Source organism: Leucoraja erinacea, chromosome 22, assembly GCF_028641065.1.
Source record: "Leucoraja erinacea ecotype New England chromosome 22, Leri_hhj_1, whole genome shotgun sequence".
Taxonomy (NCBI): Eukaryota; Metazoa; Chordata; class Chondrichthyes; order Rajiformes; family Rajidae; genus Leucoraja; species Leucoraja erinaceus.
The window spans coordinates 25247008-25535365 of NC_073398.1; the positions used below are offsets into that span (position 1 = coordinate 25247008).

Sequence of the window (288358 nt, forward strand, 5' to 3'; positions counted from 1 at the left end):
AAATCAAACATGTTTTAAGTTGCAAATATAATGCCCCTGTCCCACTTAGGAAACCTGAACGGAAACCTCTGGAGACTTTGCGCCTCACCCATGGTTTCCGTACAGTTCCTGGAGGTTGCAGGTGGTTGCCGGAGGGTGCAGGTAGTGGAAGCAGGTAGGGAGACTGACAAAAACCTCTGGGAACCGCACGGAAACCTTGGGTGGGGCGCAAAGTCTCCAGAGGTTTCCTAAGTGGGACAGGGGCATTAGGGATCGGACAGAGAGAACACAGGGAATGCCAGTGGTAGGATGGAGACCAATAGGAAATGGCTGACACAGACTGGTGTCAGAGAGGGTGAGGAAAGCTTGCTAACGGCAACTGATCTGAGTTGAGGTGGAGTAAATAGTGAGAAAGCAATTAAATACATGCTGGAACTGTGGGAAACTGAGCATGGCAATGAAACTGTAGTAACTGGGGAAATTATGTGAAGTTCATACAGGAAACAGACTGGGAAGAGTCTAGGAAAAAATGGCTTTGGGAATCTTAGGCTTGTAATGGATAATGATTGGTGACCTATACTCTGAGTTGAAAATAGAGAAGTCAATAAAGAACTGATTGTAATTGCGATGTGTGCAACCACAACATCACTTGACCGGCATTGGAGGCCAATTCTCTGGATGCTTTCAAGAGAGAGTTGGATAGAGCTCTTAAAGATAGCAGAGTCAAGTGATATGGGGAGAAGGCAGGAACATGGTACTGATTGTGGATGATCTGCCATGATCACAGTGAATGGCGGTGCTGGCTCAGGGCCGAATGGCCTACTCGTGCACCTATTGTCTATTATCTATTGTCTATTGACCCATATTCTTCTTTTCAGATGGTCTTGAAGAATACAGTCAGCGTTGAAGATTTGGTCACTTCATCATGTTCAATGGGATAGCGAATAAAACTCAGGAGGATGGCAGCTCACCATACAATTATTTGGCCCTCCTGTTTGGTACCCTGCTCATTGTGGCCACCATGCTGGGTAATATTCTGGTGTGCCTCAGTGTGCTTCTCAAAAGGTCTCTGAAGACAGCAACAAACTACTTCATTGTCAGCCTGGCTGCAGCAGATCTACTTCTGGCAATTCTTGTTCTGCCTCTCTACGTGTACACTGAGGTAGAGCATTCACTCACTCACCAGTCAAATAACCCACAGGCCAGCAGCTCCAGGGTTTATCCTGAGCTGCTTCATCAATGACCCTTTTATCCAGCACAGTGTCCTTGTTTCTAATCGCAACCTCTCAAATAATGAACTCGTTGGAGAACATGCAGGAATGGGCAGATAAGTGACGACTAGCATTCACGCACTCACTCATTTCTTCAACTCACTATCACCCTATTCCCCCTATTACTACATGTACACTTTCTCTCAATTTCTACACTATTCCCATTCACCATTTCATTCAGTGCTTTCTCTCTCTGGAAATAATTCTGATTATTTTGGACCTATTGATCTATATTGGTACTTTTTTCAGACATGGGTTAAGGTAGTTGAATAGCCTTTGCTAAGTTCCCACAAAGAAAGTTCAACAGGGAAACTTCCCCTATGCTCTTGTTTGCTCTCTATATTGGAATAGCTCTGCCATTGTTGATCCAGTCGATGCTCCACTGGCTGTGTTGGTTCTGTCTCAACTCAATCTTTCTGCTTTTCTCTAGTTTCATGGGGGGATTTGGACGTTGAACATGTTCCTGTGTGATGCGTTAATGACGATGGATGTGATGCTTTGCACAGCTTCCATTCTCAACCTATGTGCCATTAGTGTGGACAGGTCAGTATCAATGCTCATCTACTCTCCCAGGCAGCCATAGACCCACCTCCAAAAAACCTCCAGACTGATGTGAATGCAAGACCCCTTCCACTGTAGAGAATTTGACCCTTATCTGGTGTGTCCCCATCTAATGCAGGATTAAATTAAACTTAGTTAAAAGCAGATGAGGGAAAAGGGTGCCTGCCCTTTTGCTATGCTGTATGTTCTTATGTAACCTATTTTCTTAGGTTATGTACATAAGGTTTAAGGTGAAGATGAATGACACCCTTGTTTAGTGTTAAGCGCATTATGAACAAGTTTAACATTAGGGGAGGGGGGAATGGTAGACCGTGGTTTTCCCCAAGGATGTATGTACACATTAATAGTATATACCTGGAGATTAATAAGTAAAGGAAAAATAGAGAAAGCTAGTGCGAAACAAAAGATAAAAGGAAAAGATTGGCAAAAAATAATGCAAGTCCTCTATACACTAAAATGGGAGGTAACCACTGGAATAACAGCCCCCAATGTCTCAATCCAGTTCTGCGTTATAAATTGTGATTTTGTGGTTCAGTATTAGATACCTCAGAACCCAGGAAAACCAATTGCATTGACAAAATGATATATGTGTATAGGTTGTTGATAAAGACCCTTATATACCTGAAGCATTAGCTTTGTAATTCCGTCTTGATCACCTCACTGGGACCTAAACATTGTAGGTGGGGACTCAAGAGGGTTTTGTCATATGTCCCAAAGCAGAACGATGGAATTCTAACTTTCAGCAATTCTGAAGTAGGCTAAATGTCTCACACGCTCATCCCGATTTCCATAATTATTTGCAGCGCAAAGATTGACATTTTCGGCGGGTTTTAACGGGCCCGCTACGCTGGAAACAACGGTAAGTGCCTACCTGCAGTACATCGCGTGTACTCCATTTGGAGTAGCGTAGCAACTGTACGGGTCATGGGTCGTGACCCGACTGCCGTGAAACCTCCCTATAAGTGAGCATAGTACCTTATAAAACCCTCAATAAAGAACAAAAAAAGTTCAATAGATATAATATATATATAAAAATATATATAAAAAAGTTCATTATATCTATATATATCTATATATATATATATAGATATATATATATATATAGATAGATATAATGAACTTTTTTTGTATATATACACATACATATATATACAGATGGATATAATGAACTTTTTTTGTTCTTTATTGAGGGTTTTATAAGTTTCTATGCTCACATATCATTATATGTTGTGCTGCTGAAAGTTAGAATGCGTATATACACATGGACACAAAATGCTGGAGTACTCAGCAAGACTGGCAGCATTTGTGTCTTATCTTCGGTTTAAAACAAGCATCTGCGGTACATACACAAACATAAAACAAACAAACCTTAATATATGGAATTCACGAGCTAGTATCAGCAATGGTGACCCTGAGCTCGTTGCCCACTGGATTGTCTCAATGGGTTTGTTTCAATGTAGGGATATGAACAAACTACCCAGTCAACGCAGTTGCTTCTTGACTGCCGTGTGAGTCCAACGTGAGCGTTGTCCACTGACGCCTCGGCTTCTCCTCTTGTGCAGGTACATTGCAGTGATGGTGCCCCTCAAGTACAACAGGAATCAATTCAGCGCTCGGCAACTGATCCTCATCGCGGCCACTTGGCTCCTGTCCTTCGGCGTCGCTTCGCCCGTCATCTTCGGGCTCAACAATGTGGCTGAGCGAGATACGACGACCTGCAAGCTGGAGGACGGCACGTTTGTAGTTTACTCCTCCATCTGCTCCTTCTTCATCCCGTGTCCGGCCATGCTCTTCCTCTACTACGGCATGTTCCGTGGGCTCCGACGCTGGGGGATGAAGCCCGAGGTCCGGCAGCGGGACAGGGACCGGGACCCGGACGCTCTCCTTTCGCCTCACGGTCACCGGAGCCAAGGCAGGAGCTGGCACGCAGCTGGTGGCGGATGCCGATCCCAGCCCCGGCCCCGGTCTGCAGGGAGCGCTGGTCACGCCGCAGCTGGACAGCACGTCGGACATGGAGTCCCCCGAGGCGGCCAACCCGAGGGAGAACGGGTGTGCGGCCAGTACGGGGGCCGGGCCGAAGAGCCGCAGGGTCAGCAGACGGGAGAGGAAGGCGATGAAAGTGCTGCCCATCGTAGTAGGTGGGTTGGAGGTGTGGGGTGGGATGAGGTTGGGTTGTGGAGGGCTGGGGTTGGGGGAGGTTGGGCTTGAGGTGAGGGGTGGGGTAAGATGAGGTTGGATTGGGTGGGCTGGGGTTGGGTGGGTGGACAATGCAAGGACCGTGAGGCGGGGAGAGTGGGTGTGAGGTAGCAAAGTAAGTTTGGGTCGGTACATCTGCCCACCTAGACTCACTCTGTGTTCTCACATTGACTCTCCTCAGATCCCCAACCAGCCTCTCCTCACTACGTGGGCTGGGGAGGCTGATGAAGGAGGAATTGGGATGAATGGGGTTAAGAGGACAGGGTGGGTGGCTGGGGTCTTCGGAGGAGAGTGAAGGCTAAAGAGCCATACTTTCCTCCACAGATGCTGTCCACCTGCCGTGGTTCTCCTGTGGTTTATTCAGGGAGTTGAGGAAGAATTTGAGGAGTAGCTTAAACAATCACCTTTCACCTGCGTTAAATTCCAGTCTGGAAAGAATGATGAAGTGGCTTGACTTCTTCCTCTGCTGTTGTGTTTCCAGGGGTGTTCTTGGCTTGCTGGACTCCCTTCTTCGTGGTCCACGTGCTGAAGGTTTTGTGTGAGGTCTGTGCCATTGGGCCCACTCTGATCAGCATCGTCACCTGGCTGGGTTATGTCAACAGTGCTGTCAACCCCATCATCTACACCGTCTTCAACGTTGAGTTCAGGAAGGTTTTCCAGAAGCTGCTGCGCTGCCAAACGTGAAGAAGCCTCGTGGATGGTGGAACTGTGGCTGTTGCTTCGGGGGGAGGGGAGGGGGGGGGGCATGGTCTGCTGCCCCACCCACTAGCTGAAGGTTTGTTGCTCTTCCTACACCTGCCTCAGGAAGAGCAAGACTGGAGCCAGCTGCCATCTCCACTCATTCCACATTCCCATCTCTGAACACCTTTAAACAGATACCTTTAAAATTTGATCTTTGTTTTGAGGTGGTCTTTGTTGCCTGAAGTGAAGATTGTGGGAGGTGGGGGCATAGACCTGGGTGAGAGCAGGCCCAGACCATGCGAGGTCTCAGACTGTGCAGAGGTTCAGTTGCTCCACTGCTTGGAAAGGGGCTGCAACTAATAAACTGGACATCTGACAGGCACTTTGAGCCACCTACTCATGAAGAGATCGTGCTGCAGTGGGGAAGAGGGGAACTTGCACCCGCATTTGAGGTCCGCAGGTAGAAGAATCTGCTAATAAAGGCCAGAAAGAGAATGGAGTGCAGAATGTATTAAGAGAAAAGAAGATTTGAAAATTTCTAAACTAAGAGATTTTCAACTGCAATTGAGGATTTTATTGTGCAATTATTCAATTACAAAGTCTGAGGGTCATCACTGGGATTGTACCAGTAATAAAGCTCAGAACAGCCCATGTCCCCGGAAGAGATGACCACATGTGGTAGAGGTTGAGGACTGGTTAAGAGAGTTCTGTTCAGACGTGGGGAAGACGGGGAAGAGTAAAATTTACAGACATTGGTCTGAGAGAACCGCCTCACAACGGCGATTGGAACGAGGAAACTCTGACATGGGAGAGGAAGCCATTGTGGGAGTGTGAAGGTCTCAGTCAGGTGAGTGATAGCTGAATGCTCAGTGATAGCTGAAATTTAATTCTGTGTTACTGATTTCTATGGAGAGATTCATGCTCACTGACTTTTCAAATATTTCACACCAAATTGAAGTTCAAAGGATTTTGTTTAGTTTAGAGATACAGCGTGGAAACAGGCCCTTCCGCCCACCGTGTCCGCATCGACCAACGATCCTTGCACATTAACACTATCCTACGCACGCTAGGGACAATTTACACTTGCACCAAGCCAATTAACCTACAATCCTGTACATCTTTGGAATGTGGGAGGAAACCGAAGATCAGGAGAAAATCCACGCGGTCACGGTGGGGGGGACGGGGACCAAAGAAACTTCATACAGACAGCACCCATAGTCGGGATCGAACCTGGATCTCTGGCGCTGCAAGCAGCAACTCTACCGCTGTGTCACCGTGCCGCTTACCATTTTTGCTGGACTTTGGATTCACTCTCTGGAACAATTCCCATCAACCTTTCTGCTGAGTTAGTTAGGACATTTGAAGGTGAACGATGGAAGAACAGAATAGGCATTTACAAAAGGTCATCGACCGATCATTCTGTGCTGGTGGCAAGGTTGTGCACAGTGTTCGCTCTGAAAACAGACAGGAAATGACCAGCAGATCTGGAAACATTCCACATCACAGTGGTTGGAACGTCATGATTAGACACTTTTGTTTTCCTGCCATAACCTGCCTCCCCTTTGTAAGTGGCTGAAGGAGACACGATGACAAAGAAGTAGATGCAAGGAACTACAGCTGCTGGTATATTAAAAAAATACACAAAGTATTGGAGTAATTCAGAGGGTCAGGAGCCACCTCTGGAGAACATGGATAGGTGATGTTTTGGGTTGTCTGAAGAAGAGTGCCGACCCAAAACATCACCTATCCATGTTCTGCAGAGATGCTGCCTGACCCACTGGGTTACTCCAGCACTTAGTGTCATTTTTGTTTACAAAGAAGACATTGAATAAGCTCTGGGGACAATAAGGAAAATACTCTGGACAATACACCTCTGTTCCACTTGGCTAATATTGACTGTCTACCTCTTAAGGATTGAGCGTTATCCATATAAACAGTACTTTCCATATGGCACAAATCTTACTTCATTCAGAAAGCAATCCACAAAACTGAAAAGGAAGCAAGTTATCCTCGATCCCAAGCAATCATCTGAGAGAGGACGAGAAACATTTACATACTCCAGTTCCCATGATCGCCATTCACTTGAATGTGTGGTTGTGGATTTGGAGAATGTAGTCCAGTATGAATTAACTGAAGGAGGAAGAATTGAGGGAATGTTTATACTGTTTTAAGAGTTTTTTTCTGTAATTCTGCACAAAATGGTGTCTTCTAATGTGGGTCCATGTATAATGACAGGCACATAAGAAGGGTTTCGGCCCGAAACGTTGCCTATCTCCTTCGCTCCATAGATGCTGCTGCACCCGCTGAGTTTCTCCAGCATTTTTGTGTACCCACATAAATTAACAGATAATTTCAACAGAACAAATAACAAAAAAGTGGTTTTATTGCAGTGTATACTAGACATTAACAATCCTTAGTGATAATGTGAGCAAAGATTAAATAAATTCCGCTTCTTAAAATCTTAACTCCAGATCCCTGGAGAAGCTCATTTCAAGATATTGGAACAGGGATGTAACACTCCCATGAAAGAGAGCTCGTGAGATTAGTCTGGGACAGATATGGTGGATTTGTTGCTCAATCGAGTGATATCAAGGATTATCATGCACCGTTAATGGTGTCAATGGATTCAAGTCCCATCCACAACACCCAGGAGCAAAAAACTAGGCTGACATACCAGGGATATTGCTACATGATGAGTTACTCATTAGATGAGAGGTTAAACCTGGGCCTCATCTGCCCATTGGATGAACAACAGTGGAGGTGGCACAATCCCAACATTTTTCAGTAAGGAAATTCCACAAACATTCTGGAGCCTGTAGGGGATTACAGAGTATATTGCCAACACTATGAATATTGGAAATGATCTCCTCTTTCCCGCTCTCACTCTTTTTTTGGAAGAGAAAAGGAATGGAATTGTGAAACCAACAGTTCGATGCAGAATGAAATGGAAAAATTGGGGATTAGGTGAATTGTTAATTGATTCAGAGACACAGTCAGGTTGTGAAGCAATGTGATTAGTTTAGAATGTACGTGGGAAGATGTGCTCCGAATGCTCTCTGTGTATTCTCCATGGGAGTATCTAGATTGAATATAAATATGACCACGTTCAATAACAAGGCCCAAGAATCTAGAATCCTTTTCACAGCCTCGAATTGGATATCGCACCCACATAACTATAAAAATCAAAATATAATTTACATAATAGTGAACGGACAAGCTCAGAAACAGTGACATGAAGACAGAACTTGAACAAAAGCACTTCAGATGGCAAATACACATACTCTAGCTGAACAGAGAGAGGGATGAGACTTTCTAATCCATCTGTTTTAAAAGTTGTGCACACTCTCTAAGCTCGTACCTGGTCCTGCTGCCTGAGTGCACGGGCCAACATTGAAGGTTAATAGTTTGGCCTGTCACTTTAATATCAGCTGGGTTTTCTCCTCTTCTCCCCACAGCAGTAAAACGCGGCCATGGGTGCATTGATAGTGCTTGATGTTTCAGTGTATGTGCGTCAGCGTGTGCTTGTCCCTCTGTGACAGTGTGAATCACAAGTTTCCGTAGATGATTTTGGGACAGGAGTCTGGTGATATACAATGGGACTCGTGTTCCACCAGACCAGCCGGACACTGGCAGCCTGGGACACAGGGCTTGAAGCAGTGGGCGTCAATCACTCCCAGCGGAACATCTTTGTTAAAACACGTCTTTGGGCACGGGGGGCCACACTCATCGAACACGTAGCCGCGATCTGATGGACAGCCAACCGCTGCAGGGAGAGACCACAGTCCAGTTAGCAAGCTGATTCACTTTATAAGCTTAATACAGCACAATGTGTCCCTCCCAATGAGGCTAAATCGTACCCAATTATTCTGTTACATTCAGCTGCCTGAGTACTTCACAGAGTATTTCCACCTCCATAACATTACCCGAACTGGGGCTGCCTTTGGTAATCTGCGGCTAAAGCTCTCAGCCATGCCGTTATCATTTCCATTCACCATTCCACTGCACTCCTGGCTAACTTTCCTCATCCTCTTTATCAATGAGTCTTTTGAAATGCTGCTGCCTGTGTCCCAAGTTGTATTACCGTTTTCCACTATCATGTTGATCCATGCTGACATGCTCTGGCTAAATGTTACACAACACCTCAATTGAAAATTTCTTATCCTTTTCAAATGGCTCCTTGGTCTTCCTCCTCCATTTCTCCAGCCCGACAACCAATGTATCTGTGCTCCTCCATCACTCTCCTTGAATTTAATGGCTGTAGAATGACTAAGCTGTAGAATTCCCTCCCTCCTCCCTTTAATATGTTTACCTCAATAACCATCTTAACTTGTTCTTTGAAATCCTCACTGTCACCAAATCTTTGGCCACCTGCCATATTATGGATGGTATGGTGTTGATGTTAGTTTATTAAGGTTCGAGTTAAGTGCCTTGGGATCGTTCTACGGCTTTAGTGGTGTTTTATTAATGACTGTTGTTGCCTTTTCACGTGGTCCAGTCACACTCGCTGCAGCTCCCATCTAGCATAGAAATATTGTTCATTGACTCTGCTCCACCAAAAGGGGGACAGCAATTCCAAAGTTCCCCAACCTGTCAACACAGCTCTACCACCCTCCCAAACCTATCACGCTTTGCCTTTTGTGTCCCCTCTCCGACCACTTCAACCCGGTCGGCTCCTGGGAATCCCTGGAATCGGGCAACATACCGCAGAGTGTTGGTGATCGCCAGTGTAGGACAACCGCAGCCTCTCGACATTGCGACGCGTAGGCCTCCAGAGCATCGCACAAGCAATCGTCAATATTCGAACCACAGGCGCACAGGTCGTACACGCAGGAGCCAAAGAACATCTCAGGTGGCATCACCCCGTGACAACGCTCAAAGGTCTTGGACTTCAAGATCTTGCACTTGGCGTTGGCCTCTTTGCGAGCCCGGTAGCCTGCCCGCTTACAGGGGTCAATGTCCTCAGCGTCTGCACAATGTGGGCTGCTCTCATTTTCACTGTGGACCTGGGAGAGGGGGCATGTGACCACACAAACATAGACACAGGGTGATCAACAGGTAGCACTAACCCAGGCACTCAAGTCTTCCCTGGATCAGAAGCATGCATCCTGAACTAAGATTTGCAAATCAGAATAGAATGGGAAATAGGAAAAGATTGAGGTGGGAGGACATAATCAATGAAATTTGGTTTTGATGCAAGCAGTGAATAAAGTCTTATGGCCTGGATCTATATATCTATACTACTAGAGCAATGATACTGAGAAAGTCTGCAAAAGTAGTTGGTTTTATGGCAATTACTGGGAAATCTCAATGTAATACACCCAGTGTAACACCTGCAGGGGAAGCGTGCACATTCAACCTCAGAACTTTGTTCCTTACATAGTGCAAATTTAAAGGAGTGCATATATGTTGACTGAATTTTTCCATTCCGGATTTGATCAATTTTGAAAGTTCTGGAAAATATTACAATGCTGCCTCAGAACACTGGATGACAAGGTGCGTCATCTTTGAGTCATAGAGGGGAATGGTAGAAATGTTTTTCTGATGGGATGCTGGGACCTCATGATTTAGATGAAAATGTAGGTGGTCTGAGTAGTAGGTTAGTAAATGACATCAAACTTGGTGGAATTGTGAGAAAGGTTGTCAAGCCATACAGCAGGATCGGTGGGCGGCGCGACTCTCGTCAGCAGCGGCCTCTGCAGTCTGTCCGCGTTTTATTATTTTCTGTCTGTGTTTTTATGTAGTTTTTGTTATTTTTTGTTGGGGTGTGTGTGGGCGGGTGGGAGAAACTTTTTAAATCTCTCCCTGCATGGGAGACCCGACCTTTTCTCGTCGGGTTTCCGTTATCGTTGGGGCTGCAACGAGGAGCGGCCTCCAACAGGAAGAGACCGGGGACTCTGGTGCCGATGACTCACCGTCACCGTCGCGGGGCTGGCCGAGTCCGGAGCGGGTGGAGCGGTGGAGGAGCGCTGCTGCTGCTGCGGCCCGACCGGAGAGTCGGAGGCTTCAACGGCAGGTCTGTGGACGGCGGCACCGGGAGCCCGCGGGTCCCTGGAGGGAGACCGCTTTTCGGGGCTCTCGCAACGGCGACTTCCCCCACCCGAGTTGCGGGGTTGAAGAGCTCCTGGAGCGGGGCCTACATCACTGCCCCGCGCGGCTTGGAATGGCCGCGGGACTCTGCGAGCGCACGCCGGGGGCTCTAACATCAAGAACCCGGTGTGCGACCTCGCACCACCCGGCGTGGCTTTAATGGCCACGGGACAATCGCCATCACCAGCCGGGGGGCTTTGACTTCGACTCTGACATCGGGGGGGGGGGGGGGGGGGGAAGAGTGCAGTGGAGAGATAAGCTTATTTGGCCTTCCATCACAGCAATGTGATGGATGTTTATGTAAATTATGTTGTGTCTTGGGTCTATGTGTTTGTAATGTATGGCTGCAGAAACGGCGGCATTTCGTTTGGACCTCAAGGGGTCCAAATGACAATTAAATGTATCTTGTATCTTGTAGGATCATTCTCTCCCCAGATACTGCCTGACCTGCTGAGTTACTCCAGTCATTTGTTTTTACTCAAGATTGCAGCATTTGCAGTTCCTTGTGTCTCCAAACAACAAGCACCACCGGTTGCTGACTAAAAGGCGTGTCCCACTTGGGGGTCATTTGCGCATCGTTTCGGGAGCCATTTGCAATGTCGTTCGTACTTAGTCCGAACTCCACGGCAAGGATTTCCCCAGTGAAAACATTTCAAAACTACGTGCGCTTTATACCCAGGTGGTCATGTGGTGCGGCGCTCAAATGATGCACAAATGGCACGCCGACGGCGTACGGGCGGCTCATGGTTACGGATGTTGACACATGGTGTTGCATAATTAATTAGCATAGGCAATGTTCGTGCGTCACCATGCGTAAGCATGCGTCTTCACGCGCTACACGTATGTCGTCAGTATGTCAGCGTACGCCGTCAGCACGTCAGCGTGCGCAAGGGATACGTCACACAGGTGGTGCACGAGGATTTTGAGCATTCCAAAACACTGGGGCGCCGCGCGTTACCACGTGTCACTGCATACGCCACCACGCGCCAACCAATTTTTTGGATGTCACGTAAATGACGCCCAAGTGGAACAGGCCGTTTACTCTCAGTAAGTGTGACAGTTTGGTCATTGCGATCAGCACACAGACATGGCTTTGTTCTGACTGGCCCTCAGGACCCACCTTCCAGCTGTTCCCAAACGTTGCTTCTGAGCTAACGATTTGTCCGCTGCGGATCCGCATGTCGTCCTGGGGGTAGTTGTTGAAGTTCCCACACAGACCACATGCCTGACCCTTGTAGGTTCCGGGCAAGCTCACTTCCAGGTGAGATTTCCCATTCCACAGGACCTGCAGGAAACAAGAAATCATTGTGAACGTCATGTATCAAAATCAAGTGAGTCCAGAGGCCAAAGGACAATGAACGGGTTGGGCGTTTGCATCGGGAATGGGAAACGGAGAGGAATATGTCACATGGCCTTCCTCATGGACAACACTTCACATTAGCCCAAAGCTTCACACATAAGAACACGGGCTGTTACTTCCACTATGAACCGAGGGATTGCTGAACAATTGGTTTCTGCAGTGTGACCAAGGTGCCCTCTTGTGAATGAGGTTTCACCGAGGCCCTATCTGTTCACTTAAACCAGTTTATGTGATCATGGGTGTTTGTGAAAGTTTGCTGTGTGCTGCAAAGTGGCTGCTGTGTTTCCCCACAATTAAACAGAGGTTGCACTTAAAAAGCAACTCACTGGCTGTAAAGTGTTTAGGGCATTCTGAGGGATGCTGAATCCAACCTGGGACCAGAGCGAGTGAAGGCAGCCAGCACTCCCTCAATGGGCCTCAGTCCAATCTCCAGCAAGGTACTTCCTCATATACCCCACCCTTGTCACCATCCTCCTTCTGAGGATGGAGTTGGATGAGATACATAAGAAATAGCTGAGGCGTTTGCCCTCTCTACCTTTAAGCATTTATCAGGGTCCAGACTGATTTTCTACCTAGGAGCCATTTTCCTGAACTATCTCCTCATACCTACATTTCCTAAACACACAGTAATCCACCAACGTCTAATCTGATTTGAATCAATGGCTGAGTCCCCAAGGCTTACAGGGCTAGTGAATTGCAGAGATAGCAGCACTGCACTGCAGGAGCCCACTCAGAATGGAACTGCACCAGATTCACTTCATGTGGAGCACCTGGAGCTCAACCATAGAAGGCTTTCAGCCCAGATCCCAGCCACTCCAAGGTCTGGCTTTCCTTTGGAACCTTTAGTCTTATCCTCAGCAGTCCAGCCTCTTGTGCTGGGTGAGGGGGCAGTGGTAGGAGTGCACAGTTATCATGGCTCAGAGAATTATCAGTCTTCCTGATCCCCTCCCCACGTAACACAGCGAGGAAAACTGGAGCCACCAGTCTGCTCCCCTTCACCCCGCAGCAACTGGAAAGGGTGAATCAATGGTCTCACCTTCACACCGATGTTGGTGTTGAGTAAGATATTGTTGGTTCTTCTCTCGATGTAGATGTATGGCTCCTTGAGAAAAGGTAGCGATACACTGTGGCTGTCCACCTACAAACACAAAGACATTTCACACCATGTCTAGCAGGCAAAGAACATAGAAACATAGAAAATAGGTGCAGGAGTAGGCCATTCGGCCCTTCAAGCCTGCACCACCATTCAATATGATATGATCATCCAACTCAGTGTCCTGTATCTGCCTTCTCGCCATACCCCCTGATCCCTTTAGCCACAAGGGCCACATCTAACTCCCTCTTAAATATAGCCAATGAACTGGCCTCAACTACCTTCTGTGGCAGAGAATTCCAGAGATTCACCACTCTCTGTGTGAAAAATCGGTCCGAAAAGATTTCCCCCTTATCCTTAAACTGTGACCCCTTGTTCTGGACTTCCCCAACATCGGGAACAATCTTCCCGCATCTAGCCTGTCCAACCCCTTAAGACAAGGAATAAGAAGAGCTGAGTGTAATACAGTCTGGCTCAGCAGTGTGACGTCATGCTGACAGCTTGGTAAACCTTCCACATCCTACGGATTGGGCTGCATTATGTGTTGTGTTATTGTCCACCCTCCCACGTCAGCTTCTCTTACACCTTACGTTATGTTTCTGTCAGCTTCAGATCCAACCTCACTGTGAGATTCTCAATAGTGATGCACTCTCCCATCCAACACCCACAGCGTATTCAAACCTTCAGCTAATGGGCTGCAATAATCAGTTCAGTTACCATCACAACCCAGTCCTGGAGAAGTTGGATAATCAGGTCTCCAATCAGCATCGTTACTTCTTTAGTCCAGGATACCCCTTTCCGACCTCGATCATCATTAGTCACGCGGACACTGAGGAGAAAAGATAAAATACTCCGAGCAACACAGGCAGATGCATAGAGAGGTAAACTGCAAGCAAACCAGTTTCTGCGATAGAACGATGAGATAGGATCCAAGGAAGTGCAGCGGGCAGTGCTGCTGCCTCAACTGCTCCAGGGAGGCAGCAGCACTACCTGCATTTGGACCCGATCTTGGGATCAGTCTGCGTGAAGTTTGCACATTTGTCTCCTAAAGGGGCTGTCCCACTGCGACGACCTAATCTGTGAGTTTAGAAGAGTTGGCCCTTGACTCAAACTCGCAGCTTGGTCAACACGTGGTCCTAGGAGGTGCTATGAGGTCACTGGAACTCTCTTTCATGCTCGAGGGAAGTTCCCACATACTCGCTGCCTCAGTTTGGTCGAGGAAAACTTTTCAGCATGTTGAAAAATTTTCCACAAGTAAAAATTGGTCGGCATGGTTCTTTTGAACTCGTAGTGCAGTGGAGTGGGGTCGCTACTTAGTTATGGGCAGTTGAGGGCAGCCGTAGGCAATCTCCTTCACTCACTGGGCATTTTAATTGGCTCATTGCCGTTTTCAGGACCAAGGACAACTGACTGGTAATGTAAAATGCCCGCTGAACTTTATTAAAAGTTGTCTGGCTTCTTAAAAGCTTCTCCACTCCTATTCCCCCCATTCTTCTCTCCCCTCCTCCCCCGCTCTCTAAAGGACTTACCGTACACTGTGCAGCCGTCTTTTACCTTCCTCTTCACCGCGGGTGTGAATTTCAGACAGCGCTCCCCCGCTTTCCCTGGCCCCTGCCTTGGCGGTGTGTGTGTGTGTGTGTGTGTGTGTGTGTGTGTGTGTGTGTGTGTGTGTGTGTGTGTGTGTGTGTGTGTGTGTGTGTGTGTGTGTGTGTGTGTGTGTGTGTGTGTGTGTGTGTGTGTGTGTGTGTGTGTGTGTGTGTGTGTGTGTGTGTGTGTGTGTGTGTGTGTGTGTGTGTGTGTATATATGTGTGGTCAGTCGATCCAGCTTGCGGTTTCATTGCTGGCGTTCGATCCAATTCAAAGTTTTCCAGGCGAGTGTCCTCGAGCTTGTAGGTCGAAGACCGTCGCTGTAAATTTGCGTCAGTGGGACAGGCCCGTAACAGTTTCTGCTGGGGGGGGGTCTCCTTTTTCCTCCCACGTCCCAGAGGGTGGTTAGCTGGCTGCTGTAAATGATCCCTTGCTGTAGGTAAGTGATGAAATAATCAAAAGGGACTTGATGGGCACGTAAAAGAGAATAAATTGCAAGGAGATTGGAAATAAAGAGGGGTAACGGGACTGACTGGATGCTCGGTTGAGAGCTGCCATGGGCATTGGGCAGAATCACCTGACAAGTAACAAAGATCCAGAACAAGGGGCAGGTGGAAAGGCAGGGCATGATAGAAAGTGGGAGAGATATGGGCAGAGGCAGATAGGACAGGGCCAGGTTGTGGTTACTGAGCCTATTGATTCCCAATTACACAAAAGTACTTATCCCTCCCCATAGACCTGCTGGTTCACATTGCTTCACTGAGGTACTGACCTGAAGTCTCCTCCCTCGCAGTCCTCAACCAGAATGTAGCTGCACGCTCCTTGGAAATGGATCATCTTCCCATCAAAGGTGAGGTAGTGAGGATCTCCAAAGACCATACAGGTGGCGGGCCGTGGAATGCAGTGAGGGCAACACATTCCTGGGATCAGTACAGGGCTTTCATCCTTACAGACAAAGGAAGAGTCATTGCTTGAAGCTCACATCGCCTGCAGTCTGTTTAGTCATTGCCGGTACCAAATGTAAACTGCAGGCAGCCACTCATCCCCATATACAAACAGCTGACTTCACACTAAATTGCTCAATCATATTTCAGCCTGCAACTCACTCTCAGGTATTTGTTATTGGGTATTTGCACAAATACCCATGAAACTCCTTAATTTGACTTTAACTCCTTAAACATAATGAAACCCAATGAAAATCCTTACCTGCAACTCTCTTGCTTCATCTTTTACCCAAATACCACAACCAGCTTCCAGCTTCTAACTAATCTCTTGGTTTCTATGATTTTGTATCAAAAATAATCCAGTGGTGAGACTATCTTTGCGCTATCCCCTTGACTTACCGATGAACAGGTGAGCTGTGGACAGTGCTCGGTCTGACAGTGGACCTCCCCAGAGACACAGGTACAGGTTGTACATTCATTCACTTCCCAGTGTTGGTTTGATTGATACGAGTTTCCCTGGTAGCTGCAGGAAATCCTGGGATCTGCAGAGAGACATCAGCGAACAGAGAAATCTCCCACCTTCATAAGAAACAGTTGCTCCCACCATCCCATAAAAAATACCGCCCTGTCCAGCATGGTGCTAAAGCACCTGCACCTCCTGAACATCACAGCTCAGATTCCTGTTCTTCAGCTTTAACAATCTTGTCCACAGTAACAATGAATGAGAAGTATTTATTTAATATCTCCCCCCTCTCTTGTCATTCCATACAATGTTTATTATATGTTGTAAGTTATAAAGGGCATGTTCCCACACTGTATGACTCTATATTATCTATATGTATTGTGTTTATGTTCCTGTCATGCTGCTGCTACTAACAATGTCTTTGCTCTGATGTCAGTACATGTGAAAATTAAACATTCTTTGACTCTCCAGAGATAGCCATGCTGATTTTTAAGGAGTCCTATTCTTTCCTGAGCCACTTTTTAAAAAAAACATTTTTTTTTTACACAATATAGCTGTAGAATCCCTTGGGATTTTCATTTATCTTGCCCGACAGCTGTTTCATGTCCTCTTTTCACCCTCCTGATTATTTTCTTAAGTGTACTCCTACACTTATAATCGCAGATGTATTCACGATCCCGACTGCCTAAATCTGACGTATGCCTCCTTTTCCCTGAGCTGCTGCAAAATCTCACAACCAGAGCTCCCTAAACCTACCAGGCTTGCACTTCACCCCAATAGGAACGTGCTGCCCCCATACCCTTCCTATCTCACTTATGCTACCTTACCCGTTTGTAGATAAGGGGGATGGCTGGCCTTCCTCATGCCAGACTTCCTTTACCTGCAAACAGACGCGTACAATCAACCTTAACTTAAGACTTTAACTTGTGCGCCGGTCCTATCCTTTTCCATAAATACTTTAAAACTAATAGAATTGTGGTCACTGGTCTAAGAGTCCTCCCTCATTGATACTTCAGGCACTTACCACAGCTCATTCTCCAGGAGGAGGTCCAGCCTCTCTAGTAGAGCCCTCTATATACTGTTTAAGGAAGCTTCCTTGGACACATGTAACACATTCCACCCTGTCCAAGCCCTTTATCCCATGGTTGAACAAATCAATATAAGGGAGGATGAAATCTACCAATACTACCCTATTATTCTTGTAGCTTTTTGCAATCTCAAACATCTGCCCCTCCAATTCATGCTGATTATTAAGAGACCTATATCACAGTCCCATCAATGTAATCAATCCCTTCCTATTTCTAGGTTCTACCCATGCAGCCTTCAGTACATATTCATCTCCCAAGAAAATCTTCTCTGAACAATGTAGTTACGTCCTCCCAGATCAAAAATGCACCCCTCTCGCTCCTCTCTTACCTGCAACTCTACCTCCCCTGTAGTATCTGTACCATGGAGCTCCTTCTGTCCTTCTCTCAGCCACATTTCTATCATGGCTATAATATCTCAGTTGACCATGCAGTGTCTCAGAGCCAGATCCAATGCCGTAGTCCTGGCTGCTGCAGATCCTTTTCCCCTGCACACTCATCCCCCACATAGGAGCAAAGGAGCAAGTGGAGTTGGCTGTTTAGCCTTAACCTGTACATTAAGAAGGGCTGTAACTGAGGGACGGGTGAAGGTGGGGTCTAGATCTATTGCCGGCTTAATGGAACTCAGAGTCAGAGGATGAACAACTGCCAGCGTCCGAGCTCCTCTCCACTGCCCAATGAGCCATTTAAAATTTGCACCAATGCAAGGATAGGAAAAGTTTAGAGGGACATGGGCCAAATACAGGCAAATGAGACCAACCCAGAATGCCAGCTTGGTCAGCATGGACAAGGTGGGCTGAAGGGCCTGTATCCATGCTGAATTGCTCCATGCCTCTAAACCTGACTTTGTGTTCACAATGTTGTACAGAGTAACTGAGCTAGGAACCCAGACATTGATGTTGCCGAGTGAAATTCCATAGCACACACTGCCTCTCAGGTAGTGTTAGACTGCTAGATGATAAAACCCCAATCCCGGATGTATGTTGATAAAATGATAATGGAGTTGTCGACTGATCTCAGCAATCGAACTCTATCAGCAGGCCCAGAACAGACCCAGACATAGGGCAAGGAAAGTTCCAGTAATGACAAGTGCAGAAGACTATCAAGGTGCAATGCTCACCGAAGACCATGCATCCAAACCTGGTGCCTGGTCACCTGTCTGCCTTACCTTGGCACTCATAGCAGCATCTTCCTGGTGATCGGACTTTGATAAGGCCGTCATGGCAGATGACGGAGAGACATTCCTCAATGTGGCACTCAACATGCCCGAGCTACGGAAAACCAAACAGAGGAATCAGCAACCGAGAGAGGAATGGCGATGAGTGGGAGCGAACAAAACACGCACAAGGGATGGAGATCGCACAAGATAATTGCAAAGGTCATTTACATTGCAGGAGCATGTGATGCATTCATCAATGGAGTCAGTCCAGGTTTGACCATCAGAAACTCGCTGATTTTCACCCTCGATCACACATTCTGCAGAATAAATAGGAAAGGCTAGTTAGATACAACATAGATGAGACAGCAAGGAAAGCTCCCATGCAACCCTCCCTGAGTAGCCAGAGCACAGAGTAGGAAATATTGGAAGGCTGCCTCTATGGTGCTCTATTAAACACACCTAAAGTTGCAACAGTTTATATTTGTAGCAAAGGTCCAGAAAGAATAGAGTAATAATGAACAAAACCGATTCGCTGGAAGGATAATAAACAGTATTAACAGGAATTAATCCTACCGTCACAGATTGGGCAGCAGGCCCCTGCTGGGGTAAACTGCTCAGAGATCGGGCAGCTGAGCGGGAGGCAACTCTGATGGATGCAGATCCAAGTTAAATCCTGCAACAAACACACCGCAATATGCAACAGGCTGGGTTTACAGGCTGACCCATTCAGAAGCAAGACACGACTGCCCTACTGCCTCTGCTCTCCGGCATAGGAAAGCAAGCAGACTTTGTGCTCATCCCTGCCGCTCACTCATCCCTCAGGATGTTACAATGACTCTACTTGCACCGGAGAAATCATTCAACGCCTGTAGTGTAAGGTACCTTGATAATTCCACATCCTTGTTGGAAGACTGAAATAATGTTTACGTCAGTCCTTCAACAAACCACCGCAGAAGCTGACAGGCTGTGTGCTTATATGGATCACATAGTCTCACATCTGCCACTGCAGGGAGCAGCTTCACATCAGTCCCTGACCTGTCACCTTGTGGCCAGGGTTGCAGGGAGTTGCTTTGCATCCGCCCCTGACCTGTCCCTCTGGCGGTCAGGGCTGACCAGTCTCACACAGACGAGGGGAAGGCGTTTGTACTCGGCTGCATTTGTTTTTAGTGCTCAGGTGGTTACTGTCCACAGTCATAAGGCACAGGTCTGTGTACCAAAGCACATTCCCTGCCACACATGTGGCCAGGGAAAGAGGAGGTAGGGCCGCAATGAAATATTCCTTGCATGCAGGGTATGTGGACAGAGTAGAGCTCGATCCATGCTATTACTAAACCGCCCCAGAGCTGGAGCAGTAACACTGACTGTGCACGTTCTGATGATGTGTGGGATGGCAAGCTAATTTCTCAGGAGCAAGTCGAGTCTTGAAATAAACTCTGAAATCCAGAGGGATCAGTGAACAGCAGGGATGAGCACAGTGCCTGCTCCCTTTCCTTTGCATGTAGACCTGAGGCTGTACCGGTGCTAAGGTTATGCTCAAATAACCCAGATCCACATTTCCATTCATTCTTCTCCCCAGAGTCACTCTGGACTGTTGTCATGGCATTCTCTTCTCCAAAGATCTGGTCCTCTGTCCTACCCCAGGAGAAGTGGTTGAATGTCAGCCTCACACTGTGTGTCAGGGTCCTGTGTCTGTGTTGCCGGTACTGTGAGCAGTGGTCCTGTGCCTTTCTCGCACCATGACTGGTGGTTCTGTGTCAGTGTTAGTACAGTGATGTGGTCGGCTGGTGTCTGACCCGTGCCATGTCTGATCTGTATGTGAGCAGTGATCCTGTGTCTGATCTGTACTATGAGCAGCTCCTGTGTCTGCTCTGCACTGTAATGCCCCTGTCCCACTTAGGAAACCTGAACAGAAACCTCTGGAGACTTTGCGCCCCGCCCAAGGTTTCCGTGCGTTTCCCGGAGGGTTTTGTCAGTCTCCCTACCTGCTTCCACTACCTGCAACCTCCGGCAAGGCAAGGCAAGTTTATTTGTATCGCACCTTTCAACAACAAGGTAATTCAAAGTGCTTTACATAAAACATTATAAGCATTGGAAAGAAACACATATGAAATGACATTTAGATGTAAAGCGATTATTAGATTATTCAGATAAAATAATTACAAAATTAAAAGCAATCAAATAAAATATTTAAAATAGAATAAAACCAGGAATAGAAGTTACAGTGCAATATAGGTAATTAATAAATTGTACTGTTTACTGAAAGGCAGTGGCAAACAGAAAAGTCTTCAGTCTAGATTTAAAAGAGCTGAGAGTTGCAGCAGTCCTGCAGTTTTCTGGGAGTTTGTTCCAGATATGTGGTGCATAAAAACTAAATGCTGCCTCTCCATGTTTAGTTCTGGCTCTGGGGACACAGAGCAGACTCCGGCAACCAACTGCAACCTCCGGGAACCGCACGGAAACCTTGGGTGGGGCGCAAAGTCTCCAGAGGTTTCCGTTCAGGTTTCCTGGCATTACTGGTACATAATCTGTAGTGTTCTCACCTTTTCCAGCTCTTACCTTGCACTGGCAGGTGTAACAGGGATCATCAGTGGCAAGGAGTTCGCTCCCTCCCAGGGCTGTCGTGCAGTTACTCAGTGGCTCTGTGGTAAGAGTGAAAACATTATCATTATAATTGGTCTGCTTTTGATGGCATGTTCTTATTGTTGCTTTAGAAGTTTTACTAAGAAGGGAGCCATCCTAAACCCAGGTATTATGCTCCTTTAAGGAAATATACCACAAGTGTCACACTGTTGGAGAGGCTACACTAAGTGAGCATTGCACTGCAGGAGTGTTAAGCTGACTGCACCGAGGACATGTTGCACTACTGAATGTTCCAGCATTTAAATGTGAGCACCTCTCCTCTCCGACGACCATAAAAGATCCTGCAGAATTATTTCAGAGTTAGGGAGTTAATCCAAGCAACCGAGTCAATATTTCACCAACAGTCAATTAACAATTAGCAAAATGACCAATGATTAACACAATTCTATTTGTAGGGAAATGCTGTATACGACCTACTTGCAATGCTTTCTATATAAAAATAACAAATTACTGACAATTCTTTTGGGTCATTCGGAGATCTTGAAAATACTTTTTTTTCTTTTAACATTAAAGACCGCTCAAATAAAGATACAAAGTGTTGGAGTGGCTCAGTGGATCAGGCAGTATCCTTGGAGAATATGGATAGGTGACGTTTTGGGTCTGGACCTTTCATCTGAAGAAGGGCCCTGACCTGAAACATCACCTATCCATGTTCTTCAGGGATGCTGCCTGACCTACTGAGTTACACCAGCATTTTGTGTTATTCTTAGGAAGGAAGTTCCTTGTTTCTCGACCTTTCAAATAATTGGATTGATGTAATAAATAATAAAAGGCAGTCCTTGGAGATTCCATCCAAGGGAAGTGGACGATGGACAATTTGATAAATATAATTTCAGATTCAGAAGTAACCAACACGAACTTGAGGTTTGGCCAATCTAATGGAATGATTTTATTTGTGGTGATAGCTGGGAGAACAAAAGTGCTTCAAAGATAATGAAATGGTGTAGTGTCTTTGCTTTTCAGGAAGGCCTTTGATTGCATTCCTCTGGAAAATCTGTTACTGAAAACACACTGGGGAATAAAAGGCAACTTTACTCACGGGCACAGCTAGGGCAGCAGTGAGACGGATCTGGGGCAAGGATCAAATCCCTTGGACAGTCCACCAGGCTGGGACACTGACGTTGGTAGCAGCGGAGATGCTGCTCTCCATCCACCATCACCTGTGAAGAGAGGAGGCATTGTTAGTGGGGCAAGGAAGGGCAGGAGCAAAGATGGCAGGGGTCATAGTGCATCTGGGGAAGCTTGTAACATGACTGACCTACTTAGAGTGAGTCTGAGATAAATAGTCTCTCAGCCACACGAAAGGGGTGGAAGATCACAACCTTCACGTGGTCCGCCCTGTTTCGACGAATGAAATCATCCTGGCGTGCACAATCAAATAGAACAAGTTGTCCTACAAATATGGCACGACAAATGCAAGAAGAAGAAGAAGCCACAAGAAAGACCTGGTAAAATTGGTCTTTATTGGTATGACTGTATGGCAATCTGAATTCCATGGTACTTTAATTGGTACATGTGACAATAAACAAACCTTGAACCTTGAATATTCATAAACTGGATCCATACCCCAAACCTGACAAACCTTCAAACGTACCCTCTCAACCATCCTCGATCACTGTAGTCATATTCACAGATAACTGTCCTCATTGCCTCTATGCTCTCAATCATGCACCATTGTCCCCGCAGGGCCCGAGTTCACTGATGTCTACTCCAAGTCATGATGAACCCTCTCAGAAGAATCCGTACTTCCAAACAAGGATCATCGTGCCAAGAATGGAGCTCCTCCCAAACATGACCCTTCTCCCCAGGGTTTCTGTTGGCCCTAATGGACCATCCTGCCAGTGCATGTGCAGCCCCAGTCACACTGTTTTATTGCAATGAACCTGGATGCTTGCCCATCATGCATGTGCCGGGCAATTCTTGTCATCTAAGACCTCACCCAGTTAATCCCATCTCGTGCTACATTGATCTGTAACAGAGCTCTATTTTTTTAAGAATGAGAATGAGAGGACTGCAAATTGAAAGAGCAACCTCGGTCTGGCTCTACTGATAAGACAGCTCTTACCTCACAAGTGCAGATCTCACAGGGATTGTTGTTGGGATGGAAACTCTCGCCTGCGCCGTACACTTGGTGTTCGTAAATACAATCTGCAAAGTATGAAAGATGTAAACGTCACCTTTGTGAGAGCATTTCTAATGCTGGATGGTGATTTTAATTTTTGATGGGACACGAACGCCATTGGCAAGGCCAACATTTAATTACTATTCTTAGCTGCCCAAAAGGTGATTGAAGTGAACCACCTACAATCTGTGAAAATGGTGCTTCACAATTCTGTTAGACAGGCAATTCCAGGATGTTTAACTTAGAAACAAAGGATCAGGAATATACTTCCAAGTCCACATGATGTGACTGGAGATGATTCTTGTCGTTCTGGTTGGTGGAGGCGTTAGCTGTTGAACAAGTCTTGATAAACCGCAGCATTGTACTTTGCAGATGATGCACACTCCAATCGATGCGCTTCAATAAAGGTTGTTGATATTTACAGTAGGTCAAAGATAATCACAAGAAATTACAGATGCTGGAATCTTGAGCAAAACACAAAGAGCTGGAGGAACTCAATGGGTCAGGCAAACACTAAATTAAACTGAACACCAGGTAATTATCCACCAAACCACAATTTCTGATATGATGGGATTAATTAACTAAAGGAGTTTGGGCCTAGAAGCTCTGCATCCTCAGGAAGGTCTGCAAGGAGGACGTGGGACTGAGATGATTGGTGTCCAATCATGGAGTGCTCTTCCCTCGACTACCACTGACTTTAATTTCACTCGGTCTCCTTGATGGCACTCTCAGAAAACGCAGAGTTCAACATCGAGGCAGACCCTCTCACCTTGTCCGTGGGATTCACCCTCTACCCACGTGAGGACCAGGTGGTCTCAGAGGAGCCCAAACTGAGCACCGATGGACATCTTACTGGTGAGCGGTGGTTGAATTGGATAGCTTTTTGTGGAGCTGACACACTCACAGGTATATAAGTGCTACAGCACCACCTGGTCCACTCACTTAACTGAGGTTTTGTATATTTCTCACAGTTCACTTTTCCAGTTAGGTTTATATCATAATAATGAATACATTACACACATTTTAAAATTCAAGTCGTTAATATAAATCTTGACTAGCAGACAGCTCAGTATGGATTTGCGTGACACCCACCAGTAACAGGCTGCCAACCTGAACACACTTCATTCATTGATTCATTTTTCAGTTCTATAACCAACCCCCAATCCCCATATAATTTATGTTTAAAAAAATCTTCACAAATAGTACATTTCTGGAAATCTAAAAAATCTAAAAATTTAACAAAAATCCATGTTTTAATATTAACAACCATGTTTCCAAGACAGTCTAACTGTCTCAGGCCATTGCCGCAAGAATCCCTCAGAACAAAGGACCACGGCTCCAAGACCATCTGCTAATTCATGTCTAATGATCAGAAGGTCAGAAGTGAGGAGCTTGCTGATGAATACACTGTACGAGGTTACATTGTGCCATGACATTGTATTCATGCTATACAGGTGTCAAGATACAACCGTCTCTAACAAATGAAACTCTGATCGTTAATCCTTGCCATTCACAGGCATTACCATCAACAAACTCTCCACCATGAACATCAAAGGGAATAAGACTAACCAGTAGCTTAATTGAACCAGCCACATCAACGGGGCGCTCCAAGAACAGGGTCTGCCATGTGAATGGTTCACTTCCTGAGTCCATCCAGCAGATGCAAGTTAGGAGAGTGATTGAATACTTTCCATTTGTCTCAGGATTCAAAAAGACCAACCACTGGCCGAGTTGTTCCCCTAATGGCACCCCATCCCCCCACAACGTTCACTGCCTCCATTACCAGCACATCGTGGTTGCAGGATGTTCCATTTACTAAATGTAATGCAGCTGCTCAACAAGGCATCATTGACAGCACCTCCCAAACACGTGGCCTCCACCACAAGCCGGACAAAGAGGTTTCAAAGTCTTGCACCATCCTGACTCAGAAGCATGTCACCAATCCTTCATTGACGATAGGTCTAATCCTGGAACACCCTACTCCAGCACCATTGTGGAATACTTGCATTGGAAGGGTTATAGTGGCTCAAGAAAGCGGTTCACATTCACATTCAAAATGACAATTAGGGATGGGCAGTAATTGCACTTTTCTCACTCCACATACCTGCGCAGAGAGGACAACATTCCCCGGTTACATGGATAACGTTATTGCACGGAGTGACGCAATGAATTTCCGAGCAGGTTGTGACTCCGCCCGCACACATACACGTTACACAAGGAACCAAAGGATCGAACCACGTCGCTCCTTCCTGGTATTCCTTCCCGTGGTACACACAGCCTTGCATTGAAGACAAAGAAGGTTAATAAACATCAATGGGAGTGTCCAGACCAAGACATGATTGTCAGATACCATCTTAGAGTGTAGCTTCTCCCACAGCCCAGTCGGCACGAGGCAGCACCCGAGTCCTACTGTCACGGACAGGAAGGCCCTCAGAACTTTCAGCACTCGTTGCCAGGCTCCAGAGTCAAGAGTCAAGAGTCAATTTAATTGTCATTTGGACCCCTAGAGGTCCAAACGAAATGTCGTTTCCACCCTGGAGAGGGAGAAAGGTCAGTTTGTGACCTAAATCCCACCACCCCCAATTCTCATTCAAGTGCAGCCCTCTTTCCAAGTCCCTTTAATATTTCTCCTGTTAGCTATTTCCCCATTTTTTGGCAAATACTCCAACAGCCCTTGAAGAATGGACCCAAAACTCCGTGAGAGCCATTCTCTCTCGCCTGTCTATTTATGCTTTCAACCCAAAGCCAAGGATTTTCCTGAACATTGGTGATACCATTTGTACCCTATCATTTTTTAAACAATTTTAGTAAATCCCTGAACATTTTAACTAAAGAGTCCATCTTCTCCCCACTGGTCTCTCCACCATCCAATAACGTGGGGTGTATTCCACCTGCAGACCCTGCCCTATGCTTACCTGGGTCAGCTGCAGAGGACATCCTGTGGACCCTCTGCATCGGGCAGTGTGAGGCCAGGCTACGTGGGCAGGGTGACCTCAGGGGATGGGAACCCACCCCTGTAATACTGAGCCATTGACACGAGGGAAGGATGTGGGCAGAGCCTCACATCTACAGAGACTCTCACGGCTTTGTAATATTTCCAGATGTGTCCGATATTAACATTAGTTTAAATTGAAGCAAAAGAATGGATGGAGCGTAATAAAAATATCTGCAGCAGGGTTGAGGTGTAGGGTTGCAGGGAAGGGAAGAGAGTTGGAGCATGCAAGAGAGAGTGAGTGAGTGAGCGAGTGGTGTGAGAGGGAGAGAAAGAGGGCGAGAGGGAGGAGAGCAGCTTCTTACCTCGACACTCTGAGCAGCAAGATCCTTCCCGAGTTACCTGCTGCCCACAGCTCAGCATTGGGCACTCAATGGTCAAACAATGAACATTTCCACCCTGCAGCAGGAAGGATTAAACATCACAATGTGAGCTGAATACCTGGCCATCTAACCAAGTAACCCGACATTGAATTCCTGTTCATTTAACAGCCCCTCTGTGTGGCACGAGGGATCTATGAGAGTGCAGCAAGGTTTCCAGTGCAGGGTCTTCAGCCGGTCAGTACTGGGGCAGATTGGGGAGAATATATTATTGCAGGTGGTCTATTCCACATAGCGAGAGAAAATCCATAGCCTCTTCCCACCATCTCAGGCCAGGCCTGGGGAATAGGGAAGACTGGCAGAGAAATAGCCCACCATCCATGCAGCTAGTATGTACTAGAGGTGAAGGGCAGTCCAGCTCCATACACGTCGAGATCAGATTCGTTCAATATGACCGCCCTCTACCCACATTGACTTCACTTTTCCAACTGTGATGCTGCTAGATTTACAGATGAGGGAACAGATTTGGCCTCAGAATTCTTGTGGAATTCCTTCTCATTGGAGCAGGCTTATTATGTGAGTGAGGAAGGGAGATTCAAAGGTTTGTGTAGAAGGCTGGCACGGCATTGGGAAAAGCTGACCTGCTTCACGTGCTTGGTGGAGAACCATGCGGCAGCAGTGAAGTGATCCACACATGAAGTCTCACCACATCCACTGATTGTCCATCTCCTGCTGACTACCAAGAGCAACACTTGCTCTTAATCCACACAGCTTCTTTGTTGCCTTCCCAACACAGGTCTTTACTTGTGACTGGGTTTTCTGGGTCACACCAGAGAACTCTCATCCGTGAGGCCAGTGTGTGAGTGTGCGTTTCAATGGATAGAACATTCCCTAGGAAGCAAACAACAGGAGCTTTGAATTAATTTAGTCCTTACGCTGCATGAACAGTCTCTGCAAGAGTCCGGTTTGAAAGATTCCCGGTGTCGGTAGATATTCTCTTCAAAGTAACAGTCGTGACAAACCGGACAGCACTGGGCAGGGATCTGCGTGGGATATTGGCAAGTGATCTCGCATTGTGGCTCCAAACATGTCACTTTGCCTCGCTGTAGGGGGAGAAAGAGGACACACAGAATGAGAGGGAGGGCCAGGGCAAGAGAGAGAGCAGCACATACAGTACAAGAGAAAGAAATAAAGTACGGTGGGAGCACCTGGGCCAAAGCCAGTCAGCACTACAGGTGTACCTGGGCCAAATCTGAGTGTCAGGTGAGATCAGGGCTGACCGGTGGCGCAGCAGTCGAGTTGCTGCTTTACAGCACTTGCAACGCCTTAGACCCGGGTTCGATACCAACTACCATTTTAATCATCTTGCGAGTGAGATTTTGTGGAACGCGAATGATTGGAACGTTGTGGTTTGCTGTGAATTTAAACCCCATATCAGCAGGAAAAACACTGCCGGTTCGTATATTTACATAATCACATTTTTGCCGATGAAATTTTGATTAAAGTAATCCTAATAAGCAAGCTTATATGTAAAATAGACGACTTCGCTTATGTTTTGTCCCGTCCGGGAGATCCGTCCCGTTGTCGGTGTTGACGGCATTAGAAAGTGGATTTTTAATTTTACTCCAGCGCTTCAATTGTCCCGCAGTATTTAAAAAAAAATTCACAGAACGGCAGTCGGAACGATTGTTCAGCATTAAGTAGCAGCCCGAGAAAATATATCTCGGACAGGCAGGAGAAAACGGCATTTTAATCCCGCCCCCCTCCTCAAAGGTGCCAAAGTCGCGCACAAGGCCAGTGACAGAACTGCAGCGCCGCTGAAGGTAAGTTTTGTAACATACCTAATTAAATGGCGGTGCTGGCTTGAGGGGCCGAATGGCCTACTCCTGCACCCATTGTCTATTACATAGATTAACCTCCTCCTGTGTTCCTGGGCACCCTATGGGCCACTCTGCCTCTTAATGAGCAGTAGGTCCCAGGGACTTTCTACTGTGATTGACATTAATTGGTTACTCACTGTACACACACACTTGTGGCAGGGATTAGTGGCTGAAATCCAATGTGATCCTTCTGCATAATGTCTTCCTTGGTGGGTGCAGACTGTGGAAAGAAAACAAAATACAACTTTACATATCTCATTCATCACTGACACATCCGTCCACTGGTGATAGCCCCCCTAATTTACCCATTTAAGGGCCTAATTGTGACATAGCGGACCCATGGTCAACTGCCCTTTCTCTAACAGATTAGTTCAGTTTAGTTTATTGTCACATGTACCGAGGTGCATTTAAAAGTTTTTGTTACGAGCTATCCAGTTAGCAGAAAGACAATGATTACAATCGAGCCATTTACAGTGTATACGTAGATACATGATAAAGAAATAACGTTTAGTGCAAGATAAAGCCAGCAAAGTCCGATCAAGGACTCAACGTTTGTTCCTATTCTCCTCAGACGTGGGACGTACCTGGGCACTCTGGACAACACTGGCCTGGTTTAGTGATCGCTTCTGGACAGGTCACCTGAGGGCACACAACCTCCACACACAACACGTTCCCATTGCGGCAGCTGCAGCGTTTACAGGGGTCAGATGGAAGAAAGAAGGTGTCGCGGTTCATGTATTCCAAGCCCTCAAAGGAACAACGGTTGCAGACGGGACAACAGCTGGTGCTGGCCACTGGATGGGTGCACTGCTCGGAACAAGGCTTCTGCCAGCAGCTCACCACCTCCGCCTGTGGATGGAAAAGTGGACAACAGACTAAGTACCAAATCGGAGCAGGACACCCAGCCTGCTATAATTGGCTGCTCGCACTTAGCCCAACAATCCTGCTCTTCACATGATACCCTCATAGACCTGCCTCCTGATATGGCTCTATACCCCAGCCCCAATAACCTGGCTCCTTCCTCACCTCTTCTACATGCAGTCAGTTGAACCTCCCCTTGCACATTTATCCCTTTCAGCTTGTCTCTTCACAACTGGGACTGACTACTCGCAGTCCTTTTACACTCAGGCTTTCACAAGGGCGACACGGTGATGCAGCAGTAGAGCTGCTGCCTTACAGCGCCAGAGACCCTGGTTCAATCCTGACTACAGGTGCTATCTGACTACAGGTTTATACATTCTCCCCGTGACCCCGTAGGTTTTCTCTGGGATCTCCGGTTTCCTCCCACACTCCAAAGACGTACAGGTTTGTAGGTTAATTGGCTTTGGTAAAATTGTAAATTGTCCATAGTGTGTGTAGTTTGGTGCTGGTGTACGGGGATCGCTGGTCGGCCTTGACTCAGTGGGCCGAAGGGCCTGTTCGCTCACTGTATCTCTAAACTAAATTTTCAATCCCACTCCTCCCACAGCCCTGGTGCACTCAAGCCATTAATCACTATCCTGCCACAGCCTGCACGAAATATAGATTGGGGCCTCTGACCTTCACAATCTTTTTCAATGACCATTGAGGGAACTGAGAAAAAGATGTGGCCAGATTTGGTGACAACATAAAGCAATTTTTAATGCAGGCTGTGAAGAAGGCACAAAATAAATAACAAAGGCATAAATATAGGTGTAGTGATTGGGCAAGAAGATACAGATGGAGTATTATATGGAGAATTATGAAAATATTGAATATGATGGTTGACCCAAAAGAATCCAGTTTGACAAGTGGAATGTTCTATTGGACAAGAGGTGAGCACAATGAAACATGTAAAATAGCCAGGAAGGTTTGACAGGATGATGGCAAGAGACTACTCCTCTGAAAGGTCTTAAACTGGAGGCTGCATTTCAGGGTAAGGGATCAGTAATTTAGGATGAAGGAGAATTTTCTTTAAACAAAGGGCTATGAGATTTTGGACTTCTCTACCTTAGAAGACCGGGAGTGTTTTCTTGATGAGTATGTTCATGGTGCGATCAATTGATTTTATGGCTGCAGGTGGGCAGCACAGTGGCACAGCGGTAGAGTTGCTGCCTTACAACACCCGGTTTAATTCTGACGACGGATGCTGTCGGTATGGAGTTTGCACGTTCTCTCTGTGACCACGTGGGTTTTCTCTGGGTGCTCCGGCTTCCTCCTACATTCCAAAGGCGTGCGGGTTGGCAGGTTACTTGGCTTCTGTAAATTGTCCCTAGAGTGTAGGATAGAACTAGTGTATGGTGTGCTTGTTGGTTGGCGCAGGCTCAGTGGGCCGAAGGGCCTGTTTCCATGATGTATCTCTAAACTAAAGAAACACTACACTTGGAAGAGCTGAGACTCCTCCTAGCAGGCAAAGCAGATCACTTCCAAAAGACGTGGTCTGCATTTATGGAACTATTACAAGCATAAGGAACAATAATAAGTTAAAACATAAAGGCTACCAGGACCTGGTAATGGGGGGTATAAAATAAATTTTTAATAAAAACACGGTTGGTATATCCTTTTTTTGCGGAGTTTTGTGTTACAATAGAGCGATTGATTTTCCTTTCTTCTTTTTTTTCTTTTCTTTCTAGGGTCTTATTTCTTTTCTTTACTTCCTTCTCTAATTCCTTCCCTAAGGGGTTCTCTTCTCCCAACACTTTCCTGCACCTTCACGATTCTTGCTTACTTTCCTTACTTCTTTTATTTCTATCTTTTTTAAAGCTCAAAAAATGAAGTGGTACAACATAATGTAATAAGATATATGCGATGTATTAATGTGATTTACTGTACTGCTAATAAAAATAAAATTTAAAAAATAAATAAATAAATAAACTAAAGTGAATGAGAGCCAAGATGGGGAGTTAATGTAGAAGTTCAGGAAGAGACTCTTTGGCCCATTTCCTTTCTTTCACTTTACACTTACTGCTTCAGTCACCGTCTCCACTTCCTTTCTCACGTTCTATAATTTCATGAATTTAATCTCCTTGCACAACCCATGTATAATGTGGATAGAGTTCATTTGGTTTCTGGAGCTGTTGTTCTTTTCTTGCATCCCAGATCATCCTGACCTAGTCATCCCGACCTGGCTACTTACCAGACAAGTGCACTTTGAGCATTTCTCCGAGGGCGAGTTGAAGGTGGCTCCATTCTCATACACTCTGCCTTGGTAGCGGCAAATCCCTGTACACTGCGGGCAGCATTCGCCGTGAGGAGTCACTGGGTTCTCGCATGGCACGGACGGGCAGGACGTAGACTCACAGCTGACCGCTCCATTCTGGAATAGGGAATCATAATGGCGTAAACATTGTGAGCAGATGTAACTGAGAAGCACGCGAGGCAAAGCAAGAAGCTGGCTGTCAGGCCTTTAGTTTAGAAACCCCAGCAAAGACAGCTGTGCTGTGGGATCCAAATAAAAGTCTGGAATAAAAACTGAAATGTTGGAGCAACTCAGCCAGCTGTGTTATGAGGCAGCAATGACAAATTAACAACTGTGAGTCAACAAGACATCCCTTGGGGCAGGGATTGGATAGGTAGGGGGGGGGGGGGGGGGGGGGGGGGGGGGGTGAGGGGGTGAGGGTTCTGAGAAACTCACTCAGAGGCAACCTCCAAATACATAATTGAAAAATCCCCAATCAAGTGTATGACCTCTACCACCCCCCCCGGAGGAACTCCCTGCATTGCACATGGAAATCTCAGGATTAAAGTCATCATTCACCAGCACTGAAGGAGGACCTTCAGCGAATAGACTTGTCACCTCCTTCTGAAAGAGCGAAGGGCAATCAGAGATGCTCCTTACCTTCACCCTCACTGTGATACACGCTTGACAGCAAGGCCCACACCTTGCATAGAAATTAAAATATCAAATCTGCATCCCACTTCTGACTGGCTTTCATATTACATTCAAGGCCTCCAATGACTATGTCAGAGTAACTGTGCCCCTTATGCTGATCATTGAAAAGGCGATACATTCCTTAATGTACAGACTATGAGGCTGAATAATGGAGGCTCAGCCTCCAGTATATTATAGGGCACCTGACCACAGCCCTGCCTAACAGTGGGATATTGGTGAACTCTCTATCGACCTGTATTTGTTCTCTACCGCGGTCTGGAAAATGATGCTCAGAGGCAGTCCCACCTCTTGCTTCCCTACAGCAAGGCTCAGCAACACACCTCAGCAGTAGAATTGCGGACCTCTTCCTCTGGGGAGTTGCTGATATTCTTGCCACCTGCCGCTGCACTGACAGGTATTGGAAATTTGTGCGTGGGAATGGCGAGGTAGGACCCAAATCCAATCACCTCAAGTGCAGTATTTCTAAAGTATCTCACTAAACCTGGGGCAGCACAGTGATGCAGCGGTAGAGCTGCTGCCTTACAGCCCCAGAGATCCAGGTTCAATCCTGACTATGGGTGTTGTCTGTATGGAGTTTGTACATTATCCCTGTGAATGCATGGGTCTTCCCCAGGTGCTCTGATTTCCTCACACATTCCAAAGGTTTGTACATTAATTGGCTTCAGTAAAATTGAAAATAGTGTGTAGGATAGTGTTGGAGTATGGGGATAGGTGGTCAGAATGGACTTGGTGGGCCAAAGGACCTGTTTCCACACCGTATCTCTAAAGTCTAAACTCAGGATCTTGTGACAACTTCTGCAGCCTCAAAGATCAAAGATCAATAAGCCAGTCGTTTCAAAATAAATCAGCACCCGTAATAAACTTGCACTGGACTCTGGGTGAGACAAGTAGACAAGATAATGGAATCCTGTCACATATTGCAGTCTCCGATTTCATATTTTAGGGTAGCATAGTGGCGCAGCTGGTAGGGCAGCTGTCACATAGTGTAAGAGACCTCTATTCGATCCTGACCTTGGGTGCTGTCTGAGGGGTGTTCGCACATTCTTCAGATGACTGCTTGGGTTTCTTCCCACATCCCAAAGACGTGTGGGTTTGGAAATGAACTGGCTTCTGTAAAATGGCCCCTAGTGTATCGAGAGTAGATACAAAAGTGGGATAGCATGAAGGACTGAAGGACCAGTTTCCATACAGTATATTTAAACCAAGCAATTCAAAAGACCTAAGCCTAGGATATCAAGTCCCAGCAGGACAAGCTGTGAAAACGGAATCAACTGATCAAGTCATCTGTAAGCTGCTACAGTAAGATAACCAATTATGGTTTAAAAATCCACTTTGATTCACTACTAGAAGAAAGCTGTCACCCTTGTTCAGTTGCCTTATATGTGACTTCAGTCTGAAGATATGTTGCCAGTTTTGTTACAAATTGTTATTGTAATCAAACACTTCAGATGCAAAAAATGTCAGATGCTTGAAACGGAAATAATTTTTCAATTAATCTTTCAGATAAAAAGTTCTGATGAAACATCTTTGATCTGAAATGTTAACTGATTCTCCTTCCACAGATGCTGCACGACCTGCCGAGTGTTTCTGGCATTTTTAGTTTTTATGTCAGATGTAAATGTGAAGTTGGGGGACAAGGGATTGCAGAGGGTGGAACCTCAGCCATCAAATATCTGTGGAGACACAGGAACAGTCAATAGTTCACTGTCAGGACACTGCAGGACCAGTCAATAGTTCAAGTCAAACATCAGGACACTGCAGGGTCAATGTGAAGCTAGTCAGAATAACAACATGGATGTTACAAACAAAACTGCATCAGGATAGATTGGTGTCAATATTCCTTACCACACAGAGGCAGTGGTTGCACTTGTTGCTTGGGTCTGGGAATCTTTCACCATTTTTACAGTCTCTCTCTTTGTACTGACAGCCCGCACACACTGGACAGCCGCAGTGATTGATTGCAGGATGACGGCACGTCACCTTCTTGCACTGCTTGGTGTCACAGATCACTTGCCCCTTCTAAAGTGAGGGAAAAAATGAAACATTATTGTATTTGTACTCAGTCTCAGCTCAACCTATCGCATAATACATCAGCCATCCCTGGACTCATCGCCCTTCCAACCACTATTCTCGGTACAAGCCCAAACCATCATAGTGTCCACTCAAACACTATATTGATTTACTGCTAAAACATGGTACTGACTGCCACTCAAACATGATATTAATTACCCAGTTAAGCACGGTTCGCACTGCCTACTCAAGCACAAGAACAAAACAATTACAATGCCAACCGTCCACTCAACCATGGTGCCAATTTGCTCATTCATACACAGTACCAATTCCTCACTCAACCACAGTATGCATTACTCATGCAAACATGGTACCAATTGCCCCGTCAATGATGGTACAGTAAAACACCTATAATCTGCTATCCCATTGTCAGAAAATCAACTGCTGAAGAAGCATCTCCACCCGAAACTTCACATTCCTTTTTCCCAGAGATGCTGCCTGACCCGCTGAGTTACTCCAGCTTTTTGTGTCTGTTTCAGCATCTGCCTCACTTTAAAGTTTCCACTCTTCATTTTTTCACATGCCTTCCCTGTAAGCAACCATGCTCCCTTTAACTACACCTGGGCTCTCTTTCCATGCTCTTTATATTGAGTTGAAGCCTCTGTTTAACATCTTGTCAAAAAGATAGGATGTTGGATACTATGCCATTCTATCACCACTTGGATATCTCGTCAAGTCAAGGCAAGAGAGTTTATTGTCATGTGTCCCAGATAGGACAATGAAATTCTTGCCTGCACTGATAGGGTTGGGAAGACACACATACTTACCATTCATTCATGGCTGGCACTGTATACACATCTCTAGGTCAACAATTAAAGGCACTAAAAGCCCTGAATGTCCTTACACCGACACAGACCGTGGGGCAGGAGGACCTTACCCAGCACTGACACTCCTCACATCTCCCTTTGGGGGCAGGGAATGTCACTCCATCTGCATAATCTTCACCTTGGAAATGACAACCTTAAAAATAAAAGACAGAGAAAATATCGATGTTCAAAGAAACATGTGGATTCTTTTACAGAAACCGCTGAAAGGTAACATTCAGGGGAGACTTTTCTTGAAAGAGGACTTGAGTATCGGAGTAAGGATGACAATTCAATTACATGGGGCTTTGCTTTAAGACCACACCTGGAGTATTGTGATATATTTGCTTCAGAGGAAGTGCAGCGAAGATGAACGAACATTGGTAGATATAGGGGTGGAAGAAGAGATTGAGCAGGGTAGGCTTCTGTTCAGGAGTCTGGAAGAATGAGAAATAGCCTCATCGAAACTAAGAAATTCCTGCGGTTCAATATTTTACAAGAAAAAGGATGTCTCCTCTGGGTAAGAAATCGAGCATTAGGGGGTCACAGTCACAAACTAAGGAGCAGGATGTTTAGGACTGAGATGGGGAGCAATTATTTCCCAAAGAGGAGGTGAATCCTTTTAATTCTATAGCCTTTGAGGGTTGTGTAAATTCAGACATTGATTGCATTCAGAACAAAGATGAACAGATTTCTGGTTATGAAAGGAATCAAGGAAATGGTAAATAGTGCAAGAAAACAGTGTCAAGGAAGAAGCAATGAACTTGTTGAGTGGTGGAGCTGGTCCGACCGGTCAAATGGCCAATTCCTACTTCATCTGATAAAGGGCCTTCGACCTGAATTGACATCTCTATTCCTCCTTCCACCAATGCTGTCTGACTTGCTGAAATTTCCAACATTTTCGGTGTTCATTTCCAATCTCCAGCATCTCCAGTCATTTTGATTTTGATGAAGACCAGGCAATCAGATTATGATGGGGATTTCCACTCACCGTCACACTGGGGACAATCACAGGGTCCAGTAATTGGGTGGGGGCAAGGTGCTGGAGCACACAGCTTCTTCACACACTGCACAGAGCCCATCTGAAATACAATGCAGAGCACAGCTATAAATGGACTGAGGGGGTTCCAACTTGCGTCTGATAGGTGAAAGGAGGAGAGGAGAAGATGTGGTGGGATGAGAGAATAGAGATAGGGTTGTGAGGATAGGCAGTGATGGAGGGAATATGCGAGTAGATGGCTCAACCCCTCCCAGCCCTCACCTCGTCTCCCATATGCTGCTATTACTCACCCGGCAGGTACACTGAGAACACAAGTCACTTGGGTCTGCGAATGTCTCTCCATTGCTGATACCAACACCAACATAGTAACAGCCTGTGAATACCAGATTGCTTGTAAGAGGCACAATTACATAGAACACAACACTAATAACAATTTTACCAAAGAATTTCCATCACACAAAAAAACTACTTGGCCCAAACAGTGACATTGGTGTTAATACTCAATCCGCCAACACTAGGTTTTTGTCACCCTATTGGTGAACCTTTCCCTTCCTTGTTTAGCTAGCTTTTCAGTGGATAAGTTGCCTTTTCATCCAGCTACACCTTGGGATCGTGCATTCCATTTTCTTCCATAGACAGGGTACGTTTCTCCAACCATTGCACATTGTTATGCCTCCCTTTCGCCTTCTCTTAGCGATTATCGGTACTGGTGTCACTCATAAATTCATAAGTGATAGTAGAATTAGGACATTCGGCCCATCAATTCTACTCCACTGATCTATCACTACTAACCCCATTCTCCTGCCTTCTCCCCATAACCCCTGCCCGGTCCCTCTTGGGGCGAAGAGTACTTTTGCTGTTGACACTGTTGCCCCCCTACTTGGACATGTCTGTAGGCTGATCAATATCTCTAAACCTCTCTTCCTCAGGGAGCTAACCATACACAGCCCACTGTCCCTTTCCCTCTGTAAGTGAGATGTCTACACACTGAACCCTGCTCTTCCTGCACCGATGTCTCTCAATCTCTCTCTTGCAGCTGACATAGTTGCGTCTTAGTCTCTCTCCCTCCTAGTACACCGAGGGCTTATCCTTATAAAGTAAGGTATTTACCTTCACACACAGGGCAGCACCGAGTGGGGAGGTTGATGGGATGGCTGCAACCTGGGTTGTAACATGGTCTCCTAGAACAGCTGACAAATCCGTTCATACACTCACAGCGGGCGCAGGGATCCAAGGGCCCAGGAAACTCCTGGCCATTGAGATAGTCCACCCCCATGTAATTACAACCTGGAAAGGGCAAGGGGACAAGGTCAGGAGATACAAAAGCACAGGGTGAACTGGAAAGCAGGAACATTACTCCAGAGGAAGCTGGTCAACAATCCACCCCCTCTGGAAAGTCAGCAGGAAAGCCCCCAAAATAGCTAAAAACCCTTATCACTAAATGATCACAAAGAATTTTCTGTGCAGAAGCCAGCTACACAATGTAACCGGTCAGTGCTGAATCATTTGCTCCATATTCGCCTCCTTCTACTGCTCCCTAAATCCCCATTAATATCCCCTTCATTTCAGCAAGAAATGTCCTAATCCAAAAGCAGCAGGAAACTGACAGCAACCACTTCCACACAAATTGTTAGAAAAATTCCCACTAATAAATAGCAGGAAAATACTTTAGTGTACCCAAAATATTTAGTGGAGAATTACAAATTAAATGCACCCCTACACTAGCCACCACTAGAAAATTTAAAACAAAAACAAATCAGGATATACCATCCCACCAGTCCTAAAGAAATTTCCTTGGGGGACCAGACGCGGAACAGACTGGGCTGAATGGCCTGATTCTACTCCGGAGTCTTAATCTTATGAAATCCCTCCAACCTCAGCAGGAAATGATTTTGCCACATTTCAGAAGGTGAAAGGCCATAGTCTGATCGCTCAATTATAAAATGAACCAACGGATCAGTCAGAATTGATGAAGACAAATGATTACAGTGATGTTGAGTTAAAGTCTGTCGTACCATCGCAGGCCCTGCAGCAGCGGTCCTGTGTGGGAAAGGGACAATCCAGCACGGGACAGGGTCTCTTCTCACACAGCACACTGCCCTCTCTGCACTCACAAACGTTGCAGCCATCTGACACATCGGCAAATTGTTCTCCATTTGCAAATTCTTTTCCACCCAGCAGACAGCCTGAAATGGAAAATCATTAGTCTGAGGTACCCGCCACACCCAGGATATGCTGTGTCTATTATGTTCCTCAGTCCGTCCTGACCCCAAGCACAGCTGAACCCACCACCCACCCCAATCCTGTGACTACCTCACCCCAAGCAGAATTAAATTATCCTTCATCATATTCTCAAATCCTTTCGCTCATGCACAAAATATAAACAAATGCCTCCCCCAAAAACATGCGCGCCACTCAAACCGTCTCCCCCCCCCCCCAATATCCACACTGCAGCTCCACCCTGTATGTGGCCCCTCTCACTGACTCCTGTTTCCCTTGGCAAAAGGAACTCGCAGCCACTCGCAGCCCCCTCCCTCCGTGTAATCGTTACCGTCACATGTGCGGCAGCAATCCTGCAGGATGGGGTGTGAGCACTGCAGGGGGGCGCATGGCTTCCTCTGACACGTGACCGTGCCATTGTTGCACATACAGGAGCGACACTTGTCCAATGGGTCGTAGAAATGCTGCGTGTGTATGTAAAGAATGCCAGTGTACTGGCATTCAGCTGGTGGAGCTGGTACACAGAAAACAGGACATCAATAGGGTGCAAAAGTTAAGTCCCATATGTCACAATGCAACACTGATAATCCCACGTCACCTCAAAATGCAACACTATATATCCCACACCCTTACTGCAACACTATACATCCCACACGCTACTGCAACACTATATATACAGCACCCTTACTGCCACACTATATATCCTAGACTCTCACTGTAATACATATGTATCCCACACCCTCACTGTAACACTAATGCATCACATATCCTCACAGTAACACTGATGTATCCAACATGCTTACTGGAATGATGATAGATCCCACTAACAGTTTGATGATGATATTCCACACACAACCCAGTTATTCCACACCCTCTCTGAATCAATGATACATTACACACCCTCACTGTAACAATGAAATGCCCCTCATCCCTCAATGATAACATTGATACATTCCAAACATTTAGTACACCTCACCATAACATTGATATATCTCACATCCCTTATCGATTACGCTGATATATCCCGCACTCTCATAATAATCTTCCATAATATTTTATGATATATTGCATGAATCTCAATGTAATCATGTGATAGGAGCAGAATTAGGCCATTCTGCCCATCAAGTTTATATCATTCAATCATGGCTGATCAGTCTCTCTTTCAGAACCCCATTCTCCCCATAATTCTCTGATAAGGCTCTAGATCTTTCACTGTAACCGTTTTAAGTATCCTCTTCTTTAGTTTGCCTCCTGATATACCCACTGCAGATAGTAAATGTTGCCAGTATGCCCATGGGGCCCAGAGTTTGAGTACCGCCTTGATACACTGCAAGCCTTGCTGGGGATATTCAGCTCATACCTATACCCACCTGGACATTGAAGGCAGCAGCTTCCCGGCAGGAGGAATGGGTCATTGCACAACAAAGGAGGACACCTCCTCGACAGGCACTGCACGTTCCCATTCTACAAAGAGATAACAAGTTATGCAGAGAAATATTGATGTTGAAACACAACGTTACAGGAAGAGTGGTTCTAAATGTAGTTTAGAAACATGAATTAACCATAGTGGCCTCTGGCTGTAGTGTTGAAAGACTGGAAAGTTTGTAGAATAAGTGTTTTAGGTTCATTAATTTAGTTTTATGGTTAAATTCTTACCCACTCAGTTTTACATTGAATTGATATGAACAACTAATCAACCAGGTAATTGGGCAACCATCTGGAACTGAATAATTGAAGGCAGGTGATTAATGCTGTTATCTGGAAATATAAATCTACACGACAGGCCAAAACCAGTTTCCCCACAAAGTCTAGTGTGGACTTTGATGAATGAGGGATTTAATGAGGGATTAAATAAAATGATTAAAATTACATAACTATGTTAAGATAGGGCTAACAGGGTCATAAGCTCACGTGATAGGAGTAGAATGAGGCCATTCGGCCCATCGTCTACTCTATTCTCTGGCTGACCTATCTCTCCCTCCTAAGCCCATTCTCCTGCCTTCTCCCCATAACCCCTAACACCTGTACTAATCAATAATCTATCTATCTCTGCCTTATAAATATCCATTTACTTGGCCTCCACAGCCTCTGTGACAAAGAATTCCACAGATTCACCACCCTGTTACTAAAGAAATTCCTCCACATCTCCTTCTTAAAGGAACATCCTTTAATTCTGAGGCTATGACTGCTGGTCCTAGACTCTCCCACTAGTAGAAACATCCTCTACACATGCACTCTATCCAGGCCTTTCACTATTCAGTAAGTTTCAATGAGGTCCCTCCTCATGCTTCTAAACCAGTGAGTACAGGCCCAGTGCCGTCAAAGGGCAATTGATAGGTTGCACTGGGTTCACAGTGGCCGTATCTGCAGCACGTGCCTGGTGCTAGAGTCTAAGACTTGTCCACTGCAATGGGCCAGGGGAGAGGAAAGTTACCTGTCCATCATGTTGCAAGGGACAGTCATTCCTTTCAAATTAAGTGCTTTGGAATCAGTCAAGAGGGACAGAAAGGTGTAGCTATGAATGACACAGGTATTTGGATCGAGAATATAGTGGTGCTGCAGCCTCAGCTGTGCATTTGTTGAAGGGCCTTGCTGCTTGTACAGAATCAGGAAACTGACCACCACAACATGGTGCAGGGTACCAATCAGCGTGAGGAGGGAAAAAAGGAACGTGAAAGTGATGGGGATTGGTTTTTAGAAGCTAAAGACGGAATTCGTTCAATGAAAAACTCTTATAACATTGCTAAAAATATAGTTAGCCTGAGAATTCAAAGGAAGGCCTGCCCTTTGAAAAGGAAAGGCCAAATACATGAGCAGGCTAGCAAGAAACTAAGGAGGATTGCAAGAGCGTCTGTAGATATATATGAAAGAAGAGTTTAAGAAGGAACTGCAGATGCTGGAAAATCGAAGGTACACAAAAAAGCTGGAGAAACTTAGTGGGTGCAGCAGCATCTATGGAGCGAAGGAAATAGGCAACGTTGCCCATTTCCTTCGCTCCATAGATGCTGCTGCACCCACTAAGTTTCTCCAGCTTTTTGTGTACCTTATATGAAAGAAGAGTTTGGCGAAGGTCCCTTATCGATTGTGACAGAAGGAATCATAATGGTGGATAAAGAAGATGGGAGAAATTATATGTTGCATCTGGCTTTATTGAATAGAGGAGGTTTACAAATTTTGAGTGATGCGGAGCTCAACGATTTATATGTTCTTTAAAAAAAAAGGATATTGTAAAAAAATTTGGGGGCAAGTGGCAACAAAATCCCAGGTTTAATGACCTGCAGGTTGGGGTGTTGGAAGGGGATTTGTATGTGGGGACCCAGTGTTATATAATGTATTCAGGTTGTTTACAGCTAGGTGGGAATATAGACAAGTAGTGGGATGTAGAGCAGCCTCAGGGAGACATTGACAGGTTAATGGCAAGGACACAGCTGATGAAATATAATAAGATTAAATGTGAGATCAGATGGAAAAACTGAATAATTGAAAAATAATGATAGAGGTGTTTATATTCCACGAGACATGGTGTCCTGGTAACGGGGTTCCCCAGGTTACGGAGGGCCTGACTTAGAAAAATCTAATGTTAAGTCAAATTCCCCCAAACTCTGTTCTCAAGTATAGACCAAGGAACAACGCACACATCGCCCATAGGGATAGCCAGTGCCTCCTCCTCCTCCCCTTCTGTTGTGGGGTAGACTGACCCAATCTTTGCACATCCTGGACTTTCCACTAGTCACTTTAATCTTGTTGTGTTTTATGACTGTTGGCAGACCAATTTCCCCCCTGGGACAAATAAAGTTCTGTCTATCGTATCGTAAATTCTCCTACAGCTAAAGCTGAGCCACCCCTCACTCGTGCACACTTTATTTTATTAAACTAACAATAGTTTTCTGGCTGATCAGCAGATCCCCATGTACTCCACCCAGCCTGCATTCAGCCAAATGTCTGTTCACTCCATGGTAACCTATCATCCATGCTGACCTTCCCAACTCTTTATAAATCAGTCCTCAAGGGCTGTTGAGGCTATAGATCTCAAATTACGATTCTGGGGGAAATTTTTCTTTCTCGGCTTAAGGAAAATGCAGCTTTTCGACAGTTCTTGGGAAAGGAACCCTGCGTAACCCGGAAACGCCCAGTACACAAGTTGTTGGAAGATAATATGCAGTCTCAGCAAGCACTCAGGGAGGCAAATAACATGTGAGTGCTTATTGCGAGCTGATTTGTGTTCATAAGCGGAGACTTCTTGTTAAATTTATACAGGGCCCTTGTGAGTGAATGCATCTGGGATAAGATGTATGGCGCTGCTTTCTACTGGAGGAGCGTTCTACATGGAGGGAGTGCAAAAAAGCTTGCAGGATTAATTTCTGAAATGGCAAATGTGTTACGAGGAAATCTACAATTGGGCCTTACTCTCTGGAGTTTAGAACAACGCGAGGTTATTTCGTGAAAACGTATGACATTTTTTAAGGAGGTTTAAAAACAGTCGATAAGGAGTTGATATTTCCATGGTTTCACTGTCTAGAACCAGGAGTCCGGTGTGAATTGTTTTTCAACTGGAAAATATTTGGAAGTCACTGACTTGTAGTTATTTTGGGAACCAAGTGATTATGGGGTTAGTGGTAGAAGATAATCATTTCCTTATTGCAAGGTACAAGGGGTCAAAAGGCCTGCTCCTGTTTCCATCTCTTATCTTCCCACGTGTGAAATGGAAAAACAGACATGCTGAAAAGAAGTATAGTGATGGATTGGAAATAGTGGGGGAGAAGCAGAGAGGAGAGTGTTGAACTTAGAGACAAGGGCAACAACCTGTAGGTAGATGGAGACATGGTGCTTGATTACAGGTGATGGGAGAGACAAAGTGGAAATGGAGATGTCGGGAGAAAGGGCCGGGGATTGGACAAGGAGGAGCACTGAGAGATTGAAAGAGTGAGTGATATTTCACGTCTACTGTACTTAAGCTAACACAGATCTGTATCCTTGTCTTTTTCCCAATACTCACTATGCAATGGCACTCCTTGCACTTGTTAGTTGGGTGCAGAAAATCAGCTCCATTGGGATACTCCTTACCAGCATATTGACAACCTGCAGAGAGAAAGACAGACAAAGAGAGGACACAGAGAGACAGAGGACAGCTCAAAACACTCTCTGCACTTTCTCCGGAGATGATCATACCAGTTGTATGATGGCAGTTACAATGGTAGGGTAATTTCTCATTTGCAATCTGGACTTCTTCAGTCTCCCTTCCATCTTACAGTACATGCAGTTAATCCACAGAACACCTGCCCTTGCCCTTCACTCTATTTGTTTTACTTCATGTGTTCATTCCCTCATCCCAAGGTGCCTGCTGCCCCACACCTGATCTGGAACAACCCCACCTCCACCACATTCCACCACGCAGACTGTTCCGTTACCGTTGCAGTTGTTCTGACAGCAGCTGCCAGACAGTGGATAGGAGCAGAGGGCGCTGATACAATCTCTCTCCTTACAGATCACCTGGCCATTCAAGCAGGCACATTCCTGGCAAGGATCTTCAGGATTTGGGAACCGTTGACCATCCACTAACACTCGATCCTCAAATACACAGTCTGCAAACAAGAACAAAGCATCTCACCAGTCAGTGTTCCTTCTTCCAGTGCTCCCTCACCTGGTGTATATGTCCCTGCACCTTCATTACACAGCTATTGCAGTGTTACTGACAACACACTACAATGTGGGGATCCCCCAGTCAGAATCAATGCCTGTTCATCATATCACAGTGAGAGGCAGTTTCCAATAGGTTAGTGTCTGTGAAACTGTGCCCCAGTGCGTCAGTATCCACTGCATTGTGGCCTTGAGATAGTCCATGTGAAATGTGTCTAGATTCTAGGATGATATATCCCAGAGACTGTCAGTGCCTGAAAACAGTCCAGACTGAGAGTCTGACGACATATGGACAAAAATAACCCCCAGTTCCGTTGGTAGAGTCTAAGCTCTAACAACTTGCAATTCTCTGCAAGATGTCTTGTTGATGACTACCACCTCCTGCAGGCACAGCTCTTTGATTCCCGCAGCAACACACTGAGCTCTGACTACAAGCAATGCCGCCCTTTCATTTAATGATTGACCCAAATGGTGAAGTGATTATCGTCTGTAACCTTGTCCTCATTTGTCATATTCAACAGCGACAGCTGTAGATACATCACGAGGCAGTGCTTATTATTTATTTCCTCCACTGGCACTGGTGTTCAGATTCCAGAGTAAGCTCTTACCGGGACACTTTGCACAGCATTGGCCTGGCTTCCTTTCTGGCCTGTTGCAAGTAACAGTGGGGCAATCGGTTGGGACACAGAGCACTGTACCAGCCTGCCAAAAGGGAAATCATTTTGATCAAAAGTTTGTTCAGAAATGTAGCGTTCAATCAGTAGCTCCAACTTATTCCAGATGACAGCAGCCCGACTCAATAGCCCACCGCCCACCTACACTGGGTTCACCATCAGACACCAACTAATAGCCCTGTCCCACGGTACGAGTTCATTCCAAGAGCTCTCCCGAGTTTAAAAAAAAAAGTCAAACTTGTGGTAAGCATAGAGAATGAACGTAGCGGGTACGTCGGGGCTCGGGGACGTCTCTTGGCTGCTCGTAACGCTAACGGCAGGTACTCGGGAAGACTCGCTAATGGCAGGTAAGCACGGGAAGACGTGAACATTTTTCAACACGTTTCAACAATGTTTCAACATGTTGAAAAATGTCCACGAGAGCCCCGAATACCGACGAGTGGCCATTTCCGTAAATCTCCGAGTTCAAGTTTGAATCCGGGCCGCCAACTCGGGAGAGCTGTTGGAATGAACTCGTACCGTGGGACAGGGCTTTAAAACCAATTCTGCCCCATGTACATAGGCACCTTCCCTGCAGCTGCAGAAAACCAGGCAGACCTTACCTGACAGTGACAATCCTGACACGGGTTGTCTGGGTCAATGAACTTCTGCCCATTCCTATACCGTCGTTTGTTGTATGTGCACTGGTCACACGACAGGCAGCAATCACCTAGGGAACAAATATTCTCGCAAATTAGATTAAAAATCTTCATTACACCACTACCCTTTCACCTGACTCAATAACTCCAGATCTAATTCCCTGACCTAGACTTCCTGATCTGACTCTTCACTCCGTGTGATGACAACAGCCCTCCACTTCCCTCTAACCCGTTACATTTTGTGACCCAAGTGCCTTGTATTTACTCAGTTGATCTTCCTTTTGGACGTACCGTTGTTTGAAGAAGGATGCAGGCAGTTAACAGCAGGGCACTGCTTGGGTCTGCAGATGGTGTCACCATTGACACAGGTACAGGTAGTGCACTGACCATCCTCCAGCTTCCATGTTGCTCCATCTTCATACTCCAGTCCCTGCACAACACACACTGGCAGAGGAGAGACAGACAGACAACTAAAGATACCAACACCGACAGGAGCGATATGAAGGTATAAACTAGGAGCTAGAGCAGGTCACTTGGCTCCGAGCCTGTTCTTCCTTTCAAGAAGATCATGGCTGATCCGATGGTAACCTGAGCTCTGCATTTATCCCAGTCTCTGGTAATCTTTCACCCACTTGTTTATTCAGAATCCATCTATCAATGCCTTAAAAATACTAAAAGACTCTGTTTCTCCCTGCCTCTTGATAAAAAGAATTACAAAGATTCATAATCTTCGTCATGGAGTAAACTTCCTCTTAATTGTTTCTAATGTATTTAGCTCCTTAAATAAAGGAAGTAACTTCATAATACAGCAGTACTAAATACATCTGTAGTCCTGTGCAGTACACAATAAAAAATCTATCCCTGGCCATGATGTCTGTTAAATAATGAGTAGCTGACATTGGCAGTTACAACACATTAATCTGCACATCTGAGTCTTCCTCGTATCTCAACCATGACACGTGGGGTAACCTGCCTGGTAAAACCAGGCCTGGATCTGAGCGCTTGCATGCACCCTGGATTCACGTGCAGCCCCCAGCCCGAGTTCCAGTTGATGATCAGTACCCTCTCTGTCCAGAACGGTGAGGGATGCCATTGTGCAGACCTTGCCTATGTCCCTTGCATTTCCCCTACAAATTGGGCAATGGGATCAAGTTCAAGGTTTGACGATGGATGTCCGAGACATGACGCTGGACTACAGGCTCATTCTGGGTATGTGGGGGTGGAGGTATGGATCAGTTCTGAAAGTGGAGCCAGTGAGATGGGGAACTGGACCGCGAGGCTGGGGGAATCCATAGCTCATGGTTTGGGGCAGCCCTGCACATCATGATTCAGAGGGTCACCTACCTTTACACGTGGGGCAGCACTGGTCTGGATCTTTGAATGGGTTGGCACATGTCAGGGACTGACAGACCTCCTCCTGACATCGTACATTTCCATCCTAAGCAATAAACGATTCAAACACAGCATCAGAATATCTGTCCAATAGCCTCGAACTCCCAAGACTGGTTTCATCTCATCATTGAAAGGCGTATGCCTTGCCGTCTGGTCATCTGGCCTGAGATTCATTCTCTTAAGAGCTTTCTCCCCATGCCAGTTAGAAAATCCTCCTCTAGACCTGCGCTGTGACAGTGAGCCATCCCTTCAGCTCTGCATTGGTGAATGACAGAATATCAGACTGGTTACAGCAATGGAGCCTCTTGGCTTATTGCGCTTGTACCAGCTCCATATAAGGGAAACCCTGCTGCTCTCCAAACGCCACTCCTCTCCCCATAATCCTGCAGATTCTTTCCTTTTGGATAATTATTGTGCTACAATTGAACACATTCCAGACCCCAATCATCTGTCCAGAAAAAAAAGTTTTGATTATGTTAATTTTGTTTCTTTTGCCAATCATTTCATTCCACATAGAGAACTTATAGACCGCATTGCCAATTGAATCCATTTCTATCTAATTTGCTTCTATCCCACATGATTTTGTATATCTGTATCCTTCTGTGAGCCTCCTCTGTGCCAAAGAAAATAATCCCAGCTTTTTCAGCCTATCCATCTGACTAGTTTCTCAGCTCTGGAATCCTGTTGATACACCCTCTGAAAAGCCTGTACATCTGGAACTTATTCCATTTGTGGCTGTTCACAATCCACAACAATGATTTGAATGAGGGTCTGAAATACAATATTCTTGCTGATGATACAAAATCGTGTGCAGTGTGGGGCACTGGAAGGTTTAAGGGAGATATAAATAGGTCGATTGCATGGACAAGCACATGGCAGATGCAAAATAATGTGGGGAAATTGTAAAGTCACCCATGATAGAAAACAGCACTACAGAATGCTTCTAAAATAGTGAGAGTTTCAAAATTGTTGTTTAGTTTAATTTAGTTTAGAGATACAACGTGGAAATAGGGAATTATAGGCCAGTGAGCCTCGTGCTAGTGGTAGGAGAGGATTCTTTGGGATAGGATTTACTTGCATTTGGAAGAACAAGGACACAGAGAAACAACCCAATCATTCTAATAGAGTAAGGATATGATAATGGCATTTAAGAGGCTTTTAGACATGGATAAGTAGGGAATGGAGGGATATGTATCACATGTAGGCAGAGGAGATTAGTTTAACTTGGCTCCATGTTCAACCTGGACATTGTGGGGTGATAGGCCTGTTTGCTGTGCAGTACTGTTCTAGATTTGTTCTATGTATCATAGCAAGCAATTAAGGCAGCTGATGGGGAGACCTTGCTAATGGCTTCCCGACCACTGACGAGAGGCTCACCGGCCTATAATTCCCTGGATTCTCGCTACTTCCCTTCTTAAATAAAGGAACGCCATTAGCCTTCTTAATTGGTAGGTCACTGTAAGAAGAATCGGATAAAAGTGTGGAATCCTGGATATGGGATACAAGTCTGATCTTCTGGACGAAATAGAAAATACTTGCAATGGAAAAGGACAATGAGAGTTTACTTGAATGATTCCCTGAGGGATGTTTCATGAACAGACATTAAGCAGATGGGAATTATTTTCTTATGTTCAGTAAAATGTGTGTTAGTTTCACTGAAATGTGCAAACATCCAAGATTTCACAAGGTGGATGGAGAGATGGTGCTCCTTTGGCTAGAGTATCTGAAACATGAGATCACAATTTCAAAATATATGGACAATATTTCAGGTCAGAGGAGAGATGAAAATTCTTCTCCAAAAGGGGAGTGAAAATTTAGTCCTCTCCCCAAGAGGGCTGTGGAGGCCGAGTATAAATAATGGATCAATGAAATGGTTCAATGGAAATTTTGATGTTTAAACCAATGATGGATATGGGGTAACTGCAGGGAGATTATACTGAGGCTAAAAATCAGACAGGATCCTACCTAAAGGGGGAACAGGCCGAAGGGAACACAAAGTGCTGGAGTAACTGAGCGGGTCAGGCAGCATTTTTGGAGAACACGGATAGATGATGTTTCGGGTCGGGACCCTTCTTCAGATTGGCATCTATCCATGTTCTCCAGAGATGCTGCCTGACTCATTGAGTTACTCCAACACTTTGTTTCCTTTAGTGTAAACCAGCATCTGAAGTTCCTTGATTCTACAACAGGCACAAGAGTCTTGGTTCCCTACTCCGGCCTAAATTCCTAAAATTCTCACGTGTTGTGAAGATTCATCACAACTTCCTTACTCTTGTATGGCTGTGCTTCACTTTATATACAATTTGTAGCCACTTTCTCACCCTGTCCTGTGATTGTGCGCTGCTCCCACAGCACTGGCCCTGTGACTCTACAATAGGGCATCACCTCCGCACCACTAACCCAGCACTTGTTGTCAAACACGCGCAGGTGGTCATATACTCACCGTACAGGTACACTGAATGCAGGGCCCAGCAAAAGGTGGCTGGAACGTCTGGCCATTGCCGAGGAGTGCACTCTCGTACTCACACACTGAACAAGGAGGATAAAATAGAGGATTGTGGAATGTTATCGTGGATCAGCAATAACACTTCCCGTAGTTTTGTACAAAATATTCCGTCCGGTCTGTTAGAAGACGCGTCCCAACCCGATATGCCACCTATCTATGTTCTCCAGCGATGCTGCCTGACCCACTGAATTACCCCAGCACTTGGTTCCTTTTTTTGTAAACCAGCATCCGCAGTTCCTTGCTTCTATACTCCTGTCTTGTCTTTAACATATTCTGCACTCACCTCAGTCTAGAGTGAGGATTCAATTGTATAAGAAAAATGTAAAAAATACAGCTGATAGAAATTGGAAATGAAAGCAGAAAACACTAGAATCAATCAACAGTCCACTAGCATCTGTGGAAAGGGAAACAAGAGTTGATATTTCAAATTGAAGATTGTACATTACAAGTTGGAAAGAGAGAAAACAGTTAGTATTACATTGTAAAGGTGAAAATGGATACACAGGACAAAGGGAACATCTGCAATAGAGTGAAGCCAAGGTTTAATTTGTATGGGTCTGTTGTCAAATGGATTAGTGACTTAGTTATAACACAGACAAAGAGCTCTAATGAGTTGCTAAGTAAAAGGGCTGTCGGACATGCCGAGCAGGTCAAGGTGTGCGGATGACGCGAGTGGGTGGAGAATTAAAGCACCACTCTGACATATCTATTTGCATCTCCTGCACTGTTATAACCAGGTCCAGAGCAAACTAGAGGAAGTGGACCTCTTCTTCTGCCTGGCCACCTTGCCGCTTTCAGGCTCAAAGTCAACCTCAACTTCAGGTAACCCACATTCGCTCTCTGCATCAAGACTGGCCATTTCTGCTGTAACCGTCCACCTGTGAAACCAGCTCAGTGTTCCTCCCTCCATTAACCCCGTTATCCCACGGCCTGAGGACCCATTCAACCTATCCCAGTGGCAACCCTAACCTCACACTGTCAGAGATATTCCTCTGTCCTATCCACCCCTCCCCATTTTCTCTGGAACTTAGCTGTGACTTGTTTTCTCCATTTTAGTCCTGGTGAAGAACTCTGTGACTCCTTTCACACACACTGTCACAATTGTTGAGTATTTCCAGCATTTTCCATGCATCGCGGGGATTCAACTCGATGACACTGATATTATTGACAGGGAGCCCAAGGACTGCATAGTGTTGTAAACGACTGATGGGAATAGACCACAAGTTGTCACAGCATCCTTACACCTTCATCGGGTCGATGAGTACTCCACTAGTGCTTGGGTCAAGGGCTGTTATTTGCATTTGACAGCACTGGGCCTGTACTTGCTGGAGTTTAGAAGAATAAGGGAGGACCTCATTGAAATGTACAGAATAATGAAAGGCTTGGATATAGTGGATATGGAGAGGATGTTTCCACTAGTGGGAGAGTCTAGGACTAGTGGTCATTGCCTCAGAATTACATGACTTTCCTTTCGGAAGGAGATGAGAAGGAATTTCATTCGTCAGAGGGTGGTGGAATTCTTTGCCGCAGAAGGCTGTGGGGGCCAAGTCAATGGATATTTTTAAGGCAGAGATAGATGGATTCTTGATTAGTATGGGTGTCAGGGGTTACGGGGAGAAGGCAGGAGAATGGGGTTAGGAGGGAGAGATAGATCAACCATGATTAAATGACAGAGTAGACTTGATGGGCCAAATGGCCTAATTCTGCTCCGATCACATGGGTCTTATGATGATTAGATATCGACAGCGCTCCATGTGGTCACAATCATGACAGCCACTGCTAACCTCAAAACATCACGCTTCTCCTGCCTAGCCCTCAGTGTCAAATGTGGTTTTGTTACAACTTGAATCTTTCTAATCGAGTTCACAATAAAGTAAATGTTCATCTTTTTTGTCGCATTCCTCGTACTCTGCTCTACAATTGGGTGGATGTATGAGCACTTGTGCGGATGTGGCGTTGAAGGACGTGAAGCCGAAGCAAAGAAGTGGAAGCCAAATAACCGAAACAAAGCCGAAACGCCAAATAACCGAACCAGAGATGCTGCCTGTCCCACTGAGTCACTCCAGCATTTTGTCTATCTTTGGTGTGACAGTTGTCTCATTTCATCGGCTTCATGTATTGCGCACATGGAATAGACGCTTTACATGCCATTCGCATCTATTCATCCAAGTGTGCTCTTAATGAAATCTCACATCTTTGCGAGGGAGGGACGGAATAGATGTGACCTCCAGCTAAAGCAAAGGCATAGTTAGGACAGGGAAATAATCCCACCACTTAATTAACCAGGTTCCCAAATGTAAGAACTATTTATACATGTAACATTTTTGTTTTTAAATCAATGTAACTCTTTTTGATTTTTAATGCCGAGTTAAAACCCCGTCCTGTGGGAAGGGCTTGCGGCAGCTGGTTTCATAGTGCCTTCATTGTTGGTAGGTGCTGTCCTTTCACATGGACCGCTTACAACTTGGTGCTCGGGTTGAGGGTGCCCAGTCACCTATGGCCTTTGTGGGAAATTGACCCCCGCCCTCAGGTCTCCACCGGCCAGTGATGTGATGGATGCGGGGGTCTGGACCAATCGCTGACAAGTCCCGTCCCCCTCCCCCCCCCGGCAATGCCATGTGTGTTATTTGACTTTTCGGCTGAGCGGCCATTCGGTTAGTTGGCTTGTAGGTGTCGCAGCCTTTTGGTTAGTTGGCGTTTCGGCAGAGCGGCCTTTCGGTGAGTTTGCTTTTAGGTGACGCAGCTTTTGGTTAGTTGGCTTTTAGGCGGTTTTAGTTGGCTTTTAGGCGTCCCGCCCTTTCGGTTATTTAGCGTTTCGGCTTTGTTTCCGTTCAGTTATTTGGCTTCCACTTCTTTGCTTTGGCTTCTCGTCCTTCGACGCCACGTCCGGGTACCATATTAGCATCCCCTTGATAGGTCTGTGTGGGTATATTTCTGCCGTGGATCTGTTTGAATGTCTTGGTTTGTTTCTGTGGATCAATTCTAGTGATTGACTATCAATTCATTCAGGTGCTGCAAACTACTGCTCCAGTAGGAAGCTCGCAAGGTGACATGTTTACTTACTGTCACATGAAGGGCAGCACTGCCCAACTAGATTGGCCGGGTGACTACATCGGACGGGTGGACAATTCTGGGCCATTCGGTCACATGATATTTTACCAGCCTGTTAAGGAGATTAATGCCATCATGAATTCTCAACATATCTCACCAGCTGAAGTTGTGAGGTGGAGCAAGCTGTCCCTGTCCACTTCCTCATTATAACCAAAGTGTTCAATCAAATATCGGAAAGTTAATCAGATGAATGACTAATGCCCTCCCCAAACACCAATTATTCCCAATTCAAAGGACCAGCAGAATCACAATGGGAAGCCTTCTGAAAGTCCAGATATACTGTAACACATCCACTGGTTCTCCCTTATCCACTCTACTAGTTACATCCAAGAAAAATTCTATAAGATTCGTCAGACATGATTTACCTTTCATAAATCCATGCTGACTTTGTCCAATGATTTCACCACTTTCCAAATGTGCTGCTATCCCAGACTAACTGGTCTGTAATTCCACGTTTTCTCTCTCCCTCCCTTTTTAAAAAGTGGGGTTACCTCCAATCCTCAGGAACTACTCCGGAATCTAAAGAGTTTTGAAAAATTATCACTAATGCATCCACTATTTCTGGGGCTACTTCCTTAAGTACACTGGGATGCAGCCTATCTGGCCCTGGGGATTTATCGGCCTTTAATCCATTCAATTTACCTAACACCACTTCCCGGCTAACCTGGATTTCACTCAGTTCCTCCATCTCATTTGACCCCCGGACCCCAGCTATTTACGGCTGATTATTTATGTCTTCCTTAGTGAACCAAAGTAGGTATTCAATTGGTCTGCCATGTTCTTGTTCCCCATGATCAATTCACCTGTTTCTGACTGCAAGGGACCTACATCTGTTTTAACTAATCTTTTTCTCTTCACATATCTATAAAAACATTTGCAGTCAGTTTTTATGTCCCTGCCAGTTTTCTTTCATAATCTATTTTCCATTTCCTAATTAAGCCTTTTATCCTCCTCTGCTGGACTCTGAATTTCTCCCAGTCCTCTGGTAGGCTGCTTTTTCTGGCTAATTTGTATGCATCATCTTTTGTTTTGATACTATCCGTGATTTCCCTTGTTATCCACGGATGCACTACCTTCCCTGATTTATTCTTTGGCCAAACTGGGATGAACAATTGTTGTAGTTCATCCATGCAGTCTTTAAATGCCTTCCATTGCCTATCCACCGTCAACTCTTTAAGAATCAATTGCCAGTCAATCTTGGCCAATTCCTGTCTCAAACCCTCAAAGTTACCTTTCTTTAAGTTCAGAACCCTTGTGAAGAGCAGAAACTGGACAGATGTACATTCAGGTCACATTAGCTGAGGAACATCATCTGCCTCATTTGCCTGGATTTGGGGAAGGGAGGGTGCTAGATATGAGATAAACAGGTAGTGCCTTCTCTGATAGTTGCCTTTCAGTCGTGGGTTCTATGTAGGATCTGGGCGGGGTTACAATATCGTTTAGCAATGGTACTCTGCACTCACCTCACAACGGCAGCTCATGCAGGGTTTTGACCGTGGTATGAAGGTCTGTCCATCAGAGAAAGTCTGAGACTCGTACTCACATTCCACACACCTACCATTTGAGATAGACAAGTGAGAGGTCACTGAACCGCCCTACCAGCAGGCACACCCACCCATCATTGAATCATGCACCCCTTGTTGTGGCCAACACACACAACTAACTCTACACTGGAATTTGAGGGCTGCAAAGTATTTCAGCGAGATCGGGAAGTCTAGAAATCCCATGGGTTTTGATGCACCGCAGCCTACTTGTCATCAAAAGCGAGATGCCTTGATACATCAGACCAAGAGCTCACAGCATCCAAACTCAGCCCCAGGCGGCAAATCCAGTCCCACGGGTGGAACTGAACCAGCTCCTTTGATCTTAAACCTCCAGACCTTCCCCAGCAGTGCAGAGAGAGTATTAAGCTGAGTACCTTGGACAGCATTCCTTTGGTTCCTGGATGGGGTCCAGGCAAGTTACAGCCTGACAGATCACTGGCACACAGTGAACATCTCCAGCCTGTGGACAAACAGGAAACATCTTTACGTTAGAGAGACCAATGTCTCTGAATCACCAAAGATGCTCATCGTCTACACAACACTTCATTTTATCATGAGTTTGATGGGAAAATGTAGAGGGATGTGCATTCTAAACTGGATGGAGGCGCAGGCAAGTCCCGAGAAAGTAAATGTGGCTGTGGTAACGGGTCTGGGTTAAGATGTGGTCGTAGAGTTGGAGGAAAGGAGGAATCACAGAAAGGAGGCAGTGAGAGAGGAGGTTGCTAATTCTCCTCTCTTCAGAGAGAGGAGAATTTCTTCAAAGTAGACATACCTTGGGAAGATTTTGCAGTGGAGTAGACTAAATGTTAAAGAAAGAACTGTAGATGCTGGAAAAATCAAAGGTAGACAAAATTGCTGGAGAAACTCAGCAGGTGAGGCAGCATCTATGGAGCAAAGGAATAGGCAACGTTTCGGGTCGAGACCCTTCTTCAGACTTAGTCTATATTCCTTCGCTCCATTGGGAGTGTTTGAAGGGAGAGTGTAAAGGGAACTGTGCTCCAAATCTAATCCAAGCTAAACCATTTCTGAGAGCATTTGATGGAATAGTGTAGAAGGAGCTGCATTCGGCATCCAACACATATTGTACATGCATTAGATTTCATACCGATAGTGTTCTTCATATGATGTAGATCACAAATCCAATCAGAGAAACTTTGAGAAATGACAGGATTTCCGAGTACTGTTGCTTTTTGCTGAACGAGAGCCACCAACTTACCCGACAGCTACAATCTGTACATGGATCCCCATTGGGCACTCTCTCCCCATTCAGGTAGATCTGTCCATTGATGGAACAATCTGCAGAGTGAGAGACAGACAAACATGCTGGTGGTAATTGGAGGATTAATAAATACCCAAACACTTCCACAATTTATTACCGAGTGCAACAGTAACTTAGGGAATAGTAATGTCAAGATATCTGTTATTCATTAGCAAGTAGATAAGGAACTAGCGTTATCAGTTTTTCTGGCATGCTTTGAAGGATGTAACTAGTGGGGCAGGGAGCTGGGATGATGGACTCAAATACTGGGTCCCTGGGCCACGATCCTGGAAGGATGGATAGTGAGGAAGAGATATGAATGATGACAGCACTGGAACATGTGAAGGGTCAGGAGGACTGAGGGTGTCAGTGACAGTGAGTGATTAGGTTTAGGTTTTTTTTATTGTCACATGTACTGAGGTGCAGTGAATAGCTTTGATTTGCAAGGTATTTTAAAAGATCAGATATACCATTGGTAGATACAAATAGCTCAAACTCAAGTACAATAGATAGAGCAGAGTGGAAGATACAGAGTGCAGAATGTAGTTCTCAGCATTGTAGTGGATTAATCCACAATGGGGTAGATGTGAATTGAACAGAATCGAGCAATGGATGATGAAGAGATAGGGAACGTCATTTTATAGTTAATGAATTAGGAAGACATTAGGGACATTTATTTATTCACTGGATACATCAGAGGAGCATTCTTTACATTCAGCATCTACCAGATGCAGGATATCTTTGCCGAAACTGGCTCAGGACTGAATTGGCTATGTTTAAGTAGAACTCAAGGGTAGGTTTCAAATCTGATCTCTTCACCCTTATCCCGTACTGTCGCTGGGACAGTTAGAACGTGAAAGGACAGATTCTGACCATAAGTAAGACACAGAGTTTGTGATTGCAAGTGTGGGAGTGTGAGGAGTACAAGAATGACACACTTGTGTTTGTGTGAGTGTACATAGATCAGAATATGTTTTAGTTTTTAGTTTTAGAGATACAGCGTTGAAACAGGCCCTTCGGCCTACCGAGCCAGCCATCCCTGCACATTAGCACTACCTTGCACATGCTAGGGACATTTATACCAAGGCAATTAATGTACAAACATGTACGCCTTTGGAGTGTGGGAGGAAACTGAAGATCAGGGGGAAAGCCCATGCAGGTCATGGGGAGAACATACAAACTCCATACAGACAGGAACCCGGGTCTCTGACGCTGTAAGGCAGCAACTCTACCACTGCACCACCGTGCCATCCTATGTGATAGTGAGGGGATATGATTGTCCGAGAAGTATACATTAGAAAGAGCATGAATATGTATAGGATTGAGTGAATTAGTGATTGCGAGGAGTTATGTTCAAGGCAGGTTACCAAACCCTTCGAACTGAAGATGAGTATGAAGGGCTCTCACCAACACAGACGGGGCAGCAGTTCCCGTATGGGGGTGGGACTGGGTTCCTGCAGGTGATCTCACAGTGTTTCTCTTCACACACAACCTGGCCTTCCTGGAAAACACAAACAACAACAATTTAGACACAAGGAAATGCAGATGCTGGTTTATTAAAAAAAAGACACAAAGTGCTGGAGTAACTCAGCTGGTCAGGTAGCATCTCTGGAGGACATGGAAAGGTGGCATTTTGGGTCAGAACCCTTTTTTGGGTTGAAGAAGGTTGTTGAATGAGAACAATCTATTCTGTTTTTTAAGTTCTCTTCATGCATTACCAGAAGTAACTGATTCCTCACTGAAGAAAGAAGAATGATAGAACCTGCAATAACAGTATCACCCTGCACCTGCCACCCAGTGTTAGCATGTGGCAGTGTTACATGCTGACCTGTGGAAGCATGTAGCTGCAGACTGACAGACAGTATATGTACTCCACTGAACACTGTGGCTGTAGTTTACTCCTCCAATGTGACTCCTATCATGCAGGGGAAGATTAACATATGAAACTTAACGTATGAAGCTTGAAGCTCCTCTATTAGTGAATGGGACCATAGTTTTAGTTTTCGAGATACAGCGCAGAAATAGGCCTTTCGACTCACCGAGTCCGCACTGGCCAGCAATCCTCGCACATTAGCACTATCCTACACATATTAGGGACAATTTACAATTAAACCAAGCCATTAACCCACAAACCTGTAGGTCTTTGGAGTGTGGGAGGAAACTGAACATCTCGGAGAAAAACCACACCATCACGGAATGTATAAACTCCTTACGGACAGCACCCGTAGTCGGGATCGAACTCGGGTCTCTGGTGCTGCAAACGCTGTAAGGCAGCAATTCTACCGCCGCGACACTGTGTCGCCCCTTAAGGGCCCAGAGGGCTACACCTTGTGCTATTCAAAGGCTTCTTTGAAGAAAGCAGCTCTGGCTGGGAAGCAGCATAAGAAGGAATCAGCGCAAGAACCCTCTCAGTGGTTGTGGAATTCAATGTCAGATTTATCTCAGGTTCATGTGATGACTCTCATGTCGAGAATTAATAATCCAAAGGGGAAACTGTAAAATGATTTATTGGATTTGTGCCATGGAAGAATCCCTCAGGTGCAAGCTTTGCTGACTGCATACTTGCAATGGCGAAGAACTCGTGTGGATATTTCTAATTGCCATGGACAATCCTTTATCAGGGCTATACAATGCTCTACAGTCACATCTAAAATGACTAGCGCACATTCCCCATACTTCCTATACGTTACATTTATAGGGCGTTCACAATATTAACAACAGTTGTTCAACCGCTATTAATATTTTCTGTTTCTAAAGCCTCTATGTGCCTTCTGATGGCACCCTATATAAATGGACATATGTTTTCAGTGATGTTATAGCCATGAATTCCTGACCCTGATCCAGGTTGGAGCAGTGGCACAGATTCTATGAAAGCCCTCTGTCAAAATTGCAATGCAATTCAACAAACTCGAGAAGATATGTTAGAGGATAAGGCAGAAAGTCAGTCACATTACTGGGAGGTGGTCCTCTTCAGATAAGACAATTGGAAGTTGCTTTCATGGCACAATTTTGAGATATTCTTTAATGGTTTAAAATGATAAAGTTGCAGCAATTGCAAAGTAATCTGCAGGAAGGAACTGCAGATGTTGGTTTAAACCGAAGAGAGACACAAAAATCTGGAGTAACTCAACGGGCCAGACAACATCCCTGGAGAAAAGGAATAGGTGCAGTTGTACAGGGTCTTGGTGAGACCACACCTGGAGTATAGCGTACAGTTTTGGTCTCCTAATCTGAGGAAAGACATTCTTGCCGTAGAGGGAGTACAGAGAAGGTTCACCAGACTGATTCCTGGGATGTCAGGACTTTCATATGAAGAAAAGACTGGATAGACTCGGCTTGTACTCGTTAGAATTTAGAAGATTGAGGGGGGATCTTATAGAAACTTACAAAATTCTTAAGGGGTTGAACAGGCTAGATGCAGGAAGATTGTTCCCAATGTTAGGGAAGTCCAGAACAAGGGGTCACAGTTTAAGGATAAGGGGGAAATCTCTTAGGGCCGAGATGAGAAAAACATTTAAGGGAATTCTCTGCCACAGAAGGTAGCTGAGGCCAGTATGTTTCTATGTGACATTTTGGGTCGAGGCTCTTCTCCAGACTGAGAGTCAGGGGCGGCCCGAAACATCACCTATTCCTTTTCTCCAGAGATGCCATCTGACCTGCTGAGTTACTCCATCTACTGAAAAATAATCAATACATCTGTTCAGTACCAACAATCACTTGAATTATTCCTGATGTCTCTCTGAAATCTGTTCCAGAATTCAAAAAAGGAAGTATAGACATGTATGAGGCTGTCCCAAAAATAATATTAAAGTGATTTGACCAGTTTTTTGTACAAAATCAAAAATAGTTTGCAGGTAAATAAGGAGAACTTGCCTTTGGGAAACCTAAGGTTTTGCACTGAAACATTTTTAAGTGAGGTTGCCAGTTAGTTACTGGATGCTGAACAAACACTTTGGCCAAAACTCGTTATGACAGCACTGACAAACCTGCTGCAGTTCACCCCTATTACATGCAACAGAACCTTCCTGATGAACTCATACAACTGAAATTCTTTGTACAGAGTAAGCCAGACAAAACTGCAAAATTGCTACAGATTTTAATGCAAAGTCAGGCAACCTTCCTTGATATTTACATTGTTCTTCAACTTTTCCTGATGCTGCCAGTTCCAAACTTTGAAAACGGACCAACATTCCCAAAGCCAAGGCCGTGAGACCAATCCGATTCTCTTATCTTTGGTGGCTGTCAAAGCAGAACTGGTTGAACATACTGACTTAATTTTAAAGTGCAGTGTACACTATCTGCAAGTATAGCATTGAAAAGTAACTAATCATTAAGACCCAAGATTCATTAATGTGCTTAATTTAGTGAGTTCATATCCTAGCTGTTTACTAAACTGTCTCATTTCCAAAATGGAAATTTTTCGTAAAGAAAAAGAGGGTTCCTGCATAAATTTACTCATGTTGACCAATAAACAGAATGAATCATACGTTGCCATCTACTCAGTAGAGAGAAGAAAATACTACTTGGCGTCTTGAAACTTGCATCAGATTTTTTGTTAATGCTCCTTATAAATAAAACAAAAACTAACAGTAGCGGCTCAACTGCAGTCCATCTGTCTTTTTTTATTTTGTGCTGTTGGATGTATGTTTTTGGTTTTCATTTTTATTATTTTTTAGCTGTGTATATGTGGGGGGTGGTGGGGGGGGACCGTTTAATCTCTTCCCTGTACTGGGACCCGACTTTTTCCCTGTCGGGTCTCCGGTGTTATTGGGCCTAACATAGTGGAACCGGTGGCGGCCTCCAAACGGAACCTACCTGAGGCCTCCAGACGCAGAGCCTGCGCACTTGCCATCGCGGAGCTGGCAGACTTCGGAGCGGGGAGAGCTGTGGCAGCGCTGCTGGACCTCGGGAGAAGAACAAAGGGAAGAGACAAGACTTTGCCTTCCATCACAGTGAGGAGGTGTTGGAGATTCACTGTGATGGATGTTTGTGTAAATTGTGTTAAGTGTGCGTCTTGGTTTTTTTTGTAATGTCATGACTGGAGGAATGGAATTTCGTTCGAACCTTGTCTGTTTGAATGACAATAAAAGGCATTCTATTCTATATAAGGGTTTTATTACCTAAAAGCTTCTAGGAAACTGATCATTTAAAAGGCAAGAGCTGTATGTTCATGAGATGTTGCATGTCTGAGCAAAAAACAAACTGCTGGAGGAACTCAGTGGGTCAGGCAGAATCTGAGGCACAAACGGATAGACGTGTTCATAAGTTCATAAGGTTAGGAGCAGCATTAGGCCATTTGATCCATCAAGTCAACTCTGCCATTCAATCATGGCTGATCTATCTTCCACTCTCAACCACATTCTCCTGCCTTCTCTCCCTGACACCCGTACCAATCAAAAATCCATCTATCTCTGCCTTAAAAATATAATGAATTCCACCTTCTGGTCAGGATGCTTCTTTGGACTGAGCTGATCTGCTGAGTTCCTTCAGCAGTTTGTTTTCCGCTCAAGATACCAGTGCCTGCAGTCTCGTGACTATTTTTATATGTTAGCATTTTTCACATTTTGATCACACAATTATATGCTTTTTAAAGCAGGTGTGATGAGTACATGAAAGCAAATTTTATAATACAAATTTAGTAGATGTTTGGTGTTTCAGGAATGATTGAAAAAAAGGAGCTGAATTATGTAGACCTGCTGCCTTATCTTAACAGGGAGAATCGCCAGTGGTATTCAGATATGTGCTTGAGGCTACTTGGATAGTATTTATTGTAGTGTGGGTCCAACGTAAAACATATTTTCCTAAGGCAACTGTTTTATTCATTTGAGCAATATAAAAAAGCTGTTCAATTCAACATTGCATGTTGTGCTTTATTTATTAATGCATCGTGTTAAACCTTTAATGCCTCAATGCCACTTGGCAGACTTCTACAATGTACTGTGTGGCTGCGTGAACATGGGGTGGATATATTCACTTTTCCCAGGGCCCTACTAAATCTTAAACTGCTTTTGCAGTCATTTCCCGAGAAAAATAAAAGCAGTGACTCAGCACAGAGCTTTTATTACAACGGCTGAGAAGTTCCTGGTGCACTGGATGTAACTGTAGGGGGCGCAATTGCTCAGTCAATGGGCAGTGGTAGATTGGCTGGAAAGCCACACAGGCTGATATTGCAAGATGTTTAAGAAAGAACTGCAGATGCTTGAAAATGCTGGAGAAACTCAGCGGGTGCACAAAAATGCTGGAGAAACTCAGCGGGTGCAGCAGCATCTATGGAGCGAAGGAAATAGGCAACGTTTCCTTCGCTCCATAGATGCTGCTGCACCCGCTGATATTGCAAGGCATTCCTTTCAAAACAAAAGAGGAAACAAACCTTGTGTTGAAATAACTACCAACAGCAAATCACTATCTCACTTAACGCTACACTCAACAAACATACACAACAAAGGTGTAACTGCGGGCTCCTTTAGAACATGCATCAGAACAGCCTGGAAACACAGCAGTGGACAAAGTCGTCATCATATGGAAACATATGTCAAAAGTGTTAAATTGTGCACTTTTCCAATTAGACACACTTAAGCCACCAGCGTTAGGATGTTAGACATACTAACATTATTGACTCATCATGTATCTATACACTGTAAATGACTCACTCGTAATCATGTATTGTCTTTTCACTGACTGGTTAGCAAGCAACAAGAGCTTTTCACTGTACCTCTGTACACATGACAATAACTTAAACTGGTATAAATATGCACTGGGACTTCTATTTCTCAGAACTAGAAGTTTTTGCAGTAAAACTCAAATAATGAAAGTGAGAATAGAAATTTGAGCGGAGCCTTTATTAAATTCTCTACCTCACTGAATACGGACTCTCATTGTAATTCTATCCTCTCGCCTTTACAATGGCCCCAGGGAATTCTTATCAAATGTAGACACAATGAACTGCAGATGCTGGTTTACAAAAAGAAGACAAAAAAGGCCTGGAATAGATCGGCAGGTCAGGCATCACACACCTTACTTTTACCGCAGACCCAACCACCCAGCCAGCCACCCACTCTGAACAAAAACCTCTGACCGTCGCTTGTTTACACTCAACACCAGCAGTTTGAGTTCAGGTCTTGTCCCAGATTCCTGCATGTTCCTTGCTCACCCTTATCCCAGTCTCAGCCCCTTGACCTCATGACCTTGGCCCAGTCTCTCAGCTCATCGCCTTTTGTTCTAAACATCCATCAGTTTGGAAGTGGGCAGGACCAGCAATGGCTCTTTATGCAGAGCAGGTGAAGCAGAAATCTGCCTGCTTCGATATTCTCTCCCTCATTAACTGCCTTCACTAAATCGGCTCATTAAAAGCATCAGTGGATCAAAGCTGTCGCAGCCAGTTCCTGCATTTGGCGAGCTTCTTGCCAGATACCCCCCCCTCAACCCAACACCTCCCACCCCTTCCCTTCCAAATCTGTCCCACCATTCAACTAACATCTCCCCCAACCTGCCACTAACCCACCCGCCCCCCACTTCCTGTGACCCCACAATCCTTCCCACAAAGCAACTCTTGCAGACTGCCCTCTTAATCTGTCTCCCAACATCTCCCCTTGTCCATCACCACATCAAACCTTTCGCATCTCCTCAGCAGCAGCTCAACAGGAATAACATCTCCCCGTGCCAGAGACATAATAAAAGCAAGCCGAGGGTCAATATCACATCATCACAGGTCAACAACTGATCACCACGGCCTCCACCTACACATGGGCTGAAAGATGAGGTGGTAATGTTGGGACAATGGGGGTGGGGAGGGGGGGGGGGGGGGGGGAGGAGGTGGGGACAGAGCTCTCTTAGCACCCAAAAGGACTTTGTACATTGATCAACCCGTGACTGCGTTCATTCCTGTCCCCACAAACGAGTCACCACAACAATTTGTTGATTAGAACAGGGTGCCATAAGGTCCTGACCCAAATAAAACACCTATCCACGTTCTCCAGGGATGCTGCCTGACCCGCTGAGTTACTCCAGCACTTTGTGTCTTTTTTGTTAACCAGCATCTGCAGTTCCTTGTATCTACCTCTCGTTTCCTCCACCACTTTTTTTTTTGCTCACAATTCCAGCATCTGTCGTCTCCTGTGTCTCTCTGTTGAACTGGGAGGAGAGTCAAACATTATATCAGTTACACTTCTTTGCAGTTTATTTCTGTGTAAGATTAAAAGTCCAAAGAAGTCGGCAAAGTTCTGGATGGAGAGGCACAGAAGAAGAATCAACCTTAAAGGCAAGCAACATTGGAACATTGCATGAGAATAGTATCTTACTCTAGGGATTTGCTCTCTCTCAACTACCTTGATCTTCGTGACCGGAATGGGATTCATGCTGGAACTGCCGAGGATTAGGCACACGGTCCCTGGGGATTCAAACACTGGCACTTTCCTGAACATTACAGATGTGGAGCATGGAGAGGGGAAAGGAGAAGCAAGATGTGAAATATAAATGGGCAGATCACAATGAACACACAAATACAGAGCCCTGAGCTAGGACACAAGCACTGTCCTACCCTGGATAATCTCACTTGTCCACATTAATGTGGGTGCACTCTGGCACTTACAGAGCTGACATGCTTGCAGCTGTATGCGTGCAAAGACACAAAACCACAGAGACATATGGACATGTGCACGTAGAAATAAAGCCGCACATTCAAGAAGACACATGGGTACAGACACAAACACATGCATGAAAACAGAAATATGCAAATATAGAGAATGGCACAGAAACATGCTTCTAATTACAGGAAAATTAGCAACCAGACCTCAACTAACATATGCACCGGCCAACCTGTCCCTATGGTGCTTGCTCCATTTCAGCCGTGTTTCACACTCACGTGCCTACAGGTAGCTGGCACAAATAAACAATCTGAAAACTATTAATCCCAACAGAGACTTGCAACCGAAAGCCAATCCGTGCCTCAACAGTTAACTGAGCGTTAGTTGGAAACCTTTCAAGAGAGGGGCTCCTCGACATGTGGGGCCCACGAGGATCAAGTTACCGAGCTTGCCCCACCCTCATGTCTTGCTGCTCCTTCGCCAAGTCCTGGTGGAGCACCGCAGGCAGCAGTCCCTCATGGAGGCTCTCTGCTCCATTAAATAACTGCTCAACGTTTCCAACAGCTCAGTGATCTTCTGCTCCAGTTCACTTCATTGCCCGCTCTGTTAATCCCTGTCTCTGTGGCAGCGGGAGGTTGTCGCTGGGGTTGGGGTTAGCTGGGAGTCTTACGGCAGCTCCATAGTCTCTGCACCATATATTGCTTCCATGGAGATGGGAAGTCCCACTGACAGAGCCAGTGGACTTGGGGACCATGCTCCGGGTGAGGAAGTAGAATTAATCTGCAGTCTGAAGAAGGGTCCTGACCCAAAACATCACCTATCCTTTTTCTCCACAGATGCTGCCAGACCCGCTGAGTTACTCCAGCACTCTGTGTCCATTTTTGGTTTAAATCAGCATTTTCAGTTCTTTGTTGGGGTGGGAGATTGCAACCTTCACGTGGTCCACTCTGTTTCGATTAATGTAATCAACCCGACGTGCACAAACAAAAAGATCAAATAGAACAAGTTGACCTGTATCTTTAGGCTGTGCACACCATATGCAAGAAGAAGAAGCTCTTTGTTTCTATATAATGAATCTGTCCGGATCCCTGCTCCTTCTCACTGAATGGGACGACTGTTGGTTCACACGCACTTGCACACGTGATTCACAAGATGTGGCCAAATTGATATGTTTGACTAATCAAAAATTGTCCTTGAGACCACTGCTGTTTGTGTGCATGTACAGTATTAGTGCCGTGCAAGTGTCTGTTTATCTGAATGTGTGTAGCTCCAAATACACAGATACATCTTACTGCAAGTAAGAATTTCATTGTTCTATCTGAGACATATGACAATAAAATACTCGTCTTGACTCTTGACAACTCTAAATCTCAGTGATGTCCCGAAAAATGATTCTATAGGTGCGAGTGCCATCTCTGCCAAGATTGGAATGCTGGTCCATCACGGTTTGTTCACTGCCCATTTACAATGAGAAAGGTGAATTGAACTGTGAGTAACAGATCACAGAATCATAGCGTCTACTAGAGGGAAACAGGCTCTTCGGCCCAACTATTCTGTTCCAACCAAGATGCCCATCTAGGTTAGACCCATTTTCTGTTCCAACCAAGATGCCCATCTAGGCTAGACCCATTTGATCCATACCCAACTATTACCGTTCCAATTCAAGTACCTGTCCAAGCATCTTGTAAATGTTGTTTTGCACTTGAGTCACTTCTTCTGGCAGCTTGTTCCATATACCCTTCACCCTTTGTGTAAAACAAAAATGCCCCTCATATATGCCTCTGTCTGTGAAATCTTTCCCCTCTCACCATACTTATACCCTCTAGTTCTTGATTTCCCAATCCTGGAAAAAAGACTCTGCATTCTTCCTTTCTATGTCCACTAAAATGAACCACTATAAAGTCACTCCTTTTACTCCTACGCTGCATGGAATAGAATCCTAGCCTGCCAAAGGTCTTCCTATAACCCAGTCTCTTGAATCCAGGCAAATTCTTTGTAAATCTTTTCTGCGCTCTTTCCAACTTAATGGCATCGTTCCAATAACTGTCTGACTAAAACTGAACACGATACTTCAAGTGTGGCCTCACCATCATTTTGTACAACTGTAACATAATGTCTTAACTCCTGTCAGTTTCGCCACCTCCAACGTGACCCCACCACTCGCCACATCTTCCCATCTCCCCCCATAGCGTTATCTCTTAACTCCTGTGATTGGGAGGATGTGTGTGTGTGCAGCAATTGATTGCACACACTGTACCTGTGTCAAAAGAAAAGTGCTTCTGCTCCACGTAATCATGTACAATATAAGCTTATCTACTGGATTCAGTTTCCCAGGACAGGGGTTTGAGACGATGAGCTGCCATGAGAAACGAGGTGAGCCAAATGGCATATTTCAAAACTGGTGTGAGTTTAAATACACAGCAAGCTGATTGCTTGCCGTTACTCACCGTGCAAGAGCACGTCCGGCAGCCGTCTGGTGACGTGAATGTCTGGCCAGAATCCAAGAGGGCTCCCTCCAGCTCACAGCCTGGGGGAAGCAATAAAGAAAACCAATCAAACCTTCTAGGCAAAGACACATGGCAGGATCAATACCTGTCAGCACATTCAGTTTTAATGGAAAACATAAAAAGAGGCCCCAGGCAGCAGAATCATATCATTTTTCAAAAAATGCCTGTGGGGGATAAAGACAGTCTAGTGGTGAATCAATGACAACAACTTTAAGCTTTTAAAAGGCTGTAGAGTGAATATCAGCTGGACAAAGGATTCTGGAGTATCTCCTTATGAGGGTCAGAAAGGGAATGAACGGTACAAGAGTCTTGATTTCAACACATTGAGGAAGAACGAAGGAAACGCGTGGCAGTGATTCAAGATTGGGGAAGGGGAGGAGGGGATGAATGGGAGTGCAGGATAGAATTCCAGTCTGGGGTAGCAGAATTGTGATGGGAAAATGTAGTATGGTATTGAGATTTGAGACCGAGTGAGAAAGTGGGATGAAGATCTTGGATGGGGAAAAAAGTGTGTGATGAAGGCTGGACACTAAAGGAGAATGTACATGGAGTTTAATGGCTAAGGCAAGTGCAAGATGGAGAACAATGATATAGCGGGGAGTCCAGGATAAAGGCTGGAGACTGGGGAAAATAATTGGGAACAGTGGCAGAGAGTGGGATTGTACAGTTTGGGAATTATCAACTGGTGGACTGGCATGAAGAGGATACAACGGATACAAAGGACATGTATTATCCTTTGAAGAGGATTAAAGATTGGCATAGAATGCGGGATGTGGATTGAAGTTTGAAGGAAAGATGGTTTACGGACTAGAGATTGGTGCACCCAGCAGAGGGTGGTTTGCAATTGAAGGCAGCGTATACAGGAATTTGAAATATTGTTGAAATGGTCTCAGTATTTGTGTAGAAAGGAACTGCAGATGCTGGTTTATATAAAAGATAGACACAAGCTGCTGGTGTAACTCAGCGGGTCAGGCAGTATCTCTGAAGAAAAAGGGTGGGTGATGTTTCCTGGTCAGGACCTTCTTCAGACGCCTCTCCAGTCTGAAGAAGGATCCCGACCCAAAACATCACCCACCCATGTTCTCCAGAGATGCTGCCTGACCCACTGAGCTACTCCAGCTCTTTGTGTTTATCTTTGGTCTCAGTATTTACTTGAAACAGTGAGCATTTGTATCACTCGTATGTTCTCATTACGCATACGCATGTTTCCCTGTCATTATTTTATTATTATATCAGATTGATGTTAGGGTTGACGCTGTTGTTTGTCTGTGTGTCGAAGTCAGCTGGGTATTTCCCCCAGTCTGCATCGACTGAGTTAGTTGCCTGGTAGACTCTCACCTGGGCAGCTGGGGCAACACTGATCAGACTCCTGGACTGGGTGGGAACACGCCAAGGGCGGACACTGCATGGAAGCACATCTCACGAAGGTGCTCTATGACAAACAAACAACAGATATTAAAAACAGCTCCAAATTAAAACAGAAATAAACTTGGAATTTACAGAGAAGACATAAATGAACCTCAAACAATACAGCTCCAGTTAACCCATGTAAAAACTTGTTAACTGGAGCTGGTTCGTTCAGTAAGTCATTGATGAGCATATGCCGCTACTCTTCAGCATTTCACAATTGTAGACTTACCACACATGTACAGTTCATGCAGGGGTTGGCAATTGGTGAGAAGACATCTCCATTCATATACTGCTTCCCTTCATATTTACAACCTGAACAGAAGGAAACAGAGTCAGTCGCAAATATTCCAGACAAATTATCTCACCCCTGCTGCTGCTACAGAGCACTGCCAAATGTGATAATGCAGACGGCACCTAACTCCTGCTGCCAGCAGCCAGGAAATGTTTGAGACAACGTTAAAGAAAAAGACCCTCTGCATTTCTGGTTTTAAGTGTAGTTTTCCACGACCATACATTCAAACCAACCAGACTGCTATTGCATCCATGATAAATGACAGGGTGTCAAACTGATGCGGAATATAAAACAATTCAATTATTTATTTGGTTTGAGATAATCGCAAAGTTGTCAAGTTAGATTTAGCTCATGGCTAAAAGAATCAAGGGATACGGAGACAAAGCAAGAATGGGGTGCTGATTTTAGATGATCAGCCATGATCATATTGAATGGCGGTGCTGGCCTACTCCTGCACCTATTTTCTATGTTTCTATATTTCTAAGTCACAACTGAAGGTTATGAGAAAGGAACATGGCGTGCCATGCCTGGGCGCTGGGCTGACACAGGTTGTACTTTATATTTAGCTCACCATTGAAGTATTTCAACTGTACCTGTCATCAGGGTAGACAACACATCAGAATATAAACTCTCAGGAACAAAGGCATAATAAAGCTTTCATGTTATGTAACAGCTGAGAACAATCACTTTATTTCATTAAAGACACAGCTTCAGGTCCAGGCTGCTCTTTTAGCATCTTCTCAGTTGACACCAGTAAGGAGGGCAGTATTGAGAAGCATCTAAAGTCCCATGTGCCCGTGCATTGAGTTATAAACTCTACTAAACATAAGATTTCTACCCAGATTAATTTATGCCCAATTGTTTGAGATAACACAAAGCCAAATATAATCGTTTCATAATTCTGTATAAACGGTTTGATGAAACTGTGTGTGAGTCTCACACTGGGACTGTGAGTCTCACACTGGGGCTGTGAGTCTCACACTGGGACTGTGAGTCTCACACTGGGGCTGTGAGTCTCACACTGGGATTGTGAGTCACACTGGGATTGTGAGCCTCACACTGGGATTGTGAGCCTCACACTGGGGCTGTGAACCTCACTGCAGTGGTGAACCTGGCAAAAGTGGATTGAAACACATTTACTGTGTTGCTCCCAGATAATTAGCTGCTCACCCATGTTGCTAACATTTTTCAGGAGTATTTCCCCTTCTTGCTACTTTCCTTCCTTAATACACAACTCTTCATCCCTGTCTCACACCTTCTGCTTTTATCTCTGGCCTTTGTTCCAACCATTTGCCTATCCAACCATTTGCCTATCCCCCCCCCCCCCCCCCCCTCGCCCGAATCCACTTATTACCTGTCACACTCTGTTTACCTCTGCCCCCTTCTAGCTTTCTTCTCCCTCCTTACAGGCTGAAGGATCTTGACCTGAAACGTCACCTTTCCATGTTCTCCAAGGTTGCTGCCTGACCTGCTGTGTTACTCCAACATTTTGTGTTCTTTTGTGTATTAACCAGCATCTGCAGTTCCGTTTCTACTGTGCCTGGGTAAGGCTTATCCAAGTCTTCCAGAGATGTTGCCTGACCCACTGAGTTACTCCAGCACTTTGCATTTTTTAGTAAGCCAGCATCTGTAGTTCCTGGTGTCTAAACATCATTATAAATGTTTTTTCCATATATAGAGGAATTATTGACACTTATTGCAGCACCAACATACAACATTGACCACTTCGCAGGCACGGTGGGAACAATATCTAAATGTTGCTTAAAATTGTCTGTGCCATATTTCTTTATTTAAATCCAACCCATGTTAGTTATGCCAAGCTTGTTTGTAAAAGGGATCATGATAAAGATCGCAGGGACATAGCAAGTATACAGCATTCTTTCGTTGATGAATACCAAATGTTTAGAAGAAACAAGGAATTACAGAACAATGGTTTATCAAGAAAGTACACAAAGTGCAGGAGTAACTCAACGGTTCAGACAGCATCTCTGGAGACATGGATAGGTGACGTTTCGGGATGGGACCTTTCTTCAGACTGGTGCAGTAGGGGGCGAAAGCTGGAAGAGAGGTTGGAGCGGGACAGAGTTGGCAAGTGATAGGTGGATACAGGTGAGGGAGGAGGGTTGATTGGCAGATGGTTGGACAAAGGCTGGAGATGAAAAGACACAAAGTGTGAGATAAGGAGACAAAGATAGAGGAGGTGCAAAAATGTAAGGGGAGAAGAAGCAATATAGGTGGAAGATGGGGAGGGGGTGGAAAGGAATGGAGGAAAAAAGGGTGCACATGGGGCATATGGAAGAGCGGGGAAAAAGACCTGTGGAGGATATTTGTAGATTAGTTACTCCGTCTCCCTTACCTGCATCCATCTTTCATTTGCCAGACTTTGTCTTCCAGCTTCCTGCTCACCCTCCCCCCCCCCCCCCTCCACCCCCAACACTGCTCCCCACCATCACACGCTGCCTCCACAATTAGTCGTAATGTCCCTGTCCTAACCTGAAAAACCTGTGCGCCCCACCCAAGGTTTCCCAGAGGGTTGCAGGTGGTTGCCGGAGGTTGCAGATAGTGGAAGCAGGTAGGGAGACTGACAAAAACCTCCGGGAACCGCACGGAAAACTTGGGTGGGGTGCAAAGTCTCCAGAGGCTTCCGTTCAGGTTTCCCTAAGTGGGACAGGGGCATAACTCTTCTTCTTCCACAGGTACTGCCTGACCGGCTGAGTGTTTCCAACACTATCTGTTTTTATTTTGCGTTTCCAACAGCACTATTGCTGGAGTGTTTCCAACAGTGCTGGGAGCAGTAACACTGGAGAGTTTCAATGATATTAGGAAGATCATTAGTGGAGAGTTTCCAGCTTGTTGAGAGCCTCGTTACTGGAGAGCTTCCAACAGTGTTGGGACCAGCGTTACAGATGAGTTTCCAATGGTGTGGGGAGCAGTGTTGGCAACACCATTGAGAATCGCAGGGAAACATCCAGTCTGTAAGCAGTGTCTGAACTTTAAAAGCTTCCATGAGATCCTCTTTCATTGTCTCACTTTCTGCAATACGGCTCCAGAATAGCAGCCAGAATTATTTCTAAGGAGCCACTGTTCATGACCACAACTAGGCCTCTTTCCTGGAGATTCTGAGCAAGGTTGGAATCACAGAGTTCTCCACCACCTCTATGTCCTCTATCCTGATTGATTGAAAGACAGAGCATGGAAACACGCCTTTCGGCCCACCTAGTCCATGCTGGCCATCGATCACCTATTCACGCTAGTTCTACGTTATCCCACTTTTGCATCTACTCCCGACACATTAGGGACAATTTACAGAGGCACAAGTAACTTACAAGGGCACACATGGGACATGGGAAGGAACCATATGGAGGAAACCAATGCAGACACAGGGAGAACGGGCAAACTCCACAAAAACAGTACCTGTCAGGATCAAACCCAGGTCTCTGATACTGTGAAGCAGTAGCTCTACCAGATGCACCACTGTGCCACCTTGCCTATCTATACTAATTGCACTTGCTACAGACTATCTTAACTCCATGCTTTGCTCACTGGTATAGATGCCTCTTAAATGCTGTTACTTTCTGCCTTTAGCACCTGCTCTGTAGCTCATTTAAGATACCAACAACTCTGTGGGAAAGATCTACGCTTTAGTCTCTTAAAAGCTCCTCCTTCTCACCTTAAACCTATGCTCTTTATTTTTAGACGCCCCTACAATGGGAAACAGACCCTGTTTATCAATGCGTCTCAATTTTATATCAAGTCATCTTCACTCCAGGGAAGGTTCCTGGCCATCTAATCTCTCCTTGTAACTCAGCCACATCCAAACCAGGAGATCATGCTTGCAAATTCTTGCTGCTTCCTGTCGAGCGTAATCACATCTTTCCTGCAAGGTGGAGATCAAAACTGCACCAAACCAATATTTTTGTTCAACTGTAACACAACATCCCAATTCTTGACACAGTGCCTTGGCCAATGCAGGCCAACTTGCCATATGCTTTCTTCACCACCTTTCTGACCTCGGGGATCTAGATTTGTATCCCAGGATAACAACAGGGGTATACGTTTATAGATCAACAAAACACCACTCAACGGTGAAAGCAACAGGTGTCCTAAATTTCATCATTGGTCTGCATTGATGCAACTTTCATCATTGTTCAACTTCTGTCAAGGAAAAGCTATACTTCACCCTCGTTAGACCTCAGTTGCAGCATGGGACCCATACACAAATAAAAACATTTCTTCCATCGAACGTGTCCAAAGACAGGCAGCACGATTTGTTACTAATACCTATGAGAGAGAAGCGAGTGTTACCAAACTTCTGAATTCACTGGGGTGGAACCCTCTCCAAGACAGAAGTGAAGCTCACCATTTCACCTGTTTTTACAAAATGTTAAATGGCCAGCTCGACATAGATTACAAAACCTACATCAAACCCAAACCAATTAGGAGCAGACTTGGGCATTCAATCCAATTTGAGATACCAGCTACGAAGACAGATGTGTACAGCAATTCATTCTTCTCCTGCACAATTAAAGCATGGAATAGTCTTCACCCTACCATAGTTACCCAACCAGATGCAACTACATTTAAGGTAGCTCTTTCTTCCCAAAAACCCTTTCTGGCTTAAGTCCTCCCTCCACCACCTCCAGTTTAAATTCCATTTGGAATATTTTGGAGGACCAAGAACCCAAGAACCAAGAACAATACTCCCCAGAGAGTATTCAATACCATTTCTAGGGGCCCTGCCAATAAATGTATGTCCTGTCCTGGTTTAACCTCTCACTTTATAGTCATTTGCTTCACTCAATCTAAGATGAAGCAAATCATTCCCTTTATCCATCTCTTCCTAAATAGTTTAATAATAACAGCCCAAGAAGCTCACCTGCCCTTTCCTAAACCAACCACCTTGTAGATAATGTCAGTGAAGGTTTGGGTCGTGGTCCTCACAAACTGGTAGCCATGGAGAGAGGGCTGGATGCTGGCCCTGTCTTGCTACACTGAATATTGCTGTTGCACTTCGCAGCATGTATTGAACCTCAAGAACTTTGTTTAGTTCTGTAGCCATAGTTTCTGCAACACCTCTTCTAGATCAAGGTGTCTTTGCCACCATGATTGAGACCATCTTTGGCTCATGATATAATAGATGACAGAATGGCTTAGATGAGAGTGGGATAGATGAGAGGTGTTTAGGAAAGAACTGCAGATGCTGGTTTAACTCGAAGGTAGACACAAAATGCTGGAGTAACTCAGCGGGACAGGCAGCATCTCTGGAGAGAAGGAATGGGTGACGTTTCGGGTCAAGACCGTTCTTCAGACTCTTCAGGGATAGATGAGAGTATGGTTTAGCCATACAGTAGTGCCAATGATATCACAATGTTCAAATGAGTCGGTATACTTGGTTCTTTGAAGGGACGGGAGATGTATTTTCCACGCTGTATCTCTTAAATGAAACTTCAACTACCCTTAAGTTCAAAGAAACAAGCAGCCCCATGGATGAGGAAATGATGGCTTCCAATGCAGACTTCGGCGCTACTTTCCTCTTGGATGCTTTGTATGGCAGGAGCAGCATCATTGGGAAAGGCTGCCTGTTCTCCTTTATTAACCCTGTTTGATCAGAGACAATGTGGAAACTCCTTAACGTTCCTCTGAGTCACAGCTGAAGCACTCCCTCGCAGCTGTGAGCTGCTCACATTCACCACGTGCCTTACGCTGCAGCTGTGTGAGGGTTTGTTTCCTTTGAGATTCCCCTGTGGAAGTCTTGATCTTACAGGAGCAGTGATCTTACCAGCAATTCGCCCGTCACTAAATCGTTCTACATGCGTCGAGGTCACAGAGTGCTGTGAAGAGGGGTTGCAAGAGTAACACATCTTCCCCCCACTTCCTCATAAACCTAACTGGAATCTTTGAAGACTGGCTCCCGTGTTGCCAGCAGGAACAATTCTAGACCGTAGCAATCAAGTGACGAGGTGGCACAGGCTCAGTGCAATTTGACTGAAGTATCCTTACCTGCTTCCAAATAGGGGCTATGAGAGTCCTGGGGGTAGTGGGGGCGGGGTTGAGGGCAAAAGGAATCCTGGGATAGAGTGGGATGAGGATGGGAGGGTCCCTGAGACATGAGGTCCTCGGGAATGCGCAATGGTGGAAGGGTTCAAAGACAGATACAAAATGCTGGAGTAACTCAGCGAGAGAGGCAGCATCTCTGGATAGAAGGAATGGGTGACATTTAAGGTAGTGACCCTTCGTCAGGCCTTTCTTCAGTTCTTGGAGAGAGGAGAAGAGCAGTTGGGTCCTGGGGAGTGGAGGAAGAAGGACTGGGGACGGAGGGGTCTCTACTTTGAGACAAGGGGCCTTAGCAATTCCAACTCAATTTCCATAAAAGGTCATTGGCTTGAATGAGCTGGAGCCAGTTCTCTACACTTTGGGATTTCCCCAGTAGTTAGTGAGAGGGGCTTTGCGGGGAAGACTGGGGCAGTCTCACCTTTATTGGTTTTGAACCCAGAATGTTCCAGGGTTGTGCATTTTAATGTTAATTGCATTTTGTTCTGAGTGAATGTGATAAATCATTTGCCCAATTCAGAAGACAGTTAAGAGCAGCAAAGTGGGTATAGGTCCACAAACAGCAGAGCCCTGGGAAAAAATAAATGTCCTTCTTTACATAATAGATCTAGATAGGCTTTATGGCATTCTGAGATTTGCATGGCATAAACTATGATTCTAGCATTCTAACTTGAATTATGTTAATTAAATTCCCTTGTTAACCAGGCGTTAATGATAGAGTGTCTAAAGTTAACTGTTCATCTCATGCTATCTGATGTTACCTGACTGACAGATGGAGCAGCATTCTCCAGCAGGCTTGTATTGGTCTAAGCAAGTGAGCTCTAGACATGTGACCTCCTTACACCGGACATTTCCATCCTGCAGAGAAATAAATAATTATTTGTGTTTTAATCCTGATCAAGTGCCTGTAGCAGATGGAGGTGGGACCCACCCGGGTCTAGTGGAGGCGGGACCATTCATGGCAGACTGTGATCTGCTGACTGGCGCTAGCAGTTGAGGATGGGCCTCTCTATGGTGGGGCCATCTGTGGCTGGTGGTGGGGAGGCTACCGTTGGAGAACAGCTTTTTCCTTGGCAGGTGGGAGTGGCAAGATCAGTCAGAGCAGGCGGCGCTGTGCTGGGCCAAGTTATCCAGGGCAGGTGGTCCAAATATCGGAACAGCGGCTACAACCTCACTTTGCATTTCGATGCATGAATCAGGGCGTCAGTTGGCGTTGGTTACGTTTTTATTAATATTATACTATCCTCTGATCTTCTCAATGTGGAGTGAAGACAGTTGTGGGAGGCTGAGAGGTGCAGGAAGTCAGCCCAGGCTTTGTCTACCTTGTATTGGAGCACAGATCCCATTAGGTGGGGCCACTGGAAACTTTAGAGGGATTGAGTAGTGAGCAACCAGTTTCAGATGTTGAAAGTTTAGTCCCCTATTGTACTCAGAGTCTTGTTTCAATTAAGAAAGATTCGGGAAGGGACTCAAGGGCGGGAGATGTCTCCCTGGCAATCCATAAGGGGACGTGGGAGATCAGTGGTTTGACCAGTTGGCCACTAGATATAGTTATACATTGCAGGGTCCTCCTACCTCGCACGAGCATTGTGCACAGGCCTCCGTCTTCCAGCTCTCCCCATGAGCTCTTCCATTGGCACAGCCTACCATGCAATCAAAGCAAGCACGTTACTAAACCGCGGAGCTTAGGGATAGGTAACACACACACGAGGAGCAGAGGGGCACAGACATGGGGGAGCAGAGACACACACACGGAGGAGCAGAGACACACACATGGTGGAGCAGAGGGGCACACACATGGAGCAGCAAAGAGGCACAGAAATACAAACACACCGAAGATTTACGTTTGACAAAGGGATTCATTTTTACGGGAGTTAAGACTGAGCATGCAGTTGTACTGCATATCAGCTATGAACTAAATGGGTGGAGTAACAGGTGTAACAAAGGGCTGAATGAATTTGACCAGTAACTGTGCTTCAAGCACTAACCTCACAGTCACAGCATGAAGGTTAAGCTCTTAATGTAAAAAAGGATTTTTCACACAGAGGATAGCACGTATCTGGAACTAGCTACCAGAGGAATTAGTGACACTAGATACAATAACAACATTTAAAAGTTATTTGGGCAAGCACCTAGATAGGAAAGGTTTAGAGGTGATAGATGAGGTTGGAGGAGATACAAGTGAACCTCTGTCACACCTGGAACGACAGCTTGGATCCTTGAATGGAGTCGCAGATGACAGACTTCTCATACCATCACAGGTGATAGACTTCTGACCGACATCCACTACAAACCTACTGACTCCCATGGCTATCTGGACTACACTTCTTCCCACCCTGCTTCCTGTAAGGACTCCATCCCCTACTCCCAATTCCTCTGTCTACACCGCATCTGCTCCCAGGATGAAGCGTTCCACACCAGGGCATCTGAAATGTCCTCATTCATCAGGGAACGGGGGTTCCCTTCCTCCACCATAGGTGAGGCTCGCACCAGGGTCTCTTCCATACCCCACAACACTAATCTCTCTCCCCATCCCCGCACTCACAACAATGGCAGAGTCCCCCTAGTCCTCACCTTTCACTCCACTAGCCGTCACATACAACAAGTAATCCTCCGTCAGTTTCGCCACCTCCAACGTGACCCCACCACTCGCCACATCTTCCCATCTCCCCCCATGCCTGCCTTCCGCAAAGACTGCTCCCTCCGTAATTCCCTTGTCAATTCTTCCCTTCCCTCCCGTACCACCCCCTCCCCGGGCACTTTCCGTTGCAATCGCAAGAGATGCAACACCTGTCCCTTTACCTCCTCCCTCGACTCCATTCAAGGACCCAAGCAGTCATTCCAGGTGCGACAGAGGTTCACTTGTATCTCCTCCAACCTCATCTATTGCATCCGCTGCTCTAGATGTCAGCTGATCTACATTGGTGAAACTAAGCGGAGGCTGGGCGATCGTTTCGCCGAACACCTCCGCTCGGTCCGCAAGAACCTACCTGACCTCCCGGTGGCTCAGCACTTCAACTCCCCCTCCCATTCCCTGTCCGACCTCTCTGTCCGGGGTCTCCTCCATGGCCAGAATGAGCAACACCGGAAATTAGAGGAACAGCACCTCATATTCCGCTTGGGGAGCCTGCATCCTGCGGGCATGAACATTGAATTCTCCCAATTTTTTTAGCCCTTGCTGTCTCCTCCCCTTCCTCAGCCCTCAGGCTGTCTTCCCTCCGCCTCCTCCTCCTCCTTTTTCCTTTCTTCTCCCCGCCACCCCCCATCAGTCTGAAGAAGGGTTCTGGTCCGAAACATTGCCTATTTTTTTCGCTCCATAGATGCTGCTGCACCCACTGAGTTTTTCCAGCATTTTTATGTACCTTCGATTTTCCAGCATCTGCAGTTCCTTCTTAAAGGTTTAGAGCGATACGGGCCAAATAGGACTAGCTTATATGGAGCATCTTGGTCGGCATGGACAAGTTGGGCCGAAGAGCATGTTTTCCACATTGTAGTATGACTCTGTATTTCACCAAGAATTACTAATTAATCAGCGCAACTGTTCTATGCAGACAATCTTGCTTGTCTTTTCTGCACTTAACAACATTTAAATATCAATGGTGTAATTAGTCTAGGCTGATGCTGTTAAATGAGGAAATATGAAAACATCTTATCCCACTGAATACCCCTTTCTCCTTGCTGCCTGCTCTCTTGTTCTCAGCATCACCCACATTCCCAGAGACAACTATAATCTTTGAAGGGTCCCACCCAATTGATAGCCACGATTTGGGATTAACAAGTGTAAATCGAAGGCACACACACTAAACAGATTAACACCAAGTCCTGTCTCCCGCCACTTACCTTGAACGCATTGTGGGCAGCAGGATCCTGGTCTCTGCACAACATCCTTACAGCTGAGGGTCGGGCACTGCACTGAGGCACAGGATATATCTCCATTCTTCAAAGGAAGGTGATGCATCTCATCAGCCACGGGCTTCACCACAGATTCAAACTCAAGAGTACAACTACCTCCCAATAACCCATTACACATTTTCATCATCCCAGCCTTATGTGAAAGATGCCAACTCTCTTTTGAAGCTGTTGGTTTCCCCCCCCCCCCCCCCCCCCCCCCCCCCTAGAAAGTTCGGACTTTCTCCACTGTCCTCTGAAGATGCTGACTTTCCTTTCTCCTCCTCTGAAGTTCATGACTCTCTTTCTCTCCCTCTCCTCAAGGTGCTAAATCCCTCCACCCTCCCCTGAAGGACCGATTCTCTCCTGAAACTCTGACTCTCCCTCACACACCCCTGAAGGTCTGTCTCGTCCTTGCTTCCTGAATTTGTGTCTTGCCCTTCCCCTCCTCCAAAGCACTGACCCTCCTTTTCCTCCTGAAGGCGTGACTCTCTCTCTCCCCTTCCCCTGGAAACCTGACTCTCTCTCCCTCTGCCAAAGCTGCTAACTCTCTCACCCCCCTCACCTGGAGACCTGATTCTTTTCCCCTTCCCTTGACTGTACCGGCTCTGTCTCGTTCACTCACCAGGCACACGCAGGATGTGCAAGTATCAACGATAACCGAATCTCCATTCTGAAAAGTTTGCCCATTATACCTACAACCTTTAACAGGAAGAAGATAGCTGGTAAATTATTTCACATAATGAGCCACCCCAACCCTGAAATATCTGATAATTATTCCCTTTCTTCTGATCATCATGTTACTTTGTTAGGATTAAAATAACAAATTAAAACCTTGCTCCATTCTATCAATTTACAGAAGAAAGCTCTAAACTCAATGCATTGCTGCATCTTCTAAATTGCTGTACTGAGATCATTACCCCTTGGTCCATTTGTAAAATGGTAAATTTATCCAATGTTTTCATCCATTGCTCCAATGCATCCATTCCTTTCAACAACACACCCATCTCCAATTTAATTTTTCTATCTTTAATTGCCCATGTTATTCCCTTTTCAATTTACGTTTCATCTACTTCTCTCCTAGATCACAGCTCCCCTTTACGACTCTCGTAGTTCCTATGCTCCCTCCCAACACCCGACAATTTTATACCCCCTGATCTCCCTGCTCTACTAACCCCCTTGCCTCTGCCACTCTCATGAGCTCTCTTCCTGGATTTTTAATCTGGATAAGTGCAGAGACACTCTGGGTTGATGGGAGGAGGCAGGTTGCAAGCTATGGCAGAGAAATGGAAGGGAGTGTAGAGGCATTTCGTTGTCTCTGTACTGTACACTGACAATGACAATTAAAATTGAATCTGAATCTGAATACACAGCAGAACATAGACAAGGCGGTATAAGTTCCAGTTCCTTGTAGTTACAGTCCAGGGATAGAGTGGTTAAGAGATGAATGAGAGTGTGAAGTTTATGGAGAAAGTTTCTAACGGAGAGGAGAAGCTGGGTTATCTTGGATCTCACCGTGTGTGCCTGTTACCTTTTGGTTTTGATACCCCTTTGAAAGTTTACATTGTAACTAGACTGAGTTAGTTTCAGGGAGCAGTGGATGGGGAGCAGGCTGTACCATCACAAGAAGAACAGCATTGACTTGGGTCCGGGGCTGGATGCTGGCAGGTCCCAGGGTCTGGACAGCGCAGTTTGGAACAAGACACGGCACCACCTTGGCATATACACAGCTGGCATCCAGACTGCCAGCTCGAACCATCCACGTGACTCATGCCCATTTCATCTATACAACCTGAAATGAAGAAAGAAGTCATAAAGACAACGAGCAAACATGCAACAGAGTGAGCTATGAGCTAAATAATGGGGGGAACATTCTGGGATCAAGGGGTGATTAGATGGAGAGAGAAATGAAAAAAAACTGGTACATAACGCAGCTAAAGCTGCAAAAGAAGATTAATATTAGTATCAGTCAATACATTCAAGCAAAAATGATTCAAATGCAGAACATATTAGCAAGAAGCTGCCCAAATTATTTCCCTGAGTCTATGCATCCATTCCCTCGTGTGCTATTGTAGGAGGCTGGATCCAATAATTATCCTGATACAAGGCTTGATGTTGGGATTACCAGGGGGACGGCAATGTGTGACACAAACTTGGGGAGTTTGCAAAACCAAAATGCTCCACAGCCAATTCCATCAGGATGTTGTGATCAGTATCGTCCAAGTCCAGAGGCAAATGCCAAGCTTTGGCTGGAGAAAGCCAAAAGTGATTGCAACTGTATGTCCCAAAGTGAAAAGAAACCAGCGAGAGTGATGGTGGAGAGAACTGGATATGCTCAGATACCAACCATCAGTATTAAGTTTCACGCACAGCCCTCCAATCCTCTCACATTATATCAACCACAGAAATCAAAGTGAATGCGCAAACACAGCCTGGTTCAACCCCGCCCTTTATAGCTCAATGCAGCCCCTCCCTTACCCACAGCCCCTCTAACATAGCCCCTTCCTTCCCTGCAATCAACACAGACCCTTGTCTCCCCACAGCCCGACATTGCCACTCTCCTCACCACAGCCCTATCTCTTTCCACTGTCCGACACAATCACTCCACTGCATCCTCTCCTTTCCCTCCACAGCCACCCCCTCCCTGGAGACCTACATAGCCCCTCTCCACTATGCAGTCCAGTTCCTTTGTACAAACACAGACCGATCTCCTGCCTGACCATCCCAGCCCAACACAGTCTCTTCACCTCACCTCTGAGCCGCCGCTTCACCTGCTCAAATAGGTAGCAGAGTGGTGCTACTGATGGTGCAGTTGCCTCATAACCCCCGTGCCCTGGCTTTGATGCTGACCTCCAGTGTTGTGTGGAGTTGGCACTTGTGCTTACACGGGTCTCCCCATGTACTCCAAATCCCTCTCACATCCCAAGACATGCTGGTTGGTAGGTCAACAGGCCACAGCAAATCACTCCAAGTGTAAGTAACGTTGGTGGAATAGAGAGGTGTCAATGGGCATGTGTGGCAGATCAGGTTACAGGAAAGTAAGAGGGGGGATATGATTGGTGTGGTTGCTCTGGGAGACGACGTTGGCTGGCCAAATGCCTTCCTTCTACGTCATACGTAAATGTGGAAAATCAACTTCTCCCTTCCTGTGGCCCAAACCAACAGTTTGTCTCTCCTCCCCATAGCCCAAAACAATTCCTCATTAGTTCCGAAGATAATCACAAAATGCTGGAGCAACTCAGTGGGACCGGCAGCATCTCTGGAGAAATGGAATGGGTGATGTTTCGGGTTGAAACCCTTCCTCAGACTAGTCAGAGGAAAGGGAAATGAGAGATACAAACAGTGATGTAGAGAGATATAGAACAAATGAATGCAAAAAAGTAACAGTGATCCGAAACGTCACCCATTCCTTTTCTTCGGAGATGCTGCCTGTCCTACTGAGTTACTCCAGCATTTTGTGTCTGTCTTTGGCTTAAACCAGCATCTGCAGCTCCTTCCTATACATACCTCTTTAGAGCCATTCTTGCCCCCCCTTCCCCTCCCTCGCTCCCCTCAGTCCAGCCATAACCCGGCCCCAAATTATAAACCCAGCGAGCAGGCAACGTGAAGAGATTGACTGGGAAGTGCTAGTAACCGACCCTGACACATGACATGGCGGCCTGTCGCACGATCGTACCACTCGCTGAAGCAGGCTCCGCAGCGGTGGACCCGGCACTCCGAGTTTGGGAACCCCGGGCACTCCGTGTGCTGGCACAGGTCAGGGCAGCTGACTGGCTGAGTGCCCATCGGGCAGCCCGAATACCAATGCAGCTCGAAACAAAACCTAGGAGGCAAGAGATAGCAGACAAGGGAGAGGTCAACAAAGCAGAGAAAGGTTCACATCATCGCCCTGTGCACGAACATTCGTGATTAGTAATAGTGTCGGGGTTACGGGAAGAAGGCAGGAGGATGGGGTTGAGAGGGAAAGATAGATCAGCCATGAATGAATGGCAGAATAGACTTGATGGGCCAAATGGCCTAACTCTGCTCCTATGAGTTATGAACATGAACACTGAGAGCCATGGGGTTAAATATGGGAACTGAGGGGTTACGACATCAAGGTTATAAAATAATGTGCTGCAAATAGGGATGATAGTTCAGTCTTGTTCTAAAAATCTAAAACTGGAGGGCACAGGTTTAATGTGAGGGGGGGAAATTTAAAAGAGGAGAAAGTTATTTTACATAGAGGATGGTGGTTATATAGTGCTAGCTGCCAGAGGAATTGGGAGAGGCAGGTACCATTACAGCATTTTAAATTAAATTTGACAGGTTCTTGGGTAGGAAATGAGCATCTTGCAGGCAGATGGGATTAACATATATGGGCATAATTGTTAGTAGGGGATGAGTTGGGTCTCAGAATTTTGTATCACAAATTATAATCAGTTCAAGTACTGATAGCTAAAACAACAATAATAGCACCAACAAGCGTTTATAAAGTATCTTTAACATGGTAAAATGTCCCTTAGTGTTTCACAGGAGTATTACCAAACAAAACATGACATTGAGGTACATAAAAATGATACGGGGACAGATGACCACATGACTAGTCAAGGAAATAGATATTAAGGAGTATTTTATGGAGGAAAAGATAGTTAATGAAGGCGGCAAGGTAACCCGTAGAAAGGCTGAGGTGTGGACAGCAAGGAAATGGCTGTCAAAGGGTGGACTAATTCCTAATTATCTGAAGCAAACCGGAGAACCACAAGATCTTAGAGAGGTTAGGGAGACAAGGCCATAGAATGATTGGACTACATGGATGAGGATTTAAAAATCAAAGTACTGTTTAGTTATGAGCTAGATAAAGTTAAAACTTGAAGGATTGAAGGGTGAAACAGAAGTTAGTTTACTATAGGCATAGCAGCAGTTTTACATTTAGGAGAGTAGAACAGATAAACCATAAAAATCAAACAGCGTTGTGTGTTTTATCTATATAGGGGCATAGAGGCAAGATTTCTGCAGTTCACAGTATTTACACAATCCATCCAAAATAAATTCAAACAGTGTAAAAGATAGTGACATTTTTAAGGATAAATCATGTTCCGTGCCAACCAACATTCTGCAGTCTTTTGCTTTAGTTTAATAAATACTGCACTGCAGGCCGGCACCAGCCGAACCCTAGTCACAGCCTGCAGTAAGTGTAGTGTGGGTTCTAATGATGGACCTGGGCACAAACTAAGCTGTACTGGAGACATTACAGAGTGAGGCCCTGTTAATTGTGAACTTTTACAGTACATCCAGGAACTATAAAAAAAATGTTGGTTGTTTTGAGCATGTGACTAAAGAGCACATTTCTGCATCTGAAGTTAACTCACAATTAGTGTTTTTATAGCTTTATAAAATAGTTTTCAGTAATGTTAAATCAATAATGTTAAATAATGTTAAATCAGCTGACGGCATGGTGTGCAGTGGTAGAGTTGCTGGCCTTACAATTTCAGAGGCCGGGTTTGATCATGCTGGCTGAACGGAATTTGTATGTTCTCCCCGTGACTTGCGTGGGGTTTCTACGGGTAATCCGGTTTCCTCTCATACTCCAAAGACTTGCAGGTTTAAAGGTTAATTGGCTTTGGTAACGATTGTAAATTGTCCCTAGTGTGTAGGATAGTGCTAGTGTACGGGGGTCGCTGGTCGGTGCGGACTCGATGGGCCGAAGGGCTTGTATCCGTGCTGTACCTCTAAGCTAAACTAAAGTTTACCTAAAGGGGGAGAAATAACTTTCTGATCTAAGATTAAATAAAAAAAAACATTTGATTGCTACTCTTAAAAATATCATAGATTTAAAAACAAAAATTCAATTAGATTTGAATATGCTTTTCAAGTGGACTAATGCATAATAGAGTTGGGAACTGACAGAATGCAAATAAAAATATGGCAAAAGACAAATTTGCTTCTCAATGCAAATACAACTTTGGATGCAATTAGTGCCTGGACAAGTGATTACACCCCAAAGTACAGATACTATCCCATGGATAGTCAGTGTAAGGATGAATCCATCTACAAGTATTGGGAGGCCACCTTCAGAGATAGTGTGCAGTTCGGGTCTTATTATATAAAGCACATTAAATCCAGAGCGCAGAGACATGGATACCCCAGCTTGAGTTCTGAGAGAGGGAAATCCAGTTTTGAGGATAAACCTAAATCACAGGCATTATGCCCACTGCAACAAAACTTAGAGGAGTTTTAATGGAACTAAATAATGGAGTGATACGGAGAATAGAGAATGTGGGTTTCTGCTGGTTGTGAGCCGTGGTGAAATATCCTGGATGAAAGGAGACCATCTCGGCACGGTGGCGCAGCGATAGAGTTGCTGCCTTACAATGCCAGAGACCCGGGTTTGATCCCGACTATGGGTGCTGTCTGTATGGAGTTTGTACGTTCTCCCCGTGACCTGCGTGGCTTTCCCCGGGTATCCTCCCACACTCCAAAGAAGCACAGGTTTGTAGGCTAATTGGCTTGGTGAAATTGTGAATTGTCCCTGGTGTGTAGGGGAGTGTTAGTGTGCTGGTCGGCAAGGACTCGGTGGGCCAAAGGGCCCGGATGTACACTAAACTAAATCACACCACCTTCATTAAAAGTACTGTACTGGGACCATAGTTAAATAAGTACATAGTAACAAGTGCTTGTTAAATAATGAACTACATATTCTCTATCCCTACCTGAGGTCGGGGGTCACAGGAAGCCAGAGGCCATCGTCTTTCACTGAGGATATGTTGGGGATATATCCGCTGTCAAAAGGATGATGCGAAACCCACTTCTGCTCAATGTGCCGGATGAGGGTGATCGTGTCGTGCTGATCAGTGGTCACCCAGTTGTGGACAAGCCACCAATCTGGGAGTGGGGTTACTGGGGGGCAGATACGTTTAATATTGAGCAGCAGCTCAGTGTTTGCCATGTACAGCTGCTGCTGGACAAAGAAGTAGAATCTCATGTGATGAGGGCCTCGGAAGAAATAATTGCAGTTGTCTTTATCATACCCCTTCTCATCGAAACCAAACATGTCAAACCCATTCTTATCCAAGCCAAACTTGTTGTATCCATAAGTGTTATAGCCACCATCAAAGAATGACTCGATAACTTCCACCTTAACGTAAGGCAGGTAGGTCTCATCTTTCCTCATTCCAAATGATGTGACCAGAGACCGATTGAATCCATACCGATTGTATCCTGAAACATCAAATCCTTCGATGTCAAAACCATCCCGATTGAAATGGTCTCTGCCGTAACCATTGCAATCCCAGCCAGCCCGGTCGAAGCCGCTGCGATCATAGCCCTGCCAATCATACCCATGAATATCGTAAACTCTGTGTGTGTCTGGTTGCGCATCTTGATCAAAACCTTTCCCATCATAGCCATCCTGGTCACGGTGGAGAGAATTGGAGTGAGTATAGTTGCAAGGGGCACCGAGTGTGACTGGCACGTACACCGTGCAAAGCTGCTGCTGAGATAACAACAGGTCATCCGGGGCAATGTCGAACGGCTTCAACTTCACGTATCGGAACTCACATGGGTAACGGGGCAGACCAGTGGGGCTGCGGTCTTGCCAGTGACTCCACAGCTTATCTATAAACGCATAATGGGACAGAAATATTGGATCATAGGGACTGAAAGGTGAGGCCATGTGGCCACCAACCCAGAGATGGAAGAGCCCTGAGATGGCTTCCATTTGAATGGAAAACTGGCTAAAGTCTTGTTCTGCTAATATCAACTGAATGTTGATTGCGTCTGGAAGAATGATGGAAGAGTTGAAGTGACGACGGAGGCAAGGCACCCATTCACTGTACTGCTGGAAAGGGTGATGGGACACGCAGTCTGTCTCAGGCTCTCCGTTAGCCCCAAAGACGTTTCCCTGCCAAGCAGTCGAGCTTTCCATCGAACCTGCGTCAATGGTCCACTCGAAATATGGGATGCTGATGTCACATGATATCTTCTGCAGTTCTCGTTCCACCATTCGGAGGAAGTAACGGTGCCATGGCAGGAAGGTGGACAGTCCATTGGCTTGTGGCGAGTACTCTGCTTTCAGCTTGGCAAACTCTTCCCAGATACCTGTTGGACCACAAGGAAGTGTTAACAATGTTTCATTTGTGCCTTTATCTCCCCATGACAAGACAGCTCCTCACAGCCAATGGTGCATAGACATCTCTGCAATGTTTGAAGCATGTTGCCAATTTGGCCACAAAAAGGTGTCTCTAAACAACAACCGAATGGTTCACTTGATCTTGTCATGCTTGAGCAAATGTAACCAGGGAAGGAATTTCAATGATCTAAATATTCTCCAAATGAAGCACCCTAGTAACAAGTGGCTTTGGATTAAATCATTTTAGAAGATGACTTTTGCTAGTCCCTCCTTGAGGGGCAATCTTTGCACACAGAGCGTGGTGGGTATGTGGAGGTGGAGGTAGTTGAAGCAGAAGCTATAACAACATTTAAAAGACATTTGTCACAGATACATGGATAGGAAAGGTTAAGAGGGATATGGGCCAATCACAGGCATAGAAACATAGAAAATGGGTGCAGGAGGAGGCCATTCAGCCCTTCGAGCCTGCACCGCCATTCAATATGATCATGGCTGATCATCCAACTCAGTATCCTGTACCTGCCTTTTCTCCATACCCCCTGATCCCTTTAGCCCCAAGGGCCACATCTAACTCCCTCTTAAATATAGCCAATGAACTGGCCTTGTGGCAGAGAATTCCAGAGATTCACCACTCTCTGTGTGAAAAATGTTTTTCTCATCTCGGTCCTAAAAGAATTCCCCCTTATCCTTAAACTGTGACCCCTTGTACTGGACTTCCCCAACATCGGGAACAATCTCCTGCATCTAGCCTGTCCAACCCCTTAAGAATTTTGGCAGGTGGGACTAATGTAGATGGGGTAGTTTGCTCTAGCATGGGCAAGTTGGGCTGAAGGGCCTGCTTCCATGACGTATGTCTCTATGAATGTTGTGATGACACATCTCCATTGGATTCACTGTCAGGGGATGCACCAACCAGTTTGCTTGAGACGATAAAGCAATTTTGGGCTAGGGCGAGGTGATGGGATGTCAGTGTGGGCTGAAGGGAAAGGAGGGGGAACCATCTTATTGGTGAAACTGTGGATACTAGTTTCACCTACCCGCATGGTTGTTGAGCGACAGTGTATATATTAATGACGTCAATTGTGAGGTGAATGTTAGCCAAGAGAACTCTTCCGCTCTTCTCCTGACAATGCCATGCAATGTTTTACCTGGAGCTGAGAGGATGCAGCTTGGTGAACCATCTGATGTGGAACAGGGCATCGTGCATCCATGTGAACACTGCACTTGTAATTGTATACACACGAGCAGGTTCAAAAGGTCAGGGACCGGACACAGCTCTATCAACATTCCCTCAGAAAGCACAACGCCATTGCATTTGTACATGTGCAGTATTCTGGACAAATATACTCCCCAGAGGCTTTCCACCAACTTAAAACACAGCACGGATGCTTGGGATTATTCTCCACTTGGCTGGACAAGTGCAACTTTAACAAAACTGAAAAGAGCATATAAGAAAGAGCCCACATATCTGGCACCTCACTCATCCCTGCATAATCACTCCTTGCTGATTGCAGTATGTTCCAGCCTCAAAATCTACTGTTATTCACCAAGACTTTGATAGTACTGTGTAAACCTGTGGTCTCTGCCATCTTGAGAAAGAAAAGCACTAATACAGCGAGATCACCACCTCCTCCATGTCCCACCCACCATCCTGGCTTGCAACCAGAATTGCAGTTCCTTTATCATCGTTTTGTCAAAAACATTGAAATGGCTGCACCAAGTTTCAAGGTAGCACCTTCATCACACAGAAAGCAGTGGCTCATGAACTGTGGGAAATTTGGGGCTGCCATTAAATGTTGGTCATGCAAGAGAAGGCGTGTGTTGTAAATTAACTAACAGTACGTGCCCACAGATGACAGGCAGCATGTGTAGTAGAGACTGGAGCTTACCCTGTTTGAAGTAGAGATCGCGTATTGCTGCCTGGTAAACCATCATTTCCTCAGCCATCATGTCGCGGATCTCCTTGCGCTGGCTGACGTGCCGACAGTTGCACTCGATTACCCCAGTGTAGCTGCAGACGCAGATCTCGCAGCTGTACTCGAAGGACTCTCCGAAGCGGTAGGAGCGGCCATGGAAGGTACAACCACAGCCCTGGCTGCACTGGACATCCTCACACCGCTGGCCAGGCCTGAAGCTGACCACCTCTCTCCCCGGCTTACCTCTGTTGAGAGCCTGGCAGTGAGAGGTTGGCAGATATTCACAGTGATAGGTATAGGCTGCAGAGAACCCGAGATAGTTGAAACCCTCTCGGTTGATCCCAACGCAGTTAAACTGGGCACGGTTGTAACCGTCCGCGTTGAATCCTGTTGCATCAAACTCTGCCCTCGCGTCGTGCTCCCCCTTCTTGTTGTAGCCAGTGAGATTAAACCCAGTGTCCCTGTGAAACCCATCGCGGTCGTATCCCTGCCTGTCAAATCCGTACTTGTCGAACTCTCGCCCGTCGCTCAGGCCGCTGAAGATCTGCCCGTTTGGACCAAAGAGTGCAGGCCCAGACCGCACGGGGTTAAAGGCCACCACTTTCCTTCCATTCCGGTCCAGGCTGGATACGTTATAACCATAGCGATCGTAGCCCTCGTGGTCGTAACCAATCGGGACGTCGGACAATTGAGGGTGCCGGTAGCAGCAAGCTCCGACCTCGCACCTCTTCCTGCATTCCTCACCGGTTGCAAAGTTGTTGCTGTTGCCGCTACAGCCACTGTAATTAAACTCTTCGCACACACCCGAGCAGCTGCTGTAAAACCAGCGTTGTGTAGGAGCACTGTGTCCGTCGTTGCAACGACCTTCAACCCGAGGCAAAGTACAAACCTGCAGAGCCAACCAGGGAGCATCAAACGGTTTATCTGCCAAATGGTCACGAGAAACGCCCTGCACTAAGGCATTAAAATATCTGGACCTACCTGGCCCCTGGGTCTAATAAAACATCTTATAATATAATATAATATAATATAATATAATATAATAATAGAATATCATAAAATAATAATAATCAAAATTAAACCCATGAGTGATTTGGAAGATTTGGAAGAGAGATGGGCTTCAATAGAGCAGCATGGTGGTGCAGCGGTAGAGTTGCTGCCTTTTAAGCCCCTGTCCCACTTAGGAAACCTGAACGGAAACCTCTGGAGACTTTGCGCCCCACCCAAGGTTTCCGTGCGGTTCCTGGAGGTTGCAGGTGGTTGCCGGAGGTTGCAGGTAGTGGAAGCAGGTAGGGAGACTGACAAAAACCTCCAGGAACCACATGGAAACCTTGGGTGGGGCGCAAAGTCTCCAGAGGTTCCCATTCAGGTTTCCTAAGTGGGACAGCACGTGCGGCGCCGGTGACCCGGGTTCGATCCCGACTATGGGATATCTGTTGTTCGGAGTTTGTATGTTCTCTCCGTGACCGCGTGGGTTTTCTCCGAGATATTCGGTTTCCTCCCACATATCAAAGACGTACAAGTTTGTAGGTTAATTGGCTTGGTGTATGTGTAAATTGTCCCTAGTGTGTGTAGGATAGTGTTAATGTGCGGGGATTGCTGGTCAGCGCGGACTCGGCGGGCCGAAGGGCCTGTTTCCGCACTGTATCTCTAAACTAAACTAATAGGCCTTTTTCACGGGGCGACTTGACGCAAGATGTAGCCAGAGTGAAGTGGTCGTGGTCGAGCACGATATCACACGATATAACGGGGGGGTAGACAAAGAGTTCCCACGGTACTCGGCATTTCTGTTATTTGTGCGAGTGACTTGTCCGTCTCCCGAGCTTTCCCGTTAAATCTTGAATGACATTGTATACTGTCAAGTGTAATTAAATCATCACGTGGCACAAATGATGTCACTTTTTTTTTTCACACACTATAAATATCCTCCCTTGGTTGAATTGGTATATACACACACAAAGCAGAGTTTTACTGTGTATGTGGGAGACACAGATGGAGTGAGCACAGTTACTCGGTCTTTACTGTGTGTGGGAGAGGGGGAGAAATAGACGTACACTCACAGAGGCAGAGTCTCTCAGCCTGTGTGAGGGGAGGGAGGGAGAGAGAGAGAGGCACACACAAGGTGGATGTGAAATCTCACCTGCCTGTTTCAGTGACAGACACCCGCCGCCAGTAAATGAAGACACCCCCATCTGTCTCCCCCTCCTCTCCCTCGACTCCCCCACCTTTCCCTCCCAACTCCAGTCCCGTCCCGACCCCCTGGGAAACTGAAGGGAGCAACAATTAACTGCTGCCTTCCCGCTGAGTTAAAGAGTTCCCACGGTAGTAAGACGATGTTAGTTGCGCCCAAGTTTAAATTTCCAACGTGTGTTTCAGAGTAAATCAAAAACTGTCTGAATCAGCAAGTTAGACAAAAAATGCTGGAGTAACTCAGCGGGCCAAGCAGCATCTCTGGAGAAAAGGAATAGATTCCATTTTTGGTCGGGACCCTTCTTCGGGATGATTGTAGGGGGGAACTGGAAGCAAGAAAAGACCGGGTCAAATCAGGGCCAACAACAGATGACCTCAGCAGGGTATTTTGAAGAGGGGTCCTGACCCGAAATGTCGCCTAACCCTTTCCTCCAGAGATGCTGCCTGACCCACTGAATCACTCCAGCACTTTATGTCTATATTTGGTTCCCTGATATGCCAATTGTTGGCTAGGGATAGTGTGATCCCAAGAGGGAACCAGCGTTGCAAACCTTGGACTGGTTAACCGACATTTACTGGGGGGGGGGGGGGGGGGGGGGGGGGGGGGGGGGGGGGGGGGTGGGGGGGGGAGGGAGAGAGAGAGAGAGAGTGTAAGTTACCTAAAATTAAATAATTCAATGTTCATAGCGAACACGGACACAAAATGTTGGTGTAACCCAGCAGGTAAGTCAGATCTGGGAAGAAAAACATAAAAAGCTGGAGTAAGTCAGCGTGTCAGGCAGCATCTCTGTTGAAAAAGAATAGGTGGCGATTCGAATCGGAACCCTTCTTCAGACATCCTAATCGGAATTGAGTCTGAAGATGTGTCTCGTCCCGAAACATCACCTATTTTTCTCCAGAGATGCTGCTTGACTCGCTGAGTTACTCCAGCTTTTTGTGTCTGTCTTCGTTTTAAACCAGCATGTGCAGTTCACTCCTTTACACGGGTCTCTGGAGAACATTGATTGGTAGCGTTCCGGACCCTGCTTCGGAAAGGCATCGATCGCTGGTCGGCGAGGACTCCGAGCTGTATCTCTCAAAGAAATACATGTGAAAAATTTCTCACGGACCATAAAAATGCGGGACCTTTCAGTAAAGTCCCTTTTAAAGATTATAGTTATTTTCTTGAATCACATTAACATAACTCATGAATAAGTTGATGTCCATATGCGGATTCAAATCTTTATTTTTTAAATTCAATCCCACAGAAGACAATTTTTACTCACCTTCTGTCCCCTCTGTCCAGCTTCCGGGTTCACCATTCGCAGGAGTTCCCACGGTACACGCAAGAGTCAGTACGGATATCGCACTGGCCACTACGTGCATATAATGTTGCAATATTCAACCACAAGTGTACAAGTCACTCTTGGAGAAATTCAAGGTTGTTTGAATTTTCTTCCGAGTCACCAAGTAACACGAGTACCTGCCGTTAGCGCCACGGTGGTCCACGAATGCCGTACGGTTATCGCAAGAGGTTCCCACAATGTTCAACTTTGGTTAACTTGCGTCAAGTCGCCCCGTGAAAAAGGGGTTTAAGGGAGCTTGGGTCAAGAGGGATAGGCCTTTTATGAGGAAATAGGACAACGAAGGTCTTGTTGGAGGGTACTGAAAAAGGATGGACCACAGTGGTGATGTTTGGGTCCTAGAGGGATGCACCTCAAGGCTAGATGACGAGACTATGATGGGGCCACCCTCTAGTTCCAATATTCTCAGTGTATTGACTGTCAGTGTATGTTTACTATTCTCTACAAAGACGAATACTTTCAGACATTTCCATGAACAATTCCCTTACCTGGACCAAGTGATCTTCACACAAGCGCCCTGTCGATGTCCCTGGGCAGTTGCATGTAAACCCTGAATGTTGTATCGCGGAGTCAGAGGTGAGAGGTTGGCAGACACCCCCATTCTTGCATGGGTTGCTCGCACAGGGATCTAGGAAGGAAGCAGAATGTTCAGATAGCCCACGGCTGCTGAGAGAAGGGACAAGAACAAATTACTGGGTGTGGAGCACAGGTTCCCTAACCTCCCTGCCTGGAAGGGAAGTGAGAATGTGGATCAATGCCTCACCTGAAAAACGCCACCTCTGATACCACAGAGCGACCCAATGTGCTCTTCGGAGGGCAGGACTCCCTCAGTCCTGTACTGGGAGCGTGAGCCTGGTTTACGGGTTTACATCCTAAATGAGACTTGGAGGCGCAAGCTACTGATTCAGAGCTGGAACGGTCCTCTACCCTGCCATATCTGATAGTTTTAACTTCTATTTACCCTTTCAGTAACTGCTGCAGCTCTCTGAGGATGTGTTCAGTAAAATAGACGAGACAGAAGAAGTGGTTGTGGTGTATTTGGTTTGCCAAAGACATTTCAATGACGTCTCGTGCAGGAGGCTGGTTAACAAGATCTGAAAGCACTGAATGGGAGGGGGAGTGGGAGAGGAGAGCAACATAATGACATGGGTTGAGCAAAAGGGTGGGAATAAACAGATCTTTCTCAGGTTGTGCTCTGGCCCTGGATGTTCACGATATATATCAGTCAGTTGGCTAGGTGGACCAAAGTCACATTTCCAAGTTTGTAGATGGCACAGAACCAGAGTGAGTTGTGAGTGGGGTGGGTGTGTAAAGAGGCTTCAGGGGGAAATAGACAAACTGAGTGGGCGAGAACATGGCAAATACAATATATCCCGTGGGAAATTGGGAAAATATCTACTGTGCAGCACGAAACAGAAGATTTTTTTGAATGGTGACAGATTGAGTAAAGGGAACTGGATATCCTTGTACACTTGCCACTGAAAGTCAACAAATCGTTGCAACAAATAAATCAAGGGATAACGGACAGTGCAGAGAAATGGAGACGAGGTTGAATATCAGCCATGATTGAATGCATGGCAGAGCATTGTGTGAGTGTGTGGGCGCACAGACCACTATGCTGGTATGCCCTATGTTCTCAAGGCTAAAGAGACGGAGAGACCAAGTCAAGGAGGTAAAGTGTAAACACAAAAAGCTGGAGTAACGATCGTTTCGCCGAACACCTTCGCTCAACCCGCCTGAACCCACCTGATCTCCAAGTTGCCGGACACTTTAATTCTCCTTCCCATTTCTACACAGTCCCAGGTCTCCTCCATTGTTAGAGTGAAGCTAAATGCAAATTGGAGGAACAACATCTCATATTTCGCTTGGGCAGCTCACAGCCCAGTGGTATGACTATTGATTTTCTCTAACTTCAGGTAGCCACGGCATTCCCTCTCTATCCCTCCTCCACCCAAGTCGCACTAGCTTCTCGTTTTCACTCTACAAACAGCTAACAACGGCCTGTTTCCTTTATTATCGTTACTTTTTTACATATCTTTTATTCATTGTTCTTTATACCTCCACAGCATCGTCTATATCTCTCGTTTCCCTTATCACTAACCAGTCTGAAGAAGAGTCTCAACCCAAAACGTCACCCATTCCTTCTCTCCAGAGATGCTGCCTGTCCCGCTGAGTTACTCCAAATTTTTGTGTCTATCTTCAGTTTAAACCAGCATCTGCAGTTCCTTACTACACAAGGAGTTAAAGTAAACTGGTAACAGACCTGAGTTAGACCACACGTGGAGTGCTGTGTACATTTCTGGTGTCCACATCATAGACAGGGTGTAGAAGATTGCAGAAGTGGAAAGAAGAATTACAAGGATGCTCCTGGAAGTATGGCACAGTCTGGATATCTTCTCTTAAAAAGCGAAAGCTGAGAAGGTGACCTAACAGTAGTAGAAATAATGAAACAGTATGATAGAGAAGTTTAAGAATAGTTGTACTTGTATGGATGAGCAAGACGAAAGGCTATACCGAATGGTCAGCAAACTTTGAATGCAGCATTTGGAAGGAACATCCTTACCTTGAGGATGGTGAGAATGTGAGCTGGCAGATGCAGCAAGTGACTGAGGCAAATAGCACAGATGTATTGAAAAAGTATTCAGAGAAGCATTTGAGGGAGAATGGAGCAGAGCAGGGAGTAATGCTGATAGAATTGCGATTTGAGGCAGCTCACAGTGGAGCAAAATACCAGACTGGCATGAATGTTTCTGTTCTGCATCTTCAATGTGATGCTACATAATTAATAACCTTGAAGTGAATCCTATCCTTGAGGTGGCGTAAGGGGCAGCGCACACCTCGACCCACTATTTACTACTTACTCTGACAGGAGGGGCTGGCACTCTGCTTTGAGCACTGTATCTCCCCCTTGGTGCAGGCACAGGTGTTGCAGGGGTCTCGGACCCACGACTGGCCGTCCTCGTACTGCCTTCCCTGCCAAGAGCACACGGCCTTCCTGCATTCGCACGCCTCAAGGTGCTTGACACGGAGCAGCAGGTCGGAATTCTAAACAGGAGAGGAAGGCAATGCATTACAAACCCAGACCTGGGAGGAGCAGATCTTGCTGGGGCCTGGGCAGAAGGATGTGCAGACACTTGTTGGGATCATGACTTTGAGGAGGTGTGAACTATCGCCAAAGTTACAAATGGAATACAGTGTCGCAGAAGGCCGTGGAGGCCAAGTCAATGGATATTTTTAAGGCGGAGATTGAGAAATTCTTGATTAGTACGGGTGTCAGCGGCTATGGGGGGGAAGGCAGGAGAATGGGGTTGAGAGGGAAAGGTAGATCAGCCATGATTGAATGGTGGAGTAGACTTGATGGCCTAATTCTGCTCCTGTGACGTATGAACATAAATGGGATGGCAAAGTGTCTTTCCGTGGTCAAAGTCATTTGGAAGCATGACCTTTCACTGGGGTCACAGGGGTGGGAGAAGAGGTCACTTGATGGAGCCAGGATCAGGAGGAGATGCAGCCGCCCACCGGTGTCACTGCTGGGGGACTTGGTTTCAGAACCACTTGTCAAATCCAAGTCCACAGGAAAGAAAAGTGAAGAAGCCAGCAAGAAAACAACTGATTCAGAACTCAGCCTTATCACCCAGAGTCATCATTCACAGCAGGGTCCAGTAATCAAAAGCTAAAATTGGAGCTCACTTTATAGTTCTTCAATCCCAGACTGATTCCTGGGATGTCAGGACTTTCATATGAAGAAAGACTGGATAAACTCGGCTTGTACTCGCTCGAATTTAGAAGATCGAGGGGGGATCTTATAGAAACTTACAAAATTCTTAAGGGGTTGGACAGGCTAGATGCAGGAAGATTGTTCCCGATGTTGGGGAAGTCCAGGACAAGGGGTCAGAGTTTAAGGATAAGGGGGAAATCTTTTAAGACCGAGATGAGAAAACCATTTTTCACACAGAGAGTGGTGAATCTGTGGAATTCTCTGCCACAGGAGGTAGTTGAGGCCAGTTCATTGGCTATGTATAAGAGGAAGTTAGATGTGGCCCTTGTGGCTAAAGGTATCAGGGGGTATGGAGAGAAGTCAGGTAGAGGATACTGAGTTGGATGATCAGCCATGATCATATTGAATGGCGGTGCAGGCTCGAAGGGCCGAATGGCCTACTCCTGCACCTATTTTCTATGTTTCTAATCGAGTATCGGCCGCAGCTTCCTGAAGTCTACCCAGGGCACTGACATATGTTTGCAATGCATGAGATGGGTAGGGAATGTGAAATTGTAACAGCCCTTTTGCACAACCAGCCTGTGGCAGTGGCTCAGAGAATCGTATCCCAGTGAAAGATAGCACTAGTGTTACTGTGCAGCCCTCCCAGTCAAGGTCTGTGGAATTATACCCCGACGAGTGTCAGCATTGACAGTGACTGCAGCATGGAAACACTGGTGTCCACGAAAGTGTACCCAAGGAGCGTCTGGGGAACTGTGGCCCAGGGAGTCAGTATCTGGGAAACTGTACCCCAAGGAGCGTCTGGGGAACTGTGCCCCAGGGAGAGCCAATGTTTGACAATAGACAATAGACAATAGACATTAGGTGCAGGAGTAGGCCATTTGTCCCTTCGAGCCAGCAGCACCATTTAATGTGATCATGGTTTAGGGATCTGATCCCCGGGAATGGCAGTGTGTGGGGAACTGTACCCAGGGAGAGTCTGGGGAAATGTATTGAAACTGCATATTTCGTTGTAGGTTACTTGTACCTTTGAGCTTGGCTTTCACCTACCTGAGCTTTGACCATGTCCAGCATTCTGCTGAGCGAGGTCACCATCTCCTCCAACCTCTCTAGTCGCTGCTCTTGGCTTCTGGGTTTTAGATTATGGGTCAACAGTGAAGCCTCAGCATCATTCTGCTGCTGACCATCCTGACTGACATCAGACAAGGACATTGAATGAGTGGAAACATCCTCATTGAACTGAAATTCCTCGTCTGAATCAGAATAACGCTCCTCGGCCAAAGAATAAGGCAAAGGTAAGGAATCTGAGAAAGAAATACCAAATCATCTTGAACATGTACAAAACCAGTCAACAGAGTCATAAACTGAACAACACAAACATCATAGTATAGTCACTTATGCAAAGCACTTATGAAAGCATAGAACTACCAGGCAGAAGACACATGCAGCTGTGGAGCAGTACAGACAATGTCCCACCTACTGGAGTGTGACGATGCCCCCCAGTGCAGCCCCCAGGACCTGGCTGAACCGACCCGACCAGCTGTGACCTGCGCCAGATACTGGCAGAACGACATCTGAGATTACAACGGACTCAAAGAAGAAGTATAGTCACTAATTATACCGATTACTTTGTAACTTTGTTTCATTGTTAATTATTGTTTATTTATTTGTGTGTTATTTTGTAAATGGGCCTGGAACAAGTAAAAGTATAATTGCTTATGACAATTAAATACTCTTATCATTCTCTTAACTCTACCGAGAGACTGTTTAATCAGGTCAAGGATCATTCACCATGTTGTCATTGATAGTGACGGCTTATTCAGAGTAACATTGATTCAATGAACGACTGTCATGTTTTGTTCAAGGAAAGGTCATTTAAGAATCTGTTTAATCAGGATATGGGAGAATTCAGTCACAGGTGCAAAAGGATGTTGAAATATAAATGAAATGCTGAAGGTACTCGGCAAGTCAGACGGAATTTTTATGGAGGAATTCAAAATATTTCAGCTCACAGAAATGTTTGAGGGAGGTGGGATGTTATCCAGTCTTTAATCCATGCGGGCTCTGTGCAAGACCAATCTAGCTAGTCCCACTCACCCACCCTCCTGCAGCCTTCCATCGACAACAGCTTACCTTCCTTGGTGTGAAATTACAGCCACTTTATTCTGGATAATAGCTACTTGCTAGGTAAATGTACGGTTGCTATTAAAGGATCATGCACTGTGTAACTTTGGACAGTTACATTTGTCATTTTTAATCACAGATTATTCAGCGTGATAATACTAAGATGAGTATTTGTAAAAAATACGGGTATGGCATATGGGTATATTGTGATCACTTTCAGCACTAAATACCACTACTGTTAACAACGGGCCTGCTGTTAGCAGTGGGCCCAGAGGACTGCACGGAATTCCTTGCTAACCTAAACAACGCAAATCACGTTGCCATAATTTCCCCGCACTGGGTGGTCCTACATGTTATTTTACTCAGGCAGTCCCTTGGGGTCAAGGATGAATTACTTCCACTACTATGTAGTCTGGGATTGCTGATCAAGATGATCCACAGACTCTGGCACAGATGGGGCAGAAGATGCTTGACTCAGTAGTACGGGAGATATGGGCGCTTTGTCCCATTTCCAACGGATTCCCATGTGCTCCAAAAGAAGAGATTCAACTTTCTCCGTACCCTGACAGATGTTCCACCATAATAGACATAAAAAGCTGGCCGAACTCAGCGGGACAGGCAGTGTCTCTGGAGAGGACATTTCGGGTCGAGACCCTTCCTCAGACATAATGATTGATCAATGTCAAGGATTCTCATAACTCAATGGAGATGTTGTGGGTTTTTTCCCCCAATTGAGAACCTCCCTGACATATACTGTCTCTTCCCCTGATCACCTATTGCCGTAACCTTTCCAGGAGTTATGATGTTGGCCCATTGTGACTTATCTGTCGGAGCTGGGTTACATATACTGGGATCCTCAATACTAGGGATGTGGGCCTGGCAGAAGAAGCTGCTTTTGGTTCATTTAAACCTGCTAATAGTCTGGTGATATCTGCAAAGATAGTATTATCAGTAGATGCCAATGTGGAAGCCAACATCTCAGATGTGTACCGATGGACTAGATTCACAACCTCCGAGCAAACTATGCTGGGTTTGAGGTCCTGATCTTCATTGGTGCTTTCCTCAAATGGTATACAGGATGCAGTGGTGAATTTCATCACCAATTCTGCCCCTGTTGACGATGTGAGAAGTGGTCCATATTTTCCATTGTCATGGGCACTCGTTGTCAAAGGGCAGGGCTGCACCGCAGGACTTTATTGGTGTAAAACCCTGGCCTTGGGGACGGTAGGTGCAAGGTCCAATGTTTGATTCATTAAATAGGTCAACAATGACTTGGAGCCTGGGCTCCTAAAGTAGAGATTCCTGGTGCTCCAGCTTCCTCTCACACCCCGACAATTTTTGGGTTGGCAGGTAAATTGGCCGCTGTACATTGCCCTTGGTGTGTACAAGAGTGGTAAAATCTGTGGAGAGTTGATGGAAATGTGGGATGGCTAAAATGGGTTAGGATAGGATTATTGTTTGATGGTCAGTGCAGCCACGATGGGCTGAAGGGCCTATCTCTGCGTTGATTGTTTCTATGATCCTATTGTAATCAGCAGAAACTAGCATGTTAGTTTTCAAAAGTTGGTCATCAAGCCTAGATCACTGAGGGCTCCATAGGGAAAGTCCTTGGCAAGGAGCAGGGGATCATCATTAGCACCAAACTACCCATGCACCTATGCTCAGACTAGCAGAGCAACTCAGGTTCGAACCCCTCGCTGCTCTGGAAGCGTTCGATGGAACGGTATTAAGGGAGTTCTAGGTCTGGGAATATCTTTGATCTGCAATCCATTTAGAGAGTGATGAGAAAAACTCTAATGTAAAGTTGGAGACCAGCGTTCTTCCCACCACACCCAATGTCCCAGTGGGAGCTGCCCTGGAAGAGACATGGGTCAAGACATCCATGATTCAGTGCCCCTAGTCCTGCCGCCTTGCCTTGGTGATGTGTGAGCTGCCCTTGTTAAGAATGCAGACAGCTCAATACACTTCATTCCTTATATCCCCCACCTTCTCCACATAGACACAAAAATCTGGAGAAGCTCAGCAGGTCAGATAGCATCTCTGCTGTATGTTGCTGCAAAGATGCTGTCTGATCCGCTGAGTTGCTCCAGCTTTTTGTGTCTATCTTTGGTTGAAACCACTATCTGCAGTTCCTTCCTATACACCTTCTCATATATTCACAAAACTCCCCATGCACGCTCTCCCCTCGCTTACTTCCCTTCTCCGCTCTCACTCACCCCTCACACACAGTCCATCACTCCATCACATTACTTCACATCCTCAGCCTCCTTCTCCACCACAGACATCCAGTCCTCCACATGTACTCAGTGACCACCCACCTGCCTCCAGCCCCGTCCCTCACTAACCCAATGCTTGCTCGCACACTCCTCATTTGGGCTCTTGCCCCCTCCAGGCAACCAATGCCTCTCCCATCTTGCACTCTCCCTTCCCCCCCTCCCCTAACACTCGTGCTCCTCTCGCTAATCCTGGCCATTCTCCCACACTCTCTGCACACCCCCTCCTCCCCATGTTAACTCTTTGCACTAACTCCATCATTGCCCCCTCCCCCCCAAATGCACACCACATGCTGCCCCACTCCCTCCTTCACCCCCCACGCACCCAGTGCTCCTCCATTAATCCCTCATCCCTCCACCTCCGCTCCCTTCCCTTACCTCTCCATGCCCCACCTTCAACCCCTTACCGCTGCCTCACCCTCGCCCCTTCCTCATCTACTGCGGCCCACCGTATTACCCATTCCTCACCCCCTCCCACACCCCAACATTCCTCCCTCACCCCCTTGCCCCTCCCTCACCCCTCTCCCCCCACACCCCAACTCCCCCTCACCCTCTCCATCATCCCCTTACCCTTCCCTCACACCTTTGCTCCCTCACCCCTTACCTCTCCTTCAGCTTCGTGTCTTCTCCCTCACCCCTTACCTCTCCCTCACCCCCACACTCCTTCCTCACCCCTTTGCCCTCCTTCACTCCTTACCCCTCGCTGGCGGGTCCCTCATTTGATCGCACCTTACCCCTGAGCCTGGCGCCCCCCTGTTGGGGGACAGACATGCCCTCCCTACCTGGCAGGTTATCGCAGTGCCACGGGCGGTGAACAAACCCACTCGGCGAGATCTCCGCCGTCTGCCAGTGTCCCTGCAGCAGACAGAGAGCGCAGTGTAAGAGCAAACCCTGAGACAGAGAGAGCCACAGCCTGACGGCAGGCCCAGGGCAGCACGCGCTCGCTCTGACAGTGAACCGGAATGAACAGACAGCAGTGTAAAATCAGAACATTCACCTAACCCAGACAACCCAGAGGAACAGTGTTATTCTGAGTGAACAGTGTCAGTCTGATGGTCAGGCGGAAGCCTCTTATGCTTTTCCATCCTGGATGTTGTCGCCAGTTGAAAAGGATTATTTTCCTTATACTCTCAATGCCCCATCCCAATGTCTTGGTGGGGGTTCTAGTGAGGGCTTGTGTCTTCATAGGCAGCTGAAATGGGCTGTGGCTTCAAGGGGAGGGTATAGTGGTGGATCGTACCTTTAGGGAGGGTTCGAATGGGGGCTGGTGCCATCCGGAGAGAAGTGGGGCAGGAACTGAAACCTTTGATGCTGGGGAGGGTGGGGCGGAGGTGGGTGTGCAGGTATTTTGTGGGGGCTGTATCTTCAGGAGAACATATAGTGGGCTGTATCTTTTGGAGAGCGTATAGTGGGGACTGTATCGTCAGGAGAGCCTATAGTGGGGGCTGTACCTTCCAGAGAGGGATGGGGCAGCCGCTGATACATTTAAAGACGAGGTTTGGGATGGGGGCTGGTGCCTTCAGGGAAGGGGCTAATGCTCAACACCTTGATAACGATAATGTCAGCATCTTCAGGGACGTGTGAGAATGAGTTCAGACATCAGGCAGTGAGAGCACTTTCCTCGGGGTGATTTATTGCCTCTGTCCCCACGGAATGTATGAGTTGTGCCTGGCCTTGTGGTAATTCGATAGGGAGCGGTGGTTGAGCCCAAACGCCTTTGTGCGTTAAACCAGAGGCAGTTAGCGGGCAGTTAGCGGGCTTCATCATGAGCGAGGTTTTGCCCTTTGTACAGGCACTGCAAGGTCACCACATTCAGGAGGGCAACCCCTGGGCTGGAATGGAGAAAAACAAGGTCCGCACTCTCTTTGAGGGATCTCCGCAGAGTTAAGAACAGGACCTAGTGGGATCTATCCCAGGATATTGATGGAGGCAAGAGAGGAGATTGTGGGGGGCATTGATGAGGACCTTTGTTTCTTCTTCAGCCGCAGGCGAGATCCCAGAGGACTGGACAGTGGCCATTGTTGTTCCTTTTTTTAAGAAAGGAAGTAGAGCAAATCCAGGGAACTATAGACCAGTGAACCTCAAGTCAGTGATAGGGAAACTATTGGAGAGATGTTTTTTGTGATGGCATTTACACCCATGTGAAAGTACATGGGTTAATTAGGATATCGAAAGGTAGACTGGCCAGATTTCACAGAACTGTGGGATGTGTTTGAATGGTCAGATTAGCATGCTCAGGGTGAACTGGCACAGGTGCTTGAGGAATCCTGGCTCCCAAACTCCCAATGCTGCGCCTTCCTTTCCAATGTCTGTGTTTACTGTAGGACTAATGGACAGATTGATTTCCCCACTATCAATGGATCATCTGTTTACCAAGATTGCGGAATACATATTTTATCATCCAGTTATCCAGATAGGTCTATGACCAAAGAGGATATCAGAATTCTTGTTGAGGGAACATAAGCGAGAGGCTTGGAACCACTATTACCGTGAACTTGCTGCCTCCTCCCTCCGTGCCGGAGAAGTGAATCTCCAAATCGATGGGGAGAATCAGACTGATGGCATTATCGTCCATGTTCTTCTCAAATACAATGTCTTCCTCACAGTCAATGAGGAGTGTTATTCTCTGGGACTCCAGATTGAAGGCCACCCTGCCCCACTGCCCATTGCCAAAGGGGGTCCCTCCAGGAAAGACGACAGATGCTGGCTCCATGTTGTGTACAGTTCGGTAATCCAGCCGCAGCTCGTTGCTTCTGGTGCTGGACGTGAGCTGCAAAAGCGGATGCCCATCCTTCTTGGTGGTGGTGGGAGAGGTGAAGGAGATGACTGACCCCTCAGAGTTCTTGCTCTGTTTTGCCACAAAGTGAAAGCCAATGGAGCCCTGCATGGAGGTGAGGAAGTAGATGGCATAGTCGCGTGGCAGTGTGAGGTTTGGCACTCGCTTACGGAATTTCCAAGCCAGGTCCCCTGGTTCAACACCTTTGCTTCTGCTCACTCCCTTTATCGATCTGGTGATGTTCAGGGCTTCCAGAAGATCAATCACTGCAAGACAAAAACAAAAATTGTACTGATCTGAAATACCACAGAGAAAGCCTAAAGTACTGTAAAATCTGGGGTATGTCTCACTTTAGGGCACTTTTGAAAAGTCTTATAAAAACTAAAGGTGTTGACATGTCAAGAGAGATACTTAGACATCAATGCACTTGTCTAATAAGATTGGCAGGGCAGAATTCAATGCTTATTTTTCAAAACACTAGTTGATATACGTACTTTCAAGTTCATGCTTATTTTACTAAACTCTATTTGAAACAAATACTCTGTGAAACATAACAATGCAGATAGGGGATGATGAAACAATTTCCTTGAAGATTTTGCTTAATAAACTGGATGGTTATTATTTTCTTCTTTCATGTCTATTATACCTTGTTATCGTTCAAGGTATCCTTTTGAGTTATAGCTGAATTTTGCAAGGGTTAGAGCAATCCTTAGAGGTTTATGAGATCTTGTTTACATGGTGGATTTGTGACGGGTTGGCAAGAATGCCAAAATCCAAACTTTAACCTAAAACGTTCCAAGATTCTTCACAGAAGTATTATCGAGTAATATTTGACACTTATGCCCCTGTTCCACTTAGAAAACCTGAACGGAAACCTCTGGAGACTTTGCGCCCCACCCAAGGTTTCCGTGCGGTTTCCGGAGGTTGCAGGTAGGGAGACTGACAAAAACCTCCGGGAACCTCCGGGAACCGCACGGAAACCTTGGGTACGACACAAAGTCTCCAGAGGTTTCCGTTCAGGTTTCCTAAGTGGGACAGGGGCATTAGTCGCATTTGGTAATATTTGCACAGGTGGACAAAAGCTTGAAACGGTAGATATTTACAAACTGTTAGGGGCAGTACAGTGGTACAGTTGCTGCCTTACCGATCCCGAGACCTGGGTTCAATCCTGATTACAGGTGTTGTCTGTGTAGAATTTGTACGTTCTCCCTGTGACCGGGTGGGTTTTCTCCGGGTATTCCGGTTTCCTCCCACATGCCAAAGATGTACAGATTTGTAGGTTAATTGCCTTCTGTAATTTGTCCCTAGTGTGCCAGGTGCGAAACTGGGTTAACATAGAACTAGTGTATGGGTGATCATTATTTGGTGCTGTCTCGGTGGGCCGAAGGGACTGTTTCCACATTGTTTTCACTAAACTAAACTAAACTAAACTAAACTAAACTAAACTAAAACTAAACAAAACAAAACTAAACAAAACACAACTGTATCAAGGAAGTGACCGATGTTGCAAGTGAAGAGGTTTGCAGAGAGAATGGTGTCGGGCACAGTCACTTGATGGCAGAATGTAATGACAAATCAAAAGATGTCCAAGAAAATAAAAAATGGAGGTGTACAATTGTCACGTAGTTGCGGGAGAGGACAACAATATGGAAAAGCAAAAGATGATGACATTTAGAAAGAGAATTTTCAGTACCAATGAGGGCTTGTTTATTTACTATCTGGTGGAAGAACATATTTCTATGTGAAGAATCAAATAACTCATTCATTCTCCTTTCCTCTTTATGCCTTCTCAATCAAAGTGTAAGATAAGATTAAATGCTGCACTGAAACGAGTGAAGTCTCAACCACACGAGCCAAGTAGTCTGGGACAGGAACACCAAGATCTTGTGGATGAGGAGGATTTATTTTTGCAGAGTAAGATTTCAGCTCTTTGTAAAGAATGTATGGGGACTTGAAGAGTAAGTTTGTGCAGGCTTGACAGGACAAAACATTCCTGTCTGCATTCCCTCATCTCCCCCTCCATAACATCACACAGCTGAATCTCTTTAACAACCAATGATTCTCAGGCTGCTGTCAATTAGGATCTCCTAATCTCCCCACTCTTCCAAACACCTCTTAAATCTTATTGACTCCTTCAGCATTCCGTTAAGTCTACTCCCAGATCACTGACTGCTCTTCCGAGGGTAGCGGCCTTCCTAAAGTAACACAGCAGGACACACAGAGGGTGACCCAAGACTCCTTTTGGGTACCGTGGGTGAAAAGCATTTTGGCATCATCCACAGTGAAAAACAGTAACAACAATGTTCATGGAAAGACATAAACGGGTGAGGCAGCATCTCTGGAGAATGTGGATAGGTGACGTTTCAGGTCGGGACCAACAATGTTCTTGTAATGTCAAAGGCCCACCATTTATTTAAATAAAACAGCTGGCGTGAAAGAAAAAAATGCTTGATTTTATATCAATATAACAGTTTAACCTTGTTGAAAAAAAATAAAATTATGAGCCACAGGAAATTTGCCAATTTGAAAAGTGCACATGGCCCCAGTAAATATCGTCGCCCAGGCAACAGTGTGGGGAATTTCCCTGCTGCTATGAACTGTGCTTAGCCTTCCACAGCCCTGTTGAATCCAGACCCTAATTGCTGCCATTCACCAGTTTGTTCAGTCCCAGAGTGATTGACCATAGGACCAGGACATTTACATTTACATTGCTGGAATGTCTTGCTCAAACGGGACCAGGTGATAACACAACCTCCTCAAATCTCCCCCCACACCTCTCCCGAACCTCTTCCCTCTCATGGTTTCAGAGTCAGAATGGATGCAAGTAATATTCTCAAACAGGAGTTCCATCACAACAGCTGGTGTTGAGCATGCTCCAATAGTATCACCAAAAATAGGACAGAGCTTTCATGGAAGAGTGGCTAGTTGGAATCTGCAGTAATTTTGTTCCCCACCATTTCACATTCTTCCAACTTCCCCCTAACTCCCACAACCTGCACACACACACATACCTTCCCTTTGACATCAGAGTGCAGAACAGTGCTGAATGCCAGGCTGTCTGATTGTGAATGCTGCCGATGTTTCTCATTGTTACCATGTCTCTTGGCCACTGACACTGGACAAGGTCGACCCATGACCAGGAAAACAGATTAAATCAGCAGAGCCTGGCCTGTCCAACGCTGTCACCACCCAGACTCGGTACCACTGCATGGGGTTTAGTTTAAGCACTGACTAGCTGAGTAGGATGATCAGCTGCACTCAGTCCAAACCTCCATCACATGAGCTGTGTTCTTCCGTTCCCTTTACCTCAATGCTCACTTCTTTGGCCACAAATCTTCCCTTCAGGGTGATCAGAATCTCTTCTTTACCTGGACCCTTCCTCTCCTGTTCAGCATCCTCCACAGGGGTGACACCAATCTTCTCATCAACTCACTCCGATGTATTCTCTCTGAACTTGTCATGCTGTTGCTTGGTGACGAGTTCTAGACAATCTCAGAAGCCTTCTCTGCGACTGGTGCTGGGCAGGAGGAAACTGCCTCCCATTAAGAACATACAACCTAGGACAGTACAGTATGGATCGTGTGCAGGCAGATGAGTTTCATTTATCTTAGCATCAGATTTGGCCCACAGTGTCTGTGCCGAATATACTAAATACTGAGATAAACTAATCTCATCTGCCTGCGCGTGATCTATATCCCTCAATTCCCTGCATATCCATGTAACTATCTAAAAGCCTTTTAAACATACTACTCTATCTGTCTCCGCCACCAACCCTGGCTGTACATTCCAGGCACCCACCACCCTCTGTGTTAAAAAACCTGCCCTGTACATCTAATTTAAACTTTATCCCTTGCATCTTAAAACAATGTCTTCTGGCTTCCCTATTCTCCATATGCACATAAAGTCCACCTAATAACCCTTCTGCCACCCGTGGTTAGAGGCGTGATATTGCTTTGCATGAATGGACTCAATTCCTATTACATAGAAACATAGAAAATAGGTGCAGGAGTAGGCCATTCGGCCCTTCGAGTCTGCACCGCCATTCAATATGATCATGGCTGATCAACTCAGTATCCTGTACCTGCCTTCTCTCCATACCCCCCGATCCCTTTAGCCACAAGGGCCACATCTAACTCCCTCTTAAATCTAGCCAATGAACTGGCCTCAACTACCTTCTGTGGCAGAGAGTTCCAGAGATTCACCACTCTCTGTGTGAAAAATGTTTTTCTCATCAACTCACTCCGATGTATTCTCTCTGAACTTGTCATGCTGTTGCTTGGTGACGAGTTCTAGACAATCTCAGAAGCCCTCCCTGCGACTGGTGCTGGGCAGATCTGTTGCTGGTTAAATCATTCTCTCGGTGGCAAGGCCACAAAGGCGGTCACCAGGAGCTTACACCTGGCAATATAATGTCAGCACCGTACAGATTCCTTCAATTGACCATCATTGACAGAGATGCTGATTACTTGGAATCATTGACTTAAGGGCCCCAGAGCAGAAGAGTCCACGTCGCGGGGCTGGAAACTGGAAGTATCCTGAGCTAATTCTGCTACCATCATTATCTATTGCGACGTGATGGCTTCCACTGATTGTCGCCGGAAGCTTGCGTCCTTTTCAGGACAGACGATGAAAGCGAGGTCAATATTTGTAAAAAGATGGATACGAAAGGAAGAAGAAGATTGACTTAAGGCTCAACATGGATTTGTGAACAATGGCATTTGCTTCTGTTTGCAGTCAAAAGAAACTTGGGATAAGTTCTACATAAGATCATTAATGAAAAGTGACAGTCACAGAAGCAGAGTTCACTGTGCAACAGGATTTAATATGGTCATGGGGGGGGGGAATAGAACGATAAAATAAACATTCTCTGATTAGCAGGATATGACCTATGGTTTTACACATGCCTTCAACAGATTGCAAGCTTCAATAATTTTTGGATACAAACACTCATTCCTCCTACCTGAATCTCACCTCGTGTTGTATTTTTCCTTTCCTGACCATCCCCAAGCTATCAATCCTTACAGTTGGTTCAGCCTAATCATGTTGTCACCACTTCAACAGATATGGTAACAGTAGGAGGTGGATGTCTTCTTCCGACCACCTTTGCCTTTGTGCTCACTTTTCTTTTAGTGAAGAGAAAGATACAGAATACAAGGGGAAGATATATTTATCGGCATTGTAGCGCATCAGTTCTTTAGACAAAGTCCAATATCCTCAATGGGATGGAGGTGAATCGAAATCCAGCATTTTCTGAAGATAAACACAAAAAATGTTGGAGTAACTGAAGAAGGGTCACCCGTTCCTTCTCTCCAGAGATGCTGCCTGTCCAGCTGTTACTCCAGCATTTTGTGGCTATCTTCAGTGTCTGCTGTTCCTTCTTCCAGCATTTTCTTGTTTTATTTCAGATTTACAGCATCTGCAGCTTTTAATTTTTTTTCCCACATTTTGACTACGCTTAGGCCGAAGGCCAGCATGAAATGTAGCACGTGGCCAAAATCCTCACAGCCATTAATGATTGGTTAACAATAACTCTGTCCGTGATATAACCCCATGCCAAGTTACATCGGCCCTGAGGAGAGTCTCCCGCAATTGCTTTGAGTGACTCTCCAAATTGTCACCAGATGCTTAACCCCAGCTGGATATAAAGTCTTTTTTGATATTTTATTGCACTATTTTACAGATCCTGAATGAAACTGGTGTTGGATCCTCAGTTAAAATTGACATTAATGACTAAAACACATCCCATGTAGCTGGTTGTGTAAACACGGCACGCAGTTTATGGGGCAGGTCTGGTTAAAAGAATGTAAACTCCATAATCGAGAAACAAAAAACATAACTTCAGTTGCTGAAAATCTGAAATGAAAACAAAAACTGCTGGAAATAGTCGAGCAGCTTCGCCAGAAGATCAGAATTAACATTTCAGGTGGATGACCCTTCATTAGAACTGGAAATAGAAAACTAGCATGTTTTAAGCTGCATTGAAGCAGGAGCGGTGGAGAGCACATGGGGAATGACCACTTAGATTGTTCAAACAAACAGAAAATGCTGGAAATACACATCAGGTCAGGCAGCATCTGTGGAAAAGTAACAAAGCGAATGTTTCAAGTTATTGAGGTTTCCTCAGAACCTCCTTAAGTCAATTGCAAACTTTGACATGCCCACATGGGTAACTCCATCACTATATACCTTCCTCCTGTTTGAAATTCAACTGCGATTGAATTCATTGATTTGATCCACTTCACTACTATCTTCTGCCCTGCTCTCAAATTCACTGGGGCTATTTCCGACACCTCGTTCCTCGTTCTTGATCTCTCTATTCCCATCTCAGGAGATAAAGTATCCACTGCCACAACTACCTAGACTGCCACAGCTGCCTAGACTCCCACTGCTGCCTAGACTCCCACTGCTTCCTAGACTCTCACAGCTACCTCCTCCCATCCTGCCTCTCGTACGGACACCATCCCTTTCTCTCAGTTCCTCTGCCTCATCTGTTTAAAAAAAAATTCTCGAGACAAGGTCCTCCACTCCTAGACATTGGATATGTTCTCCTTCGTCAGGAAACAAACCTTTTCTCCTCAGTGTGATCTGTGGTGCCCTTGCCCTCATCTCCACCATTTCAGGCACATCTGATCTCATCCCACCTTCCCCCAGAGGGAACAAGGATACAGTTCCCCTGGTCCTCATCTTTTGTCCCACCAGCCTTTGCATCGAGCACATCATTCTTTGACATTTCCGCCATCTACTATGTGATCCCACCATCTGTCACATCTTCCCCTCACCACCCCTTTCTGCTTTCTCTATGATTCTCTGATTCGCTTATCCCTCCTATCCTCAGGCACTTTCCACTGCAACACCTGCCCCTACACCTCCACCAATGCTCTTGGTTGCTACCCATTACAATTCTCTTCCCCATTTCCATTCAGCCGCCTTCACTGCCAAGGCAAAGAAAAATGCAAACCAGTGGCACAGCACTTCATAGTCCACCTTTGTATGAGCACTGAATGCTCAAATATCAGGTAACTGCTTTCGCCACATCCTCAGTCCCTTTCTCCACACAGATCCTCCCGCTTACACCCTTCTTTCTAATGAAGGGTCTTGACCCGAAATGCTCCTTCTCTCCAGGGATGTCTGTCCCGTTGAGATACTCCAGCATTTTGTGTGCACACCCTTCTTTCCCTCTACACCCCACCTCATCTCATGCTGCTTCTACCCCACTCACTGTTCATCACCTTCATACCTATCCCATTGGCTCCCCTACCCCTCTTGTTCCCACCTGCCCTATTTGGTTCCACTCCATCTTCCTTCCCCATCAGATTCCATCATCTGAAGCCCCTTGTTACCTTCACCTTCTGTTCTTTTCTCCATCTCTCTCTCCCCACCTGAGTCCTTCTACCACTCCATCCCTCCTTGGAACTGCCAGACCTCGGCCCCCACCCCCCATCTCCTTACCTCTCTATTCTTGCTATCTCCCTTCCCCTCTCTCAGTCCAGTAGAACAGTCGCGACCCAAAACGTTGACTGTTCATTCCCCTCCACAGATGCTGCCTGACCCGCTGTCTTTCTCCAGCACTTTGTTTTTTGCTACTTTGTACTTTTTGTTCCTGAGCCAATTTTACAGTGATGCTGCCACGATTCCTTTAACCCAAAGGATTTTCCCTTTGATAACATTCCACATGTTACATTAGTCAAACTACTTTTCGACATGAAGGATTTTTTATACACATCAGCCTGTTAACCACCTATTCAATATGACGGCTGCCTCCTCAGTTATCCTTGCATTGGGAGAAACCCCTTCACTGGTGAATCGGTGATGGGAAGTTCTCAGTTAGAACCTCAGCCACGTCATCTGCCTCACAGGATGATCCTAATCAGTCCCGTTCAACCATTGACTAAACTCATTATAGACACAAAATACTGGAGTAACTCAGCAGGGATAGGCAGCATCGCTGGAGAGAAGGGATTGGTGATGTTTTGGGTCGAGACCCTTCTTCAGAATGGTTTGCGGGGTGAGAACGGGAACCTGGTGTGACGTGGGTCGAGGAGGGATGGAGAGAGAGGGAGTTGACTTGAACTTAGATAAATCAATATTCATACCACCGGATTGTAAGCTGCTCAAGCGAAATATGAGATGCTGTTCCTCCAATTTGCGATTAGCCTCACTCTGACAATGGAGGAGGCCTTGATTCCTATACATCCTCTGTTCTGGACTTTATAAACTCCACCATCAATAGTGTCACCTCCCTCAAACAGGTGACCATATACCCGAATCAGAAGCCATGGATGAACAGCGAGGTCAGGCTACTGCTGAAAGCACGGGACACCGCTTTCAGGTCAGGCGATGCTCGAGCCTACAGTTCATCCAGGGCTAACCTGAAGAGGGGCATCAGGAAGGCCAAGCATTGCCATAAGCTCAGGATTGAGGAGCACTTCAACAACAACTCCGACCCCCGACGCATGTGGCAAGGCATCCAGGCCATCACGGACTACAGACCCTCCAACATCACCCCACATCCAGCGACGCCTCCTTCCTTGAGGAGCTGAATCACTTCTATGGCCGCTTCGACAGGGACAATCTAGAGACAGCCATCAAGGCTGTGCTACCTGCCGATCACCAACCCCTCACACTCACCCCCTACGACGTGTACGTGGCACTGAGTAGGACTAATGCACGTAAGGCTGCTGGCCCTGACGGCATCCCCGGGCGCGTGCTCAGTGCCTGTGCTGCGCAGCTGACGGACGTCTGGACTGACATCTTCAACCTGTCACTTGCCCAAGCAGTTGTCCCCACTTGCCTTAAAGCCACCTCCATCGTGCCAGTGCCAAAACACTCCACTGCGGCAAGCCTCAACGACTTCCGCCCAGTTGCACTTACCCCCATCATCACCAAGTGCTTCGAGAGGCTGGTCCTGGCACACCTCAAAAGCTGCCTACCCCCCACACTGGATCCCTATCAGTTTGCCTATCGCAAGAACAGGAGTACGGAGGATGCCATCTCAACGGCACTTCACTCCGCCCTCTCCCACCTTGACAACAGAGACACTTATGTAAGAATGCTGTTCATCGATTACAGCTCAGCATTCAACACCATTATTCCATCAAAACTGATCACCAAACTCGGTAACCTGGGCATCGACCCCTCCCTCTGCAACTGGATACTGGACTTTCTAACCAACAGACCCCAGTCTGTGAGGTTAGACAAGCACACCTCTTCAACCCTCACCCTGAACACCGGCGTCCCTCAGGGCTGTGTGCTGAGCCCCCTCCTCTACTCCCTCTTCACCTATGACTGCACACCTGTACATGGTACTAACACCATCATCAAGTATGCAGATGATACAACGGTGATTGGCCTCATCAGCAACAACGATGAGCTGGCCTACAGGGAGGAGGTCCAGCACTTAGCAGCATGGTGCGCTGACAACAACCTGGCCCTTAACTCCAAGAAGACCAAGGAGCTCATTGTAGACTTCAGGAAGTCCAGAGGCGGCACGCACACCCCCATCCACATTAACGGGACGGAGGTGGAACGTGTTTCTAGCTTCAGGTTCCTGGGAGTCAACATCTCCGATGACCTCTCTTGGACCCACAATACCTCTACTCTGATCAAGAAGGCTCATCAGCGTCTCTTCTTCCTGAGAAGACTGAAGAAGGTCCATCTGTCTCCTCAGATCCTGGTGAACTTCTACCGCTGCACCATCGAGAGCATCCTTACCAACTGCATCACAGTATGGTATGGCAACTGCTCTGTCTCCGACCGGAAGGCATTGCAGAGGGTGGTGAAAATTGCCCAACGCATCACCGGTTCCACGCTCCCCTCCATTGAGTCTGTCCAAAGCAAGCGCTGTCTGCGGAGGGCGCTCAGCATCGCCAAGGACTGCTCTCACCCCAACCATGGACTGTTTACCCTCCTACCATCCGGGAGGCGCTACAGGTCTCTCCGTTGCTGAACCAGCAGGTCGAGGAACAGCTTCTTTCCGGCCGCTGTCACTCTACTAAACAACGTACCTCGGTGACTGCCAATCACCCCCCCCACGGACACTTATTATTTATTTTTTTAATTCAAAATCGTTTGCTATGTCGCTCTTCAAAGGAGATGCTAAATGCATTTCGTTGTCTCTGTACTGTACACTGACAATGACAATTAAAATTGAATCTGAATCTGAATCTGAATCTGAACAGAAAGGTCAATGTGGGAGTGGGAAGGAGAATTAAAGTGTTTCTCAACCGGGACATCAGGTAGGTCTAGGCGGACTGAGTAAACTCATTACTTGAACACCAAAAGCTACAGATGCTGGAAAGACTCAACAGGTCAGACAGCACCTGTGAAGAGATATAGATGATGAAATAGATATAGTGATGAAAGATCACTGACTTGAAATGTTTTCTCCATAAACACTGCCTGATCTGCAAAGCATTTCACCATTTTGTTTGTAATCTGGCACAGGATTCATTGTAACTTTATGTGGCGACTATTTGCATATCTTGGGTAGTATGCAAGCAACGAATTTCACTGTGATTTGCCACATGTGACAATAAAGTATTCAAATTAATTCAACCCAAATCAATTCTACTCAATTCAAATTGAATTAATCTGCACAAATAAATATTCCCTCTTTCTCGTCACAAGCATTAAACCTGAGGCCGTGTTCTCCAGATCATGATTATCCAGGTGGAGGAAACTTTCTCGTAGCAGTGACTCTGTCAACCCCTTTTACAGCCCTGTCTCACCTCGCCTGAACCTGAACCTCCCATTATTTTAAACTCCAGTGAGTATAGTTCAAACTTTACTCAATCTTTCCTCATTAATTCCTGGGATGAGTATGTTTTCCAACCTCGTGAATTCATGCAGCCCTGGGTCTAAGCCAACTACCTGCTGTTTTGGACATGGGGTACCAAAACTGCAAACAGTGCTCCAAATGAGGTCTGACTAAATGCCTGTCTGATCTCAGCAGGACAATCCCTATTTTTCTACTTTGAAATTGAGGCCAACTTACTCTTGGAAATCATAAATGCTTGCTGTAACTGCCAGCATCCTTTCCATATCATAACCTCACACACCCTGTACACCAACATTTCCTGGTTTGGGCCATGTTATTTTGCTTTCCAAATGTTCCCACATTTTCCTCCAGATGAGGGGCAGGAGTATGTGATATTGCCTTCTTTAACCCGAATATCCCAGTGATACCACATGACTGACCTATTTGTCCCAAAATGAGACATTGAGACATACAACATGGAAACAAGCCATTCGGCCCATCTCACCCTGGCTGACCAAGAAGCCCAATCTAAGCTAATGCCATTGTCGTGTTTGGCCAATATCCCTCTAAACCTTTCCTATCCATGCGCTTATCCAAGTGGCTTTTAAATGCTGTTATAGTGCCTGTCTCAACTCCCTCTTCTGACAGCACGTTCCAAATACCCACCATTCTCTGAGTGAAAACGTTTCTGAAAAGTGAAAAATTTGTATTAAATCTTGTTCCTCGCACCTCAAACCTATGTCCTCTGGTTCTAGATTCCCCTACCCAGAGTAAAAGACTGTGCATTCACCAAATCTATTGCCCTCATGATTTTATACATCTCTATAAGGTCACCCATCAGCCTCCTGCACAAACTATCTCTACAGCCTCTACAGCCTCCTGCACAAACACTTTGCCACTCCATCTTTTGGCTGCTCTCACCCCAACCATGGACTGTTTACCCTCCTACCATCCGGGAGGCGCTACAGGTCTCTCCGTTGCCGAACCAGCAGGTCGAGGAACAGCTTCTTTCTGGCGGCTGTCACTCTACTCAACAACGTACCTCAGTGACTGCCAATCACCCCCCCCCCCCCCCCCCCCCCCCCCCCCGACACTTATTATTATTTATTCAAATCGTTTGCTATGTTGCTCTTCCAGGGAGATGCTAAATGCATTTCGTTGTCTCTGTACTGTACACTGACAATGACAATTAAAATTGAATCTGAATCTGAATCTGAATCTATACCTCAAGCCCTCGAGTCCTGACAACAACCTAGTAAGTTTTCTATGCACTCTTTCCAGCTTGACAACATCCTTGCTATAGCAAAGTGAGCAAAAACTCAGCACAGCTGCAACAGAATGGCCTAAATTCTCAAAACCCTGAATGATGAAGGTCAATGTACGAAAAATCTTGACCACCCTATTTACCTGTGATGCCACCAGTAATATCTTACCCAGGAATAATTAGGTGATGCAATGAAAGACCTATACTGAGAGTACTGTACTTCAGTGTTATGAAACATCAGACCAGAAGCCAGCATTACTGTGACCAGGGCAGAAAACTACAGATGCTGGAAAGACTCAACAGGTCAGACAGCACCTGTGAAGAGATATAGATGATGAAATAGATACAGTGATGAAAGATCACTGACTTGAAATGTTTTCTCCATAAACACTGCCTGATCTGCAAAGCATTTCACCATTTTGTTTGTAACCTGGCACAGGATTCATTGTAACTTTATCGGTGCCCTTTTGTGGCGACTATTTGCATATCTTGGGTAGTATGCAAGCAACGAATTTCACTGTGATTTGCCACATGTGACAATAAAGTATTCAAATTAATTCAACCCAAATCAATTCTACTCAATTCAAATGTAATTAATCTGTTTCCACCAGTTTCCAGCCATCAAGTGGCTGGGCCCCTGTAAAATAATCTTTAGATACAGCGTGGAAACTGACCCTTCGGCCCACTGAGTCCGAGCCGACCAGAAATCACCCTATACACTAGCACTATTGTATACACTGGGAACAATTTATAATTTTACTGAAGCCAATTAACCTAGTCTGAAGAAGGATCTTGACCAAAAACATCACCCATTCCTTCTCTCCAGAGATGCTGCCTGTCCCGCTGAGTTACTCCAGCATGTTTTGTCAAACTACAAACCTGTACGTCTTTGGAGCATGGGAGGAAGCCGGAGCACCCGTGGAAAACATACGCAGTCACGAGGAGAATGTACAAACTCCACACAGACAGCAGCTGTAGTCAGGATCACACTTGGATCCCTGGAGCTGTAGGGCAGCAACTTAACCCTTGCACCACTTTGCCACTCCATCTTTTGCTGACTGAATGCTTAGAACTCAAAATGTTGCCAATACACTACAAATATTGTACTGAAAATGATGGCATATGCAACGTGAATGAAGACAATATCATATTTCCATTTGTATGACTGCTAATGTTAGGAATAAGGTATTTATTTGGAAACAAACCTGTCAGGACTATCATATGAAGAAAGACTGGATAGACTCGGCTTGTACTCGCTAGAATTTAGAAGATTGAGGGGGGATCTTATAGAAACTTACACAATTCTTAAGGGGTTGGGCAGGCTAGATGCAAGAAGATTGTTCCCGATGTTGGGGAAGTCCAGAACAAGGGGTCACAGTTTAAGGATAAGGGGGAAATCTTTTAGGACCGTGATGAGAAAAACATTTTTCACACAGAGAGTGGTGAATCTCTGGAATTCTCTGCCACAGAAGGTAGTTGAGGCCAGTTCATTGGCTATATTTAAGAGGGAGTTAGATGTGGCCCTTGTGGCTAAAGGGATCAGGGGGTATGGAGAGAAGGCAGGTACAGGATACTGAATTGGATGATCAGCCATGATCGTATTGAATGGCGGTGCAGGCTCGAAGGGCCGAATGGCCTACTCCTGCACCTAATTTCTATGTTTCTATGTTATCCACTAACAGAATGCAATGCTCCCATACCTTACACTAACATATTCCACCTCAACAGAACGAGCCCACCAACACTGTCCCCACAATAATAATCAACCTGTACCCACCACTATGAGACTCTTTACACAGAGAGTTTTACCTATTAGTACAAAACCTCACTGTGAAAAAGCAACGGACATTTGCTCACAAGAATAGTCGCTCATTGTCTGAGGGCAAACCTGGAATCTATGGGTCACTCTCATCCATGGTTCAACAGAGGATGTTTAATCAGGAGTTGTCCGGCCCTCACAGATCAAGCATTGGGAATACTAAACCCACAACCCGTCTGTCTGGGAGGCTCCCACCACCACTTCATGTTTGTTTTTCACCCACAAGCTGATGTTTATGATGTTCACTTTCTGACTACACTGCCCAAATAAAGGAAAAGTGAACAAGTGAAGCACAGAAACCTTTCAGGGACTGGGGAGTAAACAGGAGAGGGGACCTGTGGGACTGCCAGTCAATAACTGCAGGCATCATTGTGCAAAATAAAGTTATTTCAGTGCTTCCAAGGGAGCGGAAAGCACCTGGGACTGGCGGGGCTTGTGGAAAAAGATCAAAAGTGAGTGATGATAGAGAGAGAGAAAGAGAGAGATCAGACAGATAGAGAAGGAGGCAAATTCAGCCAGGCAGCACACTGGGAGAGATGGGCAAACAGCACTGCACTGATGATTCTGCAGACAATACTGATCAGAGTAAATCACAAAGTGCTGGAGTTGCTCAGCAAGTCAGACCATGTATCTGGGGGACATGGACAGACAGAGCAAGTCAGACGGGCTGCGGTGGGGGAGAGGGAAGAAGGAGCAGAAATATTCATCCCTTTCTCTGCAGATAGTGCAATAAGGTAATAAGTGCCAGCCCGGTCACATCCTGTACAGAGATAATAAAGTTGACACTTACCGTTCTCCTGGTGATAGTAGGGCTGGGAGAATTGAGCTGAAGTTGCTCCAACCACTATCTGCCAGAGCAGAGCTGCCTGGACCGTGACACATAGAGCCAGCCAGCAGCACATCCTGGACAACGGCCGAGATGCACCAACGCTGCTGATTGATGAGCCCCTATCTCAGTTCAAGCGGGGGTCTGGGTGGCACACAGCTGGAGAGAGAGGCAGGAAGACGTGGAAATAAAGACTGGCAGGGGAACTGAAGAGTGGGGAGCAAGGAAGTGGGGGGAGGAACGGGCGGTGAGGAGATGAAGAGGTGCGAGGGAGAGAATAGGTGAAAAGAATAGGCGATAAAGGGATAGAAAGAGAGTGAAGACAAATGAGTGAGGGGCAAGGGGTCAGATGGTAGAATGGGTCGAGTAAGGGGGAGGAGGTGGGACTGGGGGAGAGTCAGGGCACCGGCTCCCAGCGGATCACTGAAGCTCCGTGTGATCGCTGCCGCGGTCAGTGAGCCGCTGCCGAGAGCTCGGGGCCAGCTCCGGTTATGGACCGACCGCTCTCCGCTCCACTCCTCTCCCGATCCTCTCCTCTCCTCACCGACCCCGCACTCGGACTCAGAGCTGCTGCAAAACGCGGACTGGAGTGTGACCCACCCGGAGCGGGGAAGGCGGAGAGTGAGTGAGGCAGTGAGCCGGGGCAGGAATGCAGAGCCACGGGGAAGGAAGAGCAGGGCCGGGGATGGGCGGAGTTCTCTCTCCAGGGGGGTAAAGTGGTGAGGGGCCTCGTTCAGAGTTCGGCGTGAGATGACTAAGGACGGAGGGGCAGGAGATATCGGCAGCTTGAGGGTGGGTGTGAATGACAGAGGAGGGCAGAGAAGAGAGAGTCGGGGGTGAATGAATGGTTTCAGTGGGTCAGTAACTAGATTTTGGAGATGAAGCTAGAGACCAGGCTGCAGCTTGACGGTGAGAGGCGGGGGTCTTACGCACAATTCCCACTGCTTCCGTAGACTAATTCCTTCTAGTCATAGAGCACAGAAACAGTGCCCTTCATGACCCAACCTGTCCATACCAACCAGGTTTTATAACAGAGCGAATCCTATTTACCTGCAAGTGGCCCAAATCCATCTAAACATGTTCCTTTCCAGCATGAATATCTTTTAAAAGTCACCCTCTTCTCTTCTACAACTTCCACTGGCAGCTTGTTCCACAGCGCATCACCTGGTCTATCTACCCTGGGAAAAAGACTGTGGCCATCAACCTCTCATGATTTTATGTTTCTGGTGATCTTTTTTGGCACCCTTCCCAGCTTAATGACATCCTCCCTAAAACAGGGCACCCGTACACAGAACCAAATCAGATCTCACTAACTTCTACAAGTTACATTTGTAAAATGACCTCCCAATTCCTGTACTCATTGCCCTGACCAATGAAGGCATGCATGCCAAATGCCTTCTTCACCGTGGTCACAGGTCGGTACATCAGTCAAATGTATAGAGCGATCGCCACTGATACAGCTCCACAGCTCTTGAAAAAATAATGTGTTGCTTCACAATACTCAAGAAACTACGCAGACTGACAAGGATCAAGTGCCCATTCATTGACTTTGCATCTTGGATATAATTGAATACTTTAGCCACAGGTGACCATGAAATTGTGAGAGACACACTCATGCCCAATTCTCCTCATGTTGCATTTCCTCATTTGCACGATCATTTTTAATTTATAAGTTTCAAGTATTGAAGGCATGTACGGTCATCTCCAACAGACAAAGGCATTCATTATATAGGTACAGGAAGCAATTGGGAAGACAAACAGAACGTTGGCCTTTATTGCAAAAGCATTTGAGCAAATATTTGGACACATCTTGCTCTAATTATGGATATGGAATATAGTGTATGGGTCTGCACTCATGCAATGATATACTTGTGATAGGGAAAAATGCAGCAAAGATTCACCAGTTTGATTGCTGAGAATGCAGATTTGTTTTATTTTTAGTTTATTTAGTTAAGCTTAGAGCTACAGTGTGAAAACAGGATCTTCAGCCCACCGAGTCTGCACCGACCAGCGATTAACACTGCACATTAACACTACCCTACACACACTAGGGACAATTGACACTTATACCAAGCCAATTAACCAACAAACCTGTACGTCTTTGATATGTGCGAGGAAACCAAAGATTTCGGAGAAAGCCCACGTAGTCACGGGGAGAATGTGCAAACTCCTTACAGACAGCACCCGTGGACAGGATTGAACCTGGGTCTCCAGTGCTGTAAGGCAGCAACTCTACTGCTGCACCACCGTGCCGTCCCATGAGGAAAGATTAAGCAGTCTAGGCCAGCACTCTCCAGACTTTAGAAGATAATCTCATTGAAATAAACAACATTCTTATGGGCTTGGCGGTGTAGATGCTGGATTATTGTTTCCTGTCCTGGGGATATCTGGAACTAGTGGACAAAATAAGGGGTCAGCCTTATGTCTTTGGGAGATAGACACAAGTGCTAAAGATTCCAGTGCAAAGTGCAAAGACTCCAGTCCAAAGATGGGTACTGACCCGAAGCAACACCTATCTTTTTTCTCCAACGATGCTGCCTGACCCACTGAGTTACACCAGCACTTTGTATCTATCTTTGGTATAAACCAGCATCTGTAGTTCTTTGCTTCCATTGTCTTTGGGAACCTTTGACAAAGAAAAACTCTGAGGGGGGTGAATCTTTGGAATTCTCTACTCAAAGTCTGAGCATATTCTAAACAGCTAATTAGATTTTCAGTTATTAGAAGACATATGGTCCCTGGGGGTCATACAGGATTACAATTTATTGAATGAAGGAGCAGCCATGCAAATGGCCCACTTCGCATAGCTTATATTTACTAAGGATAGACGAGAAACATGTTCATTAGATCATAAGTTCTCGGAGCAGAATTAGGCTATTTGGCCCATTAAGTAAGTCTACTCTGCCATTCAATCAAGGCTAATCTATCTTCCCCTCTCAACCCCAAATCTCAGTGCATGTGCTGCCTGCTGCTCTCATTACATGAACCAGCCTCCACTGGAGCAGAGAGTTTGGGTGCTCTTGTGATGAACATAAGAAACAGGAGCAGGATGAGCCCAGTCAGTCCTCAAGCATGCAACCCCATTCACTACATTTGTGGCTAATCCAGTCTTGGCCTCAGTCACTTTCACATTCTCTCCCCATACTCCTGACTCCCTTGTAGTTTAAATGAAAGTCTTTCTCCACTTTGAATACAAGTCCCTCTTGGGTAAGGACTTCCAAAGACTCACGATGCATCAAATGATGAATCATCCTCTTTTCCATCTGAAATGGACAACCTCTTAATCTGAAACTGCCTTCTAATTCTAAATATCCCCACGTGGAATCATCTTTTCAGCATAGAACTGATAATTCCTCATTGAATTTAATGTTTTAGTTGGATCACTTCTCATTCTTTTACACTCAGCGTGTATGCTCAGTCTATTCAATTTTTCTTCAACGGTTAACTCCTTCATCCCAAAAATCAGCCCAGTTAATCTTCTGGTCACTGTCTTTAATGGAAGCACTTCTTACCCTAAATACAGCCACCAAAACTGTACATGGTACTCAAGGGGGGAGTCTGCAGTAGCATCAAGACTAACCTACTCTTAAAACTCCTAGAATAAGGCTAGCATTCCATTGGACTTTCTAATCGCTTGTTTTACATGCATGATAACCTTTTCCGGCTCCTGAACAAAAGAGCCCAAATCCCTAAGTACTGGAACATACTGTAGTATCACTCTGTTTAAATAATAACTAGGTTTCTATTCTTCCATTCAAACAGGATAACCTCACATTTTCCTGCGTTACCTTCATTACCCCAGGGGCGAGCCAAGCTCTCGCCCCTTCATTAACACGTCTGTTTCTCAATGCTATTTGTGGCTTAGGCTTCTTGCTGAGGGCCTTTCTGTCCCTCTCCATCAGCCTCTCCCACAGTCTGGATTGCTCTCTGGGCCCTCAATCTCTTGAATGTACTGAATTCTCAGTGGAACGGTGATCAAAGTTCTGGCTTCTCTTGTCCATTTCAACTGCAGCATTTCCCCCCAAATGTTGGTTTACTAATTGTTTCTTTAGTTGACTTACTATCCAACCCGGCCTCAACAGAATGCAGTGAGTTGTTGGTTGCTTTAAATAGTGCAGATGGAGTGGTGAGTGCAGGGGATGGCTTTACTGCTGTACTCTCTAGACTTTAGAGGGGGGAGCGGATAGGGGGGGGTGGACCTCGTTGAAATATACAGCAACCTTATGGACTTATTGGTCTGTCCCACTTGGCGATTTTTTAGGCAACTGCTGGCAACTGTCATAGTCGTAGCAGGTCACCGAAAAAACAGCGACAATCTATATCTTCCTGACAACAACCTACGACAGCACCTACATCGGGAGAAGTCACGCTACGCTCTTAAAATTTAGCGGCGACCAGAAAGACGCTACGCCTTATTGCGCGACCGAGGAGACTACTCCCGGCGACCACAGGCAAACATGTGGCGACAAACTAGTCGCCTGTAGTTGCCAAAAAAATTGCCTAAGTGGGACAGGCCCATTAGACACAAAATGCTGGAGTAACTCAGCAAGACAGGCAGCAACTCTGGAGAAAAGGAATGGGTGACGTTTTGGGTCGAGACCCTTCTTCATACCAGAAGAAGTCAGTCTGACTTCAGTCTGAAGAAGAGTCTTGACCCGAAATGTCATCCATTCCTTCTCTCCAGAGATGCTGCCACTCCCGCTCAGTTGCTCCAGCATTTTGTGTCTATCCTCGATGTAAACCAATGTCTGCATTTCCTTCCAACACTCTTATGGATTTGACAGGGTAGAGTTTTTGAGTTTTCCAGATCGGCTGCCCTCCTGTTAACTGAATCACTGAGCAGTATTGGCATCAGATCAGCATTAAACAAGTACTCACTTCACGGGCTACCTACTTTGCATATCACCGGCGTGCATGTATCACGCATGCACTGCTGAATTTGTGGAGTAGCATGAATTACACTCACGCTCATGGTAAACACACAAAATGAGAAACAAAAAAATCTCCCCAGCACAAAGTCAGCCAATTATGTCCTCCTTTGCTGCAATTGTACTTTGTTGTTGCGTGTTACACTGCAGGGCTGCCTGTGACCTTACATATAAACGATATGAGGAACTGCAGATGCTGGTTTATTAAAAAGAAGACACAAAGTGCTGGAGTAACTCAGTGGGTCAGTCAGCATCTCTGGAGAACCTGGATAGATGGCATATCGGGTCGGGACACTTCTTCAGACATACTGATTGAATCAGTCTGAAGAAGAGAACTGGTCCAAATCATCACAGACCTGTGTTCTCCAGAGATGCTGCCTGACCTGCTGAGTTACTCCAGCACTGTCTTTGTAATCCAACATTTACACTTATACTGCCATCCACAGGAGGACTTATGCATAGCGGATGTCACCATTATTGCTGACCATTAATCTCATAAATAGATACTTTAAAAGTATACAAATGTAGTGTGGAAATTCTTTAATTACACAGATTTCATTTATTTCATAAAATATTTATTTCAAATAAAATTAATTGCAGTCTTCCTATGTTCGATTACATTAATAACATGGCCATATTATTACATCTAATTCCATTGTTGCAAAGCATTTTGGAGTGGCCTGATCTTGTGAGGGCATTGCCCATTTAATTGTAATTGTAATGAATTTATTAGCCAAGTATGTAAAAATCATACAAGGAATTTGATTTGCCACACAGTCAAACCAAAAAAGCAACAAGACACACACTACATAAAAATGAACATTAATATCCACCACAGCGCACTGCGATGGAAGGCAATAATGTATTATCTTCTTTTCTCCTTTTCCCCCGTGGTTAGGGCTGTCGAACCATCCTCAGTCAGGACGATTGAAGCTCCCGCAGCTGGCGATTGAGTTCTGGTGATCGGAGCGGTCAAAGCTCCTGCAGCTTGGAGTTGTCGAAGTCGGGACCGCGAGCTCCACGATGTTAAGTCCGCAGGCTCCAATGGTTGGAGCTCCCGAAGTCGATCCCCAGCAAAAGGACCACCAGCTCCACGATGTTAGGCCGCAGTGCGGACGGATAAACAATACGGAAAAGTCCCATCTCTGTCGAGGAAAGAGATAAAAAAAAATTCCCATCCCCCACATAATACAAAACTAAAGATACACTAAAATATACATTTAACAACAAACTATAAACAACAAAAGAAGAACAGGCCAAGACAGGACGTTGGCGAGGCTGCCATCGTACGGCGCCACCTGGTGTTAATCTGATCTGTTCATACTAATCCAAGGTTGTGTCTTTTTTGCATTGATTTACTGTTTATGTGTTGTTTTTAATTACAGGGAGGTTGGAGGTTATAAATGGATATGTTCTGGGAAACAAAGGCTCAGAACAAACAAGTTTCTGTCCTCGTGAAGGAATGGGCATAGATTATCATTTCAGATCAGCAACAGTGACAGAACAAGGCTTGTTAAACAAAAGGACATGATGAATATTAGTTTAGCAGTGAGATAGATGGGTGCAGGCCATGGCAGCAGGAGGTCAGGCGCCAAGGGAATCAAGCTAGGTCACTGCTCACTTCAGGATATGAAATGGAGTGAAATTTGTTTCGATAGTCTTTGAATGGGTGTGAAACTTGTCAGACCTTCATGCCAGGGTTGGGACAAGATCAAAAGTTCTGCAGGATCTTAAAGACAAGATCATGAATAAGTTCAAGATTTTAGGATTACAGTCAATGGTCATAATGTAGATAAAAACATATCAGGGCTCAGGGACACAGTGCAAGGCATCAGGTATTCCCACCCATGGAGTATTCAACAAACATTCCAAATCAAAAAAATATGGTCAGGTTTCTATAGCTTGGCATTATTAGTTGTGATGGAGGGTTGATCGATGGTGGAAGCCATTCAACCTTGAGAGTTTAGACAATAGACAATAGGTGCAGGAGTAGGCTATTTGGCCCTTCGAGCCAGCACCGCCATTCAATGTGATCATGGCTGATCATCCCCAATCAGTACCCCGTTCTTGCCTTCTCCCCATATCCCCTGACTGAGCCCTATCTAGCTCGCTCTTTGAAACATCCAGAGAACCTGCCTCCACTGCCCTCTGAGGCAGAGAATTCCACAGACTCACTACTCTCTGTGAGAAAAAGTGTTTCCTTGTCTCTGTTCTAAATGGCTTACTTCTTATTCTTAAACCGTGGCCCCTGGTTCTGGACTCCCTCAACATCGGGAACATTTTTCCTGCCTCTAGTGTGTCCAAGCCCTTAACAATCTTATATGTTTCAATGAGATATCCTCTCATCCTTCGAAACTCCAGAGTGTACAAGCCCAGCTGCTCCATTCTCTCAGCATATGACAGTCCCGCCATCCCGGGAATTAACCTTGTAAGTTTGGGAGGATGAGAGTTAAAGGGGGAATGGCTGTCGAACAGAGCAAGGGAAGAGTAGTATGTAGTGATTAGGGTTATGATGCTTGAAAGAGGGGGAAATGAAGAGAGAGAAGGAGAGAGGGAGGGAGAGAGGGGGAGGGAGAGGGGAGGCAATGAAAAGCTGCGACAGAGAAAATCAGTTTGTGGGGGAGATGGTTAGCCTTGATATCAAGCTTTGTCCCTGAATTTGGGGTCTTACTCAAATAGTAAATTTCCTCAGCATTTGTTTTGATAAGTTGACTAACAATGGGTAGAGTTGAATGTGAGCACAAGGCTGGTAGTAATCCCTGTGACCCTACATGCTGTGGAGTTGGAGGTCTGTGAGGCTATGTGTGAAATGTTGTGATTGGCTGTTTTTCTATGTTCTGGGCTATCCGTTTGTTTTAAGAGCTCTGTATTATGCTGAATCAGGCAAGTCCTTTCTGCTGATCGACCCCTTCACCCGTCCCATCCCATTGTCCTCACTTCACAGGGAGCTAATTCGGCAAGGGCCTTCTATTGGTTGCCTGGGGACTCCACCAATTACAGTCACATTGTGACGCATAAGAAGATGCACAAAAGCTGGCCAACATGTGGACGGTGAGAGGACAGCAGAGTAGGATCTTGGCACTGTGGCTGCAGCATTCAGCACACACGTGTGTGTCTCTGGGTTGACATGTGATAGCAGTGGAACCTTAATAATAGCACAGCCATTACGTGAATGAGTGTGAGGCGCAGAGAGAAAGGAAGTCCTCATACGTCACTCGAAGGGGGGCTTTATTGAAGGTAAGGCAATCTAAATTATATTGATAAACCATTTCACAGATGGAAGGTGTAGAAACATGTTGCATTATATTATCTGAGCAGGAACCCATTGACCTTGGCAACTCAAACGTTGAATTTATTGACATCTAAGTCCCTGCTTAGGTTGGGATGGAGGGACTGGAGACTCCAACCGACCCCCAGAATGGGGTAGCATGTGTACAGATATACTGAGTGACAACTGGTCTCCAGTGAAGCAAACATTTCACAGGGGGTTGAACACAACATCTTTGCCTATTCGGGGATTAGTGGACGTATCCACAGGGACTGTGGGAGGTATACATGGGCTGGAGATTTAATGGTGCAGGGGAGCCACAGTAGGTAACAGTGCACATGGACTGCAGAAGAAGATTCCGTGGTTAGGGCCAGCAGCTTCAAGCCCCCACCATTGAGCTTAATCAAGCAGAAAGGGTGTATGTTCCATCTCATAGTCTTAGATTCAGTGTGGTACAGCTAATGCTGGTCTTTTGTGTTGAAATACTTAATCTCAATGGAGAGGGGTTACAAATGGCTTCACCATGGATGAATTAGTCAGGTGGTCACCTTTGATTTCTTTTCCCCCTTCTTTGTGAAGAGGTTCCAAGACTGATTTCTGAAAGTAGAGGATTTGGTAATGAGGAAGGCCAGTCACTCTGTGATATATTATTATATAAAACAAGAGAGTGTTGTCAGTTAGTATATCAATATATAAATTAGTAGAACTGTTTATTCCAGGACTGGGAACCCATTTTCAAAGCACATGTGTATTTCACAAACCACAATACTTTAATGTGCTAAGAGTCTGATGGAATTGTGAAAAGGACTTATGGCAGTGGGAATTTTAAACCCACGATGTGGACCAAATGGGGGTTGGGTTAACCACTATCAAGGAGTTGAAATGTGTGCAATTGGATCCAAGATCATGTAGTTACAACGTATTGCAAGGAGAGGTTCAGAAAGGATATGCATTTTCTGTCCTAATATTATTAGCAATGACCGAGCTCGTGAAACTACCCAATCCAAGTGCAAAGTAGAGGACACGGTGAGAATAAATGGTATTTATCCTTGAAATAAGGGCAAGTGTGATATGCAGGTTTAAAAATGAAAGGTAGATTTCTCCCTCAGGTGAGGCACCAAGATGATCAAGTTTTTATTAAAAACCCAGCTAAATTTTCTATTCAATTTACATTAATTTTGACAGTGAAGTGCTTCCTTCCCATCGATAACTTCTCCCCGCTGAACGCCTCACTCCATTTCCTGAGATAGATTTTTTCTGCATTGTATAGAATGGAAAGTCGTGCAGAATTATCAGGCATCGCACAGACACTGTGGGACAATGACGTGAACAGACTTCAACCGGGGATCGATTACAAGATTTCCCTTCAGGTAGGACAGAGAAAAACACATGTGTCTGCGAACTGCCAACTAATACCATACTTTTCCAAGGAACAGATTATGTTCATAGTGCTAGATAGCTGAAAATAAATACATGGAGTGTTAACACTGAACAAGGACAGGTTTTGTCGAAGACAAAAAGAAGAACGAAAACCTCTGAAGAATCTATAGGTATTTCAGTATGAAGAATTAGGATTGGAGCTGAAGTGGATGAACTTGCACTGTCTTGATGATTCCTTTGGTTTCAAATAACATTTGTTTATTATTGTTGGCAACAGGAGCAAGTCAGCCAAACTTACACCAACGTGACCAGCAAAACGACATTTCCGTTGTTCCTCTTCGTGAATGAGGACGTCTTTAAGAAGAAAACATTTTCAGGTGAGAGATTTAGTTCTAGGAGACTCCAGCTGTGATGGGAGCTGCCAGCCCCAGGATATACATGGTCAACAGGAAAACCTCAAACAACTTTGGTTCCAGAAAACTATTGGTTATAGGACTATTGGTTATGACTGTTCATCTCTCTCCTCGTTCACTCATTGTTAATGTGAAGCCTTATTCCCCCTCTGATAAAGAGTCCTGACCTGAAACATCACCTATCTACATTCTCTGGAGGTGTTGCCTGACCCGCTGAGTTATTCCAGCACGGTGTCCTATCCCCCCTCTCTTTGCTGTCATTGAATCTCTTAATCTTACTGCCTTTGTTAGTCTCTCAATTCACCAATCCATCTTTGTATTAATCTCTTTCACTCGTTCATTGTATTCCAGCCATTCCCATAGTTCCTGTATTCCCTACCCATGGTCTCCCTTTCAATGCTTCAGGTTTTTTATTTCACCCCTAAAAGACAAGGACCATTGTCATGACTCTACCCTCAACGTTGAAACAGATGTAAATATTCTGTTTGAAGTGGAATGCCTTGTACCAAGCTCACTTTCCAAAACTGGCTGCAGTCCTCCAGCAAGATCCATCACAGACCATATCATTGATCAAGGACGTGCGTCTTGATAGCCTTCGGCTGTATTATTCACTATATTAACCAGTGACATCCTCTTTCCGTCCTTCCCACCCAAACCACACCCTCTCCAGGTACCTTCCCCTGCAACCACAGAAGATGCAACACATGTCGCTATACCTCATCCCTCAACTATGTCTAGGGACCCCGACAGTCCTTTCAGGTTAGGCAGAGGTTCACTTGCACGTCCTCCAACCTACTGTATCCACGGTTCAAGATGTGGACTCATACATCGGCGAGACCAAACGTAGACTGGGCGATCGTTTCGCGGAACACTTTCGTTCGGCCCGCCTGAGCCTACCTGATCTCCCAGTTGCGGGACACTTTAATTCTCCTTCCCATTCCTACACAGACCTTTCTGTCCTCGGTCTCCTCATTGTCAGAGTGAGGCTAAACGCAAATTGGAGGAACAGCATCTCATATTTCGCTTGGGCAGCTTGCAGCCCAGTGGTATGAATATTGATTTCTCTCACCAAGTAACCCCAGCATTCCCTCTCTCTTTATCCCTCCCCCACCCAAGTCGCACTAGCTTCTCATTTTCACCCTACAAACGGCTAACAATGGCCTGTTTCCTTGATCATCATAACTTTTGTGCATGTCTCATTCATTGTTTTTTATCTCTCCACATCACCGTCTATTTCTCTCATTTCCCTTATCCCTAACCAGTCGGAAGAAGGATCTCGACCCGGAACCTCACCCATTCCTTCTGCCCAGAGATGCTGCCTGTCCCACTGAGTTACTCCAGCTATTTGTGTCTACCTTTGGTTTAAACCAGCATCTGCAGTTCTTTCTGACACATCCTCTTTCATCTCTGAAACTAATCTTCTCCCTATGTCACTCAACCCATATTGTTGGACGGCACGGTGGCGCAGCGGTAGAGTTGCTTCCTTACAGCGCCAGAGACCAGGGCTCGATCCTGACTACGGGTGCTGTCTGTACGGAGTTTGTACGTTCACCCCATGACTGCGTGGGTTTTCACCGAGATCTTTTGTTTCCTCTCACTCTCCAAAGATATAGAGGCTTGTAGGTTAATTGGCTTGGTATAAAAGTAAATTGTGCCCAGTGTGTGCAGGATAGTGTTAATGTGCGGGGATCGCTGGTTGGTGTGGACTCGGTGGGCCGAAAGGGTTGTTTCCACTAAACTAAACTAAACTAAACTAAACTAAACTAAACTAAACTAAACTAAACTAAACTAAACTAAACTAAACTAAACTAAACCCATGTCTGGATGTCTGAGAGTGAATGACTGGTCCCATAAATGCATGGACTGAATCAAAAATACATGTGCCATTCCTTTTAGCTTTCATTTCCCTGTTGGATAATTATGAGGCTGACAGAGGGCAACCTGAGGTCATTACCCCAGAGGAGGAGAATGAAATCCACAGCTTTTTGGATGCTCTAATGGAGACCAGAGTGTTGCAGGTTGGTTTGGGTGAGGGATATGGGGTGAAGCAGCCCGGCCAGTTCGGGAACGTGGTCACAAGTCAAGAGGGAAATAATATCTGACAAATGGATAAGAATGGATAAAGGTGAACCAGTTGATATGTTGTGTTTTGGCACACATAAGAAAAGGAAACAAAATGACAGCAGACAGTATTGGGACTAGTATCCTGCCTAGGAAATTGGAATAGGATAGGAAACAATGAGTGGGAATAACTGGGTCAGCTTCAGTTTGAGAACCTGTGATAGGTGCAGTGTCACAAGAATCAGTGCATAGTCCTCAGTTGTTCTTGATCCATCCCTGCTGAAGATCGGAAGAAAACGTGGCAACGAGCTGTGAGAAGCACACGCGAGCTTCCAAACAGGTTCAGAAAATGGGCTCAAAATTACCGGGTGAGATATAATGCAGAAAAATGTAAGGTCGTCCATTCAGGAAGATAAATACAAAGGCAGAGCAGTTTCCAAATGGTTAGAGATTGAACAATCGTGCTGTTCAGAGGGACCTGGATGTCTGGAAGTTTACACGTAGAACTACCAAGAAGATAAATGGTATGTTGGCCCTAACACAGCAGGATTTGAGCATAGGAGTGGAGATGTCCTGTTTCAATTATAAATGCCTGAAGAAAGGTCCTCATCGATACAACAGCTGCCCAGTTCCACACAGATGCTGCCTGACCCACTAAGTTCCTCCCGAACATTGCTTTTTTGTGCAAGATTCCAGCATCTGCAGTTTCTTGTGCCTTCATTTATATAGAGTCCTGGTAGACTGCCATCTTGAATATTGTGTATGGGTCTGATTTTTCATTTGTAAGGAAGGATTTACATGTGATAGAGGGAGTGCAGTGAAGGTTGAATGGATAGATTCCCAGGAGGAGGATTTTTTGCCTGAGGAGAGATTAAGCCAACTGGCTTTTACTCTAGAGTCAGAAAAATGAGAGGCACTCTCACTGAAACACACAATATTATTTTGAAGTTTGACAAGGTGGATCCAAGCTGGTGCTATCCTGGCTGTGGTCTCCAGAACCAACAATCTTGTCTCAAAATATGGGGTCAGCCATCCTGGACAGACGAGAAGATCTGATCTTCAGTTTAGTTTATTGTCACGTGTATTGAGGTACAGTGAAAAGCTTTTGTTGCGTGCTAACCGGTCAGTGGAAAGATGTTGCTTCAGTCAGAAGAGAATGAATCCTCGGAAATTTACATCAAAACAGATGTGAATGCTTATTCAGTACATTCAAGCCAGATAGATAGAGCTTTGAAAATTAGCGTTACCGGAGAGTGGTTCGGAGGTAAAATCTGCCATGATCTTATTTAATGACAGAAGTGGTACGAGAGCCCTACTTCTATTTATCATGCTCCTTAAGTACTTATGATCTGACAGAAAGAACCTAGCTTGTTATATTTATTCATCTTTCCCACTTGTGAATATTTCTTCCCTTTTCTTCTCAGATCGCTCACAATTATTTAATCAAAAAAGGGAGGGCGAAAGTGAACACAGAAGAATTCAAATGGCAATTGTATGATATGTGGTTCCATCTATATACACGTGAAGGCTCCGATCAGTAAGTGACCCCAGTCATATTTCTGAATTAAAGCAGACTTTGGGATGTGCTGTAAACGTGGCAACGGGTGTATCGGTGAATGTCTGCTGTCTATGGGAGGATGTTTGAGTATGTGTGCATGACTGTTGGGTGTGTATGTGTGTGTGTGTGTGTGTAAGTTTGTGCACCTGTGCTGGTGCTTGGTGTGTGAATGCGAGTGGGTGTATGTCAGAGTATATGGGTGCAAGGTGTGAGTGTAGGGAGATGTACGAGAGCGTGGACGCTCAAGTGCATGAGTGTGAACGTGTGTAGTTCCACACTGGAGTTGTGGGGCATAACACCTCACTGACGTGAAGTACTAACCGAGCTTCTCTGCTCCTACGACAGCGCTCCATGTTTACCGGCAGAGGCATGTATGTGACTTGAAATTATACTTCACCCTTTTTCTTGCACCTACCAAACGCTGGGTACAGGGCTGATCCCCACTTATATGTCCCCCTGTTAGAAGCAGCATCATGTGTTGGACATGGTAATTAGGTAAAATGGGACCTGTGAGGGTCCTATCCAGAGCTGCGTGCAGGGTTTGCAGCCACTGTGTTGTGAACGCACTGAAGGCCAGGAAGCAAGGCAGGCTTTAAAAGATCCCTCTGCATGGCTGGTGACTTTAATTTACAACCCAAACACACAAGTGCCGAATGAAGAGAGCAAAAGCAATTCTGCCATAAAGACTTTTGCGTTCCAAAGCAGATATCAATTGCTGGACTCTTGAGCAAAAACCAGAGTGCCTGAGGAACTTTGCGGTGGAGTTGCAGCCTTACAGCGCTTGCAGCACCGGAGACCCGGGTTGAATCCCGACCTCGGGTGCTATCCGGACAGAGTTTGTGACCACGTGGGCTTTCTCCAAGTTCTTCATTTTCCTCCCACACTCCAAAGACGTACAGGTATGTAGGTTAATTGGCAAATGTAAAAGTTGTCGCTAGTGGTTGTAGGGTTGTGGTAATATGGGGGGATCGTTGGTCGTTGCGGACGCGGTGGGCCGAAGGGCCTGTTTCCATGCTGTATCACTGAACTTAATTAAACTAAACTAATCTTAGTGGGTCAGTCAGCATCTCCACAGGTGCTGCCTGTCATTGTTTCTTCATTCAGTTGCATGGGCTGCTCAGGATAAACCCTGCAGTTTCTGATCTGGTAAAAGGAGCAACTTTTAGCATCAATGATCATGAGGGTGAGCAGTACAAGGAGGAGGCAGAAAGGGCAGCAGCCGTTCCACCTGGGCTGTTGCTTCAAAATATACCTGACTTTCTTGAGGCGGTCTGGATCCTCATCACTATAAAGCAGCATAAATTATCATCATCACTATCTGCAATCACGTGGCTTGGCACATTCCCCATTCTATCGTCAATGTCAAGGCAGGGGAACAAACCCCATTCAATGAGAAGTGCGGAGGACATGGCAGGAGTAGCACAGTATATACACGAAGAACAGATGAGCCAAGTCAAGCTGCAACACTCAACGACTGGCATGCTAAAAGAACAAAAACTGTGCACAATCGACAGTCTCACAGGAAAGCCCTGCAATCCTACTCATGAATGGTGATGAGCAAATTTATAGGAGGAGGGGGCTCCAAGCTTCATCCATCCTCAACAATGGCAAGTGAGTGGTAAAGCAAAGGCTGAAACATTTACAACCATGTTCTGCCACAAGTGCCAAATAGAATATCCCTTTCGGCTTCCTCTTGAGATCCTCACCGTTACAGAAGCCAGTTTTCAATGTGTGCGATATGAATAAATTGGCTGAGGTACAGCAAAAGCCAGATGACCAGACAACATCCCAGCTGAAGTTCTGAAGGCCTAGTCCCGAACTAGCTGCTTTTCTAGTCCAGCTGTTGCAGTGCAGTCACTCTGACAAATCTACTCGACAACATGGAGAATTGCCAAGGTATGTCCATTACCGAAAAGCAGAACATCCAATGCCGCTAAAAACAACAAACTTCAGATGCTGGTTTACAAAAAAATAGAACAAAGTGCTGGAGTATCTCAGCAGGTCAGACAGTCCAACAAAAGGCACAACGCCTGATCCAGCACTTTGTGTCTTTAAAAAAATCTAATCCTGCTAATTGCCAACCACTCTTAATCATGAATAAACTGATGTGGAATTTGTCATCTACTTACTCTTCAAAACCCACTCACTAATGCCCATTTGGGTTTTGCCAGGATCACTCAGTCACAGACCTGATCATAACTTTGGCCCTATCGTGGAACAAAGAGCTGAATTCCGGGAGACACGAGAGTGTGGCTGCCCTTGATATCAAGGCAGCGTTTAATCTAGCCTGGCTTCCGATGACTGTTAAAAGTAAAGTGATGGTCATCAAAGGGAAAGCACCCAATGGCTAGAGTCATTCTCTGTACAAAGGAAGATGGAGGTAGTTGCGAGGCGATGTTTTAGTCCTGGCCTAGGATGCCTGTGAAGAAGTTGCTGAGGGCTTGGTGCTAGGCCCAACTCTCTCCAGCTACCTCCTCAATAACCTTCCTTCCATCCTATGCGCAGAAGTGAGGGTGTTCACTGATCATTGCACAGTGTTCAATTCCATTTACAACTCCTCAGCAAATGAGGCAGCCCATGCCTGCAGTGCAGCACCTTTCATGTACAGGACCAAGCATAAAAACAAGAACTGTGAAAATGCTCAACAGGCTAGGCTGCGTTGCTGGGAAGACAAACAGAGCTGCTCGAAGACTCATCAACAGAACTGGGAAGGAGACAAAAGAAGGTTGTTGAGCTGCATGAATGTGGGAGCGGATTGTCTCTGATAGAATAAAACCAGGGTTATCATGGGAATAAGACCATGTCATAGGAGCCGAATTAGGCCATTAAATCATTGAGTCTACTCTGCCATTCAATCATGGCTAATCTATTTTCCCCTCTCAACCTCATTCTCCAGCCTTCTTCCCTTAAACCTTTACACCCCCCCTTCCTAATCAAGAATAATCTTGCTCCAAACATACCCAACATCTTGGCCTCCACAGACCAATGTGGCAATGAATTCCACTGATTCACCATGCTCTGGCCAAAGAAATACCTCTTTATCTCCATTCTAAAGGCATGTCCTTTTTTAAGCTGCAAACAAGGTTTTCCGCTCGATAAATGAATGTGAGCACTCTTTTTTTTTTGCTGGGAGTGGAGGACATGGACTTTGTCGATGTTTTTTGTCCATGTGCTCACACTGTAACTGCTCCCATTCACTTGTTGATCTCCAGCCCTCACCTTCTCCTCCTCCACAGGCCCAATTCATCTGGGTTTGAGCACGTGTTTGTGGGCGAAACACGTGGTGGACGGACTGTCATTGGATTCCACAACTGGATCCAGTTCTACCTCCAGGAGAAGCTTGGTCACGTGGATTACAGAGGGTACACCATGCCGAATAACCAAGTCGAGGTGAGCAAACCACAAAGCAGGGAGGGCATGAAGTTAACTGAGGGTCTAAGGTGGGGGTAGAAGGGTGAATATACACAGTAAGAGTGTGAGTTGCAGCCTGGGTCTAATCCAGGTGTTCAGGTGGTGTATTGAAAGATTAACTAATGCTCTGGCCTGAGTTAGAGCCTGGAATTTAAGGGTTTAGTGTGCCGTATTGAGAAGGATATTAAAGGATATTAGATACCCGACAATTAACTGTGTTGTTATATGTGGAATGACAGATATTCAGCATAGTGTCTGTCTTGAAACCAAGCAAATGATTCCAGGGTGGATGACAGTAACAGAATCATAAAGATTTGGTCCACCATGCCAATGCCAACCTTTTTGCTCATCAGCACTGATTCCATTTGTCTACACTAAGTTGCTATCTATTATATATATATATATATATATATATATATATCCTATTGCTCTTACACTAACTTGTTCAGATGTCTGTACGTTTAATAAGCAAGTTTGGTATTTCGACTGCAGATGCCCTTGCTATAGGTCACTCGCTATAAACATTCTCGGCAGCTGTGGTGCTGCGTTGTGTGCAGGCCTGCGCTTCGTCCGTGGTCGGGGTCGGGCCCGGGTCTCCTGGCGCTGCTGAGTTGCTGCTGTGCCCTGTCCTCTCCCGGGTGTCCAGTCCCAGTCCAGGGGTGTCCAGGGCAGCAGGAGCAGGGGTGGTGGTGCTGGGTCCACCTCAGCTCTGCCTGTCCAGCCGGGTTAGCGCTGGCCTGGAGTGGTGGCAGCTCCGGAGTTGTAGCCGGCGTGGTGTGGTGGGGGGGGGGGGGGGGGGGGGGGGGGGTTGGCCTGTGGCCACTGGGTGAAGCAGGGGGTGCGGCTACTGATCCCCTACCCGTCGCTTCTCCATGCTGGCTGTGGGCCTGGGGGCCGCTGCTCCGGGCCGGTATCCCATCGGTCCGGAAGTCTCCGGCTGCCCCCAGGGCGGGGATGGGACACTGGGGGGGGGGGACTGGGGGATGGTCCAGAGGCAGTTCAGCAGTGCTTGCGGCACCAGGGACCTGGGTTTGATCCTGGCTGCGGATGAGGTGCAGGTATGTGAGCGCGCAGCTGCCAAGAATGTCTCCCCGCCTGTCCAGTCTCCCCCCCACCCCACCCTGTCTCCCACCCGCATCTGCCAACTCTATCTCCCGTTACCTGGCACCCCCGTTCCTCAGATTAAATATATTTTTACACATAAATCATGAATAAAGATAAGAATTTATACACAGTTTATACAGTCAACGCTTTGTTCGCTTTTTATTTATTGTGAGTGACCTTTGACAAATCCCATGATTCCTTGCATTTTTTTGCAATACCGAACTTGCTTATTGCCGCTGAGTATTTGGTGGTCTCTAGTATAACCCCAGCAAAGTGATTTATTAAAAAAAATTCCTATATCATACAATACAATACAATACAATACAATACAATACAATACAATACCTTTTATTTGTCATTTGAACCTCAGCTGTGTGACTTGAGTCTCCAGGTCGTTCCGGTAGGAGGCCGCTCGACGGCGCTAGGCCCCAACGGCAATGGAGACCCGACAGGGAAAAGGGCGGGTCTCCATGCAGGGAAGAGATATAAAAGTTTCCCCCATCCACCCCCCACCTCCCACATATACACATTTAAAAACCCGCTACAAACTAAACCCTCAACAGGACAAAAAAAAAATAAAAATACTCAGACAGACTACAGAGGCCCAGACATTGGACCATACCTACAGGATCACCTCTGCAGGTTCTGCTGTGATGTTCTCCCTAATCAATAGTACAACTCCCACTCCTGTTGAGCATTCCCTCTCTCATGTTTGACATTTCTACATTCTCAAACTGAGCTGCCAGCCCTGCCCTTCCCCCAATGATATTTTGATAATTGCAATAATATCATAAATCAATGTGTTGATCCATGCTCTTGGCTCATCCAATCTCTTTGTGAGGCTCCTTGTATTCTAGTAAATACTGAGCCCCTCAGTTCTCCCAAACTCCCTAACCTGTCTGTGTCTGCTCTGTCCAATGTACTTGTTCGACATCCTCTAGTTTGAATCAATCTTCCCATCTGCTGCACCACTACAATACTTCCTGACAAAATAGTGTTAACAAGTGGGGTTGTATTGATATATATAGATTATATATATATAATAAATATACACACACACAAACTTTAAAAAACGTATTCACACACATTATACACGCACACACGAGCGCACACTCTCACACACACACACACACACACACACACACACACACACACCCACACACACACCAACGTTATATATGTGATATAGAGGAGTGAGATCATCCATTTTCCCCTGTGGTCGGGACCTCAACCCTCCGCAACCGCCGCTGCGGGCGTCCAGAAGTTCAGACAAGGCAAAGTCCAGATAAAGTCCAGGTAAGTCCTGAATCGCTGCTTCCCCACCAGAGACCGCGGCTTCAGGTTGGTGTAGGCCGCAGGCAGGCCGTCGAAGATTTAAAGTCCCCGCCGCGCCGTAGCCAGAAGCACCGCAGACCGCAGGGCCAGCGGTCAGAGCTCCTCTCCAGGGGTCCCCAGTGAGGGACCCCGCTCCTGATGGTAAGTCCCCACCGCGCCCGCAATAGAAGTAGGCCGCGGGCCAGCGGTCAGAGCTCTTCTCCTCCCGGGTCCCCAACGAGGGATCCCAGGCTGCTGACGCCGCGCCAGCTGGAGCTCTGCAGGCTGTGGCTTCAGGCTGCCGCGGGCCAGCGAATAAAGCGCTCTCCTCTGGCGTGCCCCGGCGAGGGCTCGCCCGCTCCAAGGCGAGAGTCCGCGCTGCGCCCACAGCTGAAGCCCGGGCGCTTCTCCGGGAAAGGCCGCCCGATCCTCGATGTTAGGCCATGGGGGAGGCAACATAGAAAAAGTCGCCTCTCCATGGAGGAGGCGACCGAAGCGGTTTCCCCCGACCACAGGGGAAAAAAGTTGAAAAAACTAACAAGCTGCTGGCAGGGCTGCCGGCTTGCAGCGCCCCCACCGACCAGTACTCTAGTACGTTAGGTTATTTAAAGGGGATGATCCTTAATAAGAGTTTGGAGTAGACTTGGAGGGTTTGGGAGGGGGGGAGACTTGGATCAAAGAGTTTGAGGGGCAGGAGGCTGAGATTATATTTCCTGTTTCCCCCACAGCAACCGGATGAGAATAAGCACCTGCTAACACTGCAGTTCAGCTGGAAGAATGGAGTGAAGCCCCATGGCAGCTGCTTCCTGGGTGTGAGCCCAGAGTTTGAATTTGCCCTGTACACCATCATCTTCCTCGTCTCCCCAGACCACCAGCTCAAGCTCAGGTTCAGCGAGTACGAGGTGATGATCGTATGTCACAGCAACAAAAACAAGAACATTGAGACCACGTACCCCATTCTCTTGCGCTATTTAGTCAATTCATGGAGGTGAAACTCAACCCCAAAGGACCCCAAATCCATTCCCTCCTGACCTCCTCTACCTATTTGATTTCACCTGTTATCTCCATCTACCTCTCTCTGCCTTAAAAATATCCATTGACTTGGCCTCCACATCCTTCTGTGGCAAATAATTCCACAGATTCACCACCCTCTGACAAAATTAATTCCTTCTCATCTTCGTAAAGGAACAACCTTTATTTCTGACGCTATGACCTCTAGTCCGAGACTCTCCCACAGTCTAGTGTGAAACATCCTCTATACATCCACTCAATCCATGCCTTTCACTACTCAGTATGTTTCAATGAGGTGGCCCCTCATTCTTCTAAACGCCAGTGAGTATAGGTCCAATGCCATCAAATGCTCATCATAAGTTAACCCACTAATTCCTGGGATCATTCTTGTAAAACTCTGGATCTTCTCCAGAGCCAGCACATCCCTCCTCAGTTATGGTGCCCAATATTGTTCATAATACTCCAAATGCCTGACCAGCGCCTTATAGAGCCTCAGCATTACATCCCTGTTTTTATATACAAGCCCTCTTGAAATAAGTGCTAGCATTGCGTTTGCCTTCTTTATTACTGATTCGACTTGCAAATTAACTTTTTGGGAATCCTGCACCAGTACACCCAAGTCCCTTTGTACCTTCGATTTCTGGATTCTCTCCCTATTTAGGAAATGGTCTACAACTTTATTCCTACTACCAAAATGTATGACTCCACACTTTGCTACACTATATTCCATCTGCCACTTCTCTGCCCACTCTCACAACCTGTCCAAGTCCTCCTTCACAGTCCCTAATTTCTCTCCACTACCCTCCACCTACTTTCGTATCATCCGCAAACTTGGCCATTAACCCTTCAATCCCTTCATCCAAATCATTAATATACAAAGTGAAGAGTAGCAGCCCTAGCACTGAGCCCTGCGGAACTTCACTAGTCACTGGCAGCCAACCAGAAAAAAGCCCCCCTTTATTGCCACTCTTTGTCTTCTGTCAACCTGCCATCCGTGCTAGTATCTGCCCTTTGATACCATGGGCTCTCATCACCTTCAGCAGCCTCACGTCTGGCACTATTTTAGAGGCTTTCTGAAAATCTAGTTAAACAACTTCCAATGAATCTTCTTTGTCTGTCCTACTTCTTCAAATAATTGCAGCAGATTTGTCAGGCAAGATCTCCCCATCACAAAACCATGCTGACTTTGGCCTATTTTATCATGAACTTTTTAGCACTCCATTATCTCACCCTTTATAATGGACTCAAAAAGTCCAACTCAGCTACATCCTCACTGTGGCCAGAGAGCTGCTCTCTGAATAGTAGCCTGGACTCAGTCTGTTAAGACACACAAAGAGTATGATGTTCACCACGTGACAACCCCGTGAGAAGTACAGGGGATGCGCTAACCATCATATGTGGCATTCATAGCCCAAAGGCTTTGACTCTGCCGAGAGGGATTGTGGAGCACTCTGTCTAAATTTGACTGCTATCAGAAACGTACCTCCTTCTCACATCAGGTGGCTTGGACACATCCATCAAATCTTTTTTAATAATTCTCTGCAATGATGAAAACAATTTGTCTTGTTAAATTTGGCTGTCAGGATCTGGGCCAGAATATATTACTCATGACTAATTGTCTTTGCGAAAGTGGTGGGTAGCTGGCTTCAGGTACACCTTGTATCATTCTGGTGAAAGCACACCTGCATTGTTATTTGGTGGGGAGTTCCAGGGAAAAGACCCAGTAACTATGAAGGCAGCTCAGGGACTATGAAGGACTGCCTATGCCTTCCCAAGGCAGGATAGCATGATCATGCTGACCATGGCCTTTTATGGACCTGTTACCCTTGTCCTTCTTGCTGGTATGTTGCAGATTTTGGAGGTGCTGTTGTAGTAGCCAGGGTGAATTACATCTCATAGATGGGGCACGTTGTGGCCACTGTATCCTGCTGGTGAAGGGAATTAACATATAGAGTGATAGATGGGGTGCCAATCCATTGGATTGCTTTGGTTTGCATGGTGTAGAATTTCTTGATCATTGTTGCCACTACACTCATTTAGACAAGGAAAGAGTATTCTACATACTGCTGACTTGTATATTGTAGAGTGAGGAAAGTGTTTGGGCTGTGTAGAGTTGTAACACTGATCATGGGGTACTTAGCATCTGATCTGCTCTTGTTTGGCAGGTCCAGTTGAATTTCTGGTCAATGCTAGATAGATAGATCCTTTATTGTCATTCAGACCTTACGGTCTGAACGAAACTATGTTGCCTGCAGTCATACACAGAATCAATAATAACAAAACATACAATAAACACCAATTAAACATCCACCACAGTGAGTTCACCAAGCACATCCTCACTGTGATGGAGGCAAAGTCTTAGTTTCCATCTCTTCCCTCCTTGTTCTCCCTCTGCGCTGAGGCGGTCGATCCAGGCCGGAGATGCCGCTCTCCAGTCCAGCGGACCTCCGTGGTCATGTCGCCGCTGCCGATAGCCGGAACGCCATCCCCGCTCCGAGACGGCCCGCCACAGTATCAGCTCCGGGCCGCCGCCCCAGCTCCAGGTCGATGCCCCAGCTCCAGATCCTGCAGTCTCCGCACCGGGCCGCTGCCCCAGCTCCAGGCCGATGCCCCAGCTCCAGGTCGCTGCCCCAGCTCCAGGCCGCCGCGCCAGCTTCTGGTCCCGCAGTCGCTGCTCCAGGTCCCGCCGTCTCCGCTCCGGGCCGCTGCCCCAGCTCCAGATCCTGCAGTCTCCGCTCTGGGCCGCTGCCCCAGCTCCAGGCCGCTGCCCCAGCTCCGGGCCCCGCTGCATCAGCCCCAGGCCGCCGCCGAAAGCCAGAACGCCGCACCAGCAAGTCGGGCCACCGCTGCTCAGCCCCGAAGATGGCCAGCCTCTCGTTGGTAAGTCCTGGCTGGCTCTGCCTCCGGAGCCTCGGGGTCGGTCGCAGGCTGGAGGCCGCCAGCTCCGCCATTAGGCCTCAGCGCAGACGGAGGCAGAGAAGGGGGATACGACATGAAAAAGTCGCATTCCCCCGAAGGAAGAGACAGAGAACATGTTCCACCCCCTCTAACACAACCCAACAAACTAAAACTTAACCAAAACAAGACAAAAAAAACAACAGAAAAAAGTAAAGACAGACGGACTGCAGGCGAGCCGCAGCTGTTAACAGCGCCGCCACTTCCGGAATGCTAACCATCAGAGATATTGAAGGTCTTGACTAGGCAATGCTATAGAAAACAAGGTTAGGAGGTTAGATTCTCTCTTGTTGAAGATTATTCATGACCTACTAATTTATGGTGTGAATGTTACTTGGTGGTTATCAGCTCATCACAGGGCAGGGTCACTTGTTTTAGCCCCATCCTAGTGGCTTGAACTCAAATACATTAACTCCTTAATGTGGAACTGAGGAAAGCAGGAGCTGGGCATTTGAAATGACAGGACCACATTGGTGGATATGAAACTGCCCACAGGGCTATCTGAAGATTATCCATGGAACTTTCAATATATTCTGACCATTAACAGTAGCGGTAACATAATTAACAATGCCAATTCTGGCTCATTGCTATGTGAAATCTTGCTGTGGTCAGATTATGTACTATATTTGTCTACTTTATAACATTCCGTTGCCTCAATGTGATATCCTGCCATTACCCTTTACCCCCAATAAATCTAATTAAATTTTAAGTTTTGATCAAACCTTTTGTGACCTCCTCACACTTGTTATAACTGTCCACCTCTACCACTTCCAATGGCAGCTCATTGCATGTATGCATCACCCTCTGTAAGAACTACTTGCTTCTGAGGACTCTTTTAAATCTTTCTCCTCTCACCTTAAATCTATGCCCTCTATTTTTAGACTCTCCTACTCGGAGGAGATGACTACGACCATTTGCCTTATCTATGCCTCCTACACACCAAGGAAAGAAAAGTCCTAGCCTATCCAGTATAGCTCATGTCTTCTAGTCTGGGTAATATCCCTGTGAATCTTTTGTGCACCCTTTCTAGTGTGGGGCAACTGCCTCTCAGAATGTACACCCTGAACAAAGGCGCAGAATTTGTCACCTTCCAGTCTTCCGGCTCCTCTCCTCAAGTCAAGTCAAGTTTAGTCGCATACGCATACGAAATGTGTAGTGAAATGAAAAATGGCAATGCTTGCGGATTGTGCAAAAAGACTACAAAACAGAATGGAATTACATATTTGTGGGAGAAGAAAAAAGAAGAAACAGTAATTTAAAAAGACACAACACAACAGTAAATTGGTACAGTAAGTTAGTCTCTGGCGAGATAGGAGTTTGCAGTCCGAATGGCCTCTGGGAAGAAACTCCTTCTCATCCTCTCTGTTTTTACAGCATAGCAACAGAGGCATTTGCCTGACCGTAGCAGCCGGAACAGTCTGTTGCTGGGGTGGAAGGGGTCCCCCATGATCTTGTTGGCTCTGGATCTGCACCTTCTGATGTATAGTTCCTGCAGAGAGGAGAGTGTAGTTCCCATAGTGCATTTCGGCCAAACGCACTACTCTCTGCAGAGCCTTCTTGTCCTGGGCAGAGCAGTTCCCAAACCAAATTGTGATGTTTCCAGACAAGATGCTTTTCACAGCCGCTGAGTAGAAGCATTGGAGGATCCTCAGAGACGCTCTGAATATTCTCAATTGCCTGAGGTGGTAAAGGCGCTGCTTTTCCTTAAGGGCCTGTCTCACCAGCATGCGATTGCATGCATCTAGCGCGACCAAACGGAAGCGGAGTTCGCACTAAGTACGTGGTAAGTACACGCAAAGTTCGTGTGTGATGTAATTTACGTCATACTCACCAATTAGCTGGGCAGGAGGCAGGCCGACTGAATTTGGACGTCGCACGGCGTCAGGCGGTGACGTCATCATGCAAAGGCACGCCGGGCAGTGATGTCATCGCGCAACTCCATGCGCTAGGCATATGCCGTCAAGACGCTGCGTACGACGTCAAGACGCTGCATACGCCGTCGAGATGCTGCGTTTCTGACAGTACGGGATTTTCGGAGACCAGCCCCGCACAACTCCATACGCCTCCGCTTTCCATTTATGTGCTGATAAAATCTCTTGCTTCCATGTGTCAACCAAAATGGTGCAAATCCAACTCTTCCAGTTACACCCTCAAAATGATGCTCTTGATACTTTTGACCTATCACCCACACCACCAAACATCATGGGAATCCCTCCACAAATTCACAGGTACATAATTACTGGAGACAACTAAAGGATTATTGCCTTCTCATTGGCAAAGTGACGTTCATCAATGCGCATAAGGAAGACACGAGAAACTGCAGATGCTGAAATCTTGAGCAAAACGTGCTGGAATAACTCAGCGGGTCAGACAGCAATTGGAAAACATGGATATGCGATGTTTTGGATCTGGACTGATTAGTTTCTTTCAGAGATACGGCATGGAAACAGGCACTTTGGCCCACCGAGGAACGCGGCAATCAGCGATTACCTACGTTCAGGGAGCTCTGTGACCCAGATTCCTCTGTACATCAGTGTTGTTTTTGGACTCATCATTCATTAACTGGATGCTTTCCTCTTATGTTCAATCTCCCAATGTGCAACACATGACACTTGCCCAGATTAAATGCTACCTGCCAATTCCACGCCCAAATCTTGCTCTGTCCTTGGCTGCAACTTCACCTATTTTGGTGCAAATGTATTAACCAATCCATCTGTATTACCACCATATCTGCTCCCAAGATGAAACTTTCCATTCTAGGACATTCGAGATGTCCACATCCCTTAGTAAACATAGTTTCCTCACTTCTATTATTCTCTCATTAGTGTCTCCTCTGAGCCCCATAGTACTACTCTTGCTCCCCCTCCCCCCAGACAGAACTTGGATAACGTTTTCCTGGTCCTCACCTTTCACCCCACCAGTCTCAACATTCACCACATCTTCCTCCGACACCTCCGACATGATCCCTTCACCAGTCACATCTTCCCATCTTCACCCCTTTTCCGCTTCTGCAGAGATGGCTCCCTCTGCAACTCTTTGGTTCACTACTCCCCCTCCCCGTGTATTCCCTGCAAACAGCAAGAGATGTAGCACCTGTCCCTATGCCTCCTCCATCAACTCCATCCAGGGACCTCGGCAGTTCAGCCAGCTGAGACAGAGGTTCACATGCACCTCCTCTATTGCATCCGCTGTTCCTGGTGTGACCTCATGTACATCAGCGAGACCAAGAGTTGACTTGGCGACCGTTTCACTGAACACTTGTGCTCGGTCCGTCAAAGCCAACTGGATCCCCCAGTTACTAACTTTTTAAACTCCCCTTCCCATTCTCATACTGACCATTGTCATCTGGGTATCCTCCATTGCCAGAGTGAGGCTGCATGCAAATTGAAGGAACACCGTATGTTCCGCTTGGTTAGCTTACAAACCAATGGTATGAACATGGAATTCAACAATTTTAGTTAACCTCTAACTGATCTCACCACAGCCCTCCATTTTCTCCCCCACAACCCCGCTTTCTCCTCCCTTCCCCCCTCTTGTGGCACACCTGGACTCCCACCCATATCTTCCCCCCCTCCCACCCCCACCTGCTACTTTCCTTCCTCTGGCTTCACAATTCCTATTTACTACTCTCACTACACAATTTACTAGTTTCACAGCACAATTTGCTACTTTGCTGACCTCAATTAAACTTACCGAATAATGAAAGACCTGGATCGAGTGGATGTGAAGAGGATATTTCCACTAGTGGGAGAGCCAGCGGGAAATTAAGGACGATCCTTTAGGAAGGAGATGAGGCAGAATTTATTTATTCAGAGGGAGTTGAATCTGTGAATTCATTGCCACAGAAAGCTGTGGATGCTGTCTATGGATATTTTTTAAGGCATTTTTAAAGAATTCTTGGTTAATACATGTATCAGAGGTTATGGGAGGAAGGCAGGACAATGGGGTAAAGAGGGAAAGAAAAATCGGCCATGATTGAATAGTGGAGTAGATTTGGGCCAAATTGTCTAATTCTGTACCTATCACTTATGAACTCTCAGTGACTTGATATGGAACTCACCATGCACTGGGGATTCATCCACCTCAATGCTCTTCAAGAGACCCAGCACCACCCCTTTCTTGATATCAAACTTCCAGAGGATGTTTGCACACTTCGTACTAATCCCACTATCCTTTATGCCCTTCTCCTTGGTGAATTGGAGAAAGGTTGAACAAGTTAGGGCTTTATTCTTTGGAGCGCAGAAGGTTAAGGGGGGACTTGATAGAGGTTTTTAAAATGATGAGAGGGATAGACAGAGTTGACGTGGAAAAGCTTTTCCCACTGAGAGTAGGGAAGATTCAAACAAGGGGACATGACTTGAGAATTAAGGGACTGAAGTTTAGGGGTAACATGAGGGGCAACTTCTTTACTCAGAGAGTGGTAGCTGTGTGGAATGAGCTTCCAGTGAAGGTGGTGGAGGCAGGTTCGTTTTTATCATTTAAAAATAAATTGGATGGCTATATGGACGGGAAGGGAATGGAGGGTTATGGTCTGAGCGCAGGTAGATGGGATTAGGGGAGATTATGTGTTCGGCACGGACTAGAAGGGTCGAGATGGCCTGTTTCTGTGCTGTAATTGTTATATGGTTATATGGTTATATGAATTCAGATGCAAATTACTCACTTAATATCTTGTGCACATCCTCTGATTCCAACCATAAAGTCCCGGCTTTATCCTTGAGTGATCATACCTTCTCTCCAGCTACCCACTTGTTTTTAATGTAGGTCTAAAATGTAATGAAATAGGAAGCAAGAGTGAATGGAATGAATATACCAGGTGGGTGAGTGGTGTAATGTTGAGTTACCCCCACCATCTCTCTCACTTTCATTGACTGGAGAGTTGGGCAAGGCTTGACTTCCTTCACATCATGTCCCGGCACCTGCTAAGACGGCCAGAAATGTGGGGAAATTGCCCACCACTCGGTTGAACTGATTTATAAACATCAGTGGTTTTCTTACAGATGTGCTGAGGAATTTCTGGTCCCAGTTCATCTTCTGCAGCTCACCCACAGGACTGTGAAAGCTCTCTCCCTGCAACTATCCCACTAACCCCCATGTATCCTCTCCACAGCCTTTATTTCTCCCCCAGGTGCGGTGTCCGGGACCCAACACACCAGGTGCAGCCGAAGGACAAGAGTTCATTGTGTAAAGTCTGTGCCGCCTTCTCCTCAGCGCAGCACTGAGTGCAGAGGTGGGGAGGAAGCAACAGTGGGACAGGAAGGCTGCGAGAAACTGGACTCACACAGCACCAAACACACAGCTCATGATGCAGTTCTCTTTATTATTGGCTAAGAAGCTCAGTGAGTACAGTCACCACAGACAGTGAGAGCTGCTACAAAGAAATCAAAGCACTGGATCCACTGCTGGAAAGATGAGGGGATCATTCTGGAGTCTTCTCATCTCAGGACAGTTTGTAGGAACAAACATAACCAAATTCATTGTCACATTCTACAACTTTCCAAGTTCCATCACCTAGAAGCAGGAAAGGAGAAAAATATTTACCTGTTAGTCCACAAGCAAAATGCTGCAGAATTTCTGAAATAAATAATTAAATGCTGGAAATACTCGATCTATCAGGTAGCACATGTCGAGCTGAAACAAGCAGGTGTTGAGGGAAATGTTATCTCCGTTCCTCTTGTGTGGAGAAGAAACACAATGTTTAGACAGGATAGACTCGGTTTGTACTCGCTAGAATTTAGAAGACTGAGGGGGGATCTTAAGAAACTTACAAAATTCTTAAGGGGTTGGACAGGCAAGATGCAGGAAGATTGTTCCCGATGTTGGGGAAGTCCAGAACAAGGGGTCACAGTTTAAGGATAAGGGGGAAGTCTTTTAGGACCGAGATGAGAAAAAACAATTTTCACACAGAGAGTGGTGAATCACTGGAATTCTCTGCCACAGAAGGTAGTTGAGGCCAGTTCATTGGCTATATTTAAGAGGGAGTTAGATGTGGCCCCTGTGGCTAAAGGGATCAGGGGGTATGGAGAGATGGCAGGTACAGGATACTGAGTTGGATGATCAGCCATGATCATATTGAATGCCGGTGCAGGCTCGAAGGGCCGAATGGCCTACTCCTGCAACTAATTTCTATGTTTCTATGTTCATAATTATAAATGTTTTCTCTGATTCTCTCTCCACAGATGCTGCCTGACCTACTGAGTGTTGCCAGTATTTTCTGTTTTCTACCTGGTCTAAATGTTTCATCTATTTGAGTCAGAGTCTGTGAGCCATTAATGGTCCCTGACTCTTGATCGTGAGTTTACCTTGTAAATAAGGGGAGTCACTTCCTGTGGAGGTGCCAGGTGCAGCCAGAGTGTGTGTTGCTGAAACCTGAAGCCCCCAATATTCACGGGGGTTTGGACTGTCCCAGACTGAAGTGTCTGGACTCACCCTGGGCTGGAACTCCCTGTGTGGGCTGGACAACACACCTGTGCTGTCAGAGATAAACCCAGCCCTCCCCATTCCATGGACCTCACACAATGGGAGCAGAGTCAGGAATCTCTGGAGCTGGAACTTCTGCAACTAATGTCATGTCTAAATCTGGGGATATTACACCAGTGCACATTCCAATATCTGTAGCGTTACACCCAGTGTTTGTAGAATTAGGGTGTTCCCTTGCACGTGGAGCACAGACACAGACCACTCGGCCCATGGATCCGTGCTACTGTTGCTGCTCCACACCAGCCTTCTGTTCTATACAGTGTCTGAAATTAACTTCCAACAAAACAACATTTCTGTTGCCGGGCCCAGTCACGCCAGAGCCTACACGGCGGGCTGGGAAAGCCACCTGTAAAACTAACCGGCCGGTCGATTCCGATTCGTCGGAGGAGGACATGTCCACCCCCAAGCTGGGGAGAGACAGCCGCTTAAGCAGCATCATGCAGCTGCTGGAGGGGATGGTCTACCGGGAGCAGCAGCGCTCTCGGTCAGACAGGACAGGCGCCCCCTCCATGGTGCTGAGTCCGGCACCCCCCTTTGCGACCTCGGACCAGGACTGGGAGGTCAGCATCGGTGACCAGGAGCAGGCTGGGTCTGAATATGGGGCAGGCGGAAGGTACCGACAAAGAGCAGGGTGTGCAGGAAGAGCTGCTAGGGGTAGTGACACGATTCGTTGCTACCCCACGGGTTGGAGCACCACTGCAACCTAGAATGGCTGCAAGTATCAATCATCTATCAAATAAGCCATTGCAGGAAAAGGTGCTCGCCCAAGTGCTGGACGAGCACATCGCACCGGATAACTGTGAAGCCCTGAAGGTCAAGAGCGTCAACCCTCAGATATGGGGTAACGTGGGTGGACCTATCCGCACTCAGGAGGTCAAACTCCAGCGGGTACTTCGCCTCCTGACGGCGGCGATAACAGCATACGCACGGGGAGTCGAGACCACAGAAATGACAGCTCATCAACAGGATGTCTTGGCGCTCATGTGCACCACGCAATACGAGCTGAACAATCTCAGGAGAGATAACATTAGGCCGGCACTGAATCCTAAATTTGCAGGATTGTGTAAGGCTCCCACTGTAGAGACTGACTCATTTCTTTTTGGAAAAGATTTAAATAAACAACTGAAAGAAATGGAGGAGGCTTCGAAAACCTTTAGCCTCATGAGGGCAACACCGCCAGCACCTGTACCGAAGCTTTTTATAACACCAAGGCGGCAGCACACCGCTGCATCCACCAGTCGGCATCATCCATATGCGACTGGTCAAAGCTTGGGGCCGCACTATCCCCAGAAACCTTTTTTAGGTCAGGGCCTGCAGCGGACCCCCTGGAAAATGCGCCTCCCCCCAACATCGCCAGCTCGTCAACAGAAAACATCCAAAAAGAGAAAACCTCAACCCCGCCAATAACCATGGAGGTAGGTGGATCTGGTTCCTACCCGCATATTGTGAATAAGGGTGAATTACTAACAGGGGGAAGGTTACGCTTATTTACAAAAGCATGGGGGAGGATCACAGATGATAAATATATACTTAATAGTATTCAAGGTTATAAAATAGAGTTTATTTCGAGTATACCGCCAGTTCAACACATGCCTAAGAGGACATTTGTACTCTCCAACAAACAACAACTGGAGGGACAAGCTGAACTGGTAAGGCTTATAAACAAAGGGGTCATAGGAAAAACTATTCATGAGCCCTTGGAATTTGTTTCCAATATATTTACTAAATGTAAAAAGGATGGTGGATGTCGCATCATCATTGACTTAACATCCTTGAATGTGTTTGTTAAGTATATACATTTCAAAATGGAAACATTTGCGACTGCTAGACAATTGATTTTCAAAGGATACTATATGGCCAGCATCGATCTCAAAGATGCTTACTATCTAGTACCGATACATAAAGATTATAGCAGATATCTTAAATTTATCTGGATGGGGGAGCTTTGGCAGTATAAAGCACTGCCTAATGGGCTTACTTCAGCTCCAAGACTATTCACTAAAATATTGAAGCCAGCCATGGCAATGTTAAGGAAACAAAACCATATAGTCATGGCATATTTGGACGACATCCTCATAGTTGGGAAAACTATGGAATTGGCTGTAGCAGCAGTATCAGCTACAAAACAGCTCCTAGAAACTCTAGGGTTTGTCTTACATCCAGATAAATCCAAGTTAAATCCATCCACAATTATGGACTACTTGGGGTTCACAATTAACTCAGTCCAAATGACAATTACCATGCCAAGGGAAAAAATGATTGCATTAACACAATCATGTGAAAACTTAAAAGTAAAGAGAAAGCCAACTATTCGACAAGTGGCTGCAGTAATTGGGAAAATGGTAGCAGCTTTTCCAGCTATCCAATTTGGACCATTGCACTATCAAAATTTGCAAAGAGCAAAGATAATAGCATTAAAATGGCACAGAGGTCATTATGATCGGATTATGACTATACCCCCTGAAGCAATAGCAGAGCTACAGTGGTGGATTCAATATATTTGGCATGGTTATAGTCCTATAGTTATCACTAATCCTACGTTAGTAATCCAGACCGATGCTAGTGCTCAAGGCTGGGGAGCAACTAACTCCATATCCAGCACAGGTGGTTGATGGACTAACTCAGAATCCTCATTACTATCTACACTGGGCATTAACACTTTGGAAATGTTGGGCGCCTTTTATGGTTTGAAAGCATATGCGTCTGATATGCGTCACTTGCATGTTAGATTAGAAATAGATAATACAACGGTGGTGGCTTATATTAACCATATGGGCGGCATCAAATCTTTATCATGCGACAAATTGGTTAATATGATTTGGCAATGGTGTGTCGAAAGACATATTTGGCTTTCAGCTACCTATCTACCAGGTAAGCTAAACATAGTGGCGGACACCAGGTCACGGAAATTCAATGATAACATCGAATGGATGTTAAATCCTAAAACATTTGCTAAAATTGTAAAGCAATATGGGAAGCCAGATATAGATTTATTTGCATCAAGACTGAATCACCAACTACCAGTCTATGTCGCGTGGGAACCAGATCCGGAGGCTGCAGCGGTAGACGCTTTTACGTTAGATTGGGGAAAGTTTGTGTTTTATGCTTTTCCCCCCTTCTGCCTCATTAGTCGGGTGCTTCGAAAAATCCAGACGGATTCAGCGTCTGGAGTTTTGGTGGTGCCCGACTGGCCTACACAGCCATGGTTCCCAATTCTCCAGGACATGGTGGTGGAAACACCTATGGTATTCCCCAGTCATCCAGGGTTACTGACTCACCCAGTATCAGGCATCAGCCACCCATGCCACAAAGATATGAATCTCCTGGGTTGCAGATTTTAAACCGACCTTACCTGGATCTGGGGCTATCGGAACAAACCATCGCCACCATGTCAGCATCCCTACGGATATCCACGAAGAGGCAGTACCTAACCTGCATCAAAAAATGGGAAACGTACTGCCAGAAAACCGGGATTGCTTATAAAACGGCCACAGTAGCGAATGTTCTGGAATTCCTGGCAGACTTGCATCATCGTGAAGATTTGAGCTACAGTGCCATCAACACGGCACGTAGTGCTCTTTCAAATTACCTCAAACCTGCGGGACATCAGGCCATGGGAGCCCATCCGCTGGTGGTAAAACTGATGAGGGGCATATTTAACAGCAAGCCCCCCACCCCGAGATATACAAAAATCTGGGATGTCAGTGTTGTACTAACATACCTTCGGGACAGACCACCAGCCAGATCTCTCAGCTTAGAGCAGTTGACTTTAAAAACACTCATGCTCATGGCGCTAGTATCTGCACAGAGGGTCCAGTCCTTACATAAACTTCGACTGGACAACATGGACACTACATCGGATCAGATCACATTCACTATTCAAGGTCTGATAAAACAGTCCAGGCCAGGAACATCAAACACGCTAGTGGCATTCCGGGCATACCCACTAGAGCCACGATTGTGTGTGGTGACCCACATAAATATTTACATAGACACTACCCATAACATCAGAGGAAGTGAGAGAGCCTTATGGGTCAGCCACAGGAAACCACATGGCAGGGTAACAAGTCAAACCATTTCAAGGTGGTTGAAACAGGTTTTGGAAGCTGCTGGAATTAACATTAATCTGTTTAAATCTCATTCCACCAGGGCAGCATCCACATCATCGGCGGCCAGAATGGATGTGCCTGTGGACTTAATCCTCAAGAAAGCAGGATGGTCACGGGAAGCCACATTCCGAACATTTTATAATAAACCGTTGGTGGAACCTGATATATTTGCAGTCAGCATTTTAGAAACTGCAAATGTTTAATTTAAAGCCCGGGGGAGCTATTTTTTCTTTTGTTATTGTTAATAAATACCGTTTTGTTTTCAAAACAGATTCATTGGTTGATTACAATAACACTTCCTTCCTCAAGAGCTTTCGGTAGTGAGTGTATAAACTGTTACACGGTTTGAAATCACAGAGCTTTGAAATCTTCACGAAGTCACTCACGTGACTCCGAAGTAAAATAGTAAGATTAAACGAGAACTTACCAGTTTGAAGTTTGATCTGTATTTTATGAGGAGTTACGATGAGGGATTACGTGCCCTCCGCTCCCACCCTCATTACATGGATCAAACCGATAAATTGATGTCTCTTTGTTCTTTACTATGTTACTTCAAATACGTGTCTGTCTGTGATTCCACACCGCTGCTTGGAAGCATGCTGCACCTGCGCCCTGAGCGGGCTTCTTCACGTAATCCCTCATCGTAACTCCTCATAAAATACAGATCAAACTTCAAACTGGTAAGTTCTCGTTTAATCTTACTATTCTCATTGACAGATTCCTTCACAGCTGCTCTGTGATATCGCCCCACACACCAGCCTTGCCCTGTGTCCTTCCACATTTTGGGAACAAAAATAGTTTTAAAGGATTAACTGGAACCTGCCTACATTGATACAGTATTGACCCCTTTACAATGCTGATTCCATGAGCTGATGAGGGGAAAGGAAAGTCCCAGTGATGGTGTGAGATGAAGGAAGGTGAGAGGAGGCTCATATGGACAGACATATGAACATGTGGGATTTTATTTGTTCACAAGACGTGGTGACAGTGGCCGGACCTGCATTTATTGTCCTTCCCTGATCATCCTCTGACTATTTCAGACGGCAGGTAAGAGTCAACACATTGATGGATCTCTGGAGTCGTGGCGAGGCCAGACTGGGGAAGGAGGGCAGATTTTTTACCCTGAAGGACAACAGTGAATCAGATGAGTTTTTATAACAGTCCAGTAGTTTCAGTCCCCATTACTGATGGTAACTTGTTACTTCAGAGTGATTGCAGTTTATTTACTTGGATCCAAATTCCCCGGTGTCTGGGATGGGATTCAAACTCGTGTGCCTGAATCACGAGGATATCACAGAGTAACTTAACCATTACACTGCCGTGCCCTGTTACTCTGCAGGGCATAATGTGTAATTCTATCCCTGAACAACGATGTGACACCAGAGATCCATCAATGTGTTGACTGTAACCTGCCCTTTGAAAAGGGCAGTGGATGGTCAGGGAAGGACAACAAATGCAGGTCTGGCCAATGTTTGACGACCTGTAAGCTAACGTGTCATCATTAACTGTACCTGTATTTTGAGGCCAATCCAAGCATGCGGTTTAGCTCTGCACGCACCTTCCACTTTACCAATCACTTGCATAATAAATTTGCTGTGTTTGGCCGAGGTCACAGTAACCAGATATTGTGCATGTGCTAGTTCTCTGCAAGCGTCCTTTAAACAAACAAAATAGTTTATCTACTGTTGCCGTGAATTAGCGTGTCTCCAGATCCCTCAAATAAATCATCAAAAGTGACATTGGCAATGGGTAACTTTATCCCCTCGACACAGAGCTCTTGTTCTTTAATCAAGAACCCCAGCTCTGTGTTAACTCCTGGTTGTGGAGTTTCCACCGAAATCCCCAATATTCCGCCCACTGGTCCGAGCGATTGAAACCGAAGCCCACGGCTGCAGTGAAGCGCACCCTGGAACACAAGGACTCATCACAAGCAATTCAACGAGAGGCTGTGTTGTGAGTTCATGGGAATGAAGCAGCAGAGAGCAATGTTCCCCAGACCGCCTAGAGCAACCACTGTTTTTTGGAACTTACCAGAGAACTTTTCCAGGTCCTTTTCTCACTGTAATAACGGTGACAGGTTCTTTCAAAATAATTCCAGCCGGGGTCACAGTTTCCTTGTATTAAACTACTAGTCTCCTCTGTTTCCAAGGAACCGGTTGCTCCTGTAAATTGCAGCGAATTAGGATTTTAAACCAACATGCTGACTGAAGTCCCTTCCTGAGTGAGACCTACTGCCTGCTTTTGGCACTAGTCCTCTCATCCATTCCTATCTATGGACCGGTGTAAATGTCTTTTAAATGCTGTAATTCTACCTGTCTGTGTTCCTTCCTCTGGCATCTTCATTGGCAAAACTTGCTGTCCCCTGTATCTTGTTCCTCTTGCACCTGTGAGGACCGCAAGCAGGATTATTGGTGCTCCACTACCCTTCCTGCTGGACATATACAAGAAGAGATGCATCAACAGAGCCATCTCCATCATCAAAGACCCTTACCACCCATCACATGACTTTTTCACCATCCTCCCATCTGGGAAGAGGTACAGGAGCATCAGCTGCAAAACCAGCAGGATGAAATGAAAAAAATGAAATGATTCAATTTATTGTCATTGTCAGTGTACAGTACAGAGACAACGAAATGCATTTTTAGCATCTCCCTTGAAAGGGAGACACAGGGCGTCGCGGTGTGCCCGCGCCTGCCGCCGTACATTCCATTACAGGCAAAGATGGGTGAAGTGTCTTGCCCAAGGACACAACGACAGTATGCACTCCAAGCAGGATTTGAACCGGCTACCTTCCGGTCGCCAGCCGAACTCTTAGCCCATTGTGCTATCTGTCGCCTCAGCTTCTCAGCTTCTTCCCACAGGCTATAAGACTGTTAAATGAAGTTTCGCCCCTGCCAAGTATCGCGCACAAACCCCCCACACTGCAGCAGAGCCACTGTTGTGCCGCTGCCGGTCGGAACGGCTGTTGAATGTTATTGAATGTGATTAGAGGGTTAAATTGTTCATGACTGTATTTTAATTTTAATTGCTATTTATTTTGTAACGAAAACTGAACGGACACTGGTTGAGAAACGTTTTTTTGTTTCCTCTGAGTATGCGAATACTCAGGAAATGACAATAAAGATTTACAATTATAATTACAATTACCTTAAACCTATGCCCTCTGGTTTTACACTCCTCTGCACTGAACCCTTCTACCCTACCTATGCCTCACGTGGTTTTATACACCTCTAAATACTCACCCTGAAACCAACTTCAGTTCAACGGAAACAGACCCAACATTTCAAGTCCCTTCTTATACAGTAACACACAGCCAGTTCTGATACATGCAGTCCTTGTGAATCTTTACTGAACCCTCCATCACATCCTTCCTACAGCTGGACAACCAGAATAGCACACAATTTCCTGGTGCATTCTCAGCAACATCTTATACAACTGTAACATGAATCCCAATTCTTTGAACCAATAGCCCAGCTGATGTGGGCAAGAGTGCCAAACACCTTCTTCACCAACTTGTCCACCTACATCAATACTTTCAGGGAACTGTGTACTAATAGTGTCATTTTACCCCAGCGTCTCTCTGCTCCACAATAACCCCACGGCCTTGTTTTTTGAGAGAAATTTGTTTTCTTCCTTTATGATCCGCTACTGTTCACTGGTCGCACACACACACACACACACACACACACACACACACACACACACACACACACACACACACACACACACACACACACACACACACACACACACACACACACACACACACACACACACACACACACACACACACACACACACACATTACAGAGTATTTGAATTAAATTTACATTGACCACCGTAACTACAACCATTCTCTGTCTCTGTCCACCGGATCATTGCCAGCCTCTGGCCATCCTCCCTCAAGCCTCCATCCTCACCCTCACAGTGGGCAAGTACACTGCACCCATTACATTGGATCAGTGCCTGCAGAACCTTCTCCTCTGCATCCTCTGCGCTCCTGACAGAGTCACGTATCCCTCTTCCTGCAACTCTGTCTTCCTGTGAAGCGTCACCGTGGAGAAATCTCTGTCTCCTGATGTGGAGAAGAGTCTCCAACTCACCTTCCAACTCAGCAGCTCTGAGATGAGTATCCCAGACAAGAGACATTTCCTACCACATCCCGACCAGTCCCAATGTCCACACATTCCCATGTTCCACAATCCCAACACAGTGCCTGTGCATTCATTCCTCACACCAAAGCTCCTGGAATCAATGGACCTTACCTGCCACATCACTGGCAAGCAGTGCGGTCAGCACCAAAACCCACACCAGCATCATGTTTCTTTCCTCGAATCTGAAACACAAGAAAACAATTCATCAATAGTGTCAAGTTTCACAGTGAAGGTGGGCATATCCTGCTGCCGTTCCCACCTCTCTCTCTCCCAGCTCTCTGTGTCGATGAGGTTTCCAATTCTGTTGCATCCTTATATACGTGTAGTTCTGGCATCTTGGAGGCTTTTGGAACCACAGGAATCTATGTAAAACTCCTGCTGACCAATCACTGACTGACACATTAGAACAAGATGAAGAGGAAGCCACAGATATACAGAAAACCAGTTCAGCAAACACTGATACAGTGCCACTTTCCACTTCCACTTGGATTGCCACTTTCATTTCACTGCACATCTCGTATGTGTATGTGACAAATAAACTTGACTTGACTTGACTTGACTTGACTTGACTTAGAATTATGTTTCTACCTTCTAAAGCCACAGAGTGCATGAGCAACCATTTTGAAAGAGAAATCAATTTTGAAAGATTGGAGGGAAAATAAAGAGAGAGATGTTTTTTTTAATTGAATAGGCAGGTTATTTAAAGAAGCGCCCAATGAAATGAATTCCACATGAACCATAATGGGACCAGGTTTGCGGGGAATCCCATAACTAGGGCTGTAGTTAGGGATTTAAACAAACGGAATCAAGGGATATGGGAAAAAGCAGGATAGGAGCACTGATTTTGGAAGATCAGCCATGACCATATTGAATGGTGATCCTGGCTCGAAAGGTCCTGCTCCTGCACCTATTTTCTATGTTATTATGTTTCTAAATTAAATAGTAGGGGCGTGGGCTCAGCAGATTGGAAAAATATGGGTAAAGTTAAGGACAAGGAGGTTACTAAAGTCTCCAAAATAAGAAATAGGAGACCAAATTTAGAATGTTATAAGATTCTAGCATCAGGCAACATGGCGACCAAATTGTGAAAAAGGGCTGTGACTACAGAATTGCAACCGCTGTGTTAGAATGCACGCAGTATAAGAAACAAACTCCGTAAGCCTGCAGCACGGTTAGAATTTGGCATCACATCACGTTGTGGGCATCACAGAGTTGTGGCTAAAACAAGATCAGAGCTGGGAGCTTAGCACCATAGGATAGACATCCTATTGAAAGGATAGGCAGGTGGGATGGAGGTGGGGGGGGGGGGGGGGGGGGGATGAAATCCAATCTTTTCACAAGAACCAACATAGGATCAGGAGATGTAGAATCCTTGTGGGTAGAGTTAAGAAATGCAAGGGTAAAAATACTCTGATGGGAGTTATATATAGGCCTTCAATAGTAGCCAAAAATATAGGGTACATGTTACATTCTATCAAGAATCAAGAGATGGAAAATGGATGATGGGGATTTTAATATGCAAGTGGACTGGGAAAATGAGGTTACTACTGCATCCCAAGATAAGGAATTTGTTGAATGCCAATTAATTGTTTTTTTAGTGCCACTCGTGGTCAAGCCCATGAGGGAAAGGCAATTCTGGATTTGCTATTTTGTTATGAACCATATTTGATTAGGGAGCTTAAGGTGAAGGAAGCCCTGGGAGGCAGTGATCATATTAGGAAGGAATTCATCCTGCAGTTTGAGAGACATTATTGTCGAGCAAGGTGACTACATAGACATGAGGGAGAAGTTAGCTAAAGTTAATTGGAAGGTGACCCAAGCAGGAATGACGCCAGTGCAGCTATGGCAGGAGTTTCTGGGAGTAATTTGGAAGACAAGAGATCTTTTCATCCCAAAGAGAAAGAAACATACTAAGGGAAGAATGAGGCAACTGTGGCTGACAAAGGAAGTCAGAGACAGCAGAAAAGCAAAAGAGAAGGCAAAGATTTGTGGGATGCTAGGGGATCGGAGAGCTTTTAAAAACCACCTGAAAGTAACCAAAAAAATCAATAAGTGGAGGAAAGATGAAATGTGAAGGTAAGCTAGCCAACAATATAAAAAAGAGGATATCAAACGTTTTAAAAAGATACATAAAGAGTGAAAGAGAGGCAAGAGACGAAATTGAAATCCTCCCATGCCCACATGTTACACACATCTCCCATTTGAACATATTAGTTCATAAACCTTTGTCATCTCTGTCTTCTCAAATGAGGATTTTGGTTCCAATTGTGACATGCCTTGTATTTCCCTCTGTACATTGAAAAATTCCTTGCCATCCTTGACTCCTCCATCACAGAACGCAAGGACATAGGAAAATAGCAGCAGAGGTAGCCCACTCGGCCCCTCAAGCCCAACCTACAATTCAACATGATTACGGCCTCAACTCCAGTTCTGTGCCAGTTCCCCACACTGAGCCATTGCTTGACCGGGTCCATTACACAGATTGTCCAGAATTCAGTGACAAATGTTGCCTGGTTCTTTTGAAGTTTCATCCTCCGCTTTGTTCTCGCTGTCTTTCAATCAGTTCCTTGACCCTCCTTCACTTGTTTCAAGGGCCACCCTTCATTAGTACGTCCCTGATCGATTTAATGTAGTTTTTATGACCCAGGCTGCCTGTCAACTTCCAACACAACACCACTGTGTCAGTCACTGTTTTGCCTTTCCCACCTTGCCAGTGGTAAACACAATTCTGTTCCAGCACATTCTTCACCATCAGCATTGCTTTTGACTTCACTGCCCAGTAATTTGCTGCTTGAGCCAACAATATTTCAACATAAAATGTGCCCAATTCTCGTGGTCACCTGTAATATACTGTTCTATTGCAGAAATACAGTCTTCAATAGAGGTTAACTTTGGTACGTAAATTTACAACATTTTGCCATATGTTGAAGTCACATTCAACATCAACTTCCACCATCTTGCCCACTTATCTCACCTGCCTATATGTCTGAATGGAACTGAACATTGTGCAAACATCAACAAGCATTGTCACTTCTGGGCTCCGGTGCAAGGATGATCATTGATGGAGCAGGAGAAGGTATCTGTGTCCCGGTCACTGTCCTGAGCAGCTCCTGCAGTGATGTCATGTGGCTGGGATGCCATTTCCTTTGTGTGAGGTATGTGGACGACTCCTGCTGACACTTTGATTGGGAGCAGACGGATTGGTTGGTCTTTTCCAGGAAGGATGGCAAATCAACTAAGAACACTGGATACAGCAAAGGCTACAGGACCTGATGACATTTCAGCCGTGGTCCTGAATACCTGTGCTCCGAAGCAGCTGCACCTCGGACCAAATGGTTTCAGTTCAGGGACGAGACTGGCACCCACCCCCAATGTGGAAAATTGCCCAGGTTAGTCCTGTCCTCAAAAGGCAGGATCAATCCAATCAGCTATCAGCAGCCAATCAGTCCACTTTGATCATCAGCAAAGTGATGGAACAGTGTAGCTTTACGGTACAGCTGCAGAAAACATCAGTTAGACCACAGCTGGAGCACCATGCACTGGTTTTGATCATCACACTGTAGAAAAGGTGAGAGGGAGCAGAGACGATTCACCAAGGTGTTGCAGATAATGCTAAGATAGGTGGAGGATGAAGGCAGTGTAGAGGAAGCAAGGACTCTGTAGAAGGACTTGGACAGGTTAGGAGTGTGGGTAGAAAAGTGGCAGATAAAATTCAGTGTAGCAAATATAGTGTCATGCATTTTGGTAATAAGAATAAAGGCATAGATTATTCTCAAATTGGAGAGAGAATTCAGAAATCGTAGGTGCAAATGAACTTGGACGTACTGGTGCTGGAGTCCCAAAAAGTTAATTTGTAAGTTGAAGCGGTGGTAAAGAAGGAAAATTCAACGCTGGAATTTATATCAAGAGGACTGGAATACAAATGTAATGCTGAGGCTCTATAAGGCGCTGGTTAGGCCGCAATTGGAGTACAATGAGAACATTTGGGCCCCATGTGCTGGCTCTGGAGGGGTCCAGAGGAGGTTTACAAGAATCAATCCAGGAATGAGTGGGTTAGCATATGATGAGCGGTTGACAGCACTGGGCCTCTACTCTCAGGTGTTTAGAAGGTTGAAGGGGGACCTCATTGAAACTTACAGAATAATGAGAGGCATAGATAGAGTGGATGTGGAAAGGATGTTTCCACCTTTCATAGGTCACAGCCTCAGAATTAAAGGGCACTCTTTTAGACAGGAGGTGAGGTGGGACGTCTTTAGTCAGAGGGTAGTTAATCTGTGGAACTCATTGCCAAAGAGGGCTGTGGAGGCCATGTTAGTGGATATTTTTAAGGCAGAGAGAGAGAGAGACAAATACTTGATTAGAATGGGCGTCAGGGGTTATGGGGAGAAGGCACAACAATGGTATTAGGAGGCAGAGATCAACCATGATTGAATGGCCGAGTAGACTTGATGGGCAGATTGGCCTAATTCTACTATAATTTGTGAACTTGTGCTGTTGCCTGTGTAAGAGCATCACCAGATATGAGGAAACTGGATGGTCTGGGTTGTTTTCCTGAGAGTGAACCTGATTGAGGCGAAACACAAAACATTGACTATATCTTTGCTTCCTTAGATGCTGCCTGACCTCCTGGGCTCTCCAGCAGCTTGTCTTTCCACCTGGAGAAGTTGTTCAGAAAATCGAGCAATGTTGGTGGTGTGCTGGAAGGAACATATTGCAGATGCTGGAAATACAGCATTAAGATTTTGGAAAAACACAGCAGGCCACACAACATCACCAGGGGCAAAGACAGAGTTCACATTGGAGTAAATATTCATGGGAACTGGAACAAGGCAGGGACTGAATAAGATTTTGATTGTAGAGAATGTTGGGCAGAGGGCAGGTGAGAGGGAGAGAGACCCATGGAAGTGGAGGTGACTGAAATTAGTTTAAAATTATTTTTTCCAAGGTGTATTTGCTTTAGCTATCTTTACAACACTGTTCCATTGTAGTAATTATAGGAAAACAGTATCACTCATCCAAAGCTGACCTGCTTTAGTAAAACTAAGGTAGATAGATTGTTGAAGTCCTGGGGATTTGCATATCATGTTTCGGTGTAACTCACTTCTGAGATCAGATATGATGTTTTTCTCTCCAACACCTGAGCTGTGGTCATTTCCATCTAGTGATAAGCATGGATGATAAAAACTGGGATTTGCTGCCAAAACCTGTTGCTGGGAGATGTGCAGGTGCAAAGTTTTGAGATATTCTTGTGTGTTTCTTAGTAACCACTCAGGACATTTGATATGGGAACGAGGTCGCCTATAGAGAGGAGGTGCACAGACTTTCTGAGTGGTGTGCTCACAACAATCTCTCTCTGAACACTAAAAAGACAAAGGAGATCATCACTGATTTCAGGCAACATAGAGCGGAGCTCAGGCCACTGGAGACAGGGGACGAGGAGGTGGAGAGGGTGCCTAGTTTTTAATTTCTGGTGATCAACATCAGTGAGGATCTTAAATGGTCTGTGAACTCTGCTGTAGTTGTAAAAAAGGTGCAACAGAGACTTTACTTCCTCAGAATACTGAGGAAGGCCCATCTGTCTGCTAAACTGCTGGAGTCTTTCTACCGCTGTTCGGTAGAAAGCATACTGACTTACTGCATAACTGCCTGGTTTGGGAACTGTTCAGCAGCTGACAGAGCAGCTCTCCAGAGGGTGATAAAAACTGCCCAGGGTATCATTGGACTCCCCCTGCCCCCTCTGGAGGACATTTACCACTCCAGATGCCGCAGCAGGACCTGTAATATCGTGAAAGACATTACACATCCTTGTCACCACCTTTTCACACTGCTGCCCTCAGGAAAAAGGTACAGGTCGCTAAAGTCACGCACTGCCAGACTCAAGGACAGCTTTTACCCATCAGCAATCTTGGAACTGAACTCTGTCTCGGGAGCGGATTATGGGGAAGGGGGGGGGGGGTGGTGGGAGACAGTGTTAATTTATGTAAATGTGAATCCATGGGTGGGTTTGGGGGGGGAGGAAGTGTAAAAAGTATGAGTATGTGAATGTTTGAAGTTCTTTTAAATGGAGAGACACAGTAATCTCGTTGTATGTGACACATGCAATGACAAGAAAGCATTCTGATTCTGATTCTGATTCTGATAAAGGGACAAGCATTTTGGTGAGAGTTTAGAGTCACACCACGGTCAGAGCAGCGATGACCAGCAAGTTCCATGCAAAGGAGCTTCACTGAAGAGTTGGGTTTTTACAACATTCCAACAGCTTCATTTACTGAGACGCTCCCACAATGTAATAATGACAGTCTGTGCCCGTGTCTGTGTCTGTGCACAGACCTCTGAGAAGAACCCCAACCCTCTAACCAAAGAAATTTTCCTTCATCCAAATCACAGCAATTCAACATGATAACCGCTGATCTATTCTGACCTCAACTCCAGTTCTGTGCCAGTTCCCCACACTGAGCCACTGCTTGACCGGGTCCATTACACCGATTGTCCAGAATTCAGTGACAAATGTTGCTTGGTTTATACATATGACTTTTTTTTTTTTTTAAATCAAAACATTAATTCAATTATTAAAAATAATATTTACACTACAATAAAACAAGCCAGAACCCACCACCATAATACAATACAAACATGTATCCATAATCAACTACTATACAACTATGTTACAATCCTTATTGAGGATACATTCAACACCCTGCGGAGCCCAGCGGTCCCGGGACTCCCTCAGGGTGCCCATAGACAGGGCGTATTCCCTTTCTAACCCCACCCGGGCACGGACGTAACCCTGGAAAAGGGGCAGGCAGCTGGCTCGGGTAGAGCCCTCCACCGTCTGGCGCCGTGACTCACAGATGGCGAGCTTTGCCGACATATGACTCTTTGGAGGTTTCATCCTCCCCTTTGTTCTCTTTGCCTCTCAATCGGGTTTTAGAACGAGGGGAATGGAACGGGTAGATAGGAAGAAACATTTTCACCCAGATGGTATTTGGTATCTGGAACACACTGCTTAAGGGGAAGTCGAAGCAGAGACTCTCGCGGCAGTTAAGAAATATCAAGATGATAATTGCAAATGTCAAGATATGTAAGTCCATATGACAAGTGCTGGAAAATGGGATTAGAATAGTTGGGTAGGGCAGACATTGGAGTTGGAGAGTTCAGGTTGGAGAGGGCAGAGAAACAAAACGGAATATTACCTAAAATGAGAGAATTCAATGTTCATACACTGACAATAGACACGAAATGCTGGAACAGCTCAGCAGGTCAGGCAGCATCTCTGGAGAATAGGAATAGGTGAAGTTTCAAAGGAAAACCCTTCTTCAGACAGATTCAGAGGGGAGGAAACTGGAGGTATGAAAATGTTCAGAACAAATCAGAGCCAGCAACAATAGAGCCCACAATGGAACTGAATGTAAGAACAAACAAATAGGTCTGTGGGAAAAGGGGATGACTGCAGCAGTACAAAATGTATCTTGAGCAAAACACTAATTGCTGGAGGAACTCAAAGGTTCAGGTTCTATCTGTGGAGGAAAATGGATGGACGTGCTTCAGGTCGGGACCATTCAGCACATTGATTGTAGTGGGAGAAGCTGGATCATGGGAGAAATGGGTGAGGTGGGCACAGGAATGAGAAGGGGGAGAAAATAATGTGGGGATGTTACCTAAAATTGGAGAATTCAATGTTCATACCGTTAGGTTGCAAGCTTCCCAAGCAGAAAATGGGGTGCTGCTCCTCCAGTTTGCTTGCAGCTCTCATCCTGGCAGTGGAGGAGGCCCAGGATAGAAAGGACGTTATGGGAATGGGAGCGGGAAAATCATTGGCAACTGGGAGGTCCAAGTGGCCATGGCCGTTTGATTGTAAATGTTTGGCAAAACAGTGGCCAAGTTTATGCCTGGTCTCACAGATGTAAAGGGAGCCATGTCAGGACTACCGAATGTAGTGCAGGAGTTGTATGTGGATCCCTGTCTTACCTGGAAGAACAGTTGGGTTCCCTGGATGGAGGTGAAGGGGAAGGTGTAGGAACAGGAGTTACATCTCCTATGGTAGCAGAGGGGAGGGATGATTGGATAGGGATGAGTTAATCAAGTATTTGCAGAGTGAGTGGTATCTATAGAAAGTGGAAAGGAGTGGGGATGTTAAGATTTGAATACTAGGCGGATAACGTTGCAGGTTGTGGAAATTGCGGACAATGATATGTTGGATGTGCAGGCTGGCGGGGTGAAAGGTGCTAACCATGCTGTGTACGTTCCCATCCAAATCATTGACATAGATGACAAACAGCAATGGGCCCAACACTGAACCCTGAGGCACATGCGGAGGGGAGATGTCAGATCTGGGGAGTGCTGCAGAGCAGAGGGATCTAGGACTGCAGGTACATAGTTCCTTGAAAGTGGCATCACACGTAGATATAGTTGTCAAAAAAGTTTTCGGCACATTAACCTTCTTCTGTCAGAGCAGTGAGTATAGAAGTTGGGAGGTCGAGTCCCTTGCCCAGAGTTTGGGAATTGAAAACCAGAGGATATATGTTTCAGCTGAGGTGGGGAAAGATTTAATAGGAACCTGAGAGATATATTTTTTACTCAAAGGTTGAAAGGTGTATGGAATGAGCTGCCGGAGCAGGTAGTTGAGGCAGGTACAATCACAACGTTTAAGAAATATTTAGGCCGGTACATGGATTGGATAGGTTTAGAGGGATCTGGGCCAAATGCAGACCGGTGGGACTAGTGTAGATGAGGCAAGTTGGTCGACGTGGTCAAGTTGGGCCAAAGGGCCTGATTCCATGCTCTATAACTCTATCCCACTAACTCCCCATGTATCCTCTCCACAGCCTTTATTTCTCTCCCAGGTGCAGTGTCCAGGACCCAACACACCAGGTGCGGCCGAAGGACAAGAGTTCATTGTGTAAAGTCTGTGCCGCCTTCTCCTCAGCGCAGCACTGAGTGCAGAGGTGGGGAGGAAGCAACAGTGGGACAGGAAGGCTGCGAGAAACTGGACTCACACAGCACCAAACACACAGCTCATGATGCAGTTCTCTTTATTATTGGCTGAGAAGCTCAGTAAGTACAGTCACCACAGACAGTGAGAGCGGCTACAAAGAAATCAAAGCACTGGATCCACTGCTGGAAAGGATGAGTGGACGATTCTGGAGTCTTCAAATCGCAGGGCGGTCTGTAGGAACAAACAAAATTCCTTTGTGCTTGACATGGTGCATCATTCCAACTTCCCACATTTAGAAGCAGGAAAAGAGAAAAGCATTTACCTGTTAGTCCACAAGCAAAATGCTGTAAATCTGAAATAAATGCTGGAAATACTCAATAGGTCAGGCACCAATTGTGGAGAGAAAACATTTAGATTTGTTCTAAATGTTCCATCTGTTTGAGTCAGAGTCTGTGAGCCATTAATGGTCCCTGCCTCGTGATTGGTGAGTTTGCCTTGTAAATAGGGTTGCCAACTTTCTCGTTCCCAAATAAGGGCGAAAAGGTGAAAATAAAGGACAAAGTCACCGCTGACCGGGGTTAACCCAACGTCTGTTTTGCTTCCCATTGTTTGTTTTATGCTGCACGGTCTTTTCCTTTTTACAGGTTTATCCATATTTGCACATGACAAACTGACCGAACAACACCAACAATAGACAATAGGTGCAGGAGTAGGCCAATTGGCCCTTCGAGACAGCACCGCAATTCAATGTGATCATGGCTGATCATCCCCAATCAGTACCCCGTTCCTGCCTTCTCCTCATATCCCCTGACTCTGCTATCTTTAAGAGACCTATCCAGCTCTCTCTTGAAAGCATCCAGAGAACCTGCCTCCACCGCCCTCTCAGGCAGAGAATTCCACAGACTCACAACTCTCTGTGAGAAAAAGTATTTCCTCATCTCCGTTCTAAATGGCTTACCCCTTATTCGTAAACTGTGACCCCTGGTTCTGGACTCCCCCAACATCGGGAACATGTTTCCTGCCTCTAGCGTGTCCAAACCCTTAACGACCTCATATGTTTCAATAAGATTCCCTCTCATCCTTCTAAATTCTAGAGTGTACAAGCCCAGCCGCTCCATTCTCTCAGCATATGACAGTCCCGCCATCCCAGGAATTAACCTTGTGAACCTACGCTGCACTCCCTCAATAGCAAGAATGTCCATCCTCAAGTTAGGGGACCAAAACTGCGCACAATACTCCAGGTGTGGTCTCAGTGTACAACTGCACAAGGACCTCTTTGCTCCAATACTCGACTCCTCTTGTTATAAAGGCCAACATGCCATTCGCAGATACACAGATACATAGACCCTGACTACATTACCTACAGTGCAGCTGGCACACAGCAAGGCTTCGGTTGCCAATCGGGACAGCGGTCGGGACAGCGACCCAGGTTTGGCCATGGCCGTCAGTCAGCTGGAGACCAGCGACGGCTCCGTTGCCGAGCAGCTATTAGACGACCTCCAACCTGAGTGCCCTGCTTGGCACCGCTGGTTGGCAACCCTACTTGTAAATAAAGGGGGTCACTTCCTGTGGAGGTGCCAGGTGCAGCCAGAGTGTGTGTTGCTGAAACCTGAAGCCCCCAATATTCACGGGAGTTTGGACTGTCCCAGACTGAAGTGTCTGGGCTCACCCTGGCCTGGAACTCCCTGTGTGGGATGGACAACATGCCTGTGCCGTCAGAGATAAACCCAGCCCTTCCCATTCCGTGGACCTCACAAAATGGAAGAAGAATCTGCAATCTTTGGAGCTGGAACTTCTGCAACCGATGTCATGTCAATATCTGGGGATTTTACACCTGGGTTGCAGGTCACCTCGACCTTGATTTTTTTTTTTGGGTGACTGGCAAGGTCACCAGAGGTTGCTGTGTTGCTGGTGGGACAGGGGCTTAACTCAACATCTGACCATGACTCTTTGTGAGGGAAAAGCCGGTAACAAAAACTTAAGGAATGATAATAAAACCAGTTTTCATCACAGTGCCCTTTGTCTAAGCCATGCTTTTCAAGGTCTTGCTGAGTCTCCTCTGGTCCCAAAGAATCGGTCATCCCTGTCAGTGTAGTGTAAACCTTTTATACGTGTAGTTCTGGCATCTTGGAGGCTTTTGGAACCATCGGAATCAAACTCAATTGGCTGCAGCAATCTACATAAAACTCCTGCTGACCAATCACTGACTGACAGATTAGAACAAGATGAAGAGGAAGTCTTGTGAGCTCCAGGTTGACTGTATCAGAACACTTTGTGGTCCCATTATTTGTTTATAATATTAAGTCCAATTAATATTTTCAACAGGCACAATTAAGATAAAGACATAGATAGAGTCATAGAGTAATGCAACGTGGAAACAAGCCCTTCAGCCCAACTTGCCCACATAAGCCAACATGTCTTGCCCACATAAGCCAACTTTAAATATATTTAAGACTAAAATAGATGGTTTTTTAGCTGCCAAGGGGATAAGGGGCTACGGGGAGAGGGCAGGGATATGGACCTAGGTATGGTTAGTATAGTAAGACCTGAGTGATCTCCTGGACAAGTGTCGATCGCCTAGATTGGGGTCGGAGAGGAATTTCCCGGATTTTTTTCCCGAATTGGACCTGGGTTTTTATCCGGTTTTTTGCCTCCCCCAGGAGATCACGAGGTTCTTGGGGTGGAGAGGGGTGATAGCGGTATAAAGGGGAGGGTAGTGTCTTGTGTTCTGTGTCTTGTGTCTACTGTTTGTGGGTAAGTGTGTCTGTTTAGTGTTCAGCCATGAGCGAATGGCGGTGCGGGCTCGATGGACCTGGTGGTCTGCTCTCGCACCTACTTTCTATGTTTCTATGTTTCTATGTCCCAGCTACACTAGTCCCACCGACCCCATTTGGGCTAAATGGGGTCGGGTGGGACTAGTGTAGCTGGGACATGTTGGCTAGTCCTATCCATATACATATCTAACTGTTTCTTAAACGTTGGGATAGTCCCCGATTACCTCTTCTGGCAGCTTGTTCCATACACCCAACACCCTTTATGTGAAAAGGTTATCCTTCAGATTCCTGTTAAACCTTTTCCCCTTCACCTTAAACCTAGGTCCTCTGGTCATCAAAGCTCCTAATCTGGGCAAGAGATTGTGTGCAATACCCACTCTATTCCTCTTGTGATTTTTAATTGAGGAAGGACATTATTGCCATAGAGGGAGTGCAGAGACTGATTCCTGGGATGTCAGGACTGTCTTATGAAGAAAGACTGGATAGACTTGGTTTATACTCTCTAGAATTTAGGAGATTGAGAGGGGATCTTATAGAAACTTACAAAATTCTTAAGGGGTTGGACAGGCTAGATGCAGGAAGATTGCTCCCGATGTTGGGGAAGTCCAGGACAAGGGGTCACAGCTTAAGGATAGGGGGGAAATCCTTTAAAACCAAGATGAGAAGAACTTTTTTCACACAGAGAATGGTGAGTCTCTGGAACTCTCTGCCGCAGAGGGTAGTCGAGGCAAGTTCATTGGCTATATTTAAGAGGGAGTTAGATGTGGCCCTTGTGACTAAGGGGATCAGAGGGTATGGAGAGAAGGCAGGTACGGGATACTGAGTTGGATGATCAGCCATGGTCATATTGAATGGCGGTGCAGGCTCGAAGGGCCGAATGGCCTACTCCTGCACCTAATTTCTATGTTTCTATGTTATACACCCTCTATAAGATCACCCTCATCCTCCTACGCTCCAGGGAATAGAGTATCAGCCTACTCAATTTCTCCCGACAGCTCAGACCCTCTAGTCCTCGCAACATCCTCATAAATCTTTTCTATCCTTCCCAGCTTGACACCATCTTTCCTATAACATGATACCCAGAACTAACCACAATACTCAAAATGCGGTCTCACTAACATCTTATACAACTGCAACATGACCTCCCAACATGGTCAAAAAGGCTTTTGGAACAAAATACTTTTTGACCATGCTATCCAGGGGCAGATTAAGGCTCACTGGTGCCCTAAGCACTGACCAATCTTGGTGCCCCCCTCCTTTCCACACTGACCCAGTCCATTTTAGTTGTTGACCTGTCTGACCAGATATACAATGCAGGTTGCAGCAGTACAAAAATGTATTCATATGATAACACAATATACTGTACAAACTAAGCCAAGCTTGGGCTACATATAGTTCTACAAAAATGCAATACAACATCTATTTTAATATTTCACAAGTTAAATGTATCAAAGTTCCAATATTCATGACCTGAAAGGCATTTTTCTACATTTCATTTTTGCAAAATCACTGACAACATCCTCGAAATTAATACTTCTCAGAATGTCTGCTTGAATTGTTAATATACACAGTGAGTCAAGTCTTTCTTGAAGCATAACTGATTTATTTGGGGTTTTTACACGTTTCAGTTGTGAGAAAGACCTCTCTGTTGTGCAGTTGGTGACCATTAATGTTAAACATATTCTTAAGGCAATTTCAACATTTGGAAAGGCACTCTCTAGTTTGTCTTCTGTAATTTTATTGTAAAGTTCCATGTGAGTGAAAGATGTTTTCTTGGTTGTTTTAAACTTATGAAGAACATATGAATGGAACTGCTGAAGCTCTGTAGACAAAGTGTTGTTCATGTCATCTGGATAAGCATCAATGAGTGTCTGACAAGTCTTTGAGTACCCTTCACTTTATGATAATTGGGAATTAGCACCTTGTTGGGTGGCATTAGGAACATCTGTCAGACAAGAGAATCTGTTCAAGAAGGAACTGCAGGTGCTGGAAGATCGAAGGTACACAAAATTGCTGGAGAAACTCAGTGGGTGCAGCAGCATCTATGGAGCGAAGGAAATAGGCGACGTTTCGGGCCGAAACCCCTTCTTCAGACTGAGAATCTATCTGCTATTTCAGTGTACACCTTTCGTCTCCTCCTCATTTCCGTTTCTAACTTTTCAACAATTACATAAAAAGTGTAGATACGGAATTTTTTACAAATCGTCATCCGTTTTTTTTTCTTTTCACCCTTTTCCCAACTTTGTGGTGCCCCCTTTGGCCCTGGTGCCCTAAGCACGTGCTTAGTCTGCTTAATGGTTAATCCGCCCCTGATGCTATCTAACTGCGACTCCACTTCAATGAACCATGCAACTGCACTGCTAGATTCCTCTGCTCTACAACACTCCCTAGAGCCCTACCATTATCTGTGTAGGTACTACCTGTGTTAGTCTTCCCACAATGCACCTCACAGGTAATATTCAGAAACAACAGATTATTTACACAGCCCACCTCATTCACGGGTATATTCACTCTGGGATGAGACTGATGGGCCAAATGGCCCTTTCTTGCCCTGGATTTTCTCTTGTTCCACAATCACTTCACACTCTAAAGGCAGAGTAAGTGCTCACTTGGACCCATTGTACTTTCAGCTTCATTGTCAACATCTGGTGGAATCGTAGAATGATATATTGATACTGCACAGAAGGAGGCCATTTGCCCCATCCTATCTGTGCCATCTCTTTGATCGTGTGATCCATTTAGCACAATTCTCCTGCTCTTTCCCCAAACTACTGGAAATTGGTCCTTCACACATTTTTCCAAATCATTTGAAAGTTCTTGTTGACTCTGCTTCTTCTTCTTCTTCTTATTATTATTATTATTATTATTATTATAGGATTCTGGCAGTGTAGACACTGCTAAACGTATTACTGCCCTCCACAGGTCAAAGTTTGAACTAAATTCTTACATACAGTCCTGTAACTTGCAGGAATTGAAGAACAGCCCTGGATATTAGTTGATGATTCTCACTGTGTCCAAACAAAGATGAAACAGAAAAAGCATCAACCAAGTCCTGTCAGTCTAACAAACAATACTTTTCTTTCTACCCTGTACTTTTTACATTCTAGGAAAACATGCTTAACTGTCTCATTCCTCCCACATTCACACAAGCCAGAAACATGTTTCCCTACAATTCACAAATAGTCATTTAACCCACAGTGTCCCAACCTCAATCTACACAGTTTAACTGAGTCCCTACGGGACAGAGATGTACAGAAACATATTTTCCTAACTTCAGATTGTATAGAAAAGTAGTGTCTACCCCTGACTTCCATTTCCCATCCTCTCTGCCATTCTTTTGTTAAGCCCTCTTTAATTATTTCTCTCAGTTCCACTCTCCCCAATGATACATGGATATCTATTTCTCTTCTTAAACTCTCCTTTGCTATGAGGTCCACCTGCTCATTCCCCCTCACCCCAGCATGCCCGGGAACCCAGCAAAAAGTGATGTTACACGCAAACCCAATTCTAGAAAACACACTCAAGATTTTATTTAGAATGTCAGGACGAGCTTTAGATTTCCATACTCTTAAAGTTTCAAGAGCAGCTGCAGAATCAGAACAGATAATGACTTCTCTAAAACTGGCTTCCTCAATCCACCATAGAGCCCATTGAATTGCCATTAATTCAGTCGTGAGAACAGAGCTTCCATCAGAAATGCGCCGGCCAATCTTCAACCCAAGCTGCTCCACATACACTCCAAACCCAGCTCTCCCACTAACTGGATCTTTAGATCCATATGTAAAAACAATCAAGGTGCTCTCACTGATTGAATTAAGATATTCCACTATTCTTGGAGTCACCTCGCGCTTATCTTTTTCCTGAAGAAAAGCAAGCTCAATAAACAGTTCAGGAAGAACCCAATAGGGCACAGGTAGCCTTATTGTATGCTCTATAATACCCCCTTGTTCCAAACCCAGCTTCCTAGCCCTCTGATTTATAATGACAAAAAATGTGTTATATTTGTTACCATCATCAACCTCTTGCAACAAACACCTTGCTGGGAAGGTATCATTACACCCACAAAGTTTAGCCCAGTAATGTAACCCTAGCTGAATGCGCCTTAACCATAAGGGCATTTCTCCCATTTCAACAATCAGGGCAGGGACTGGGGAAGTCCTGAAGGCTCCACAGCAAAGCCTCAAAGCCTTTGCCTGCAACACATCTAGCCTAGCCAGAACAGTTTTGGACGCAGACCCATACACAAAACACCCATAGTCAAGAGAAGATCTGATCATGGCCTGATTCCATGTCTCCCTGTTGGCCCCCCCACTCACACCCAACCAGACCTCATAACATTCAGAACTTTTTCACACTTCAACACAATTTTACCTACATGCACAGCCCAAGTCATACGCTCTTCAAACCAAACACCCAAAAACTTAAAAACCTTTATCTTCTCCAATAGAGACCCACACATATACAGCCCTAACTTAGGTAACTTTCTTTTAAAACCAAATACCATATATTTAGTCTTAGAGGCAGAGATTTTAAAGCCCCATGTGTTCCCCCATTCCTCTACAGACACTAACACTCTTTGAATCTGTTTTAAAACAAACTCTACATTACGACCTCTTTTCCAGATGGCCCCGTCATCTGCAAACAAAGACAGACCAAATCCTCTCTCTAATTTACAAAATATGTCGTTTATCATGATATTAAATAAAACTGGACTGATAACACTTCCCTGCGGGGTTCCATTCTCTATTTCTACAGTCTCTGAGCTGACACTACCAACCATTATTTGTATTGTTCTATTCAATAAAAAATCCTTAATCCAGTTGAACATTCGTCCCCTGACTCCCAAGTCAAAAATTGTAATCATTAATCCCTCCTTCCACAAAGAATCATATGCCTTCCTAATATCAAGGAATACACTCACTACTGTTTCCTTGCTTCTAAGTGCCCTTTTAATATCCTGATCCAAAACTGATACAGACTCCATTGTAGACCTTCCATTCCTAAAGCCATTCTGTACATCAACAAATAGTCCTCTGGTTACTAAAAAATAAACTAGTCTGTTGGTTACCATCCTCTCCATAATTTTACAGAGCACTGCTGTGAGCGCTATAGGGCGATATGAACTAGGGTCAGATGCCTCTTTGCCCGGTTTTAAAATAGGGACCACGACTGCATGTTTCCATTCCTTTGGTAAATAACCCTCTGCCCACACAGTATTAAACAACGCTAAGATTTCATCACGTACAGTATCATCCAGATGTTTAAATAACTCATACGACAACCTATTTCTCCCCGGGGTGGTATTTGCCCCAGACATAATTGCATCCTTCAACTCTTTTATGGTAAAAAACAGATTAAAGGTATTATCATTTACTAAACTCCTCTCCGGCTTCCACTGATTAACTGCCATCAGCTCAGTTCTCTTTCTACACCTCTCCACTCCCATGCTCTCTGATCTATGCACTGCTTGAAAACTGTCAACACACACGTCTGCTTTTTCCTTATTGGAGACTGCTACCACCTCACCCTTCTGCAACACTGGTAACCAATCCAATCAATCAATCAACCTTTATTGTCATCTTGCAAGCAACAAGTACAGTGCAAAATGAAAAGACGTTTCCCAGTGAATAGCGGAGCCTCGCACATGAAATTTAAAAACACTTCTCACATAATAACACTAAAAAAAAACAATCCAGTCCCTGATGGAACAGAATAAATAGTTAAAATCAGGTAAAAAACACAATGTTAAAATACAGTAAACCAATCATAAAAAAAATGTCCGGGGCCGCTGATTTGAGTGGCCAGTGTCAGTTATTAAAGTGTCCGTGCCAGCCGCAGAGTCAAGTCAAGTGACTGTGAGTGCAGAGTGACTGTTTAGCAGCCTCACAGCCTGTGGTAGGAAGCTGTTTAGCAGCCTCGTAGTCCGGGCTTTGATGCTTCGATATCTCTTGCCTGATGGCAAGAGATCCAGGTGTGTGTGGAGGGGGTGCAGTTTGTCCTTGGCAATTCTCTGTGCTTTCTTCAGACAGCGGCTCTGGAACAGTTCTTGTACCGAGGGTAGGGAGATGCCAATAATCCTCTCTGCTCCCCTCACTACCCTCTGCAGAGCCTTCCTGTCCGAGCAGTTGCAGGTGCAGTACCACGTATTGATGCAGTACGTGAGTACAGACTCCACCGTGCCCCTGTAGAAAGTCCTGAGGATGTTGGTGGGGAGTGAGGCCTGTTTTAGTTTCCTCAGGAAGTGCAGTCGCTGATGGGCCCGTTTCACGGTCCCAGTGGTGTTCCTGGACCAGGTGAGGTTGTCCGTTATCTGCACACCGAGGAACTTTATGCTCTCCACTCTCTCCACTGCAGTGCCACTAATGTTGAGCGGTGTATGCTCTGGCTGCGCCCTCCTGAAGTCGACAACCATCTCCTTAGTTTTTTCGACATTCAATTCCAGGTTATTTTTGCCGCACCAGTCCACCAGTTGTTCTACTTCCTCCCTGTACCTTGTTTCGTCATCTCCACTGATGAGTCCCACCACTGTAGTGTCGTCCGCGAACTTTATGATTTTATTGTCCCTGAATCTGGCAGCACAGTCATGTGTGAGCAGTGTGAACAACAGCGGGCTGAGCACACAGCCTTGAGGGGAGCCGGTGCTCAGCGTGATCGAGCCTGAAGTGTTCTTGCCAACACGGACTGACTGCGGTCTCTCTGTGAGAAAGTCCAAGATCCAGTGACACAGGGTGGTGTTGAGGCCCAGCAGGGGTAGTTTCTCCACAAGTCTCTGTGGGATGATGGTATTAAACGCTGAGCTAAAGTCAATGTACAGGATTCTGGCGTATGTGTTCTTGTGTTCCAGATGCGCGATTACTGTGTGCAGCGTGGTGGAGATGGCATCCTCTGTAGAGCGGTTGGGGCGATAGGCAAACTGTAGGGGGTCTAACGATGAGGGGAGGCTGGCAGTAATGTGGGGTTTCACCAGGCGTTCAAAACACTTCATTATTATTGGGGTCAAGGCGACAGGGCGGTAGTCATTTAGGCAGGCAACCACTGGTTTCTTCGCTATGGGGATTATCGTGGAAGTTTTGAGGCATGTGGGGACAATGGCCTGACTAAGGGAGATGTTAAAGATGTCTGTTAGCACATCTGCTAACTCCTCAGCACATTCCTTTAGCACACGTCCTGGGATGTTGTCGGGTCCGACTGCTTTCCACGGGTTGACCTTAGACAGGATTCTCCGTGTGTCCATTTTGTCTATGGTCAGGACTGGCTGGTCGGTTTGTAGGCAGGGGCTGGCTCTCCTCTTGGGTGTGGTGTTTGCTGCATCAAAACGAGCAAAGAAGTTGTTTAATTTATCTGGGAGAGAAGTGTCCGTGTCGGTTACCTGCTGCCTTGCCTTGTACCCCGTCAATGTTTCGATTCCCTTCCACATCCTCCTGGTGTCTCCTGTGTCGCAGAGGTGTCCCTGGATTTTCCCCGCGAAGGCACGTTTCGCTGCCCTGATTCCTTTTCCCAGTGCAGTCCTGGTGGATCGGAGAGCGGCTGTGTTACCGGCTCTGTAGGCTGCATCACGAGCCCTCAGCAGCGAGCGCACCTCTGCTGTCATCCATGGCTTTTCGTTACCCCGTGCAGTGAAAGTTTTCATGATGGTGACATCCTCAGTGCACTTGGCAATGTAGCTGGTTACAGTCTCTGCGTACTCCTCGATGTTGATGAGGTCATCATAGGATGCTGCTGTCCTGAACACATCCCAGTCAGTGTGCAGGAAGCAATCCTGCAGTGCCGAGGCTGCTCCCTCTGGCCAGACCCTGGTGTGTTTTCTCTCCGCTCTGACTTGTTTTTGCAGAGGTCTGTAGGCTGGTGTTAAAAACACTGAAATGTGGTCCGAGTGGCCCAGGTGAGGGCGTGGGGCTGCCTTGTAAGCCTCTGGGGTGTTGGTGTAAAACAAACTTCTTTTATATACTCCTGACATTCTACGCACAGCTGACCACAAATGCCTTACTGGAGTTTCCGGGCCTAGCGTACCACAAAACTTCCTCCAACTATTCCTCTTTGCATCCTTTACAACTCGTCTTGCTACTGCCCCTAGCCGCGTGTACTCCATTGCATTGACCAAAATTGGATACTTTCTTAATTTTCGATAGGCTACATTCCTATTCCTTACAGCTTCATCACATTCTTTATTCCACCAAGGAACAGACATACGGGACCTAGGTTCCTGCTTTACAGGAATAGTACAACAAGCTGCCTCATGAATCATGAGACTAATGGAAGTATTCCAACTATCTACAGAACCCTCACTATTAACCTCTCCAACTAAACTTTGAGCCTTCTCTTGAAATTTATCCCATTTGGCCTGAGAAAAGTTATATCTAGGGACTTTCTTTTCCACTTCTCTCCTCAAATCCCTACCAAACCTACATAAAATTGGATAATGATCACTACCCAATGTATATCTATCCATTACATCCCATTCACCAATTATTGATAAATTTGATGAAGCAATTGATAAATCTATGTGGCTGCAGGTGCTTCTCACAATATTATACCTAGACGGCCTTCCATCATTTAACAATACCAACTCATACTTGTCTAGAAATTCTTCATCAATAACACCATTTTTATCCCTGTGATCACTACCCCATAAAGGATTATGCGCATTAAAGTCTCCAATCCATATAACAGGATACCTTACCTTCCCCATTATCTCATCAAAATCTGACAATAGCAAGGGTTGACAGGGGTTATAATAATTTATCACAGTGATAGAATTCTGGCTGCTCCAAACCTCCACAGCCAAAACCTCAAGATTAGAATTAATGTGAACTTTCCTATACTGCAACCCAGTCTTAACAAAAGTTGCACAACCCCCATCTGATCTATCAGACCTATCTAATCGCACACATTCATAACCTGGGATTACAAAATCTAGACAGGGCTTTAACCATGTCTCTTGGATACATATTAATTCTGGTGCTTCTTTAAATTCATCAACAAATCTCTTTAACTCTTGACCATTTACAATCAGACTCCGGGCGTTCCATTGAAGTATATAAACAATTGAACACTAAATTCCTTCCATTTGGCCTATAAATTAATGTAAATGAGATTTTAAAATCATGTTTTATTGTGAATTATTTATGAATATTATTTGGACACTTGGGCTATTTAAAAACGTTAATCATTTATTAAGAAATGGATAGATGTTTAGATCTAGTAATTGAAGTTTGAAATTTGCTACACTTGGGTAACTAACTAATTATATGCTTTAATTTCAGGTCATCCAAGTTAGATTATTTTATGTTTGTTTCAGAATGGTTCAATCTACGATAACTGAAAATTTCATTCAGTTCTCTTAATTTTTAAGAAGGTTATGGTCTTTTGACAGCACACGATCACAGCTTTTTTTGTCTTGTCCATAGAAAATCAATAGGGAACAAGATGCTCATTTCCGAGTATGAAAATGGCCATAACTTTTTAAATACTTGAGATATGAAAGTGAATTAGGTGTCAAATTAAACTTCTTTTTATGCTTTATCTGATGGGATAAATTACAGACTTGATTTTTTAAATCTCAAAATTTTGTAACATTGCTACTCTGTGGTCCTTGTAGAAACACTCCATAGCGGGTAATTTCTCCCCCGAGCTTTTTCTCCACGGTCCCTTTAACAGGGCTTCTCCATGGTGTTCTCCAGTCGGGGCTTTCTTGTAGGGGCTTGTATGCAGCAATTAGCATCACAGAGATATGGACTGAGGAGCCAAGGTGGGGGCGGGGGACTGCCTTAGATGCCTTCTTGATGTTTGTATAAGCTAGGTCCAGTGTGTTCACTCCCCTGGTTGCAAAGTCCACATGCTGGTAGTAGTGTGGGAGAATTCTCTTCATGTTGGCCTGGTTAAAATCCCCAGCAACAATGAAAGCACCATCTGGGTGTGTAGTTTGCAAGTCACTGATGGAGCGATAATGAGCATTCAGGGCCTCCTTAGTGTTTACACTGGGGGGAATGCACACAGCAATTCCCGGGGCAGATAGAAGGGTCTGCACTTTATTGTCAAAAACTCAATGTCTGGGAAGCAATGATTTGAGACCACTGTGGCATTATTACACCAGCTGTTATTAGTGATCTTGGTGAATAGACAATAGGTGCAGGAGCAGGCCATTCGGCCCTTCGAGCCAGAATCGCTGTTCAATGTGATCATGGCTGATCATCCCCAATCAGTACCCCATTCCTGCTTTCTCCCCATTCTGACACTGAGCGTGGGCAAGTAGATTATTGGAGGGGAAGTGACACTTGCCCGCATTGTGGACAACTCCTGATGATTGGGAGCAGCCTGGTTGTCTGGTCATTAGCTGGACTGGATTTGTCAATACAGTTTTCAGGTTGTGATGTTTGTTCACACATTAGACTGAATCTTGGTGAAGACAGGGGCGAGATTACAAGGTCTAGACCTGCACCTCTACAACAATGGACCACACAAATAAATTGCTGATAGGAGGGGTGAAGATGTCGGTCTGAAGGTGAAGGGAACTGGTCCAGTGTTTGGCCTCTGGATGTCACTAAAGACTGAAGCACTCATAATGTTGACTAGAGGAAGATGTTGGCCAAGTCTTGGAGTGCTGATGCGGGCTTTAACCTGAAAACATCGACTATATATTTGCCTCCATAGATGATGCCTGACCTGCTGAGTTCTCCAATAGTTTGTTTTGATCCTGGAGAAGTTTAAATTAAAAGAGAGCAAATTTGCTCTATTTGTTTGGGGGTGGGGGTGGGGGGGTGGGGGATTACAAACGCTGGTAAAGTGTTAGAGACTGGACAAGTTTTTAATTGTAGAGACTGTTGGGTGGAGAGAGGGAGAGAGGGAAAGAGACCCACGGAAGTGGAGGTGGCAGAAATTAGTGAAATGTATTTCAAGCTGTATTTGCTTATGCTATCTTTACAACACTGTTCCATTGTCAAACGTATGAAAATAGCACCACTCATCAGAAGTTGAGCTGGCTTAATAAAACAAAGATAGATCTCAGATTGTTGTAGGCCAGGGGATTTGCATATCATGTTTAGGTGTAACTCACTTCTGAGATCAGGTATGATGTTTTTCTCTCTAACACCTGAGCTGTGGTCATTTCTATTTAGTGACATGAGCATGGATGATAAAACTGGGATTGGGTGCCAAAACCTGTTGCTGGGAGACCAGATAAATATATTTTCTTTCTTATACCTGAGCTGTGTTCATGTTGGCCTTGTTTTATGATATCAATGCGTCTTTCTTGGTAACCTTTAAGGAAATTCTTATAAATGGACAAACATTTTGATGAGAACTTAAGAATCACACACAGGTCAGACCGATGATGACCAGCAAGTTACATCTAAAAGAACTTTGCTGAAAAGTTGTTTTTAACCACATCCTGACAGCTTTATCTACTGAGGCACTGACAATATATTAACGCCGGTCTGTGAATTCTCAGTGTGCACATTTCTCTAAGGTAGAATATTCATAGATTCCCATCCTTCTTCACAAGAAGGAAATGTCCCTTCTTCCAAATCCACATTGTTGACAGCATGTTGACTTCACGTCATTTCTAGACTGTCCAAGACTATGGAAACAGCCTCTGATTATACTCCTTCAGTCCCTCTCCGAATCCTCAATAAATCCCAGTAGGTTCAGTCCAATTTTCTTTGCTCTCTTCACTGGACACTTTATTCCAAATATCCACCCGGTGAATCTATGCGGCAATGACTCCAAGGCAAGTATTTCCTGCCTTAGGTACGGAGACCAAAATAATCCCCTAAACTTCAAATGTGGTCTCACTGAAACACTGTGGAATATCAGTGATGCGTCCTTGGTTTTTTTCCCCACCAAACCTCATCACAATAATAGACATTGTTCTATTGACTTCATAATTCCTTATTCCGTCTGTGGATTAGCTTTATACACCTGGACCTCTCCACACACCAACATTTACTGGCTTCTCACCACGTGAAATGTTCTGTTTTGCTCATTCTTCCATCAAACAGCACAACTTCCCATTATACTACAGTATGCTCTAAGTGCAACATTATATGAACTGGAACTCTCTGCCACAGAGGGTAGTTGAGGCCAGTTCATTGGCTATATTTAAGAGGGAGTTAGATGTGACCCTTGTGGCCAAGGGGATCAGTGGGTATGGAGAGAAGGCAGGTACGGGATACTGAGTTGGATGATCAGCCATGTTCATATTGAATGGCGGTGCAGGCTCGAAGGGCTGAATGGCCTACTCCTGCACCTAATTTCTATGTTTCTATGTTTCTATATCCCATGTCACCTGTTTCAGGAGACTTGTCTGTGACCACAACAATCACTGTGGGTACAGGTCTATTGTTTATATGGAGAAGATTTATGACATAAGTTGCATTCAATACAAAGAAACAACACATAGCAAAGATGACAGTCACAGTCCGTTCCTTGAGACATCAGAGACTCGCCCTCTGAGTGACCGTGGTTCAGGACATGTTTCCTCCCACCGTGTCCTTGTTCATGGCAACTGCTGTTGCTCCTGGCATCTCTCTCAATCTAACTCTAATTTTCCACAACCCCACCTCTCTCTCTCTCTCTCTCTCTCTCTCTCTCTCTCTCTCTCTCTCTCTCTCTCTCTCTCTGCTCTACCACTCCCCCAATCACAAATTTTACACATATCTCTGCTTTAACTTACAGACGAGCTATCAATTCCTAGACCGTATCTCACCTTAGTTTCTTTCACATAAAGATTTATGTTCCATTTGTGACATGCCTTGTGTTTTCCTCTGTACAACGAACAGTTCCTTGCCATACTTGTTTCCTCATTCTGCTGTGTTCGATAAATCACCAGATTCAGACAAAGAGAGTGTGACTATCAAGGTATTTTACTGCACTACCAAATAGGGCACATTCAGACTGTGCCATATCCCCTCTCGTGAGCCGATCATAAGCCCGTTGTGTGCAATGTTTCTGCACTGCTCGTGGTCGGAGGTGTAGGTGGTCCGGCCAGCTATTGCAGTGTGTTGCTCAGCAAACCCAGACAGTCTGAAGAAGGGTCTTGACCCAAAGTGTCACCCATTCCTTCTCTCCAGAGACGCTGCCTGTCCCGCTGAGTTACTCCAGCATTTTGTGTCCATCTTTGATTTAAACCAGCATCTGCAGTTCTTTCCTACACAGGCATAACCAGAATTGTTGGGGAACATGTTTGAAAACATCTTCCACTTGTTTTCGAACAGTTTGGAATGCTGTGCTGTTAATTTTGCTGCCAACTCTATTTTATCTGACATGGTCTGTTACATTACACCCCCCCCCCCCCCCCCTTGGAGTCAGCTGCCTATATTAGCGCCCATCTAACTAGATGTTACTGAGTATACAATCGATAATAATCAAAAGTTCAGTATAATAATCTCTAAGAACGTGAGGTGATTATGTGTCTAACTAACTATCTGTGCCATAATGGAGTGAGTTACAGTATGTGTTCTATCAGACACCGAGCTAGTCTCAAATGTCGCTGTGAAAGCAAAGCCTATCTTTATGGCCTTGCAGGAGTCCCCATGATTTAATGTTCCCTTTTAATCTGCCCATGCATGAAAAGTGATGTTTTAAACATTATTTCACCACACATTAACCCCATACACCCAAAACCCCATTACATTCGGCCCACAGGGTATCTTGTTACATTTGGCCCACTGGCTCAATAGCAGCCCTCCACCATCTTGGCACATCTCACGCGGCAGTGGGGAAGCACACAATTATGCCCCCAACTTCCATAGAAACATAGAAAATAGGTGCAGGAGGAGGCCATTCGGCCTTCGAGCCTGCACCACCATTCAATATGATCATGGCTGATCATCTAACTCAGTATCCTGTACCTGCCTTCTCTCCATACCCCCTGATCCCTTTAGCCACAAGGGCTACATCTAACTCCCTCTTAAATATAGCCAATGAACTGGCCTCAACTACTTTCTGTGGCAGAGAATTCCAGAGAATCACCACTCTCTGTGTGAAAAATGTTTTTCTCATCTCGGTCCTAAAAGATTTCCCCCTTATCCTTAAACTGTGACCCCTTGTTCTGGACTTCCCCAACATCGGGAACAACCTTCCTGCATCTAGCCTGTCCAACCCCTTAGGAACCCCACAAGACCACCGATTCCACCATGCGCTCTCCACGGCCTCATCTTGCAACTGTTTGCCAACTTTATTGAAGATTTTATTAATTTCTATTTAATTGACTCTTCTCTCATTCCAAAAATCCATCTGCGGACTACCGATTGAGAGAAAGAGTGAACAAAGGGGAGGATGAAACCTCCAAATAGTCGTGTGTCTGAACCAGGCAACATTTGCCACTAAATTCTGGACAATCAGTGTAATGGACCCGGTCAAGCAGTGGCTCAGTGTGGGGAACTGGCACAGAACTGGAGTTGAGGTCAAAATAGATCAGCCGTGATCATATTGAATTGCTGCGATGAGGTTCTAACTGTCACCAGGGTTGTCAAGGATGGGCCTGGCTCAGATTCCGTGGAATGCGCCAGTTAGCTGTACATAGCCGCACCATTGTGGAAAGGTTCTTCCAGACCAACACCTTTGACCACTCGTCCATCAGACAGGGTTCAGCATGGAACATCCTGCAGGCACTGCAAGGAAAGTACTCGATAGATCCTGTGGCTTGTTTCCCTGAGCAGACTGCCCAGCATGTCTGACGAAAAGCCTTATCGCCAGAACTAACCAACAAGCACCTAGACCTTGCTTGGCTGGTGGTGAGAGCGGCCCTCCCAGTCAGTTCCTTCCTACACCATTGGGATCCTACTAGCATGCTGTCCTCGGGATGGCTACTATGGAGAAGAGACAGTTTCTCTCCTCTTCACTGAGCGTGGATTTAAGAATAGATACTGCAGAAGAATTCAAGGATCCTTGTCACAGTTTATCCCGCAAAGCTCTGTAACAGAGGACTCTCTGATTTACGGACTGTTCCCAGGGACACATTTGGAGACGGTCGTCAAGTGCTGCTGGAAGCTAAACCAACTGGGTTAAAGATGCTCTTTAGTCAGCTCGAACTTTGTTGACGCACAGTAGAGCGAGATGTCCATCAGGGAATGTTGCTGACTGGCCTGCTCCCGATTGCAGGAGTACACATTGAGGGACGCACTGAAGCTTGGTTGCAGACAACGCCAAGGCTCTGTGGGGGAGCATCACCATCGAGGGTCCTCCCACTGCTGGCCATTAGGGGGGATAGGTGTGGTGGGGACCACCCCAAGGGCCACATGAGTGGCAAGAGTGCTGGCTATAATGATATTTCTGTGAACACTACTGAATACGATGCTAGTGAATGTATGTATAGTCTCTGAGAATGTTGGAAGAATCTTGGCAGATTTTGATATGTTGATTCAAAAAATGATTTAGATGAAAGGAAAATTCCTTGCTTAGAGGGTTGGGGTTCTTGTGAATGTCCTACGTCAGAGGGCTGTGGTGCTCAGAATGCACAGACTGTCATTTTTATATTGTGGGAGCATCTTAGTAAATGAAGCTGTCGGAATGTTGTAAAAACCCATTTCCTCAGTGAAGTTCCTTTGGATGGAACTTGCTGGTAACTAAACTCTCACTAATATGTCCCCTTATTAAATGACCTCAGAAGTCACCAGGAAACACACAGGAATATTCAAAACTTTGCACCTGCACATCTCCCAGCTACAGGTTTTGGCAACAAATCCCAGTTTTATCATCCATACTCATATCACTATATGGAAATAACCACAGCTCAGGTATTAGAGAGAAAAATATCACCTCTGGTGTCAGATGTGAGTTACATTGAAGCAGGATATGCAAATCCCCTGGACTTCAACAATCTGAGATCTATCTTGGTTTCGTTAAACCAGTTCAGCTTCAGAAGAGTGCTACAGTTTTCATATAATTTCTAAAATTGAACAGTGTTGTAAAGATAGCTAAAGCAAATACAGCTTGGAAAAAATACTTTAAACTAATATCCGTCACCTCCACTTCCAGGGGTCTCTCTCTCTCTCTATTATGATTATTATGATTATGATATGAGTGCATATAGAGTGATACAGTGTGGAAACAGGCCCTTTTGGCCGAACTGCCCCCACCAGCCAACGTGCCCCAGCTACACTAGTCTCACCTGTCTGTGTTTGGCCATATCCCTCCAAAACTGTCCAACTCATGTACCTGTCTAACCTTTTCTTAAATGTCAAGATAGTCCCTGCCTCGACTATAGGGGCTGTCCCACTGCGGCGACAAGTTTGCCCTCGATCCAAACTCACAGCATGGCCGACACGTGGTCCTAGGAAGTCCTATGAGGTCACTGGAATTCTCCTTCATGCTTGAGGGAAGTTCCCGAATACTCGCGGCCTCAGCTAGGTCGCGGAAATATTTTTAGCATGTTGAAACATCTTCCACGAGTAAAATTTGGTCGGCATGGTTCTTTTAAACTTATAGTCCAGAGTAGTGGGGTCGGTATTTAATTACAGGCAGTCGGGGGCAGCTGTAGGCAATTTCCTTCACTGACTGGGCATTTTGATTGGCTCATTGTAGTTTTCAGGACCAAGAAAAACCGACCAGTAGATAAAATGCCCGCTAAACTTTATTATACTTCTTAAAAGTGTCTCCACTCCTTCACCCCCTCCTCCCCCCCCCTCCTCCCCCCCCCTCCCCCCCCCCCCCTCTCCCTCTCCCTTCTCCCCCCTCCCTCCCCCCGTCCCCCCCCCCCTCCCCTCCCCCCTCTCCTCCTCCTCCTCCCCTTCTCCCCCCCTTCCCCCCCCTTCTCTCCCCCCTTCTCCTCTCCCCTTCTCCCCCCTCCCCTTCTCCCCCACCTTATTCCCCTCCTCTCCCCTCTCTCCCCTCCCCCTCTCGCCCCTTCTCGCCCCTTCTCTCCCCTTCTCTCCCCTTCTCTCCCCTTCTCTCCCCACCCCTCCCCGCGCTCTCTCTAAAGGACTTACCGTACACTGTGCCAGCTATCATTTACCTTCCTCTTCATCGCTTGTCTGAATTTCAGACAGCGCTCCCCTGCTTTCTCTGGCCCCCATCTTTGCGATGTATTTGTGTGTGTGTGTGTGTGTGTGTTGGTCGATCCAGCTTGTGGTTTCAATGCTGACGATCGATCCAGCTCAAGGTTTTCCAGGTGAGTGCCCTCGAGCTTGAAGGTTGAAGACACTCTTCTTAACTCACAGATTAGGTGGCCGCAGTGGGACAGCCCCTTATCTCCTCTGGCAGCTTGTTCAATGCACCCACCAGCCTTTATGTGAAATAGTTACTCCTCAGACTCCCATTACATTTTCCCCCGTCATGTTAAACCTATGTCCTCTGGTCCTTGATTTACCCATTCTGGGCATGAGACTATGTGCATCTACCCAATTATTCCTCTCATTATTTTATAACATCACCCCTCATCTGCTGCCTGACTTCTGGTGTCATTATCACTCCAGCTGTCCCCATCCCAGGTATCAATGTCTCCCCCCTTATCATTAGTGAACTTTTGTGTCACCTGCAAATTGCTAATCACTCCATGAACGTTCTCATCCAAATCAGTGATATAGATGACAAACAGCAATGAGCCAGCACCAAACCCTGAGACACACCACTAGTCACAGGCTTCCAGTCTGAGAAGCAACCATCTACCATCATCCTCTGCTTCCTTTCCATGCTTTCCCCAGACTTTTCCCTGCAGCCCTTCTTGAATGGGGGGAGGGGGCAGGTGTGGTGGGGACCACCCCAGGGATATCACCCCAGGGGCTACATGAGTGGCAAGGGAACTGGCTATAATGATATTTCTGTGAACACTACTGAATACGATGCTAGTGAATGTATGTATAGTCTCTGTAGATGGTTTATGCATGCAACCTATAATGTAGCTACCTCATCACCATTAAAACGCCCCATCATATCAGTATAACTATGATCTCCTCCCCTTCCTTCCTCCCATTTTGTCCTGGTACGCCTGAAGGCTGGATGCAGCCAGTGCTGGGACGTGTGTGCCATGTGCTATAATAAAGGCTCTAGTAAAGGCTACAGTGCGTCAGACAGAGTCCCTTTACATGGTGTCAGATAGTTAGACTCGCGCCTCCCGTTTACCGGTTTTCTTTTTATTCTTGCCCGGTATTCCCTATCAGTTTTAATGGCCTCCTCATGCAGGAAACCATCTCCCTGGTCTTTGATGCAGACATTGCGGAGCGATGGGCTACTTTTGTAATGGACTACACCCACTTCGTCAACATTGTGCACAGAAATGACCCAGCTGCGGTCCGAAAACGTGCCAACCCCGCACTCTGGCGCCTCTTCCGCAGAAGGGGCAGAAATTGAAGAAAGGGACGTACCACCGGCAACCAGGGAGGTAGGTGGATCTGGTTCCTTCCAGAACACAAAGGTGTACGACCTGTACTAACAGGGGGAATGTTACACTTGTTTTGGGAGACATGGAGGGATCATTGTCGATACCTAAAATTTAACTGGATGGGGCAACTATGGCAGAATATAGCGTTGCCTAATGGGCTAACTTCAGCCCCAAGACTGTTCACCAAGATATTAAAACTGGCCTTGGCAATATTAGAAACAAAAACATATTGTCATGGCATATCTTGATGATATATCAATTGTGGGGAAAAACCCTGGATCTAGCTAAATCAGCAGTTTTAGCTACCAAACATTGGGTGAAACTCTGGGGTCATCTCCATCCAGATAAATCTAAGTTGACGGCATCCACAACTATGGACTTTCTGGGATTTACAATTAACGTTATCCATATGTCTGTAACATTGCCAAAGAGTAAAGCAGACTTGGTGGAAGCCTACAACAAAATTAATTATTACAAAATAAACCATCTATTAGGCAGGAGACAAGGGCAATTGGAAAACTAGTAGCAGCATTTCCAGCTACTCAGTTTGAGCCTTGCATCATTAAAGCTCAAAAAGGGCAAAAGTGCAAGAGCAAAAACACCTTGCAGGTCACTTTGATCGACCTATGCAGTTACCAGCCAAAGCAATTCGGAGTTATAATGATGAAAGGGAATACTTGACATAGTTCCAGCCCATCATTATTAGTAATCATCATTACTAAAAACACTGGGTATTTAGAGATGTTGGTGCGTTTCATGGGCTAAAAGCCTACTGCTCACAATGCACCATCTGCATGTCCGCCTACAATTTGATAATACAGGTACCACAGTGGTGGCATATATTAATCATATGGATGGAATAAGATCGATACCATGTGTCAATCTGGCCAATATAATTTGGCTATGGTGTGTTAACATACATATTTGGCTATCAGCAAACTTACCTACCAGGTAAGCTCAATACAGTGGCACACACCAGGTCATGAAAATTCAATGACAGCACCGAATGGCTGTTGGACCACAAAAAAAGTTGCTGATATTACCAAAAGAGGGACACCAGATATCGATCCATTTGCATCTAGACCCAATCACCAGTTACCAACATATGTCATTTGGGAACCGCACTTGGGGCAACAGCAATGGACGTTACTCACTGAATGGGAGATAATTGTTTACAATGTTCTTCCCTCCTGCCTCATCAGTCGGATCCTAAGCAAAATACATATGGGCTCAGCATCAGGTGTCTTGGAAGTACCTGATTGGCCTACACAGCCATGGATCCCTGTGGCTGTGCCCTGTCAGCTTGCTGGTGGCAGGCGCCACGCCAACTCTCCATGGGATCTGACCCTCTAGTTGCCAAACTTATGAGTATTATTTACAACACTAACCCTCCTAGAGTGAGGTACATCCAGATCTAGGACGTCGGTGTTGTACCTGCAATGTCCCTGTCCCTGGGGGAAAACTGACATTAAAAAACAGTATGCTGATAGTACTGGTCTCAGCTCTAAGGGTCCAGTTTCTACATAAACTGAGACTGGGATAAAATGATGGCATCTCCAGAAAAAATAACTTCGCATATTAGAGCTTGTGAAACAAGATAGACCAGGAACATCAGGACAAAATTTGGAATTCCAAGTATATCCATCTGACACCCGACTGTTTGTAATGACACGCCTTCTACTATACCTTAAGACTACTAACACTTAAGAGGAAGTAAATTGGCACTATGGGCAGCCATAAACAGCCTAATGGCTGGGTATCAGCACAAACCATCTCTAGATGGCTCAGACAGGTTTGGGAGCTGCTGGGGTGGATACTGACATCTTAAATCTCTGTCCACAAGGGCAACAGCAACACCGGCAGCTAGAGACAAGGGAGTGCCTATGGACCATATCCTGGCAACAGCAGGATGGTCTAGAGATAGACCTTCCAATTCTTTATAATAAGCCAATAACCAAATCTGTGGTGTTGCAGAATCAAGTTTGAATTCTGTAATATATTTAGCCCTTGGGAGCATTATTTTGTTAAAATAAATTGTTATTATTTGAATTGGATACATGTCTGAATACAATAACATACTTCCTCCCTTGAATGACTTTGGCAGTGAGTGAAGTATGGACTGTTCCATGGCCTGAAATCACAGATCTTTAATATCTTCAAGTAGTCACTCACGTGACTCCGAAGTGAAATAGTAAGATTAAACGAGAATTTACCAGTTTGAAGTGTTGCATGCTGACCTCGCTACATTTATGTTGGACGTGGGAGGCCGTGAACATCGTCTCTGTCGCCCGGCTCAAGCCGGCCCATGTGGACATGGACAGTCCAGTGGTGGTCGCGCAGCTCCGGATTAGAGGTCGTCCGCCGGCCGATCCCGCTGCACCAGTAGTGCTTGTTTCACCCGACCCGGTTGTCCCCGTTGCTCCGGGCCTGTTCCAGTCTCCTGGCTCTGTTTTGTCAGCCCCCGTGGTTACGCCCGTCCTGGGCCCAGTTACCACGCGCTCGAGTCGCTCTGTCCAGCTCCCTCCCAGGTTCGCTCCTTGGGTCTTGGGGGGGGGGGGGGGGGGGGGGTCTGTAATGCCGGTGGTGGCTCTGGGTAATCGATCCCTTGGGATTGGCTGAAGAAATCTGATGAGTGCTGGTGTTCTATTGGCAGTTTGTTTTTGCTGTAACTGTCCGTAACTGTCTGTAGCTGTCAGTCTAGCACCCACACTTGCAGAAGCAACATTATTTTTGGCTTATTCAACTCGGGTGACTCATTGTTTGTCTTCTAAAATAAAGAACTTTTCGTACACTCTAAAATCTCGACTCGCCAAAACATCATTGTCCTCATCGTTAATATTAATTGGACACACCTCATCAACAAATAATGGGACCACAATGTGTTCAGATACAGTGCCACATTCTACAGTCACACTTGGAGCTCACAAGACATTTCTGTGAGTTCCTCTTCATCTTATTCTAATCTGTCAGTCAGTGATTGGTCATCAGAAGTTTTACGTAGATAGCTGCAGCCAATTGAGTTTGATTCCAATGGTTCCAAAAGCCTCCAAGATGCCAGAACTACACGTATATAAGGATGCAACAGCATTGGAAACCTCATCGACACAGAGAGCTGGGAGAGAGAGAGGTGGGAACAGCAGCAGGATATGCCCACCTTCACTGTGAAACGTGACACTAATGATGAATTGTTTTCTTGGGTTTCAGATTCGAGGAAAGAAACATGATGCTGGTGTGGGTTTTGGTGCTGACCGCACTGCTTGCCAGTGATGTGGCAGGTAAGGTCCATTGATTCCAGGAGCTTTAGAAATATATTGGTGTGAGGAATGAATGCACAGGCACTGTGTTGGGACTGTGGAACATGGGAATTTGTGGTCATTGGGACTGGTCAGGATGTGGTAGGAAATGTCTCTTGTCTGGGATACTCATCTCAGAGCTGCTGAGTCGGAAGGCGAGTTGGAAACGATCCTCCACATCAGTGGACAGAGATTTCTCCATTGTGACCCTTCACAGGAAGACAGAGTTCTGTCAGGACCCCAGGGATGCAGAGGAGAAGGTTCTGCAGGCACTGATCCAATGCAACGGGTGCAGTGTACTTGCCCACTGTGAGGGTGAGGATGGAGGCTTGAGGGAGGATGGCCAGAGTGCTGGCAATGGTACAAGAGGAGTGAGTCCTGGGGGTGGGGAGTGAAAGAGACGGAGAAAGGTTGGAGTTACGAGTGATTTGATAATTAGACTGACACAACTTTCACCAACTTTCGTCCAGTGGCTCTCACACCCATACTAATGAAGTGTTTTGAGCGGCTGGTTATGCAGCATATTAAAAATTGTCTCCCTGGCGACCTAAACCCACTGCAGTTCGCTTATAGAGCCAACCGGTCCACAGAGGATGCAGTCTCCACACTCAACCTCGCACTGTCACATCTCGACTGGAAGAATACCTATGCCAGGATTCTCTTTATAGACTTCAGCTCCGCTTTTAATACAATCATCCCACAGCAGCTGGTGGAGAAGCTGAAGCTGTTAAAGGTGGATACTGGAACTTGCAACTGGGTCCTTAACGTTTTATCACAACGGTAGCAGACAGTCAGGGTGAGCAGTCGGACATCAAGAACCATCGCTGTGAGCACTGGCTCACCCCAAGGCTGTGTCCTAAGCCCCCTGCTGTTTAGTCTGCTGACACATGACTGTACTGCTAGACTCAGTAACAACTATATTAACAAGTTCGCTGATGACACAACAGTGGTAGGTCTCATCAGCGACAATAATGAGTCGGCGTATAGGATGGAGGTGGAGCTGCTCACAGAATGGTGCAGATCCCACAACCTCACTCTCAATGTGGAAAAAACTAAGGAGATGGTGATCGACTTCAGGAGGGCGGGAAAACAACATCACACTACGCTGCATATTGATGGAGCTGCTGTGGAGAGGGTCAGCAGTGTGAAGTTCCTAGGACTCCACCTGGCGGATGACCTGACCTCTACGACCAACACCACAGCAGTGGTCAAAAGAGCTCAGCAGCGGCTCCACCCTTTCCGGAGATTAAGGAAAGCAGGTCTCCCTACTGCTCATCTAAGGACCTTCTACAGGGGCATCATCGAAAGCATAATGACCTACAGCATCACTTCCTGGTTCGGGAACTGCAAGGCTTACGAACAATATCAACTCAACAGGATAGTGAAGACCGCCAGCAGGATCATTGGTGCCCCACTCCCTTTCCTGTTGGAGATCTACAAGAAGCGGAGCATCAGTAGAGCCACCTCCATCATCAAGGACCCCTACCACCCATCACATCACATCTTCTCCATTCTGCCATCTGGGAAGAGGTACAGGAGCATCAGCTGCAAAAACAGCAGGATGCTCCACAGCTTCTTCCCACAGGCAATAAGACTGATTAACGGACAGTGTCCCCTCCCCAAATATTGTTCACCAACACATTCAACCTCGTCCATACTTTGACAGTTAGGCACCTGTCAAAGTAAAGCCACTGTCGGGTGGAATGTCTGTTTTTATTCTATTGTAGATTTTTAGGCCTACTTTCTGTATTTAGACATGGTAATTCTAATTTGTTTTTAAAGCTCTATGTATTTATCCATTTTTACTAACTACACTGAATGGAAACTGATCGAGCAACGTTTTTTTGTTTCCTCTGTGTGTGCGAGTACTCAGTGAAAATGATATTAAAGAAATACTGAACTGAATACTGAACACTTAAGATGCAAAAACATTGCAGTTTCTGGAAATATGAAAAGAATACAATTTTGTTTGCTTTGGTGAGGTAACCTCATTCTGATAAACGAATGAGTTTAATTACATAGAAACATAGAAACATAGAAATTAGGTGCAGGAGTAGGCCATTCGGCCCTTCGAGCCTGCACCGCCATTCAATATGATCATGGCTGATCATCCAACTCAGTATCCCCGTACCTGCCTTCTCTCCATACCCTCTGATCCCCTTGGCCACAAGGGCCACATCTAACTCCCTCTTAAATATAGCCAATGAACTGGCCTCAACTACCCTCCGTGGCAGAGAGTTCCAGAGATTCACCACTCTCTGTGTGAAAAAAGTTCTCCTCATCTCGGTTTTAAAGGATTTCCCCCTTATCCTTAAGCTGTGACCCCTTGTCCTGGACTTCCCCAACATCGGGAACAATCTTCCTGCATCTAGCCTGTCCAACCCCTTAAGAATTTTGTAAGTTTCTGTAAGAATTAAGTATGTATTAAGTACTTTTTAAGTATTAAGTACTTATTAATGTATTAAGTATTAAGTATAAGTATTACAGTCTGTTTAATGTTATTTGTCTGCAACTCCACAGTAACCTGCAGATTAACTTTCAGTCTTGCATGTGCAAGGCCATCCATGTTTTATTTGATCCCAAAAGTTTCCAATCTCTTTCCATTTAAAAAATATTCTCCTTTTCTCATTTTTATTACAAAGTTGATGATGTCACATTTTTTAATTTTTATTCCATCTGCACATTCATTCAGTCTCAATCCTCATGAGGTCTCTTTGCATCTTCCTCACAACTCTCTCTGCCACCAGCTTGGCGTCAGCAGCAGTCTAGATGTACGTCATCTAAATCACTGACCCCTGCGACACACTCCAGTGTATCCGGTATCTTCATGGTCCCCACTCACCTTGGGACGTAAGTGTTCAGTTCCTGAGGATTTACTGCCATTCAGCACCATTATAATTCCAATAGTTGTGTTTAGCTGATGCTCATTTCTTTCACCTTCTCCTTCCTTCGGCATCTATAGGCCTCTCCGTTTATTTGACTTTTTCTTTTTTTCCAGGAAGACTGACAAAGTTGTTTAATTTCACTGTAATTTGCTTATTCCCTAATATAAAATTACCTCCCTCACGCTGCAAGGGATGTGCAGCCATCTTTTCCCTTTTTACTCTCTGCAATACATGATGATAAATTTTCCCTAAAAGCCCATTTACCACAACATTTTCAATTAACCCTTTCTCATTGAGCAATACTGAAGCATTTTTGGTTTCTCAAAGCCATCAGCTATACCCTCAGTGCATACATTCTCTACGTATTTACTGTTATTTTATTTTGTCCGATCTGTATATAATCACAGGCCCTCATGGTTCCGCTGTGTTTCCATTGGATGAACTAAGATAATTTCACTGCTCAGACTTTATCGCATCATTTACTGTCCTGGCCACCCCTCTCTTTTTTCATTTTTCCTATCCCCATGCCTGTTTAACAAATTCATCACTTTGCAACCACATGAAACCCATTTACTTGTGATGCAAATTTGTCTGAGGAAGGTAGACTGCGGGAGGGGATCAGGAGGAGGGGAGATGAGGAAAGAAGACTGTACAAGATGTTATGTCAGTGCACACAATGAGTGTATCAGTAGGTGGTCAAAGTGATTTTAATTCCATGTGGTGCGTATGTGTGTACATGTGGCCCGTGACCAGTGATAGGGTCATGAGGGTAAAAAACTAATTTTACTCAAGAGACAGAATTCTAGTTGAACAGAGAAACGTTAATGAACAACAACACAGCTCTGTGAAAGTTGTGCCACAGGTGGTGAAGAAGGTGTTTGCCACGCTTGCCCTCATCGAAGATTGAACGTGTTGGGATCCATGTTACAGCTGTCTAAGGTGTTGGTGAGACCCCATCAGGAAATTGTGCTACCAGGTCTGGCGGGCTTGAGTTATAAGGGAGGGGTTTATAAATTGATGAGGTGCAACATAGATATCACGGTGCAGGGGAGAAAAAACTGGAGGGCATGTTATTCACAATGAGGGTGCCAGAGGAAGTGGTACAGGCACAATGTTTTAAAGACACTGCGACAGGTTCATGGATAGGAAAGGATGAGAGGATAAGGGCCAAATGCAGACAAATGGGACTCGCTGAGGAAAGCCCTTTGGTTGGTGAGTTGGTTTAAATCTGAATTCTCTTTAACTGACAGAGACAACAGATTCCTTGGGATCGGAGAAGACTCAGAATCACCTTGAAAAACGAGACATAGTCAAAGGACCGTGTGATGAAGACTGGTTTCATTATCCTACCTTAAATTCCTGTTACCGTAGGTTTAGTGACAAAAAGACATGGTCAGATGCTAAGGTAAGTCCCTGAAACTAGTGGTTGCTCTGGGAGGCCTGGGGAACATTGCTCTCTGCTGGTTCATACCCATGAACTCACAGCACATCCTCTCGTTGAATTGCTTGCGATGAGTCCCTGTGTTCCTGGGTGCGCTTCACTGCAGCCGTGGGCTCTGGTTTCTATCGCTCGGATCAATGGGTGAAATAGTGGGAATTTTGGGGGAAACTCCACATCCAGGGAATAATGTTCCCCAATTTTCAACGTCACTTCGGACGATTTATTTGGAGGCTTGAGAGTGGATGAAACACACAGATACACTGCAACAGATAAACTATTTTGTTTGTTTACAGGTGTTCTGCAATCACCAACCACATTCCGGACATCTGGCCACTATAACCTCGAGTGATCACAACATATTCATTAACAACGTGATTTATGCAGTGAACAACAAGAAACCAAGTACTTGGATTGGCCTAAACGACAGATGCGAGGTAAAGTTAATGATGACACGTTGGCTTACAGGTCGTCACCACACTGGCCAGACCTGCATTTGTTGTCCTTCCCTGATCATCCACTGCCCTTTTTCAGAGGGCAGGTTACAGTCAACACATTGATGGATCTCTGGTGTCACAGTAGTTCAGAGATAGAGTTACACATGACGCCCTGCAGAGTAACAGGGCACGGCAGTGTAATGGTTAAGTTACTCTGTGATATCCCGGTGATCCAGGCACATGAGTTTGAATCCCATCCCAGACACCGGGGAATTTGGATCCAAGTAAATAAACTGCAATCACTCTGGAGTAACAAGTTACCATCAGTAATGGGGACTGAAACTACTGGACTGCTATAAAAACTCATCTGGTTCACTGTTGTTCTTCAGGGTTAGAATCTGCCCTCCTTCCCCAGTCTGGCCTCACCACGACTCCAGAGATCCATCAATGTGTTGACTCTTACCTGCCGTCTGAAATGGTCAGAGGATGATCAGGGAAGGACAATAAATGCAGGTCCAGCCACTGTCACCACGTCCTGTGAACAAATAAAATCCCACATTGTTGTGAGATAAAGAAACTTTCACTACTTGTAATTAACTTAACTTTATTTAAGCTTTAAGCAACTTATTTCTGCAATACACAAACTCAGAAACATCTGGCAAACATGGCTGATTCTGCAGGCTTTTCCCCGCCCGAAATACTTTGCACATGCGCACACTCCCGAAATGTCCTGCGCATGCGCACTCCGGAAATGTCCCGCACATGTACACACTCTAGAAATGCCCTGCGCATGCGCACACACTAGAAGAGCTCCGCACATGCGCACATGCGCCCACTTCACACTTGTTCATGTGTTTCTGCTCCACATGAGCCTCCTCTCACCCTCCTTCATCTCACACCATCACTGGGACTTTCCTTTCCCCTCGTCAGCTCATGGAATCAGCATTATAAAGGGGTCAATACTGTATCAATGTATAAATATAAAATACGCACTGACACAACACGAGAAAATGGCAGCAGGAGTAGGCCACTGGGCCCCTCAAGGCTGCCCCGCCCTTCAATTCAAATACAATGGACAATAGACAATAGGTGCAGAAGGAGGCCATTCCGCCCCTTGAGCCAGCACCGCCATTCAATGTGATCATGGCTGATCATCCATAATCAATACTCCATTCCTGCCTTCTCCCTATATCCCTTAACTCCGCTATCTCTAAAAGCTCTATCTAACTCTCTATTGAAAGCATCCAGAGAACCAGCCTCCACCGCCCTCTGAGGCAGAGAATTCCACTCACTCACAACTCTCTGTGCGAAAATCTTTTTCCTCATCTCCGTTCTAAATGGCTTACCACTTATTCTTAAACTATGCTCCCTGATTCTGGACTCCCCCAACATTGGGAACATGTTTCCTGCTTCTAGCTTGTCCAAACCCTCAATAATCCTATATGTTTCAATAAGATATCCTCTCATCTTTCTAAATTCCAGAGTATACAAGCCCAACCGCTCCAATCTATCAACATATGACAGTCCCGCCATCCCGAGAATTAACCTTGTGAACCTACGCTGCACTCCCTCAATAGCAAGAATGTCCTTCCTCAAGTTTGGAGACCAAAACTGCACACAATACTCCAGGTATGGTCTCACTAGGGCCCTGTACAACTACAGGATGACCTATTTGCTCCTATACTCAACTCTTCTTGTTATGAAGGCCAACATGCCATTTGCTTTCTTCACTGCCTGCTGTACCTGCATGCTTACTTTCAGTGACTGATGAACAAGGACCCCCCGATCCAGTTGTACTTCCCCTTTTCCCAACATGATAACATTTAGATAATGATATGACCATGCCTGATCAGTGCCGGCCTCAACATTTCCCTTCATTCTGCCCTATCCTCTCTGCATTCAGGTTCTGGTTAATCCTTCTACTGAAACTGAATTAGTTTTGTTCCCGAAATGTGGAAAGGACACGGGGCAAGGCTCATGTGCAGAGTGATGTCACCGAGCAGCTGTGGAGGAATCTGACAATGAGAATTTAGAGATTTGGGGATATGAAATTGAAATAAATCACATGGGTTCTCTAAAGCCCAATTCGCTGGAAGTTTTCAAAAGAGAGTTAGATAGCTCTTGGTGTTAAAGGAATCAAGGGATATGGGGAAAAAGCAGGAATGGGGTATTGATTTTACTTCGGAGTCACGTGAGTGACTACGTGAAGAGCCCGCCTCAGCACGCATGTGCGGCATTACGTTTCAGCAGGACAGTGGAGGCAGGAGTCAGGGCTCCCGCTACAACCTGAAAAACGAAGCTTTAGGTAAGTACTTACCTTTATTCTAACAGCCCCTCGCGTCTGCTTGTTCCCCGTAGGGCATGCAAGCGGCCCCCTTGGACTCCGGGGAAGGAGTGTTCCGTTCGCGGAAGGGGGGGGGGGGGAAAGACGCCACCAGGACCGCACACACGGCGGACCACGGACTGGGAGCTGTGCCGGTGCCGGTACCACTCCACACAGGGGTGACAACGGAGAGAGGACGGCGCTTGCATTCGTTCCTCTCAGGAGGTTTTCCTCAGTCCTCGCTCGCCTCTCGAGTAGCTGGCCAGGTGAAGGCAGGCAGGCGGGCGGGCGGAGGCTTCCGGCCATCGGAGCCGATGAAGGGGCGGACCCACTACCGCAGTGTTGGCGTGGAGTGCGCTGCACTCTGACAGCAGCCCGAGTGCATGAGAGAGAGAGAGCGTCTGAGACACCTTCATCCAGAGACCGTTCCATCGTGGGGGCAGCATCACCACGGTAGGACCGCTAACCAGCGCTCCGCTCCCGACACTGCGCCAAGCCCAGCCGTCAGCGCCTCAGCAGCGGGCTGGGAAGAACGCCACAGAGGCGTCGGGCCGGTGGTTCCGACTCATAGGACGGGACGTTTTTCCACCCCAGGTGGAAAGACAGCCACCAGCACCTGCCCGCTCGACACGGAGGAGCGTCTTCATTACGGGGACGGGCGGTAGGACCGCTTACCGGGCGGTCCGCTACCCTGACACCGCGACCGAGCCCAGCCCCGCTAGCGCCTGAGCAGCGGGCGAGATGTACTTGCAAGAACAGGCCGGTGGTTCCGACATCGGACGGGGACGTCTCTCCACCCAGGAGGGGGAGAGACAGCCGCCTGAGCTGCAGGAGCGGCTCTTGGGCATTGGATAACAGAGGTGAGTTGCAGTTGTGTTTTGCAGGCTTTCAGAAAACATGTCACAACGCAGAAAACTCTCAAAGAGAAACTGCCCCGCTCCAACTCTACCAGCGGGGCAGCAACCGGCAGCAGCGTCGCTCTCAGAGCGGTTCGCTATCCCCGAGACCGAGCCAAGCCCAGTCTCGCCAGAGCCTGCACGGCGGACTGGGAAAGCGGCCAGGAAGACCAATCGGCCGGTCGTCTCCGATTCGTCGGAGGGGGACATGTCTCCACCAAAGCAGAAGAGAGACAGCCGCCTGAGCTGCATTTAGCAGCTCCTGGAGGAGATGGTCCACCGGGAACAGCAGCGCTCCCGGGGACAAAGGACAGGTACCTCCTCCACAGTGTCTTGTGCACTGCCCTTTGCTCCCTCATACCAGGAGGCTAGCATTGGTGACCAGGGCAGGGCTGGTCTGGAACAGGGGCAGGCGGACGAAATCGGGAGTATGCATGAGGTGCAGGAACAGGAACAGCTGTTGGGTGTGGTGGACCGCTTCGTAGCAACCCCACGGGCTGGAGCACCGCTGGAGCCAAAAATGGCAGCCAGTATTAACCACCTATCCAATAAACCTCTACTGGAAAAGGTGCTCACCGAGGTGCTGGAAGAACATACAGCACCAGAGAACTGTGAGGCCCTTAAGGGAAAAAGCCTCAACAGCCAAATCTGGGGAAATGTGGGGGCCCTATTCGGGCACAAGAACTCAAGCTACAGCGGATCCTAAGGCTCCTGACGTCAGCTATCACAGCCTTTGCTCGTTCTGTGGAGACAACGGAGATGAATACATGCCAGCAGGATGTGCTGGCATTAATGTGTACCACACAATTCGAACTCAACAATCTCCGGAGGGAAAATATAAGACCTGCCCTCAATCCCAAATTTGCTGGCTTGTGCAAAGCCCCAGCTGTGGAGGCTGACTCACTGCTGTTTGGGAAAGATCTGAACAAAAGCTGAAGGAGATGGAAGACGCATCAAAAACCTTCGGCCTCATGAGGGCAGGCCCCGGGACGAGCAAACCACGACCTCCGATACCCAAGCGGCAGCACCCCACGGCATCCACCAGTCGACGTCTAGAATATGGGACTGGTGAACGCTTGGGGCCGCATTACGCCAAAGATCTTTTTTAGATCAGGGCCCGCCGCGGACCCCCTGGAAAATGCGCCTCCCCCCAACATCGCCAGCACGTCGTCAGTACAAAGCACTCAGAAAACAGAAAAGACAAAACCGCCAATAACCATGGAGGTAGGTGGGTCTGGTTCCTACCAGCATATAGAGCTCTTTCTTGGACTATCTTGGGCTGCATAATTAATTCAGTCTACGTGACTATAATGTTGCCAAGAAACAACATAGTTGAATTGGCACAAACATGCAACAAATTAATGGTCAACAAACTACCAACTACTCGACAAGTAACAGAGTAATTGGGAAAATGGTAGCATTTCTGTCTACATAATTCAGACCTTAGTATCAAAAACGACATACAGGTTGTCATTGAGCGTCTCATGAAGTTACCCACTGAAGTAATATCAGAAAGACAGTGGTGGGGTTACCACTTATACTGGGCATTAATTATCTAAAAATGTTTGGGTGAATTTTATGGATTTAAAGCACTTGCATGTATGGTTATAAACAGACTATACTACGGTGGTGGCCTACATTAACCATATGGGCGGCATAAAGTCGGTATCATGCGACAAGTTGGTCAACACAATTTGGCAATGGTGTGTCCAAAGATGTATTTGACTATCAGCAACTTACCTGCCAGGTAAGCTAAATACAGTGACAGACACCAGGTCACATAAATTGAATGACAACATCGATTAGATGTTTTTTATAAAAAAGTTTCAATAAAACTATCAAGCTATATGACACGCCAGATAACGATTATTTGCATCAACACTAAATCACCAGGTGTTTGGGTGATGACCTATGTATGTCGCGTGGGAACCAGACCCTGAGGCAGCAAATGCGTTCGCGCTGGATTGGTGAAATTATTTCTATGTATTTCTTCCCTTCTGCCTCATCAGTCGGGGACTACGCACAGTACAAAAGGACTCTGCTTCAGGTATTTTGATAGTACCCGACTGAACTACGCAGCCATGGTTTCCCAATACTCCATGACATGGTTGTTGAAACTTTGATGGTATTCCCCAGTGACCCAGAATTATTAACACCCGGAGTCGGGCACAAGTCATCCGTGCCATGGGAAATTCAAGCTCCTGGGTTGCAGATTCTGCACAAACCACTTCTGGGACTGGGATTATTATAACGAACCGTCGACACCATGTCAGCATCCCTCTGAACATCCACTGGACTACAGCACTTGTCCAGCATCAAGAGAAGTACTGCATGGATACAGGGATAACCTACTCAACCGATACAGTTACTACGTACTGGAATTCCTGGTGAACCTTCACCATGATGAAGGATTCGGCTACAGTACCATCAACACAGCTAGAATTGCCCTGCCTGTCTTTTCAAAACAGCTACAGGACAACAGGCCATGGGGTCACACTGGCTGGTGGTAAATCTATGAAGGGTATTACAACTCTAAACCCCTAGACCAGGTACACCCATATATGGGATGTCACAGTGGTACTGCCATACCTCAGGGGATGCCCACCAGCCAGATCCCTCAACCTGAACCATCTATGCTCTAAACACATATGTTGAGGGCACTTGGAGCGGCACAGAGGGTCCAGTCACTACTCCTATTGCAACTGGACACCATGCTCACAGCTCCAGACCAGATCTCTATCATTGTCCAGGGAATGGTAAAACCAGACCAGGTACACCTAATCCAGTCATAGAATCCGGGCTTACCTGCCAGAAAACACGGTAATGTGCCATGACCCTATTACCCTACATAGACACAACCTAAATATTCGAGGGAGATGAAAAGCCTTGTGGGTTAGTCACAAAAAACCTTGTGGTCGGGTAACGAGCCATTTCGGGATGGCTCAAGCAGGTACTAAAGCTGCTGGGATAAAACTAACATGTACAAAGTTTCATTCCACAGGACAAGCTTCCACGTCAACGGCAAAAAGAATGGACGTGCCTATAAACCACATCCTGGCTACAGCAGAATGGTGGGGGTAAAACGTTCAGAGAAAAAATTTATTATAAGCTGTTGACAAAACCTGTTTTTATTTGCAGGAAAGATTGCAGTCTGCAAATATTTTAGCCCAGGGGAGCATTTTAAATTTCTTCATTGTTATTGTAAAAATACCATTGTGTTTTTCTATAAACAGATTCATTGGTTGATTACGATAACACACTTCCTCCCTCAAAGACTTTGGCGGTGGTGTAGTAATAGCTGTTACACGGTTTGAAATCACAGAGCTTTGAAATCTTCACGTAGTCACTCACGTGACTCCGAAGTAAAATAGTAAGATTAAACGAGAACTTACCAGTTTGAAGTTTGATCTGTATTTTATGAGGAGTTACGATGAGGGATTACGTGCCCTCCGCTCCCACCCTCATTATATGGATCAAACTGATAGATTGATGTCTCTTTTTTCTTTACTATGTTACTTCAAATACTTGTGTCTATCTGTGATTCCACACCGCTGCTTTGAAGTATGCCGCACATGTGTGCTGAGGCGGGCTCTTCACGTAATCCCTCATCGTAACTCCTCATAAAATACAGATCAAACTTCAAACTGGTAAGTTCTCGTTTAATCTTACTATTTTAGATGATCAACCATGATCATATTGAATGGCAGTGCTGGTTTGAAGGGCCGAATGGCCTATTCATACACCTATTTTTCTATGTTTCTATTTTTCGAAACCTGAAGAAAAGACAGTATAAGGGAAATCCATACAATTTAATTATCAGGGTCCTATAAACGCTTAACGGCTCCTCCCTGTACTGTTAAGTGGCAGCTTACTCAGCATCCAACAGGAATGACCATTGATTTATACACACAGGAAAGGAATTTCACATGGACTGATGGATCTGCATCAAGTTACCGACACTGGCTTTTGGGTGAACCTAATGATATTAACAGCGAAGATTGCGTGGTAATTAACTTTAGAGGTAAGTGTCACAGTGGGAGTAATGTTATTTTGTTGGAAGTTCATTTGAGACACAGTATAGAACAGGAGGTTACCTGAAAAGACCTGCTGTTACACAGAGGGAGTGAACCAACCCCATGGGTAGGATGATGCTCTGGAGAACTGGACTGACTGCCCAGCAGTGATAGGAGGATATATGGGATGTAATGCAGGAGTCAGGGGAACAGACACTGAGTGTAACTGTGCAGGAGGAATGTACAAGGGGGTAACAATGGAGTTAGAGGAAGGTACAGTGTGACACGGCACATAAAGAAAGAACTGAATACAGACAGGAAAGTGAAAGGAATGTCCTGAGATTCATTTCAAAATGAATTAAATGCAGAAACATAATGACCAACCTCTATATATTCTGGTTTGGAATGGACATGCTGTACTGTGAACCGTTCCATGTCACTATTTGACAAAAGACTGACAGGCAGTGGAGCAGTGAACTGATCACAAAACAGAACGGCAGAGAAGATCCACCAGGCTGAGGCTTGTTCTCCACAAGAGAGAAGATTAAGGGGTGACCAACCTGGGGCTGATCTCACTGTGAAGGATTTGTCGAGAGATGTTTCCTCAAGTGTGAAACCAGATTTACTGGTCATAAATATAAAATAACCACTGATAAATCAAAGCGAGAAGAGGGAAAATCTTCTTGACATGGGCGTGGGGGGCAGGTGGAGCTCAGTAGCACGTAATGGAGGCAGAGAGCACAGATGTACTTAAGGCAGAGGTAGATGGAGAAAGGACCAGACGGATGCGTTGATGGGGTCGGATGAAGGGAGGGGGAAGGCTGGTGTGGAGCAGCAACAGTAGCGCGGATCCATGGGCCGAGTGGACTGTTTCTGTGCTCCACGTGTAAGGGAACAACCTAATTCTACAAACACTGGGTGTAACGCTACAGATATTGGAATGTGCACTGGAGTCAAATCCCCAGATTTAGACATGACATCGATTTCAGAAGTTCCAGCTCCAGAGATTCCTGATCTGTCTCAAATAGATGAAACATTTTGACCAAACGGAAAACAGAAAATGCAAAACCTGCAGCATTTTATTTGTGGATTAACAGAAAAATGCTTTTCTCTTTTCATGTTTCTAGAAGTGGGAGTCTGGAATGATATTTCCTGTGTGTTAAAACATGATTTTGTTTGTTCCTACAAACTGGACTGTAATTAGAAGACTCCAGTATCGTCCACACATCCTTTCCAGCATTGGATCCAGTGCTTTGATTTCTTTGTAGCCGCTCTCACTGTCAGTGCTGACTGTACTCACTGAGCTTCTCAGCCAATAATAAAGAGAACTGCAACATGAGCTGTGTGTTTGGTGCTGTGTGAGTCCAGTTTCTCACAGCCTTCTTGTCCCACTGTTGCTTCCTCCCCACCTCTGCACTCAGTGCTGCGCTGAGGAGTTAGTGGAATAGTTGCAGGGAGAGAGCTTTCACAGTCCTGTGGGTGGGCTGCAGAAGATGAACTGAGCCCAGAAATCTTCTGGATGGGCAAACAAATGCTGACTCAACCTACAAAGTTCAAGTACCTTGTATGAATAAAAGAAAATGATTGTTCCCGAAACATGGAGTCCAAATCTGTCCACGAACTTCAGGTACACATTGACCAGCACCCTGATGAAGTGCAACACGTCCCCACATACACCACCCCTCCCCCCCCCCCCCCCCCCCCCCCCCCCCCATAAAGTCCAACATCTCTACAACCATTTTGGCGGGCAATTCATTCTTTATATTTAAATTTTCTTTGTGCAATAGTTACTCATCAGATTCCAATTAAATCTTTCCCCTCTCACCTCTCGTTAAGGTCTTGATTTCCCTATCCTGGGAAATAGATTGTGTACATTCACCCTTTATTATTTTACACATCATCAGTAAGATCATACCTCAATCTTCTTTTCTCTCAGGAAAAAGCCATGGACTGCCCAAACATTTTCCCTTTAAACTCGATCCCTCCGGTTCTGGCACCATCTTCATAAATCCATGTCACAAACCAACATGCCACAGCTGGTTTTCCAAAGTATTTGCTTCCTCCCCACCTCTGCACTCAGTGCTCCGCTGAGGAGAAGGCGGCACAGACTTTACACAATGAACTCTTGTCCTTCGGCCGCACCTGGTGTGTTGGGTCCCGGACACCGCACCTGGGAGGGAAATAAAGGCTGTGGAGAGGATACATGGGAGGTTAGTGGAATAGTTGCAGGGAGAGAGCTTTCACAGTCCTGTGGGTGAGCTGCAGAAGAAGAACTAGGACCAGAGATCTTTTGGTTTGGCAACTAATTTCTGGCTCAACCTGCAAAGTCCACGTACCTTGTATGAATAAAGGAAAATTATCTTTTCCAAAAGACAAATTAAAATCTGACTACGGACTTTAGGTTCACATTGTAGGTATGTTACAAAACCTACCTGAATCGTCATTGGGAATCTGCCCACAGCCATGTCCGCGATTTTGGCGCTGTTTGGATGGGGCGGGTTTAAAACGCGATTTTTACTAGGCTGTTCTAATCGCAGATGTTCAGCCTAGTAAATCATTAACGAAAAATCGCTGCAAGACCCGGTCGCAAAAGGTATTATTAGTTTTATAGGCCTCGATAATATAGTTATAATAGTTTTAAAATTACTCACTCATTCCGCAACCTCTCGCAGCCCCAGGGTTTTATAAAACAAACAATTAAAGGTATGTACCTTATTTTTACATTAAATGGGGCATATATATAACCCTGTATATCAAGTTATCTATAGCGAGTAGTTCATTTTGGGCTTTTTATATCCCGCAGTATTTTTCTCGGCATTTGAGGGCACTAATCCAGCGCGATTCGAACGTTTTAAACCAGCGCGTTCACATGAACCCACTAGAAAGCCGATTTAAATGGGCATTTATTTACGGCAATTGAACACTAAATTCCTTCCATTTGGCCTATAAATTAATGTAAATTAGATATAAAAATCATGTTATATTGTGAATTATTTGTGAATAATCTTTGGACACTTAGGCTATTTAAAAATGTTAATCTTTCCTTAAGAAATGGGCTTTTGACTATCCAAGATCACAGCTTTTTTGTAATGTCCATTGAAAATCAATAGGGAACAAGATGCTAATTTCCGAGTATGAAAATGGCCATAACTTTTTTAATACTTGAGATATGAAAGTGAATTTGGTGTCAAATTAAACTTATTGTTATGCTTTATCTGGTGGGATAAATTGCAGACTTGATTTTTAAAATCTCAAAATTTTGTAACATTGCTACACATTGGCCAGCACCCTGATGAAGTTTAATTGTCTACACACACACCACCACCCTCACAATAAAGGCCAATATCTCATCAGCTTCCTAATTGCTTTCTGTACCAGCATGTTATTCTGTGGTTCGTGTCCGTCACTCTCTAATCTCATAGTTACACAACATTCAGTTCTCTCACTCTGCTTAAGTGAGATTTTACTTTTAATTCTTCCTTCCAAATAAAGAGTTAAGTCAAGAGTCATAATTGCTTTATGAACCGACAACAGAACAATGAAATTCTTACTTCCAGCAGCATAACAAGGCTGTAACACAAGACATATAACCAGTTTAGTTTACACAGAAGCAGGCCCTCCGGCCCACCAAGTCCGCAACGAGCAGTGATCCCTGCACATTAACAGTATCCTACATACAGTAAGGTCAATTTACATTTCTACCAAGTTAACTTACATGTCTTTGGGTGTTGGAGGAAACCAAATCCCTCGGCGAAAACCAAACAGTCATTTGGAGGACGTGCAAACTCTGTACAGACAAGCACCTGTAGTTGGGATCGAACCTGGGTCACTGGCACTGCAAGCACTGTAAGGCAGCAACTCTACCGCTGCACCACCGTGCTGCCCTGCGCCTAATGTGCACATGTCGATGCTTAAGAGTGTATTTGTCACTATACTGATCCTCCTCAATGATGTGCTCCTCAACTTGCCAGCCCACTTATCTATATGTCATCAACAAATTTGTCTCAAGTCTCTCAATTCAGATCTTTCATCCCAGTCAGAACTGTACATTATGAATAGTTGAGTCCCAGCATTGGTCCCTGTGGCATTGCACAAATAACTACTGTAAATGTAATTCCAAAATGGTTCCATTTATCCCAACTCCCTTTTCCGTCAGTTAGCCATTTCTTTCCCCTTGCCAACACATTCTCTTCGGCCCTTTGCACTCTTAATCAGCCCCATTCTGTGTGATTAATGGTACCTCACTGTTCATCTGCCAAGGAGTTCTCATCTGGACAGTGTCAGTCTCAGTCCTGGAGGACACTGACACACTCTTCATCCAGAAAATTCCAGTAGTGATTCAGCTGGAACATGTCCTCTGGTGTAGTGAGGGATACACCAGAAGTTGTGGCTCTCATGTGTTAAACATAAAGTAGGGTGAGTGTGTATCTGCCCACACTGGGCCTTTCCTGGACGTGCTGTCCAACCAAAGAAGCGGGTAGTGCAGGAGGAGGTCAGTCACCCCTCTGTACCTGTGCCAGCCCTTGAGAACAATCCAAGAGTAATCCCCCTGCCCTGCACTGTGTAGAACCACAGTTGGTGCACTGGCGGCTGCACTGAAATGTTCCAGCTCTCAGTCTGAGGAGGTTGAGTCTCTGACACATCACCAGTGCCATGTGTTTAACCCCTGAAGCATTTAATGTGGGAGTAAGGACCTTTGTGAATGTTTGGAGTCACATCGTGGTCAGAGCAGCGATGACCTGCAGGTTCCATCCAAAGGAGCTTCACTGAAGAGTTGTGTTTTTACAACATTCCAACAGCTTCATTGACTGAGATGCTCCCACAATATAACAATGACAGTCTGTACAGTCCTCTGAGGTAGAATATTCCCAATCCGCTCCACCAGAACATATCTCTGCTAAGTCAAAAATGATGACCCCACCCCAGTTCTAGATTTACCAGAATGAGGAACAGCCTCTCATTATCCACCCCTCAATCCCTTCTTTCAATCATTTGCTCTGTTTCACTGAGTTTAGTCCTATTTCCTCATTCCCTCTTCAATAAACACATCCCGCATTCCAAACATCGAACCGGCGATTCGATGCTGCAGTGACTCCAAGGCAAGTATCCCCTGCCTTAGGAACAGAGGCCAAACAGTGCCCTGAACTGCAAAAGTGGTCTCACTGAAACATTGTGGAATTTCAATGAGATGTCTTTGCTTTTCTTCCCCTAGTCCTCTTAAAATTACAGATATCATGCTATTTGACTTTATCATTGGTTGATTCAGCTACAGATCATCTTTCTAAACCAACACGCCTGCACCTCTCCACACACCAACATTTATTGTTTCTAACCACATAAAAAGTTTTGTTTTGCTATTTCTCCCAACTCATTACAATATATTCAGCCCAACTCATCGATGCCAACCAAGTGTCTGCTTAAGTTAGATCGATTTGTCTGAGTTTGCCTCATATCCCACTTAAGGTTTCCGATCCAAATGTCTTTTGAATTTGTTCTTGTATCTGCCACAACCATTTTTGCTGGCAATTCATTCTTTATATTTAAATTCTCTTTCATCCGATTTCAATTAAATCTTTCCCCTCTCACCTCTCTCAATGCCGTTAGGTCTTGATTTCCCTACCGTGGGAAATAGATTGTGTGCATTTACCCTATTAATGCCCTTTATTATTTTACACATCATTAGTAAGATTATACTTCAATCTTCTTTTCTCTCAGGAAAAAAAGCCATAGACTGCCAAAACATTTTTCCCTTTAAACTCAATCCCTCCGGTTCAGGCAACATCCTCATAAATCCATGCGATAAACAAACATATCACAGCTGGTTTTCTTACTAGGTTCCAGTACCTCGGCTTATCTTTGGAGCCTTTCTTGAATAAAGGCAAAACATCAGCCACACTCTAGTCTTGTGGGATTTCAGCAGTGGCTAACGATCATGCATATATATCAGCCAGGGCAACTTTAATTTTTTCTGTAGCTTCACACGTGCTGTTCTTGGATCAGGCTCCAGAGATTTGTGCTTTAAGATGTTTAATGGGTTGCACTTGAACCCGAGGGGGACCAATATCATGGCGGGGAGATTTGCAAAGACTACTGCGGAGACTTTAAACTAGAATGGTTGGGGGGAGGGACTCAAATAGAGAAAGCTAGTAGACAGAGTGTGAGGCAGGAGGCAGAGAGGGGAAGCACTCGGACCCAAAATCTAGGGGAGAAAGAAGAAAATGGTTCTGAACTTAAAGAAAGGTAACTTTGAGGGTATGAGACATGAATTGGCCAAGATTGACTGGCAATTAATTCTAAAAGGGTTGACGGTGGATATGCAATGGAAGACATTTAAAGACTGCATGGATGAACTACAAAAATTGTTCATCCCAGTTTGGCAAAAGAATAAATCAGGGAAGGTAGTACATCCGTGGATAACAAGGGAAATCAGGGATAGTATCAAAGCGAAGGATGATGCGTACAAATTAGCCAGAAAAAGCAGCATACCGGAGGACTGGGAGAAATTCAGAGACCAGCAGAGGAGGACAAAGGGCTTAATTAGGAAAGGAAAAATAGATTATGAAAGAAAACTGGCAGGGAACATAAAAACTGACTGCAAAAGATTTTATAGATATGTGAAAAGAAAGAGATTAGTTAAAACAAATGTAGGTCCCTTGCAGTCAGAAACAGGTGTAGTTGATCATGGGGAACAAGGATATGGCGGACCAATTGAATAACTACTTTGGTTCCGTCTTCACTAAGGAAGACATAAATAAATTGCCGGAAATAGCAGGGGACCGCGGGTCAAAGGAGTTGGAGGAATTGAGTGAAATCCAGGTTTTGCCGGGAAGTGGTGTTGGGTAAATTGAATGGATTAAAGGCCGATAAATCCCCAGGGCCAGATAGGCTGCATCCCAGAGTACTTAAGGAAGTAGCTCCAGAAATAGTGGATGCATTAGTAATAATCTTTCAAAACTCTTTAGATTCTGGAGTAGTTCCTGAGGATTGGCGGGTAGCAAACGTAACCCCACTTTTTAAGAAGGGAGGGAGAGAGAAAACGGGGAATTACAGACCAGTTAGCCTAACATCGGTAGTGGGGAAACTGCTAGAGTCAGTTATTAAAGATGGGATAGCAGCACATTTGGAAAGTGGTGAAATCATTGGACAAAGTCAGCATGGATTTACGAAAGGTAAATCATGTCTGACGAATCTAATAGAATTTTTCGAGGATGTAACTAGTAGCGTGGATAGAGGAGAACCAGTGGATGTGGTGTATCTGGACTTCCAGAAGGCTTTTGACAAGGTCCCACATAAGAGATTAGTATACAAACCTAAAGCACACGGCATTGGGGGTTCAGTATTGATGTGGATAGAGAACTGCCTGGCAAACAGGAAGCAAAGAGTAGGAGTAAACGGGTCCTTTTCACAATGGCAGGCAGTGACTAGTGGTGTACCGCAAGGCTCAGTGCTGGGACCCCAGCTATTTACAATATATATTAATGATCTGGATGAGGGACTTGAAGGCAATATCTCCAAGTTTGCGGATGACACTAAGCTGGGGGGCAGTGTTAGCTGTGAGGAGGATGCTAGGAGACTGCAAGGTGACTTGGATAGGCTGGGTGAGTGGGCAAATGTTTGGCAGATGTAGTGTAATGTGGATAAATGTGAGGTTATCCATTTTGGTGGCAAAAACGGGAAAGCAGACTATTATCTAAATGGTGGCCGATTGGGAAAGGGGGAGATGCAACGAGACCTGGGTGTCATGGTACACCAGTCATTGAAGGTAGGCATGCAGGTGCAGCAGGCAGTAAAGAAAGCGAATGGTATGTTAGCTTTCATTGCAAAAGGATTTGAGTATAGGAGCAGGGAGGTTCTACTGCAGTTGTACAGGGTCTTGGTGAGACCACACCTGGAGTATTGCGTACAGTTTTGGTCTCCAAATCTGAGGAAGGACATTATTGCCATAGAGGGAGTGCAGAGACGGTTCACCAGACTGATTCCTGGAATGTCAGGACTGTCTTATGAAGAAAAGACTGGATAGACTTGGTTTATACTCTCTAGAATTTAGGAGATTGAGAGGGGATCTTATAGAAACTTACAAAATTCTTAAGGGGTTGGACAGGCTAGATGCAGGAAGATTGTTCCCGATGTTGGGGAAGTCCAGGACAAGGGGTCACAGCTTAAGAATAAGGGGGGAATCCTTTAAAAACCGAGATGAGAAGAACTTTTTTCACACAGAGAGTGGTGAATCTCTGGAACTCTCTGCCACAGAGGGTAGTTGAGGCCAGTTCATTGGCTATATTTAAGAGGGAGTTAGATGTGGCCCTTGTGGCTAAGGGGATCAGGGGGTATGGAGAGAAGGCAGGTACGGGATACTGAGTTGGATGATCAGCCATGATCATATTGAATGGCGGTGCAGGCTCGAAGGGCCGAATGGCCTACTCCTGCACCTAATTTCTATGTTTCTATGTTTCTATGTAAAAAGGAAATAAACCAAGAATAAGAGGCGGGGGGTTTCTTAATGCTAGGAGCATTGTAAGAAAGGTGGATGAGCTTAGAGCCTGGATTGACACCTGGAAGTATGATGTTGTGGCGATCAGTGAAACATGGTTGCAGGAGGGCTGTGATTGGAAACTAAATATTCCAGGATTTCGTTGCATCAGGTGTGAAAGAATTGGAGGGGCAAGAGGTGGAGGTGTTGCATTGCTTGTCAGGGAAAATATTACAGCAGTGCTTTGGCAGGATAGATTGGAAGGCTCGTCTAGGGAGGCTATTTGGGTGGAACTGAGAAGTGGGAAAGGTGTAGCAACACTTATAGGGGTGTATTATAGACCGCCAAATGGGGAGCGAGAATTGGAAGAGCAAATATGTAAGGAGATAGCAAATATTAGTAGTAAGCACAAGGTAGTGATTGTGGGAGATTTCAATTTTCCACACATAGACTGGGAAACACATTCTGTAAATTGGCTGGATGGTTTGGAGTTTGTAAAATGTGTGCAGGATAGTTTTTTGCAGCAATACATAGAGGTACCTACTAGAGGAGGGGCAGTGCTGGACCTCCTGTTAGGAAATGGGACAGGTCAGGTGGCAGAGGTATGCGTTGGGGAGCACTTCGGGTCCAGTGATCACAATACCATTAGTTTCAATTTAATTATGGAGAGGGTCAGAACTGGACCTAGGGTTGAGATTTTTGATTGGAGAAAGGCTAACTTTGATGCGATGCGAAATGATTTAAAAGGAGTGAATTGGGACATTTTGTTTTATGGGAAGGATGTTGAAGAGAAATGCAGGACATTTAAAAGGGAAATTTTAAGAGTACAGAATCTTTACGTCCCTGTTCGGTTGTAAGGAAATAGTAAAAATTGGAAAGAACCCTGGTTTTCAAGGGAAATTGGACACGGTTCGGAAAAAGAGAGAGATCTACAATAATTATAGGCAGCATGGAGTAAGTGAGGTGCTTGAGGAGTATAAGGAATGTAAAAAGAATCTTAAGAAAGAAATTAGAAAAGCTAAAAGAAGATATGAGGTGCTTTGGCAAGTAAGGTGAAAGTAAATCCAAAGAGTTTCTACAGCTATATTAATAGCAAAAGGATTACGAGGGATAAAATTGGTCCATTAGAGAGACAGAGTGGACAGCTATCTGCAGAGCCAAAAGAGATGGGGGAAATATTAAATAATTTATTTTCTTCGGTATTAACCAAGGAGAAGGATATTGAATTATGTGAGGTAAGGGAAACGAGTAGAGTAGCTATGGATACTATGAGATTCAAAGAAAAAGAAGTACTGACACTTTTGAATAATATAAAAGTGGATAAGTCTCCAGGTCCTGACAGGATATTCCCTAGGACATTGAGGGAAGTTAGTGTAGAAATAGCAGGGGCTATGACAGAAATATTTCAAATGTCATTAGAAACGGGAATAGTGCCCGAGGATTGGCGTACTACGCATGTTGTTCCATTGTTTAAAAATGGTTCTAAGAGTAAACCTAGCAATTATAAACCTGTTATTTTGACCTCAGTGGTGGGCAAATTAATGGAAAAGATACTTAGAGATAATATATATAAGCATCTGGATAAACAGGGTCTGATTAGGAACAGTCAACATGGATTTGTGACTGGAAGGTCATGTTTGACTAATCTTCTTGAATTTTTTGAAGAGGTTACTAGGGAAATTGATGAGGTGGATATTGTCTATATGGACTTTAGTAAGGCCTTTGACATGGTTCCTCATGGAAGGTTGGTTAAGAAGGTTCAATTGTTGGGTATAAATGCAGGAGTAGCAAGATGGATTCAACAGTGGCTGAATGGGAGATGCCAGAGAGTAATGGTGGATGGCTGTTTGTCAGGTTGGAGGCAGGTGACTAGTGGGGTGCCTCAGGGATCTGTGTTGGGTCCACTGTTGTTTGTCATGTACATCAATGATCTGGATGAAGGTGTGGTAAATTGGATTAGTAAGTATGCAGATGATACTAAGATAGGGGGTGTTGTGGATAATGAAGTAAATTTCCAAAGTCTACAGAGAGATTTAGGCCATTTGGAAGAATGGGCTGAAAGATGGCAGATGGAGTTTAATGCTGATAAGTGTGAGGTGCTACATCTTGGCAGAACAAATCAAAATATGACGTACGTGGTAAATGGTAGGGAATTGAAGAATGCAGTTGAACAGAGGGATCTAGGAATAACTGTGCATAGTTCCCTGAAGATGGAATCTCATATAGATAGGGTGGTAAAGAAAGCTTTTGGTATGCTAGCCTTTATAAATCAGAGCATTGAGTATAGAAGTTGGGATGTAATGTTAAAATTGTACAAGGCATTGGTGAGACCAATTCTGGAGTATGGTGTACAATTTTGGTCGCCCAATTATAGGAAGGATGTCAACAAAATGGAGAGAGTACAGAGGAGATTTACTAGAATGTTGCCTGGGTTTCAGCAACTAAGTTACAGAGAAAGGTTGAATAAGTTAGGTCTTTATTCTCTGGAGCGCTGAAGGTTAAGGGGGGACTTGATAGAGGTCTTTAAAATGATGAGAGGGATAGACAGAGTTGACGTGGACAAGCTTTTCCCATTGAGAGTAGGGAAGATTCAAACAAGAGGACATGACTTGAGAATTAAGGGACAAAAGTTTAGGGGTAACATGAGGGGGAACTTCTTTACTCAGAGAGTGGTAATTGTGTGGAATGAGCTTCCAGTGGAAGTGGTGGAGGCAGGTTCGATGTTATCATTTAAAAATAAATTGGATAGGTATATGGATGAGAAAGGAATGGAGGGTTATGGTCTGAGTGCAGGTAGATGGGACTTGGGGAAAATAATTGTTCGGCACGGACTTGTAGGGCCGAGATGGCCTGTTTCCGTGCTGTAATTATTTTATGGTTAACAGCTCCTCTTCTGTATTGCAGACTATAGCCAAGGGGCCCGCATTAACCTTCTTGTTCTCTAGTCATCATGTCTTTCCCAGAGTAAAAATAGAGGAGAAATATTCATCGTCGGTCTCACCCATCTCCTACGGCTCCACAATTAGATGTTCACTTTGGTATTTGATGGGCCATGCCGTCTCCCTTGATCAGATCATAAGGTCAAAAGGTCATAAGAGTTAGGTGCAGAAATAGGCCATTCGGCCCATCAAGTCTACACCGCCATTCAATCATGGCTGTTCTATCCTTCCCTCCTAAACCTATTCTCCTGCCTTCTCCACGCAACCACTGACACCCATACTAATCAAGAATCTATCTACCTCTGCCTTAAAAAAAATCCTTTGACTTGGCCTCCACAGCCTTCCGTGGCATAGAATTCCACAGATTCACCACCCTCTGACTAAAGAAAATCCTCCTTATCTCCTTCGTAAAGGAATGCTCTTTAATTCTGAGACTATGAACTCTCGTCCCATTAGTGGAAACATCCTTCCCACATGCACCCTATCCAAGCCTTTCACTATATGGTAAGTTTCAATGAGGTTCCCCCTCATTGAACACAGGGGAAGCACAATATAATTTGAGGTGCAAGATAATGCGCAATATTCTTTTAAAATATTTTTAATACCTATTTATTTATTCTTTTACTGATATGTGTATGTGTGAGTCAATGGCTGTTGTGTTTGTTCTTTTTAAACCAAAGGGGATGCAATGGAATTTCATTGCACAGTATTGTGCAATGACAATAAACGTAATATATTCATCCTTCTAAAGTCCAGCGAGTACAGGCTCAGTGCTATAAAATGCTCATCGTATGTTAACCCACTCATTCTTGGGATTATTCTTGTAAACCTCCTCTGGACCTTCTCCAGAGCCAGTACACCCTTCCTCAGATATGGTGCCCAATATTGCTCAACTGAGGCTCAAGCTCATCTACTTTACTTCTTACACTTCGCGCATTCACATACAATAGTTTTAATTCCTTACGCATCTCACCTTTCACATTGATCCCTATTACACTTGGCCATACTCTCCTATCCCTTTGTGAGCTTTCTTTCCCGTTAATTCTGGGGTCATTAACCATCCCTTTGCTCTCTTTCCCTTTAACTCCGTCCTCGACTAACCCATTTGACACCCCACCCCCCCTTATTCAGTTTAAAACCACCCATGTAGCAGTGGCAAACCTGCCTGCCAGAATGCTGGTCCCCCACCTGTTAAGATGCAATCCGTCTCTTTTGTTCCCCCTTACTCCATCTTCTACCTCAGAGAACTGTGGAGCTCAGAATGCACAGACTGTCATTATTATATTGTTGGAGCATCTCAGTAAATGAAGATGTCAGAATGTTGTAAAGTGTAATAGGGATGTTGTAAAAACCCAACTCTTCAGTGAAGCTCCTTTGGATGGAACTTGCTGGCCATCGCTGCTCTGACCACTAAGTTCAAGTTCAAGTTACATTTATTGTCACATGCACCAATTGGTACAGTGAGATTTGAGTTACCATGCAGCCATACAAATAAAAAGAACATTTGAACCCTCCGCATTACTGGCTATGGATGGCTCCATGTTCAGGCCCTCTCGCCAGGATGATTGGAACTCCAACGTCGGAATAGATTGGAACACACTCGCGGCTTGGTGTTTCCGAATCGGCCCCTTTCTACTGGTGTCCGCGGCTTCCGAAGTCCACAGGCCGAGCTGGACTGAAATCCAACAATGGCGACCTCAGGCAAGGGGTCACAGACCTCGGCGATGTTAAAGTCAGCATCTCGCCTGCATCTAGAAGCTCCACAGGCCACAGCTCCACGATGTTAAACTCAGCAGGCCCAACACTCCGGTGGTCTAACACGGTGATCCCCGGCAAGGCATTGTCCTGTGGTAATTCAGTGCTGTGCCGCTGCTGAAGCCCTGGCCGGTCTCCAACAGCAATTGTTGCGTCAATCCAGTTGGTGGGCCGCAATGGGGGGTGGGTGGGGAAAGAAGATGCGACTCAGAGAAAAGACGCATCTCCGCCCAGTTAAGTGACTGGGAAATGATTCCCCACTCCCTCCACATGAAAAAGAAACCATTAAAACATAATTTTAGACACACTAAAAATAACAAAAAGGGTGAAAGGACGGACAGCTGCTGTCGAAGCTGCCACACTCGATGGCGCCACCAGATGGTGCCACTAAGGTCCTTACTCCCATGTTAAATGCTTCAGGGATTAAACACACAATGATATCTTAAAACATTGCATGATGAGCATTTCTGAGCAATTTGATTTGGGCAGTTATTTCCAGCTTTATCAACAATCACTCATCACAAGATTAAATTGATCATATTTCAAAATTAAAAAGGAAAATAACGAATCTCCCCGCAAAATGAAGTTGTTAATCAGAAACATGTTATGTAACTCTCCTCTCCTCTCCTCCGTAAGGGCAGCTCAGAGGCTGGGGATACCTCAGCGAGTGATTCACCTTTGATGCCAAATTCTTCCCATCATCTACAAGTTGTGAGATCAAGAACATTGTGGAATTCTGGAGAAGCAAACAAAGCAGTGGAGGAACTCAGCAAGGCAGGTAGTGTCTGTACAGGGAAATGGACAGATGGACTGGGATGCTGCTAAAGAGAGGTGAGTTGAAGAAATGGGGTGGGAGTGTGGGGCAAGTAATACACAAAATTGATAATATTCATTGAATCCATTCTATTGTGCTGCTGCAAGTAAGAATTTAATTGAACTATCTGGGAAATATGACAATAAAACATTCTTGACACTTGACTTTAATATTATGAACAAATAATGGGACCATGAAGTGTTCAGATACAGTGCCACATTCTACAGTCACACTGGGAGCTCACAAGACATTTCTGTGGCTTCCTGTTCATCTTGTTCGAATCTGTCAGTCAGTGATTAGTCAGCAGGAGATTTATGTAGATTGCTGCAGCCAATTGAGTTTGATTCCAATGGTTCCAAAAGCCTCCAAGATGCCAGAACTACACGTATATACGGATGCAACAGCATTGGAAACCTCATCGACACAGAGAGTTGGGAGAGAGAGAGGTGGGAACGGCAGCAGGATATGCCCAACTTCACTGTGAAACTTGACACTAAGGATGAATTGTTTTCTTGTGTTTCAGGTTTGAGGAAGGAAACATGATGCTGGTGTGGGTTTTGGTGCTGACCGCACTGCTTGCCAGTGATGTGGTCCATTAATTTCAGGAGATTTAGAAATATATTGGTGTGAGGAATGAATTCACAGGCATTGTGTTGGGACTGTGGAACGGGAATTTGTGGACATTGGGACTAGTCGGGATGTGGTAGGAAATGTCTCTTGTCTGGGATACTCATCTCAGAGCTGCTGAGTTGGAAGGTGAGTTGGAGACTCTCCTCCACATCAGGAGACAGAGGTTTCTCCACGGTGACACTTCACAGGAAAACTGAGTTGCAGGAAGTGGGATATGTGACTCTCTGTCAGGAACCCAGGGGATGCAGAGGAGAAGGTTCTGCAGGCACTGGTCCAATGCAAAGGGTGCAGTTTACTTGCCCACTGTGAGGGTGAGGATGGAGGTTTGAGGGAGGATGGCCAGAGTGCTGGCAATGGTACAGGGGAAGTGAGTCTTCGGGGTGGAGAGTGAAAGGGACAGAGAAAGGTTGGAGATTTGATAATTAGACTGACACATCACTGTGAAATGGAAAAAAAACTGCATATTCTGGAAACTTAAAAATTGGGATATAATTTTGTTTGTTTCAGTGACATACTATCTTCATTAGGACAGATTAATGAGTATAACTACTGTTTACATAATGTCTCCTAAAATGTAGCAATACCCCATTTCAGGAACCAATCTGTGAAGCAGCATTTCAACCCCTCTATAGCACAGATATTCTTCTTGAGACAGAGAGTGCAGACCAGTGCCCGATATTCCAGGTTCCAAAATCTCCACGCAATAAAGGGGAACATATTATTTGTCTGCAGCTTCATGTTAGGTTACGGATTAACTTTCACTATTGAATGTGCATGGACATCCAAGTCCTGCTCAATTCTAAATGTTTCCAATCTCTTGCCATTTAAAATGATAATATCATTTTATATTCTTAATTCTAAATTTGGTGATTCCATATTTTTTTACTTCATTATTCCATCTTCACATTCCTACAGTTTCTTTAAATTAGTTCAAGGTCTCTTTGCATCTTCCTCAGAACTCCCCCTGCAACCAGCTTTGTGTCAGCAGCAGTCTTGATGCACGTCTCCCAGTCCCTTCATCCAAATCACTGATGATGCAGGGCTTTCGCTTAGCTTTTTTGTCCCTGTTGCCAGCCGGGCAACCTTGGCAGCTTTTTAGGTTGCCAAATGACAGTTTAGATGGTCATTTAAGATGGCTTGCATGACGCATGCTCGGGCGAAGTGCGTAGTTACCAGTCGGAATTATGCTCAATGAAGCATTCACATATTATTTCTGCTTCACATAAAGTCACAAACTAACATATTCACCAATCAAGACATGATATATACCACAATGACATGCAGCAAAATTATAATACGGTATCTCAACTCTTTTTACACATTGCAATTAATACAATTTTTATTATTTCTTTCCACTTCCAAACAAAAATGTGGTTGGATTATTCAGCGTATGATCAAACTGTGTCAATAAATCCTGGACCTTGATAACATACATGCTTAACCATGCACACTACAGATTGATGCAAGCATGTTTTCTGTGAAGGACCGAAAATTATCATGACATGGCCATAGCATGGGTCGTTATTGCTATTGGTACAGAAACACTCTCACTTCCCACATAATTTATCCACAACAAAATATGCAGGTTGCAAGGAATTTTCTAAAGGCATTTTATGATAATAGCTGTTAAAACTGACTATACCCATCTGACAGGTTAAACATTACACTAACTAGCAAGAAATGGCCAAAGGACATAAATGCAGCAAATGTTCTTTTGGTAATATATTTAGAGGTGTCAAGACGCCACATTACCAGACATTCAGATTAGATGTATGTGGCAATGAAGATACCCAGTAGTTTGTAAGCAAGATTTTTTTTTAAAATTGTTGATAAACACTTTTCCCATCATTCCCACTTCAGAATTAACATTAAAATTTCTACTGAAATATCTCCTGACCAAATTTGCGATGTATATGACTGACTGTAGAATTAAAACTGGATAAATCCAACGTAGAGTTGTGAATGTTGCTCATTAAATAACTACAGTACTCCATATATAGAGCATTGATTTGCCGTTAAAATAAATTCTGTAATAACGTGTCAGTGACAATTGAACACTGCGGTTTCAATGTTTCACGTGGTCACAATTTAATTAATCCATCTTTATGGATTTAAACAAATAATAACATTGGGAATTAAAACATATTTGATTGCATTTCGTTATCAAACATAGTCTATGTTAGCTCTGAAGACATTTCCAGCACAATATGGGCGGGAGGGGGTGGGGGTGTATGAATCGGGGCAGGAGGGATAGATGGTGATGGGGGGGGTGGGTTGAGAAGGCAATCTGTGTGGATTGGATGGATTGAGGCAGGGGAATTAGTGCGTGTTGGTTGGAGTAGGTAAAATTGTGAGGGGAGAGTGCGGGGAATGTCAGTGGGGTTGAATGGGGGATGGATGGGGGGGTATCTGTGCAGGATGGATGGGAAGGGAGATCAGTACAGGATGAATTGGGCGACCAATGTAGGATTGATGGGGAGTGGCAGGAGAATCAATGCGAGGTGGATAGGGAGATCAGTGCAGGATGAATAGATGGGGGGGGGAGTAGATGAGGAGGGGAGAGGATAAGGGGAGATGAGGGGGGCGTACAAGAGAGAGAGGAAGGGGCAGAGGAGGTGGGAAGGAAGGCCAGCGCTCCTCGGACAACACCTGTCAAGCACGGAAATCGCAATCAAAATATGGAGGGGACCGTGGACAGAATATCTTGGCACACACACACACATGCGCGAGGCTTCGGAGGCCCAATCCAGCACTAAATGCATCTCAACTGCCTGTCTCGCCTCCAGCCCTGTCTCAATCCAGACAGGGACAGGCAGAGTTGAACAGCGCTGCTTCTCTGCGCTGGCTGTGGGCCTAGGGGCACCGCACCCGCCTGACTCCTGGTGTCTCTGGCCACCCCCGGGGGGCTCTCGGGGGTGGGGGGGGGGGTGGTCCAGTGGTGGTTCGGCAGCGATTACAGCGCCGGAGACCGGGATTGGTCCTGGTTGCGGTGTAGGTCTACCGAGAGTGTTTTGGCACGTCTCTCTCCTCCAATCACCGTGCTCTATCCTCACCCCCCCCCCCCTACTCTACTTCCGCCTCTGACCGACACCTCCCTCCTCCAAGGGTCTGTTTTGGAAGCGCCGTTGGCAGAGTGGCAGCAGCGGCCAATTTCAGGCCGGGCGGGGTGCGGGAGGAGGAGGAGAAGGAGCTGTCGCCTCTGCTGCTGCTGTGCAGGGCCCGTCATTCGCTCCGACCCTCCGTCACGCCACACTTAGCATCTTTCTCACGTATTACAGCCTTCGCCGACACAAAACGTCACGTTCATTTTCTCCAGAGATGCTGCCGGACCCGCGGAGTTACTCCAGTTTTTTGTGTCTAACTTTGGTATAAACCAAGTTGCCAAGTCGGGCAAAATGACTCGCCATTTAGGTTGCCCAGTGTCACTTTGAGTGGTCAGTGGCACCCGGGCAACCGCTAATTTTGAGCCCTGTGATGTTTGTAAACTGATGGGCCTGATCCCTGCGACACACTCCACTGTTTCTGGTATCTTCATGGTCACTACCCTCCACACCTTGGGATGCAGCTCATCAGTTCCTGACTATTTATTGCCATTCAGCACCATTATATCTCCAACTGATGCTCATTTCCTTCACCTTCTCCTTCTTGCTGCATCTGTTGTCCTCCTCCATTTATTTGAAGTTCCATGTGTGTTCTCTGAGGGCCAGAGGACCTGTTTCAACATTGTATCCCTAAAATAAAATAAAAAGTTATTCTAATCCTCTGTGTGTGTGTGTGTGCATCAGTGTGCATGCGTGAGTGTGTGTGTGTGTGCGAGAGTGAGTGTGTATGTGTGTTTGTGTGTGTGTGTGTGTGTGTGTGTGCGCGTGCGTGCGTGCGTCTGTCTGTCTCCATGGTTAGTTTGTGCAGCGGACCCTGTTGACTTGGACCTCCTCTCCACCATCACCTTGTCCAACATGACATAGGCTAGTCCAAAAGGTGGGATCACATGAGATCCAGGCTGACCTAGCCAATTGGCTACAGTCAGCTTGGTGGAAGAAGTCAGGGGGTGGCTGTGGAGGGTAGTTTTTCAGATTGGAGGTCTGTGACCAAGGTGGAAAAGTAATTTTACTGAAGAAAAAAGGCCCTGGTTATTGGACAACAGAGAGAGCTCAGGGAACAAATAGACAGTTCCCTGAAAATACCTAGGATTAGAAGGTATTAGCTTTCGATTACAGGGTATTAGCTTATAAGGACAGGCTGAAAAACTTGGATTGTTTACTCTGCAGCATTGAAAATTGAGTAGAGTCCTGATCAAAATATATAAAATAATGAGAGGCATAGACAGGGTAGACTGTCAGATCCTTTTTCCTTGTGTGTAAATGTAAATGACGAGAGGACATAGCTTTAAGGTCAAGGGGAGAAGTTTAAAGGGGATGTGCAAGACAAGGTTTTACACAGAGGGTGGTGGCCAGTGGTGTTAGTGGAAGTCAATATGAGATTGGCATTGAAGAGAATTTTAGATAGGAAGTTGGATATGCAGGGAATGGAAGATAGGGCTCATGTGTAGACACAGGACATTAGTTTAACTTGCCATCATGTTTGGCACAAATGTTATGGACCGAAAGGTTTGTTCCTCTGCTGCATTCTTCTATGTTCTATTAAAGATGACATTGGTGGAGAATGTGATGAAGAAGGTTGTATGGTACTCTAGCCCTCATCAAGATCACACCTAGAAATTGTGCGCTGTTCTGGTCATCATACTGTCGTACTGTCATCCATAAGGTCATATGTGTTAGGAGCAGAATTAGGCCATTTAGCCCATCGTCTCTAATCAGCCATTGAATCATAGCTAATCTATCTCTCCCTGCTACCCCCATTTTCCTGCCTTCTCCCCATAATTTCTGACACCTGTATAAATTAAGAATCTATCTATCTCTGCCTTAAAACATATCCAGTGACTTGGCCTCCACAGCCCTCTGTAGCAAAGAATTCTACAGTTTCACCATCCTCTGACTAAAGAAATTCCTCCCCATCTCCTTGCTAAAGGAAAGTCATGTAATTCTGAGGCTATGACCACTAGTCATACCAAGCTTTGTATAATTATAATTGACAAGAGCATTTCCGGATTAGTCACAGTCATTTTTGGAGCATAGGTTAAGGCTAACACTAGAGGGCATCGGTTTACTGGTTCAATGGTCCGTTGTTGTTACGTACTGAGGTCCAGTGAAATTTGATTTTGCAATACATTCATACAAAAAAGCAACAAGATACTTAACTACATAAAGATTAAACATAGATTTAAACAATCACCGCAGTGGTGTGAGAGAAACCCCCAGAGCACACAGCATACTCACCAGCGTCTCTTCTTCCTGAGGAGACTGAAGAAGGTCCATCTGTCTCCTCAGATCCTGGTGAACTTCTACCGCTGCACCATCGAGAGCACCCTTACCAACTGCATCACAGTATGGTATGGCAACTGCTCTGTCTCCGACCGGAAGGCATTGCAGAGGGTGGTGAAAATTGCCCAACGCATCACCGGTTCCTCGCTCCCCTCCATTGAGTCTGTCCAAAGCAAGCGTTGTCTGCGGAGGGCGCTCAGCATCGCCAAGGACTACTCTCACCCCAACCATGGACTGTTTACCCTCCTACCATTCGGGAGGCGCTACAGGTCTCTCCGTTGCCGAACCAGCAGGTCGAGGAACAGCTTCTTCCCGGCGGCTGTCACTCTACTCAACAACGTACCTTGGTGACTGCCAATCACAACCCCCCCCGGACACTTATTATTATTTATTCAAATCATTTGCTATGTTGCTCTTCCAGGGAGATGCTAAATGCATTTTGTTGTCTCTGTACTGTACACTGCCAATGACAATTAAAATTGAATCTGATCTGAATCTGAATCTGATACGCAGAGACCCACAGCCATCAGTTCAATGTCCAGGCCACACACATGCTCCTTCACCGTAATGTGACCGGAGTTGTACCGACTGCTGTCACTCTCTCCGCAGTCCCTGGCTGACCCGAACAGCCAGAAACCCATCCACGCTTGCACTCATCACCACACTGGCCAGACCTGTATTTATTGTCCTTCCCTGACCATCCACTGCCCTTTTCAGAAGGCAGGTTACAGTCAACACATTGATGGATCTCTGGTGTCACATCGTTGTTCAGGGCTAGAGTTACACATGACGCCCTGCAGAGTAACAGGGTGCGGCAGTGTCATGGTTAAGTTACTCTGTGATATCCCAGTGATCCAGGCACATGAGTTTGAATCCCATTCCAGACACCAGGGAATTTGGATCCAAGTAAATAAACTGTAATCACTCTGGAGAAAGAAGTGATGGGGTCAGTAATGGGGACTGAAACTTCTGGACTGTTATAAAAACTCATCTGGTCCATTATTATTCTTCTGGGTAAGAAATCTGCCCTCCTTCCCCAGTCTGGCCTCACCACGACTGCAGAGATCCATCAATGTGTTGACCCTTACCTGCCGTCTGAAATGGTCAGATGATGATCTCGGAAGGATCTTGATCGGTTGGCCAGGTGCAGGGGCGGAAAACCCGGGGGGGCCAGAGGGGAGTCAAACGCAAGCTGTGCCCCCAGGCCCACAGCCAGCGCAGAGAAACAGCCCTAAACCCAGCTCAACTGTGCCTGTCCCGCCAGGTGATCCTGCCTGGACGCGGGAAATATGGCTAGTGCGGAAAAGCAGCGTTGGTATGCCGACAATCCAGGCTGGGCTGTAGTTAACCCGGTGAGACAGGCAGAGTTGAGCTGCATTTAGCGCTGGATTGAGCCTCCGAAGCCTCGCGCGTGTGTGCATGAGTGTGCACATGCGTGCGCGGCCGCCAGAATATTGTGCCCCCTGTCCCCTCCATGTTTTGATAGCGAGTTCCGCTCTTGGCCAGGTGGGCTGAGGAATGGATGTTGGAACTTAATACAGAGATGTGTGAGGTGTTGCATTTTGGGACGTGTAACATGGGCAGGACCTACACAGTGAATGGTCGCACTCTGGGGAGTGTTGTAGAGCAGAGGGATCTAGAAGTGAAGGTGCATGGTTCCTTGAAAGTGGAGTCGCAGATAGGGTGGTCAAAAAGGCTTTTAGCACATTGGCCTTCATCAGTCAGAGTACAGAATATAGACGTTCGTGGTCATGTAGCAGTAATATAAGACTTTGATGAGGCCACTTTTAGAGTATTGTATTCAGTTCTGGGCACCATGTAATAGGAAAGATGTTGTCAAGCTGGAAAGGGTAAAGAGAAGATTTACGAGGATGTTGCCAGGACTAGGTCTGAGCTATCGGGAGAGGTTGAATAGGCAGCGACTCTATTCCTTGGAGCGCAGGCAGATGAGGGATGATCTTATAGAGATATATAAAAAGAGGAATAGATCATGTAGATGTACATAGTATCCTGCGCAGAGTAGGTGAATTGAGGACCAGAGGACATAGAAACATAGAAACATAGAAAATAGGTGCAGGAGTAGGCCATTCGGCCCTTCGAGCCTGCACCGCCATTCAATATGATCATGGCTGATCATCCAACTCAGTATCCTGTACCTGCCTTCTCTCCATACCCCCTGATCCCTTTAGCCACAAGGGCCACATCTAACTCCCTCTTAAATATAGCCAATGAACTGGCCTCAACTACCTTCTGTGGCAGAGAATTCCAGAGATTCACCACTCTCTGTGTGAAAAATGTTTTCCTCATCTCGGTCCTAAAAGATTTCCCCCTTAACCTGAAACTGTGACCCCTTGTTCGGGACTTCCCCAACATCGGGAACAATCTTCCTGCATCTAGTCTGTCCAACCCCTTAAGAATTTTGTAAGTTTCTATAAGATTCCCCCCCACTCTTCTAAATTCTAGCGAGTACAAGCCGAGTCTATCCAGTCTTGCTTCATATGAAAGTCCTGATATCCCAGGTATCAGTCTGGTGAACCTTCTCTGTACTCCCTCTATGGCAAGAATGTCTTTCCTCAGATTAGGAGACCAAAACTGTACGCAATACTCCAGGTGTGGTCTCACCAAGACCCTGTACAACTGTTGTAGAACTTCCCTGCTCCTATACTCAAATCCTTTTGCTATGAATGCTAACACACCATTCGCCTTCTTCAACTGCTTGCTGCACCTGCATGCCTACTTTTAATGACTGGTGTACGTATGATAGGTTGAGGTAAAGGGGAAAAGATGTAATAGGAATCTGAGATTAACTTTTTCACACAAAGGCTGGTGGGTGTATGGAACAAGTTGCCAGAGGTAGTTGAGGCAGAAACTATCCCAAATTAGACAGGTACATGAAAAAGGACAGGTGTGGGGGGATGTAGGCCAAACACGGCCAGGTGGGACTAGTGTAGCTGGGATATGTTGGCCGGTGTGGGTAAATTGGGCTGATGGGCCTGTTTGACTATGTCAATAAATGCAGGTCCGGCCACTGTCACCATGTCCTGCGAACAAATAAAATCCCACATGTTCTTGTGTCTGTTTCTGCTCCACATGAGCCTCTTCTCACCCTCCTTCATCTCACACCATCACTGGGACTTTCCTTTCCCTTCGTCAGCTTCTCTGTCTTCTCCCTAAATGTGAGATTGCAAATGGCCAGGCAATTATTGGGTGAATGTTAATCAGATGTCCACAGGTAACTGGAAGGCAGTTTGTGTGAGAATGGGTCTGCCCCAAATTGTGGCTTTGGCCAAGCAAAATCCAAGAGAACTGTTGTTGATTATTATTCATGCGTTACTTCCTCGTGCCATTGTGTGGTTGATTCTGACTATTATGACCCTTGCTTTTTTATATTGAACATAAGATAATAATCTTCTGCTTTTAAGAATTTGGTGTGATGTGATGTCAACAGCTGAGTAAAAACAAAGCACCCTTATACCTCAAGAAGGTGGATGTGTCAGAACTCTCCAGTTATTGACTGTGTTGTCTCTTGAACAGATTGTCTTCAACCATGACATGCGATTTCCTGTAACACTCAGTACAAACATTTTCTCCACACTCTCTGAAGTAAGAAGTGAATCATTGAATTTAAATAACCTGCTGGAGGTCAGTAATAGTTTGGGGTATTCTCTCCCCCGAGGAATGGATCAGCTAAACCTTCAGTCACATTCAAAGCCCTTGGGTTCTTGGCTGGGCAGTGAATATTCCAGATGTCCTCCTGACCTGGGCTGGTCCCTGAAGGGCAAGGAAATGTGAAATTCACCAAAGAGCCACTGAATGGAGGAATGGGGCCGGTGGGTTGGAGGGGTGAGGGGGTGGGTGAAGTGCCCAGTGATCCACTCCGCCACACACACAACAAACTCCGTACTACAACTCACTGCCTCCATCTCCTGTTGGGTTTGGCATTCTGTGTTCATTGGTCTGCAGGGGTCTACAGTTATTTTCTTCATTGTTCACCGTCTTTACCTGGGAGATCCTACTTTTGGTGTTTGTGTTCAATGATCATCTTTTCCTCATTTTCTGAGTTACCATTACTCCTCTTCTCTGACCTTTCCTCTCAGATCCTGCCACTTTCCCAAAGATTCTGTTACGTCCATGAGATTCCCCCACCCTGCCAGTCCATAGTTTAAACTCCCATCCATTGCCCTACTTGTCCCGGCTGCTCGTATTCTGCTCTCACTCCAGCTCAGGTACAGCTCCTCCCTGTACTGTTATGTGGCAGCTTACTCAGCATTCCAACAGCAATGATCATTGTTTATACCCACAGGTACATCATTTCACATGGATTGATGGATTTCCATATCATTACAATAAATGGGCACAACATCAACCCAACAATGCTGGACGTGTTGAAGATTGTGTGTACACTCAATATTGCCACTGTAAGTGCGACAGTGATAGAAGTGCTATTCTGTCAGACATTAATTTTAGACACAATATTGAACAGTAGGTTACCTGAATAGACCTGCTGTTATACAGAGGGAGTGAACCAACCCCTTGGGTCCTGTGTTCTGCGGAACTGGACTGACTGCCCAGCAGTGAGAGGAGGATATATGGGGTGTAATGCAGGAGTCAGGGGAACAGACACTGAGTGTAGCTGTGCAGGAGGAATGTACAAGGGGGTAACGCTGGAGTTAGAGGAAGGTACAGAGTGACACTGCATTAATGGGAAGAACTAAACTCAGCCATGTGACTGTTCAATAAACTGCAGCGAGGCAGTGGAGCAGAGAAGTCATGAAGCTCGTTGTTCCTTGAGTGCACAGTAGGTGGAGCTCAGGAGCAGAGAGCACAGATGTACTTACGGCAGAGGTGGATGGAGAAAGGAACAGACAGATGTGTTGATGGGGTCAGTGGCATCTGACCCCATCAAGGGAGGGGGGAGGCTGGTGTGGAGCAGCAACAGTAGCACGGATCCATGGGCCGAGTGCTCTGTTTCTGTGCTCCACGTACAAGGGAACACCCTAATTCTACAAACACTGGGTGTAACGCTACAGATATTGGAATGTGCAATGGTGTAATATCCCCAGATTTAGACATGACATTGGTTGCAGAAGTTCCAGCTCCAGAGATTCCAGGCTCTGCTCCCATTGTGTGAGGTCCATGGAATGGGGAGGGCTGGGTTTATCCCTGACTGCACAGGCGTGTTGTCCAGCCCACACAGGGAGTTGCAGCCCAGGGTGAGCCCAGACACTTCAGTCTGGGACAGTCCAAACCCCCGTGAATATTGGGGGCTTCAGGTTTCAGCAACACACACTCTGGCTGCACCTGGCACCTCCACAGGAAGTGACTCCCTTTACTTACATGCAAACTCACCGATCAGGGAACATGAATGGCTCACAGACTCTGACTCAAATAGATGCAACATTTAGACCAGATAGAAAACAGAAAATGCTGGAAACACTCAGCAGATCAGGCAGAGTCTGTGGAGAGATGTACAGAGATTTCCAACAATTACATTCCTATCTGCTCACCACAAATGTTCCAAAGTATTTTCAAGATTTATTCCAGATTTTCTGCATCTGCAACATTTTGCTCGTGGACGAACAAATGCTGAATTATTTTTCACTCCTTCTAGGTGGATTTACTTGGAATGATTCCAACTGCAAGATAAAATTTGGTTTTATTTGTTCCTATAGTCTCTATTCTGGTTAGAAGACTCGAGAATGATCCACTCATCCTTTCCAGCAGTGGATCCAGTACTTTGATTTCTTTGTGGCCACTCTCACTGTCTGTGGTGACTGTACTCACTGAGCTTCTCAGCCAATAATAAAGAGAACTGCATCATGAGCTGTGTGTTTGGTGCTGTGTGAGCCCAGTTTCTCGCAGCTTTTATAAAAGTTATAGAAGACTTAATTAAGACGTCTATCATACACAGCAGATGTCAGCCATTTTACGTAATCAGCTTATTGTAAGACTCACGTGATTGTTAGTTTTGCAGCACTTAACATTTATCTAGTAATCAAGGCGCTAAACAAGTTATTTACTTTTACTTAAGCTTAATTTTACTTTTGTGTAGTGTATATGTATTCTTAATAAATACATTTGTATCTTTGTACTAAACTTACAAACTAATATGTAACATTATAATATGGTGTGTGTAACCTTGGCTGTAGCAGAAACCTTGGCTGTAGCTAAAACATAAGGGTAGCAAAGTGGACGCAGCTGGGAGATTAGAGTAACAGTTGGAATTTAAGGATGGCGAAAGAGGAAAAGATATGGACGGGAAATGTAAGTTTAATAAGATTTAACCAAGGTCGGGATTTAATGGTGGCGAGGCAGAAAATATTAGAACTGAAGACAGATTGATGCAAAGGAGTACAGCATGAAATATAAACAAGCAGAGACAGGGCTAAAGAACTGAAAAAGCTACTCGTTTCTGTGAATCGGAGAGCAGTTAGAGAACAGACAGGTGATCTGCAATCTCTGACTGTTCCAGCTGTTTTGTTTGCAAATAAAGGCTTTCGTCTTCTTGAAGAATTCTCTGTGTCTGTGTCATCTTATCCAACTTATTCCTCAGCGCATCTGTAAGAAAACCACTGATGTATGTTTATAAATCAGAGAGATGGTGGGAGAAACTCAACATTACACCACTCTCACCCACTTGGTATATTCACTCCACTCACTCGTGCTTCCTGTTTCATTACATTTTAGACCTACATTAAAAAACAAGTGGGTAAGTAAGGAGAAGGCAGGACCAAACTTGGATAAAGGGGGAACTTAATGCTTGGAATTAGAAGATGTAAGTGAATTACTAAATGAGGAGTTTGCACCAAAATTAACCAAGGAGAAGATCCTGGAGAACAGTGTGGGGTATACGGATACGCTTGGGCAGTTTAATATCAAGAAGGAGGAGGTGCTATGTTGTTTGGAGAAGATTAATGAGGTGTGGGATTTGGGGATGTAGCCGGGTCAACACTGACCTCACCAACACTTGTAGAAATAGCTCATTCTAAACTTTCCCCCTAGTCTAGTTTCAGTCAAAAGCCACTGGAACAAGCACTTGATCAACAAATCTTGGTTCGTCGGGTCCCGGACACCGCACCAGGGAGAGAAATAAAGACTGTGGAGAGGATACATAGGGAGTTAGTGGAATAGTTGCAGGGAGAGAGCTTTCACAGTCCTGTGGGTGGGCTGCAGAAGACGAACTGGATCCAGAAATCTTCTGGTTGGGCAACTAAATTCTAACTCAACTTGCAAAGTCCACGTACCTTGTACGAATAAAGGAAAATGATCGTTTCCAAAAGACAAATTAAAATCTGTCTACGGACTTCAAGTACTCATTGACCAGCACCCTGATGAAGTGTAACATGTCTACACACACACTACCCGCCAACACAATAAAGGCCAACATCTCATCAGCTTCCCAATTGCTTTCCGTATTAGCATGTTACTCTGTGGTTCATGTCCTCCACTCTCTAATCTCACAGTTGGTTCAACATTCGGTCTGAAGAAGGGTTTCGGACCGAAACGTTGCTTATTTCCTTCGCTCCATAGATGCTGCCTCACCCGCTGAGTTTCTCCAGCATTTTTGTCTGCCTTCGATTTTCCACCATCTGCAGTTCCTTCTTAAACATTCAGTTCTTTCACTCTGTTTAAGTGATATTTTACTTTTAATTCTTCCTTCCAAATAAAGAGTCAAGAGCGTTTAATCTTATGTACCGACAACGGAATAATGACTTGCAGCAGCATAACAAGGCTGTAACACAATACTCATAACTAGTTTAGTTTAGTTTCGCAGGGAAACAGGCCCTTCTGCCCACTGACACCACATTGCCCAGCGATCCCCGCACATTAACAGTATTCTACCCACACTGTCCAATTTACACTTATACCAAGTTAATTACACCCTGTATGTTTTTGCAGCATTCGAGGAAACCGAAGATCTCGGAGAAAGCCAACGCAGTCACGTGGAGAACATACAATCTCCGTACAGACAAGCAGCGGTAGTCGGGATCGAACCTGGGTCTCTGGCGCTGCGAGCACTGTAACTCAGCAACACTACCGCTGTACCGCCCCATGCCCAACATACACCTGTAGATGTTCAAGAGAGTATTTGTCGCCATACTGATCCTCCTCAATGATGCCAACCCACATCTATATGTCATCAACAAATCTGCCTCAAGTCCCTTTTTTTTTATTTAATGGAAAACGGAGGGGTAACTTTTTCACACAAAGGTGTATGGAACAATCTACCAGAGGAGGTAGTTGAGGCTGGGACTATCCCAACATTTAAGAAACAGTTAGACAGGTACATGGATGGGGCAGGTTTGTAGGGATATGGAACAAGCGCAGGCAGGTGGGACTAGTGTAGCTGGGACATGTTGGTCAGTGTGGGCAAGTTGGGCCGATGGACCTGTTTTCACACTGATTCACTCTATGACTATGACTCTAATTCAGTCCATTCATCTCAATCAAAAATTGGTTCTTTTATCCTGATTCCCTTTTCCGCCAGTTAGCCATTTCTCTCCCCTTGCCTACACATTCCCCCGGACCCTGTGGCCCCTTAATCAGCCCCATCCTCTGGGGTTAATGGTACTTCACTGTTCACCTGCCAAGGAGGTCTCACCTGGGCATTGTCAGTCTCAATCCTGGAGGACACTGATACACTCTTCATCCAGAAAATGCTGGGAGTGGTTCAGCTGGAACATGTCCTCTGGTGTAGTGAGGGATACACCAGGAGTTGTGGCTCTCATGTGTTGAACATAAAGCAGGGTGAGTGTGTATCTCCCCACACTGGGCCTTTCCTGGACATGCTGTTCAACCATCGAAGCGGGTAGTGCAGAAGGAGGTCAGTCACCCCTCTGTGCCTGTGCCAGCCCTTGAGAACAATCCAAGAGTAATCCCCCTGCCATGCACACTCCCCCAGCACTGTGTAGAACCACAGTTGGTGCACTGGGGGCTGCACTGAAATGTTCCAGCTCCCAGACTGAGGAGGTGAGTCTCTGACACTTCAGGCAGCATCTCTGGGTCGAAGGAATGTCGGACTTTTATGGTCAAGACCATTCTTCAGACTGACTGAATACACTCACTAGCTGATCCATGTGACCACTAAGTTCATGAGTTCATAAGTGATAGGAACAGAATTAGCCCATTTTGCCCATCAAGTCAACTCTGCCATTCAATCATGGCTGATCTATCTTTCCATCACAACCTCATTCGTCTGCCTTCACCCCATAACACCTGGCACCCATACTAATCAAGAATCTATCTATCTCTGCCTCAAAAATATCCATGGACTTGACCTCCACAGCTTTCTGTGGCAATGAATCTCACATATACACCACACTCTCACTAAAGAAATTCTTCCTCATCTCCTTCCTAAAGGAACATTCTTTAATTCTGATGCTATGACCTCTGGACTCCCCACAGAATACGATATTGGCAGCACAGTCCTCACACTGCCACAGACCAGCATTTGATCCTGACCTCAGCAGCAGTATGTGACGAGTTTGGACAATCTCCCTGTGATCACGTGCGTTTCCTCCGCATGCTCCTGCTTCTTCTCACATCCCAAAGTTGTGCCAATATGCAGGTTAATCGTAAATCATTTGCAGTCAGTGGATGAGAAAATAGGATAACATGGAACAATTGTGAATGGATATTGATGGTCAGTGTAGAGTCAGTGAGCCTTCGGCAAAGGGAAGTTTCTCTTCTCATACAAGCCAAGTGTTGACACCATCCCAGTACCAGGCTTCATAATTGCTTGTTCCAGCTCCAGATTAACTTTCTACATCTGGTGAACCAACATGCCTGCACCCCTCCACACACCAACATTTATTGGCTACTCACCACGTGAAATGTTCTGTTTTGCTATTTCTCCCATCAAACAACACAACCTCCCATTATCCTACACTACGCTCCAAGTATAACATTTACACAACCATTGTAACCTAATTCTAGAGACTTGTCTGTGACCACAACAATCACTGTGGGTACAGGTCTATTGGTTACATGGAGAAGATTTATGATATAAGTTGCACCCAATACAAAGAAACAACATGTAGCAAAGATAGCAGTCACAGTCTGTTCGTTAAAACCTCAGAGACTCGCCCTCTGAGTGCCGTGGTTCAGGACACTTTTCCTCCCGCTGTGTCCTGTTCACGACAAATGCTGTCCATCCTGGTATCTCTTCTCTCTCTTTATCCTCTCTAACCCCACATTTTATACACATTTACCTTTTGAACTTGAACAAAACAGAAAGCGGTGGAGAAACGTGGGCAACACCTGTGGAGGAAACAGACAGACAACGTTCGGGAAGGGACCCTTGTGCAGACTGATTGTAGTTGGGGGAGAAAGCTGGAAAAGAGAGACGGACATGGGGAAATGTCTGGCAAGTGATAGGTGGATAGATGTGATAGGGTGTGATTGGCAGATGGTCTCAGATAAAGAAAGAAGAGAAGGAGTGAAATGTAAAGCCAGAGGGAGGGATATGGTGGAGGAGGAATGATGAGAATAGGGGATGAGAGAGGAGCACACAGGAGGGATGGGAGGGGAAGGGAGAAAAGTGGTGGGAGATGGTGGAAGAACTGTAGAAGCATTAGGTTGAGAGGGACAATAGACAATAGACAATAGGTGCAGGAATAGACTATTCGGCCCTTCGAGCCAATGCCGCCATTCAATGTGATCATGGCTGATCATCCCCAAATCAATATCCCGTTCCTGCCTCCTCACCATATCTCCTGACTCTGCTCTCTTTAAGAGCCCTATCTAGCTCTCTTTTGAAAGTATTCAGAGAACCGCCCTCTGAGGCAGAGAGTTCCACAGACTCACAACGCTGTGTGAGAAAAAGTGTTTCCTTGTCTCCGTTCTAAATAGCTTCCCCCTTATTCAGTCCCCCTGGTTCTAGACTCCCCCAACATCGAGAACATGTTTCCTGCCTCTAGCGTGTCCAAACCCTTAATAATCTTATATGTTTCAATAAGATCCCTTCTCATCCTTCTAAACTCCGGAGAACACAAACCCAGCGGCTCCATTCTCTCAGCATATGACAGTCCCGTCGTCCCAGGAATTAACCTTGTAAACCTATGCTGCACTCCCTCAATAGCAAGAATGTCCTTCCTCAAATTAGGGGACCAAAACTGCACACAATACTCCAGGTGTGGTCTTAGTAGGGCCCTATAATTCCAGGACAAGGGGTCACAACTTAAGGATAAGGGGGAAATCCTTTAAAACCGAGATGAGAAGAACTTTTTTCACACAGAGAGTGGTGAATCTCTGGAACTCTCTGCCGCAGAGGGTAGTCGAGGCCAGTTCATTGGCTATATTTAAGAGGGAGTTAGATGTGGCCCTTGTGGCTAAGGGGATCAGAGGGTATGGAGAGAAGGCAGGTATGGGATACTGAGTTGGATGATCAGCCATGATCATATTGCAGGCTCGAAGGGCCGAATGACCTACTCCTGCACCTAATTTCTATGTTTCTATGTCTATGTTTCTATACAACTGCAGAAGGACCTCTTTGCTCCAATACTCAACTACTCTTGTTAAGAAGGCCAACATACCATTTGCTTTCTTCAGTGCTTGCTGTACCTGCATGCTTACTTTCATCATTAGTGTCAAGTTTCACAGTGAAGGTGGACATATCCTGCTGCCATTCCCAGCTCTCTCTCTCCCAGTTATGAAAGAAGGGGTGAGGAGGGGAAGGTGGGTATTAGTTGAAAGTTGGAGAATTCATTGTTCGTGACATTGGGTTTGTTAGACGGCAAGGACATAAATGTGGGTATATGAATGAGAAGGGGTATTCAAATGGTTGGTGTGTGTTTAGCTGAGACAGTCACCTAGTCTATTCTCAACTTGCCGATGTAAAGGGGGCCACATCACAAGCACCAAATACAATTGACAAGATTGTAGGACATGAATATTAATCTCTGATTTACCTGGAAGGGTTGCTGAAGTTCCGGGATGGAAATAAGTTAGGAAGTTTAGGGACAGGTGTTACATCTTGTGTGGTTACAGGGCAAATGGCCTCCTTCTGGGTAGATTTGTATTATTCTATGATTCTACCAGAGGTTGACGATGAAGCTGAAAGTACAATGGGTCCAAGAGACCACTTGCTCTGCCTTCAGAGTGTGAAGTGTTTGGGGAACAAGGGAAAATCCAGATAGAGAAAGGACCATTTGGCCCATCAGTCCCATCCCACTGAAGATCCAGTGGATTCCTTCCCACATCATGTTCCTGCAGGGATCTCCCTCATCTGCGCCTGTAAATGCAACAAGCATCCAGCAGCCCATGATCTCCCCATCCTTCCATGCTCCTTCTGAGCAGACTTCACTACAGTTCCTTGTTGAATAGTGGCCCAGATGCTAAATTGAACCAGCTCCATACAAATGGATTACAAACTTTACAGAGTCGGTGATGGATGGGGATCTTCCAATCGTGATTGTAAACGGAGAGGAAACAGACCAGAGTGAGTAGAGGAATGAGTGAGGTGTTCTGAGTCAATAATGTTTTTGTTGAAGTATTTGTCTGAACGTTACATATTAATTGTTCCTGTTGATAATATTCATTAGACCCTAATACCATAAACACATAATGGGACCATAAACACTTTCTACAGTTTCCATTCCTAAACCTGAACGGAAACCTCTGGAGACTTTGCGCCCCACCCAAGGTTTCCATGCAGTTCCCGGAGGTTGCAGGTGGTTGCCGGAGGTTGCAGGTAGAGGATGCAGGTAGTGAGACTGACAAAAACCTCCAGGAACCGCACGGAAACCTTGGGTGGGGCGCAAAGTCTCCAGAGGTTACCGTTCAGGTTTCCTAAGTGGGACAGGGGCATTAGTGTTCAGATACAGTGCCACATTCTACAGTCACACTTGGAGCTCACAAGACAATTCTGCGGCTTCCTGTTCATCTTGTCCTAATCTGTCAGTCAGTGATTAGTCAGCAGGAGTTTTACGTAGATTGCTGCAGCCAATTGAGTTTGATTCCAAAAGCCTCCAAGATGCCAGAACTACACGTATATAAGGATGCAACAGCATTGGAAACCTCATCGACACAGAGAGCTGGGAGAGAGAGAGAGGTGGGAACGGCAGCAGGATATGCCCACCTTCACTGTGAAATTTGACACTAATGATGAATTGTTTTCTTGTGTTTCAGGTTCGAGGAAGGAAACATGATGCTGGTGTGGGTTTTGGTGCTGACCGCACTGCTTGCCAGTGATGTGGCAGGTAAGGTCCATTGATTCCAGGAGCTTTAGAAATATATTGGTGTGAGGAATGAATGCACAGGCACTGTGTTGGGATTGTGGAACATGGGAATTTGTGGACACTGGGACTGGTCGGGATGTGGTAGGAAATGTCTCTTGTCTGGGATACTCATCTCCGAGCTGCTGAGTTGGAAGGTGAGTTGGAGACTCTCCTCCACATCAGGAGACAGAGATTTCTCCACGGTGATGCTTCACAGGAAAACAGAGTTGCAGGAAGAGGGATATGTGACTCTCTGTCAGGAACCTAGGGGATGCAGAGGAGAATGTTCTGCAGGCACTGGTCCAATGCAACGGATGCAGTGTACTTGCCCACTGTGTGGGTGAGGATGGAGGCTTGAGGGAGGATGGCCAGAGTGCTGGCAATGGTACAGGTGGAGTGAGTCCTGGGGGTGGGGAGTGAAAGAACCAGAGAAAGGTTGCAGTTACTCGTCATTTGATAATCAGATTGACATGCTTAGAAATGCAAAAATATTGCAGTTGCTGGAAATCTGGAAGGATACAATCTTGTTTGTTTTTAATGAGATAATCGCATCCTGATGAAATGTTGAGTATAATTTAAATAATACGAGTGTGTCTTAAAAGATTATGCCAACCATTGCTTTTCTCCTGTCTTACCTGTGAATGTATTCTCCCAATCACCTGACCGACCAAAGTTGACCCGTGCCACACAGCTTTGTAGCTTGCTCACCCTAGTTGTAACGCATTGGTCTTGATTTGTCCAAGACGAGTGAGAATGTTAACATAAAACTTCATGACAAAGATCAATGTACCTGAAGGCCCTTCAACGAAAACATTATTAATTAACCCTTTCTCATTGCACAATACTGAGATTTTTATTCCCTTAAAGGAATGATCTTGAAAGCCACCAGGAATACTCAGTGCATATGTCTCTCCATATTTATTATTAAATTGTGTTACCTAATCCTTCTGAAGATCAAAATCACTTATATATGTGTCATTACTCTACCTAAATGTGCCTCTAATTTCCTGATATGTACCCTAGACCACACGACCACTGGTGGGTGACCACGGGCAAATCCAACCAAAGTCTTCTGACCATTGCCGTTTCTCAGTTCAACCCAAATCGATGCTGTGTCGCCATTTCCTGAACGATGATCCTTTCTCTCCACTGACATTATCCCGTCATTTATTAACAGGACCACCTCTCCTGTTTCATTTTGCCTCTTCCTATATCGAGCTTAACCTAATATTTAATTCCCAAACTTGGTCACATCACAAGCACAAGAGAATGACACCCATTGACATGTTTGTGACACACATTTTTCTGAGGAAGTTGGACTGAGGGAGGGGATCAGGGGGAGGAGAGATGGGGGAGGGGAGATGAGGAAAGAAGATTGCACAAGAAATTATGTCTGTGATCACAGCGAGCATGTCAGTGGGTGGTCAAAGTAATGTTTAGAGTGGAGATGAGGAAGCACTTTTTCACACAGAGAGTGGTGAGTTTGTGGAATTCTATGCTTCAGACGGCCGTGGAGGCCGGTTATCTGGATACCATGAAGAGAGAGCTAGATAGGGCTCTTAAATATAGCGGAGTCATGTGTTATGGGGAGAAGGCAGGAACGGGGTACTGATTGGGGATGACCAGCCATGATCCCATTGAATGACGATGCTGGCTTGAAGGGCCGAATGGCCTACTCCTGCACCAATTGTCTATTGTCTATAATGTTATTTCTGTGTGGCGTGCCAGTGGCTTGTGACCAGTGGTGGGGTCTTGAGTGTAGAAAACTAATTTTATTCAAGAAACAGTCCGAGGGTCATTGCCGGTCAAAGAGTCCTCGGATACAATGACATAGCTCAGTGAGTGGTACAGGTGGACAAGGTGGTGAAGAAGGCGTTTGTCACGCTTTCCCTCATCAAAGATTAAAGGAGTTGGGATCCATGTTACAGCTGGATAAGATGTTGGTGGCACCCCACTCGGAATTTATGTTGCCATGTCTGGTGGGCTTGAGTTATAAGTGAGGGGTTTATAAATTCAAGAGGTGCATCGATAGAACATATATAGCACAGTGTAGGGGAGGGCATGTTATTCACAATGAGGGTGCCAGAGGAAGTGGTACAGGCAGGTACATTTACAATGTATCAAGGATACTTGGACGGGTACATGGATAGAAAAATTATGAGAGGATATGGGCCAAATGCAGACAAATGGGACTCGCTGCGGAAAGCCCTTTGATCGGTGAGTTGGTTTAATTCTGAATTCTCTTTAACTGACAGAGACAAATTCCTTGGGACTGGAGGAGACTCAGCATCACCTTGAAAAACGAGAACTAGTCAAAGGACCGTGTGATGAAGACTGGTTTTATTTTCCTTCCTTAAAATCTTGCCACCGTTTTTTCTCTGTCAAAAAGACATGGTCAGATGCTGAGGTAAGTCCCTGAAACCAGTTGTTGCTCTGGGAGGCCTGGGGAACATTGCTCTCTGCTGCTTCATTCCCATGAACTCACAGCACATCCTCTCGTTGAATTACTTGCGATGAGTCCCTGTGATCCAGGGTGTGCTTCACTGCAGCCGTGGGCTCCAGTTTCTATCGCTCGGGCCAGTGGGTGAAATATTGGGGATTTGGGGGAAACTCCACACCCAGGAGTTAACACAGAGCTGGGGTTGACATCAGAGAGATTAAAGAACAAGAAATCTGATTCAAGTGGACAAAGTTGTCCAATTTCGAACGTCTATTTGGATGATTTATTTGGAGGCTTGTGAGAGGATAAAACTCACTGCAACAGATAAACTATTTTGTTTGTTTAAAGGTGATGTGCAATGCCCAACCACATTATGCAAATCTGGTTACTGTGAACTCGAAGGAACACGACACATTCATTGTCAAGGTGATTGGTACAGTGAGCGACGAAAAAACACCCGCTTGGATTGGCCTAAACGACTTATGCAAGGTACAGTTAATGATGACACGTTAGCTGCGTCACCACACTGACCAGACCTGCATTTGTTGTCCTTCCCTGACCATCCACAGTCCTTTTCAAAGGACAGGTTACAGTCAATATCATATAACAATTACAACACGGAAACAGGCCATCTCGGCCCTACAAGTCCGTGCCGAACAACTTTTTTCCCTTAGTCCCACCTGCCTGCACTCATACCATAACCTTCCATTCCCTTCTCATCCATATGCCTATCCAATTTATTTTTAAATGATACCAACGAACCCGCCTCCACCACTTCCACTGGAAGCTCATTTCACACCGCTACCACTCTCTGAGTAAAGAAGTTCCCCCTCATGTTACCCCTAAACTTTTGTCCCTTAATTCTGAAGTCATGTCCTCTTGTTTGAATCTTCCTTATTCTCAAAGGGAAAAGCTGATCCACATCAACTCTGTCTATCCCTCTCATCATTTTAAAGACCTATATCAAGTCCCCCCTTAACCTTCTGCGCTCCAGAGAATAAAGACCTAATTTATTCAACCTTTCTCTGTAACTTAGTTGTTGAAACCCGGGCAACATTCTAGTAAGTCTCCTCTGTACTCTCTCTATTTTGTTGACATCCTTCCTATAATTGGGCGACCAAAATTGTACACCATACTCCAGATTTGGTCTCACCACTGCCTTGTACAATTTTAACATTACATCCCAGCTTCTATACTCAATGCTCTGATTTATAAAGGCTAGCATACCAAAAGCTTTCTTTACCACCCTATTTATATGAGATTCCACCTTCAAGGAACTATGCACGGTTATTCCCAGATCCCTCTGTTCAACTGTATTCTTCAATTCCCTACCATTTACCATGTATGTCCTATTTTGATTTGTCCTGCCAAGGTGTAGCACCTCACATTTATCAGCATTAAACTCCATCTGCCATCTTTCAGCCCATTCTTCCAAATGGCCTAAATCACTCTGTAGACTTTGGAAATCCACTTCATTATCCACAACACCCCCTATCTTGGTATCATCTGCATACTTACTAATCCAATTTACCACACCTTCACCCAGATCATTGATGTACATGACAAACAACAAAGGACCCAACACCGATCCCTGAGGCACCCCACTAGTCACCTGCCTCCAACCCGACAAACAACCATCCACCATTACCCTCTGGCTTCTCCCATTCAGCCACTGTTGAATCCATCTTGCTAGTCCTGCACTTATACCCAACAGTTGAACCTTCTTAACCAACCTTCCATGAGGAACCTTGTCAAAGGCCTTACTAAAGTCCATGTAGACAACATCCACTGCTTTACCCTCGTCAATTTCCCTAGTAACCTCTTCAAAAAATTCAAGAAGATTAGTCAAACATGACCTTCCATGCACAAATCCATGTTGACTGGATCTCTGGTGTCACATCGTTGTTCAGAGATAGAGTTACACATGACGCCCTGCAGAGCAACAGGGTGCAGCAGTATAATGGTTAAGTTACTCTGTGATATCCGGTGATCCAGGCACACAAGTTTGATTCCAATCCCAGACACCAGGGAATTTGGATCCATGTAAATCAACTGCAATTACTTTGAAGAAACAAGTTACCCTCAGTAATGGGGACTGAAACTGCCAGACTTGTTAAAAACTCATCTGGTTCACTGTTGTTCTTCAAGGTAAGAAATCTGCCCTCCTTCCTCAGTCTGATCTCGCCACGACTCCGGAGATCGACCAATGTCTGAAATGTTCAGAGGATGATCAGGGAAGGACAATAAATGCAGGTCCGGCCACTGTCACCACGTCCTGTGAACAAATAAAATCCCACATGTTCATGCGTTTCTGCTCCACATGAGCTCCTCTCACCCTCCTTCATCTCACACCATCACTGGGACTTTCCTTTCCCGTCATCAGCTCATGGAATCAGCATTATAAAGTGGTCAATACTGTATCAATGTATAAATATAAAATACGCACTAACACAACACATTAAAATGGGAGCAGGAGTAGGCCACTCGGCCCCTCAAGTCTGCCCCACCCTTCAATGCGATTGTGCTTGACCAGTGCTGGCCTCAACATTTCCCTTCTTTCTGCCCAATCCTCCCTGCAGTCACGTTCCAGTTAATCCTTTTCCTGACACTGAATTATTTTTGTTCACAAAATGTGGAAATGACACGGGGCGAGGCTGGTGTGCAGAGTGACGTTACACAGCAGCTGTGAAGGAATCTAACAATGAGAATTTAGAGATTTGGGGATATGAAATTGAAATCAATCACATGAGTTCTCTAAAGCTGAACAGAAGACAGTTAAGGCCAATCCTTACAATTAAATTATCACATTTTTTTTCAATCAAAACTTAATAGAATCTATCCAATCAATATATTGAGAATATTTTGCCCAAACCATGATAGCAAAGGCAGACTTCAAGGTTCAATGTTTCATAATTTCTTATAACAGAGAAGACCGTTCAGCCTATCAAGTCCACGTGCAAGTCCTACGAACTCCCAGTACAATCCCATCAACCCCATCCATTCAGTCATTTAATTGTAACCTACTTCCTCTCACATAAACCGGAGCACTCGCTGGAACACCGCACGTCACAGGGAGAAGGTGCAAACTCACACGGATAACACTGGAGGTCAGTACACTCATCGTAAATGAATCTTTGACAGAAATGTTAAAATGCTGCCAGTTAATTTCAGACACACTATTGAACGGGAGGTTAACTGCTGTTACACAGAGGGAGTGAAGCAACCCCATGGGTCCTGTGCTCTGCAGAACAGGACTGACTGCCCAGCAGTGAGAGGAGGATACATGGGATGTAATGCAGGAGTCAGGGGAACAGACACCGAGTGTAACTGTGCAGGAGGAATGAACAAGGGGGTAACACTGGAGTTAGAGGAAGGTTCAGTGTGACACGGCACATAAAGAAAGAACAGAACACAGACAGGAACGTGAACGGAATGTCCTGAGATTCATTTCCAAACAAATTAAAATTAAACAGAGAAACATTATGCTCAACCTCAGTCTTTCTCTGAGAGATCCTACTTTGTATTTGTGTTCATGACCATCTTTCCCCTCATTTTTGTAGTTACTACTGCTCCTCATCTCTGATCTTCACTTTCATCCCAAGGATTCTGTAACTTCTATGAGATTCCCCCACCCAGCCAGTCCATAGTTTAAACTCCCATCCACTGCCCTACTTGTCCTGGCTGCTCGTATTCTGCTCTCACTCCGGCTCAGGTACAGATCCTCCCTGTACTATTATGTGGCAGCTTACTCAGCATTCCAACAGCAATGAGCAATGATTTATACCCACAGGAAGGGATTTTCACATGGATCGATGGAAAATCATCCCTATACCGACAGTGGAGTAGCTCACAACCCAACAATCACGAGGACAATGAAAACTGTGTGCTAATAAATTTTTATCGTAAGTGTAACTATGACAGAAATGTAGAAACATTGAATGGCATATGCTGGTCAATACACAAAACGGTCACATAGTTCTGGATAACTCAGTGCTTCAGCACTTTGAGAGGTCATACATTGGTGAAGAAGTTTGGTGTCAAGACCAATTTTCAGATTGATTGAAGGGGGGGGGGGGGGGGGATGAAAAAGTGGAAAAGTGGAAAAGCAGAACAAATCATGTCATGTAATAGGTTGACATAGACCAGGCCAGTGGTGGGTGGGGTGTTTGATAGACAAATGATTGGAACAAAGACCAGAAATATGAAAGGAAATCAAACTGGTTTGAAGAATGTGGATCGTAAAGCTGGAAGGAAGAAAGTAGCAGAGGGTGTGCGCTGGAGATGAATCTGGGGACCGGGATGGGGGTGTTTTGGAGGGGCGGGGGCGTTGTTTGAAAGAGGAAACCTACAATTGGAGAATTCAGTGTTCATATCTTTGTGTTGTAAGCTGCCCATGTGGAATTTGAGGTGCTGTTCCTCCAATTGCATGTGACCCGATTCTGGCAATGGAGGAGGCCTACGACACAAAGGTCAATGTGAGAATAGGAAAGGGAGTTGAAATGGTAAGTAACCAAGAGATACAGAAGGACTTGGCGGGCCGAGTATAAGTGTTCAGTAAAACAGTTGCCAAGTTTACGCTTGGTCTCATTGATGAACTGGAGTTCACATTGGGAATTCTAGATGCAGTAGGTGAGATCACAGGAGGTGCACGTAAAACCTTTGTCTCACCATGGAAGGACTGCTGGGGTCGTGGATGGAGGTGAGGGGGGAGGTATAGGGACAGGTGTTGAGTGAGAAGATGTGAGTGAACCATTTGAGTGCCCATGGCTACACCTTTCACTTGGACAAAGTGAGAGGTGTCTAAAGAGAAGTCGTTGAGGGTGAGGACAAGTTCCACCAGGTGGAAAAGAGCGTTAATAGTTTAGTTGAGTTTATTATCATATGTACCGAGGTACAGTGAAAAGCAATCAAAATGTGTAGGAATAAACTGTAGATGCTGGTTGAAATTGAAGAACTCAAAAACCTGGAGTAACTCAGTTGGTCAGGCAGCAGGGTCTCAACCCGAAATGTCAGGTATTGCTTTTCTCCAGAAATGCTGCTTGACCTCTGAGGTACTTCAGCTTTTTGTTTCTATCTTCAGTGAAAAGCACGTTTGGTGCGTGCTATCTAGTCCGTGGAAAGACTACGCATGATTACAATCAAGACAACCACAGTGTACAGACACAGGATAAAGGGAATAACATTTAGTAGAAGAAAGTCCAGAAATGTCAGACTAAAGATAAACCAAATGTCTCCAATGAGGTAGATGGTATATAATGAACGCTCTCTAGTTGGTGATAGAATGATTCAGTTGCCCAATACCAGCTGGGAAAAAGCTGCCCCTGAATCTGGAGGTGTGCGTTTTCATACCTATACTGTTTGCCTGATGGGAGAGGGGAGAAGAGGGATGTCCGGGGTGAGACTCATCCTTGGTTATGTTGGTGGCCTTGCCGAGGCAGTGCAGATGGAGTCACGGAAGGGAGGTTGGTTTGTGTGATGGTCTGGGCTGTGTCAACAATTCTCTGCAATTTCTTGCAGCCTTGGGTGGAGTAGTTCCCAAACCATCCTATGATGCATCCTTAGGAAATGCTTTCTATGGCATGTGTAGAGGTTGATGAGAGTTGTAGAGGGACTGGACGTCCTTGGTGTAGATGAGGCAACGGAGGCCTGGAAATTGAAAGGCATTAAAGAATTGAGGGGCGTGTGAGGTGTGTTGGACGTAGGTGGGCAGAGAATGGACAAGGGGGGATGGGATGGAATCAAGGTGGTGTGGAGAGGAGTTCAGCTGAGTGAAGCTGGCAAAGATGCTGGGTCTGCCAGAGCAAACCTGCTTGTGGTATTTTGGGGTGAGATAGAAGCAGGCAGTACGAAGCTGGGGTACGATAAGTTTGGAGGCTGTGGAGGGGAGGTCGCCAGAAGCAATGAGATCAGAAACAGTTTGCGAGATTATATTTTACTGGAAGTTCATTTCAAACATGGTATCAACAGACCTGCCATTACACAGAGGGAGTGAACCAACCCCATGGGTCCTGTGCTCTGCAAACTGCACTGACTGCCCAGCAGTGAGAGGAGGATATATGGGACGTAATGCAGGTGTCAGGCGAACAGACACTTAGTGTAACTATGCAGGAGGAATGTACAAGGGGGTAACAATGGAGTTAGAGGAAGGTACATTGTGACATAACATATAAAGAAAGAACTTAACACAGATAGGAAAGTGTAAGGAATGTCATGAGATTCATTTCAAAATGAATTAAAATTAAAAGTGTAAACATTATGCTCAACCTCTGTGTATTCTGGTTAGAGTGGACATGCCGTACTGTGAACCTTTCCATATCACTCATTTATAAAAGACTGACAGGCAGTGGAGCAGTGAACTGATCACAAAACAGAGCAGCAGAGAAGATCCAACAGGCTGAGGCTTGTTCTCCACAAGAATGAAGAGGGGTGACCAACCTGGGGCCGATCTCACTGTGAAGGATTTATAGGTGGATGTCGAGAGGATGTTTCCACAAATGTGCAACCAGGTTTACTGGTCATAAATATAAAATAGCCACCGATAAAGCTAAGCGAGAAGAGGGAAAATCTTCTTAACTTGGGCGTGGGGAGCAGGTGGAGCTCAGTAGCATGTAATCGAGGCAGAGAGCTCAGATGTATTTAAGGGAGAGGTAGATGGGGAAAGGAACAGACGGATGTGTTGATGGGGTCGGATGAAGGGAGGGGGGAGGCTGGTGTGGAGCAGCAACAGTAGCGCGGATCCATGGGCCAAATGATCTGTTTCTGTGCTCCACGTGCAAGGGAACACCCTAATTCTACAAACACTGGGTGTAACGCTACAGATATTGGAATGTGCACTGATGTTAAATCTTTGGATGAAGTGATTCAAAGTAACATTAGCAAATTTGCAGATGACACAAAACTTGGTGGCACTGTGAACTGTGAGGAAGTTGCTATGAGAATGCAGGAAGACTTGGGGGAGTGGGCAAATGCATGGCAGTTAAAGTTTAATGCAGATAAATGTGAGGTTATCCACTTTGGTAGCAAAAACAGGAAGGCAGATTACTGTCTAAAAGGCGTCAAGTTGGGAAAAGGGGAAGTACAGCGGGATCTGGGGGTCCATGTACATCAGTCTATCAAAGTAAGCATGAAGGTACAGCAGGCAGTGAAGAAAGCGAATGGTATGTTGGCCTTTATAACAAAAGGAATCGTCCTTCTGCAGTTGTGCAGAGCCCTAGTGAGACCACACCTGGAGTATTATGTGCAGTTTTGGTCCCCTAATTTGTGGAAGGACATTCTTGCTATTGAGGGAGTGCAGCGTAGGTTTACAAGGTTAATTCCCGGGATGGCGGGACAGTCATATGCCGAGAGAATGGTGCAGCTGGGCTTGTACACTCTGTAGTTTAGAAGGATGAGAGGATATCTCATTGAAACATATAAGATTGTTAAGGGCTTGGACACGCTAGAGGCAGGAAACATGTTCCCGCTGTTGGGGGAGTCCAGAACCAGGGGCCACAGTTTAAGAATAAGGAGTAAGCCATTTAGAACAGAGACGAGGAAACACTTTTTCTCACAGAGAGTGGTGAGTCTGTGGAATTCTCTGTCGCAGAGGGCGGTGGAGGCAGGTTCTTTGGATGCTTTCAAGAGAGAGCTGGATAGGGCACTTAAAAATAGCGGAGTCAAGGAATATGGGGAGAAGGCAGGGACGGGGTACTGATTGGGGATGATCAGCCATGATCACATTGAATGGCGGTGCTGGCTCGAAGGGTCAAATGGCCTACTCCTGCACCTATTGTCTATTGTCTATTGTCTAAATCCCCAGATTTAGATGGTTGCAGAAGTTCCAGCTCCAGAGATTGCAGATTCTGCTCCCATTGTGTGAGGTCCATGGAATGGTGAGGGCTGGATTTATCTCTGACAGCATAGGTGTGTTGTCCAGCCCACACAGGGAGTTCCAGCCCAGGGTGAGTCCAGGCACTTCAGTCTAGGACAGTCCAAACCCCCGTGAATATTGGGGGCTTCAGGTTTCAGCAACACATACTCTGACTACACCTGGCACCTCCACAGGAAGTGACTCCCTTTATTTACAAGGCAAACTCACCGAGCAAGAGTCAGGGAACATTAATGGCTCGCAGACTCCGACAAATAGATGAAACATTTAGACCAGGTAGAAAACAGAAAATACTGGCAACACTCAGCAGGTCAGGCAGCATCTGTGGGGAGTGGAACTGAGAAAACATTTCCACCAATGACCTCCCTGTCTCCTCTCCACATGTGCTCGTGACCTATTGAGTATTTCCAGCATTGTCTTTCAGATATTTAGCATCTGCAGCATTTTGCTTGTGGACAAACAGGTACATGCTTTTCTTATTTCCTGCTTCTAGGTAAACGAAGTTGGAATGATGAAGTATGCGGCAAAGGATATGGTTTTGTTTGTTCCTACCTTCTGCGCAATCAAGAGAAGACTCCAGAATGATCCACTCATCCTTTCCAGCAGTGGATCCAGTGCTTTGATTTCTTTGTAGCCGCTCTCACTGTCTGTGGTGACTGTACTCACTGTACTCAGCCAATAATAAAGAGAACTGCATCATGAGCTGTGTGTTTGGTGCTGTGTGAGTCCAGTTTCTCGCAGCCTTCCTGTCCCACTGTTGCTTCCTCCCCACCTCTGCACTCAGTGCTGCGCTGAGGAGAAGGCGGCACAGACTTTACACAATGAACTCTTGTCCTTCGGCCGCACCTGGTGTGTTGGGTCCTGGACACCGCACCTGGGGGAGAAATAAAGGCTGTGGAGAGGATACATGGGGAGTTAGTGGGATAGTTGCAGGGAGAGAGCTTTAATGGTCCTGTGGGAGAGCTGCAGAAGATGAACTGGGCCGAGAAATTCCTCAGCACATCTGTAAGAAAACCACTGATGTATGGTTATAACTCAGAGAGATGGTGGGAGAAACTCAACATTGCACCACTCTCACCCACTTGGTATATTCACTCCACTCACTCGTGCTTCCTATTTCATTACATTTTAGACATACATTAAAAAACAAGGGGGTAAGTAAGGAGAAGGCAGGACCAAACTTGGATAAAGGGGGAACTTAATGCTTGGAATTAGAAGGTGTAAGAGAATTACTAAATGAGGAGTTTGCACCAATATTAACCAAGGAGAAGGTCCTGGAGAACAGTGTGGGGTATACGGATATGCTTGGGCAGTTTAATATCAAGAAGGAGGAGGTGCTATGTTGTTTGGAGAAGATTAATGAGGTGTGGGATTTGGGGATGTAGCCGGGTCAACACTGACCTCACCAACACTTGTATAAATAGCTCATTCTAAACTTTCCCCCTAGTCTAGTTTCAGTCAAAAGCCACTGAATCAAGCACTTGATCAACAAATCTTAATTTTGACAAAACACAATTACAGTTCAACCACTGTGCCTATCCCATGGCGGGTTTGATCCTCGTATCTGGCTGTTCATGCACTCTAGGCCTAGCTCAAACAGAGACACTCCAGAAAGTCACGTAGTCCCAAGCGCTCTCCAAGAGGATCGATGCGGGACCTCATGGCAGTGGACTTTTATAGATCCCGGGACCTCGAAGGGCTGAACCACAAGCTAGAGGCAGGAAACAGGTTCCCGATGTTTGGGGAGTCCAGAACCAGGGGCCACAGTTTAAGAATAAGGGGTAAGCCATTTAGAACGGAGACGAGGAAACACTTTTTCTCACAGAGAGTTGTGAGTCTGTGGAATTCTCTGCCTCAGAGGGTGGTGCAGGCGAGTTCTCTGGATGCTTTCAAGAGAGAGATAGGTAGGGCTCTTAAAAACAGCCCTACCTATCAGTGGATATGGGGAGAAGGCAAGAATGGGGTACTGATTGGGGATGATCAGCCATGATCACATTAAAATGGCGGTGCTGGCTCGAAGGGCCAAATTACCTACTCCTGTACCTATTGTCTATTGTCTATTGTCACTTGGGGGTGGTCTCTTTGCAATCCATTACAGATATTGATTAACCCTACACATAACAGACGTTTCCCTAACCCAATAATACAGAGGCTAATACATTGTATTCAAGCAGGGCTTCCCTTGGGTCAAACTTAGAAACATTTACCCTGATCTGCAAGAAAACCAGACAAGGCTCAATACCTCATCCAATTAACATTCAGCAAAGTGTAACTCTGCAACTATTTACAAGGTGTTTGTCTTTTATGCAGTCATCCAATCCATTCTATGCATTTTGCACCTAATTGACACGGTCTGCAGATGTTTCTATACTTTACTGCAGCTTGTATCTAGGCTCTAGCGAAGCTGGCACCACTCCATAGCTTGTCCCATTTCTGCAGAGATCAATTCCAAATTGACCAAATCTCCCAGCAGCCCTGAACTTTTTACCTAATTTTAGAGTCCTAGCCTCTCCAATCTGGCCAGGATTAACTTGTGTGGTGTAGTTTATTTATAATGACAAGGAAGTTTATATCTGTATGCAGGCTGTCCCTGGTAATCTCAGGCTAGTTGTGGGAAGTCAGTCCTGGTCTTGAAGGAGGAGGCTTGTGCTTTTCCCTCCGTTTCTGCCCTACCTCTTGACCGTTTGTCTCAACTGTTGGGCTTGAACAGGTGGTGCTGGCAGCCCCAGGCTTACCCTGGTGGCATAGTATTTTCTCTGTGTGTGGGTGCAGTCCCTTGTTTTCTGTGTGCAGGTAAGAGGCACTGGCTGTCTCGGGATTGTCTGGTTTACTTAGTCTTGGCCTCAGAGACGGGCACTGGCTGACTAGTGTTTTTCCCGGCTGTTCAATGTTGCCCACATGGTTGTGCGGGTGCAACAGGGGAGCACATCTTACTAACGATTGATTTAGTGATTCAGGCGACAAGAGGTGATTAATGAAGGTAGAGCAGTGGATGTTGTGCACTTGGACTTTAGGAAGGTATTTGATAAGTGTCCTCATGGTCAGCTGATCCAGAAGATTAAGATGCATGAGATCCACAGTTACTTTGTAGTCTAGTAGTTTAGAGTGGTAGTCACATGAGACCTATGGTACGCTTACTTTCACAGGTCTGGTCTGGTCGCCAGCAGCTTGTAGTCCGTGCACGCTTTTTGTTATTTTTAGTGTGTCTAAATGTATGTTTTAATGTTTATTAGTATGTCTTATTTGGGGGACGGTGGGGGAAACTTTTCAGTCACTTACCTCAGTCAGTCTTTTCTCTGTGTCGCATATTGCCCCCCTTTGCGGCCTACCCTACAGGCTGGCCCAGAGCTTCAGCAGCAGGCAGAGCGATCTCTTGCCAGGGATCGTTAGTGTTGGAGCTCCGGAGTGTTGGGCCTGCTGACTTTAACATCTTGGAGCTGTGGTTTGCGGAGCTTCTAGCTGCAGGCACTGACTTTAACATCACGGAGGCCTGGGATCTGAAGCCCTAGAAGAATGTAGAGTTCAAGGCAATCTCTCCCCACCACCTGGTTCAGGGAAACAAGGGATGGCCAACAAATGCTGGTCTTGCCAGAGACATTATTATTCTATATAATTAAAAGTCTCATCTTGACCACTTCCTGTTTGGACTGTGCTTTGATTTTAGAAAAAAAAAAACACTACCACATATGGCTGTGATTTTTTGGCCATATTACTCAGAGTTCTCCTCCGCTCTGCAGGCCCTGAGAATTTTTCCCATCGATGAAAAGTAAAAGACTTATTAGTGTTTAAAAAATCTTGAGATTCTCTGTTCTGTCAATCACTGCCATGAAGGCCACATCCCTTTTGCTGGGATGGGGGGGGGGGGACTATAAAACCCAGAAGTGGGGGCATGGCTCAGTCTGTCTGCAAGATGGTGAGGGAGCAGTCACAACTCTCTGCACGAGCTGGGAAACTACAGAACACTGTGAGTATGCAATGTACTTGAATAGATGATTTGTTAGCCCTTAATGAAAATGAAATGAGTTGTTTGGGCTACCCTGTGCTTGAAACTGCGATGGCAATGGAAATGCAGCCCATCAGTAAGTATTCCCCCTGCAAGTATTAAACCTCACCCCAGTATTTTTCTCACTCCCTTTATTTGATCCCTGTAAGATCCAGGCCAGGATAAACTTTCCTCCTTCAGTGCTGTGATCTGCAGAAAAAGATGAAAATGTCTAAAATTGATTCTCCACCCTCTCCCCCTTCTCTCACACAGAGTCTCTCACCTGTTTTGGGCAGAATATCTGGCTGTTTCTGAGCTGCCAGCCCACCAGGCTTGAGTGACTGAGCTGCCAGCCCACCAGGCCGGAGTGACTGAGCTGCCAGCCCACCAGGCCTGAGTCACTGAGCTGCCAGCCCAAGAATTCATTCAGCTCACAATGTCCATACTAGCCCTCTGGAAACCAGTCCCTTCGGCCCAGAACACCCATACTAACGCATCAGAAAGCCCCCCCCCCCCCCCCCCCTGGCCAGCAATATTGGAATTGGTGGAGAAGTGGAATATTGCGTTGGGGACCAGCCTTCCCTTGTGAACATGGGACCCAACGGGTCCCACTTAGTCTAGTAAATAACTAAAAGTAAACCACAACAAAATCTGAATTGGCTCAGTCATGTTCAACCCTTGGATAACCAACACAAAGCACCACTTTAAGCCACTTGGCCCAACTCTCGACTTCTTTTCAAGGAAAACCAGCCTTGTGGAACTGTACCTCATGGGTTGGGAGACTGCTGGAGTCCAGGAAGGACAGCCTCTTGAACCTTCTCTGTCCTACTTCCAGCTCAAGCAGATCCTTCCTGAAACCCTGAGCCCACAACTGTCCACGTACCAGAAACCAGAAAAAGTGCAGGACTTCCCTACTTAGACTCCATTCATCTCACAATAAAAGCCAACATCCCATCAGCTTCCCAATTCCTTGCCGTACCTGCATGCTAACTCTGCGTTTCATGTCCTTGACTCCGTGAATCCTTTGTAACACAACATACAGTTCTCAAAATCGCCAGGTGATTTCCACTTCTCCAGGTGTTTCTCCACACAACACAGAACCATTCTCTTCCCCAAATATTGCTCACATGACCCATCGCCAGATATTCTGGTGACATTCAGATAGAAAGGAGCATTTCTGTTGATTCCTCTCCATCCATGTAGGGGAATCTGTGCCATGTACTCCACCAATTGTGAGAGAAATTTGCTAAACTTGACCTGTTCTGCTTGTTGATACATCTTGCGAAGCTAAAGATGCCGTCTTGTTCTTTGGAAATCCTTAGCCGAATCATTGGAGCATTGAGCACAGATTTCTGTTTCTTTGTGCGTGATGTTATTATCCGTTATTATTATCTGCCTCAACTATGTTCGAGTCTGAATAATGTAATTTAGGCATTTTTGATAAAATCGTAATGTCCTGACAGAGCTGTTTAAGGAACTGCTGTCTGGGCTAGTCTGCACGTACATTTGTTTGTTTAGCAGTATATAAACCCATGCCATCTGTACTATGAAGGAACTGTCTCCCAGGGCAGTTCCTTTGTTATATCACATAATAAAGTCTTGCTCTCCATAAGTCCCAGTCCACGCTTGATTTCTCTGACAATCTGGTGTAGTCGGCAGGCTCCCTAACAAATGGGATCCGGACAAGGAAAACCCTACTCGATGGGAAAATACCGGCTATGACCCAGACCTGTGGCAGAACGCCAAGACAGCATGGGAAAAAAAAATCCCATGAGAGGTAAAGGAAAAGGGACTGTGGAATAGACCCCAACTAAATTTAAGTAAAATTAATTATAAGATAAAAAGATCAGTTTGTTTAAGAAATAAATCGAACATAGATACAAAATACTGGAGGTACTCAGCGGGTGAGGCAGCATCTGTGGAGAGAAGTCATAGGCGACATTTCAGGTCAAGACCCTTCTTCAGACTCGGGAAAGGTTCCGAAAAGGAATGGATTTTGGAGCAGGGACTTTATGAACTGAGCTCTTAGAAGGTTAATTTAAGAGTTAGTATGATTTAAAATAGTAAAATAGAATAGAAATTATAGCCTTTATATTTTAGTTGTTTAAGATTTGTAAATTTTAAAATACCAACATAGGAACCTCCAGCACGTCGGGAAAAGGTAAGGAAGATTTTCAAAAACAACCAGATGCTCCCGGACAAAAATTTGCGGCAGGATAAGAAAACGACACAAGGAGGATGAAGAACAAGAGATCAGAGAGGACGATTGGAAGACACCCTAATCCCGCCTGGATCTCCGGTAGACAAGGTATGTCTGGAAACAGGAGACAATGGCAGAAGGACATCTGCGAGACATCCCAGAAATATCACACTGAGAGCCTACGAACATGAGCAAGCAGGTGCTGATCCGCGAGTACCTGGAGCTGGGGAAGTACCTGAGCAGGCTGGAAGATTGGAAGATGCGGTCAACTGGCTGAACTGCCATCTAGAAGGGAAAAAAGTGGCGAGTTGATGGAAGGTAAGCTGCGAGAACTGGAAGCAGAGATTGAGAAAGTGAGAACCCAAAATCTGGAACTCCAACAAGAAAACAAGCAGTGCAAATGGAAGCAAACACTGTCAGAAAATGACTGAAATCTGTATAATAACAAACTTTTTAGTCTGTACATATTCTAGTACGGTTGTATAATAGTATGATTAAATGAGAACTTACCAATCTGAAGTTTGATCTTTATTTTATGAGGAGTTACGTCGAGGGATTACGTGATGACCCCGCAAGCACGCATGCGCGACATTCTTCAAAGCAGCGGTGTGAAATCACAGACAACAGTAAGTGAAATAAACATAGTAAGATAAGAGGAACTAAAATACCAGTTGACCTTTATGATAGAGGATGGGCATGGAGTGACTACGTGAAGATTTTAAAGATCTGCGATTTCATGCCGTGGAACGAATCCATGCTTCACTCACTGCCGTAGTCGTCCAAGGGAGGAAGTATGTTATCGTATTCAAACATGAATCAAAATTCAAACAATAACAATGTATTTTAACAAAAATAATAATGATCCCTTGGGATAAATCATATTACAGAATTTAAAATTGTTTCTGCAAATATCACAGGTTTGGTGATCGGTTTGTTATAAAATAGTTGGAAGGTCTTCTCTCTAGACCATCCTGCTGTAGCCAGGATATGGTCCATAGGCACTTCCATTTCTCTTGCTGCCGATGTTGCTGCAGCCCTGGTGGAATGAGATATAAAAATGGCAGTATCCACCCCAGCAGCTTCCAAAACCTGTCTGAGCCATTTAGAGATGGTCTGCACTGATATCCCGCTATGAGGCTGTTTATGTCTGATCCATAGTGCCAATTCACTACCTCTTATGGGTTTTAGTAGACTTTAAATATAGCAGAAAGTGTGTCATAACACACAGTCGGGTATCTGAAGGGTATGCCCGGAATTTCAAATTAAGCCCTGATGTTCATGGTCTGTTTTGCTTGACCAACTCCAAGATACGAAAATGTATCTTGTCAGTTGATACAATCATGTTATCCAGCCTCAGTTTATGTAGGGACTGGACCCTTTGAGCTGAGACCGGTGCCATCAGCTTAACGGTTTTTAAAGTCAGCTTCTCCAGGGACAGGGACATTGCTGGTGACCAACCCGTGAGCAATGTTAGAACAACGCTGACATCCCATATCTGGGAGTACCTCGCTCTAGGAGGGTTTGTGGTGTATATACCCCTCATGAGTTTTGCAACTAGAGGGTGGGATCCCATGGAATGCTGTCCTGGCCCCTGCCACAAGTATGCTGACAGGGCACTCCAAGCGCAATTGATAGCACTGTAGCTCAGTCCTTCATCGAAATGAAGGCTGGACAGGAATTCCAGGACATTGGTAACTGTAGCTGTGTTATATGCTACACCAGTCCTTGTGCAATACAACTCCCATTTCCTTATACACAAGAGGTATTGCTTCTTTGTTGATTCTCCGTAGGCCGCCGTGATCATGTTCATAGTCCTGTCTGTCAGCCCCAGATCCAGCAGTGGTTAGATTCTGCAAATCAACAGATTGATCCTATCATGGCATTGTTGACTTTTGCCCGTTACAGGATGGACCAGTAGATCTGGATGTTTAGCGATGTTCATACATGGTTCCGAAACCATGTCAAGGACCATAGGGAACCATAGCTGAGTAGGCCAATCGGGTACTACCAAAATACCTGATGCAGAGTCCAATTGTATTTTGTGTAGAACCCGAATGATGAGGCAGAAAGGGGGAAAAGCTTAGAAAAACAATTTTCCCCAGTCCAGCGAGAAAGCATCCATCGCTGCTGCCCCAGGGTCTGGTTCCCAAGCGACATAGGTTGGTAACTGGTGATTAAGTCTTGATGCAAAGACATCGATATCTGGCGTTCAATATCGCTTTACAATATCAGCAAATACTTTGTGGTCCAACATCCACTCAGTGTTGTCATTAAATTTTCGTGACCTGGTGTCTGCCACTGCATTAAGCTTACCTGGTAGGTAAGTTGCTGATAGCCAAATATGTCTGTTGACACACCATTTCCAGATTGTATTGGCCAGATTGTCACATGATATCGATTTTATTCCACCCATATGATTAATATATGCCACCACTGTGGTATTATCAATTTGTAGGAGGACATGCAGATGGTGCATTGTTGAGCAATATGCTTTTAATCCATAAAATGCACCCAACATCTCTAAATAGTTTATATCCAGTGTTTGTAGTAAAGATGATTCCTGTATGTTCCATTTGCCACCAGTACTGGATATAGTGTTAGTAGCTCCCCAGCCTTGAGCGCTGGCATCAGTTTGTAATGTGAATGATGGGTTACTAATAATGATGGGGCTGGAATTATTCCAAATATTTTGCTTCCACCATTGTAACTCCGAACTTGCTTTGGCTGGTAATTGCATAGGCCAATCAAAATGACCTGCATGTTGTTTTAGTGCTTGCACCTTTGCCCTTTGTAAATTTTGATAATGCAAAGGTCCAAACTGTGTAGCTGGAAATGCTGCGACAAGTTTCCCAATTACTCTTGCTACCTGTCGAATGGATGGTTGACTCGTGGCAGGCTTCCATTAAGGCTGCTGCTTTATTCTTTGGCAATGTTACAGACATGTGGATAGAGTTAATTGTTAAACCCAGATAGCCCATAGTTGTGGATGGCGTTAACTTAGATTTACCTGGATGGATGATGAACCCTAGTTTTTCAAACAAATGTTTGGTATCTAGGACTGCTGACTTAGCTAGTTCCAAGGTTTTCCCCACAATTAATATATCATCAAGATATGCCATGACAATATGTTTTTGTTTCCTGAGTATTGCCAAGGTAGGTTTTAATCTCTTGGTATATAGTCTTGGGGCTGATGTTAACTCATTCGGCAACGGTTTATACTGCCATTGTTGCCCCATCCAATTAAATTTTAGGTATTGACGATGATCCTTATGTATGGGTACCGAATAGTATGCATCTTTTAGATCGATGCATGCCATGAAGTATCCTTCAAAAACGAATTGCTTGGCAGTAACAAATGTTTCCATTTTGAAATGAATATACTTTACAAACGTTTTGTAAAGTCAATGATGATGCGACATCCACCATCTTTTTTAGTTTTCATGAAATTTCGTGGCCACTCCCAGCAGCTCTTTTGGATCCTGCATCCCCAGCACACTGCCGGTTTCTTCAGCCATGTCCCCTTCTTCGGGGCCAGCACAGCCCTGGCCTGTAATGCTCCCCTCTGTCGAGGGAGATGCATTGAACCACCCTGGGTAAGGTGCTGTCATGGGTGAGCGATGACCTCCATGGTGACCATACTCCATCTCATGGAGCATGTCACGTTGGAGCATTTGCTCCATCAACCGCTCCATGCGGGAAATGCGGTTACCTCCACGGCTCCCCGGCAGCGAGTCCTCCTGGCCCGACTCATCCGAGTCAACCGGCAGGACCGACTTCTGCTTGGCTTTGCCACCAGTCCGCTGCGCTAGTTCTGGCTGTGAAGCTCGCGGCGCTGGTCCCAGCTGAGCAGGATTAACGTCAGTGACTATGGACCGCAGTGACTGCGGTCCAGGTGCCGCTGGTCGCCCTTGACTGCCGGAACTTTCGCGGTCCCCCGCAGCCACTTGAGACGCGACCCTCTTCGACTTCTTCTGCTTGTCCATAGTTTTACAGGAACAGAAAAACACACGAGGGCAAGAATACATGACCTCAGATAAGGTAACTTACCTGTAGGTCCCGTATTTAAACTTTGCCGCGGGAGAACTCTTCACCCTGCCCGTCGCTGTGCAATGCGTGAGACAATATGTCGCGCATGCCTGCTGGCGGGGTCTTCCCGTAGTCACTCACGTGACTCCGAAGTAAAATTCAAACTATGAAAGTGGCTTATTTTGTAGTTGGGATGAATCTCTTTTTCCCCTTTTTACATTTTTAGCATCTGCTTTTGCAGAGAGTTAGATAACTTTAACTTGTGTTTTGTACATCTTTTCCCTGGCCACATTTTGCCACAAGGTATAATCTGAACCAAGAACTGTAGGCAGGTAGAGGTGTGTATTTAGAAAGTAATTTTTCTAAAAAGTTACAAAATACAGGTATACAATGCTTAGAGTTCGGAGGAAGATCTGTCTGAGCCATTATATTATGGTTTTTTTTTAATTGCATGAATTTTCAACAACTATTGCACCCAGAAAGTGATGATCACTCATGCATGGATTTTACTTTTTCTGTATTTCAAATGGGGCAGATGGTTTTAAACAGTTCCAAGCTTTAGCTTATAAGTTCACTAATACCTCCGCCTGCCGGTTGTGCAAAGTTGTTGACACTTCCCCTGTACCAGGTTCTCCAGACAGACAAAACACCCTCTCATTATCCACCCCTCAGTCCCTCTCTGATTCATCAATAGAGTCATAGTCATACAGAGTGAAAACAGGCCCTACAGCCAAACGTTCCAACACCATCCAACATGTCCCAGCCATAACTAGTCCCACCTGCCTGGGTTTGGCACAGATGCCCCCCCCCCCCCCCCCCCCCCCCCCCCCCCCCCAAACCTGTCCTATCCATGTAATTGGCAACCTTTTTCTGAAACATTGTGATAGTACCTGCCTCAACTACCTCGTCTGGCAGCTCCTTCCATACACCCACCACCATTTGTGTGAAAATGTTACCCATCAGATTCATATTAAATATTTTCCCATTCACCTTAAACCTATGTCCTCTGGTCCTCAATTCCCCTACTTTGGGCAAGAGACTTGGTGCACCTACCTGATCTATTCCTCTCATGATTTTATACACCTCAAAAAGATCACCCCTCATCCTACTGCACTCCAAGGAATAGAATCCCATCCTACTCAACTTCTCCCTATAGCTCATACGCTCGGGTCCTGGTAACATCCTCATAAATCTTCTCTGAACCCTTTTCAGTTTGACAACATCTTTCCTATAACATGGTGCACAGAACTGAACACAATACTCTAAATGCAGCCTCACCAACATTGTATATAACAGCAAAATGACCACCCAACAACTATACTCAATAGTGATGAAGGCCAATGTGCCAAAAGCCTTTTTAACTGCCCTAGCTGTGACTCCACATTCAAGGAACCATGTACCTGCACTCATAGATCCCTCTGCTTTATAACACTTCCCTTAGTCCTACCATTCACTGTGTAGGTCCTGTTCAGTTAGACTTCACACAATGTAACACTTCACATTTCTCTGTATTAAATTCCATCAACCATTCCTCAACCCACCTGGCCAACTGATCTTGCTGCAATTTTTCACAGCTATCTTCACGATCTGCTATAGCACCCACTTTTGTTTCATCTGCAATCTTGCTAATCTGGCCATGTACGTTCTCATCCAAATCATTGATATAGATGACAAACAGAAATGGCCCAAGCACTGAGCCCTAAGGCACAATACTAATGCTTCCAGCCTGAGAAGCAACCTTCCACCATCACCCTCTGCTTCCTTCCATTAAGCCTTTTTCTATCCATTCAGCTATCTACCATGTGAAACGTTGTCAAATGCCTTGCCAAAGTCCATAGAAACAACATCTACAGTTCTGTTCTCATTAACCTTTTTGGACACATCTTCAAAAAACAATTAGATTCATGAGACCTGACCTCCCATGTACAAAACAATGTTCCCTATCCCAAATCAGCTCTTGTCTTTCTCAATGAATGTTTTTCATATCTCTCAGAATACTCTCTAATAACTTTACAACTACAAATGTTAAGCTCACTTGCCTCTAGTTCCCAGCATTATCCCTGCCACTCTTCTTGAAAGGTGACACAACATTTACCACCTTCCATTCTTCCACCTCTTCTGTATTCAATGACGATTTGTAAATTTCAACCACGTCTCCCACAATTTCCCGAGGAGAGGAGAAATATTCATTGTCCTGTACCTCTCCATGAGATCACCTGCAATCTTTTCCAATTGCCAAACAGTTTTGTCTAATATTCCTCCATCTCTCTTCAGTGGACACTTTGCTAATTCTCAACATCCATTAAGCAAATCAACGCTGCACAGACACAGACTCCAAGGCAAATATTTCCTGCCTTAGGTACGGAGATCAAAACATCCCCCTAAACTCCAAATGTCCTCTCACTGAAACACTGTGGAATATCAGCAAAACATCTTTGTTTTTGTCTCCAAACCTCTCACGAGAACAGACATGGTGTTATTTGACCATAATTGCTTGTTCTAGCTCCAGATTAACTTTCTGCACCTGGTGAACCAACACACCTGGACCCCTCCACACACCAACATTTACTGGCTACTCTCCACATTAAATGTTCTGTTTTGCTATTTACATCAAAAAGCACAACCTCCCATTATCCTACAGTATACTCCAAGTATAACATTTACACAACCATTGTTTCTCTTCTCATACAAGCCAAGTGTTGACACCATCCCAGTACCAGGCTTCATAATTGCTTGTTCCAGCTCCAGATTAACTTTCTACATCTGGTGAACCAACATGCCTGCACCCCTCCACACACCAACATTTATTGGCTACTCACCACGTGAAATGTTCTGTTTTGCTATTTCTCCCATCAAACAACACAACCTCCCATTATCCTACACTACGCTCCAAGTATAACATTTACACAACCATTGTAACCTAATTCTAGAGACTTGTATGTGACCACAACAATCACTGTGGGTACAGGTCTTCTGGTTACATGGAGAAGATTGATGACATAAGTTGCATCTAATACAAAGAAACAACATGTAGCAAAGTGACAGTCACAGTCTGTTCCTTGAAACCTCAGAGACTCGCCCTCTGACTGACCGTGATGACTGCCACCATCACTTAGAAATGTTTACTAAATGTCACTCAGAAGACAAGTCTCCGAGGAACAGACTGTGACTCATCTTTGCTACATGTTGTTTCTTTGTATTGGATTTAGGGGTAATATGAGGGGGAACTTCTTTACGCAGAGAGTGGTGGCGGTGTGGAATGAGCTCCCAGTGGAAGTGGTGGAGGCAGGTTCATTGGTATCATTTAAAAATAAATTGGATAGGCATATGGATGAGAAGGGAATGGAGGGTTATGGTATGAGTGCAGGCAGGTGGGACTAAGGGGAAAAAAAATTTTGTTCGGCATGGACTTGTAGGGCCGAGATGGCCTGTTTCCGTGCTGTAATTGTTATATGGTTATATGGTTATATGGATGCAACTTATGTAATAAATCTTCTCCATGGATCTCACCATCAGTCACATCCTCCTGTCTCCACCCATTTACTCTTTCCGTCGAGAACATTCCCTCCTCAATGTCACCCAATCCTTCCCTGCAGAGATGCTGCCTGACGCGCTGAGGTACTCCAGCATTTTGTATCTGGACTAACGTCGCAGCGCCCTCTGCAGTCCGTCCGTCTTTTTGTTATTTTTTGTCCCGTTTTAATGAAGTTTTTTTTTTTTGATGAGGTATGTGTGTGTGTGTGTGTGTGTGTGTGTGTGTGTGTGTGTGTGTGTGTGTGTGTGTGTGTGTGTGTGTGTGTGTGTGTGTGTGTGTGTGTGTGTGTGTGTGTGTGTGTGTGTGTGTGTGTGTGTGTGTGTGTGGGGGGGGGGGGGGGAACTTTTAAAATCTTTCCCCTGCACGGAGAACCCGACCTTTTCCCTGTCGGGTCTCCGTTGTCATTGGGGCTGCAACGTGGAGCGGCCTCCGGCAGGAACGACCTAGGGCTCCAGTCGCGGAGCTGCGGACCTACTCACCATCGTAGAGCTGGCCGAGTTCGGAGCGGGTGGAGCAGTGGTGGCGCGCTGCGACCCGACCCTGGGGATTCGGAGGCTTACCGCAGGTCCGGTGGACAGTGACACCGGGAGCCCGCGGGTCCCTGCTGGGAGACCGCTTTTCGGGGCTTCCGCAACGGCGACTTCACCCGCCCGAGTCACGGGTTGAGGAGTACCTGGAGCGGGGCCTTACATCACCGCCCGGCGCGGCTTCAACGGCTGCGGGACTTTGCTAGCGCCCGCCGGGGGCTCCAACAACAAGACCCGGAGCAGGGCCTTGCATCACCCGGCGCGGCGTTAATGGCCGCGGGACAATTGCCATCGCCCGCCGGGGGCTTTGACTCTGACATCGGGAGGGGAATGGGGAGTGCAGGGGAGAGATAATTTTTTTTGCCTTCCATCACAGCGAGGAGGAGATGTGCTGTGATGGATGTCTGTGTAAATTGTGTTGTGTCTTTGGGTCTTTTTTTCTTGTGTGTATGACTGCAGAAACAACATTTCATTTGAGCCTCTATGAGGTTCAAGTGACAAATAAATTGTATTGTGTATTGTGTATTGTGTATCTCCCCTCCACAACTCAAGTCACGTCAAGTCAAGTTTATTCGGCACATACACATACAAGATGTGCAATGAAATGAAAAGTGGCAATGCTCGCGGACTTTGTGCAAAAAGACAAACAAACAAGCAACCAAACAAACTACAAGCAGAATGTAACAGAATCACATATTCTTTTACATATTAAATATTGTGGGCGGAAGGAAAAAGGGGAAAAACAGCAATTTTGAAAAAAAAAAACAGTAGAGTGGTAGAGTAAGGTTAGTCCCTGGTGAGATAGGAGTTTACAGTCCGAATGGCCTCTGGGACGAAACTCCTTCTCAACCTCTCCGTTCTCACAGCATGGCAACGGAGGCGTTTGCCTGACCGTAGCAACTGGAACAGTCCGTTGCAGGGGTGGAAGGGGTCTCCCATGATTTTATTGGCTCTGTAGTTGCACCTCCTGATGTATAGTTCCTGCAGGGGGGTGAGTGAAGTTCCCATAGTGAAATGTTTAAAACCAGAGGGCACAGATTTAAGGCAGGGGTAGGAGTAGGGGATTAATTATTTATACACAGAGGGTATTAGGAATGTGAAATGCCTGCAGGAGGTACAGGCAGAGATTATCAGAATGGTTAAGAAATATCAAAATGATCAATTAAATTGTCAAGATACAACAGGTGGGTACAAGACAGTCGGCATAAACATAGTGGGCCAGGGAGCCTGTTTCCATGCAGAATGACTTGTGACTGCGAATCCTTTCCTTGTGCTTCAGGCCCAAGGGAAGAAACCTCACGTCCCCTGGTGATTGCACAATGTTCAGTTCCATTCACAACTCTTCACTAAATGAAGCAGTTCATCCAGCAAAAACATTCCGTCCTGGGCCAATAAATGGCCAGTAGCATTTGCAACACATGATTGTCAGGCAATGGCCAACTCTAAAGGTCAGGGTCTACCCGTAACAGCCAATGACATTAATGTCACCAGTTCCCCCACCATTTACAGCTTAGGGGTCAGCATTGGCCTGAAAACCAACAGGACCTGCCGCATTGATTCTGTGTCTGTAATGGACCTTCCACTGTGATGGCAAATGGAGAGGAAACAGACCAGAGAGAGTGGAGGAGTGAGTGAAGTGTTCAGGGTCAATAATGTTGTTTTTGAAGTATTTGCCTGAATGCTACATTTTAATTGCACCTGTTGATAATATTCATTAGATCCTAATACCATAAACACATAATGGGACCATAAATACTATCTACAGTTTCCATCCCTCAGTGTTCAGATACAGTGCCACATTCTACAGTCACACTTGGAGCTCACAAAACATTTCTGTGACTTCCTGTCCATCTTGTTCTAATCTGTCAGTCGGTGATTGGTCAGCAGGAGTTTTACATAGATTGCTGCAGCCAATTGAGTTTGATTCCAATGGTTCCAAAAGCCTCCAAGATGCCAGAACTACACGTATATAAGGATGCAACAGCATTGGAAACCTCATCGACACAGAGAGCTGGGAGAGAGAGAGGTGGGAACGGCAGCAGGATATGTCCACCTTCACTGTGAAACGTGACACTAATGATGAATTGTTTTCTTGTGTTTCAGGTTCGAGGAAGGAAACATGATGCTGGTGTGGGTTTTGGTGCTGACCGCACTGCTTGCCAGTGATGTAGCAGGTAAGGTCCATTGATTCCAGAAGCTTTAGAAATATATTGGTGTGAGGAATGAATGCACCGGCACTGTGTTGGGACTGTGGAACATGGGATTTTGTAGACATTGGGACTGGTTGGGATGTGGTAGGAAATGTCTCTTGTCTGGGATACTCATCTCAGAGCTGCTGAGTTGGAAGGTGAGTTGGAGACTCTCCTCCACATCTTAAAAAAAAAAATATATCATACAAATACTTTTATTCAAAAAAAGATAAATAAATATACAAATTAGCACAATCAATGACCGCCAATGTTGACAGTTTTACAAACGATCGTCAAATTAATATAATGCCAACTTTGTCAACAAAACACTCCTCCATGTCAGGACAGAGAGATTTCTCCACGGTGGTGCTTCACAGGGAAACAGAATAGCAGGACGGAGGATACGTGACTCTCTGTCAGGAACCTAGCAGATGTAGAGGAGAAGGTTCTGCAGGCACTGATGCTCATTCCAGTCACCTTTTCCTTCTTGCTGCATCTGTTGGCCTCTTCTGTTTATTTGAGGTTCATTTCAGTGTCTTTTTCAGAAAAAAATATTTGTTATTAAATGTCAGTTTCTCTTAGGCCAATCTGCAAGGGATGTACATAGATATTGATCATCGGAGTCCAACGGATTTAGATAGACAAAAATGCTGGAGAAATTCAGCCGGTGAAGCAGCATCAATGGAGCAAAGGAAATAGGCAATCATTCGGGTCGAGACCCTTCTTCAGACTGATATGAGGATGGGGGTGAACGGGAAGAAGAAAGGAAAAGGCGGAGACATTGGGCTGAGGGCGAGCTGAGAAGGAGAGGGGAAAGCAGGGACTACCTGAAATTTGAGAAGTCAATATTCATACAGCTGAGCCCTTCAACTCCCCATCCCATTCCAAACCCGACCTTTCTGTCCTGGGCATTCTCCATGGCCAGAGTGAGGACCCCCGTAAATTGGAGGAGCGGAACCTCATATTTCGATTGGGCAGTTTACACCCCAACGGTATGAACATTGACTTCTCCAATTTCAGGTAGTCCCTGCTTTCTCTTCCCCTTCTCAGCTCTCCCTCAGCCCGCTATCCCTGCCCCTTCCTTTCTTCTTCCCACATCCCTCCCCCCTCCCCCCTCACATCAGTCTGAAGAAGGGTCTCGACTCGAAATGTTGCCTATTTCCTCCGCTCCATAGATGCTGCCTTACCCACTGAGTTTCTCCAGCAGTTTTGTCTACCTTCGATTTTCCAGCATCTGCAGTTCCTTCTTAAACGGATTTAGATACAGCTCTTAGGGCGAATGGTATCAAAGGATATGGGGAGAAGGCAGGAATGGGGTACTGATTGTGGATGATCAGCCATGATCATATTGAATGGCGGTGCTGGCTCGAAGGGCCAAATGGCCTACCCCTGCACCTATGTATGTATATATTTTTTCACTTTCCGCAAAAATATTTATTCAGTTTTTGATTTTTCCACATTATTAATCTCAAATTCTACTTTTTCTTTTCGTTCTCAAAACTTTGGTTTATTTTTGGTGAAATTTGTTGTTATTTTTCAGGTTGCAGAAGAAAATTTGGAATTGTTCGTAATTCCCCAGTTTTCTTCTGATCTTTTTGTTTAAACTATGGCTTTGGCTGGGCCACATGTTCTTTTGTACTTTAGTATCTTAAATGGATCTCTATCTCCAATAGATGTGTTTACCTGATTCTCATTTCTTTCTCCTCCCTCTTCTTGCTACATCAGTTGGCCCACATTTATTTGTGTTTTTCTGGGGGGTTTCTTCCAGAGAGACATCAAAAATGTTTTATTTTTTATATATCACTGTCCCCAGTATAATCACTGCCCCCTGTCTCAATCTGCAGTGGATGCACATAGATATTGATTCACTTTTTCCTTTTGCTTGATGTATTTTACTTGATAACTTTTTCTTTTTTTCCCCACACAATGACTCTCAAATTCTATTTAAATGAAACCCTTGGTTTATTTGTTATTACATTTTGTTTTTATTTGTTCAGGTTGCTGAAGAGCATTTTGAATTGTTCACAATTCATACCTTCTGCTCTTTTGGAAAAAATACAAAGCTTTTCCTCAGATCTTTTTGTTTAAACGATGGCCATAGTTGGACTACACTTTGTCTGTCTGTCTGTCTGTCTGTCTGTCTGTCTGTCTGTCTGTCTGTCTGTCTGTCTGTCTGTCTAAAAATTAGTTAAGACCAAAGTTGGACCTTGAAGACTGAAAAAGATGAATTTATTATGGGCAACACGGAAATGGCAGATGAGTTGAACAGGTACTTTGGATCCGTCTTCACGAAGGAGACAAACAATCTTCCTGAAGTTCTGGTGGCCAGAGGATCTGGGGTAACAGAGGAACTGAAGGAAATCCACATAAAAGATGAAATAGCGGCACATTTGGATAGCAGTAACAGGATTGGTTGGAGCAGCATGGATTTACGAAGTGGAAATCATGCTTGACTAATCTTTTGGAATTTTTTGATCATGTAACTAGGAAAATGGACAAAGGAGAGCCAGTGGATGTAATGTACCTGAACTTTCAGAAAGCATTTGATAAGGTCCCACATACGAGATTAGTGGGCAAAATTAGGGCATGTGGTATTGGGGGCAGAGTGTTGACATGAATAGAAATTTGGTTGGCAGACAGGAAACAACGGGTAGTGATTAACGGAACCCTTTCAGAATGGCAGGCAGTGACTAGTGGGGTACCGCAAGGCTCGCTGCTAGGACCTCAGCTATTTACAATAAACATCAATGATTTAGATGAAGGGATTCAAAGTAACATTAACAAATTAGCAGATGGCACAAAACAGAGTGGCAGTGTGTACTGTGAAGAGGATGCTGTGAGAATGCAGGGTGACTTGGACAGGTTGGCTGAGTGGGCAGATGTATGGCAGATGCAGTTTAATGTTGATAAATGTGAGGTTATCCACTTTGGTAGCAGAAACAGAAAGGCAGATTATTATCTAAATGGTGTCAAGTTAGGAAAAGGGGAAGTACAACAGGATCTGGGGGTCCTTGTTCATCAGTCTATGAAAGTAAGCCTGCAGCTACAGCCGGTAGTGAAGAAAGTGAATGGCATGTCGGCCTTCATAACAAGAGTTGAGTATATGAGCAAAGAGGTCCTTCTTCAGTTGTATAGGGCCCTAGTGAGACCACACCTGGAGTAATGTGTGCAGTTTTGGTCCCCTAATTTGAGGAAGGACATTCTTGATATTGAGGGAGTGCAGCATAGGTTTACAAGGTTGATTCCCAGGATGGCGGGACTATCATATACTGAGAGAATGGAGCAGCTGGGCTTGTATACTCTGCAGTTTAGAAGGATAAAAGGGAATCTTATTGAAACATATAAGATTATTAAGGGTTTGGACATGCTAGAAGCAGGAAATAGAACCAGGGGCCACTGTTTAAGAATAAGGGGTAAGCCATTTAGAACGGAGGCAAGGAAACACTTTTTCCCACAGAGAGTTGTAAGGTTGTGGAATCTCTGCCTCAGAGGGTGGTGGAGGCCGGTTCTCTGACCACTTTCAATAGAGAGCTACATAGGGTTCTTAAAGAGAGCGTATTCAGGGGATGTGGGGAGAAGGCACGAACGGGTTACTGATTAGGGATGATCAGCAATGATCGCATTGAATGGCGGTGTTGGCTCGAAGGGCCGAATGGCCTATTACTGCACTTTTTTTTTTTCCTTTCCTCTCTCTCTCTCTCTCTCTCTCTCTCTCTCTCTCTCTCTCTCTCTCACTCTCTCTCTCTCTCTCTCTCTCTTGTGCGCAAAAATTGTACGCAATAGCGCTAGAACTTTTCGTCAGCTCACGCACCGTTTTCCTCTCCGGCCAGTCAGCACCACGCGAATTGGTCCCTTCTCCTGTCACTCTGTGGGACGGTCCGCCCCTTTCCTGCTCCATTGCGTCTTTACTGGAGCTGAAGGACAGTGTAGGTGGCTGGCAGTGGTCTTCAACCGGACACAATTTTACAGGAGCTGTCAGAGGTAACAAACAAATCGGAGGTAACGAAGGTGCCAAAGTTGCCAAAGTTGTCGGTGCTATCGCCAAACAGAAAGAGAAGACCCTGTACTCAGCGAAGAAGAACGAGCAACCAACAAACATCACCCACTGTGAGTCCCCATCACACCGCCAGTTACAGCCCCTTCCTCTCTGGGTTTCCCTCGCTGGCTCTTGCCACCCTCCACCGTGATATACCCCTCTCCCTAATGGCACTTCCCCTGTCTTTTCTCCGAGCTCTCTCAAATCCCTCCTCCGGCCCACACATACCCCTTGCCCCACCCACACACACCCCTGCTCCCACAATCCCCCGCCCACAAACTACTCCCCCTTGCACCCACACCCCTCCCCCAAAATACCACCCACAACCCTCCCCTGCCCCCACAGCCCTCCCCCCCACAAACCCGTACACTCGCACCCTTCCCCCACCCTCACACCCCCCCCCCACAACCCCCACCGCCCACACCCCCTCCTCCCCAACCCTCCGCCCCCACACCACCACTCCCCCCACAACCCCCCCTGCCCCTACACCACCCCCACAACTCCCACAACACACACACACACCCTCCTCCCTGCACAACCCCCCCACCCACACTCTCCTCTCCCTCCACAACCTCCCCCCCCGCCACCACAACCCCCACGCTCTCCTCCTCCTCCCCCCTCCCCCACCCTTCGCTCCCACACACCCCTCCCACCCTCACCCTTCTCGCCCACGCCCACCGCTCCCTTCCCACCGCATCCCCCCCACACAACCCCCTTGCACCCACCCACAGTTATGGGCTATGTGTGAGTGGAGGAATACTGCGTTGTACGATCGGGTTGCGTGGGGAAACGGGTGAGTGGTAGAATATTGCGTTGGGTAACGGGTTCCACTTGGTCTAGTAGATTTTAAATGACTCTCTATCTGTTATGAACAGTGGATTATTGGTATTTATTTGCCAACCATTGCTTCACTCCAGTCTTAACTATGAACGTATTCTCCCAATCACCTGACCTATCAAAGCTGACCCGTGCCACATATCTTTGTAGCTTGATCACCCTAGTTGTAAGGCATTGGTCTTGATTTGAATAAGATCAGTAGTAATTTTAATATACAATTTCATCACATTATGACCAAATTTCCCAAAAGGCCCATTAAGCACAACATTATTAACAACCCCTTTCTCATTGCACGATACTGAAGCTTTTTTGGTTCCTCAACAGGATGATCTGGAAATCCTTCAGTTATGTACACAGTAAAGACATTCTGTACATATTGACTGTTAATTTGTTTTGCCCAATCTGTATAAAATCATAGTCCCTTCTGGTTATCCTATAACTCTTCCTAAATGTGCCCCTAATTTCCTGATATGGACCCGAGACCACCAGACCACAGGTGGGTGACCACGGACAAATCCAACCAATGTCTTCCGCCCATTGCCGTTTCTCAGCTCCACCCAAACTGATGCTGAGTCTCCATTTCCTGAACTAAGATCATTTCTTATTAGGGTCACCTCTCCTTTTTCATTTAGCCTCCCCCTATACCGAGCTTAACCCAATATTTAATTCCCAAACATGGTCGCACTGCCAGCACAGGAGAATGACACCCATTGACTTGTGTTTTGTGGCACAAATATGTCCGAGGAAGGTGGACTGAGGGAGGGGAACAGGGGGAGGAGAGATGGGGGAGGGGAGGTGAGGACAGAAGATTGCACAATAAATTATGCCTGTGATCACAGTGAGTGTGTCAGTGGGTGGTCAAAGTAATTTTAATTTCATGTAGTGAGAATATGCATCTGTGTGGCCAGTGAAAAACAGAGCCCTCTGCTTGATGTAGAATAGATGGAGCTCAATGCACACTAACATGGTTCTCTCCAAGTGGCCGTGCTGGCAGACAGGATGGTGAAGAAGGTGTTTGGTATTCTTATCCTTAGTTAAGATTAAGGAGTCAGTATTCATGTAACAGCTGTACAAGACGTTGGTGAAATCCCACCAGTTAACTGTGTGCAGTTCTGGTTTGCCGGGCTACTGGAAGGATGTGGTTAATCTAGAGACGATGCAGTATAGATTTGCATTGATGTTGCCAGGTCTGCTGGGCTTGAGTTATACGAGAGAGATTTTTCAAATCATGAGGGGCATTGATAGAAGGTATGGTGGGGGGGGGGGGGGGAGGGGGGGGGGGGGGTCAACAACAGGAGGGCGTGTTATTCACAATGAAGTTGCCAGAGGCAGTGGTACAGGGAGGTACAGTTACAATGTTTCAAGGGCACTTGGACAGGTACATGGATAATAAAGGTTGAGAAGATATGGGCCAAATGCAGACAAATGGGACTCACTCAGGAAGGCCTTATGTTTGGTGAGTTGATTTAAATCCAAATTCTCTTCAACTGACAGTGACGAACCATTCAATGCCACTGGACCAGATTATGCAACAGAGTGAAACGCCCCAAGAAGACAAAAGTGACTGTGATGATAACTGGGTTTATTATCCTCCCTTAAAATCCTGTTTCCGTTTTTTCTGTGACAATAGAACATGGACCAATGCTGAGGTAAGTCCCTAAAACCAGTGGTTACTTTGGTGGGCCTGGGGAACACTGATCTCTGCTGGTTCAATCCCATGAACACAGCACAGCCTCTCGTTGAATTGCCTGCGATGAGTCTCTGTGTTCCAGGGTGCGCTTCACTGCAGCCGTGGGCTACGGATTCCATCGCTCGGACCAGGTAATACAGTTCCCCAATTTCCGGCATCACTTTGCATTATCTATTTGGATGATTTTTTTTTGCTTGCTTTGAAGACGATAAATTGACAGAATTTACACTAATTTACAGAAACCGAAAAATTATTTTGTTTGTTTAAAGGAATTCTGCAAACACCAACCTCATCCTGCACATCTGGCATCTGTGGCCTCGAGTGAACACAACATCTTCATTAAGAAAATGATTACTGACGCGAGCAAAGGGAATCCAGTAACTTGGATTGGACTAAACGACATACTGCGGGTAAAGTTAATGATAATGCGTTAATAATAATTTGTTGTCCTTCCCTGATGATCCACTGCCCTTTTCAGAGGGCAGGTTACAGTCAACACATTGATGGATCTCTGGTGTCACATTGTTGTTCAGAGATAGAGTTACACATTACTCCCTGCAGAGTAACAGGGTGCGGCAGTGTAATGGTTAAGTTACTCTGTGATATCCCGGGGATTCAGGCACACGAGTTTGAATCCCATCCCAGACACCAGGGAATTTGGATCCAAGTAAATAAACTGCAATTGCCCTCGAGTAACAAGTTACCATCAGTAATGGGGACTGAAACTACCGTACTGTTGTAAAAAATCATCTGGTTCACTGTTGTTCTTCAGTGTTAGAAATCTGCCCTCCTTCCCCAGTCTGGCCTCATCACGACTCCAGAGATACATCAATGTGTTGACTCTAACTTGCCGTCTGAAATGGTCAGAGGATGATCAGAAAAGTACAATAAATAAAATGTTCATCTGTCTGTTTCTGTTCCAAATGAGCCTCCTCTCACCCTCTTTCATCTCACACCATCACTGGGACTTTCCTTTCCCCTCATCAGCTCATGGAATCAGCATTATAAAGGGGTCAATACTGTATGAATGTATAAATATAAAATGCACACTGACACAACACAAGAAAATGGGAGCAGCAGCAGGCCACTCGGCCCCTCAAGCCTGCCCCGCCCTTAAATATATGATCACGCCTATTATCAGTGATCATTGTAATCAATGCTTGATGGAACTTCATGGAAGGGATGCTCCTACGAGGTGCCACGTATAAGAACAGACCTAGTGGCCGCTGAGAACAAAGACCCTGATGCCATTGAGAACAAAGACCTTGTGGCTGCTGAGAACAAAGATCCTTTGACCGCTGTGACTGAAGACCCATTGGATCATACATGGCCACATGCGGAGACAAATCTGGCCCACCACTGCCAAGAAGGGCACGCTGGGCCACTGCCTGCATGGGGAAGCTCGCATACCCTGAAGATCAGAGAGTCGAGGAGGGAGCCGCTGCGACGATGACCACGAGCAGTGGGCTGGGAGGACAGTGACTGGGCACCTTCAAGGTCAGCTGCAGGAAGTGTCACCAGGGGTGAGGACTGGGACATTGGGTCGCGGGCCTGCCGCAGTCTGGGATCTACCTGAACGTATGCGTTGGGGATACTCCAGCACCTCCGGCATGTGGACTGTACTTTGGACTTTGGAGTTTGTCTTTGGAAACGGCGCCAAAATATGGCGACCGTGTATTTGTCGGTTGTGCAAAAGTATTTCACTGTGATGTGCATACGTCACAATAAAGAACCATTGAAACATTGAAAATAGGTGCAGGAGGAGGCCATTCGGCCCTTCAAGCCTGCACCGTCATTTAATATGATCATGGCTGATCATCCAACTCAGTATCCTGTATCTGCCTTCTCTCCATACCCCCTGATCCCTTTAGCCACAATGGCCACATCTAACTCCCTCTTAAATATAGCCAATGAACTGGCCTCAACTACCTTCTGTGGCAGAGAGTTCCAGAGATTCACCACTCCCTGTGTAAAAAATGTTTTTCTCATCTCGGTCCTAAAAGACTTCCCCCTTATCGTTAAACTGTGACCCCTTGTTCTGGACTTCCCCAACATCGGGAATAATCTTCCTGCATCTAGCCTGTCCAACCCCTTAAGAATTTTGTAAGTTTCTATAAGATCCCCCCCCCTCAATCTTCTAAATTCTAGCAAGTACGAGTCTATCCAGTCTTTCTTCATATGAAAGTCCTGCCATCCCAGGAATCAGTCAGGTGAACCTTCTCTGTACTCCCTCTATGGCAAGAATGCCTTTCCTCAGGTTAGGAGACCAAAACTGTACACAATACTCCAGGTGTGGTCTCACCAAGACCCTGTACAACTGCTGTAGAACCTCCCTGCTCCTATACTCAAATCCTTTTGCTATGAATGCTAACATACCATTTGCTTTCTTCACTGCCTGCTGCACCTGCATGCCTACTTTCAATGACTGGTGTACCATGACACCGAGGGCTAGTTGCATCTCACCTTTTCCTAATCGGCCACCATTCAGATAATAGTCTACTTTCCTGTTGAACCATTATCCATTCAAAATCATGAAAGTACTTGGCCATGGTGCAGGTACAGGTGATAGCAATGCTTGGTACAGGTGATGTGATAGCAATGGCAAACTTTGTATGAGGAAATAGTTTCATAACTTCTTACAACAGAGAAGTCTGTTCAGCACATCGAGTCCACGCCAGCTCCCAGTACATTCCCATCCATTCAGTCATTTCATTGTTACCTACTTCCTCTCACTCGTTTGAAAGCCGCATGGTCACAGGGAGAATGTGCGAACTGACACGGATAGCACTGGAGGTCAGGATTGAATCCATGTCTCCAGACTAGTGAGGCAGCAGCATCACCCACTGCCCCACTCCACCACCATTGACTGAACCCATAAGAACCACAAATGATGGGCAAACATCAGCTCAGGAATGATTGACTGGGCTACGGATAAATAGATGCAGACTCGTTTAAACAAAAAATTAGCCTTCTTCAAAAATATGATATTGGCTCAAACAAATATAAATTGTTTTCTATTATTGTTCATGCTTTACTTCTATGTGTCTGGGTGAGGCAAAAAAAAAAAATCAGTTGAGACTTTCTGTCATTTTCTCTAATCGGGATATTTTTGTTCCAAGGATTCTGTTACTTTCATCTTAGTTTTGTTTAATTTAGTTTAATTTAGTTTGGTTCATTATTGTCACGTGTACCAAGGTACAGTGAAACGTTTTTGTTGTGTGCTGTCTCATCAGCGGAAAGACAATACATGATTACAATCAAGCCACACACAGTGTACAGATACAGGATAATGGGAATAAGGTTTAGTACAAGATAAAGTTCTGTGAAGTCCAATCAAAGATAAAAAGCATAGTTTAAACTCCCATCCACTGCCCCACTTGTCCCGGCTGCTCGTATTCTGCTCTAACTCCAGCTCAGGTACAGCTCCTCCCTGTACTGTGACGTGGCAGCAGGAATGACCATTGATTTATACCCACAGGAAGGGACTCTCGTATGGATTGATGGATCTACTCATATTTATCGACACTGGCTTCAGGGCGAACCTAATAATCTTGCAGGCAACGAAGATTGTGTGGTCTTTACCTTTAAAGGTAAGTGTAACAGTGATAGAAATTTTATTTTTTTGGAAGTTAATTTCAGACACAGTATTGAACGGGAGGTGACCTCAACAGACCTGCTGTTACACAGATGGAGTGAACCAACCTCATGGGTCCTGTGCTCTGCAGAACTGGACTGACTGCCCAGCAGTGAGAGGAGGATATATGGGATGTAATGCAGGAGTCAGGGGAACAGACACTGAGTGTAACTGTGCAGGAGGAATGTACAAGGGGGTAACACTGGAGTTAGAGGAAGGTGCAATGTTACATGGCACTGTTGACCTTATTACCTCGATAGGTTCTCAACTGATCAGTTGAAAAAGTACTCTAAACCACGGTTTAGTACAACTTAATCTTTGTTAACACTTGAGTTACTTCAGCATGCATGGAAACCACTGACCTCTAGTAACTTCTCATTACTTTACGATTCCAGCTTATCACTTCTCAAACTAAATCACAAATCACATGACGTACAAAGATGTTATCCGTATGGATGGATTGGCCAGATTTGTTCTGTTGGTAGGAGGTTGGTAGGAGGTTGTTCTGTTGGTAGGTCTTCTCTGAGCTTCGACCCTTCTTGTGATGGTTGTTCCTGGTGTTGTCACTACCAGGCTGCCCGTCTTTTAAACTATTTTCCTTTCATTCTTCCAATGGAAGCCTTTGTTCTAACCCAAGCCTCTCATGACTCTGGTCAATAATTTAAAGTTGTTACTGATCCAAGAGCTGAATAAAGAAATCACATCTTTGTTCCTTATCAGGCTAAGGAGCTCTTAATTACATTACCTGTTCATATTTCCTTCTCATCATGCAGTAATTTTGCAATATGTCCGTCCCGGGCACTTTATCTAAAGGCCACACTGCATAGCCATGAAGTTATCTTCACCTATGGTCCTACCAGATGTCAAACTCATGACCGTTTTTACAGTGATTGCCCCATTCATCCTCCATGGCAGCTAAACACATATCCTGTTACCCTATCAACCTAATTTTATTTATGTTATTTTTACTATTGCTATTTGTTCGAACAACACTTACTTCGGGCAACAATCATTGCGATTTTATAGAAAGCTGCGCTTATCGTGTCGTATGAGTTAATCATGTCAGCTTCCAATTCCTTACACCCGGTTTAACTCAATTATTGTTACACGTTACCGTTTGTGCGAAAACAGAAATACACAATCTGGTTCACTGATTCTTCACATGTTTTCTGGACAGCTTCATTCTGGACAGTTATCATTGCCAACTGGTGTTCATTTTTCACCATCTTTGTTCTTCAACTGCTACGATGCAAAGCATGAATCCTGTTACATTGTTCCTGCGCATTTTACTACAGGATATAGTCCTTCCCATCTTGGGTGCTAGGGAATGCTTCTGATTATGAACTTTAACCATTACACAATCCCCAGACTTATATTGTGACATGGCTATGATGCAACTTGCCCTTGTGATTCTCATATGTGTTCCCAATATTCCTTTTGAGACATCACATTAATTTTACAATATTCTACCCATTTGCCTCCCACTCCTCATAGCTCAACTTTCTCTCGACCCGTCCATCCCAGCGGTGTTCTCATTACACTTCCATGATTACCTCATATGGGCTGAGGTCTGTTGTGGGGGTCAGGAGTCGTTCACATATTTATTATAATAATAATAATAATAATTTTATTTATAGAGCACTTTAAAAACAAACATAGCTGCAACAAAGTGCTGTACATCACTAATCATTGACAAAAAAGTTAATACACACCAAAAATAACAATCAAAAGAAATAGTAGGAAAAGACATGTAAAATAAAGAAACATCAAAAACACCACAAACAGAAGCAAAGCCTTAGTACAAAAGTAGTGCTTATAGCGGCAGATTTTTATATCGTTCAAGAGATTACTCCCTCTAGCCACTTAGTGGACTACATGATTAAGGAGAATGTTGTTATACGCATGTGAGGCTTCTGGCAGAGACCTTCAGAGCTTTTTCACAGATAAATCTTCATAACACAGTCTTTTGATTAATAGATTCTTTATTGTTGATGAAAAACAATGTATACATCCAACCTTCTTCCGACGTACACTATAATCTTCATCGAACTCCAGCTTATAGCTTTAAACGTTAGAAAACACCTCGTGTCTCCGTTACTCTTTGCATGGTCAAAGGATATGCCTTCCCCATGCTGGTCCAAAACTAAACTAAAAACTAAGCTCCTGCACACGAAATCTAGCTACAAACATGCCCTAGAATACGTCATAAATCTCACCCACATAATAACGGGCAGTTTAAAATTTAAAGATACATGCCATAATTAATGACACACAAAATAAGCCAAATGGCCACTACATACCGACCCCTAATTGCTCCGAGTATATAACGAGGAAATTATTAATAAACATCAAAAAAGTAGCCATGAAGGCTTAACATATATCAAAAGCAAAAAAAATCAGGGAATTGAACCCAGTGGTTCCCCGTTGGGGAATTGAACCCTGGTCTCCCGCGTGACAGGCGGGGATACTAACCACTACACTAATGATGAAAAATAGCATGCACTATATGTCCGCAATCAGAATTCTTCATCGACTCTTCCATCTTCACTTTCGCCTTCTAGAAGCAAGCATAACTTGATTAAAGATTTTATTAAAACACTGTTTTTAGTTGAATTTTGTACCGTGCACACCAAACTCTTAAAATCAGGCATGATACCCAGTATATAGTCCAAAGATTTGATAGTATAAAACGTCTTTCTCCATGTCCGATCAACTCATGGATGCGTTGTAACAACAATGTTGAAGTGTGAAAATCCTTCGAGAGAATAACAGGATTTTTAGCAATAAAGTTCACCATTAGGTTTGATTTAATTTCCGGATCATTAACCGAGATTTCAAATCCCAGCTCGAGCGTTGGCCATTCTCTGTCTGGCTTACCCATCCAATTCGGGTTTTTGTAGCATATTGTCCATCACCTTGGCTCCTAACAATCTGTATAGGTGACAATGCTTTCAAAACATTCGTTCTGATAAGTAGATCAACACTAGAATTTATTTCAGGTATCTTGACATCCTTCAGGTAAGGCCATTGTTTCAAGTCTTCATGTCTTGGTATATTTTGATGACCAACAGGCATAGTTCCATGTGTAAACACTTCAGATATTGGTATAACATTTTCTTCATCCATACTGGATCTCTCCATACTTGTAATGTAATGAGTCCTGCTCTCTTTAGCTTTAATCATGGTACATAATCGAATCTTAGCCTCTTACTCCTGTGATGTTCAGCCTTCTCGTCAGGTTTTCTGTGCAAAAGGTAGTCAAACTTCCGTGATCCAAAAACGCATATGTTTGTAACACTCTTTGCTATTCCTTACCTGTACTGGTAAGATAGAAAAAATACAAGCTTCAACCCCGGCCCCAATATGAGTAGTTACTTGAGGCAAGGTGATAGCTCTCACTAGTAGCTGGCTTCTCCTCTTCCATTTGCTCTGGTTCATCCTCTTCTATTTCCTCAGGTAGTTCTTCATTTATTTGTTCCAGTTCTTCCTCTTCCCAATGCTCTGGTGTGTTCTTTTCAGTATGAAGTGCTTCAGGATGATATTGCTTGCACTTTTAACAAATTATAGGACTATTACAGTCTCTCACCATATGTCCTTTTTTCAAACATCCAAAACAGATTCTCTTCTCTTTCAAGAAATCCATCTTTTCTTCATATTCTTTCATCTTGAATCTTCGTCACCATGTTATGGTGTTTCCAACTTCATCGCATAACAAATAAAATACTAATTGCTTGCTAGTAGATACATTTCCTTTAATTCCATCCGTCGTTTCCACAGGTATGGTTGTGGTAGCAGAACTACTTCTCATACGTTCTGATATTTCTTCAGTTTTAGTAAAGTTAGAACCTTTGTTAGTTGCAATTGATTTATGATCTTCAATAGTCCCGTGGTGTGGCTCTAACATGTACCGTACTTCCTTGTCCAAGAAATCCACCAGGTCTGGTAGCCTGGCTACTTGCTTCCTCTCGTCCATTATTTCACCTGCTTCATCTCTCCACTTTTCTCTCAGTCTTCTGGGCAACTTGCTAGTGATGACTCTAGTATTACTTGCAAGATTCATTTCCTCCATGTGGCCATGATTTTACTTCGGAGTCACGTGAGTGACTACGTGAAGAACCCCGCCAGGACGCATGCGTGTCATATCGCTACACGCATTGCAACGAGTCACAGCAGGGGTAACAACGTTCCCCTTAGCGGCAAAAATTGAAAGTCGGGAACAGCAGGTAAGGAGGCTCTGCGTTCCTTCCACTTACCTTACAGGTGGAGACATGGACCAGATCCACGAAGGCTGCGGGAAAGCTGGCGGGGGAGAACCGCGGAGTTGCGGGCAGCCGGCAGCAGCAGCCAACGGCACGCCAATCTCCCGTAATGGGAACAGCTGTGCCCGACTTCGCTCCCGCACCGGCCACGGCCGGGCGGTAGAGCGAAGCAAAAAACTAACAGAGTCGTTGACTCCGATGAGTCCGACTCTGAATAGCCGCGAGCGGCCAGTGCCCGTGCGCATTGGGGCCGGTTGGAGCGGCTTTAGGAGCAGCCGCGACGGCCAGTGCCCGTGCGCATTGGGGCCGGTTGGAGCGGCTGGGAGCGGGGAACAAAGCAGCCGCGACGGCCAGTGCCCGTGAGCATTGGAGCCGGTTGGAGCGGCTGCTGGAGGAAATACTCCAAAGTGGCAGGCTCGGGAGATGGAGGCTAGCCACAGTGGGCAGTTAGTAAGCCCCACAGCAGTACCTCTTGTGGGGCTGCACAGTGTTCTCCCTCATCAGAGGGGAGCACGGAGGGTCCATCCTGGGCTGACTGCAGGAGCTGGAGCAGGAGCGGCTTCAGGAGCAGCCGCGACGGCCAGTGGCCATGAGGTGGCCAGTGCCCGAGAGCATCGGAGCCAGCTGGAGCGGCTGTTGGAGAGGTAAGTGGCAGGCTCCGGGAGATGGAGACTAGTCACAGGGGGCAGCTAGTAAGTCCTACAGCAGTACCTCTTGTAGGGTACAGTGTTTCTCCCTCATCAGAGGGGAGTGTAGGGGGTCAATTCTGGGCTGAACCTGAAGAGGGGGTGCAGAACATACCCCTAGTGCACACGTGGTGCAAGAAAACCTATTGGAAGCCACTTACCATCAGGGAACTGCAAAACACTGAATGTTCCCAGTATTAACCAGTGTATTTGAAAACATGGCAGGGCCAGGGACTTGAAACAACAGAAAGTTCTGAAAGTCCTAACAGTGGGATTTACGGGTTTCGCCCGCACAATAAACAAAAAAGACATGACACAAGATCACCAGGATGCACTGGCTTTATTTTGCAACTACCAATACGAGTTAACAGCATTAGGAAGAAGTGCCATCCAACCGGCTTTAGACCCTAATTTGCAGGCCTATGCAAACCTGGAACCTCCAAACCACCAATATTACTATTTGGAGGCAACTTATCAAAACAGGTAAAAGAACTTGACAAAGAGGGTAAAACCCTGGGGCTCATTAAAGCAACGTCTAAAAACTACTTCCTGGGGAATGCGCTAACCCTCAACACCGACCCAACTACAGATCCAGACACCGGCACCTCAACGTCCACGGAGGATGCCGAAAAATTAACAAACCTACTAATAGTAACCATGGAGGAAGGTGGGTCTGGTTCCTTACGAGGTTGGTGGGAGATTACAATTCTACCTGGATGCATGGAATAAATTAACTACCGACACTTGTATTTTCAGAAGTATAGGGTTATACCATAGAATGTATACAAAACATAATCCTCCAGTTCAGCATGTACTGAACCGAATGTTCGTGCTTACAGGCAAAGAAAAACTCAAAAGCGTATACTGAACTACAGTGCCCATATAAAAAAGGAGTAATGGAGGATATCCAACACGAATCACAGGAATTCGTGTCCAAAATCTTTATCATAAAATAGATGGTGGTTGCCACATCATCATCGATTTGACTAATTTGAATACTTTCGTACTTTATATTCATTACTAGATGGGAACCTTTGTTACTGCTAAGCAATTGATTCCTAGGTTACTACATGACAAGCATCGTATTAAAAAATGCTTACAATACAGTACCCATTAGAGGTGACCACAGATGTTATTTAACACAATGGATCATCTGCGGTACACCCTAAACACAGTTCACATGTCAGTGACTTTGCCGAAAGAAAAGGTTACAGCCTTAATGGAGGCTTGCAGCAAAACAAAACCATCCATCAGACTGGTAGCAAGAATAATTGGCATTATAGTGGCTGCATTTCCAGCCACACAAATCGGACCTTGACATTATCAAAATTGTTCCGATCCAAACACTATCAGCTACCCGTCTATGGAACTACATACTGATGCCAGTGCACTTGGATGGGATGCTACCAATTCCATCTCCAGCTGTGGGGGAGATGGAATGCACAGGAGGCATCATTATTACAAACACTGGGCATAAACTACCTGGGAATGTTGAGTGCATTCCATGGCTTTAAGTCATATTGTTCTGGGTTATATCACCAGCATGTTAGACTACAAATTAACAACATCACCATGGTAGCATATATCAACCATATGGGTGGAAACATATCGACATCATGTGACAATCTGGCCAACACAATTTGGCAATAGTGTATCCAGAGAGATATTTGGATATCAGCTACCTACTTACCAGGTAAACTGAATTGAGTGGCAGACAACAGGTCACGCTAATTCTATGAAAAACACTGAATGGATGTTGGATAAAAAATGTATTGCTGAAATTACAGCATGGTATGGAACACCAGATATCAACCTATTTGCATCCATGCGCTCACCAGTTATCGAATTATGTTCATGGGAACCAGAACCTGGGGCAGTGGTACAGATGCATTTTCGCTGCATTGGGGGATTATTTATTTATGCATTCCCTCCTTCTGCCTCATCAGTCGGGTATTTAGGAATATACAGTAGACTCCGCGCCTGGTATTTTGATAGTACCCGATTGGCCTACTCAACCATGGATCCTGGTGATACACGACATGGTTTTAGAACCATGCATCACCATCCATCATAGACCTAATTTACTGGTTCTTCCCGCAACAAGGGGTAGTTACCCATGTCATAGTTATATAAACCTATTAATTTATAGAGTTGAAAGCACCTCTACTACACCTGGGACTGACGGACCAAACAGTGGATATTATTTCAGTGGCCCACAGACAGTCCACCAAAAAAAAAAAAAAAAAAAAAAAACAGTACTTGGTGTCATCAAGAAATGGGAAGTACTATCACAACAATAAACATCACCCACAGATCTATGAACATCCCGTCTGTTCTGCAATTCCTGGCAAGCCTCCATTATGATGAGAGGCTCAGTCATAGTGCCATCAACTAATTTCTAATACTTCTTCCAATGCCCTTACAAAAGCTTCATACCGCAAAGGATTTCCATCATATGTAGGAATTTCTGCTGGTGGTCTAATGAGAGAGGTATTTTGTCGAGCTATGATCTGATTGAATTCAGCTTGCCTATTCGCCAATGCCAATAATCCATCCTGATAATCTTAGCTTGGCTCAAACGAACGATAGACAGGTCTCCTTGGATCATACTGGCTTGTTCGAGCCTGTGCATCAGGCCTTGGAAAGTGTCGTCCACTATTGGTTTGTCCAGAACATCTACAGATGCTCCAATAGTAGTTTGTTTCGATCCAGCACTCATTAGCTGAGATTAAGCTTTACCCATCTTACTCTGTTCCAATGGGTTTTCATAGCCATGAAATCCGGTGGACCTCGATTGTGGAATTGATCCAACTGCTGACTCACTTGGAGCAGTTTTTCCTCTTGGTCCAAAGCTCATCGTTTTCAATGATCTAGAGCTGCATCTTGAACTCTCACTTTCCAGTATCTCCTTCTTTGATTTGGCCACTGCTATCTTTGTGTCTAGTTACAGTTGTTCCTTTTGTCGCCTCATCTCTTCTTCTTGTTGTCCCATCTCTTCTTCTTGTTGTCCCATCTCTTCTTCTTGTGGCATCTTCTCTTTTTTATTCTGCGCTTCTTCTCGCTCAATCTCATGTTTCTTTTTGAAGGCATCTGCTTCTATTGAGAGAGTGGCTAGATTGGCTTCAACTCCCAATCGAGCAGAAACCCTTGATACCGAACTGGCTGGAGAACCAGATTTATGTCCTGTTCTTCGTGTAGAAACTTTCGAGATATTATCTCGTGGTGTAATATCATCTTCTATTCCAGCATCTTGTAACGGGTATAGCTTGGACCCAATAGCAGCACAGAATCAGGCAGATATAATTGGTAATGAACCTTATTACGATACTGTAACACAGAGTAGTAACACGGGAATGGGTACACCGTACTCACACAGAGGCTCAGGATTGAGCGAGGGTTCCGAAGAGGGGCAGGCAGGAACCCGTAGTCGGGGTAGCGGAAGGTTCGGTAACCAGGAGATCCAACACACGATGCAAACAAACCAGCGAGGGACAGACGAAAGGAGAGTCGAAGCCAGGCAGGTAGTCGAGGAGCCGTTGCAGGGATACACCAAACAGCCCAGGAGAGAGGCAGACAGAAACCAGGAGGTCGGGGACAGAAGGCTGAGGTGATATCCGGGAAGACGACAGGACGGAATGGTCAGGGGCAGGCAGGTTCGAATCAGTGTAGGCAGTCGGGAAATCGCTGGAGAGTCTTGCATCAATGCTGAGAACCATCTGGCACTGTGTGAACGGCGAGGAGAGTCTATATACCGGGTTAATAGGTGATCAGAGGCAACTGAGTGCAACAGGTGAGGAGAGTTGGGCTGATGAGAGGGGAGTGGCAGGCAGGCAGGTGAGGAGAAGGAGGGACTGGTGGAAAAGTACTGGGAGGTGAAGTGGATGAGAATGAGGAGAGGGCAGACTGTGACACATCTTGTTGTATCGCACTTCCAGCTATTAGGCGCATACATTATAGTATAATTTCATATAACCACTCCTCTGCCTTATCCATGAAACCATTGAATATCTCCACTCTGTCTTCTCACCACTGGATGTGTCTTGTTTTCTTTCAGATAGGCAACTTGTCCTTGACGGGGCTTGACTTCGCCACCTTGTGGTTCCTCTGGCGTGGCTCTTTCTTCATCTTCTGGCTCCATTCTTTTAAACAGGTCTTGGCAGATTGGCAAGTCTTTAAATTGAACATACAAAGTCTTCCCTGAATTCTGCTCCAACTTTGTGTAAACATTTTTCATAGGACCAATCCAAGCTGACATTTTAGACAACATCTCTCAAACATCCATGGGCTTGCAGTGACATTAGTTTAGAAGTAATGTGTGTTATCAAGACTTCAAAACAATTTCCAATGTCAGATGGCTGGATTTCTCCAGGAAAATTGGAAAATTTTATATCTTCCAAGCTAGTGGCTAGCATTCATTTACCTGGCTCTTCCTACAGACGTTGCTTAAAATTAAAGCTTTGCAGCTTCAAAATTCAAAGAAATAATAGTCGATATCTACTCACAATTTCTTGATAATGTCTTCAGATCTTCATTTAAGTCTCTTCACTGTCAATAGACCTCGAGGCCATCTCTGGCCGAGATCTATTGTCTTCAGTTCCTCGGCTGGAACCGGTCTTCTGGCCAAAAACTCTTTCGAGATCTTAGCCAAATCTTCTGTCCCTCCCTCTTGGACTGGGGTTCACCCTCCCCCCCCCTCCCCCCCCATCATAGGTATCCTTTGACTTAACGTAGCAGATTTTTATATCATTCAAGAGATTGCTTCCTCTAGCCACTAAGTGGACTACATGATTAAGGAGAATGTCGTTATACGTATGTGAGCTTTCCGTCAGAGACCTTTAGAGCTTCTTCACAGATAGATCTTCACAACTGTTTATCTCCCTGAGTGAGTTCCCTCAAAGCCCCTTTTGTAAGATTGAATCTGACATAATCGACTAGTACAGTGCAGCATGGACCCTCATTTGCATTTTACCAGGTACATGCCGAACTTCAAGCACACACACATTTACATCTAGGAGGTAGGAATGCTCGTTTGGATTTTAAAAGACAAGCAACTGCGATTATATCAAAATAAGCTTTCCCAAAAACTCAAAATCGGTAATCGGCAATCGGTACATCATTATTAAGAAAAACTGTGTTTATAATTACTCCCCATTCGTCCAGTTTATCTCCCAAAATAATGTGTACAATCATCATTTCTCCAAATGCCACTTTCGTTCTGAAATGTTGGCAGCTCATATCCGCAATAGAGACTCTCACAATTACAAAACTTTATCCTGGATTTCACATGGTCAATGTGGAATCTGAGTCTCTCTTTGAAATCAATTGAAAATGAGAGAATTAGGAACAAAACAAACAAACTTAAAACACAGATAAAACAAAATAAAAATGCAAGTTTGCACCTCTCCTGAGTCAAACAGTTCATAAGAGAAAAGTAAAAAAAAGAAAGAATAAACTTAATTTCCACAATTTCCAGCTTCTAACATATTTCCAAAGAACAAAGGAAAAGAAAAGATGGTTGTGTGGCTTCACCCCCACACAACTTGCTCAACTTATTAAAGAGACACTACCCCTTAAAACGCAAGAGGCACTATAAATATTTTCACATAGAGGAGCAGAAACATTCAGTGACATCCTATTTCACCTGGACTCTAGGATTATTTCAACATTCTCCCAGAACCAGTCAAACAAACAAGTAACAATTTCTGAACCAACTTACTTCATACTTTTTCATTTCTACGCATACAAATCAAATTTAACACCTCTCATTCAATATGCTGAATATCAGACATTCACTCACTTAAAACAATACAATGTTCACTAAAGAAAATGTAAAACACAGTCATACACTCCCCAAGGAAATTGGTCAAACCATTTAGACTTTGATACACCAAAGGACATTGTTCATACAAACACATACAAACCCCTCTCCAGGGGTCTAGCCATTAGCAAGTTATTACATCTTCAAAATTATGGTACATGTAAAACGCCAGCGTTCCTTTAGGGGACTCCAATATCCTGCCTCCTTCTTGTTCCGTTTTTCCTTAGTTCCCAATCACCTCCTCTTTGTTCTGGGAATTTCTAAAATTCCCCCTACTTTCCACTTTCCCTTACCTTCTCCTTCTTTCACTTCCCCATAGAGACCCGGTAAATGCCATGTGCTGAGTGTCTTACAGTATTACCTGATCATTCGGCTTGGATGATGTGCATTCAAAGTCCCTTTCAGAGTCCTTAAAACAAAGACTCAACATGCTCTTCTACTTCCTTCAGTTGTAGTCATCTAAGTCATGGCACCAACTTTGTTAAAGAAAACTTTAAAACACACCACCAAGATCGGGAAGGCAGTCAAGACGTTGTTTAGGAACGTCAAGTACATCGGCCATTGAAAACAATCAAACAATTTATGTGATCCTTATATGCAGAATTCGTAACAGATTTCACAATTTCAGCATCCATTTGTTGTCATATTACTCGGACAACTGCTGAAAATTGTACACCACCAACAGACACAAAGCACCAAACACTGCTCAATCCAACCCCCACAGCAGCAAGACAGATGTCGTGTTACCTGATCAACCTCATTTTACTTACGCTATTTTTATGATTGTCATTTGTTCCTCCACAAACACTACAGATATTGGAATGTTCCCAGATTTAATAATAATAATAATACATTTTATCTGCGGGCGCCTTTCAAAGTCTCAAGGACACCTTACAGGAATCAACAAAAGAGAAAAAACATATAGTCGGAGTAAAATAAATAATAAGGACATCACCAATACACAAATTAAAGACAGAAATCGCTCCAAAGACAAAAACTCATAAAACACAATGTGAAGAGAGACAAGACATCAGAAGTTCCAGCTCCAGAGATTCCAGACTCTGCTCCCATTGTGTGAGGTCCATGGAATGGGGAGGGCTGGGTTTATCTCTGATGCACAGGCGTGTTGTCCAACCCACACAGGGAGTTCCAGCCCAGGGTGAACCCAGACACTTCAAGTTCAAGCTCAAGTTCAAGTTTATTATCATGTGTCCCTGATAGGACAATGAAATTCTTGCTTTGCTTCAGCACACAGAACATAATAGGCATTGACTACAAAACACATGAATAAATAAACTGATAAAGTGCAAATAACAAATAATGGGTTATTAATGTTCACAGTTTTGGCCGAACCAGGTTTAATAGCCTGATGGCTGTGGGGAAGTAGCTATTCCTGAACCTGGTCGTTGCAGTCTTCAGGCTCCTGTACCTTCTACCTGAAGGTAGCAAGGAGATGAGAATGTGGCCAGGATGATGTGGGTCTTTGATGATACTGCCAGCCTTTTTGAGGCAGCGACTTCGATAAATCCCCTAGATGCAAGGAAGATCAGAGCCAATGATGGACTGAGCAATGTTTACTACTTTTTGTAGTCTCTTCCTCTCCAGGGCGCTCAAGTTTCCGAACCAAGTCATGAGGCAACCGGTCAGCATGCTCTCTACTGTACACCTGTAGAAGTTAGAGAGAGTCCTCCATGACAAACTGACTCTCCGTAATCTTCTCAGGAAGTAGAGGCGCTGATGTGCTTTCTTGATGATTGCATCAGTGTTCTCGGACCAGGAAAGATCTTCAGAGATGTGCACGCCCAGGAATTTGAAGTTCTTGACCCTTTCAACCATTGACCCGTTGATATAAACGGGACTGTGGGTCCCCATCCTACTCCTTCCTTCAGTCTGGGACAGTCAAACCCCTGTGAATATTGGGGGCTTCAGGTTTCAGCAACACACACTCTGACTGCACCTGGCACCTCCACAGGAAGTGGCTCTCTTTATTTTCAAAGCAAACTCACCGATCAAGAGTCAGGGAACATTAATGGCTCACAGACTCTGACTCAAATAGATGAAACATTTAGACCAAATGGAAAACAGAAAATACTGGGAACACTCTGCAGGTCAGGCAGCATTTGTGGAGAGAGGAACAGAGATAACATTTCCCTCAATGACCTTCCTATTTCCAGTTCACAAATGCTGTCTGAACTATTGGATATTTCCAGCGTTTATTTCACATTTCCAGAATCTGCAGCATTTTGTTTGTGGACTGACAGGAAAATGCTTTTCTCTATTCGCGCTTCTAGGAGAGGGAGTTTGGAATGATTTGCACTGTGAGTTAAAATTCTGACTCCAAAACAGAGGTGCAGATAGTAGAGGTGCTGCCTTACAGCACTAGCGACCTGGGTTTGATCCTGGCTACTGATGTTCTCTAGACGGAGTTTGTACATTCCCTTTTTCTGACAACGTGGGTGCTCCGGTTTCCACACACATTCCAATAATGTCCAGGTTTACAGGTTAATTGGCTTTTGCAAATTATCCATAGTGTGCAAAGGGGTGATTAGAATTTGGACAACTAGTGTATGGATGATTGCTGGTCGGTAAGGACTTGGTGGGTTGAATGGCCTGTTTCCACGCTGTATCTCTGAAACTAAAAGATGAAACATTTCAACTGAATGATAAACAGAAAATGCTCGAAGCATTCAGCAGGTCAGACAGCATCTGTGGAGGGATGAACAGTGATAATTCGTGTCTCAATTACTTCCCCGTTTCCTCTCCACAAATGGTAACTGACCTATAGGTTATTTCAAGCATTTATTTCAGTTTTCCATCATCTGCTTAATTTTGCTTGTGGACTATCAGGTAAATGCTTTACTTTTTTTTTGTTTCTAGAAGTGGGATTTTGGAATGATGTATCGTGTCTTAGCAAGGCAGCTTTTATTTGTTCCTATAAGTGAACCAGCGATTAGAAGACTCCAGTATCGTCCACTCATCCTTTCCGGCAGTGGATCCAGTGCTTTGATTTCTTTGTAGCCGCTCTCACTGTCTGTTGTGACTGTACTCACTGAGCTTCTCAGGCAATAATAAAGGGAACTGCATCATGAGCTGTGTGTTTGGTGCTGTGTGAGTCCAGTTTCTCGCAGCCTTCCTGTCCCACTGTTGCTTCCTCCCCACCTCTGCATTCAGTGCTGCGCTGAGGAGAAGGCGGCACAGACTTTAAACAATGAACTCTTGTCCTTTGGCCGCACCTGGGAGAGAAATAAAGGCTGTGGAGAGGATACATGGGGAGTTAGTGGAATAGTTGCAGGGAGAGAGCTTTCACAGTCCTGTGTTAGGGCTGCAGAAGATGAACTGGGACCAGAAATCCGTCAGCACATCTGTAAAAAAAACACTGATGTCTGTTTATAAATCAGCTCAACCGGGTGGTGGGCAATTTCCCCACAATTCTGGCCGTCTTGATGGGTGTTGGGACAAGATGTGTAGGAAGTCAAGCCTTGCCCAACTCTCCAGTCAATGCCCTGAGGGAGAGTGAGAGAGATGGTGGGAGTAACTCAACATTATACCACTGTCACCCACTCGGTATTTTCACTCCTCTCACTCTTAATTTCTATTGTGTGACTGAGCTGGGATTCAGTCCTCCAAAGTCAGTCAGTAACCACATGAGGTTGTGGTTTACACACTTACTCCAGGAGTTCTCCCCAAAATCCATAAACACAACTGCCCTTGCAGACCCTGTGTATAGAATACGTTTATTGTCATTGCACAATAATGTGCAACAAAATTCCATTGCATCTCCTTCGGTTTAAAAAGACCAAACACAACAGCCATTGACTCACATATCCACAAATCAGTAAAAAAATAAATAAATAGGTATTACAAATATTTTAAAAGAATATTTTGCATTATCTTGCACCCTGAATTATATTGTGCTCCCTCGTGTTCTCTGTTAGAGTTAAGTTATTTAATCGCACATGGGTAGAAACTATTTTTTAGTCTACCGGTGCGAGCCTTCAGAGACCTGAATCGCCTCCCAGAGGGTAGCAGAGTGAAAAGGTGATTGGCAGGGTGGGATGTGTCCTGCTTGATGTTTGTGGCCCAGCCCAAGCATCGGGCCCTGTATATGTCATCCAGGGAGGGTAGTTGAGCGTTTGTGATGCTCTTTGTGCAGTTTTTATAACTCTCTGCAGCGCCCTCCTCTCAGCCACAGTGCAGCTAGCAAACCACACCAGGATGCCATAGGAGAAGATACTTTCCACGGCGCACCGGTAGAAGGACAGCAGCAGCGGCTGTGAAACGTTTGCTCTCCGCAGAGACCTCAGGAAATACAGCCGCTGCTGTGACTTCTTCACGAGAGTGACGGTGTTCATTTGCCATTTGAGGTCCTGGGAGATGTAAATTCCCAGGAACTTAAAGTCAGTGACTCTCTCCACCATGTCTCCTTTGATGTAGAGAGGAGCAGATTCCTCTCTCCTCCTCCTCCTGAAGCCAAACAACATTGTTTCTGTCTGCTCCTGTCTCACTGAAATGATTTCCACGTACCTCGACTCCATCCTATCCCCCTGGTCCAATCTCTCCCGACCTGTGTCCAAGATGCCTAACATGCCCTTCGTCTCTTTAATGATTTCCACTTTCCGAGCCCCCACTCCCTCATCTTTAATCTGGACGTTCAGTCACTCTCCACCATCCCCCACCAGGAAGGCCTTATAGTCTTCTGTTTCTTCCTCGGCCGCAAAACCAGCCAATTTCCCTCTACTAACACTCTCCTCTGCCTAGCGGAGCTGGTCATTATCCTCAACATCTTCTCCTTCAACTTTTCCCACTTCCTCCAATTCCAAGGCGTAGCTATGGACACTCCCATGGTCCTGCGATGCCTGCCTCTTTATAGGGTACGTAGAACAATCACTGTACCAGGCATACACTGACACTATCCCAGAACCCTACTGCATTGATGACTGCATCGGTGCTAACTCCTGCACCCATGCAGAACTTATGGACTTCATTAACTTCACCACCAATTTCCCTCCTGCACTCAAATCCATTTGGACCATCTCCCACACTTCCCTCCCCTTTCTTGATCTTACCGTCTCCATCACAGGAGACTATCGACTGACGTCTATTCCAAACCCACTGACACCCACAACTATCTCAACTACACTTCTTCCCACCCTGCTTCCTGCAAAGACTCAATCCCCTACACCTAATTTCTCCATCTGCGCCACATCTGCGCCCAAGATGTGTTCCATACTAGGACCTCCGAAATGTCCTCATTCTTTAGGGAACGGAGGTTCCCCTCTCCCATCATAGATGTGCCCCTCACTCGTGTCTCCGCTCTTGCTCCCCCTCCCACTAGTCTCAACAGGGACAGTACCCCTAGTTCATACTTATTGCCCCATCAGTCATCGTACACAACAGATAATCCCCCAACATTTTTGCCAACTCCAACGGGATTCCACCACTAGTCACATTTTCCCATCTCCACCCCTTGTCAGAGTGAGGCTAACTGCAAATTGGAGGAACAGCATCTCATATTTTGCTTGCGCAGCTTACGCCACAATGGTATGAATATTGATTTCTCTAACTTCAAGTAACCCCTACATTCCCTCTCTCTCCATCCACCCGCACCCAATTCGCTTCAGCTTTTCATTCTCACCGATCAACAGCTAAAAATGGCTTGTTTCCTTTATCATCATTAATTCTTTGCATATCTTTCATTCATCTATATTACTAAAAGGAAGATCTTGACCGCTTTTGACTTGCTGTGCTGTGATTTCCGAGAGAACGCCGTTTTTGCCCAATTTTACCACATTTAGTAAGCCAACAAATCACATTTGTTTGCTGAAAGCACTTTAAAAAGCCAGCCAATTGGGCAAAAACACTTAGCAAGCCAACAAATCACATTTGTTTGCTGAAAGCACTTTAAAAAGCCAGCCAATTGGGCAAAAACATTTAGCAAGCCAACAAAACATTACTGTTTGCTGAAAGCACTTTAAAAGGCCAGCCAATTGGGCAAAAACACTTAGCAAGCCAACAAAACACATGCGTTTGCTGAAAACCACATCCCAGGGACTCACCGTGGAGAAAAGCAAGGATGTCTTGCTGCTATTTCATGATGTGACAGCGAGACCACATTTGAGTTGTTTAGGCCACCATACCTAAGGCAGAAAATACTTGGAGTCAGTGCAGCATCGATTCCCAGATGAATTTTTGGAATGAAGTCAATTAAAGTAAAATGATCGTAAATGACCGAAGCCTACTGGAAGTTAAACAAAAATGCAGGCGATCTCAGTGAATCCGCATTCGATGTTGGACTGAGGGGTAGATAATGAGAGGTGATTTCCTCAGTCTGAAGGGTCTAGAACTGGGGTGGCATCACTGTGTTGCCAACTTTTAAGATTGAAGACCTTTAACTTTTAAGACTAACTAGACCAAGTGCAGCCCAACTGGGCCTGTTCCCCCCCAAACGCGCGGTGGGTGGGGGGTGGGAAAGAGGGGTGCTGCGGCTTCACACGCACACTAACCACCTGCCAGACGCACATGGGGGGGGGGGGGGGTGGGAGCCAGGGGGAGACAGGTGTGAGGGGGAGAGGGGGAGAGGAGGGGGAAAAAAGGGAGAGAGGGGGGGGGAGAGACAGAGGGGGAGGAGGGAGCAAGAGAGTAGAGGGGGAGAGAGGTGGGCGAGAGGAGGTGGGGAGAGAGGATGGGGAGAGATGAGGGGAGAGAGAGGAGGGGGTGGGAGAGGTGTGGAGGGGATGTGACAGTGGTGGAGGAGGGGTGGAGAGAGGGGATGGGGAAGGGGAGGGGGGAAGAAGAGATGGGTGGGGGCGGTGGAAAGAGGGGGAGAGGGAGGGATGGGGAGAGAGGGGGGGAGGGAGGAGTGGAGGAGGGAGAGGAGGGAGGAGATGGGGAGGGGGTTTTTGAGAGAGGGGTGAGGAGAGAGGGGTGAGGAGAGAGGGGGAGAGAGGAGTGAGAGGCGAGGGGTGAGGAGGGAGGGGGAGAGAGGAGTGAGGGGAGAGGGGG

The 288358-nt window shown here is 45.5% G+C and overlaps 6 protein-coding genes across 8 annotated transcripts; 4 read left to right on the forward strand and 2 right to left on the reverse strand.

Annotated features, from left to right (window-relative positions):
* The first annotated feature begins 313 nt into the window (after positions 1 to 313).
* On the forward strand, positions 314 to 4732 carry drd4-rs (dopamine receptor D4 related sequence). Its single transcript, XM_055653568.1, is given in 5 exon segments — positions 314 to 1141; positions 1681 to 1793; positions 3374 to 3644; positions 3646 to 3949; positions 4489 to 4732. Coding segments are annotated over 5 exon segments (1128 nt in total). The 5' UTR covers positions 314 to 904; the 3' UTR covers positions 4692 to 4732.
* A 2321-nt stretch (positions 4733 to 7053) lies between these two features.
* Positions 7054 to 117639, reverse strand: kcp (kielin cysteine rich BMP regulator). The gene is made up of 56 exons (XM_055653236.1): positions 116933 to 117639; positions 102016 to 102569; positions 100310 to 100382; positions 96181 to 96434; positions 94274 to 94457; positions 91901 to 92040; positions 87853 to 88768; positions 84546 to 85932; positions 81492 to 81676; positions 79472 to 79645; positions 78479 to 78555; positions 77806 to 77902; positions 75541 to 75608; positions 74727 to 74823; positions 67852 to 67934; positions 67551 to 67644; positions 66153 to 66232; positions 56531 to 56624; positions 55082 to 55161; positions 54240 to 54325; positions 53785 to 53875; positions 52274 to 52373; positions 49148 to 49233; positions 46657 to 46750; positions 45604 to 45756; positions 45277 to 45383; positions 44609 to 44702; positions 43772 to 43945; positions 43360 to 43442; positions 39734 to 39827; positions 38695 to 38877; positions 38159 to 38329; positions 37254 to 37430; positions 36434 to 36516; positions 36135 to 36225; positions 35218 to 35300; positions 34116 to 34289; positions 31515 to 31694; positions 29005 to 29269; positions 28558 to 28640; positions 27476 to 27643; positions 26526 to 26619; positions 25333 to 25506; positions 23172 to 23254; positions 22146 to 22266; positions 21023 to 21105; positions 19040 to 19139; positions 18695 to 18783; positions 18476 to 18578; positions 16159 to 16301; positions 15588 to 15760; positions 13946 to 14057; positions 13172 to 13273; positions 11896 to 12060; positions 9391 to 9691; positions 7054 to 8451 (listed from the first exon to the last, which is right to left on the reverse strand). Exons 1-56 carry the CDS (start codon positions 117042 to 117044, stop codon positions 8234 to 8236), a joined length of 9630 nt encoding a protein of 3209 aa, XP_055509211.1. The 5' UTR covers positions 117045 to 117639; the 3' UTR covers positions 7054 to 8233.
* A 7559-nt stretch (positions 117640 to 125198) lies between these two features.
* On the forward strand, positions 125199 to 139144 carry endou2 (endonuclease, polyU-specific 2). Its single transcript, XM_055653237.1, has 6 exons — positions 125199 to 126557; positions 126857 to 126921; positions 128854 to 128975; positions 130443 to 130555; positions 133813 to 133960; positions 137134 to 139144. Exons 1-6 carry the CDS (start codon positions 126436 to 126438, stop codon positions 137395 to 137397), a joined length of 834 nt encoding a protein of 277 aa, XP_055509212.1. The 5' UTR covers positions 125199 to 126435; the 3' UTR covers positions 137398 to 139144.
* A 12931-nt stretch (positions 139145 to 152075) lies between these two features.
* On the reverse strand, positions 152076 to 155543 carry LOC129708027 (snaclec alboaggregin-D subunit alpha-like). Of its 2 annotated transcripts, none has more exons than XR_008725279.1 (3): positions 153273 to 154711; positions 152992 to 153122; positions 152076 to 152615 (listed from the first exon to the last, which is right to left on the reverse strand). XR_008725279.1 is itself a non-coding variant. In XM_055653569.1 (3 exons), exons 1-3 carry the CDS (start codon positions 155278 to 155280, stop codon positions 152448 to 152450), a joined length of 354 nt encoding a protein of 117 aa, XP_055509544.1. In that variant the 5' UTR covers positions 155281 to 155543; the 3' UTR covers positions 152076 to 152447. The 2 variants fall into 2 exon arrangements, 1 of the variants encoding a protein (XP_055509544.1); XM_055653569.1 differs by lacking the exon at positions 153273 to 154711 and adding an exon at positions 155226 to 155543.
* Positions 155544 to 187816: 32273 nt separating this feature from the next.
* On the forward strand, positions 187817 to 201893 carry LOC129707844 (lectin-like). Its single transcript, XM_055653238.1, has 5 exons — positions 187817 to 188414; positions 192568 to 192722; positions 193052 to 193192; positions 200324 to 200432; positions 201552 to 201893. Exons 1-5 carry the CDS (start codon positions 188360 to 188362, stop codon positions 201626 to 201628), a joined length of 537 nt encoding a protein of 178 aa, XP_055509213.1. The 5' UTR covers positions 187817 to 188359; the 3' UTR covers positions 201629 to 201893.
* Positions 201894 to 233360: 31467 nt separating this feature from the next.
* Positions 233361 to 246990, forward strand: LOC129707845 (C-type lectin BpLec-like). 2 transcript variants are annotated; one of them, XM_055653240.1, is made up of 5 exons: positions 233361 to 233612; positions 235886 to 236037; positions 236419 to 236559; positions 239861 to 239972; positions 244431 to 246982. In XM_055653240.1, the coding sequence occupies exons 1-5, from the start codon at positions 233558 to 233560 to the stop codon at positions 244520 to 244522; spliced, it is 552 nt and encodes a 183-aa protein (XP_055509215.1). In that variant the 5' UTR covers positions 233361 to 233557; the 3' UTR covers positions 244523 to 246982. The 2 variants fall into 2 exon arrangements, with proteins under 2 accessions (XP_055509215.1, XP_055509216.1); XM_055653241.1 differs by lacking the exon at positions 239861 to 239972 and having other exon boundaries at positions 244431 to 246990.
* Positions 246991 to 288358: the final 41368 nt, after the last annotated feature.

Coding starts and splice junctions, on each gene's coding strand:
- kcp (XM_055653236.1), bottom strand. CDS start 117,044: ATGTGCTGCTGGCTGGCTCTATGTGTCACGGTCCAGGCAGCTCTGCTC. Junction 52,374..53,784: donor GCATGAGCTGCCGTTGTGAG/GTGAGTGCAGAG, acceptor TCTCCTTAACAG/GCTGGTAAAATATCATGTGA. Junction 36,226..36,433: donor GTTCTCAGTGTACCTGCCGG/GTGAGTAATAGC, acceptor ATTGTATTTCAG/ATGGGCTCTGTGCAGTGTGT.
- endou2 (XM_055653237.1), top strand. CDS start 126,436: ATGGAAAGTCGTGCAGAATTATCAGGCATCGCACAGACACTGTGGGAC. Junction 128,976..130,442: donor TGGAGACCAGAGTGTTGCAG/GTTGGTTTGGGT, acceptor TTTTCTTCTCAG/ATCGCTCACAATTATTTAAT. Junction 130,556..133,812: donor ACACGTGAAGGCTCCGATCA/GTAAGTGACCCC, acceptor CCTCCTCCACAG/GCCCAATTCATCTGGGTTTG.
- LOC129708027 (XM_055653569.1), bottom strand. CDS start 155,280: ATGATGCTGGTGTGGGTTTTGGTGCTGACCGCACTGCTTGCCAGTGAT. Junction 153,123..155,225: donor GCTTGCCAGTGATGTGGCAG/GTAAGGTCCATT, acceptor TGCAATTTACAG/GAGCAACCGGTTCCTTGGAA. Junction 152,616..152,991: donor GGACCTGGAAAAGTTCTCTG/GTAAGTTCCAAA, acceptor GTTTGTTTAAAG/GACGCTTGCAGAGAACTAGC.
- LOC129707844 (XM_055653238.1), top strand. CDS start 188,360: ATGATGCTGGTGTGGGTTTTGGTGCTGACCGCACTGCTTGCCAGTGAT. Junction 188,415..192,567: donor GCTTGCCAGTGATGTGGCAG/GTAAGGTCCATT, acceptor TTTAACTGACAG/AGACAACAGATTCCTTGGGA. Junction 192,723..193,051: donor AGACATGGTCAGATGCTAAG/GTAAGTCCCTGA, acceptor GTTTGTTTACAG/GTGTTCTGCAATCACCAACC.
- LOC129707845 (XM_055653240.1), top strand. CDS start 233,558: ATGATGCTGGTGTGGGTTTTGGTGCTGACCGCACTGCTTGCCAGTGAT. Junction 236,038..236,418: donor AGACATGGTCAGATGCTGAG/GTAAGTCCCTGA, acceptor GTTTGTTTAAAG/GTGATGTGCAATGCCCAACC. Junction 236,560..239,860: donor GCCTAAACGACTTATGCAAG/GTACAGTTAATG, acceptor TTATACCCACAG/GAAGGGATTTTCACATGGAT.